The sequence below is a fragment of the Neopsephotus bourkii genome, unplaced genomic scaffold (genome assembly GCF_033783945.1).
Source record: "Neopsephotus bourkii isolate Nb327-2 ecotype Australia unplaced genomic scaffold, CSIRO-AGI_Nbou_v1 NB_346, whole genome shotgun sequence".
Lineage (NCBI taxonomy): Eukaryota > Metazoa > Chordata > Aves > Psittaciformes > Psittacidae > Neopsephotus > Neopsephotus bourkii.
In genome coordinates, this window is record NW_026900852.1 from 2,062,634 (window position 1) to 2,276,341 (window position 213,708).

Genomic DNA, 213,708 nt, shown 5'->3' on the forward strand with positions numbered 1-213,708 from the left:
TTTGGGAAGTTTATTATCCCCTTGGGAAGTGACTCTGCAGCTCAGAACCCTGCAATTTCATTAGAGAAGGTAGGACAGCATTGCCTTCCGCTGGGGATTAAGTTCACGTGTTCCCCAAGTTTCTGCTTCCTTCCAGATGTCCTAATTCACTGGGGTCACTTCTTTTTCCCCTCCCATTCCCCCAGTTTCAACTATCTTGATGTCTCCATCCTGGCCCATTCCTCTGCTGAGCCTCAGTGCTGGAGCTGATGGATGCAAATGCACAGAGCTCAGCTGGGTTAAAAATGGACACGGTGGGACATCTGACACAACTTCAGCGAAATATCACTCATAATTTGGGCTAGCACGCACCAAAGTGTACAGAGACTGCTGGGCTTATAGCCCCAAGACATCAGGTTTTGCCAGCACAGAAGTTAATAGCACAACAAAGATGAAGTTGTAGCTCATCGGTGGCAGCTTTGACTTTTCCTGGCTTTTTTGTTTCTAAAAGGACGATTTATTAGTTCATAAAAGTCAGAAAAACAGGGATTTGATTCCTTGTTCTATACACCCTGCAGTGCTGGGTAAAACCCACTTGGGAAACCACAGCCCCAAAGACCCTTTCCAAAACACTGAATCACTGCATTTCACTCCATTAAGAAGCCTCAGTAATTATCTCATAGCAAATGAACTCATTCCATGGGTCCCCAACACTAAAACTAACCAAAACCTACAAATAACCCCCCTGCACCTCAACCCCATGGTCTGTGTGGGGTCCAGACCAGCACCTGAGAAATGAGGATGGATGTGCAGTGCTTTTCCCATTATACCCATTCCTCATCCTGTGCTGTGGATATGCAGTGACAGGGGTTAGTGGTGGCCTTGGCAGTGCTGAGGTAAAGGTTGAATGTGATCTTAAAGGTCTTTTCCAACCTGGTTTATTCCCTATTTTAATCCACTGCCACAAGATACCTGGACAAATACACTGCATAATAAAGCCATTGGGCTGCAGAAACCACCCAGCAGCTTGGGGAAAGAAAACCTTCCCCTTCCCTTTTTTGAGTGGAGCGAGATGGGTTTCATTACCCACAAGTTATTCTGAGCAGATATTTGCCTTGTTTGTTCTCCCTTCCTGAATTGTGCAGATTTTCTTCTTTTAAAACCCAAAAGCTTCTTGAAGTCTCAAAGCTTGTTAGGATTCACTCAACCTGGGAGCCACCACCATCAACCAGCCCTAATTCCATCCCCAGCAAACGTTCCTCGAGTAGTTTGCTTGACTTTTCCAGCAAAGACTCTGCTGCAGGATCATCCATGCTGTTACGATAGGGAGGATGGATCCAACATCAACCAGCATCACAGAGCGGCATCTTTCTGCACTAAGTCACAGCAGATGTTGCAGAGAGATTTTGCTGCTCAGATGCTCAAGCTGTGGTTAAAGTGCTTATATATAGCCTGGGAAGTGGGGAAGATCCATTGAGGCTGTGGCTCGTAAGGTGATGCATACTCTTTCCAAGCTCCTTCCCATCAACACACAAGCAACCCTGGACCAACACACTCCATCATATCAGAATAGCAACAAACCAAAGCCTCTAATGGAATAAAACCCCTCAATTCTGAGCCTCTGGCTCAAACACCAGAATAGTTTCTGGGTTTTGCCCAACCACAAAAGCCCCATTTACAGCCCTGATGACAGACAAACACTGCTCAGCCCAGCCATGGAACCCTGCTCATTCTCAAGCCTTCAAGAAGCTAGGTACCTAAAAAATACCCTCCCAAGTGTATCAAACATTCAGATAGCTTAATATTACTGCCCAGAATTTGCAACAGTGACCTGCTGCCCAAAGCCACCATTGATGATACAGCATGCTATATAGGGACAGTAAGAACCTAGAGGAGAAACGTAAAAGTCATGAGCCATGCATTCCCTTGTCCTTGCTTGCTGAGCACCTCAAATAACATGGAAATGGGCCTTTTCCCTCTTGAAAGCCCACATGCTGGAACAAGAGGTTGGGCTGAGCAGAGCCCAGTGATCTCCCCAGTTCATGGGCTGCACACCCACAGTTTCAAGGCTAGGATTTCCTTTGGAGGCTCTCAAGGAAGCAGTGTGCTTCCCAGAGGGGGTGCACAGCCCCATGGACTGCAATTACAGAGTCAATTCATTTACGTTCCTGTAATAACGCAGCTCTGCTTTAATCCCTCCTTCCACCCAAAAGTCTCCCAGTTTAGCAATTTCCCAGGCACTTGAGACCTAGAAACAGAAGTGCTACTTCAACAGCTTAAAATAAGACTTTTTAGGTCTTTTCCATGTTCTGGAGCTGAGCCTTGTGTCTTCAATGCGACAGTGATGATGTTAATTCAGCCATAAGGATGGAGAACAGGGAAAACCAGATCTGAATGACATACTAATCACAGAATGCAAGACAAAGAACTCTTGCAGCTCAAACCAGGACAGGGTTGTGTCAGGATCTGACTGTCCCTGTGATGGGGAGGGGATCTCCCCTTTCCAAAGGGTGAAGTCCTCCATCCCAATAAGCTGCTCTTTGAGTTAAGGACCAGGGTGCATAGTGGTCCCCTAATATCCCTCAGCTTATTCTCACTTAGTAAAATCTGATATCCCCCAGACAGCGATGCTCTCCAAACATATCCCATTTCTGATGCTTTTGGAGTCCAACCCAATTCCTCTTCAAGATTATCTAATTCCATGGCAGTAACAGTGGTAATGTGCTGGTAATTTGTGGCAATTCATCCTCTCACCCTTTGTAAATCTGTTCCAGCAGGAAGGTTTAACTTTTCCAACCTCAATCTCTCCTCATCCAGGTCTCTTTGGGGGTATTCAGTTGTTTCCTCAGACCATGGAGAGGTGCTTTTCTCTGCCAGGAGTTGCTCTTTCAGGGCCAATTGCAAGTAGTTCACCTGGTTCTTCTCCTTGTTCTCTTAAGATAGCTACCTGGTCCTGCAGGGATGGGACCAGGGCTTGTAAAGTTTGTATGCACTGAGATTCAGTTTGTTGTTGCTCTCCAGACCCTACTGCAGCAGCCAAGCTGGTGCCCAGCACGAAACAGATTTACCCTTCCCAGACCACAGCTTTGTGTCCTTTAGCAGGGCACATATTCGCTCTTTTACACTATTATGCCCATTTTCCTTTGCCCATTCACCCCTGGCAGAGCCTTATGTTTCTCTAAAGGACCACACAACTCATCTCTGCCCTGAGGGGCAGCTTCACTGCTGCTCCTTTCTGAAGGGGGCAATCTGCTCAGGGAGGCAGCACGTTTTGCTTCAACGAAACCCACCCCTTAAGTCCCTGAGAGGCACACATGGAACACCTCACACTTTATAGGACATTTTCACTGCAAAAGATCCTTTCCCTGATGCCAGTTTAATGTCAGGTCTTACAGGAGAAAACCCCAGTGTGGGTCGTTTCCTTCTTGATTTCCTTCGTGATCCCAAGAGTGAAATGAAGATGCAAACAAGGTCAAGGACCGGAATTGAGCAGTTGGTTTACTGCAAAAGGACAATTATTATAACAAGGGAAATGATGATAAATGAGACAGCAATGAGGCAGACTGCAAATAGGATGGAAATGAAGCAAGGATTCGGGGTGCAGAGAGATGGTCAGCAACGTGCATCCAGCCATGTCCTTGGGGTCCGTAGTAGTCATTGGAGGTGGTGGGAGTCCTCCCACCAACACTGGAGACAATGGATGGAAGAAGCTTATCTCAGCTCCTCCCACCCATCTCTTAGGCAATGGATGGTGGAGTCCCATTTCAGCTCCTCACACCCATCTCTTAGACTATGAACCCTGGAATCCCACCTCAGCTTCTTATACTGGGACAATGGACATGGAGTCTGATTTCAGACCAGTCTCTCACAGGTCGGAAGGGGTGACCTGTTCCAATGCCTATTATGGAGCTTCAGAACAAAAGCAGAACCACACAATGGCTGAAATAAACCCAATGATGACTAGTCCCCCCCCTCAAAAACTTGCTCCTTAAGTGGATTTGAAAGCTTTTATGCCTCAGGCCATCGCAAGACACATCACACAAGCTCATCAACACCCACTAAGGAATCCTCCCAGGTACATCTCCCTCTTGTAGCCAGCATAAGATCCTTTAACGCACCTTGGAGGAGCATCTGAAGGTACCACAAGCAAATACAATAGGGGAAAAGCCAGTCCCTTTGCTAAGTTGTCCTAAGGAGCCAAAAGGCAAACTTCAGTCCAAGCAGCACAGAAAGCAGCCTTAACCCTCTACAACTGTGGCATTGAACACCCTGCTCAACCAGGGGGAGAAATGCCACTCTTATAGCAGAAAACAGCCCTGGCCACGAGTAGGAGATATGTATCTTAGTACAAGTCACAAACGTGAAATGCTTCTAAATTAAATAAGCCACAAACCCAAAACCTCTGCATGCCATGGACCAATAGGTGCTACTGGCCATCACCTCATCATCTTGGTATGATGCCAAAGCTGCTGTTTCTCACCATACACATTGTTAAAAGCCAGCCCAAAGCCTGGAGATAGCAGCTCTCAACAGCTCGTCTTTGCACCAAGTAGTAGCAGGATCCACTCACTTGGTATCCTGGCAGGAGAAGGGATTCACAGCCAGAAACCTGTCGTAAGATCTGTGTGTGTGGGAGCAGACAGAACAGCAAATCGGGAGAGAAGAGCATCTCTGCCGGCCAAATAAATGGAGAAGATTTATTCCACCTCCAAAACGTTGCTTTTTGTGGTGGGCACGGCCTGAAACCCGCTCAGAGAGAGCAGAGCAGTAACAAGAAGTGAGCGATAAAGGATCATGTCGCTTTTCAGTGACTTTTAACTCCTATTTAGTGCTGCTCATATAAGGTTTAGAGCCTCCCAAATAGATGGGAAGCTCGGAGAAGATACCGAAAACCCCAGGTATTACCACACACATCCTCAGCAGAGCAGAAAGCACATGAACCCACAGCTGCCCAGCATCTATGCATTGAGTGCAGCTAGCAGCCAACCCTGGTTTCTCTACGGTAAATGCATAAATCCTTTTAATCCCTCAGTTGCTGCTTCCTTGGATGTGTCAGTCAAGCTCTGAGATATTTCCAGGCCAAGCATAAGGAAATTCAGACTGAATAGCTTATTGCTAAGAATAGCCATCCTCCCTTGAAGTCACCTTCCTGCAGCCTCTGTCCCAGGGAGGGAAACCCCCCCAGACTGCACCAATTTGCTAATTTAAACCTATTTTGAGATGCAGCATCAGTAAGTTTAATTCAGATTCTTGTTAGCAGCAGGTCTCCAAAGAGATCTACTATATTCCTACTATAGATTGAAGGAAGAGAAGCGCTCCATCTCCATTCTCCTTCCACGGAGGTGGTTGGGTGGGCTCCCATGGGATGCAAAGTCTGTGCCAGAGGATAATGGAGCAGTGATGAAATCAGGTCAAAACCAGCAGTATTTAGCCCATGGACAACAGTCCTGTTGCCCCAAAACCCTTGCACCTTCCAAGCTTAGAAGATAGAGAACAGCTGGGGCTGCAAGAGCTGGAGCCACCTTCCAGCCTTACCCTTAACACTTAGATATCAGCCAGGACTGAATTTCACCCTCAAAATACAACTCAATTTCCTTAAGGCTTTTTTCCCCTCTTACATCCCAAACCACCACCAGCTGCTTTAGCAATAGCTTCACTGCTCTGCATCCCTGCTGCAGTCAGTGATGCTCACTCAATCAATGCAAGCACAGACCTCACACAGCTGGGGAAACAAGCACTAAACAACTTGCAGATAGAGCTTTAGAAGCATTTACTATAGGAGGCAGAAGTGGTCAACATAAAACAAGTCACTTGAGCATCCCTTCCACCAGCATTCCCATTGCAACCCAGTGTGGATCGATAGCACCAGTACCAGCAGCCACCTCCTTTATTGGGGTAATAAAAGCTCCAAAGGTGTTATAAATCCCTTGTTCTTGCTTAAACCAAGAGACATCAAATCCTGACAAGCCTCTGGACAAACACATCAGTTTGGCCATATGGCCAACGACTAAATCCATGGTAAGAAAAGTGTGTTCTAAGTAGAAAACTACTGTTAGCAGTGGTTTATATGGGGGGGATGCCAAAGGTGCAGCACCGAGGGCAAGTGTTAATTGCAATTAATGACCAGTTGGACAAAAGCTCCAGTTACTGAGATAAATAAGACCTGCAAGTCATTGATGTCAGCACTAATCAAACCTTGGTGGATAAAACACAGCCACTGAACTCAGCACTGGGCAGCCGCAAGGGCAGATCTATGTGTGAGATGCCTCCTGTGACCAAAAACCCCCTCTTTTCCAAAAGAACAGTGATTGGCATTAATCTTAGCACCCCTGCCTAATCCTGAATGGGGCTGGATCAGGTGCTCCTGCCGTTGTTTCCCTTTACAATGCTGTTTTGCCCTAGACGTATTGGTCCCAGCAGCGGTCTCAGCTTGAATTCATTGCACAATTGACTCATTTGCTGCAGGAAAAGCAGCAGCCACAGGGAGGAACCCGATTGAAAACGAGATACAAACAAACCCGGTCGTGTACAAAGGAAACAAAAGCAGGTTGGGGCCAAGGACAGAGCAGCTTTGCTGGCCCCTAACCCCAGCGGGGCACTGAGGGATGCGACGACCAATGCAATATCCGCCACCCGCGCTTCCTCAGGGGGCAAAACCAAAGTGGAAAGCATCCAAAGATGACTGTGTCTGCCTATAAATCAACCCCAGCCCCCTCTGCCTCCATCCTCTGGCCATTGCCACCTTCCCTTCAACCCTTTCCCAACCCAGTGGCCTTTCCTAGCTTCAAAAAGCATGGAAATAATCAAGGTCTTTTCTGACTCCTGCCTTTGGGAGCTTTATCCATCCTGACAGTTGTGGGAGCTGCTCATGATGTGATTATCTAATCAAGCTCTTCCTCCAGCAGCCTGCACCGAGGGAGAGAAGGCAAAGCCTGTGTGCTCCTGGGATGGCATTGAGGTGCTGGCCATAGCCCTGCCTTGACCAGCAGTGTGCAACAGCCCTTCCTGTGCTTTTCCTTTGCAGCAATGGGGTATAAATCCAATTGCAAGCCATAAAGATTCCCAGAGCACATTCTACCTTCACATTCCCAGAACAGCGAATGGGTGGCTTAAAGCCACTTCCATCCATGCAAGCCACTGAATTCCACCCAAAACACAGCCTCAGTTTTTTGACCCATTAAAACCCTAAGAGGATCCCAGACTGGTTTGGGTTGGAAGGGACCTTAAAGCTCATCTAGTTCCAAATCCTGCCATGGGCAGGGACCCCTTCCACTGGAGCAGCTTGCTCCAAGCCCCTGTGTCCAACCTGGCCTTGAGCACTGCCAGGGATGGGGCAGCCACAGCTTCTCTGGGCACCCTGTGCCAGCGCCTCAGCACCCTCACAGGGAAGAGCTTCTGCCTCAGAGCTCAGCTCAGTCTCCCCTCGGGCAGGTTCAAGCCATTCCCCTTGGCCTGTCCCTACAGGCCCTTGTCCCAAGCCCCTCTCCAGGTTCCCTGCAGCCCCTTTAGGCACTGGAGCTGCTCTAAGGTCTCCCCTTCAGGAGCCTTCTCTTCTCCAGGCTGCCCCAGCCCAGCTCTCTCAGCCTGGCTCCAGAGCAGAGCTGCTCCAGCCCTCGCAGCATCTCCATGGCCTCCTCTGGCCTCACTCCAACAGCTCCAGGTCCCTCTTGTGCTGGTGCCCCAGAACTGGACATGGGGCTACATGGAAAACACAAACTCACCTACAGATATCTCTGCCATCCCGCACACTGCAGCCAGGATCTCCAAGGACAGCATCTCAACACCGCTCCTCTTTGGAAAGAACCCAAGCACCTTCTCTTTTAAGAGCAAAGCACATTAAAGCAGAACCCGCCTGGAAATCACAGCGCTCATCTGACAACACCCAGCACATGTACAGCTTGGCAACTTCTCAAACGCCCTTAGGAAATGCTTTTCGGGAGGGAATCCCAGGCTGTCCTTGCACCACTCGGCTATTTATAACCGGTGGGTTTGGGTACAACAAAAGCAATCTGCAGGAAGCTGTAACTAACCAGGAGTTGTCCATGGGAACTCAGGGCAGGCACGCTCTGGGTAGGATGCTGCCAGCAGAGAGCAAACCCCATCCGTGTTAGAGCCCAGAATAATTCTACTCATAGAATCATTGAATGGTTTCGGTTGGAAAGGAGATTAGGATCGTGCAGTTCTAATCCCATGCCACGGGCAGGGACCCCTTCCACTGGAGCAGCTTGCTCCAAGCCCCTGTGTCCAACCTGGCCTTGAACACTGCCAGGGATGGGGCCACAGCTTCTCTGGGCACCCTGTGCCAGCGCCTCAGCACCCTCACAGGGAAGAGCTTCTGCCCTATACCTAACTTGAACTGCCCCTGTTTCAGTTTGAACCCATCACCCCTTACCCTATCGCTGATGAAGAGCCCCTCTCCAGCATCCTTGTAGCCCCGTTCTAGGAGCTGACCTGCAAACTGTTTAGGGAAGACACACATGGAGCCCCCATGCCAAGAATCCCACCCCTACATTTCCCTTGCAGCAAGGCCAGGAAGCTCTGCATCCTCCCCTCCACTCCTGCAACACCACAACAAGGAGCCAGGGTGATGCACATCCCCTAATGGGCTTTTAATGACTTCAAAACACACAACCTTTGAGCACCCACTCGCAAACACACACCCAAACAACCAAGAAGAGGAAAGGAGAGACTCAAACCCAGCAAAACGGATTTGGGTTTCAATTGCTCAGAGCAATCATCCAATTGAGCCGCCTTCATTTCATTTGTGCGCAGGCTGCAGAGCGAAGCTGTTTGCGTTATGGATAATCCCAGCTCTTCATTTAGAGCACTTCTGGCACACGGGGCGAGGGCCAAATAAAGGCATCATTTAATAAAGAGAAGACCAACACTTGGAAACACGCAGCACTCGCACCGTAACCAAGAGTTATAGCGAGCAGAGAGCAGCAGAGGCACGCGGCTGCTTCTTGGCGTGCTGTGAGCCAAGCAGCAATGGGCTGAAGCCAAGTGGAGAGGCTTTTCCTTCTGTCAGTGCTGAAAGCAGGAGTCTGCAAGACAAAGACACCTCGATAAAGGTGCCCTCATCCTGATCCAGCTCTGGGGCAGCAGCACAAGAGGGACATGGAGCTGTTGGAGAGAGGCCAGAGGAGGCCATGGGGATGCTGCGAGGGCTGGAGCAGCTCTGCTCTGGAGCCAGGCTGAGAGAGCTGGGCTGGGGCAGCCTGGAGAAGAGAAGGCTCCTGAAGGGGAGACCTTAGAGCAGCTCCACTGCCTAAAGGGGCTGCAGGAAAGCTGGAGAGGGGCTTGGGACAAGGGCCTGTAGGGACAGGCCAAGGGGAATGGCTTGAACCTGCCCGAGGGGAGACTGAGCTGAGCTCTTAGGCAGAAGCTCTTCCCTGTGAGGGTGCTGAGGCGCTGGCACAGGGTGCCCAGAGAAGCTGTGGCTGCCCCATCCCTGGCAGTGCTCAAGGCCAGGTTGGACACAGGGGCTTGGAGCAAGCTGCTCCAGTGGAAGGGGTCCCTGCCTGTGGCAGGGGTTGGAGCTGGAGGAGCTTTAAGGTCCTTCCAACCCAAACCATTGCAGGGTTCTATGACTAGAGAAGATGAGCTGCCATCACATCCCGCTTTTGCACCTAGTAAGTTTTCCTCCCATGGTGTTGCCCAGGTCTGCTCCTCCTCTGGCCCCATACTGGGTTAAAACAGCTGCTGAGCAACCTCAGAAGTCGTCTGCCTAAAAATTAAAAGCAGCTTTGCTAAAGTTGCAGCAATTCCCCAATCCCCTTGCCCACAGGTACAGGACAACACCAATAAACTCGTGCACAGCCTGGGATCTGTTGCTGTAGCTCTTGCTGCCAAGACTACAAGACTGAGATTTATTCCTCTCTTTGGTCTCTGCACACCAGCACAGAGGACGTGGCTGGCAATACCTTGAGCTTTCCAAGCGGACCCAACAGTTTCCTATCAAAGGGCCCTGACAAGCAACAAGAACAGATTAAAAGTAGATAAAGAGCGTTTCAGAAGAGAGGAGATTTAAGAGCTGAGCCCACCTCCAGCGAGAGCACCTGAACTCCTGCATCCTGCAGCTTGGGTTGAGAGGCTGCTTCAAGGCATAGGGACTTTCATTCCCCCCCCAACCATGCCCAAGTTACTCAATCCATCAAGATGGTAGCAGCCAAGATGAGATCAGATCCCAGAAGTTCCCATCTCCAAGATGGCCACAGCTTGCAAGAGGGGAGACAAAGGAGTTGCAGAGAGGTCTGCCCTTGATAGAGAAGCTGGAATAGGGGCCAGGCCATACAAATGATCACATCAGACCTTTCTTACTCTGTCCTGAATTCTCCCAACACTTTTCTACAGGGAACCTGTCTGTTTTGCCAAAAAAAAATTGCCCCAGCAGCTTGATGTACCCCAAAACCACCCTATTTTAACTGAATCTGTTCCTTCAGGTGGCTCAACGCCAATGGGGTAAGGTCAGCCTTGCCTTAAACCCAGCCTGAGATCACTTGGCTTAAGAGCAGCTTAATCAGGTGCTGAGATGGTTTAAACCCCAAAACACTGAGTTGGGCTTTCACAGTGTGTTCCCAGTGCCATTCCCAGCAGGAAACAGCAGCAGGAACATGCCACCAGCAGCATCCCACACCCTCAGTGCTCCTCAACCCTTTTCACCCCCAAATTCCCTGTGTCTTTTGTGCACTGCTTTGGTTGTTGCATAAAGCTTTGCGCTCCAAAAGTGTTTCCTCCTTGCTCTTGGCACTAAATAGTGAGTAACATGGGGACAGCAGCACACACGGTTCTGGACACCAGACATAAGGAGCTGCAGAGCATCAGGAGCAGAAATATCCCTTCCAAGATGCTCAGATGCTACTGAGCACTGCTTTGTACCTTCAACCAAACAGTGCTGAATGTTGGCATGAGCCACATACCTTTGTCCTTCATGAACTCATTCAATGCACTAGACCCTTCTGCCTTCAGAGCATCACCTCAGTTCCCTCCTGCCTTCCAAGGGGTGGTTTTGAGAAGACAAAGGAAAACCTAATTTCATTTCCAGTACCAAAAGCCCCTTTGGTTTTCCTCCTTGAGACATTCCTGCCCTGCAGCAGCTCCTCACTTCTCCACATCAGTAATTCAAGTGTTAACTCCTCTCTCCCCATCAGCTGCTGCCAAGTTATTCCTCTTTCCTTCTGTTATTGGCTTTGGACCTGTAACAGAAGAGTTTTCCTACTCAAACCATTGCTCACCTCTCATTTAGTTTGGCCACCACATTTCTGGCTGGGCTCGCATGATCTCAATCCGGGCCATCAGCACAAACTGCATTTGGGAAGGAGTTAAAAGAAGGGAACAACCATAGGTAAACCAGATCAATCACTTTGTTTTGGAAGCAGCAAAGATGCAGTTTAGCTCATGCTAAAACACTTTGGGCAAGTTTTCTTTATGATTTATCCACTTAAGGCTCAGGTGGAGAGGACTTGTACCTTTTGCTATGAGGTACCCATCACTACAAGTCCACTCTAAATGGCTCCAGCCCTGTTGTCTTCACACAAATCCACCTCAAGCTGTGGTCTTCCTTGAGCCCCAGCATCTCTTTTGAGGATGTTAAGCCTCGATTTCAGGACAGCATCCTTCCCACACACATCCCAAGGTCTCCCATTGCCTCCAAACGGAGGATGTCCACAGCAAACATCCCTTCCCTAACAGCTTGGCATTGCAAAACCCACTTTATCTCCTGGAATATTGTTTCCCAGCACTTTCTGTACTTCCACCATGAAAGAACAACGAGAAAGCCCAACCAGGAAAGCAAGCTGGAGCTGAAATACACGTGGGCAATGGATCTGCTGTGGCAGAAGGGCTTTATAGAGTTATTTTTAGGGTAGAACAATGCCAGCCAATTAAACCACACACAAAAAAAGAGCCATTAAAACAAGAGTCAGTGGTTTGCATACAAAAAAGCTTGGAGAAAACTTATTCCTCAGCTCAAAGCATCTCTTGCTGCTTTTATTTGCACAACTCGGCTCTCTCCAGCCCCTGGGGCTAGGAGGATGAAGTTTAGTATGGAAATAGCCGCCTGCAAGGAAGCGTCTCACTCTCTCTGGAGTCCTCCAGCAAAAACCAATCTGAGCCTCTCTTAATATTGGATCCTTGCAAAGAGGATGAGTTAAGAGGTTCTGGGAATCGAGAATAGCTTCGTTAGCTGCTGCTTAGTTTAGGGCCCAGCTCATTAACTCATTGACAGGTAGGGCAAGGTAGCAAAGGGGGTGTTCCTGAAGGAGAGGATCATTTGTAGCAGCAAACATCACAAGGTAGCAGTGATGCCATCTTCTCTTTTACCAGGCAAGCAATAATGGGAGATGCAAGAGGTGTCTGTAAAACCAATTCCTCTGCAATCACCATCTGGATCGAGCTGGTCAGGCCTCACCAGCCTTGGGCATAAAGGATTAACAAACTTTACAACCCTGCTGTTCAATTTACCTTCATAGGGAAGAACTTCTTCCTTATATCCAACCTAATATTCCCTGATTTCAAGGGCAACAAGACAGACGTGGGACAAGCCCAAACCTATCAGTTCTGGGGGAGAAAGAAGAGGAAACCCATCCCCCAGGATGCAAACACATCCCCAAGCCAGGTCTGCTCTGGCCACCCCTTGCAAAGCCAGGAGCATCACTAAGACCTGCTCCAAGCTTCAATGGTTTTGGGCTGAAGATGTGTCAAAAAGCAGCAGGAGGCTCTGAAGTAGAAGGGAGAAGTTGGAGCAAGTTGCCAGAGAGAAGCACGAGCTATATGGAAGAGCCCAGCGTTCAGGGCAGTGCAAACACCAGCTCCAGTTCTCCTTCCATTGGGAATCACTCTTTCTATTCAGGGTGAAAGCCCCAGGAGAAGGCTGGCCGGTCCCTGAATGACTGGGCATCTGCAAACCAGCACCAGCTCCACCATCTTCACCCCTTCAACCTGCACAGAGGTTAGGCTTGATCCCATTAACCTTTATTTCCCATCCCAGCTCATAAAGCAGCATCAACAGAGAGAGACAAGGGGCAGCCTCTCCTGGTCCTCTGGACTCCTCTCAGCAGCTCACCAGCAGCTAAAGCTGCCATTGCCACACTACATTGCCCCTGGACATGGCTGGTCCAGGCTCATCCCCATCCTAGTAATGGTTGTTGGGCAGTTAACACGAAGCAGGACCTTTGGGGCAGGGCAGGCAGCAGCTGCCCCTGGGTTTGGGCTAAATCCTGCCCAAATCCAAAGCTGTGCAGCCCCTAAATTGCTGCTCTGCCAGCTCTGATGTTCAAAGCAGAGACATTTTGCCTGGGGCAGGGGAAAGGCTTTTGAGCATCCTCAAAGGCTTCTGAAGAGCATGGAGATGAGTTATTCACCCACACATCCAAAGCAGTTGCTTTGCTCAGACGTGCCATGTCTAAAGTAATAAAGCTAAGCCTAAGTTTGAGCCTTTTTCCACCCCAGATGGGGCATAAAGCAAGCAGATGAGGGGATGGAGAGGGATGAACACTCTGGGCCAAGTGGTGCTGGTGAGAACCTGTGTTGAAACAGCAGAAGTAACACAAGCTGGGTTAAATCAGCATGGAATTGCCTCCAGCCAGGAGAGGACATCTCCACCTCACAGCCAGGGTCTAAATCAAGCTCATCACTGCAAGTCTGGGATGGCTTCTTCAGGAACCCACCATCAGTCCCTCCTGGACCAGCACTTTCCTTGCCTTCATCATCCTGGTGTCATGTATTGCGCAGCAACAAACCCCTGTGGTTCATTTTGCTGCTGTGGGGTTTGCCCATCACTATCTACAGCCCCAGGGCTCCACAGCACTGCAGAGCTGCAAGAAACCCCCCAGTTTATCCTCCTTCTTCTCTTGTTTCCACAGCCTAGAGCTGCTGCGGTCACACAAGGTCCCAGTTGCAAGAGGGATGCTGCAATGCAACACTTTTAGGGTCTTTGTAGTTCACATATGGGCTTAAATCCATACTTGAGGGCTCCTTTGGTCTAGGAAGCTGCAGAAGTCCACACCACCATGCAGCAAACACACAACACCCCGTTATTCACCAGCTTAAGAGTTACACTGGTGATTGCCAGCACGTAAAACACAGCTTTTGATGGGGCAGGAGATGACTTACAGAGCACACAATCAACCCAAGCATCACAGACTGGCTTGGGTTGGAAGGGACCTTAAAGCTCATCCAGTTCCAACTTCCACTTCCAACCTTCCACTGGAGCAGCTTGCTCCAAGCCCCTGTGTCCAACCTGGCCTTGAGCACTGCCAGGGATGGGGCAGCCACAGCTTCTAGGGGCAACTTGTGTCCCACCACCTATGGAACATCCACCTTCTGCAAGGTCAGGAAACTGCCCTAAAGGACTTGGTAAGGATTTCACCCCACCTCAGCAATGTCCTACACAAAGGATCCTCAACACCAGGCACCCCTTGCATGGTGCAGGCTTCCTCCCTGGGGAAATAAACCCACTTCCCACTGCTCCAAACTAGGAGACATCATCCCCCTCCTGCTGAAGAACATCAGCCTTCCACTTACCAAAGCCATCACAGCTCAGAGCCACAGCACCTCCATCCACCCTGCTTGGGAGCCCACAAAGCAGAAGGTCCCACAGCACAAAGGTACCTGAGAGAAGGAAGAGCACCATTAACTACCAAACCACTCCAAGCTGGGAAACACCAACCAGCTGTAAAAACAACCCCCAAAGCAGAGCTCAGCTCTGCTCAATAGAAAACCAAGGCACTCACACGTGGGATGATGGGGAGCAGAAGCTCTTCCTTATGAGGGTGCTGGCACAGGGTGCCCAGAGAAGCTGTGGCTGCCCCATCCCTGGCAGTGCTCAAGGCCAGGTTGGACACAGGGGTTTGGAGCAAGCTGCTCCAGTGGAAGGGGTCCCTGCCCGTGGCAGGGGTTGGAGCTGGAGGAGCTTTAAGGTCCCTTCACACACAAACCATTCCATGATATGACATGATATTGTCCTGAACCTGATCCTGGTGTTGCTCACATCCAGCTTTATGCAGTGGGGAGATGGGGTCCGAGGCAGGGTGGATGGAGGAGTCGAACCCTCAGAAGCTGGAAAAACACCATCTCTCATGGTTCCCTGAAGGATGAGGCCAGTTTTGCCTCCCAACAGCCACACTGCATGCACTCAACATCACACCAGCCCAGGGGACCCTGCTGGGAAACCTCTAGCGTGAGAGGCTCCTGTCCTTCTGGAAAACACAACAGGAAAAGGCAAGGTTCCCTGCAGCTGCTCATCACAAAGGCTTTCTGTGTGCTCTGACAGGGCTGATGATATACACGAAGGTATACAAGTGTCCTAAGGGAAAGGGAGGAGGGTCCTGTTGGAACAGAGCAGAGCATTGGTGCCCAGAATAGCTCTGGCATCTTCACAGGGGCCCACAATGTTCATTACTTGTTTAAAGCTTGTAATGATCTGGTTTTGCTGAGCAAGAAATACGTGTTCTCCCTCCCGCAGCGTTCCATCCTGGCATTGATTCACTCATTCTCTTCCTTTGGATGGAATCTCTTCCAGAAGAAAGGAAGCAAATCCTTTGGGTGAAATCCCCCAAAAAACTACCCAACGCTCAGCACCTGAACGTGCTGATCCCTTCCAGATCCTGCTTTGGTCAAGCCATTATCCTGCATTTCCATTCCTCTCATGGCAGCAGCACAGGGAAAAGAAGAGCTGGTTCTTTTCAACAGGAGCATGCAAAGGCATCACCTCCTTTATCATAATGGGGAAACTGAGGCAGGAGGCAGGGACATGCACACTCTCAGCCCTGCAGTGCTCTTGGGGTGCTGGTACCACCTTTGGGGATGGAGGGAGTGGGAAAGGGTTTGCTGGGGTGGGATGAGGGGGCCACAAGCATCGTCCCCTCCTTTGGGGTTCACCCTTGGCCGGAGTTACAGCAATGCCCCTTAGCAGCCTGGTGAAGGGAGGGAATTGGGAATGCCGTCCCAGGGAGCCTTCCCTGCTCACCCCTTCCTCCTCCTGCATTTTTAGGCAATGCTGCCATCGAGTGGTCCAGGAGCATCCGGATGCGGGAGGAGCGCTCGGCCACCGACCTCAACCCCTCTGTAGTCACCCAGGAAGGGCTGGTTGGGATCCATTCATCCTCTCCTTCATCCATCCTCGGGTTGCAAAGCTCAGCTACCGACCTGGTACTGGGGACTGAGGGCTTCCAGTCCTTCAGGCTTCCCTAAGGGCTTGATCCTGCACAAGAGCCAAGCATCCTGTATCCATGACACTGAAGTGATTCAAACCCGGATTTCTCCTGGTTTCAGGGAGCTGCAGCTTTCCACATGAGCAGTTCCTCCAGCTCACTGCTCCTCTTCGATCCATTTGGGATGCTGCATCCCAAGAACACCATTTAAGAGCATCCAGAGGGCCACGCTCAGCTTTCCCGGGTAGTTTCCCTCGCCATCACACCGGTGCATCCTGAGGGAAAACCAGCTCTCCTGGCAGGCAGCAACAGAGCTGTTGTTGCCCACACTTGGCAATAGCACGGCACTGGAGGAGTAAGTTAAAATCACCCCTGTCTGGTGGCTATTATAAACCTGGGCTGTGGGAGGGTGCGAATCCCTCTTTGCAGTTTAATCAGATTCCAATGGCTTATTCTTGGGAGAAAAGGCTCTTGAGAGGAGAAGTGGCACTAAAAGGAAACGTCCTGTTGGGAAGCGGCTCCCGCTGGAGCGGGGAGACCTTTTTCCCTTTTCCATATAGTCACACATTTGCTTTGTTCAATCAGGGATGCAAAGCACTCACCGACCACAGCGTAAAGCCGTTCGGAGGATCCCCTGGCTGTGGTATCCGTGATAAATGAATGTACTCTATCCAATGTGGGAGCTTTACAATTACCAGCGTGTTTGAAGCCTCTAAGAGGGGGTTCGGCCCCAGCAGCCCCCCCACACCCCAAAAGGCGCAAAGCACGGGAAGATTCGGAAGGCGAAGAGGCAGGGGAGGGGATGCAGAGGGGTCGGGGGAACGGGGGGCTCCTGCCCTGGCCGGGGCCGCAGCTCCAGAGCCCGCAGAGCCCGGGGTAGGAGCGGAGCCGGGGGAGCGGGGCCGGGGGAGGGCTTTCTGGTCCGGCTCTGCCCGCCCGCTCCCTGGCACCGCCCGCGTCGCTTATAAAAGCCCCGATCGTGCCTCGCCCGCCGCAGCCGGCTCCGCGCCACCGGCTGCATCCCGAGCCGCGAACCGGCGGCACCCCGAGCACGGAGGGACCCATCCTGCTGCGGTCCTGGACCGGGAGGAACCCGCATCCTGCATCGTGATCCGAGAGAGACCGGCATCCCGGACTGGTGGCACCCCGAACCGGGAGGGACCCGCATCCTGCATCGTGATCCGAGAGAGACCGGCATCCCGGACTGGTGGCACCCCGAACCGGGAGGGACCTGCATCCTGCTCCGGTCCAGAACCGTGAAGGAAGGACCTGCATCCTGCTCCGGTCCAGAAACGTGAAGGAAGGACCTGCATCCTGCTCCGGTCCAGAACCGTGAAGGACCTGCATCCTGCTCCGGTCCAGAACCGTGAAGGAAGGACCTGCACCCTGCTCCGGTCCAGAACCGTGAAGGAAGGACCTGCATCCTGCTCCGGTCCAGAACCGTGAAGGAAGGACCTGCACCCTGCTCCGGTCCAGAACCGTGAAGGAAGGACCTGCATCCTGCTCCGGTCCAGAACCGTGAAGGAAGGACCTGCATCCTGCTCCGGTCCAGAACCATGAAGGAAGGACCTGCACCCTGCTCCGGTCCAGAACCGTGAAGGACCTGCATCCTGCTCCGGTCCAGAACCGTGAAGGAAGGACCTGCACCCTGCTCCGGTCCAGAACCGTGAAGGAAGGACCTGCACCCTGCTCCGGTCCAGAGCCGTGAAGGACCTGCATCCTGCTCCGGTCCAGAACCGTGAAGGAAGGACCTGCATCCTGCTCCGGTCCAGAACCGTGAAGGAAGGACCTGCACCCTGCTCCGGTCCAGAACCGTGAAGGAAGGACCTGCATCCTGCTCCGGTCCAGAACCGTGAAGGAAGGACCTGCATCCTGCTCCGGTCCAGAACCGTGAAGGAAGGACCTGCATCCTGCTCCGGTCCAGAACCGTGAAGAAAGGACCTGCATCCTGCTCCGGTCCAGAACCGTGAAGGAAGGACCTGCATCCTGCTCCGGTCCAGAACCGTGAAGGAAGGACCTGCACCCTGCTCCGGTCCAGAACCGTGAAGGACCTGCACCCTGCTCCGGTCCAGAACCATGAAGGAAGGACCTGCACCCTGCTCCGGTCCAGAACCGTGAAGGAAGGACCTGCACCCTGCTCCGGTCCAGAACCGTGAAGGAAGGACCTGCATCCTGCTCCGGTCCAGAACCGTGAAGGAAGGACCTGCATCCTGCTCCGGTCCAGAAGCGTGAAGGAAGGACCTGCACCCTGCTCCGGTCCAGAACCATGAAGGACCTGCATCCTGCTCCCCGCATCCCACTTTGGTCCTGAACTAGGAAGGATCGACATCCTGCTCTGCATCCTGCATCCTGCACCCTGCTCTGATCCTGAACGCAGAGAGGACCCATATCCCAAACCAGCTGTGCCCAAACTGGCAGAGACCTGCATCTTGCTCTGGACCCGAACTGGGAAGGACACACATCCTGCTCCCATCCTGAACTGGGAAGACCCACATCCCAAACCAGTCCTGAATCAGGAGGGACCTGCGTCCCAAACCTGTGGAGTGCCTTGACATGGCTGGACCCCCTGCTCCAGCTGCACCCAAAGACAGCAGGGACCAGCACCCCGAGCCAGCCATGCACCCCAAACCGACTGCACCCTGAACCAGAAGGGTTCTACACCCCAAAGTGACTGCACCCTGAACCAGGAGACACCAATGCCCTAAACCATCTGTGCACCCCACAACAGCCGTCCCCTGAACTGGAGGTACTCATGTCCTGAACCAGAATGGCTGCACTGTAAACCAGGAGGGACCTGCACCCCAAACCGGCTGTGTGCCCCAAACCTGTTGTACCCTGATCCTCCTGCACCCCAGACCAGGAGGGACCTGCACTTGACAGCATCTGAGCATCCTGATCCTTCTTCACCCCAAACCAGGAGGGACCAGTGCCCTGCAGCATCCTTGTGCCTGTTAGGGCCGCGCCGTGGTGCGATGGATAACGCTCTGCCTCTGGAAGAGGAGCTGAAGCACTTGGAGCTGCTCAATGCCTCCCTGAACGAGTCCTTTGTGAACCAGTTCGTGCAGCCCCCGTGGCAAGTGGCCCTGTGGGCTGTTGCCTACGCCCTCATCGTGGTGGTGTCGGTGGTGGGGAACGTGGTGGTGATGTGGATCATCCTGGCTCACAAGAGGATGCGCACCGTCACCAACTACTTCTTGGTGAACCTGGCTTTTGCCGAAGCCTCCATGTCTGCCTTCAACACGGTGGTGAACTTCACCTACGCCATCCACAACGAGTGGTACTATGGGCTGCTCTACTGCAAGTTCCACAACTTCTTCCCCATCGCTGCTGTCTTTGCCAGCATCTACTCCATGACGGCCATCGCCCTGGATAGGTGAGTTCTGAGCATCAAACCCCAAACCCTCCCTAGCACCCAGTTCTGCCTTCTCCAGGGCGCTGTGCTCAGATCCCTGGGACCTCTGGTTATGGGGGAGCACTGCAAGTAAAATATAGCTCGTTTGGGTAAAAGAACATTAGAAATAACCTATCTGCTTTGGTAGCAGGAGGCTTTGGGGATCCTTTGTCAGCTTGGTGAAAGGAGCTCGAGGAAAGGCTTTGTAGCCCCCTCCATAGTGTGTCTTGGGTGTGCATGTGTAGCATCGCTGTCCTCTCCCTTCCCAGCTCCTCTGCAGAGCCATCCATCCCTTTCCCAACTTCCTGCTTTGGAAGAGAACTGGATTTTGAGCACAAAATGACATAAAAGTCACCAGTGTCGGATGCGCCGCAGAAGCTGTTCCGTGTCTCCCAGTCTGGGTTGGGAAGCTTCTAAGGAGACTTGGAGGGAAGGTCGGGCTTGGGAAAGCTCCTTGCTTTGGTGGGTTGGTGTCCTCAAGCAAACCCACCTTGATTGTACTGGGGGGTCAAGAGCAGAGGAAGCTGTGATGGCTCAGGGATGCTGCCTTTTCCCTGTGGAGCATCCCTGGCAGTGTTCAAGGCCAGGTTGGACAGGGCTTGGAGCAAGCTGCTCCAGTGGAAGGTGTCCCTGTCCGTGGCAGGGGTTGGAGCTGGATGAGCTTTAAGGTCCCTTCCAACCCAAACCAGGGTGAGATTCTGGGATTCTATATGCCAAGGGACACAAAGCAGCCGTGCACCTCCAGGGTGAGCTCCCCTCTTTCCTCCCCCTCCAAGAAACCTTGGATCTGATGGCATTTTCACTCCAGCGCTAGAGATAAATCACGGCTCCGCAATTCCCTCTGGAATACTGGCCTTTGAAGCACAACAGACTTTTCCAACACATCATCTTTCCCAAAGACAGCTCGGCTCTGCAATGCCTCTTTTTGGTCCTGCTTCCAAGGAAGTGAAAGACATTTTGGCTGGGGATACATGCGAGGGGAGGGGAGAGCTTTGCACTGCCGTATGCCAGCACATTTCCAGCTCAGATCTAAGCACTGCGCTAACTGGCACGGATGTGTCCCTATGATGAATACAACTGACAGCTTGGGAAGCAGCTCGGGATGGGTGATGCTCTCTAGTCATTAAAACCAGGCTCAGGTTTTGTTTTGCTCTGGGGTAGTTACAGCACCCTCTCCCCATCATATATCAGACATAGCCAAGCTCTTGTAACAGGGAATTAAGGCAATAATACATAAAGAGATGAATGATACCAACGTGGCTCTGTTCTCACCATTGTTGCTGGCTCTCTTTTGGGAGCATCTGTGTTGTAAGGATGTTGGGGACCAACCAGCAAAGCCCCTCTCAGGTTAGGATGAATTAAAGAGATGATTCCCTTTTAGTACTTTGGGTTTGAGCCTTTGGTCTGCACCCTGGAATAACCAGACAAGCAAAGCTGCCAGGAGAAGCTGTGTGAAATAGGGAGCAAAGTCTGGGAGCCCTGGGTTGGATTTGGGGCTGGAACTGGCATTTCCAGGTTTGTTTTTGCACCTGCAAACCTTAACAGAGACTTGGTTTGCCCATGGCAAACCCACCAAGAAGGGTCCAAAAGATGCTGCAAAACTCCTGCTACCTCCTGCATCCCTCATCCCCACACTTCCCCTGAGGGAAGCACTCAACAACATGTCCAAACCCTGGAAAATTCCTTGTTTTCCTGTGCCTGAGTCTTGACAATGGTAACTGAAATGTAGGAAACGCAGGGACTTGTTCCAGGAACCTAAAGGGAAGAATTTGTCCCAGCAAGCAGGAAAAAGCAGTGTAGGAACAAGTAAAGCAAGAACCTGGATTTGGAGCAGCAGAGCCAGGTAGGCTCAGCAAAACGGGTTATATTCACAGCCAGGACCTACATCTGAAGTCAAATGTGACTGTGGAGGTGATTTCCACCCAAAAGGGAAGCAGAATTGACTCTGCCTCATGTTCCCAAGTGCATTGAGCCATCTATGAGAGCCTTTGGGTGTCTCAGAGGAGCCTCAGTGTGCAGATTGCTCCCCTAAACCATCCCCACTTGTGCTTCCTGCCAACATCCCTATTGGAGATATAAAACCACCTTGGAAAGATCCGGTGGTTATGGATACATAACCATAACAGAGCCATTGAGAGAAGCAGGGAAGTGCGTTTCATTCTCCCAATGGCTTTTGCTTTCAGATAGAGCACCAGCTCTTTCCCCAAGACCTATTGGAGCCTGGGCACTGAAAAGACCATAGAAAGAAGTGAATCCTACAGTGAGTGTTACTCTGAGCCCTGCAACAATAGCAGGAAACTCAGGAGTCAAGGCTGGCAGCTGGTAAATCTGCTCAGGAAAAGCCATGATGCTTTTCAGCATCCTGCACAAGTAGGGGCCCAATAGCTCGCTTTGGCACCATGAAGTTTGCCATGTCTACATTGTGGGGTGTATCAGTACTAGGGGACATCACATAATCCCTTTCTGGCTTCCAACTCTTCCCAATTCACTTGAAAGAGAGAAAATCCTGGGTTTTCCCAGTATTCCAGGAAAAGTGAGAGCCCAGCAGTGCCATGTACCCACGTTGCAGTACCCATGGTGCATGGGATGACCATCATTAGATAGACCGGATGTTTTCTGTCTCGTTGGGGCTTGGGTTCTTCTCTGAGCATCACCACCCACTGTGAGCAAACATGGGATGAGGGAATGATGGACAGCCAGGAATGCAGGCAAAGGGGAAAAGCCTGGATGACTTGCTCAGGGATCAAACCCACTTCCCCCGTTGTTCTCTAAACAAGAGAGAATCAGGCAAAAAAACCTCTCTCTGATGTCAAAACTTGCTGTGATCTAAGCTGCAAACACCGCAGACTGAACAAACGCTGGTAAAGAAGGTCAAGCCCTGCCTCGAGGGTGCAGACATTGCAGCACTGGGGCTATTTGATGCAGAGATGTCCCTTTCTCTGCAAAGCATCTCTAAAGCAGCTCTAAAAATGATGTATGGCGGGGCTGACCTCCTGCAGCTCCCAGAGCAATGTGTTCCTGCTGCTCATTGACAGGCTGAGAGAGCTGGGCTGGGGCAGCCTGGAGAGGAGAAGGCTCCTGAAGGGGAGACCTTAGAGTGCCTAAAGGGGCTGCAGGAAACCTGGAGAGGGGCTTTGGGATATAAGGGATATAGGGCCAGGCCAAGGGGAATGGCTTGAACCTGCCAGAGGGGAGGCTGAGCTGAGCTCTTAGGCAGAAGCTCTTCCCTGGGAGGGAGGTATCTGAAGATCCATCCATCTGCAGAGGACACTGCAACCCCTTAAGCCTTCATTTCCCACTGCAGCCCCTCCGATCACTGCCTGCAGTTGTTAACATCTCCCCAGCCCCATATCATCTGCAGCAGACAAAAGTGGCTCTGAACATTATTTACTGCTTGTAAGCCTGAACTCCCAGGCTGGCTGAAGCAGCTGAGCAAGAGGAGCACGTTCACCCCCTGCCTTCCCCGGGAGGTGATTACTGCAGAAAGAAACCCTCTGGAGAGGAGAAATTACATCAGTGCACAGACAGAGCAATTAGTCATTTACACCCAAATATAACACCAGGGGGTTGGGTTTAATCTTGACTTAATGGACTCGTGGGCTTTGCAGAGCAAGGTTTTGATCAGTGCCCGGCATTGTGTAATCCTGGGATGTAATGTGGGAGATTGGAAGGGGAAGAGGGAAGCCAAAGGAGGTGGGTTTAGGGTCGGCAGTCCTTGCACCAGCTGCCCTGAGGCATTCCCTATGCACCAGATAGCAATAACCAAAGCAGTTTTTGGCATTCCCAAAAAATCCAGCATCACTGAATGCTGCAAAAGCCCTGGCTAGCCAGCATGGAGCTGGCTCAAAGCATTGCTTTCCCAGCTGGGGTTGGAAAGCCGTGGGATGGGGATGGACAAGGGAATGCAAGCCTGGTTTATGCCCCTGCTCCAAGCAGTAGGCTCTGATCTGATGGGTATGAACTGGAATTAACCCACCATACCCACTAGATATTAGTTCAGCCTGTCCAAAACTAAGTTACACCTTTTTTCCCCCTTTCCTTTGGGAGTTTGACATTCCCATGGCAATGAATACAGGAGTGAGATGGATTAGTGACAGTTTGGTGGCTCGCAGGCACAGGACACTGAGGTTTTAGACATGTCTTGGTGTGATCATGGTGCTCATCTGCAAGTTGGGTGCTGGCACAAGCCACTGCAGGAGTTTGGGGAGATACTTGGTTTATTTGATGGCTTTCTTAGTTTATTCCTTAATTTATCCTTAATTACACAATACCCAGTGGGAACCATCCATTCACTGAGCGCGCTGGGTCTCATGGGTCACCAGCCCCGCATCTGAGGTGATATTTGTTCTCCCCCTTCACCCTAGAGCTGTAAACCAGTGCCAGGACTCACTGCTTGATAAGATGCTTCGAATAACAGCATCTGCTCAGTGGGGCTGGGTTATGCTTTGGGTCCTCCTCTCCCATCCCATGCTGAGGATGAAGATGCTTTGTGGAGCACTGAGCATCACTCAGGGCAGGAGCTCACTGTCCATCTCGGTTTGCATGGTCACTGGTTGATGTCAAAGCAATAAATAAGGGAAGCAGCTGCTTGTGGCACCTCCATCCCCAGCATCATGTTTCAAGCAGCAGCAGGGCTCAGCTTCCCTCCTCTGCTGTCATTCAGACACCAGGAATTTGGGGCCAGCAGGGCAAGGCCAAGCCTCCATACACAAACCTGCTCGAGGGACAATGACTGTATCCACGCTGCTGTGACACGGTCCCTATGGAAAGCAGAAAAGGAAGGGTTTCTCTGTGGAGAAGCTTCTTGTTTCTTAGGTAGAATCCTAGAATGGTTTGTATTGGAAGGGACCTTAAAGCTCATCCAGTCCCAATCCCTTGCCACCCTTGCAGCATCTCCATGGCTTCCTCTGGCCTCACTCAAGCACTTAGGGAGGACCCAGAGCTGTGCTGGGCATATTTGACCCATCTCAAGCCAGGGCATCTGCTCTGACTTGGTTGCAGACTCCCCTGGGACTGGCTCTGCACTAAACCCTCTTTGCTCAGAGGGGCAATCACTGTGCAATAAAACCCACAGCAGAAACCCTGCATCCTCCTGGCTACTCATCCCTTATCTGCCGTATCCTTATCGCTTAATGAAGCAGATAAGGAAACTCTGGGACGAAAAAGGCTTCATAAATGTTCACTGTTATATTAATCTCATCTCCATGAGGGTGGAAACAATTGAGCAGTGTGAGTTACCCAGGCAGACTCCAGCTTTCCAGATACAATTAATCGATGGCTACACTGCCTCAAGTGCAGTATCTATTTAATAACCGACTCGCTCAGAGCTACCCTGGTACAAGGCTGTGCTCAGATGCCATCCCATCGCCATGGTAACACCCCCCAAACCACAATAAACCATTTGAACAGCAGCAAACAGCATTTCCAACGTCATCGATAGCATCTGGTGTGAAGTTGTGTGCTTTGGTGCCAAGCCCTTTAAACGTGGTTGGTTTAAAACATCAAACATGATGGGGAAGAGGCAGGCAAAGTCTCCTCAAGGAGCTGGGCAACTCTTGCACAACCCAATAATGGGTTGCACTTGATGATGAGGTTGGGGTTTAGTTCATTGTTACAGTGATTCTTTGGATGTTTTATCATCCATGAGGGCTTCTGCAGCTGCAAAGTGCTTTAAACCCATAAGGAAAGTCCTCTGAAATGCACTGGCAGAAAGGAAGTTGGAGATGTAGAAGCATTTCTGGGTGGTTGCAGTCAAGCACTGGCTTTGCTTTCTGGAGCTCTCAGCTGCTTCTCCAAGCGAGGATTCCAACAGAAATGGCCCAGCTTTTGTGGAAACCCCTCGTTTTCCACCATTTGAACCATTGGGTCAAGCATCAGCAGCAAACTTGGCCACGTGGACTTCTTGCTGTTGTGAAGCCCACGGTGGAGCCCACCCGGACGTCCTCCAGCTCAGCAAACCCAGTAACAAGGGGCTCAGCCAACACCAAGGATGAGAAAGAGGAGGGAGAGGAGTCCCTGCACATCCCTGGAAGCTGTTCACAGTCCAACAAGGGGAAGATGTGAAACATGGATGCAGAAACGAAGAGACCTGGATGCATCAGGATCTGCTGTGATGAGCAGCATTAACACTCATTGCCTTGGCTCTTCCTAACCAGTTCCCAAAGTACCAGATGGATTTCCAAGGGTTATTATCAGGTGGATTAGGTGGGTTTTCAGGTGCACAAAGAGGATAAGGTTTGGTACCCTGGGGCAGAGCTGATGGCAGCACATCCTGCATAGTTATGTATTAATCCCTACGGCTTTGCCCTGCAAGTGACCACCCAAGAATGAAACACGGGGAGTCTTTTCCATCTAGGAAAAGAAATACAAGGGAAAACTGAAAGGAGAAGGGACAAAGGGAGAAACAGAGGAGGCTGCAAATGCCTCGGGCCATAACTCAATGCAGAACACTGCGATGTTTCTCCTCTTGCCAAAGCTTGACATGGAGCAAGGGGGGAAATCAAATCAGAAACGTGTGACGTTCTCACTTAATCCTCCAGCGCTGCTGCCTGCTGCCAGGTCTGCACAGCCAGATTTGCAGGGCGATCAATCCCATCTGCCTTGTCACCACTGGAGCTTTTCCTCATGGAGGATGACTGATGCGCAGGGAAAAGAGCCCGTGAGGCAGGCAGATAGAGGGGGCCCTTAGATCCCCCATCACACACTGGTCCAGCACTCTTATTTGTGGTTCTCCTCCTGTAACACTTGGCACTGCTGCTTACCACAGAGATAGGGTTTTACATGGGTGCAAAACCACAGGGTGCTGCCAGACAGCAGCATCGTGGCTGCCTGTGTACAAATGGTCATGGCACAAGCAGCCGGTTGCTGCTTGCGTGAGCAAAGCTGGTTTTCAGCTACAAATCAATGAGTGTCTCCAAAGGGATTCAGATCTCGAGGGTAAGGTGCTGTAAGACAGAGAATTGGAATCTTTCATAAAGGGGTGGTTTGATGCTGTTTTGCTGCTGGGGTCATAGAATCATGGAATGGGTTGGTTGGAAGGGACTAAAGCTCATCCAGCTTGAACCCCTGCCACAGGCAGGGACCCCTTCCACTGGAGCAGCTTGCTCCAAGCCCCTGTGTCCAACCTGGCCTTGAGCACTGCCAGGGATGGGGCAGCCACAGCTTCTCTGGGCACCCTGTGCCAGCGCCTCAGCACCCTCACATAAATCACTTCTTCCTTATCTCCAACCTGAACTCCCCCTGTTTCAGTCTGAACCCATCACCCCTTGTCCCATCCCTACAGTCCCTGATGCAGAGCCCCTCTCCAGCATCCTTGCAGCCCCCTTCAGACACTGGAAGCTGCTCTGAGGTCTCCACGCAGCTTCTCTTCTCCAGCCCCAATGTTCTCAGCCTGGCTCCATACAGGAGCTGCTCCAGCCCCTGAGCATCCTCATGGCCTCCTCTGGACTCGCTCCACCAGCTCCATGTCCTTATGCTGGGGACCCCAGCACTGCACACAGGGCTGCAGGGGGGTCTCACGAGAGCAGAGGGGCAGGATCCCCTCCCTGAGCTGCTGCTCACGCTCTGGGGGTGCAGCCCAAGCACACGGGGGGGTTCTGAGCTCAAGTGCACACTGAAGCTTGGTCATGGGGAGCTTCTCCTCACCCAACACCCCCAAGTCCTTCTCCTCAGGCTGCTCTCCATCGCTTCTCCACCCAACCTATATCTGTGAAATGCTGTGGATGCCTTTAGAGGTGTCAAATTACTGCCCCCATGCAAGGCAGACCTAAACCAGCCCCGAAATCTGCAATATAGGGGCTCTCCAGTCTTGTTCTCTCCTTTCCCCACCTTGCAGGTACATGGCCATCATCCACCCGCTGCAACCCCGGCTCTCGGCCACCGCCACCAAGGTGGTCATTGGTGTCATCTGGCTCCTGGCTTTCCTGTTGGCCTTCCCCCAGGGTTACTACTCGGTGATGGAGGAGCTGCCGGGGCGGCTGGTGTGCCTGGTGGAGTGGCCAGAGCACAGCACCAACCTCTATGGGAAAACGTGAGTGGAACTTTGCCAGCAGTGGGGACAAAAACCCAATAAACGCATGGAAAAAAGGGGGAATGGGGAATGATGGGAATGGCTTAAAGCTCCTTGGGATGCAGGGAGCATAGAGTGATGGAATGGTTTGGGTTGGAAGGGAGCTTGGAGCTCATCCAGTTCCAATCCCCTACCATGGGCAGGGACACCTTCCACTAGAGCAGCTTGCTCCAGTGCTACGTGGTTGATGGTAGCAAAATCTCCATCCATACCATCCTAGGGGCACATTAAAGTGAGTTTAATGCTGCTTGTAGTCCAGTCATTGCCCCACGCTGTGCCATGCTCCCTGCCCTTCTTGGATGCTCATCCTTAAGGGAAATTCAAGTCAAACTGCTAAGATGCTAATTGCTTTTGGCTGTGGATGCAAGGTCTGCACTGACCCCAAGGACTTACTCATAGACATAGGTATGGCTCTGGCTTTTGCAGCACCTTTCCTGCAACCTGTATCTCTAAAGCTTTCCTGGGAAAAGAGTTACTCCTGCAGGAGGTAAATGGGATTTTAGTGGGGGGAAGGATCTTGGCCAGGCAATAACTGGTAAAAAATAATGGTTTGGGTTTTGCTGAGTCCCAGTACCCCAAAATCCACTCGACAGCTCCAAAAGCAAGTTACAAAAAGGGGCTCTGTGGGATCAGCTCCAGCTGGGAAGCAAAGACCGGGCTGTGGGAGCTCAGCAGGAATCTCCTTCCTTCCCATTCCGGTGCCAGCTCATTAAATGTGGCATTTCCAAAGGGCCCGGGCAGCCCTGCTGGTGCTCTTTGGAGTCCCTGGGTCATGAAGCAAGTTAAATGTCATGTGTTAAGGAAGAAGGAGCGGAGGGGATGAAAGAGGCATTTGTGATCTCCAGTCCTGTAGAGCAATGAATTAGGGCTGTGAAACCAGGCTGGAGCCAAAGCACAGGATACACACACACAGAGAGGGGGTTAAATCCAACCTGAGCCTAGTGAAGTTCTCAATGCAAGACTAATGTTTGATGGTCAGCAGCAAGGGGCAGGTTGCAGAGAGCTGGATGGCATCATTCATTATCACCTTATTTACTAGCATGGAAGGCAGGGATGGCAAGAACTAAGCTGGGGCTGGCCCAGCTCGTCTCCAGAGGTGTTTTCCAACCTTAATTATTGCAGGCTGCTGTGGTAAATACAGACAGTGTGAAGAAAACATAGATTCTGGAATGGTTTGGGTTGAAGGGACCTTAAAGCTCCTCCAGCTCCAACCCCTGCCACCTCCTTATGGTGTAAATGCCACTGGTTTAGGCAACCCACGTGGCTGGGATGGGATTGAGCCTCCCCAGAGCAAAGCAACAAGCAGCACAAGCTCAGGACCTGACTTGGACTGATGATTTGCTCTTTGGTTGTCTTCAAATAGCTAATTCAAGAGAAAAATGCTGCCATTAACCCATGAGTGATTTGCCACTGGAAGCCAGGCGCCGCTTCCAAGCTTGAGCATCCTGTGCTCCAGTGAGCCAAGGGCTCTGCAGACACATGAGGGCAGGGGAAAGCTTTTAAATACCCAGACCCCAAAGAATCTGGTGGGGATTGAACAGGACTTGCAGCTCGGCACTGGGCTGTGAGGAAAAACGGTGTTAATCTTTCAGTTCAATGATGGAAATAGGGGACTTCTGCCAACACCAGAGGTCTTTCCTTATGGCAAATGGAGCCCAGAAAGCACAGCCCTGGCATGCAGAGGGGATCAGAGACTGGAATAAGCACATGGAGGGTTTCACTGGGAAAATGTGCCCATTCTCATAGGGGGGAAGTGGACAAGGGCCTCGATGCAGGCGAGATTCATCTGCAACAGGAGCCGGCAATTGAGCTCTATTCAATTGATCTCAATCCAATTCCACTCCGACCACTCAGCACCATTCCCTCTCCTGCATTTGGTGTAAGATAGATGTCCAGTGTGTTCCAATGTCATTAGCTGCCAGTTCAGTTTGTTAAGGGGAAGGGAAGAGCTGCTCCCTTCACTGGATTCTGTAGGAGACATCAGCCCATGGTGACCATCTGGGCTCTGCCAGGCAAAAGGAGGTGGCAGCCGCTGCCTCCAGCATCCCTGTCCCATAACTCCTATAGGCTGCTCCATCCTTTACCAGACCCTAAATCCCCACATGGAAGATGTTTCCATTCCCAACCCTGAGCTTCTCTAAGTGCTTTGACCCTGCAATTCTTGTAGACAGAATAACAGAGGAATGGTTCCACGTGGAGATTGGTCCAAAGCCCAGGTGTCTTTGGAAATCCCTTTCCCTACCATTCCCAAGCAGCTCTGAAAGAAGGCTCCATCTTGCTTGCACTAACAGCTCCTTGGGGCATTCCTGCTGTTTGCAGCTGGTTTAAGACCTTGCATTAGACGGGAACCACAATGAAATCTTCATCGCAGAGCCACAGAGACGCCTCTTTAATTAGCAAAATAGAAAACAGGGCTCCAAAATCCAGCCCAAATGTGATTAGTGCTGGGCAAAGAGGAGGCCAAATGAGATTGCAGGTACGAAACAAAGAGGAGATGGCATCCAGCACGGAGCTGGGGCCAACCCCATTCCCTCTGGGAGTTGCACCAGGCATGGGCCTGACCCATTTATTACACTTTGGAGGTATTATTCCATCAGTGAGTGTGAGTGTGGAATGTGGCTACAGGGCCAGGACTGCCTTGAGCACATGCAACACCTTGTATCCAAGCAGGGCACTCACCCCAAAAACCATGTGAAGACCCTAAAGCTGTTGGTTTCCTGTTTCCTGTTCCCCTATTGCTCATATTTCTGCAAGGGAAAGAGGTTTATGGAAGTCCTGAGGGTAGGAAGGAACCTGCAAGCTCAAACTGTTCATCCCCATCCTGTTGGTTAAAAACAATGTGATCTTTTTCCCTCCTGAAAGCAGCTTCTTAACACAACTCCTTCACTGAACACACTGCATCCCGGTGGCTGTTGTAATCCTCCACACTCCATCAGCTTCAAACACAAGACAAAACAGCCTCAAGCGTGTACTAAACAATTTAATACAGACACAGACATTCCATATGGGACTTATTTGTACCTGCTGTGAACTGAAACCAAGATCCTGCCCTTTCCACCAGCCTGGAGAACTGAGCCAGCCACTGGATTCACACAGAAGTTGTAATAAAGCCCCATGACAAGGGTTTAGGCTGCATTTTGGGGAACTGGGGTTATGCCGTGAGCCATCTGAGCTCAACTAAACCAATGGCGGACCAGGACTGCATCCAAGACACAGTGTTTGCTCTACAGGGAAAACCTTGGTTTCGTCATCTGAATATTCCCATCCTTTACACGTCATTTCCTCCTGGTAAAGGTGCAATAAGCGTTCACCTCTAGGGTGTAAAGAGTAGAAGTGAGAATAAAACCACTTTCAGACAAAATAACCTTCCCTTAGGATGCTGTTCACTGGCCTCTTCATCCCATTCCAAGAGGGTGCTGGGATGCCAAATGCTGGCAGCAGAGGCTTGGAAAAGATCCTGGTGAAAGCAGGGAATCCTTCCCATCCTGAGCTGTGCAGGCAATGTGCCTGCAGGAATTGTGCCACATTCCCTTTGTCCCTGTGAAACACTTTGCCTTCGAGCTCTGTTTGCAAGGAAAAGACTGGATAGTGGGGGACACATTCAACCACCCTCATGTTTTCTAGGTACCACTTCTGCATGACCATCCTGATCTACTTCTTGCCACTTCTGGTGATAGGATGTGCCTACACCGTGGTCGGTATCACCCTCTGGGCGAGCGAGATACCCGGTGACTCCTCTGACCGCTACCACGAGCAGGTCTCAGCCAAGAGGAAGGTAAGGAGCACAATAGGAGCCAGAATTCATGCCCCATCCCAACTAATCACAGCCAAAAGTAGACAGTTATGGGTGGAAACAGGTCAAGATTTGTTGCATGGTTGCTAATGGAGCAGAGCATCCTCCAGACATGTCCTCCATAAACATGCATGGTTTAACCAAGACGTTGACCATGTGTTCCTGGTTAGAAAGGTCTCCAAGGCAAAAAGAGGTGGCCCCTTTGGAGGGTGACACCTCACCTGGGGGGTTTCCAACAGATGGCTTTGCTTCCCTGCCTTCTCTTCTCCACACAGGTAGTGAAGATGATGATCATCGTGGTATGCACGTTCGCGCTGTGCTGGCTGCCCTACCACATCTACTTCACCCTGCAGTATTTCAACCCCGAGTGGTACCTGCAGAAGTTCATCCAGCAGGTCTACCTGGCTATCATGTGGCTGGCCATGAGCTCCACCATGTACAACCCCATCATCTACTGCTGCCTCAATGATAGGTGGGTTTTGAGTGATTTCTGGCAGCATCTTGGTGTGACAGGGTGGAGGACGAGGAGATACAAAAGGGTCTGATGGAGGAGAGTGTGGATGGAGAGTTTCACCAGACTGGCTCAGTGGTTTAATGTCTTTTTCATCCCCTTAGTACCAAGTAGCATTTTGCTGTTGTTTAGCAGTGCTTTAACTCTGTCTTCCCACTCCTATGAGATCCTTTTGCCACCTCCACATCCCTCACCCCTTCCTCTCCCCATGTCTCCCATCCCTCAGGTTTCGTGTGGGGTTCAAGCACGCGTTCCGGTGGTGCCCGTTCGTCAGCGCCGGTGAGTATGAGGGCCTGGAGATGAAGTCAGCCAGGTTCCTGCAGACACAGAGCAGCATGTACAAGGTGAGCCGCATCGAGACCACCGTGTCCTCGGCGGTTGGAGCAGCTGAAGAGGAGTTGGAGGAGAGCAGCAAAGCCAAGCGCCTCTCCATAGACATGACCTCCAACGGCTCCTCCCGCAGCGACTCCAAAACAGTCTCTGAAAGCTTCAGCTTCTACTCCAACACGCTCTCCTAAGCAGCTCCATCAGCCACTCATAAGGATGCTCCAGTGCTCAACCCACCCAGAGTCATCACCCAGTTTGTGATGTGCTGGCTTTTCTCTATGCTGTTTTACTGTCTCTTGCCATGGCTGCCGCTTGCCATCCTTGGGAGAGCCCAAGAGCTCTGAATTAGCTTTGTGTTCTCCACTGTGGCTCGTGTTCCAACACAAGGGAGGTTTGGCTGGCCTCTGCCTTGCTTGCTGTCTGTCCAGGATGCAGAACTGGGACAGAGCTGGGTTTTCCTCCTAAACCATAAGTACAACACTGGCAGGTCTTTCCCTGCTCACTGCAAGGCAGTAGGGATCTCCCCAGGCATCCCACCCCCAGGAAAATGAACCAGGCTTGCACTTTCCTCCTCCCACCTTTAATTTCATCCTCCCTGTTGAATATCCAGAGGGGTATTCAATTAAATCCACCTAAAATGCTGTTTGCAGCTGCAGGAGCCTGCAGATCCACAGGACACCGCTGCCCACTCGGTGCTTCAACTCAGATCCAGGCACTTCTGCACAGTCTCAGCTCATCTCCATCATCCGCATCCCTCTGCCTGATGCTCTTCTGTTGCTACTCCACACACAGAGCTCATCAAAACAGGGCTCTCAAGAAGGACTTCTGACCTGAGCCAGACTTTGTTTGCCATTAATCAACCGTATGTGCCAAATGCAATCACTGTGATGTCCTAAAAGGCCCAAGGCGATGGCTCTTGGGTGGATTTTGAAAGTCTGTGGGGTTCTACAGAAGAAAAGAGTGACTGTATCAAAATGCTTTTCACCATCTGGGAATGTCTAGAGCTGCACAGAAAAAGATGTGGAAGGACTCCATCAGAATCAGACAGCTTTAGCCACTGAACAGGGCTTGGAGACAAGGATTCTGCAGTTTTTCACACAGAGGAGGTTGAAAAGATTCACTTCCACTTCCTGGATCTGGTTTGAATCAGGAAAACTATTTTTCTCCTCATCCCCTTGTCTTTTGCATAAAACATTCTGTTTACGGTGTGTACATGGATATATCAAGTATTTTAGTGATGTTATGATGGATAATCTTCACTGGGGCTGTTCATACAAAGAGCAAATGTACAAACAGACATTCAAAAGGAGTAAATCAAAGGAGAAGTGGGCAAACTTGGCTTGTTGAGAACAAACCCACAGGTTTGGGGGCAATCTGGGGACAGTTGTATTGACTGCTCCTGGCTGCTGGTGCAATCTCCCACTCATGGAGGAGAAATGAGATTCCTGGAATGGATCCACTGCAAGACAGAAACGCTGCAGATACTCATGACAGATTTGCACAGGGCAAGGGAACTGCTCATTCATTTCCCAGCAGCTGAACATCAGCCCCTGCTGAGCACACAGTAACTCTGGAAGTGAAGCAGGGATGACTTCTGGAGCATTGCAACACTTCAGCCTCCAGCCTGGCGCTTGGAAGATTCAATCATTAATAAATCCCCAGCCCCAGTGGTTCTTGGAGATGAGGATACACGTGTTTAAGCAATGACTCCAGCAGAAATCAAATGAATGGGCAAATGGATGGATCCAAGGGCAACAAAGCGACTGCAAAACCAGACTGACAACAACGATCATCTTCATTTCCACCCCAAATCCTGCCAAGTGCCATCAGTGAGGAGCAGCTCTTCCAGCCTCTTCCACACTCTGCGACCACACAACGGCACAAACTGCCTCGTGCTCCATGCACGTGCGCTGCTTAAACTTCCACTTCTCACCATTCCAGCCGCCTTATTCCCTTGCTGCTGTCCCAACACAAGGGGGAATGACAGGAGCCTGTCTGGGAATTTGGGCTTGCAAATCTCCACCAGCCCCAGGTAGCAGCCATAGAAGGGATGAGTGAAGCCAAGGGGTTTAACACAAGGGGTAGACTAGGAAACTTCTTCCACCAACCCCACAGGAGCTGTGCTGCCAATACACGAGAAGGTGCTACAGACCAGAGCCAAATGGTGATTTCTCCCCAGCTGCCAAGCCAAATTCCACATGGAAATGAAACCAAATATCTCAGAATGGTCTTAAGAGCTGAATAAGGCAAGCAGAGATCTGCTCCATACACCCCACGCACAGCCTGTGAGCTACAGAAGTCAGCATTTCAACAAGAAACAACAGAAAAGACTTATATTGTGTGTATGTGTGTGTATATATATATATATATGTATATCCATGCTGCCTTTTTGTCCTCCAGGCCCTCTGCCCAAGGATGCTGTAAGCATGAGATGTGCAGAGAAAAGACAACTGTCTTCTCACAGGCAACACTCAGCTTGAAATGTGGGATAACCCCACGGGTGTGCACGGAGCCTCCTATTCAAGCTGACAGTTTCCAGCCTGAATTGCTTCTTGTGTGTCTTGTAGAGAACTCCCTCCTGAAATAAATTGGGAAAAACTCCCATCTCTTATAAATAGTGCCAATGACCTCAATGGAGCCAGCCTGGCATGCCCAAGCTGATGGGAATGTGCCAACGGATCGTTCAACAGATGGAGACCAATGCAGCAAAACCAAAATGTTCTGTTTAGATGGGTACAACATGCCCAAACCTAAGTTTTCTTTTCTCTCATCCAAGCTATTTGCACATTTAGGATGGTTTGGTCAGGTCTGTGTCCATGCACATGATATGCATCAGGCATCATTAGCTGGTTTCACCAACTTTGAGATGCTCTGTGCACACAGAAGAGCCTAAAACAACACAACCCCTGCCCAGGCTTGGAGATAGGACACTTAAATATAGTATGAGCCCAGTCTCTGTGCTGTTTCCAGCTCTCCTTTCCTGCAGATCAGCTGCAACCCTGAGGTTTTCCTGTTTATTAAGCCTCTTTTCCTGATTTGTTGGCAGGTCTCTGATCAGAAATTCAATTGCAAAGCAAGACGGTTCCTTTGTCTCTTTCCTGGCTCTCTAAAATGCAGAATAATAGCATCTGGAGAGAATCATTCAGCAGGTCTGCACATCTCCTCCTTGGAGTCATACAGAGAACTCCCACCATCATTAAAGGAGCTGCCTCAGCCCAATTACAATGCACTCTAAGCCAAAACCATTTCAGAAGGGAGCTCTGAAACCCACATCCCAGTTTATGGCCTTCTCTTTGCCCCCACTGGATTGATTATAAGCTTAGGTTTGCTTCCTGGCACTCAGAAATTGTTCTTCCCACCTAGCTCCCAACAGGAGCATTGGAGCGGCAAATCTCTGTCCCTATACACACCTCAAGGTCTGCTCAATTGCTCCAAAATGCACCATTTACGCCCTGTTTCATGTGTAACCACTTTTCCTCCACCAACTTAAAACAAAAAACCAGCAAAAGCCAAGCAAGAGCCTGCTTGGCCCAAAAATCAGGCAGCTTTGCAAATGTGGAAGTCAAAGCAAAGCAGCCAGTATCCATGCTGGTTGTAGTTACAACCATGACAAGCGTAATGGGATTGGTGGGAGACGCATGAAAGGGTGTTCGCCACTTATCTTTAATCATAGAATCATGGGATGGGTTGGGTTAGAAAGGACCTTAACGCTCACCCAGTTCCAATGTGTGCATCATCAGTCAGAACCATGTAAAAGGGCCCGGTTCACACCATCCTGCCCCCAAAACCTGTCTCCAGCTGAATCATAAATACAGCAGTTCTAACACAAAGTTTAGCTGTCAGATAGCCCCAGTGTTCCTATGGTATATCCACCCAAAATACAGTCTCTGCTGGCAGCTAAAATCACACTCACCAGTTAAACACAGGGTTGTGGCACCCCAGAGGAGGGACAGTGAGTCCCAAGAGCAGCTGAGGATGAGAGGCCACTCTCGGGTGTCTCTGATCTTAAACTTTCCATCCCACACAATAAAGCTCCTGCTTCTGTGCAATGTGATACGGTGAGGGCCAGGAGGGGATGAGATGGGCTCTGATGTACGGCTGGGGCTTGGTATTTGGTGTGGGGGGCAGCTAATAGGAGCTTGGTGTGAAGTTCTTCTCATAGTAGCATCTCCACAGAGAGAAAGTCCGAGCCTCCTCCACAAAACGGCCTCTCTCTGATCAGTAGCTTTGTCCAAATGGATTTTCATAAATAAATGGGTTTTTTTCTGAGACCATCTTGCAACTGGTTCATTAACCCACAGCAGAGTGGTGGCAACTGGCGGGAATGGGAGGAGAAGCAGCAAAAGGTGCCAGAAGGTGGCAAAGACAAAAGTAGGTGAAAAGAGGGGTGAAAGGGTTTGTGTGATCCGGAGTTTCAACAACAAAAAGGGTAACCCTCAAAACTGAGCCATCCACAAAGCTGGGAGCATACAGAATCATGGAAGCAAACAGGTTGGAAAAGACCTTTAAGCTCATCAAGTCCATCCATTCCCCACCACTGCCAAGGCCACCACTAACCCATGTGTGAAGGAATTGTTCCTGATCTCCATCTAAACCTCCACTGGTGCAGCTTGAGGCCGTTTCATCTTGTTCTGCCCCTTGTTCCTCGGGACTAGCCCTCTTCTGGCTCCATCCTTCTGTCAGGCAGTTGTAGAGAGGGATAAGGTCCCCCCAAGCCTTCTACATACTGAGCCCCCCAAGTCCCTCAGCCATTCCCCATCACACTTGTGCTCCAGGCCCTGCACCAGCTTCATAGAACACGAAGAATCCACTTTCCTCTGTGCATTTTGAACTCAAGTTTTTTCCTCTTTAAGCTCTAACTTTGTCATACTGCTCTAACAGGCTATTTGGTGCTATGGAAACCCCAGTTTACACACTGGTGCATAGCTGCAAGCAATTAACTATGTAATTTCCATTTTTCTGGGGATATTTTTGACTTGTGTATTAAGCAAACATTTATGCAAAGCACTGTGGAATCCATACATGTTAATTGAGTTGAACTTGTCTCTTTGCCACAGCATATAATCAGATTGATGGGTTCACTGAAGTCAGCAGAACATGCTGGGATGGCTGAGAGCAGCTAGGAAAGAGGCAATACCTCGAGGGGAGGGTTAGATGGGGATTAGGATCAATTCCTTCCCCAGAGGGTGCCCAGGGCAGGGCTGCAGTCACCATCCCTGCAAGTGTTCACACACCCTCAGTGCCATGGGTCAGTGGTGGCCTTGGCAGTGCTGGGTAACAATGGGACTTGATGAGCTTAAAGGGCTTTTCCAACCTGGTTGATTCTTCATTTGACTTCCTGAGCTCCCACTTCAGTTTCTGTGCAGATTGCAGCTGATTTTGGTTTCCCTGCCACAAACAGGGCTATTTGGTGGAGATGGTGGAGAATCACAGACCCAGCTTCACCGTGGCCTGCTGGGTGAGACAAGCAATTCCTTTTTATTAGTGAAGGAAATGAATCAAGCAGCAGCGATGCAGACATCGACCAGTTGTGGGTGTGAAGTGGGGATTAACAGTGGGTTGCAGGTTCTTGGGCCAAGGACCCACATCAAAAGGACTTCCCTTCACATCAGCAAGATGCAAAACCTGAGGAGAAGGAGCGAGTGAGAAAGATCATTAATAAATAGGCTGCTTAAGTGTGGCAATGGCTCTAATGGGCTTGATTAAAAGTCAAGTATCATTCATTTGAGCAATTTGATGTGTGTTGGAGCAGGGTCCAGGACGTCCCAGTGTGACCCATGATGTCACCACAGCATCAGGGTTTCATCCTGGAAGATAGCCCAGGCCTGAGATCCCAACCAAAACAAGCTTCCATGGGCTGTGCCACAATTAATGTCCCCACTTCTGCTTTCCCCATCCCCTTTTCCCATTGGGAAGTTGTAATTCAGGCAATTCCAAACCTCCCAACTAAAATCATTCTGGTTGCACAAGAGCAAGGTGTTAAGAAGAAACAGAAGCCCTTCCTAAAGCTGCTGTTTGGAATAGCAGCATTTCAGGCTGAGCAGAGCATTACCATGCACAGCACCTCCGAAACCATCATTCCTTTTCTTGCAAAGCAGACTGTGGCACCCAGGTTGATTAAAAAGGGGTTGGGGAGGTGAAATGACAGCAATTTTCAACAGAGAGGAAAGGAGGGTTGTTCTGAATGACTCTGCTCCCTGCAAAGGCATGAGGCCATAGCCAACAGCAAATAGTACTCATACCGAGGGACATGTAGCTGATTATTACAAGCTGTTCTCCACCCAAAAGCTTCTCTCATGTGTGGCATAATCAAACGGCTGCAAATCTGCATTTCAATGGGGGAATTTAGGAATCTGTACCCAAAAGAGGAGTGAGTCTCCTTGAGTGAGGCTTGTGGCATCTCCCACCCTTCACAGAAGAGGACACAAATAGTGTGTGGCTGTAAAGCGCTCCTGATGTCCTGCTGCCCTTCACCAAGGTAGGGTTACTCTGAACGGTGGCCTGAAAGGTGATGGATGTCAACCGTGCAGCAGCAATAACCCTCCAGGGAGCAGGGCCCCTATTAGATGGGTTTGTGTTGAGGTTTTTATCTTGCAGCCCTGCTGCTGTCAATATTACAGATTCCCGGTGTTGGACAGCAGTGGCAGATACATCCCACACTGGGATTTGATCAGCAGCACCCAAAAAAAGCCACAAAACCATCAGCAGAGGCCCACTGGGCACATCTCCAGGGACTTCTGAGTCACTCAGTGTGCCCAAGGGATGGAGAACGCAGGGGATGGACACAAAGTCCTCCAGAGCAGCTCTGGTCTGAGATGCTCTCAAGATCTGGCAACAAAATCATCCCTGAAGACTGCACCCACGCTGTGTGCAAGCAGGGGAGGGTGGTGAAGCAAAGCTGTCCTGCTCTGCAAACTGCCTTCCTTCCTGCAGCACCCACAGAGGCATCAGCACCTCTGAAAACACTGGTCCAGTTGGCAGCCGATGCAAGGACCCAAAGGCCAAAGTTCCACCAATTTCCTCTGCAACACAGGGAATTGCTCTCCTGGATTCAGGTCCTGTGTGTGCACCAGTCCCACTCTCCCCTATGCAGAGATGTGGGAGCTCAGCTCTGCTCCAAGACCCTCACTCACAAGCACCACCATAGTTTGAACTGATCATTTCAACCTGCTCAAGCCCTACATTACAAAGTGAATTGAACTGAATGAACACATCACCAACCCAGCCAGTCCATCCAGCACCTCCACCAGTCAGGAATGATTGCTGATGGAATCCTCCTGGGTTGCATCCGGAGCAGCCTGTAGCCCATTTGTCTTCCCTTTGCTTGAGAAGGGAAAGCTGCCAAGAACAACACGAGACGCTGCGTGGGCACAACCAGACCAAAGCTGGGGAGAGGCTCAACGAGATTTACAGCTCATCACATCTCTCATCTGCTCTCCAGCCCCAAGTCTCATCTTGATTGCTCCGCCTGGACCTCGAGGACTCGTCCTCAGCTGGGAGTGCTGTGACCCCGCTGCTGCTGATGTACTCATCGCTGCGCTTCAGGAGGTGATCTTGTGTTTGAGTTTGCAGCCATCACCGTGTCTGTGAAACCCTGGATTTTACAGCACGAGGGTGGTAAAACACAAGAGATCAAAGGATCCAGATCATCACCAATGAGCCAGGCACCTGCAAAGGGGGAAGTCAGTGGGGCCACTCAGAGCTCTGAGACCCTGCAGGATGGTCCTTTGCACACTGGGCTCCTCCAGAGGCTCCCCACTCAGAGCCACACTCAGGGGGGGATATCTAAGCTCTGTTAGTACAACCTGTGTTACAGCCTCTTCAGACACAGCACTGAGGGTATATAAGGAGCAGGCCATCCTAATGATACCTAAGAGAAACCACACCATTCACTTCTGGGGTTTCAACCTTTCCCTCCTGCCCTGAGGTATAAGCACAACTATGAGCAGCTCTGCAGCAATAAGAAGCCAGGCTGAAAGCAGACAGCATGTCCTGGGAGGGAAAAAGCAGATGGAAAGGCTGACCCCAGGGTGTCACATTGAAAACCAAACCCCAGCCCCTTCCTAAAGCAGCTGAGCAGGTATTAAATTGCCTTTTATTATTGAGATGAGCTACAGTTGTCTGCATAAGAATAGCACCAGTGGGTTAATAAATGCTCCTGTCTGCTCCAGCATATGGAAATCATCAGGTATCTTTAGTTGTCAGGCCACTTGCAGAGGGGTGCAGCAAGAGGAGACCCCACTTGTGTGGCAGCAACAGTCACAGGGACCCCAATCATTCAGGGACAGGCCCTGAACCCATATGGAAACCAAACCCCCAGCAGCCACCAAGCCCAGGTCTGGTGCTTACAGAGGGCAGAGGTCTCAGTAACCCCAGAAGGGTGCAAGTTCCACACTCCCCAGCTCTATTTTGAGCCTTGCAGCCAGGGAAGATCCCTGTTGCCAAGCTTCCTGTGTTATGGATCCGGAATGGGCAGCACATCCCACAGTGGGGACCTGTCAAGCAGCTCAGCAGCCCCATCACTGTGATGGACACGGTTTCAAGGCTGTCACAGCAGCTGAGGAATGCTCACACAGGAATGCTTCCATGCTTCCCCTCTTCCTACTCTTCTCCTAAGCCTCCCACCTTCCTCCAGCACTTGCCTGCAGCTGGGAGACATTCCCCATGTTCTGTGTGACCCCAAAGCTTCCCACAGCCCGCAATGGGGCAGGCTTCCACTCCTAAGCCATTCTTCCCAACTCCCAAAGCAAACCTTATTCACTCCATGAGCAGGAGAATCCCAATGCACCTCCATGGGGATTTTCACCCCGTGACAGGTCTGAGCTGTTCATCCAGCTTCCCAAAGTCCTGCTAGGGATTTATTAGCCGAAGAGCTGATCGAAGAGGGAGCAGCATCTCTAAATGTTCATGTCACCAAGTGATGCATTCCCTTAATACAGAGCATGAACATTCCTGTCCTCACCAGCATTGCTAATGGCTGGGAACAATCAAACGATGCTATTGCCACGACAGGGATAATTTATTTGGACATTTAAAGCCTTCCCAGTTCCTTCAGGCCCTTCCCTTCAGGTGTGTAGCTGGAGATAGCCATTTGTTCACAACATTAAAAGCTTCACTAGGAGGCTTCTAGAAAGGCACATCATGAAACAAAGTGGGGTTTGCAAGGGAAGGGCTCAGACCCCTTTGCTCAGACCCGGAGTTACCAGGGCCATAAAAAAGCCCTATAGAATAAGTGCCCTGGGTGTCCCAAGGGCACTCGAGCCGTGCTTAGGAGCAGATGCCGGTCTCCACAGGTTTATCCTTTGGCCATTTCTGGGTGGTTGGAGTCAGGGCAGGGGCTGGCTCAGCGGGGAACAGCTCTTATTTCCCTAACTCCGAAGAAAGGTAGAGATCGAACCACATCTTCTCCTCCTGCCCCATCCAGTGGTTCAGACTGGAAGAGCACTTTGCACTTGGGAAGAATTCAGGCATCCAACTGCAGCAGCATCGCAGTACCTAAATCCATCATGAAGGAACAGGGCAGCTGCTGTTTCACTCCCCAGCACTGGGAATGCTGGCCTTGTAGGGCTGGAAAAGCTTCTCTACTGGCTGGTGGCACTGAAGAAGCTGCTCTTCCCATCAACTATAGGGTCATGATCACAGAAGCACTGAGTAATATGGGTTGGAAGGGACTTTGAGAGGTCATCTCCCTTTCATGCAGCCATGCTTCAGGCCAGACCACTCCCCATGCTAAGGCAAGGAGCGTGTCCCCTCTGCCTGCAGCCAGGCACTGTGCTGGCATCATGGAATCAATGAGGGTGGAAAAGAGCTTTAAGATCAGGTCCAACCCATACCCCAGCCCTGCCAAGGCCACCACTGCCCCATGGCACTGAGGGGGTGTGAGCACTTGCAGGGACCCTGCCCTGGGCAGCCTGTTCCAATGCCTGAGCACCCTCTGGGGCAGGAATTGTTCCTCAGCTCCATCTAAACCTGCCCTGGTGCAGCTTGAGGCCGGTTCCTCTTGTCCCATCCCTTGTTCCTTGGGAGCAGAGCCCAGCCCCTCCTGGCTCCATCCTCCTGTCAGGAATCTGTCACACCAGGCACAGCTCCGCTGGGACAAGGAAGCCTGAGGAGCCCAGCAAACCCTTCCTGCAGGGAAACCAAAGCAATGCAGACAATGCCTCTCGTGCTGAGCAAGGGAGATGTGAAAAGCCGATGTGGAAGGGGGGAGCTTCTGATCCTCATGGGGTCCTGCACACAAACGCAGGCTGCCTTGGTCAAGCCAAGCGATCAGGTTTAGGAAGCTCTGCTGGCTCCTCCCCAGTCACTGCACCAAGGCAGGAGCTGCTCCCGCTCCCACTGAGCACCAGGGCCGGGCGGGGAGGGAGGATGCAATGTGGGGCGGGAGGATGCAATGCGGAGCAGGAGGATGCAAAGTGGGGCAGGGAGATGCAATGTGGGGCAGGAGGATTCAATGCGGGGCAGGAGGATGCAATGTGGGGCAGGAGGATGCAATGCGGGGCAGGAGGATGCAAGGTGGGGCAGGAGGATTCAATGCAGGGCAGGAGGATGCAGTGCGGGGATGCAGGATGCAATGTGGGGCAGGAGGATGCAGTGTGGGGCAGGAGGACGTAGTGCAGGGAGGGAGGATGCAATGTGGGGCAGGAGAATGCAGTGCGGGGCAGGAGGATGCAATGCGGGGCAGGAGGATGCAATGCGGGGCAGGAGGATTCATTGCGGGGCAGGAGGATGCAATGCGGGGCAGGAGGATGCAATGCGGCGGATGCAATGCGGGGCGGATTATTGCGGGGCAGGAGGTGCAATGTGGGGCAGGAGGATGCAATGCGGGGCAGGAGGATGCAATGCGGGGCAGGAGGATGCAATGCGGGGCAGGAGGATGCAATGCGGGCAGGAGGATGCAATGCGGGGCAGGAGATCATTCGGGCAGGAGGATGCAATGCGGGGCAGGAGGATGCAATGCGGGGCAGGGGGATGCAATGTGGGGAGGGAGGATGCAATGTGGGCGGGATGCAAGGTGGGGCAGGAGGATTCAATGCGGGGCAGGGGGATGCAATGCGGGGAGGGAGGATGCAATGCGGGACAGGAGGATGCAATGTGGGGCAGGAGGATGCAATGCGGGGCAGGAGGATGCAATGCGGGGCAGGGGGATGCAATGTGGGGAGGGAGGATGCAATGTGGGGCAGGAGGATTCAATGCGGGGCAGGAGGATGCAATGCGGGGCAGGAGGATGCAATGCGGGGCAGGAGGATGCAATGCGGGGCAGGAGGATGCAATGCGGGGCAGGAGGATGCAGTGTGGGGCAGGAGGATGCAATGCGGGGAGGGAGGATGCAGTGCGGGGCAGGAGGATGCAATGCGGGGCAGGAGGATGCAGTGCGGGGAGGGAGGATGCAATGCGGGGAGGGAGGATGCAGTGCGGGGAGGCAGGATGGAGGCTCCATCACACCCCACACAGGGCCAGGCTGCCCAGACCGCGGCTGTACAGCCTGAATACCCCCTCGGTGCACCCAGAAACCCGCAGAGCTCAGGGGAGAGGGCTTCGGGGCACACTGAGGGTGTGCAGGACACCGGCAGCGGATCGGACCCCGCATCCCTGCACAGGGGAAGCGGCCGTGGCCTAACCGAGACCCTGGCCGGAGCCGGAGCCGGAGCCGGAGCCGGAGCCGGAGCCGGAGCCGGAGCCGGAGCCGGAGCCGGAGCCGGAGCCGGAGCCTCACGTAGGCCCTGGCCCCGCCGCAGCCGTTAAGCCCTGCGCCCTGCGCGCGCACCGATTCAAACCCGGAGGGGCGGGGCGAAGCGCCGCGCGTTGTGATTGGCAGGCGGGCAGGCAGCCGCGCTCTGATTGGCTAGTGAGGGGAGGAGTAGGCGGGGCTATCGGTGGCAGCCCCTCCACCCCCCCCCCCCTCAGGGCCTGAAGTGAAGCGAGGCAACGTGGTCTGTCCCTGTCCCTGTCCCACCGGGAGAGGATGAGCACCGCGGCCCTGCGGTCCTTCGGCACCCCCGGCACCCCCGTGCTGGCCGAGTGCCCCCGGAACGATGATGAACGGGAGAGGCGGCAGCGCCGGCGCTCCAAAGCCACCGACCTCCACCTCAGCGGCACTGACTCGCCGCGGGTCCTCGCCTCACCCAGGTACGGGCCCGGGCAGGGGCTGTGAAGGGGGGTCCGTGAAGGAGGAGGGTCCCTAACAGCCGAGTCTCCCTTAGGCAGCCGCAGGCAGGCCCGCAGTGGACCCACAGTCAGATCGCGGATCACTACAGCACCTGCATCAAGCTCTCCACCGAGAACGTGAGTCGGGGTTCCCGGTCCAGCCCCTCTCGCACCCCCGCTGGCAGCGGTCATGAGGCCGCTTGGGAGGGGGTTTAAACTCCTTGAGCCTTGGCTGTGTGGTTATTCTCCATCCCAGCCCTCAGAGCCACGTCCCTGAGCCAAACAGCAGGCTTCTGCTGCTGCCTCCCCAGCAGTAACGAAGCAGGATGTGGAAATGGCCATACCCTGCTGTAAATACCCCATGGGATGAGGGATCAGACACTTTTGACGCATCATTTGCCAGGGGATCAGCTGTGAGCTGTGCTTTGTTTCAGAAAATCAACACGAAGAATGTCTTTGGCTTACACCTGATAGACTACATGACAGAGATCCTGAAACAGAAGGACTCTGAAAAGACCAACTTCAAGGTGAGAGGAATCACTGCCTGGTCATGGAGGTGCTTTGTTTGCAACTGGCACTTAGCATAAGGTTTAGTCAATAACAGACCTCAATGCCAAGGTAACTGAGCTGGGTACTAAAAGATACCTTTTAGACACAGCAGAAACTTATAGTGTGGAATCCTTTTGTACCACAGAAATGAAAGGCTTTCAGTGATGGTCCTTTAAAAGGAGAGCTCATTTAAAAGTAAGGCTTGTGAAGCTTCTGAGATAAATAGTGGGTGATAACAAGGAGTAGCAAAACAAGGCTGGAAAGGAAAGGAAGGTAATGTGGTTAATTCCCAGTGTAATTTTCATCCAGGATGGATCAGAATTAGAATTTGCTGGGACAAGGACTTCCTCACTATAATAGTTGACTGATGCTGGGGGGAAACTGGATTCTTGGGTGAATGAACAAATGGCAGTGGCCTTGAGGAACCCCTGAGCTAGCTCTGTTGTTGGTGAAATTGAGGAAGGGATGGCAGAGTGCACAGGTTTTTGCTTCTACTACAGAGCATCCAGAAGTTCAGGTCTACAGAGTCACATCTAGAGGAGACTTTTTCCTCCATAACTATAACCCAGCTCTTTGTCCCTCCCGTCAGGTAGCAGCGGGCACAATAGATGCCAGTGGCAAGATTTACTCCGTGCGTGTGGATACGATTCATGTGGATGCATACAAAGTGCTTGGAGGCTTGAACAAGGACACAGCACCCAAAAACCCTGTAGACAGCGCAGGAGAAGGTGTGCCTTGCACTCTTTTCTGTTTAGCTGTTTCTTTTCCACCTGCACAGAGGGGAAATGGTGGTGTACTTCCATAGCACATGTGAATTTGGAAACACTTTGTACATCCCTTGAGTAGGGAGGGTTGAGGCGAGACCCTGAATTTGTCACTCAATCCTGTATTCAACCATTGGGCCCATCAGATCTGAATGTAAACCAAAAGTGGCCTAATCTATGTAAGAATGAACTGCCTCTTTGCTTTGAAACAAAACCCATGCTGTGAAGATAAAATAGTCCATAAAAAGAAACACAGCATCCAACCAATGAATCATAGAATACTTCAGGTTGGAAAGGACCTTAAGATCATCCAGTTCTAAACCCCTGCCATGAGCAGGGACATCTCACACTAGACTGTGTCACCCAAGGCTCTGTTCAACCTGCCTTTGAACACTGCCAGGAATGGAGCATTCACAGCTTCTCTGGGCAACCCATTCCAGTGCCTCACCACCCTTACAGGGAAGAACTTCTTCCTCATATCTAACCTGAACTTCCCCTGTTTAAGTTGAAACGTTGATGGATTCTGCTGGTAGATACCAGGTGACTTCATGCCCACTGGGTTTTGTGTGTTTGTCTTGCGAACTGAAGTGAAAGGCTGTGCTATCCCTCCATAGGGTATTTTAGTGAGTGTTCTGAGTGTAGCTTGTTCTTTTCATTTTAGAAGACAGTCGATCTCCTGAAGTTGTCAAGAGAGTTCAGACAAAGAAAAAGCACTCATTTAAAACCATCGAGACGAACCTGAACAACATCAATGTGTCAGAGGGTAGTCGCAGATGTGAGGTGGGTGGAGGGAGGCTGCTGCAGCAGCCGTGTTATGGGGAGGAAAGGAGGTGTCCCCTCATCTTTCTCATTTCTTAGCATGCATTCCTCTCTTGGGATCTGACATTCACATGTATATCTATGAATCCTGCTCTTAGAGCAAAGGTGTGTCTGGTCATGGGTGTTCCTCCTGTGTGAGGAAGCTGGGGGAACTCTCCCCTTGCTGAAGAACATGGGATCACAGAATCAACCAGGTTGGAAAAGCCCTTTAAGCTCATCAAGTCCAACTGTTCCCCAGCACTGCCAAGGCCACCACCACCCCATGGCACTGAGGGCCTTGTCTCCATGGTGTGTGAGCACTTGCAGGGACGGTGACTGCAGCCCTGCCCTGGGCAGCCTGTTCCAATGCCTGAGCACCCTCTGGGGAAGGAATTGCTCCTCAGCTCCATCTAAACCTCCCCTGGTGCAGCTTGAGGCCATTTCCTCTTGTCCCATCCCTTTTTTCTTGGGACCAGAGACCAGCCCCTGACATGCATGGGTCATTCTCCCTTCAGCTCTGTGTTTCAAAGTCTCCTTGTCCTGGGTTCAGCTGTAACAGCTGTTTTTTCTCCTCCTTAGCAGCTGATGCAGTGCTATGTTTTTGACCTTAAGCCTGAGAACAGCACTGATAACACACGGATGGTTTTAGTTGTTGCTAAGTAATGCTGACTCTGATCAAGGACTTCTCAGCCTCATGCTCTGGCAGTGAGGAGGGGCATGGGAAGCTGGGAGGAAGCAGAGACAGGACACCTGACCCAAAGTAGCCAAAGAGGTATTCCATACCACAGCACGTCATGCCCAGTATAGAAACTGGGGGGAGTCACCCAGGAGGCCCAGATTGCTGCTTGGGACAGGCTGGGTATCGGTCAGCAGGTGGTGAGCAGTTGTGTTCTCTCCCCTTGTTATTCCCCTCATCATTATTGTTATTACTGGTGGTAGCAGTAGTGCTTTGTGTTATACCTTAGTTACTGGACTGTTCTCTTAGCCCGTGGGGTTTACATTCTTTCCATTCTCCTTCCCATCCCTCTGGGAGCCAGGAGGGAGAAGAGGAGTGAGCAAGCGGCTGCATGGTTCTGAGTTACCAGCTGGGCTTAAACCATGACACTCCTGCAAAAACATGCTTCACCCCTTCCATCTACTCCATTCCCTCATTCTCTGCTTCATTCCATACCTGTAGATTGATCCCATGTTCCAGAAAACAGCAGCATCATTCGATGAGTGCAGCACAGCTGGAGTTTTCCTCACTGGGCTGCATACCCAGGACTGCCACTGTGAGCTGCTCTTCGACTCAGAGATCATCCCTCTCCCTTCCTCAGAGACTCTCACACTCCCAAACACCAACCCTGTGAAAGTGATGGATTTAAAGCGTGAGTGCTGGTAACCACTAAGAAAAGGGGCCCATCCAGACCTTTACATCCTTTTTATCTCCCAAGTGTGCTCATTTTACTCTCAGCCAGCTTGGCTCATGCTTTTGTTCACAGCTTAGCCACTCTATGGCACCACTGCTAGTGAAACTGCTGGATAACGGGACTTTGGTAGATGTTAGATCACTACAGATCTAAAGCAGATCTGTCATGTAACATGTATAGGCGGCCTGAGCTGTGCTGCAGTTGAGATTACTGTATTACAGGCTAAGTACTTACCTTATAGAATCCTATAACGGTTTGGGCTGGAAGGGACCTTAAAGCTCACCCAGCTCCAACCCCTGCTATGGGCAGGGACCCCTTCCACTGGAGCAGCTTGCTCCAAGCCCCTGTGTCCAACCTGGCCTTGAGCACTGCCAGGGATGGGGCAGCCACAGCTTCTCTGGGCACCCTGTGCCAGCGCCTCAGCACCCTCACAGGGAAGAGCTTCTGCCTCAGAGCTCAGCTCAGTCTCCCCTCGGGCAGGTTCAAGCCATTCCCCTTGGCCTGTCCCTACAGGCCCTTGTCCCAAGCCCCTCTCCAGGTTTCCTGCAGCCTCTTTAGGCACTGGAGCTGCTCTAAGGTCTCCCCTTCAGGAGCCTTCTCTTCTCCAGGCTGCCCCAGCCCAGCTCTCTCAGCCTGGCTCCAGAGCAGAGCTGCTCCAGCCCTCGCAGCATCTCCATGGCTTCCTCTGGCCTCACTCCAACAGCTCCAGGTCCCTCTTGTGCTGCTGCCCCAGAGCTGAACGCAGAACTGCACGGGGGGTCTCACCAGAGCAGAGCAGAGGGGGAGAATCTCCTCCATGACCTGCTGGCCACAGTGTTTGAGCCTGTACATAACTACCAAACCCCACTGCTCTGATAAGATTCCCAGTGCTGTGCCCACCCTGGAGTTAGGGTAGCAGTTGAACTCTCTGCTGAGAAATGAGCCAGCTGCTTTTGCAGCGAGCCCTGCACTGCCCTGCGTGCAGGAAGAGCTGCCTGCATATGTGGCTTTAAGAATGATTGGATGCCTGGTACTTGTTTTAGCTGCTGGTTTCTTCATCCTGTGTTTGATCTCTCGCCCTTACTCTCCTTGTCTCTAGCCCTTCTAGCACAGTGCACTGAAAAACGCCCCATCTGCTCTTCACTGGCTGGTTTCCAGTTTACAAAGTGGGATGCTGAATCCAATGATGAGGTATGTTTGTTAGCTCTGGGCTGGGTGGGATACCTGAGTTGTATCCACGCTCCCCTCCAAAGTGATCACTGAGATACATGGAGCAGTGGGGTGTTGTGCTGCGGGACCACTGCTACCCTGTGTTTTCCTGAGCACCTTCTTCTCCTGCAGTCAGTGTCAGCCCTGTTGGATAAATTCAAGAAGAGTGACCAAGTGTTTGATATCAACGCAGAGGTGGACAGCGATGTGGAAGACTGTGCTCCCATCCTGCCAGGTGATGACTTCAATTCTGACTCCCCCAGGAATACAACAATAGACAAAATTGGGGAATTCAGAGAAAACATCAGCTCCTTTGGAACAGTCTCCCTGGGGACTGGGTAAGTAGTCACTGAGAATCTATGGCTTTGCTTTGAGAGGGAGTGACAACTGCTGGCATCTCTCTGGGGGATCTTTCATTCCCATGTACACATTTCCCATCTGGCTGCAGCTGCTTTCTGTGCAAGCTTTGGGTACCTCCAGAATTACATTACAGTAATATCTCTGCTCTCTAAGAGGACCTTTTTGTGTGGTCACGTTTGACCGCTTGTCTGCTCCCTCTGCTCCCCAGTTTCCAGCCTGCCCTTTGCCAAATCCACCTCTGTTTCTGCAGCAGCCTCCTGAGCTCCATAGTTTAGCATCCCATGCAGGGGGAGCAAACAATATCCTTACAGAGCTGATGTGGATATTGACTGGACACTCAGGCCCTATGTGTGCCAAAGGAATGATTTCACTCAGCAGCATGTGTGCTCTTCCCAGAACTGGCACAGCTTCTTTTGGAACGGGAGACGTCAGGACCATGTGCCATTATGTTTCCATGAAACCAGGGGAATATTCCTACTTCAGTCCCCGGACTCTGTCGATGTGGGCTGGCCCAGAGCACTGGCGCTTCAAACCTCGGCACAAGCGTATGTATGTAGAGACAGCAGCCCGTGTGCTGCCAGGTCCTGCTTCCCTTTAGGCAGCATCTGACTCATAAAGCAGGGACGGTGGAGAAGGGGACAAGCCTGCCTGGCTCTTTTCTAGCCAGCTGGGAAGCAGGACTGAGTTCAGACACCACAAAGGCTCTCAGCCACATGCTGATCCTTCTAAAGTGTTCTCTAGTGTTTGAATGATGATGCTCAAAGTTGAGAGGGTGTCTCACCGCAGCAACAGGAGGTAACAGTACTAATACAGCTCCTGCTGTTATTTCCCACCTCCTGCATAAAGTCTGAAGATAAAATTACACTTTCTGCTTCTATAAAAAGACACTGATCCCTTGAAAACGTGAAGCTGAGAACACCACTTGTTGCTTTCCCACAACAAAGAGGAAAGGTGACCTTTGTGGAGCAGATGCTCAAGTTAGGAGTGAGCTTGTGGTTCTTACTCTGTCACAAAGCACTGACCATTTGCTTCCTTTCTGCTGCAGAGGCTGAGTCTGAAAAAGAGACCAGGAAAAGGAATGCAAGGAAAGCATTTGAAATAGACTTTGATGAAGACATTGACTTTGAGGCGCATTTCCGTAAGACCAAGGCACGTGCTGAGTTCCTGCCTCTTTCTGCTCTCTCTTTTATTATGTCAGTGTGGCTGCCAACCATCACCTGCAAATGGCCCCTGTGAAACTGGCTCTGTAACCTTAGAGTCTTCTGACTCCAGGTCACCTTACAAGCTGAGGGGTTTACCCGCCTGACGGTGGAGAATCAGGCTGGATTGCTCCTGGCTTATACCCCAACCATTAAAAAGATGCCATGGATCCAGCTCCATGTCCCAGTGTGCTGTACAGAAACCTTTAGGTGCACCAGCTAGACCAGTGTGAACTCCTCCTTGCACACGTCTTTAGAACTTGCACCCTTTCAGACTGAGATATGAATTATTTAGCTTAAATAAGCAAGCTTTGAATAGGATGAGTCAGAGTTAGACACGGTGTGGTTTAGTCTGCTTCTTCCCTAACACAAAGACCTGTGTTCAAAGCACTTACTGTGTGTTTGTGACTGGTGGATAGCTCGTGGGCAATGGCATTTATTATCTCCCCCAGGCAGCTATAACTCTAGCCAAATCCATTCTGGAAAGCCAGAATGTGAAGAGCACCACGCTTCCCGCAGCCTTCCACTATGACCCTAACGCCATTCTCCAGCTGTACCTCAAACCAGCTTTTAAGGTAAGAGACTTCTCTAAAAGCCTGTTTGCAATGATTCCATGCACAAAACTACTCTCCACCAAATGCTTGAAGTGCTTTGGGATGCTCTTCAGGGCTGGAGAAGAGCCACCCTGTCTCTCACTGAACTCACACACGCTTGTGGGTGCTGGAGTGGCTCTGCTTATCTGGGGACTTGCTATAGAGGGCTGGTGTGCAAGGAGGAGGAAGAGCCAACAGGCTGGGAAAAGGGGAGGTGATGAAGAAAGAAGGTGCAGGTATTGCTTGGGCAATATATGGAGTTTTTCCTTTGCTGACCCCTGCTCTCGTCCTGGAAGTCCTCCAGGATGCCTCAGCCTGAAAGCTCCTTGGATCATGACGAGGACATCGGCGAGTACGACTACAACAACCCCAATGACACCTCCAACTTCTGCCCTGCGGTGCAGGTAACTGGAACAAGAAGCTTTCTTTCTGATGCCTGTATTTGATGTGTGATGGGAAGAAGCTGTACTCAGAATGAATTCCTAGTGGAGTTGCAGGAATCTCTGTGCACACCCATGTACCCTCACCAACCACATGAACTAAACTCTCTGGCCTTGGTGTTTGCCAGTCAGTTTGCTGCAGAAACTCCATTCCAGTGCCCTAAAGCAGGAGCAAATGCCATTGATCACCTCCAGAATCATTACACAGTGAGGTTTGCTCCCAACTGGTTTGAGCTACCACTGAAAGAGAGGCACTGGAATAGGTTGTCCAGGGAGGTTGTGAATGCTTCATCCCTGTCAGTGCTCAAGGCCAGGTTGGATGAGGCCTTGGGTAATATGGTTTAGAGCAAGGTGTCCCTGCCCATGGCAGGGGGATTGGAACTTGATGATCTTAAGGTCCTTTCCAACCCTAACTATTCTATGATTTCCTCTCAAGCTTCAGCTTTTGGCCAGGCCAGTGCTGCCTCCTGAGTGCATTTGTGACAAGTCCCAGCTGGTCCCACACTTGCAGGAAAACCCCTTCATCTCTGCTGATCTCCCTCGTGTTTGGCCTTAGCCCAGCCTAAACTCTGTGGGGAGAATGAATAATAACATTTTCCATGGGGAAGGTGGGCAGGTATCACCACCAACCTGAGAGGGTGGTGTTATCTCAGTGCAGGACACATCTTGGCTCCTCAGAGATGTCTCTTTGTGGCCTCACCGCTCTTTCTTCTTCATCAGTGTGCTGACAGCGATGATGATAATGACCCAGTTCAGTTCATGGGCCTGACAGGGGACTTCAACCTTACTGCCCACCCTGAGGTTCCAGAAGCTGAGCTCAACAGGCTTGTCGATATCACAACATATGGAGAGCTGAACCTCATTGCTGAGCCCCAGAAGGTAAAGATTTGTGTTGTCACTGAGTGAATTGCTCACTGGGGAGATCTGGAGCAAAGCTTCTCGCCACCTTGGGTGGTTGGAGGTCCTGAGACAGCAGTTTCCCTGGTTTGCTGCTAGTGGATGCTTTTTACCCAGATGAACCCTTGTGTAAGAGGAGGGAATTAATCAAAGGTGTAGCAGTAAGAGAACATTCAGTGTTGTTCCCAAGGAGAACCATGGGATTGTTCCTGTGGTCCTGATAGAGGACAGTGCTCCTGCTTCTGCTCAGGTGTTCTCAATTCACCCTGTACTTCTCCTCAGATCAACAGGATAGCGATTCAGTACGCAAAGACAGCCAAGAAAATGGACATGAAGACATTGAAGAAGAGCATGTGGAACCTCTTGACTGATGGAAGGGGGAAAGAAACAGCAGCAGCAGAGGTGAGTGAAGGAGGCACCAGATCCCTGAATAGCCCTGATGGCAAGAGAATGCCCTGTAGAGCTTAACTCCTGCAGAGACAGTCCTGGGCAGGTTGAGCAGCAGTTCCTTTCTAGCAGTCTTGCTCCTATGGGATGGCCAGGAAGGAGAGACAGTGTGTAACTGGGAGCGGTTTCTCTCTGAACATAAGGTGAATACTAGCAAGCAAAGTCTGTCTCAGCAGTGTCTTTTTGCTAAACAGATGAAGGATGCAGAGAAAGAGGAGGATGCCTCAACGATAGCAGAAGAGAAGGTCTTCAGCAGCATCACAAAGGACCTGTTTCACAGGTAGAGGCCCTAAGAAAGTCTGGGCTTAAGATCAGGGGTAGACTTCAGCTGAGCTCAGGCAAACACCAACCCCTCTGTGTCTGTTACAACCTACCTGAACCCTGGGGCTGCCTGGGGGAGCTCTTGGCTTGTATTCACCTGGGGGAATTGTTGTTAGTGGGAGGGGAAAGGTAGAGAAAAACCAGATCACTGGGGAGGAGCTGATCTCTGGTGACCTGGTCCTTGCAGGCACGCTCCATCCATCGGGTTGTGGTAGGCTCTGGCCATCCTAACCTTCTCCTTCTCTTCTGTAGGCTGCCTTCTAGGATGGCTGAAAACCTGTCTGTCCCCTTAGCCTTCGCCTGCCTCTTGCACCTAGCAAATGAGAAGGTAAGTGCAGTGTGGACACAGGATATGTAGGAGAGCCATTTTCTTGCTACATCAGGACTTCTCCATTCCCAGTTTCATGCTGATAGTGAGCATATATCAGGCTGATACCCGTGGTTAAGCACTTGTAGCACTTCCAGCCTAATTCCTTGTCCTTGGATCTGGCAGCGGAGGGGAACACGTTGTGAGCATCAATAGCATTTCAGTCCCCAACAGCCGATGGGAAGCCTCAGCCTTGTGTGTGCTGATGGGGACAGAAGGGACTGGGGTTGCTCTGAACCTTCATCATGTGGGTGTTTGCCAGAATTTGGGGAAGAGTTTGGTTTTGTTGAACTTGGCTTTTCTTTTCTGTTCCCAGAATCTGAAGCTGGAGGGCACAGAGGACCTGTCTGAAGTCTTGGTGAAAAAAGACAACTGAGCCCTGTGTGCTCAGCTCCTCAGCTGGCTGGTGCTCTCTGGACTCTCTTGGTAGGCTTTTCTCCTCCAGCACTGTTGCTGTGAAACCCCACTGGTCTCTGCACCTCCAGAAGGGTTTAAATCAAGGATGTCCAACCTAAACTTAGGACCCATACAGAGGGATGGGTACAGCTCTGCTGTCTTCAATCCATCAGTTCTTTCCTGGGTCTGGGTAGTGAAGTTCCTCCATCTCACTGTGAACCAAAAGGCTCCTCTGTGTCACTCGATGTACATGGACCGTTACCAGGTCTCCAGTTCCTCCTGTTCCTGTCATCCTGTTCATCCCAGAAAACTATTTACTTTTTATACTGAGCTTAAAGGTAATAAATAAATTGCTACAGACTTTGCAGATGGGCCTTTCAGGTGGGGAAGGAGGAATCTCCAAACCAGGGGAGAGGTTAAAACAATGGAGTGCTGGGGAGCAGTAGGAGTCAGGGAGCATCACCAGCCAGGACCCAACAACATGAGCAGCACCAACCTGGAGATGGGGGCCAGCTGAGATCACCCCACAAGCTCCTGGTGCTGAAGCAGGTCTGAGATCAAGCAGACAAGCAAGCCTTGAAGTTGGGTCTGAGGCAATGCACAGCTTAGGCAGGGATTGAAGCCCTGGAGCTGAGCTTTGATGGAGCTCCTGGGCCATGATGTGGCTGGGCCACTCATGAGGCTGGTCAAAGCCATTAGGGCTTATTAGTGCCCTTGGGGCCCTCACGAGGCGGGTGGAGAAGGGCTCAGTGCAGATGCTGCCAGTTGTGCATCTGAGGTATCCCAGGGCCTGAGGCTGAGGATGGGACCACCAGGCTGGAAAAGAGCTTTGGAGATCATCAACCATCCCTTGAGAGCTGGCCCATGAAGGGCAAGTTTTGGGGCACAGAACACGCTGATGGGACACAAGATGAGAGGTTTTAAGTAAAATAGTCACAAACAGGGACTTTTGTTAAGGAAGGATGTATTTCCTGGAGCTCAGCTGAGGGGAGATCCACAGGGGAAGTATCCACAGCTCCCACACCAGGGAGCTTCTGGGGTGATTGTGGTGGCATCACCTTCACACCCCAGCCCCTCCAGCACAGCAAGGGTGGGCTTGGCCCAACCAGCTCCTGATCCATACCACATCCTGCCCAGCATCCCAGGGCTACTGTTCCCCACGTTGCCTTGGAGATCCTTAAGGCCCATGTCCCCGAAGAGCCATGGGACCTGCCTGCAGTGTCAGGAGGGGAGGTGGGAGCACTGAGTGGTCCCGATGCTGCTGGGAGCACTGTGCAGCTCCAGCAGCGCGTTCTGCAGCTCCTCCTCCAGCACCTGGAGAAGACAAGCAGCGCTGCCATGGCCCGTTCCCATCACAGCCCTGCACTGGGAGCATCCCATGGAGGAGATGCTTCATGCTGCAGGAGCATTCACCTCCATGCGGGCCGCCAGCCACTGCCTCCATGCGCTGAGCTCCATGGCGTGCTCCTGGTCCAGCTGCCCCAGCTGCCTCTGCTCCTGCTCGGCCAGGAGATGCATCTTCTCACTCTGGGAGAGGGACGGTCAGGAAGGTCCTCAAGGAAAGGTGGTGAGGGGGTAAGAAACCCCCAGGGTGAACTTTCCCCTGTGTACCTGCATCTGCTCCAGCTCTGCCAGGTTCTCAGCCTGCTGCTGCTGTAGCTGCTGCCACCTCTCCTCCTGCTGTGCGAACTGAGGTAGGGGACAGCCCACATCACCCCACATCCCCTAAAACCCATCACTTGGAGCCTTTTGGGCTGCTCCCCCATACTTCAGGGAGCCTCGTTGGCTCCAGAAGGTCCTTATACCTGCATGGCCCTCTTGCTCTGCTTGCCCCCAGCAGCCTCCTGCATCTTCAGGTTGTCCTTGAAGAGGGCCAGGAGGGTTTTGGTGGTGCAGCGCTGGCTTTTGAGCAGCTGAGCCTGCTCCTGCGCCTGCTGGCTCCTCAGCGCCTCCAGCAGGAGCTGGTGGAAGCGGCTCATCCTCTCCATCTCCTGGGAAAGGGGTCGGACAATGAGCCAGGAGAGGGATGGGGACCCCATGGGGTTGATGGAGCAGCTCCCACCTCACCTTCTCGTGGCGCTTGCGGAGCTGCAGCCTCTGCACCGCGTGCTGCTCCTTCACCTGCTGCCTGAAGAGCTGGTACTTCTCCTGCAGGTGCCCTTGCTCCATGCTCCACACCACCGACTCGCGGGCTGATGGGTGAGACCACGGCACCATCACCACCACCAGGAACCCCCCATCCTCCTCCTCCCCATCCAACCCACCTCTCCTGAGGCTGTGAATCCGGGTGCTGTACTCCCAGTCAATGGACATCATCTTCTTCTTGTGCTCCTGGACCACCCTCTGCAAGGCTTCATTGAGCTCCTCCTGCTGCTGCTCATGGGGGGAGCAATGGAAGGACTTGGCCCCAGCACCCAGGGGAGCCAGCCCCCCATGCTCTGGGTGCCACAGACCCTCACCTCTCTCCCATCACCCTTCAGCTCCTGCATCCTCCTCCCACAGCCCTTCTGGAGGGACTTGAGGTGTTTGGCCTCATCATGCAGCTTCACCCTGTACTTGAGCTCCTGGTGCTCCTTCAGCTGCCGGTGACGCCGCTCCAAGCTCTCCACCTCCCGGTCATAGAACCCCTTCTTGCTCTATAACCATGTGCAGATACAGTCAACGGGGCTGCAGGGACCACAAGAAGCAACCAACCCCCCCCAGACCTTAGCATCTCCCACAGCAGGACCCCAGCACACATCCATTCCTGACCACATCATGGCACAAGGGATGATGATGATGATGATGATGGTGATGGACCCGTTACCATCATCTCCTGCTCGATGTGGCGGAACATCTGCTCCCGTTGGTGGTGGAACTTGTGCTCCAGCCGGCTCTGAGCTCGCTGCTCCTCCTTCTGCAGCACCCGCAGCTCACGGAGCTCCTGGCGCCTGAAGGTGTGGGGCGAGATGGGGCTGAGGGTGGCCCCGAAGGCACCTCTCTATCTCCCATGCAGGGAGCAGCTCAACGCTGATGAACAGCATGGAGAAGGACTATCTCCAACAAGAATGAAGATGGGATGCCCATTGCATACATGGGGGCCATACTCATAAGTTGCCTCTCCATAGAATGGTTTGGGTGGGGAAGGACCTTGGGACCATGCAGTTCCAACCCACTGCCATGGGCAGGGGCACCTCACACTAGACCATGTCCAACCTGGCATCTCCCCATTCAACCTCTCCTCCTCTCCTTGGCTGACACAAGGTCTTATGGGAGAAGATCTTCCTCTCTTCTTTCCTTAAGGTGCTGCTGGACACAGCAGATGTGGGGCTGGACACAGCAGATGTGGGGCTGGACACAGCAGATGTGGGGCTGGACACAGCAGATGTGGGGCTGGACACAGCAGATGTGGGGCTGGACACAGCAGATGTGGGGCTGGACACAGCAGATGTGGGGCTGGGCAATGCTTTTCCTCCTCATGGGTCCCTACTTCCCTAAGGACATAGGGAAGGGCTTGCTCATGGTCTCCTGCTGGAGTAGACCCCGACTATGGAGCCAGATGGGTTTCCAGGCCTGGAGATGGAGCCCTTGTGCTCTGCATGGAGCCCCTCAGACCCATCTCCTGCCCCCCTTCCCCTTGGCCCCTGGTCCTCCTTGGGCAGGAACGGGTGGAAGATGCCTGCTGGCCCCTCCACTCCCACATCACTCACCGAGCACAGCGCATCATCCCATCCCGCATCCCGGCCTTGCCCATGGCTCCGGTGGTCACTGCGCTGACGTCCTCCCCATCCACCCCAAACCTGGGGGGTTCCTTGACCGTCCCTTGGAGCGAGGCAGGTTCCTGCATCTGGGAGCAATGGTTCTGAGCTCAGACAACCCAAAACCACCCTGGGGGCCCATGCCAAGGGGGTCACCTTCCCATGGCCCCCAGCAAGGTTCTCACCTCCTGGGCTTCTCCAGTCAAAGGGAAAGGCTCCGGTGCTGCAGGGAGGATGCTTGGACCTTGCCCATCTGCAGGGTGCTCCTCTCCATGCCTTGCTGTGAGGGATGGATCCACTTCCCACACTGCCTGTGCCTGGGAAGAGACCTGGCCCAGGGCAGCGTTGAACCTCACACCTTTTATGGCCTTTGGATGTCCACCAAAGGCCTCCTGGGGCTCTGGTGCTGCTCCCTGAGCCTCCAAACCACCCATCTCCTCTCTAGGTCCATCCTTCGATGGCTCTTCAGGAGCTGGAGCAATTTGCATCCCGTCTTCTCCAAGCTCTCCATCATTTTCCTCCTCTTCTTTCCAGTCATTCCCAACTCCTGCCTCGTCCCTGGGGCTGTTTCCCACTTTCTCTTCTGTTTCTTCTTCATCAGGGATCCCCATGGAGGAGGAATTCTGGGTCTCTTCCCTTGCAGGTCCCTGCCCTGCACACGCTGCAGAGGTTGGCTCCAGTTCTTCTTCTTCCAGCATCCCTTCCCCAGCTCTGGCCTCTGCATCTCCCTCCGCTTTATGGTCTCCAACCAAAGACCCTTGGACAAGGTCTTCTTCCACCCCAGGCTGAGCATTGCCGGTGGCTTCCTCCTCCTGCTCACCCGGGTCCATGGGCTCAGCGCTGGGCTTCAGGTCTTGCAGTGACCGAGTAACCCGGTGCTGATGCTCTGCCAGCACCACAGAGCTCTGGGGTTTGCTCCTCATGCTCCACAGGTCCAGGGCTGCCATCATCTGCCCCACGGCCGAGGCTCTGCACCAGTGCCCATCCATGGGTGCAGGCAGGGCCAGAGAGGGGTCTCTGCTTGATTCCTCTGCTGCATTGCTCTTGGGGATGGAAGCGGGGCTTGGGTGGACTTCAAGCCACCCCTCCATGGGCATTGTGGCCACTGATGATGTGTCAGCACATTGGGTTTCCTCCTGGGGCACTGCCTTGGGTCCAACCGGCCCTGCCTTGGGTCCATCTGGCTCTGCCTTGGGTCCATCTGGCTCTGCCTTGGGTCCAACCGGCCCTGCCTTGGGTCCAACCGGCCCGGCCTCCAGCTCTTGCAGCCCCACAAGGTCTCCTGCCCGCTGTGGTGCTGAGGGGATCTCAGCCACGCTGCAGTGGGTCCCCAGAGGGCCGATCTCATTGTGACCCCCTGGAGCTTCTCCTCCTGCATCTGCTGGGGCTGACGTCCCTTGAGGAGCATCCATCGGCGTCACCTCCATCCCACCCTGCTCTGCCCCATGCTGGTCCCTAGGTGCTTCCTGGGACCTCACCCCTCCAAAGCAGGACCTGCGCCGCATCAGCTGCAGGAGCTCCGAAGGTCTCTTGGGGAGCCTCATGGAGAGCCTGGCCTGGGGTGAGGATCTTCTCTTCTGCTTCAGGACATCCGATGCTCCCCTGGTGCTGGGCTCCGCCACCATCGGGGCACCAGAGGAGATGCTCAGCCCCTCACTGACTCTCCCCATCGCATCCAATGGTGCTGGGGGGCAGGAGGGGTCTTCATGCTCCTGCCCCCCACGCTGTGGGGTGGACAATGGGGGAAGAGATGAGGCCCAGTGAGCTCATGGGAAGGGTTGGGGGGATCCCGCACCCAGCCAGGCTCTACCCACGCACCGAGAGGACCGGACCTTCCTCCTCATCCTCTTCAGCAGCAGCAGCAGCCCTGGCCTTGGCCACCAGCTCCTGGAGCGGCCGCTTGCCCGAGGTGCCCATCACAAAGGGGTGCTGGGTGAGAGGAAGGGAGGTGGCTGGGACCAGCACCAGGGATGGGTGCCCCCCACCCTGGGCACCCAGCGATGGGTGCTACCCACCCACCTGCAGGAGCTGGGATGCTGACCAGCGCTCCTCAGGGCTCTTCTGCAGGGATCTCCTCAGGAAGTCCTTGAAGTCTTCAGACCTGTGGGGTGGTCCCCGTCACCCCTCTGTGGGCCCTATGGGCTTTGGGGTGATGCCCACCAGCATCACCCCCTATGGGCAAAGGTGGTGCCTGTGGTACCCTAGGGGCTGGGCTTGGAGGAGTCGCAGCCGAGCATCACCTATGGGCCAAGAGCCCACCTCAGACATCTCCCATTGTCACCCATGTTGGGTGCTGGGAACTCACCACCTCTTGGGGTGCCTCAAGGTGGGTGGCTGGGACTTGGTGATCTTCAGCAGCACCCGGAGGGGGTTCAGCTCGTGGTAGGGGGGCTCCATCTCGGCCATCTCGATCAGGGTGATGCCCAGTGACCAGATGTCAGCCTTGCAGCTGTAGGGGTTCTCCTTGGACACCTCACACTGCACCACCTCCGGGGCCATCCTGGGCAGGGGACAGAGGGGAACGTGGCCAACCTGCCCTGGGCTGCTGTCTGCTCCTGGGACCAAACCCAGGTGACAGCCCCACTGAGAGGAGCTGAGATCCAACCCCAGCTCTGCCAATGCTACCCCAGGAGGCCTCGAACCCACCAAGTGTCCTCCCCATTCACAGCCTCACGCTACTGGGAAGCCCACCCCGAAGCCATCATTAGTTGGAAGAGGAACAACCCACTCTTGGCAGTGCTGGGGAATGGTTGGACTTGATGACCTTGAAGGGGTTTTCCACCCCCATTGATTCCATGCTTCCAATCCAACTCCTTGAGATGCTTCTGGTGTTGTGAGCATCCCCTGGGCTCCCTCATCCCAGCATCCCTGTGCGTCCCCCCCCCACACTTACCAGTATGGGGTGCCGATGAAGGACACGCGCCGCTGGCCAGAGCTGGAGTTCTTGGCCGAGACCCCAAAATCAGCTGCAGAGCAGGAAGCAGCGGTTGGAGATGACCCCTGGAGCATCCCTGTGCCCCATGGGACCCCCGGCACTCACCCAGCTTGATGTCCCCATCGAGGGTGAGCAGGACGTTGCCAGCCTTGATGTCCCTGTGGATGATGCTGCAGCCGTGCAGGTACTGCAGTGCCAGCAGGAGCTGCCTGCAGGCGCCTCTGATCTGCTCCTCGCTCAGCCCCTGCTCCAGCCCTGCCATCAGCACCAGTGAACCCCAGGGTACCCAATGGAAGGCGCATCCCAACCCATCCTCCCTGCTGGGGATGCTGCGCAACGCCAGGAATCGCTTCCACACCATGGAATTTGGCCATCCCATCCCAAATCCCACCATGGCCAACCATTAAAAAGGGGGGGGGGGTTACCCAAAATCGCTGCATCCACGGCCCCTCCTGGACAAAACTCCACCAGGATCTGCAAGGAGAAGTTCCCCACCACTCTCTGTAAATGTGCTCCTCCAGACAGACTCCACCACCCCTGAGATGCTGAAGCCCATGCCCTGATGGTGGGGACCTTGGTCCATGCTCTGATGGTGGGACCTTGGTCCATGCCCTGATGGTGGGACCCTGGTCCATGCCCCGGTGGGGGGACCTTGGTCCATGTCCCGGTGGGGGGACCTTGGTCCATGTCCCGGTGGGGGGACCTTGGTCCATGTCCCGGTGGGGGGACCTTGGTCCATGCCCCGATGGTGGGACCCTGGTCCATGCCCCGATGGTGGGACCCTGCTCCGTGCCCTGCTGGTGGGACCCTGCTCCGTGCCCTGCTGGTGGGACCCTGCTCCGTGCCCCGATGGTGGGACCCTGGTCCATGCCCCGATGGTGGGACCTTGGTCCATGTCCCGGTGGTGGGACCCTGCTCCGTGCCCCGGTGGTGGGACCCTGCTCCGTGCCCCGGTGGTGGGACCCTGCTCCGTGCCCCGGTGGTGGGACCCTGCTCCGTGCCCTTGATGGTGGGACCAACACTCACCCAGAGCCGCCCGTCCCAATAGAGCGCATCCAGCAGCTTGGTGATGTTGGGGTGGTCGCAGCAGGCCAAGATCTCAATCTCCACCACGTGGTCCTCCAGCTCCTCCTCACTCGGGGCATCAATGACCTTAGCGGCTGCCAGGGCCCCCGTCACCCTGTTCTGTGCCTGGGGAGGGGAGGTTTGATGTGGGTACCAAAGCAGCGGCCCCATGGTTTATGGTGAGGGGGAAGCTTGGACCCATCACATCCCACCCCTGGTGCTTGGTGCCACCAAGGCAAACGCCAGGACCCCGCTGTCACCAGGGATGGGATGCAGAGGGATGTGTGGTCACCCCAAGGGTGATGTGGCTGTGCCGCCCTGCATGTCCCAGAGCATGGAGCATCCCCCTTGTGTGGATGCTGTATGGACCCTTCACCAGAGTGATAGGGCAAGGGGTGATGGGTTCCAACTGAAACAGGGGAGGTTCAGGTTGGATTTAAGTTGATCCCAGTGAGGCTGGGGCAGGCCCCACAGGAGCGGACCCATCACTGAACCCCCGGTGCCGGAAGATGTTGGGTTTCCTGCCACGCTCAGGCTCCTCGCTGTGGTTTTGGGTTAGAACCTCCCATCTCAGCCCCTCACCCAACCCAGAGCTGTCCCCGTGCCAAGGGACAGGGATGGGGACCAGCGATGATGCGCATGGACCCTGCCACAGGGCCCCGGTGGGGTCTCGGGGGGGTTCTCCTACCTTAAAGACCTTGCCGAAGGCGCCATCCCCCAGCTCCCCCAGCAGCAGCCAGGTCTCCTCGGGGTCCGCGTCCCTCCTGATGCGCTCGTGCTGCTTCGGGGGCTTCTTCTTCTCCCCAGAGCCAAAGAGCCTGCGGAGGAAAGCCATGGGGGCACCTCCATGCGGAGAACGGGGTCCTGGGGCCGGAGCTGCAGCACCAGCACCCTCAGAGCATCACAGCAGCATCACTCCTCCTCCTCCCTCTGCAGCAGGAAGGGGCTGCCCCGGCCCGCACAGGAGGTGCCATGAGACCGAGGTGCCAAAAGGAGACATTGATGCTCCATCACATCCCACCCTTGTGCTCACCCCCTGCATCCCACCAAAGGGGTCTATGGGGGTCCCCAGCATCCTTCTGTGGGTGCACGGTCCTTTATGGCCCTGGATGCGCCAGATCCCAAGCAGCAACCAGGATTTCATCCCCTTCTCCTTCATCTCCTTCTTTTTTCTCCTTTTCCTTCTCCTTTTCCTCCATCCCAAACTTTTCCCTCTTCTTTCTCTTTTCCACACCCACCCATAGACACCCATAGACACCCATAGACACCCATAGACACCCATAGACACCCATAGACACCCATAGACACCCATAGACACCCATAGACACCCATAGACACCCATAGACACCCATAGACACCCATAGACACCCATCCCCATGAATCCATACATCCACAGCACCAGGCTCTGTGGCTGAGCTTAAATAGGTCCCACTGGGGCTGGGTCACCCCAGGTGGGGTCATTAAACCTTATTAGTGCCCCACTAATTAACCTTCCATGCACAGCCCCTCATGGTCAGGCTGATGCTTGGGGTGCAAGCTGTTGGCACCTCATTTGAAGCCCCCTCTCAATGGGGGCACCCAAACCTGCAGCAGCACCCAAAGGGATCCAGCTCTGTCTGCTCCCCTAAACCAAGGGGGTTTCTACCCCCTAAACACTGAACCCCCCCCATTCTGCTCAAAGAGAAACTGGACAAAACCCCAAATGGGGGAGGTTTTGGGGGGGTTTTGCCTGTTTTCACCAAATCACATCATTACTGAGGTGGCTGCGGGCGCGCTCCTGCACCAAGAGGGGCAATGGCACCTCGGGTTCCTTCACCCCCTTTTCCAGCCCCAAGGAAGGGGGGGACACAGGAGGCAGATGCTGCCCCCCCCCACGGGCCTCCCCTGCTTCTGCTTTCTCCAACTGCTGGCCCCAAATGAGTCACTGGGGGATTTCTCTTTGACTCTCTCACAAACTGGCCCCGGTGGGGATTCTCAGGGGGCTGCTATGGGGTTGAGCACCGATGGGTGCTCTCTGCTTCCAGCCCCTTGGGGATCCAGCCACATCCCTTTGAGATGCCTCAGCTGGGGACAAGGGACAAGTGGCCCTGGAAAGTGGTACCCAGTGTCCAAGTGGTGCAGAGGGCTCCATTGCAGGGTGATGCTCAGCTCTGGGGACACCAGTGACTCCATCTCCCTTTGCAGGGGACACTGGTGGTTCCATCCCTGTTTGTAGGGTGATGCTCAGCTCTGGGGACACCAATGGCTTCATCCCTATTGACAGGGTGATGCTCAGCTCTGGGACACCAATGGCTTCATCCCCATTGACAGGGTGATGCTCAGCTCTGGGACACCAATGGCTTCATCCCCATTGACAGGGTGATGCTCAGCTCTGGGACACCAATGGCTTCATCCCCATTGACAGGGTGATGCTCAGCTCTGGGACACCAATGGCTTCATCCCTATTGACAGGGTGATGCTCAGCTCTGGGGACACCAATGGCTTCATCCCTATTGACAGGGTGATGCTCAGCTCTGGGGACACCAGTGACTCCATCCCCATGGACAGGGTGATGCTCAGCTCTGGGACACCAGTGACTCCATCCCGATTGACAGGGTGATGCTCAGCTCTGGGGACACCAATGGCTTCATCCCTATTGACAGGGTGATGCTCAGCTCTGGGGACACCAGTGACTCCATCCCCATTGACAGGGTGATGCTCAGCTCTGGGGACACCAGTGACTCCATCCCCATTGACACGGTGATGCTCAGCTCTGGGGACACCAATGGCTTCATCCCTATTGACAGGGTGATGCTCAGCTCTGGGGACACCAATGGTTTCATCCCTATTGACAGGGTGATGCTCAGCTCTGGGGACACCAGTGACTCCGTCCCCATGGACAGGGTGATGCTCAGCTCTGGGACACCAATGGTTTCATCCCCATTGACAGGGTGATGCTCAGCTCTGGGGACACCAATGGCTTCATCCCTATTGACAGGGTGATGCTCAGCTCTGGGGACACCAATGGCTTCATCCCCATTGACAGGGTGATGCTCAGCTCTGGGGACACCAATGGCTTCATCCCTATTGACAGGGTGATGCTCAGCTCTGGGGACACCAATGGCTTCATCCCTATTGACAGGGTGATGCTCAGCTCTGGGGACACCAATGGCTTCATCCCCATTGACAGGGTGATGCTCAGCTCTGGGACACCAATGACTCCATCCCCATTGACAGGGTGATGCTCAGCTCTGGGGACACCAATGGCTTCATCCCTATTGACAGGGTGATGCTCAGCTCTGGGACACCAGTGACTCCACCTCCCTTTGCAGGGGACACTGGTGGCTTTACCCCTGTTTGCAGGGTGATGCTCAGCTCTGAGGACACCGGTGACTCCATCCCCATTGACAGGGTGATGCTCAGCCCTGGGCACACCGGTGACTCCATCCCCATTGACAGGGTGATGCTCAGCCCTGGGCACACCGGTGACTCCATCCCCGCTTGCAGGATGGTGCCCAGCGAAGCAGGGGGACCAGGACCACCTCCCCACGAGCATCCCACCCAGGGGCACCGCATCCGTATCCGCAAAGCCCCGGTGCCACCGCATCGCCAGCACCGAGCGAGGGGCGGGGATTGAGCTGGAAAGTCCGGTGCAGTCATTCGGGGAGGTGCGGGGCTGCGGCGGGGTGAGAGCCCCAAAACACCCCTCGGTTCCGGTAACGAAAGAGTCACCCGCACACGCCAAGACGCCACTTCCCTGAGTGGGGGATGACTCAGCCCCAGTTACACCAGCACAGACACAGCTCTTCCTCCGGCCGCCCCATGAGCCGCTCGGACACCGCTCCGGAGCCGGTGAGTACCCATAGAGGGGAGAGGGGGGGGTCCCGTTTCCTGTCACCCGTTCCCAACCCCTGTCCCCATCCCATGAACTGAGCACAAAGCATCGGGGGGTGCGAACCCCAAAGCCAAGAAGGGATAAAGGGGGTGCCCCCCTCCCCTCCGCTTCACCCCATGGGGACACCCGCACCCCAAAGCCCCTTCTCCCGCTTCCGCAGCAGGCGCTGGGTGATGTCAGGGGTTATTTTCACTCCGGGGCCGGGGAAGGGATGACTTCAACCCCATTACTCAGCCGCCGTCACGGCTTGGCGCGGCTCCGGAGCTATTCCGAGCCGTGACGCTCGGGGCACTTGCATGTGAATTTGGGGCGAAAAGAGACAAAATGAGGGCAAATGGGCCTGGGGGGGGGGGGGAAGGAAGGGGTGCGAGTCCCGACGGGTGTGCGGGGCGTTGGGGGGGGGACATGGGATGAGTTGGGCCGGTCTCAACCCAGCACCGTTAATTGTGATCATGTTAAGTTTAATTACAGCCCCAGTGGCACCTTCAGCCCCAAACGCATTGGGTTGGACGCCACTCGGCTCAGTCACTTACCGGGTGCTTTTAGCCCCAAACTGGTTGATTTTCACCCCAAAAGATCCCCGGCATCATCACCCCCCCCCCCACTTTCCTGTGTTTCCTGCATGAGGAAATCACGTCAGCGGTGCCGGGAACTGTGTCTGAGACGTGCAATCACGGCTGGGGCATGTAGGGACATGACATACATGTACATCACATGTATCTGTGTGCACACACACACACAGAGCACAGCCTCTGTGCACCCCCGTGCCATGACACGCACCCACATGCGTGTGGTCACCTGTAGCCATGCACACACGTGCCCACCTGGCCATGAGGGCGCTCACATGTGTGTATTCACCCGCACATACATGTACATAAGCATGTACTCACGTGTACGTGCCTGTGTGTGTTCACATGCACACACATAGCGGCGCTTGTGAACACGCTTGGGCACATGTGTGCTTACACACACACACGCAAAAGACATGAACACGCTTGATACATGTAGAGACACACGCCAGCAGCTGAACATACATGTGTGAACACGCATGTACACGCATGACGCGCACACACGTGTGCACACGCGGGAATACAACTCCCTGCATGGCTTATAGCAGGGCGGGAGGCGCGGGAAGACGAGCGGCCCCTCTGTCCAATAGGAGAAGGGGGCGTGGCGGCGCTGGCCAATAGGCGGGCGGAGGGGGAGTGGCTTCTCCGCCCCGCGGGCGCGCCCTGCAATCACATGGCGCGCCGGCGGTGGGTGAGCGGGAGCGGCGTGGGAAAAAGGGGGGGGGTGGTTGAATTTGGGGTGTCAAGGGGGGGTTACCCCAAATTTAGGGGGGGATGAACACAAGGGAGCATCTTAAGGGCACGGTGGTACCCACCGTGACCCAAACCCCCAATTTAGCCTTAATATTTGGGGTGTCTGATCCTCCCCTTCTTTACCCCTCTTTCGCAGAACCCCTCCTAAACCCCCCCGCCGCCCCATGGAGGACACCCCAGCGCAGCCCCGAGCCCCCCAAGAGCCCCCTGGAACGGTGAGTCGGATGAGGATGCTGACACCCCACACCCCATATAAGCATCGATGAGGAAGAAGGGGGGAAATAGCCAAAAAAAGGGTGGGTTTGGGGGTGAAAAATGGGTCTGATTTTTTACAGATAAGGGGGTTTAGCATAGAAATGGGTATTTTTTTCCCCCTTCCAACGTTGTTTTTCTCTTATTTCAAACTAAACCAAAGCCTTAAAATAGTTCCCTGAAAATTCCACGTCTGCCGCAAGCCTAAAAAAGAAGAATTTAAGGGCAAAAAAAACCACCCCCCCCCACACACACAATAAAAGGAGTTCGGGAGCCGAGCAGCTGCTTTTGCCCAAAAATAGCAACAAGTTTTCTAACTCCGGAAAATGTGGAACAAACAAACGAGGATCGTTTTTAATGGGAGAAAGGAGGAGGGAAAGGGGGAATTCCTGCCCGTCTGTTTTCCTGGAAGCCGTTCCTCGTGTTCTCGCCCCGTTCCAGCGCTTTGACCAACTTGGCCCTGGTCCCGGGGCTGCTGTTAACGAATTGAGAGCTCATTAAATGCCTTTAAGAAGCGGCCCCAGGGATGCTTTGGTGCTGCCTCAGTTTCCCCTTCTCTTCTCACCACTGTGTCCCACAGGAGGCTCCGGTCGCTGGGGATGGCTCCGAGGAGAAGCCGATGGAGGAAGCAACGAGCAGCAAGGAGAAGGAGAAGGAGAAGGAGGAGGAGGAAGCCTTCCTCATCAGCCTCTATAAGTTCATGAAGGACCGACACACACCCATAGAGAGGATCCCCCACCTCGGCTTCAAGCAGAGTACGTCCCCCCCCACCATGGGGCTGGAGGAGCTACCGGTGCCTGCCCCATATCCCCCTGACCCCATCATCTCCTCTCTATTCCCAGTTAACCTCTGGAAGATCTACAAAGCCGTGGAGAAGCTGGGGGCCTATGAGCTGGTGAGTGATGTCCCCCCAGTACCGGCATGGTCCTGGGGGGGGGTGGTGGTGGTGGTGGGGGGGTGATGCTCACCCATCCCCTCCCATCGCAGGTAACGGGGCGACGGCTCTGGAAGAACGTCTACGATGAGCTCGGGGGCAGCCCCGGCAGCACCAGCGCTGCCACCTGCACCCGGCGCCACTACGAGAGGTAGGGACAGGAGGGGTCGGCTCCGTGCCTCAGTTTCCCCTCCCGGTGCTGGTTCTCACTGCTGAACCCCCCCCCCTTGCTCCTCACCACAGGCTGGTCCTCCCCTACGTGCGGCATCTCAAGGGGGAGGATGACAAACCTCTGCCCCCCAGCAAGCCCCGCAAGCAGTACAAGGTCTCCAAGGGCACCGAGATGGGCGAGAAGGGCAAGAGGGGCAAGAAGGAGAAGGGCCGGGAGCAGGTATGGTGCCCCCTCGTAGCCTGGTTCTGGTTTGGGAGCACCCCATATCTCACTGGGGTGACTGGAACAGAGCAAGGAGGGATTTGGCTGGTTGGGAAAAGAGAACAGAGGGGGTCAGGGAGCCCGGTAACCACATCCCCATCTCCTTTCCCTGCAGATGCCTCCGGACAAGGCAAAGCCAGAGGCAGCAGCCGGCCCGGAGGATGCAGAGCGGGGCCGGGTGGCAGAGGGATGCTCCAGCCCGGTGGCCCTGAGCCCCTCGGGGGGGTGTCCTGACCCCTGCAGGACCCACAGCGAAACCTACAAGCGCCTTCCCTCCAGCTTCTCCTCCAAAGGCAACCCCCCCATCATGTCCCCGCTGGCCAAGAAGAAGCTGCTGGCCCAGGTGAGCAAGGCAGAGTCCTTGCACTGCCCCAAACGCCCCAATGGTGACACCAGCCCCAAGCCCATGGCCACCAGTTCCCACCTCGATGAGCAGAGGAGCGAGGTGGGAGCCATCACCGGCGCATCCCGCTCTGGTCCAGCCACCAAGCCCTGCCCATGGGTTGATGATGGAGGCCCGGTGCCCGCTGTCTTCACCGGCTGTTTCCATGCGTACCGCAGCGAGGTGCTGCCCCCCGGCCGCTGCCCCCCGCTCTGGGGGTGTTTCTCCAGCTTGAAGGACTTCCTGGAGCCCCCTTCCTGCTTCCCACCCCGAGCCGAGGAGCAGGAGCAGCCCCAAGACCTGCGGAGCAAAGTGGGGCGGTCGTGGAGTGGCGACAGGGAGCAAGTGGCCACGGTCAAGGGGTGCTGGGTGCCCCCCAGCGCCAGCGTCACCCCCATGAGGGGCAAGCACGGCCGGGGGGAGGAGGAGGAGGAAGAGGATGAGGAGGCAGCCTTCAGCCCCAGTGTGAAGTTACGGGCTGTGTCCCCCTTCATCAAGGACATTGGGTGCCAGCAAGGCCTGGCCAAGCCCAAGGCCGTGGTGGCCACCCCTGGCTACACCACGCCGCTGCCGCAAGCCCCGGACGCTTCCAAGGGAGCGATGCTGCATTTCCCAGGCAGCTTTGGGAACCCGCTGGAGCACCTCAAAACGCAGGGGGTGCCGGTGGCACCGTCCCTCTCCATCAATCCCTTCATCATTCCTGCTTTCCCCAGCCCGTTGGTGGCCACCGGCCCCAGGCACTACACGGTGTCCTACGAGAGCTCGCTGCGGCACCGGCACTATGGGGCAGCGACGTGGCAAAGCCAACCCCATTCCACCCCCCGGCACGTACCGGCCTTCCATCGCCATGCCAAGCTGCAGTGATGCTGTCCCCGTGCTGGACCAACCTCATTCCATGCGGAGGAGGGATGCTGGGATGCTGCAACTGCTTTGGAGCCTGTGGCAACGAAGGGACTGAGAGGAGACCATCTGGATCGTGGTGTTTTTACTCTTGATCTTAGAGCTTTGTATCCACTTTGTTATGCTGGTGACTTAAGTACCAATATCACAAGGTTATATATATTATATATAGAGAGAGAGATGCATACACACATAAAAGAAAAGGGAGCAAAGTAGTTGTGGAGGTTTCTATTTTGCTAGGGATAGAACCATGGAATGGTTTGGGTTGGAAGGGACCTTAAAGCTCCTCCAGCTCCAACCCCTGCCACAGGCAGGGACCCCTTCCATAGAGCAGCTTGCTCTGAGCCCCTGTGTCCAGTGTGAACACTGCCAGGGATGGGGCAGCCACAGCTTCTCTGGGCACCCTGTGCCTCAGCACCCTCCCAAGGTGCCTCCATCCCAGCTCCAGGGGTCCCTCAGGGGTTGGGACCACGTTGGGTGTCTGCTCCACACCTCAACTGGCCACAGGGGCAAAGGCAGTGACCAGATGCTGGATGGTTCTGACCTGGTGGCCCTTGGGATGTCCTTGGATCAGGGCAGGGTTTGGGAGCATCCCTGCATCTGGAGTGACCCCAGAGGTGTTTGGTGATGCCATGGGGTTGGAGGGGCTTTTCTGCATCAGGTTTGGGGGACTTGCAGCTGTCTCATGGTGCTTTTTGCCTCGAGGAGCTCCCATCGAGCTGTTGCAAGTGACCCAGGGGCTTTGTTGGAGCTACAGGCTACCCCATGGATGCATCTGCTCATTGCTGTCTTGGTGCCCTTGAAGCCAGGCAGGACAAACAGCAGCACTTGCTTGTCCCCAGTGAAGGTTACACCTTCAGGTGGAGCAGGAGCTCTACGTCAGCTTCTAAGCACCATTTCTGCTGTCTCCATGGAAAGGAAAAGCTTTGGGGTATAAATTGAAAGAGGAGAATTAGCCCCATGCAGCACCGGTCGCTCCGTGACACCTGAAGCGTTGGACTTGGGAAGAGCAGCACCAAGGTCCCAAGCACTCCTGGATCCTCCATCCTTTACAGCCACTGCAGACCGCCCCAGGAGCTTCTCTGCCAAATCACATCCCATGAACCTGGTTCATGGACATGGCCACGGGACTGGAGTCTTCCCATGGAGAGCTGCACCCATGCCTGGGAGCGAGGCCACTGGAGATGCCGCATCCCTGAGGGGGCTCAGCTGTGTTAGCATCATTGCAGCTGAGGAACTGGGACTTCAAGCCTGGAAGAGATGCTTGAGCTGTTAAAAACCCCTCAGTCAACAGCAGACCCTCAAGGCTGCTGCTCTTCATGGTGGTGGTGATGGAGACAAAGGGGGACAGTCCCCAGCAGCTGGATGGGGTCCGGAGCAGCGCATGTGTAGCCCAGGAGGGGTAGGGAAGGACTCAGAGCATCCTCCTCCTCCTCCTCAAGGAAACCTCTTATTCTCCTGCTCCATTTGTAGGAATGATTCCCAAACCACAGCGTCCTCCCTGTTCCTGCCATAGTGGGTCCTGTCCTGGCCAAAAATGGGATCTTCTCATGAGCATCAGGATGAGGAAGTGAGCAGAGATGCTGGCAACACGCTGCCCTCGGGGCTGACCCGGCACTATGGGAATTGTGCTCCCCAAAAGCATCTTGGCCAGCAAATGCTGCATCACACCCCACATCCCTTTTGGGAAGCAGGATTCAAGAGCTGCAGAATGGGATGGAGACACACAGAGCATCGGGATTATCCCCGATTCCCACAGAAACCAATTCACAGCCATAAGCTCTGTGCGGGGGGGAACACATTTATCCAAACCATGGTGCCCATCTCGGCCTCACCTCATCATCTCAGCACCCACTCTATGGCTCAGGGCCCTTCTGCTGCTTCCCTTGTTTCAAACACGAGCTGCTGGGAAAAGCAGGCGAGGGCTGGGATACCCTGAAGCTGCTTTGGGATACCCTGAAGCTGCTTTGGGATACCCTGAAGCTGCTTTGGGATACCCTGAAGCTGCTTTGGGATACCCTGAAGCTGCTTTGGGATACCCTGAAGCTGCTTTGGGATACCCTGAAGCTGCTTTGGGAAGGGACGTGGGCAATGAGGGGAGCAGAGAACAAGAAAAGGAAAGGTTTATTAAACAGCAACAAAACCACTTCAACATCCCCCCTGCTTTGCTCCAGCCCAAGCTTGTCCCATGGGGCTGCTCCAATCCCACTCCGCAGTCGAGCTCAGTCTTCCCAAGTGCCAGTTGTGGATCCATGGGGATCCTGGGGGTCCCTATGGCTTCTGGCTGAGCGTGGGCCCTGCCGTGGCGATGATGGAGGAGCTGCTGCCCAGTGTTATGAGCGTGGTACCGGCCCCTCCTGGCAGCAGCCCTTGGGATAGCAACTGCCTGCTGGCCAGAGCCTCTCTGCTGTGGATGATGGTGCTCCCCTCGTCCACCACAGAGGGAACCCTCCCCAGGGTCTCCACTGCCCCCAGAGCATGGCCAAGGGCTGCAGTGCTCTTGGTCAAGGTGCCCTTCTCCCCGCTGTGTCCCAGGGCTCCATCACCCTTCACCGTGGCCAGTGCTGAGGTCAGGATGAGCGTCTTGGAAGCAGTCTGCAGGACCTTCGAGTGCATCAGGCTGCTGGGAGGGCTGGGGGTGCTGGCAAGGGTACCAGCACCGGTGGCAGAGGTGGTGGAAGAGGAGGAGGAGGAGGAAGGCTGGATGCTCGGCAGCTTGAGGGGAACGGAGGTAGCCTCAGCCAACACAGACTTGGTCAGTGCAGACAGCTTCGCATCCGACATGACGTACAGCGTCTTCATGGGGCTGGTGCTGGTCACTGTGGAGAAGGGGACAGCACCATCAGTGCCCACAGGGACATGATGCCACACGGCTGCTGCCCCAAGTGGCACTGGCACAGCTACTCACACTGAACAGAAGCCCTGGTCTTGTCCTTGACCCCCAAACCAACACCAGCACCATCACAGCCTGGGCAAGGAAACCACAACAGCCAAACTATGGGCACCATCAGCCCGCTCCTCTCCAAAACCACCCAGACCCCCCAAAGGAAGGCTCCTTTCTTCCTGCAGTGCCTGAGCTTCTCCCAACAGAAGTCCTCTCCTGCTGGGACAGGGTGTCATGGCTCTTCCTCAGGCAAGCACGCTCCATACAGACCACACTGAGCTCATGATGCTCTCCATGGCCTGGCTTGAGGTACCACACTTCATAGGACCTCCAGCTCCATCCCGCAGGCAGCACTGGGATGCTCAGACCCTCATCATGCTGCACCCCGGGAAGCAGCTAAAAGACTTTGTGCAATGAAGCCCTCTGAGTGCTAAGGCAAAGGCAGAGGTTCTTACCCCATCCAAGTCATCTCCACAGCCCAAAGAGCAACAGAGGGGAGAGAGACCAAGAGAACCTGATCACTGGGTTTAGACGAGCTCAAGGGATGGGGGAAAAAGCCTGGAGACCTGCTGCTGGTTAAAGACAATATGGACCACGAAGACCCCAGCCTGGAGCAGCCCATGGTTTGCCCCTGCAGTCTCCAGAGTTGGCTCCATCCCTTGGGAATGTGCATCAAGGAGTGGAAAGCAGCACATACAGCACATCACCTGGCAGCAGCAGCACATCTCAGCATCAGAATCCAACACCAGAGGGACCTGGAGCTGTGGAGTGAGTGCAGAGGAGGCCGTGGAGATGCTGGGAGGGCTGGAGCAGCTCTGCTCTGGAGCCAGGCTGAGAGAGCTGGGCTGGGGCAGCCTGGAGAAGAGAAGGCTCCTGAAGGGGAGACCTTAGAGCAGCTCCAGTGCCTAAAGGGGCTGCAGGAAACCTGGAGAGGGGCTTGGGACAAGGGCCTGTAGGGACAGGCCAAGGGGAATGGCTTGAACCTGCCCGAGGGGAGACTGAGCTGAGCTCTGAGGCAGAAGCTCTTCCCTGTGAGGGTGCTGAGGCGCTGGCACAGGGTGCCCAGAGAAGCTGTGGCTGCCCCATCCCTGGCAGTGCTCAAGGCCAGGTTGGACACAGGGGCTTGGAGCAAGCTGCTCCAGTGGAAGGGGTCCCTGCCTGTGGCAGGGGTTGGAGCTGGAGGAGCTTTAAGGTCCCTTCAACCCAACCCAACCACTCTGTGGTTTTATACTCTCCGATACAGCAGCACCAAAGGATTCCTCCCACTCATCAGCGGTGTCACTGTGCCACAACCCCCCCCAGTGCAGTGTGAAACTGTCCCTTATGAAGTGCCTCGAGTGAGGAGGACGCAGAACAAAGGCTGACAACAACTGCCTAACCAGGATGGGACCAGTGACCCCCCCATCCTGAGCTCCATGTGGAAACAGGCGACTCCAGCCACCCCATGCAGGCTGGGGAAGCAGCACCCAGATGTGATGATGCTGTTGCCATCAGCAATGACTGCTCCATGAAACAACGTGGAACGTTTCCTGCACTAAAACCCTGCAGCTCCAGCAGCTCTCACACACTGATCCTCCCTGTGTCCATGAAGCCAACCTGAACCTCCAGTGGAAGCAGCTGAAGTTCTCCACAGGTCTAACTTCACCCACTGGCTCTGGTAACAAAAGGAACACAAAAGCCACACTCAAGTCCATTTATACCCAGTGCTTCTGCACCTCTCTGCTGAGTTTGAGTGGCTTCAGAATCAATCACTTGGGTTTAATTCCTGCCAGGTAAAACCCAGGCATCACAGAGCTGCCCCTTTGGCCTTCTGGGCAACTGGCACAGCCACAGTAAGCCCCATCCACCAGATCCAGCCCGAGTGCTGACTACAGCTCCCAGTGACACTTGGAAATCAGCTGGACCAAGAGAAAGGAAAGCTTTGGCTCAGCAGCAGGCTCTTTGGTACAGAAGGTGCTTTTGAGGATGCAATGGAGCCTTTGAGGATGCAATGGAGCCTTTGAGGATGCAATGGAGCCTTTGAGGATGCAATGGACCACACCACTGCTTTGTGTCAGGTTTAAGTGTAAGGCTGTAAGGCTGGGGAGTGGCTCTCAGCATTGCTTTAGCTGTAGGTAGATGGGTCTGCTCTCCCAAGGCTGGGCAGCACAAGATGATGACAGGGCCCTCACCACAAACTGCAGGGGCTCCAGCCTCACACCCTGCTCACAAACGGCTGCCCCGAGCCCCAACTCCTGGTGCAGAGAAGCCATTGGGGATCCTCCCTGGTTTCCATGGGCACAGCTCCAACCCATCCCCACGAGCACCATGCGCCTCACCTACGGGTGCTGCCACGGGGTCGGCAGGAGCCATCTCTGCACCAGCCTGGGCTTTGCTGAGATCCATGTGAGGCAGCAGCTGGCCAGGAGAGGTGGCGCTGGAGGCTGGGCCGCCCACGTTCCCACCAGCACAGTCTGGAGCCTGGAAGGGTTAAAGTAAGGGAGAGCTGCTGGAAATGGCCCCTATGGAGGGTACAGCATGGGGGGAGATGTGCTAGACCTCACCTAACACAGCAGAGCACATCCTCCTTGCTCCAACCTGGCATTACCAAGACCAGCACTAATTCACTGCCTTATTCCAGAGGGGAACAGGGTGGCTCTATTCCTTCTCTATTCTGTTCTCTATTCCACCTCTATTCTATCCTCCTCCTCCTCTATTCCATCTCTGCTGTCAGGGAAATCATTCCTGCTCGTGATTAACCCTCTGCATTAATAGCACAGCAACAGCCAGGAGCTCAGGACTGATCCTCCCAAGTGCAGACCCACTTGGAAGAGTGACACGCTCTGACCAGTGGCACCAGTGAAACCTGCATCAGCACACACCATTCTCTGCATCAGAAGAGCTTCCCTCTTGCTTGATGATGTACAAATCCCTCTGATGGTGGCACGTCCTGGGGAGCACTCATCAGCTGCAGTGGAATACCTGGAAACTCCCCATTCAAGAGGTTCTTCAAGTGCTTCTGGAGCTGCTTCACTTGCCTGAACTCTGCCTGGGTGCATCTGCAGTCAGGTACCACAGAGAGCTGGTGGTGTGTGTGCTCCTGGGCTCAACCTGGGGGCCCTCACAGCCCTGAGCTGACAGAGTTCAAGCTCCAAAGCAGCTTTCCCAGCTCCAAAAGCAGATGCTCACCTCTCCAGTCAGACTCCTCTAAGCCAGCTTGCTCACAGCCCTCTACCACTGACAAGCACAGCTCAAGCTCCAGTCTGAGCCCCCCACTGATGCCCAGGCAGGTCACAGCCTGCTCTGCCATGCCCTGTGCAGCAGCAAGGGCTGGACCACGGCTCCCCTTGTGCTATCCAAAGGAGGCTCCTGCCCAAAGCTCAAAGCACGGCCTCAGCTTGCAGCTCCAGTCACTGCTGTGGAGATGTTTGTGCCACAAGAGTGTGATCCAGCATCAGCATCACTCCACGCTTTAGGGAGCTACTATCAGGATATAACCAGCTGCAAGGGGGGAGCCCATACAGAAAGTGTTCAAAGCACTCTGTGGAGCAATTGCTTGAGGAGAGGAGCTGAAGCTCACTTGCATTTTCATTTTAAAGCCACCCAAACACTCTTGCTGCTGCTCACTGAAAGCATCTGCACCGAACACCCCAGGGAGAGTCCTCAGTCTCCCACCTCCTGGTTCAATGGGTGACCCATCAGACTGCAGCCCTGCTACAGGCATCACCCAGCCCCTGGAGGTGAAGAACCACAGTGCCCAGCCACGGCACAGCTGGAATGTCAAAGGGAACCCAACCAACACCAGCTACTGCTGAAAACACACGTCTGAGCCCTCAGTTCTCCCCCAAAGCCTTGTGTAAATGGGCTCTTTTACAGGAAGCCCTGTGAGATTGCCCAATCCTGTGTGCTAAAGGGCCAGGGAGCTGATGTCAGGGGCTATAATTAGTTCCAAACACACAGAGCTCATGCCATTTCCTGTAACACACAGCTTTCACTTTGCTTGTGAAGCTCTCCCAGCCCGCTGCACAATGAAGCCCTACCTTAAGCACACAAGCTCAGCACTGCAGGGGGAAGTCACAGTGTGTGAGCCAATATCCAGTTCCAAGAGCCTTGAACATTAACCTGTATGTAATGCTGCTCTCCCTGGAGTATCTGCACCAGGCTTCATCACTGTGCAGTCACTGTGCTGCTGGACACTGAGGGTCCCTCAAAGGTAACAAAGGAGAGCATATGAGTTCTGATGGTTGGTTAAACAGCCTCTGAAGAGCACAAAAACCGTGTCCAACACAGATGAAGAAGAATGAAAGCATCTTGGCTGGTGACACAGACATGGGATTGAGCACCCTCAGCAAGTTTGCCCAGGACACTGAGCTGCGTGGTGCTGGCAACACATTGTAGGGAAGGGATGGGATCCAGAGGGACCTGGACAGGCTGGAGAGATGGGACCATGCAAACCTCATGGAGTCCAAAAGGTAAGGTGCTGCCCCTGGGTCAGGGCAGTTCCAAGCACAAGCACAGGCTGGATGGAGCAGCCTTGAGGAGAAGGAGTTGGGGGTTTTGGGTGAGGAGAAGCTCAATGAGATCAAGGGTGTCCAGCTCTGGGGCAGAAGCACCAGAGGGACCTGGAGCTGTTGGAGAGAGGCCATGGAGCTGCTGCGAGGGCTGGAGCAGCTCTGCTCTGGAGCCAGGCTGAGAGAGCTGGGCTGGGGCAGCCTGGAGAAGAGAAGGCTCCTGAAGGGGAGACCTTAGAGCAGCTCCAGTGCCTAAAGGGGCTGCAGGGAACCTGGAGAGGGGCTTGGGACAAGGGATGGAGGGACAGGCCAAGGGGAATGGCTTGAACCTGCCCGAGGGGAGACTGAGCTGAGCTCTTAGGCAGAAGCTCTTCCCTGTGAGGGTGCTGAGGCGCTGGCACAGGGTGCCCAGAGAAGCTGTGGCACTGCCCATGTTACAGTGTCCAAGACCACTACATTCACAACAGAAACCCCTCTCTGACTCAGCACCTTTGACTTTCAACTCAACCACACCAAAACTTAACCTGGGAAGCCAGAAGGCAGCTGGGCTCCTTGAGAGCTACCTGGCATGTGTCGGAAGTCCAGATATTGAGACCTTTTCCTAACTGTCAGTGATCCACCTTCAAGAGGAGACTTGTATCCAACAGTTACCACCTTGGAGCACACACTCAGCACTCCATAAATGGGTTTTAGCAGCACAGCAGCAAGAAGGAGCAGGAACTGGGGTCATGGAGAAGGTAACAGTGCAGTATCCCAAACATCCACAGCCTCACAACAGGGCATCTACTTTGCTGACAGAGCTGAGCATGAGCAGCTTGTGCCCAGGCAGCCCCCAGCATCCTGGCCTGGAGCAGCACCAGTGCGGCAGCAGGGGCAGGGCAGGGATTGTGACTGGGGGGGCTGCACCTTGAACCCTGTGTTCAGCTCTGGGGCCCTCACTATAAGAGAGACATTGAGGGGCTGGAGCGGGGCCAGAGAAGGGAATGGAGCTGGAGCAGGGCCTGGAGCACAGGGGTGATGGGGAACGGCTGAGGGACCTGGGGGGCTCAGATGGAGAAGAGAAGGCTCAGGGGGGACCTGATGGCTGCCTCCAACTGCCTGACAGGAGGATGGAGCCAGGAGGGGCTGGGCTCTGCTCCCAAGGAACAAGGGATGGGACAAGAGGAACCGGCCTCAAGCTGCACCAGGGCAGGGTTAGATGGAGCTGAGGAACAATTCCTGCCCCAGAGGGTGCTCAGGCATTGGAACAGGCTGCCCAGGGCAGGGTCCCTGCAAGTGCTCACACCCCCTCAGTGCCATGGGTTAAGGGGTGGCCTTGACAGGGCTGGGAGCGGTTGGACCGGATGAGCTTAAAGCTCTTTTCCAGCGTGGTTGATTCTATAACAGTCCGAAGCAGCATCTTCAAGAACCCAACTCTCCTGCCTGAACACACAGGTAGGAGCTTTCCTCCTGCCACCAAAACCTATCTCTGCCAAAACCTGGAGCTTTAGGAACAAATCCTGTGCTGATGTCAGCTTTTGGAGTCCAGCTGGAGGTTTCCTCAGTGTGGCACTACTGTGCTATGGAGCACAATCAACCCTGCTGCTAACAGACATAAAGGGGTGTCCTTTCTGTGCAGCCTCAAAATGCTCATGACACCCAACAGACATCACCAGGGACACTTCCCCCAACAACAGCCCTTGACTGGGATGGTCAGAAGCTCACAAGAGCAGCAGTGGACACGTTCCTTACAGGGAGATGCCAGAAGTTACCTGAGGTGCCTGTGTGTGCATTGCCTGCTCCTCCAGCTGGGGCTGCACAGTGCCCATGGCAGCCTGGCTCAGGGTGGTCACACGGCTGGGCTGCCCTCGCAGCGTCACAGTAATGGTCGTGGGGGCCTTCAAGCCTGGAAAACACAGGAGCAACACGTTCCTGAGACACATGGAGGCCACGTTCACCAACCTGGGGGCATCAGAAGCCTTTTCCCATGCTCAGGAATCCCCCAGCTACAGCTCTAAATAAGCTTTAGAAACACTGGTCTTGAGGTGATGGGGTGCTTCAGGCACCCCTGTCCCCCTTGTCCCTCACCTGCTGCCTGGTTGGAGATCTGAGCCAGGCCAGGGAGACTGCTAGCCAGCTTGGCCAGGCCCCCATTTGTCAGCAGCTGGTGAATGGCCGTGGGCTTCCCACCCGCTGAGGCTCCCAAGGACAGAGAGGTGGCAACCGGGATGGTGCGGACAATGGTGCTGGTGTCTGTGGTTATAGCACTGAGGTTCTGCATAGGTGCAGGTGTCTTCACAGCTGAGGTCTGGAAGGAGAAGCAGAAGCAGTGAGAACCTGGAAGGAAGCCAGAGGTCTTTAGGGTCTCCACACGTCATCCTGGTGGCCACAAGGAGATCTAAATGCAAGTGAATGCATCCCTTCCAGTCTGCATGTCCCTGTTTCAACGTGACTGGTAGAAACTGGCTCCTGTTCTAAGGAAGCCACCAGTGCTGAATGGGCTTATCTCCAGCTGAAGTTGCCTGAGACACCACAGGTATGTCTCCATGTAAGAACACAGATCCCCCCAGTTCATCCTCCATCTCCTTCCCATCATTTTCTAGCTGAAAACCCTCCAGCCCTGCTTCCTAGACCTCATCACTGGAACCCTTATCTCACATCTGCAGGCTGCCAGGGCTTGGATGCACTGCAGTTCATACCTACCCCATCATCCCTTCTAGTTCTGAAGCAAACAGGGCCTATGAGGGATCCCCTTTGACTCCTTTACCCTGCTCAGAGCTTCCCTCCAGCATGGGATCCCTGATACCTGGAAGCTGCATACCTGCACGGGCTGCCCAGCAGCAGCCACACTGGCTGGAAGGGGAGATGACTTGGTCCCAATGTCCTGCAGGCTGAAGCTCAGCCCTTGCAGCAGGCTGCTGGCAGATGCTGCTCCTAAAAACAAATGCAGTTAACACCATCAGGCTTGGAGAATTCAGCAGCACGATGGAGTGCCAGGTGTGCTGTATGGCAGGCAACTGCAAAGCTGTTCCTTAAAGAGGAGCATCCCAAGCAGCCCGCCTCGAGGTTGGGATCCTCCCAGCCACTCTACACACACAGTCCAACCCATTTCACTGCTGCAGCTACCAGTGAGGTTAGATGTGAGACCTGGGAGCAAGAAGAGGTCAGTTCTGGTGTCTCAAAGCATCATGACATAGAAGTGACACAATTAACAAGTCACCCCCTGCACCTCCAGCATCACTCAATGCATCCCATGGGATCTCAAACGCTGCCTCAGCCAAACCCAAAGCAATCAGGGAATGCAAGAAAGGATCCACCAAACCATTCTGAACCTGCTTTACCTTTTACATTCACAAGAGACATGGAGAGAGGCAGGTACCTTGGAGGGTACTGGCCGGCTGGGCCTGCAGGCAGTGGGTGCTGCTGGCCACCAGCCTGCTCTGCAGGGCATGGAAAGCACTGGGTGTCGTGCTGCTGGGGATCACAGAGGATGGAGCAGGGCTCGTGGAGGAGGTTTCTGTTGCTGAACTCAGCCTGCAGAGCAAACAGGAGAGAAGACTGGTTAGCAATGGGAGCTGGCTCTGCTGGGGACTGTCACCAGCCTAAAGCAGGGCTCCTGGAAGCATAAGGCTACAAAATGAGCTAAAAACCCAAAGCAAGTGATGTTTCCCTGCTGTTTCTACCTGCTGTGTCCACCACAGCAGGCAGAACAAGGAGCACTTCCAGCAAAAGTGGTGTATTTCCAAGTTGGAAGTGAGCTTGTTCCATGTCTGCACCTACCTCCATGGGCTGTGCAGCCCTGCCCAAGAGGAATCTACCCTGTAGTGATGCTTCTCCTTTTTAGAACCCACTTGCTACTTGGAAATAGCTCTTCTTCCTCTCCCTTCCCACATCAGAGTCCAGTTCTCCAGAGCTTGGATTGATTTAAAAGGGAAAACAGTGATGTGAGATGTCAACATCAGATTCATTCCCCAGTATAAGTCCCGCAGGCTTCTTCAGGTTGTGAATGCTCCATCCCTGGCAGTGCTCAAGGCCAGGTTGGACACAGGGGCTTGGAGCAAGCTGCTCCAATGGAAGTTGTCCCTGCCCATGGCAAGGGGTTGGAGCTTTAAGGTCCTTTCCAACCCAAACCAGTCCATGATTCTTTCACCTATCTCTGGAAAAGAAAGCTTGGCTCTCAGAGGGAACGCAGGGCAGGACTCAACACCCCATTGCTGGCAAAGACATCCCAGTCATTCCAAAGGCAGAGATGGGATTTGGGGAACCACATACAAAAAATAACCCAACAGCCACAATCCCTTCTCCTCAGGCCCACTTCTGCCATTCTCCAACTCAACTGCTGCTTGAGAAACGATGCTCAGGAGCCTCCTGCACCTCCCAAAACCCCAGTCACCAGTCAGACACCAGCAAGCTCCCCATGCAGAACCCACCCTGTCGTGGTGCCTGTCCCATAGACCCAAGTGCACTCACTTGGGGGTGGTGAGCAGTCCTGAGAGCTCCTTCACGCCCGGCACAGCCTGGCCAACAGCCACAGGGACCGGCTTCCCAGCGACCACTGCAAGAGAACAGAAGAAGGAATGTCCCTTTCTCTCCTCTGGGAGTCTTCAGGGATGCCCCATCTCTCACACAGCTCCCCATGGGCTCATCCTGCTCCCACAGCACCTCCTGAAGGAAAGCTCTGCTGCAGGCACGCTCCAGCTACCGGAGATGGGGAGCATCCAACTGAGCAGAGTTGTGGCTAAAAACCAGAAAGTTGCCATAGTGGAAGTGTAACAAGAGACAAAATGGGAAGGAATCAGCTTCATAGATCCCTAAAGCAGTCAAATCTCACAGCCTCAGCATCAAATCCCTCTCCTAGACGTTATCTGTGCTTAATCCCCTCTTCCTAATCCATCACAGCACGGATCTACCCCCTCAGCACAGCAGCTTGGATCTGCCTGGTTGCTACTGATGGAGTTTGGTCCCCATTCTTTAAAGCCACTTTACAAAATACACAGGGATGCGACGAGTCAGGAGATGTGTTTATTGCAGCATTTGAGGGATACAACTGAGTCTGGCTGGTGCCTTCCTCTGCTCACACGCACGGTTAAAGGGAATTCTTGCTTTGGTTCATGTTTTACTTCTGCATTTCATTTCCTTTCTGTGGAAAGAAGTAAAGTTTGGAAAATTAAAATACAAGGATTCCAGTCTGCAGAGATTTGCAAAGCTGCCAGGAGAGGAACTGGGACCTTCAAGGATGGGCGGTGCTTAATCCTATTTCCCAGTTCAAAAGAAGTAAGTAAGCAAGAGATGCTTCCAATGGAGGGGAATTCTCTCTCAGCTTTGAAACCCTTTGATTTCCTCCCAGAATGGAGATGTGACCTTTCCATCCTGCCCTGCACTGAACTAACACTGACAAAGAGAACTGCTGGGCGCATCTGGAGCGCTGCACTCCACCATGAGGAAGACACAGGCGTGAGGAAGATGTATGGGCCAGCACCAAGGCAACATCCTCCAGTTCGAGGGTGAGAGCAGCCAAAGCTTTCAGCCTCCCTTGTGAAGGCTCAAGGGGAAGAAGATGGAACGCATCACCTCTTCTTGGACAGCAAGGCCTCTGTAAGGTGGGTTGTCCCAGCCACAGAGGCAGGAGAGGAGCTGGAATGTTATGTGTATTGTGCCACTCAAGGGCCAAAGGGGATGAGCAGAGCGGGACATTCGGCTGCATCTTGAAGTCTGGACACACAAAGGACTTCCAGAGGAAGGAACATCACCATCATCCCTAAAGCAGGAGCACGATCCAGGTGAGAGCTTCATTCAGGAGCAGAACTGGAGCTACACATGACCTATTGGGAGCAAGGGGTCCACCAGGACCATCCTGCTTCCAGCAGCGCTCAATGCCCCGGAGGAAGGAGCCAAATTCCCCTTGGCTGCTATGGAGCTATGGAAAAGAGAGGCTCCTACCAAGCTGCTACGTGCTGCGAGCCCCCACGCTCCCCAGCTCTCCCCACGGCACTCACACCTTGAGGCTCAGCATGGTTTGTGCAGCTCAGAGCTCCCTCCCCACTGGGCCCAGCACCGAGCCCGCTCTCTGGGTCAGCAGCAGCTGTACAAATCCCAACTCACTTTCTGCCTGGGTGCTGAGGGCTGCTCCGTTCCCCACGCCAGCAGCATCGCCGTGAGACACAATGGTCACCTTGATTTTGGCGCGTTTGGAGGGTTTGGTGCACTGGGTCGGGCTGGGGGCCTGGTGCCTCTTCAGCTGCACACGCACATCATCTTTGTCAGCCCCTTCCGAGTGCTCTGAGGACACTGGAACTAGGGGACACAGAAGGAGCTGTTGGAAAAGTGGTGGCCGGTCCCTCGAGGTCAGCGCTGCTCCGAGGTGTGGAGAAGGGACACATGCCCATGCACGCTTCCAGAGCTCCCTCCATGCCAGCCTTGCCCATCTCCCATGCACCAGGAGCTCACACATCTCCTTTTCACCATCTACTGCATCTTCCACATGCCCTAAGCTCCTGGTTTAGGGCCAGGACTTCACTTAAGCATATACAGCACATCCCAGCACATCAAGCCTGTCTTGCCTCTGTGGCGAAGGAAAACAGATGCCTACAGTGATACATCTCCACTTCTCATCTCCTAATGAATCCTGGCATCAGACCCCTCCAACATCCCTCATTTCCAGGTGAGGGGATGAGGATGCAGACTCAGAGCTGCTGCCAGTGCTGGGTTAAAGCTCAGCCTGCTCCCCACACACCAGCAAAGGTATGTGCATGCCTGCCATCCAGCACAGCCCTTCCAGTGCTCCTCACTGGCCCTCCAGAGGCTGAAGCACGGGCGTTTTAAAGGCACTGAGCAAAGCAGCAGGAGCACAGGAGGTGCTGCAGCAAAGCCAAGCCCCAGACACTCTGCACTGCTTGAGACTATGGGGGAAAAGCACAAGCTGGGATTCCTCTTCCACATCAATGCCTTCTTTTGCTGTCGTGTCCTTGACACATCACATCCTGCCCAGAGCAAGAGCTTGCCAGGGCCAGGGCTACCCAAAACAGCAGAGAGGATCCATAAGCACCTCTGGGCAACCCAGGCACAGAACACAGTCAAGAGCTGCCACATCCACTCCCCATGGGTCTCCCACCACTGGTATAGGATCATCCAGCCCTGTCCATGCAAAGCTCCTGCAGACCACTGCTGGGTCAGCTAAGTCCCTTGTTCCAGATGGTCCTGAGTGTGCAAGCTGTGTATTCCACAACCCAGGGGCCAAGATGCACATACTTTTTCATTTAGATATAGATAAATATGGATATATTACGTACAATCAATACAGACGTGCATGTGTGTGTATGTATGCATTTATAGCCTCCCCTGCATACCACCCATAAACCTCTGGACTGGGTGTACAAGACTGGGGCCAAAACCTTACATGTCAGACAACTCCTCGTATTTTGGGGCCACTCCTCTCCGCAGGGTGAGTGCCAAGCTTGGTGTCCTGATCCCCACAGCCAAACACCACAGAATCACCGTTAACTTGGTTGGAAGGGAGCTTAAAGCTCATCCAGTTCCAACCCCTGCCATGGGCAGTGACACCTTCCACTGGAGCAGCTTGCTCCAAGCCCCTGTGTCCAACCTGGCCTTGAGCACTGCCAGGGATGGGGCAGCCACAGCTTCTCTGGGCACCCTGTGCCAGCGCCTCAGCACCCTCACAGGGAAGAGCTTCTGCCTAAGAGCTCATCTCAGTCTCCCCTCGGGCAGGTTCAAGCCATTCCCCTTGGCCTGTCCCTACAGGCCCTTGTCCCAAGCCCCTCTCCAGGTTTCCTGCAGCCCCTTTAGGCACTGGAGCTGCTCTAAAGTCTCCCCTTCAGGAGCCTTCTCTTCCTGTGCCTCCTGCAACCATGCATGATCCAAATCACCATCCAGAGACCTCCTCAGGCGTGCACAGACCACAGGCACCAAAGCCACCCCCCAAAGTGCCACCAGCCAAGCAGGACAGTGACAGGGCACATGCACAGGCAGTGGCATCAGCTGCCCCCTCAAAGCAAGCAGTGACCCAATGTCCCTTTGTGTCCCCACTGCAGGAGAGTGGAGCCCACCTCTACCCACACTGGGGCTGCGTGTTCAGGAGCACAGAATGGTTTGGGTTGGAAAGGACCTTAAGATCCTGCAGTTCCAACCCCCTCCTACAGGCAGGGACACCTCACACTAGAGCAGGTTGCTCCAAGCCCCATCCAACCTGGCCTTGAACATGCCCGATCATCCCACTCCCAAAGCTGTGCGCCCCAGCTCCTACCTCACATCTCACTCATCCAGTGCAGTAACAAGCCCAGAGATCTCCATCTGCTTTTGATCAAAACAGAGGCCAGGCTGGTGCCAGCCTCTCCACACATCCCCACCAGCAGAGGAACATCCACTGTGGTTCCTCTTCCCAGCAGATGCTGGGCTGGAGGACCCTGGATAAGCGCAGGGCTCTGTGTGTGCTTCCAGGCCAACCTCATCACACAGGGGAGGGCACAAAACAAGGCTTGAGGCAGAAAGAAACCTTTAAACAAGGCTGAAAGGAGAAAGAAACCTTTACAACAACCAGCCCAGGCAATCCCTGCCTCAGGAGCTGTTGCCACAGTTGTACACGTGCAGTCTGGCCTATGTGGGGTGTGTTCAAGGAACCTGTATCCTTGGAGTCCCCACACCATGTGCCAAAGTGCCACCAGCTTCTCTGCACCCATGGTTTGCCTCATCCAGTTGAAAGCATCAGTAGTGGGCTATGGAGGGAGGCCAATTCTTATCCACATCAATGCTCTCAGCACCATGGGGTCACCCAATAGGAGAACTGACCCCAGCAGCTCACATGATGACACCACAGCCCCCCGGGGGCTTGGATTTCAGCTCCTCCTCCTCTCCTCATCCCAGATCCACAGGGTCACTGCCTTTCAGGAAGGCAAAACATCTCTTTACATGTGCTGTGGACCTAACCCCTCGATCCCCGACCCTCAGAGCAACACACATACACATACACATCCCTCTGTGTGCACCAGCACCCAGCACAGGACTAAAGACTGCTCACTCCACGTCCCCTGGTGCAGAGAGCATCCCTCTCCCACCCCATCATCATCTTCCCAAAGCCATCCCTGTCCCTGGCCTCTCTGGTCTAACTTGCTCTGGACAAAAACCACTGCCCCACATGTCCACATCTGCCCCTTCCCTGTCACTTGTTTCTGCTCCTATGTGCTTGGGATGCTCCACCAACACACATGGCCTCAACCCTAGCACAGGAGCACAGGTTAAATTCACACCCACAAATGTCACCACATCAGTCACAAAGCTTCATCCACCAGAGCAAAACCAACTGCCAGCCTCCACAGCGCCATGTACCCACTGGGAGAGGGGAAGAGCTCAGGGGAAGTTAATGCTCTCAGTAGCAAGGAGCCATCAGCTTTAGCTTCAAATACAGCAGTGAGAAAGCAAGAAGCAAGGGGACACGCTGGGCCACATCCCCAAAGCAGTGCAAGGGGAGAGGAAGAGGATGAAAGGAGGTAGCAAAGACAGAGAGAAGGAGGGAGACAGAGAAAGAGACAGGAAGAAGTGAGGAGATACTCACCAAAGAGACATGAAGAGGTGCCAGGAGGAAGAGCTTTCCTCACCAGCATGTTTTGTTTCAGAAAAGCAGCAAACTGAGCTGAAACGAATCAAGAGAGAATTACAGCATCACAGCCCAGCTCTGGAGGGGACACACAGCTCCAGGGACACCACTGGGACCCACACAGAGAGCTCCACACACCACTCAGCCACAGAGCACAACGGAGATGCTCCAAGCTCCTGCTCCTCACAGCAGCGCAGCACATCCCACACTTACAAGAGGCTCCATCCCAGCTTTCACAGAGAGCACATCCCAACAGCAGGAGCCCTTCTCCAGCCCCAGAGCCATGAGGAAAAGGTCCAGCACCCAGGAATGACAGCAGGCTTGGCTATGAGAGGCACAGTTAGCTTGGCCAAGTAGTGGCACCAAGCTGGGAGACACCAGCCAGCACGTTCCTGAACAGCTACAGCCACCAAACACAGGCCAGAGGCCACCCTGGCCCAGGGCTCCTGGCATGACAAGGCAGCCCCAACACATCCCATTGCACAGACCTTCCTCCCATGTGATAGAAACTTCCTCAGCTACAACAAAGGAACAGATTCCTTTAGTCTGTGCTCTCAGAAATTAAGGTGCAACTTCCCCCTGGAGTCAGAGAAAGACTTTAGGGCATGTGGAGGGTGACACTGCTGCAGGAGACACCAATAAGGAGAGAAGGGAGGATGGAGAACTACTCCCCAGGTGCTGCTGACATTCATCACAAGGGATCATCCCCAACACCACCATGACCTGCATTCAGTGCTCACCACTGGGATGAAGCTGAAGTTTGTAATCAGCATCCAACAGAACAAAAACCCCATGGTTGAAGGTGGTTTCTTACTCAGAGCAGGTTTTGCACTGCCATCTGATGCAAAATGACTCTGCAATGACTCAAACCCAGTGTTTCTGTCACAATCCAGCCTCAATCACCTCCTGAGTACCTTTATTCTCCCTCCCAAGCAGCCTTTAAGGCTGAGACACCACTCAAAGGGCTCACAGCTGAAGAATTAAGCGTGGCTATGTGATAACTTGGTCAGCCAGAAGTGAAAACCCTTCAGCCAAAACACTATTTCCAACCCTCCATCAGATGACAGTGACAGGGGCCAAGCTGCAGGGAAAGCTGCCACAGGGAGCTTAGGATTCAAGACAGGACTCAGAAGACAAGAACCTACACACATCACAACAGAGAAAGATCAAATCCAGCTGCTGAGAGGGGAGAGGGTGGGGAAGCTGCAGGGCATTACCTTGGGCCTGCTTGTGGGCAAGGACAGTGTCTGGCCTTGGCACGTGCCTCTTCAGCAGCTGCGTGGGGCCCATCTGGCTGGGCTTCTGCAGGGAGGACACGGCGGCCACTTTGGTCTTGGGGCTTGAAGTGGGGCTGCTGGACAAGTCCTGCTCGAAGAGAAGGAGCACAGCTTACCCCTGTGTCCATAAGGAGCAGTTGGAACCCTGAGTGCAGCAGCACAACCTTCCCATGGAGCAGATCTGTTTGCCCCACCACAAGCCACAGGATTCCCCTCACCTCCCTCTTCCAACACAGATTGACAAGAATCATAGAATCATAGAACAGTTAGGGTTGGAAAGGTCCTTAAGATCATCCAGTTCCAACCCTCTGCCATGGGCAGGGTCACCTCGTGCTAAACCATCTCACCCAAGGCCTCATCCAACCTGGCCTTGAACACTGCCAGGGATGGAGCATTCACAACCTCCCTGGGCAACCCATTCCAGTGCCTCACCACCCCAACAGGAAAGAATTTCCTCCTTAGATCCAATCTAAACTTCCCCTGTTTAAGTTTTAACCCATTACCCCTTGTCCTGTCACTACAGTCCCTAATGAAGAGTCCCTCCCCAGCATCCCTATAGGCCCCCTTCAGACACTGGAAGCTGCTCTGAGGTCTCCACGCAGCTTCTCTTCTCCAGCCCCAATGTTCTCAGCCTGGCTCCATACAGGAGCTGCTCCAGCCCCTGAGCATCCTCGTGGCCTCCTCTGGACTTGTTCCAACAGATCCATGTCCTTTTCATGCTGAGGACACCAGAACTGCACAGAAGACCCCCGTGACCGAGCTCCAATGTGCACCTGAGCCCAGAACCCCTCCATGTGCTGGGCTGCACCCCCAGAGCATGAGCAGCAGCTCAGGGAGAGGATCCTGCCCCTCTGCTCTTGTGAGACCCCCCCTCTGCAGCCCTGTGTGCAGTGCTGGGGTCCCCAGCATGAGGACATGGAGCTGGTGGAGCGAGTCCAGAGGAGGCCACGAGGATGCTCAGGGGCTGGAGCAGCTCCTGTATGGAGCCAGGCTGAGAACATTGGGGCTGGAGAAGAGAAGGCTCCTGAAGGGGAGACCATAGAGCAGCTCCAGTGCATAAAGGGGCTGCAGGGAACCTGGAGAGGGGCCTGGGACAAGGGCCTGTAGGGACAGGCCAAGGGGAATGGCTTGAACCTGCCCGAGGGGAGACTGAGCTGAGCTCTTAGGCAGAAGCTCTTCCCTGTGAGGGTGCTGAGGCGCTGGCACAGGGTGCCCAGAGAAGCTGTGGCTGCCCCATCCCTGGCAGTGCTCAAGGCCAGGTTGGAGCACGTTGCTCTAGGGGAAGGTATCCCTGCCCAAGGCAGGGGGCTGAAATGAGACAATCTTTAAGGTCCCTTCAACCCAAAGCAACCACCCTGTGATTTGATGATAATTCACTGATACAAAAGCATTTGTTAAACAACCTCAGCCTCCCCCAGCTCAAAGTACCCCAGAGCGAGCCCCCACCTCTGAGCCTGAAGGAGAAGCAGGCACTTTGGCTGCTGGGGAGGCAGGTCTGCTGCTCCGTTCTGGCAGGTCGAAGGACAGATCCCTCCTGGTGGAGTCTCGGGGCTTCTTCTTCTTCTCAGCATCCAGGTCACGGGGATCAGAGCCTGAGTGGCTCTCTGCTCGGGTGAGGACTCCAGTCAAGAAGTCAGCTATTTCATCCTAGGAAGGGTGAAACACAGAGTAAGTGCTATGCAGGGTTCTGATCAACTCGTCTTGAAACAAAGAGAACAAAAGATTCCCAAAGGGACAAAGGGATAAGGCTCTCTCTAATATTCCATAAAAAGAAACCCTAAAACCTTACAGACAGAGCCTGGCTTCTCGTTTAAGCTCATACCCCACTGATTTCTAACACATGGGAGAGAAGCAGGATGGTATCTCCAATGCTCCTGCCTCATTCCCCAGGCAGAGGTACTGGACAACCCTGAAACCCACTCTTTATTTAAGGTGCACTACCAGGAAGCTTGTGTTTCTCCTCCTGAAAGGAGAGGGACACTTCAACATCCCACCCATGAGATAACTCCCTTCAACCCAACCAACCCTGGCAGTGAGGTTAGAACTCGTGGTGTCACCGAGACATTTTAGCACAGGGTTGGTTTAGAGATAGGAGGTGGAAGATTTCTGTGCTTACCTGGATGCAGCGGTCCACCATGCTCTGGGTGAGGCCTTCTGACTTCTTTTTGGCTTTGCTTATCCTGTTCAATAAACCAGATGGAAGTCAACACGTTGGGTTTCACACTCAAGAGCATGCCTTCAGTCCCACTATCAGTCTCACATTGCTTTCTTTCCTCTTCTTCACTGATTATCCCCACTATAGACTTAATGATGCTCCAAACCCTTGCCTGTGCTGCTGGGTGCAGCTCTGGCCTCAGCCCAACTCCATTCTCACTCCTTGCTCAGGGTTTTGCTGCAGTTATCCCAAACATACACAAGTCTCCTGAAACCTTAAAAGCCTCTTGCTTCTGCATGGCTCTTCCAGGCTCCCTCACCTAGTTCTGTGCACAGCCTCCAAAAGCCACATATTCCAGGGGCAGGGGAGGCATGAAAGAGCAAATACTTGCTCTGGGGTCATCCCATGCTGTACCCTGCATCTTTACTGGGAGAAATGATACAGACTTATCACAGAAAAACAACCCTCTCCCCAACCTTCCAGGTTTGGAACTACAAAGGTGATCCTGATGGAGCACATTTCTGCAGTTCCCATCTAGTTTCGGTACCCAATTTGGGGTTCTATTTGTGCACAGCACGCTGAGATGCTGCTCAGTGTTCCTGGGGAGAGAGCATTCATCTGGGAGAGCGTTACCTGAGGTTGTCATCTGCTCCTCCCACCACCACCAGGCTGTTATCAGCTCGTATTTTCTCCCGGAAATCTTCCATGGCTTCCATGTTGCACTGCAGGGAATTCTGCCCGATCACAAAGAGCACAGGGGTCTTCATCTCCAGGAGGGGGTCATCAACATCCTGCAAGAGCAAAGGAACTGTAATCCAGAAGGACCCATCGAGTATTAGGAGCAAACCTGGGATAAGGCTGAAGTGAAGCTTCCCAGTGGGATTTACACAGCCAAACCAGTCCCAAAGGACACTCTGCTCCAGAGCTGCACCATGCTCCAGCAAATGCCTTTGATGCAGATTCCCACTGCCCTCAGAATCAGCCATTGCAATGGCTCAACCCAACATTCCCAACCCCATCACACACTGGTCAGTTAATAAAGGAGCAATTTGGGCTCCATGTGAATCAACCCAAGTTGTCCTCTCCAGGGCAAAAGGCCACAGTGAACAAGTGACCCCACAGATAAGACCCCAGGAAGGAGCAAACCTGTGTAACAGCACAGACAAGCCAACACAGGACTCCTCACACCCACTCTTGCTGTTAAATGGCTCCATGTGCCTTTGGTCCTTACCCCTCTGGGGCCATCCACAGTGAGAAGGGGGAATCCAAGGCACACAACTGCAGTGACATACTCCATCACTGAAACCTGGGGGGAAAAAGCCAGAGTCAGCAACTCAACAGTTTAGTGAATCAGGGGTGCAAACACCGCTCTGCCAGGTCCTGCCAGGCACAGAAACATCTTCCATGCTTAGAACTGGCTTTGATGGGTTAAAAGAGTGGTGGAAAAAAACATGGAGTGGTTCAAAAGACTAATTATATGTGGCAAAGTCCCTACAGGCCCTTGTCCCAAGCCCCTCTCCAGGTTCCCTGCAGCCCCTTTAGGCACTGGAGCTGCTCTAAGGTCTCCCCTTCAGGAGCCTTCTCTTCTCCAGGCTGCCCCAGCCCAGCTCTCTCAGCCTGGCTCCAGAGCAGAGCTGCTCCAGCCCTCGCAGCAGCTCCATGGCCTCCTCTGGACTCACTCCAACAGCTCCAGGTCCCTCTTGTGCTGCTGCCCCAGAGCTGGACACAGATGAAATGCGCCAGTGACACCAAACTGAGGGGGGCAGTGGGCACTTGGGAAGGGAGAGCCACCCTGCAGAATGACCTGGATGGGTTGGAAGAGCACGCTCAGAACCTGATGAAGATCAACAAGGACAAGTGTATAACCTTGCAGGCAAGGCAGAAGCTCTTCCCTGTGAGGGTGCTGAGGCGCTGGCACAGGGTGCCCAGAGAAGCTGTGGCTGCCCCATCCCTGGCAGTGTTCAAGGCCAGGTTGGACACAGGGGCTTGGAGCAAGCTGCTCCAGTGGAAGGGGTCCCTGCCTGTGGCAGGGGTTGGAGCTGGGTGAGCTTTAAGCTCCCTTCCAACACAAACTGCTCTGTGATTCTCTGATAAAGATGTCATTGTCCCACTCAGTGCTTATCAGGCCACCCCTGGAATACTGGGTACAGTTTCAATCTTTGCTATGCAGAAAAGCTGTGGACAGGCTGGAGAAGGTCCAGAGAAGAGCCACAAAGATGATCCAAGGAATGGGCAATACATGAGGAAAGGCTGAGAAAGCTGGGGATAGGAGAATGCAGGGGAGATCTTATCCCCATGTTCCAGTACTTAAAGGGTGGCTACAAAGAAGCTGGAGACTCTCTTTTGACAAGGACTCACATGGATAAGGACAAGGGGTAATGTGCAGGAGTTACTCCTGGGGAGATTCCAGCTGGAGACAAAAGGAAAACTGTTCACAGTGAGAACAACCAGCCATTGGAATAACCTCCACAGGGAAGTGGTGGACTCCCCATCAGTGGACATTCAAGACTTGGCTGGACAGGGTGCTGGGACATGTAGTCTAGCTCATGTTTTGCCTAGAAAGGTTGGACCAGATGATCTATGAACAACCTGGGATTCTATGGGATTGTCTATGCCCCCAGGACCAGAAAGGGCATCTGTTTCAAAGCCAGGCCTTGGAAAGAGAAAAGGGACAAGCACAACCCCTCTTAAAAAGTCTTAAACCAGCAGCAATTCAAACCTAACTCTGAATTGAAGCTGTCAAGTGGGAGGACGTGAAGGAATCAGGTACTTACGTGACAGGCCACCAAGGCACCGGTGTTCCACCCGATCAAGATGATGGGCTTGTGAGAGAAGTGGCTGTGAATCTATGGGGGAAAGAACAAGACATGGATGGAGGAGAGGGACACACAACGGGACAATGATGCCCTGGGGTGGGACAACACCTCCAACAAGAGGAGGAATGGGATGGGAGCAGCACAGGTTTGTTGCTGCACTCACCTCGGCCACTTTGCCCCTCACAGCCCCAATCATGTGCTCCAGACACTGCAGTACTCCCACCCCACTGCCGTTGTTCAGCAGGTGGGTGGTGATGGGAATCACCTGAGGGGTGAAAGGGAAGGTCAATGAATAACCATGGATCTGCTGGGAATGAGCACTGACAACAACAAGCATGGACTGGAACCACATCTGGGCATGAACTTGTGCTTCTTGCTCCTTCTTTCCCCTGGGATTCACTTCCATGGAAAGTGAAACCCCCTAAAAACAGAGGAAATGAAGAATTCCCCCCCAAGACAATCTCTGCCATTCACCTGGCTGATACACCCAGTACATCTGCCACATCGATGAGGAGCAGCCTGTATCCAGGCAGAGGACTAAGGTGACCTACAGTCTCCTCCAGCCTCTTTGTGTTGGGGACTCATCAATCCTTACTAACAGTCACAACACAATCTGAACTGATGATCAGGAAGATAATCCACCTTCTCTGCCCTATGAGGGTGCTGAGGCACTGGCACAGGGTGCCCAGAGAAGCTGTGGCTGCCCCATCTCTGGCAGTGCTCAAGGCCAGGTTGGACACAGGGGCTTGGAGCAAGCTGCTCTGTGGAAGGTGTCCCTGTCCATAGTTGGAACTGGAGGAGCTTTAAGGTCCCTTCCAACCCAAACCAGTTGATGATTCAATGAAGACAGACGATACTGGTAAGCAAGAGACCCCAAACGCATTGAATTTGGGCAATTCAGAATCATAGAATGGTTTGGGTTGGAAAGGACCTTGAGATCATCCAGTCCCAACCCTCCTGCTGTGGACAGGGACACTTTACATTAGACCATGTCATGCAAGGCTCTATCCAACCTGGCCTTGAACACTGCACATCCCCTTTGCAGTGCCTCAAGTGCAAGTGGCAGACACCATCCTCTGCTTTCAGCACAACCAAGCACTTTGGTGCATCAAAGGCTTATAAAACCTCACTCAGCCACTGCAGCCCAGCCTAGTTTGAACTTCCCTCCTTCCAAAAGCAGCCATACAAACCTTTCCCAGGCAGGAAAGCTGTGACTGCCAGAACCGGTGCCGTCGGGAAGTGGGGAACATGGAGTTGGAGGGTCCAGAGGAAGCAATCAGGATGAGGGGGGAACCAGGCAATTTGCTCTACAAAGTTCAACAAAGAGATGTGTCAGGGGCAGCACGTTCCCTGCCCAGCCTGCACAACGAAGCATAGGGATGTTCATAGCTCATTCATCCATCCCATTCTCCCCAGGCAAAGCTACCTCAGGACAGTACAGGGGGAAAATGTGTCCCACAGGAGTCCCCCTCACTGAGGAAGTCTAAAGCAGGAGGAAAAGAGCCCAGGAAGCAACAGAGAGGTGGAAAGAAGACAGCAAAAGGACAGGATGACTAAAGCTGATGTGAAACCCACTCTGCAAGCCCCATACTCACTGGTTTATTATGCGACAAGACACCCACTGCTGGGTCCCAAGGTCTCTTCAGCAGCAGAGACAGAGCCTCAGCACCCGCTGCCCCTGTCTTGGTGGTAGAGGAGAGCAGCATCCTGTCGATCAGGGTGGGGATCTGAAAGCAGGGGCCAGGAAAGAAGAAAGAAAGGATAAAAGCTCCACCAGCTCCCTTTAATGACTTTATACATAGAATCATAGAATAGTTCGGGTTGGAAAGGACCTTAAGATCATCGAGTTCCAACCCCCCTGCCATGGGCAGGGACACCTCGCTCTAAACCATATCACCCAAGGCTCTGTCCAACCTGGCCTTGAACACTGCCAGGGATGGAGCATTCACAACCTCCCTGGGCACCCATTCCAGTGCCTCACCACCCTTACAGGAAAGAATTTCCTCCTTATATCCAGTCTAAACTTCCTCTGTTTAAGTTTTAACCCATTACCCCTTGTCCTGTCACTACAGTCCCTAATGAAGAGTTCATCCCCAGCATCCCTATAGGCCCCCTTCAGATACTGGAAGGTGCTCTGAGGTCTCCACGCAGCTTCTCTTCTCCAGACTGAACAGCCCCAGTGTTCTCATCCTGTCTTCATACAGGAGGTGCTCCAGCCCCTGAGCATCCTCGTGGCCTCCTCTGGACTTGTTCCAACAGCTCCATGTCCTTTTTATGTTGAGGACACCAGAACTGCACACAATGCTCCAGGTGAGGTCTCACGAGAGCAGAATAAAGGGGCAGGATCACCTCCTTCGACCTGCTGGTCACACTCCTTTTGATGCAGCCCAGGACACGGTTGGCTTTGAGAACCTAAGTGACAGCAAAGCCTTGCACTGCTTTATCACCTTTCCTTTAAGTGTCTGCAGAGCATCCAGGTAAGCAGCCAGCACTGGCAAGCTGAGGGTCTCCACCAGCGTTGTGTGCAGCCACTGGATCAGTTTGGTGTCCCAGTTGACACTGGCCAGAGCCTGGCGGACCCTCCGAGCGCATTTGTCCACTGCTATCCTCCTCAGGACTGGCTCATTGCAAGCCTAAAAACCAGGAAATCATACAGAAACACAGCGATGGGCAAGATCAGGCAATTCCACGTGCATCCAGGGATGCAGGAAGGGAAACAGGGAGGAAAAGCCTTACCCCTTCATTAGCCAAGCGAGCCAGCCTGTCAGACTGCAGAGCCTTGTGGATCTTATTGAACAGCTTGTTCTGGGCCATAGTCCAGCCTGTCCTGTTGGGAAACCACAGGGACAGACATAGGTCAGTGTCACATCAACATCCAGGTCCTGCAGGCTGCTGCCCGTTCCCAAAGGATGGTTCTGGATGCTCCAGAACAGATCTACAGCCATGGGCAAAGAGGGTTTTGCTCCCCTACAACAGTTTGTAATGTCAAGACCACCACCAACTGGTTGGACTCGAGCTCCAGGGGGTTGTTAGCAGGGTGGGATATCCACATATCCTCCTTTCCCATGTCTGACATTGGAATATGGCTGGATTGAGGATCTACAACTCACTGGCCCGATCGCCTCCAAACAGAGGACATTGTTTTATGGGAAACATGAGGCGAAGGTTCAACAGCCTCTGCCATAAAATCCAGGCTGCTTCCACAGCAGGCACTGGGGAAACTGGACCCAAGATGCTGACACTGAGCTGTGTGGTGTGGTGACACACCAGAGGGATAGGATTCAGAGGGATGCGGAGAGGAGGGACCATGTGAACCTCATGGAGCTCAGCAAGGCCAAGGGCAAGGTCCTGCCCCTGGGTTGGGGCAATCCCAGGCACAGACAGAGTCTGGGTGGAGAAGTGACTGAGAGCAGCCTGAGGAGAAGGATTTTGGGGTGCTGGGTGAGGAGAAAATGAACATGAGCCGGCTTCAGTGGGCACTCGAGCCCAGAACCCCCCCGTGTGCTGGGCTGCACCCCCAGAGCGTGAGCAGCAGCGCAGGGAGGGGATCCTGCCCCTCTGCTCTTGTGAGACCCCCCCCCTGCAGCCCTGTGTGCAGTGCTGGGGTCCCCAGCATAAGGACATGGAGCTGGTGGAGCGAGTCCAGAGGAGGCCATGGGGATGCTCAGGGGTGCAGCAGCTCCTGTATGGAGCCAGGCTGAGAACATTGGGGCTGGAGAAGAGAAGCTGCGTGGAGACCTCAGAGCAGCTTCCAGTGTCTGAAGGGGGCCGCAAGGATGCTGGAGAGGGGCTCTGCATCAGGGACTGTAGGGATGGGACAAGGGGTGATGGGTTCAGACTGAAACAGGGGGAGTTCAGGTTGGAGATAAGGAAGGAGTGATTTATGTGAGGGTGGTGAGGCGCTGGCACAGGGTGCCCAGAGAAGCTGTGGCTGCCCCATCCCTGGCAGTGCTCAAGGCCAGGTTGGACCCAGGGGCTTGGATGAGCGCTCAGTGCCCGGCGCTCTTTCCCTGCTCCCCTTTGGTACCTGTTGACGTGCTCTTCCCAGTCATCGGGTGGCGGGGGGGCATCGGCGTCCGTGCGGGCGAACATGACGTGCCGCTCGCACTCGTTCATCACGCTCCGCGCCTTCTGGTTGTCGTAGAGGGGCACGGCCACCGGCGTCACCGTCTCCACGTCGATGGGCACATCGGCCTCTCTGCGGGCAATAGGGATGCTTTAGAGGAGGGGAGCACTGAGGGTCCCCAACCAGGGGGGTTAGGTTCAGCTCCCTGAACCCCAAACCCGCTCTTCCCTCACAGACCCCAACCCCACAGGATACCCCCCCGTGCCCCACACTCTCTCTTTACACACCCTCAGCCCCACAAAGATGTCTCAGGGTCCTCCCAACCCCATTTATCCCAATCCTACAGGTCCCCACTCTCCCCTCACAGACCCCTCAGCCCCATAGACCCCCCCACAACCTGACCCACACGCCCTTCAACCCCAACAGAGGCCCATGACGGACCCCCAGCACTCACACAGATGCCTCAAGATCCCCTTCAGCCTCTCAGCAAGCCCTCAGCCCTACAAAACCCTCCAAGCCTGCCCCACAGAGGCCCCTCAGCCCTACAAGGCACCCCCAGACCCCTCAAGCCCCACATCTCCCCCCTAAGCCCTTCAACCCAAAAGGCCCCACATCTCCCTACAGGGCCCTCCTCTTTCTCACAGACCCCTCAGCCCCACATCACCCCCCACAGGCCCCTCAGTCCTATAAGGCACCCTTGGGCCCCACATCTCCCCCTTAAGCCCTTCAACCCCACAGGCCCCACATCTCCCTACAAGGCCCTCCTCTTCTTCACAGACCCCTCAGCCCCACAGGCCCCTCAGCCCTACAAGGTGTCCCCAGGCCCCACATCTTCCCCCTCAGCCCTTCAACCCCACAGGCCTCACATCTCCCTACAGGGCCCTCATCCGCACAGACCCCTCAGCCCCACAGGCCCCGCATCCCCCCAATAGACCCCTCAGGCCCCACATCTCCCCCCTAAGCCCTTCAACCCCACAGGCCCCACACCTCCCTACAAGGCCCTCCTCTTCTTCACAGACCCCTCAGCCCCACAGGCCCCTCAGCCCTACAAGGTGTCCCCAGGCCCCACATCTTCCCCCTCAGCCCTTAACCCCACAGGCCCCACACCTCCCTACAAGGCCCTCCTCTTCTTCACAGACCCCTCAGCCCCACAGGCCCCGCATCCCCCCAATAGACCCCTCAGGCCCCACGTCTTCCCCCTAAGCCCTTCAACCCAAAAGGCCCCACATCTCCCTACAAGGCCCTCCTCTTCCTCACAGACCCCTCAGCCCCACACCCCCCAATAGGCCCCTCGGCCCCACAGCCCCCCCACAGGCCCCTCAGCCCTAAAAGGTGTCCCCAGGCCCCACATCTTCCCCCTCAGTCCTTCAACCCCACAGGCCCCACATCTCCCCACAGGGCCCTCCTCTTCCTCACAGACCCGTCAGCCCCACAGCCCCCCCATAGGCCCCACAGCCCCCCATAGGCCCCACAGCCCCCCCGGCCCGCAGGCCTCGCTCACAGGCCGGCTCCGGGCTGGCGCCGCGGGGTGAGGAAGAGCATGCGGGTGGGCCGGGCGGCGCTGGCGTCGGGGTGCGCGCTCCAGGGCTTGGCGTAGCTGTGGTCGAGGCAGACCAGGTCCAGCTCCCGCTCGTGCGCCGACAGCTGCAGCAGCAGCGACGTCCCCATCCTCCGCGCCGACCACTGCAGCTCCCGATCCCGATCGCGATCGCGATCCCGGTCCCCCCCGCGGTGCGACATTGCCCTGCTACCGCCGCGACATGGCGCGATAGACACACACACGGCCCCCCCCCCCCCCGCCAACCCTACCCCACCCCGCGCTGCTCTCTGCGCATGCGTGGACACACCCCCGCCTCCGGGTACTGCGCATGCGCAGGTTGGACAGCGCCTTGGGTGCCGTGGTTTAGTGTGGGGTGCCCCTGCCTATGGCAGGGGGTTGGAACTGGGTGATCTTAAGGTCGTTTCCAACCCTAACTATTCCGATTCTATGGGGACACATGGGCATGGTGACCAGTGACACATACACATGGGCATGGTGACCAGTAACAGATACACATGGGCATGGGGACACTGGGAGAGCGTGACACACACCCCCCCATGGGCACTCATAGGCGTGGCTGCAGAGTGAAGAGGGACGCAGGTACCCAGCAACCCATGGCGACGGGGCTCATAGCAACCCGGTGCCGTTCTGGAACGCATCCCAGCACCGTGGTGACAACACCCCAGTGACAGAGGCTCGGTGGCATCGTGGCACTGGGGATGTGGCCATGCTGCGGCTGCTGGTGGCCAATGCCCACATCCCTGGCGCAACCGGTTCCGGGCCTGGGGTATATGTGTCTGCCTGCTTCAGAGGTATGCTGAGGACAAGGGGGGGGGACACCCCATGGTGGCATCGCGGTGCCAGCCCTCCCTGGGGACAGCACCCATGTCCCCCCTCTTGATGTGCCACCACCGTGTTCCCCCTCGCAGGGGTCCCCAGGAGCACCCGGGTGGTGCCAGAGGAGCACAGCCCCACATGGAACGAGGTGAGGTGACCCCCTGTGGTGGCACGGGGATGCTGATGTCCCCCCCCCACTGAGCCCTTGTCCCCTCTGTCCCTCCCACCATAGACACTGGCATGGCCACTGGGTGCGCGTCCCCTGCGCCCCAAGACCAACCTGAGCCTGCGCCTGCGGCACTGGGGCCAGCCGGCACCCTGGGGGTGAGTAGCACCCATGGGTGGGCACCCTGGGGGGAACATCCACAGCGTGGGCACCCTCACCTTGTCCCCTCTGTCCCCGCAGGGACCTGGGTGCCACCACGGTGTCACTGGACCAGTTGGTGGCCGACCCCAAGCTGCCGCTGTCCCTAAGCCAAGTGCCACTGATGGACTCCAATGGGCAGCCCACAGGGGTGAGCACCCACCAATGCACCCCCCCCCACCCCAGCAGCACCCTAGGGTGCCACCAGCACGGTTTAGGGTGCCACCCATCCTTTTGCAGTGCACCATCACCCTTTGCTGCTTCTACGTCCCCCATGGCACGGATGGAGATGCCACGGTCCCCATGCAACGACGGGTGCCACCACCACCGGTGTCACCAGTGCCACCCATGCACTCTCCTAGCAAGCCCCGGGCAGGGGGTAAAGAGGAGTTCCAGGTATGGCACCCATGGGTGCAGTGGTACCCAGAGGTGATGTCGCACCCAGTGACCACCATGCCTGTCCCATAGGTACGGGTGAGGGTCATTGAGGGCCACCAGCTCCAGGGCAATAACATCAAGCCGGTGGTGATGGTTTTCATCGGCCAGCATCGCTTCAGGACCAGGATCCGTGTGGGGAACAACCCCTACTACAACGAGGTGACACTGGGGTGGGGATACAGGGATGCACTGCTGTCCCCTCGCTCCATCCTCACCCCCTTTTTGCCTGTTTTCCAGGTGTTTTACCAAAGCTTCCACCAGACACTGGAGCAGATGCTGATGGAGCCCATCCGCATCCAGGTGCGGGGTGGGATTGGTGGCACTAAACGGGATGGGGACATCGGGGTGGCCCTGATGCCATGTCCCCCCTCCTGTCACAGGTGCTGAACTCCAGAGCCATCCGCTTTAAAGCCATCATCGGCGTCTTCCAGGTGAGGAGGTGACTTGGGAATGGGGCATCTCCCCATGGTTCAGCTCTCACCCCTTTGCCGTCCCCACAGCTGGATGTTGGCACCGTCTACCACGCACCAGGTAGGTGGGAGGGTTGGGGTGACAGCAGGGTGACACTGGGGTGACACCAGCGTGACCATGGGGGGCTCCCATCATCCCAGGACACAGCTTGAGCTGGAAGTGGCTGAGCCTGCAGGATCCCCAGTGCCCCGATGCTGGTTCCTGTGGGTACCTCCGTGTGAGCATGGCCGTGCTCCGTGCTGGAGAGCCGGTGCTGGTGAGCCCCTCATCCCCCCAAAACCCCATGGATATGGGAAGGGGGGTCTGGGATCCCCATTATCCCATGTCCCTTCCATAAGGAGGAGGAGGAACCAGAGGGAGATAAGGATGTGGAGGCCAACCTGCTGCAGCCATCGCCGTGCGCTGCCACGCTGCAGCTCCGCATCTACCGCGCTGAGGACCTGCCCCTAGGTGGGTCTGGGGGGGTTTGGGGTTGGTTTAGGGGAATTTTGGGGTGGTTTTGGGGGGGTTTAGGAGGGGTTTGAGTGGGTTTTGGGAGGGTTTTGGGGTTGGTTTTGGATGGGTTTGGGGAGCATTTGGGGTGGGTTTTGGAGGCGGTTTTGGTTGGGTTTGGGGTGGTTTTGGAGGTGGTTATCAATGGGTTTGGGGTTGGTTTTGAAGGTGGTTTCGGTTGGGTTTGGGTTGGTTTTGGATGGGTTTGGGGAGCATTTGGGGTGGGTTTTGGGAAGGTTTTGGAGGCGGTTTTGGTTGGGTTTGGGGTGGTTTTGGATGAGTTTTGGGTGGGTTTTGGGAGGGTTTTGGGGTTGGTTTTGGATGGTTTTGGTTGGGTTTGGGTAGGTTTTGAATGAGTTTTGGGAGGGTTTAGGAGGGGTTTGAGTGGGTTTTGGGAAGGTTTTGGAGGTGGTTTTCAATGGTTTTGGGGTTGGTTTTGGAGGTGGTTTTGGTTGGGTTTGGGTAGGTTTTGGATGAGTTTTGGGTGGGTTTTGAGGGGGCTTTGGGGGGGGTTGAATGAATTTTGGGTTGGTTTGGGGAGGGTTTTGAGTGGGTTTGGGGAGGGTTTTGGAGGCAGGTTTGGTTTTTGGGTTGTTTTTGGGTTGGTTTTGGAGGCAGGTTTGGTTTTTTTGGGTGGGTTTTGAGTTGGTTTTGGGTTGGTTTTGGAGGCAGATTTGGTTGGTTTGGGTGAGTTTTGGGTGGGGTTTGGGTTGGTTTGGGGGGGTGGTTGGTTTTGGGGGATTTTGGTTGGTTTTGGGTTGGTTTTGGGGGGGTTGGGTTGATTTTGGGTTGGTTTTGGGTTGGTTTTGGGGCTGGTTGGATCTCGAGCACCCTCCATTGCCAACCTCTCCCCACCCCGGTGCAGCGGAGCCAGCCCTGCACTGCCTCCCCTCGGTCAGAGGCAAGAGGAGCTTCGTGGCGGCTGCGGTGCGGGCCGGCTTTGCGGGCAGGACGGTGGGTGCGGGGCCATGGGGGGGGGGGGTGTGGGCCCGATGCCGCGGTGAGGGGCTCATAGCTCTGCCCCACGCAGCTCTGCACCCAAGTGATGCCCCCAAGCCCCAACCCGGTGTGGAACGAGGTCTTCTTCTTCCCACTGCGGGTGAGGATCCTCCTCCACCCCCCCCCACCCCAATGCTGGGGTACTCCCAAAAGGTACCCCAAAAAGTGGGGGGCACCCCCATTTCATCACCCCCCACACCCCGCTTTTGTGTCTTTCCAAAGCTGCCCCCCATCTGCGATGAGATCCAGTTGGCCATCCTCAGTGGGTAAGTGAAGGAACCCCTGCTTTTGGGGCACTCCCCCTGGCTTTGGGGCATCAATTTTAGGGGAACCCCATTTTGAGGGGAACCCCCCCATTTTCTGGGCCATCCCCGTGCCTTTTGAGCACCTCCTTAGGTTTTGGGGACCCCTTTTTTGGGGGAGCCCCCTATTTATGGGGGACCCCCCATCCCTTTCATTGCCCACCCATAGGCCCCGCAGCAGCAAGGTCCTGGGCACCGCCACCCTTCACCTCTCCCACATCTCCTCTGCTGGTGCTGAGTGTGAGGGTAAGCAGGGTGCACCCTTAGGGGGGGTCCCCCAGCACCCAGCCCCCCCCCTTTTAAACCCCTCTTTTTCACCCCTAGAGGGGACCCCCGGCTTCTTACCCTGCTTCGGACCCTGCTTCCTCCCCTTCTATGGTCCCCGTGCGGATGCTGCGAGGACATCCAGCGCTGTGAGCATTGGCGGGGGGGGACAGCACCCATTTTGGGGGTGGGGGGGGACACACAACACCCAGTCACCCCCACCCTTATTTTACAGTACACCAACGTGGCTTATCGCGGCCGGGTGCTGCTGGAGCTCAGCACCCATATGGGGTCCCCAGATGGGCACCAGCGCGGCACCATTAACCTGGAGGACGTCATCCGGGTGCAGGTGGGTGATGCCATCGCCGGGGTTTTTCTGCCTTATTTTGAAGGGAATTTTGACCATTTTGGGGCTATTTTCACCCTTTTTTTTCCCTGCCTTAGTCTCACTTACCCCGCCACCGGTTCGGCCTCTGCGGGGTCTTCTACTCGGCCACCATGGTACCAGCGGGCCCTGAGCTCCTGCGCTTCGAGCTCAGCCTGGGTAACCATGGGGACACGGGCGATGTCACCTGCAAGCCGGCTGCCTCCATCACCCCACACGGTTGTCCTGTCTTTGATGGTGAGCAGGGGATGGGATGGGATGGGATGGGATGGGATGGGATGGGATGGGATGGGATGGGATGCGCATCCCATGGGATGCTCAACGCCCTCTGGATGCAGGCAACCGCTACCATTACCTACCATGGTACGGGGACAAACCGGTGGTGACCGTCACCTCGTCCTGGGAGGATGCTGCTCACCGTTGGGATGCCCTAAACCTCCTGCGTGCCGTGTGCCGGCGGCTGGTGAGCACCCATGGGTGATGGAGGGGTGACCCCCATCTCCATGCACACACATTGGGAATGATTATGGGGGGCATCCCCATAGGAGAAGAACGTGAAGGAACTGCGGAGAGCCCATGGGGACACTGAAGGGGACATTGGCAGGAGGCTGCTGCAGGAGCTGGTGGGGGACTGCAGGTCAATAGGGGGACATGGGGGTCACAAAGAGGGGGACACCCCCCTGTTTGGGATGGGGAGATGGGGTACTGGGGGGGAGGAATGGGGTGTATGGGGGGGAAATGAGGAATTTTAGGGGATAATGGGACAACAGGGGTAAAAATGGGACAACAGGGGGAAAATTGAGGTTTTTTTGGGGGGAAATGGGAATTTGGGGGGGAATGAGGAATTCTAGAGGACAACGGAGCAATGGAGGGGAAATAGGGGAATTGGGGAAGGAAAATGGGGTATTTGGGGGCAGAATGAGGTATTGGAAGGAAAAATGAGGCACTTTTGAGGACAATGGGATCTTGAGGGTGAAAATGGGACATGCTGGGAAAAATGGGACAATGGAAGGGAAAATTGGGTATGGGGTGGGGGAAAAAGGGGCATTTGGGGTGGAAAAAGAGAAACTGGGATGGAAGTGCGGTTTGGGGAGGAAATGGGACACTTTGGGGGGAAATAGGGGATTTGGGAGGGAAATGGGGCATTTTGGGGGACAACGGGGCGTTTTGTGGGTGGGAATTGCATTTTGAGGAGGAAACGGGGCATTTTTGGGGTGGAATTAAGCATTTTTTAGGGAAAACAGAGCAACTGGATGGGCAAGGTGGGCATTTGGGGAAGGAGCTGTATTCGGAGGGGGAAAGGAGGCGGTGAACTGTATTTTGGGGGGGGAACAGGGTATTTTGGGGACAGAAACTGTATTTTGAGGGGGAAACAGGAGTTTTGGGGGTGGGAATGAAGCATTTCGGGGGGGAAACAGGCAAATGGAGTGGGAAACAGGGCATTTTGGGGCAAACCGGGGTGTTTTGGGCAATGGAGATGTATATTGAGGGGGGAGCAAAGCGTTTATGGGGAAAACAGGGCAACTGGAGTGGAAAACGGGGCATTTGGGGAGGAAAGTGGGGGATTTGTGCGGGAGAGCTATATTTTGAAGGGGAAATGGGGTATCATTCTATGATTCTATGATTTTATGATTTTGGGGGGCGGGAACTGTATTTTGGAGAGGCGGAAAGGAAGAGGTTTTGGGGTAAAACGGAGCATTTTTGGGGTAAAATGGGGCAATTTTGGGGTAAAATGGGGCATTTTTGGGGTAAAACGGGGTATTTTTGGGGTAAAATGGGGCATTTTTGGGGTAAAACGGGGCATTTTGGGGTAAAACGGGGCATTTTTGGACCAAACCGGGGTGCTTTGGGTGGGGGATGTGCTCGCAGGCGGGTGCTGGCGCAGCTGGACGCTCAGCCCACCCCGACACCATTGGACACCCATCTCCGTGCCGCGCGGCTCCACTTGCTGCGGCGCGTGGGGACGGCGGCGGCGGCGGTGAACCCACAGGATGGATGCGGGACGCTGCTGCCCATGGCTGAGGCCTGGCTGAGGAGCATGGGAGCACTGGCTGTGGAGGTGAGGATATGGGGGGGAGATGGGGATCATCGCTGTGATGAGCTGTGGCCGGTCTCAGCCTGCTGCACTGGCTGTGGAGGTGAGGATATGGGGGTACATGGGGATCATCCCTGTGATGAGCTGTGGTTGGTGTCAGCCTGCTGCAATGGCTGTGGAGGTGAGGATATGGGGAGGAGATGGGGCTCATCGCTGTGATGAGTTGTGGCCGGTCTCAGCCTGCTGCTATGGCTGTGGAGGTGAGGATATGGGGGGGAGATGGGGCTCATCACTGTGATGAGCTGTGGCCGGTCTCAGCCTGCTGCAATGGCTGTGGAGGTGAGGCTAAGGGGGTACATGGGGATCATCGCTGTGATGAGTTGTGGCCGGTCTCAGCCTGCTGCAATGGCTGTGGAGGTGAGGATAAGGGGGTACATGCGGATCATCACTGTGATGAGCTGTGGCCGGTCTCAGCCTGCTGCAATGGCTGTGGAGGTGAGGATATGGGGGGGTACATGGGGATCATCGCTGTGATGAGCTGTGGCCGGTCTCAGCCTGCTGCAATGGCTGTGGAGGTGAGGATATGGGGGTACATGGGGATCATCCCTGTGATGAGCTGTGGCCGGTCTCAGCCTGCTGCAATGGCTGTGGAGGTGAGGATATGGGGGTACATGGGGATCATCCCTGTGATGAGCTGTGGCCGGTCTCAGCCTGCTGCAATGGCTGTGGAGGTGAGGATATGGGGGTACATGGGGATCATCCCTGTGATGAGCTGTGGCCGGTCTCAGCCTGCTGCAATGGCTGTGGAGGTGAGGATATGGGGGTACATGGGGCTCATCGCTGTGATGAGCTGTGGCCGGTCTCAGCCTGCTGCAATGGCTGTGGAGGTGAGGATATGGGGGTACATGGGGATCATCGCTGTGATGAGCTGTGGCCGGTCTCAGCCTGCTGCAATGGCTGTGGAGGTGAGGATATGGGGGTACATGGGGATCATCGCTGTGATGAGCTGTGGCCGGTCTCAGCCTGCTGCAATGGCTGTGGAGGTGAGGATATGGGGGTACATGGGGATCATCGCTGTGATGAGCTGTGGCCGGTCTCAGCCTGCTGCAATGGCTGTGGAGGTGAGGATATGGGGGTACATGGGGATCATCGCTGTGATGAGCTGTGGCCGGTCTCAGCCTGCTGCAATGGCTGTGGAGGTGAGGATATGGGGGTACATGGGGATCATCACTGTGATGAGCTGAGGTTGGTCTCAGCCTGCTGCAATGGCTGTGCAGGTGAGGATATGGGGACGATCTGAGGCTCATCACTGTGATGAGCTGTGGCCGGTCTCAGCCTGCTGCAATGGCTGTGGAGGTGAGGATATGGGGGGGAGATGGGGCTCATCACTGTGATGAGCTGTGGCCGGTCTCAGCCTGCTGCAATGGCTGTGGAGGTGAGGATATGGGGGTACATGGGGATCATCGCTGTGATGAGCTGTGGTTGGTGTCAGCCTGCTGCAATGGCTGTGGAGGTGAGGATATGGGGAGGAGATGGGGATCATCGCTGTGATGAGCTGTGGTTGGTGTCAGCCTGCTGCAATGGCTGTGGAGGTGAGGATATGGGGTTACATGGGGATCATCGCTGTGATGAGTTGTGGTTGGTCTCAGCCTGCTGCAAGGGCTGTGGAGGTGAGGATATGGGGGTACATGGGGATCATTGCTGTGATGAACTGTGGTTGGTGTCAGCCTGCTGCAATGGCTGTGGAGGTGAGGATAAGGGGGGATCTGAGGCTCATCACTGTAATGAGCTGTGTCCGGTCTCAGCCTGCTGCAATGGCTGTGGAGGTGAGGCTATGGGAGATGATGGGGCTCATCGCTGTGATGAGCTGTGGCCGGTCTCAGCCTGCTGCAATGGCTGGGGAGGTGAGGCTAAGGGGGTTCTGGGGCTCATCACTGTGATGAGCTGTGGCCGGTCTCAGCCCACCGCTGCGCCTCTGTCCCCGCAGCCGCAGGCCGCTGTCCCCGATGTGCTGCTGTGGATGCTGCGGGGCGAGCGGCGCGTGGCCTGTGCCCGTATCCCCGCTCCTGACATCATGTTCTCCCGGCGCGGCCCCGACGCCTGCGGCAGGTTCTGTGGGAGGCTCCTGACGCTCTTCCTGGTGGTAGGAACACCACAGCCCCTCCGTGCCCCCTCTGTGTCCTGTGTGTCCCCTCCACCTCCCTTCTGTGTCCTGTCCATGCACTCTCCATATCCCCTTGTGTCCCTTCCATGTCTGCTCCGTGTCCCCTCTGTGCCCTTTTATATCCCCTTCCATGTCTCCCCTGCTCCCCTCTCTCTGTCACCTCCATCTGATCCTCTCCATGTCCCCGCCACATCCTCTTCATTTCTGCTCCATGTCCCTTCTGTGTTCCCTCCATGCCCCTCTGTGTCCCCTCCATGTCCCCTTTGCGCCCCAATACATCCCCTTCGTGTTCCTTCCGTTCCACTCCATGTCTCCTCTCTGCCCCCTTCCACATCCCCTCCATGTCCCTCTGTGTCCCCTCCATGTCCCCTTTGCACCCCAATACATCCCCTTCGTGTTCCTTCTGTTCCACTCCATGTCTCCTCTCTGCCCCCTTCCACATCCCCTCCATGTCCCTCTGTGTCCCCTCCATGTCCCCTTTGCGCCCCAATACATCCCCTTTGTGTTCCTTCTGTTCCACTCCATGTCTCCTCTCTGCCCCCTTCCACATCCCCTCCATGTCCCTCTGTGTCCCCTCCATGTCCCCTTTGCGCCCCAATACATCCCCTTCGTGTTCCTTCTGCTCCACTCCATGTCTCCTCTTTGCCCCCTTCCACATCCCCTCCATGTCTGCTCCATGTGCCCCCTCTATATCTTCCCCATGTCCCCCCCCATGCCCCGTGTCCACCCAATATCCCCCTATGTGCCCTCTGTATCCCTCCCTATCCCTTCCACATCCCCTTTTTGTCCCCTATATCCCTTTAAACCTTCTCCACACCCCCCCCATGTCCCCCCATATCCCCCCGTTCCCCTGCCCTCATCCCCCCTTGGTGCGCAGAGCTCCGGGACCATCCATGCCCAGCTCCGGCTTCGGCTGTGGCTGGGGCCGGTGGCCGACAGCGGGGACCTGCCCCGGCTCATCGAGGGCTCCCTGCGCGTCTACGCCGAGACCGTGAGTGCCGATGGGGGGACACACACACATGGGGGACCCCCGCCATGGTGCCCCCAGCGCCCCTCACCCGTGCTCCCCGCTCCCCCAGTACGAGAACCAGACCAAGCTGTTGGGTAAATGGGGTGCCCGAGGGCTCACGGGCTCCCCGTGCTTCTCCGACGGCGCGGGCAGAGCCGGGCTCCCTCGGCACCGCATCCGGCCCCCCAGGGGCTGGCGATGGGATGGACCCTGGACCGTGGAGCCCCAGCGCCGGTGAGGCCATAGGAGGGTGGTGACACCCGGGGGGCATCAGCGAGGGTGATGCCACCACCGTTGTCCCCTTGTGCTCCCCTCCCTGCCCCAGGCTGCTGCTGGACACAGAGACCAACGTGGGTGAGGTGCTGGAGGAGGTCTATGAGAACGAGAGCCGGCGGCCTGATGGGGACTGGGGACCCGCCACCGTGGCCAGCACCGATGCTGTGAGTGGGGGACAGCGTGGGGACAAGCAGGGGGGGGGGACCCGAGTGCATCAGGGCTCAGCTCCAACCCGGCTTTGCAGAGCGGGGAGGAGGTGCCCCGCAAGGAGGAGGTGCTGTGTCCCCAAGGATGGCACGTCAGCGACGGCTGGAGGGTGGATGTGATGGGGGCCGTGGATGAGGCTGGTGAGCGGTGGTGACCCCATAGGGAACCCCGGGGTGGGGAGGGTGATGGTGACGGTGCTGATGGTGACACCCGGTGCCGCAGGTTGGGAGTACGGGGTGAGCGTGGGCCCTGGCAGCCCCCCAGCAGCCTGGCACCCCACAGAGAAGACCTACCACACACACCGGCGCCGGCGCTGGCTGCGCACCCGCCGCAGGGTCCCCAGCGTACAGGGACCGGAGCAGGATGTGGCCACCTTCCTACAGCTGGTCCGGGCCATGGGGACAGGGACAGGGATGCGGTGGTGGGGATGGGGATGGCAGGGACTGGGGCGACAGGGATGGGGTGGAAGGATGGGGGTGACATGAATTGAGGTGGCAGGGATGGGCATAACAGGGATGGGGGACAGGGATGAAGGTGACAGGGTAGGGATGACAGGGATGGGGGGACAGGGATGGAGGGGGCACAATGGGGATAAAAGGGATGGGGGGACAGGGATGGAGGTGGCACAATGGGGATAAAAGGGATGGGGGGACAGGGATGGAGGGGGCACAATGGGGATAACAGGGAGGGGACAGGATGGAGGGGGACAATGGGGATAACAGGGATGGGGACAGGGATGGAGGGAGACAATGGGATAACAGGGATGGGGGGACAGGGATGGGGTAAGGATGGGGGTGACAGAGAGGGGAGGGATGGACAGGGATGGGGGGAAGGGGGGGGGGGGGGAAAACAGGGATGGGGGGACAGGGATGGAGGGGGACAATGGGGATACAGGGATGGGGGGACAGGGATGAAGGTGACAGGGTAGGGATGACAGGGATGGGGGGACAGGGATGGAGGGGGCACAATGGGGATAACAGGGATGGGGGGACAGGGATGGAGGGGGCACAATGGGGATAACAGGGATGGGGGGACAGGGATGGAGGGGGCACAATGGGGATAACAGGGATGGGGGACAGGGATGGGGGGGACAGGGATGGGGGGGACAGGGATGGAGGGGGCACAATGGGGATAACAGGGATGGGGGACAGGGATGGAGGGGGCACAATGGGGATAAAAGGGATGGGGGGACAGGGATGGAGGGGGCACAATGGGGATAAAAGGGATGGGGGGACAGGGATGGAGGGGGCACAATGGGGATAAAAGGGATGGGGGGACAGGGATGGAGGGGGCACAATGGGGATAACAGGGATGTGGTGGCAAGGATGAGGGTGGGAGGGTGGGGATAACAGGGATGGGGGGGACAGGGATGGAGGGGGCACAATGGGGATAACAGGGATGTGGTGGCAGGGATGAGGGTGGCAGGGTGGGGATGACAGGGACAGGAGGGAAAGGGATGGAGGTGGCACAATGGGGATAACAGGGATGTGGTTGCAGCGACGCGGTGGCAGGATTGGGTGGCAGGACCATGCCTTTGCCCACCCACCAGTGCAGTGGTGTGAGCAGCCCTGTACCCCCCCTTGTGCATGTTGTCCCTGTGCCACCCTGTCCCCATACGACGCTGTCCTCTTGCCACCCTGTCTCCTGCCCCCCGTGCCCGTGTCCCCACAGCACCGAACCGAGTCTGCGGCCGGCTCCGAGGCCTGGGAATACGGATCCCTATGGAGCAGGCGCTTCCACCTGCAGCAGCGGGCGGGCGACGTTTGCCGGCGGCGCTGCTGGCACCGGCACATGGTGCCCGCGCAGCCCCCCACCGTGGCGCCCCTATTCCTCCTCGAGGGGTCCCCGGTACTGGAAGGGGGACAGGGAGGGAGCTGGGGGACAGGGGGTGGAGGGATGGAGGATGGATGAGGGAGGCAGGGATGGAGGGATAGGGGGATGGAGGGAGGAATGAAGGGAGAGAGGGATGGAGGGATGGAAGGATGGATGAGGAATGCAGGGACAGAGGCATAGAGGGATAGTGGGATGGAGGGAGGAATGAAGGGAGAGAGGGATGGAAGGATGGAGGAACAAATCGATGGAGGGATGGAATGATGCAGGGACAGGGATGAAGAAGGGGTGGAAGGGCAGAGGGATCCAGGGATGGATGAGGGAGAGACAGAAGGATGGAGGGATGGTGGGGAAGGAGGAATGCAGGAGAGAGGGATGGAGGGACAAAGAGATTAAGGGGTGGAAGGACAGAGAGATGGAAAGATGGGGGGATGCAGGGAGGGACAAAAGGGTTGGAGGGGTGGGTGAGGGATGCAGGGACAGAGGGATGGGTGAGGGATGAGGGATGCAGGGACAGAGGGATGGATGAAGGATGCAGGGACAGAGGGACAGAGGGATGGATGAGGGATGCAGGGACAGAGGGATGGATGAGGGATGCAGGGACAGAGGGATGGAGGGATGGGTGAGGGATGCAGGACAGAGGGATGGGTGAGGGATGCAGGGACAGAGGGATGGAGGGATGCAGGGACAGAGGGATGGAGTGGTGTGGAGATGGATCAATCCCGGGGCAACAGGACATGTGGCAGCGCCATGCAGGTCTGGGTGACAGCAGGTCCATGGGGACCCCGCACCCCACATCCCACCCCACACCCTGCATCCCCCGCAGGACACGGAGGACACGGCCGGGGAGGAGGAGCCGCCTGCAGCGGAGCAGAAGACACGGGGCTTGTTCCAGTCCGCCCAGGAGCAGGCGCTGCCCCTCATCCTCTGCACCTTCCAGCGTGAGCCCCGGGGGCACTGGGGGGGACTGGGACAGCCCCGGGATGGGATGGGGGGGGTCTCAGGACCCTCTACCAGCTCCTGCCTCTCCCACAGGTCCCAACTTCTTCCAGCTCCGCTGCTACATCTTCCAGGCACTGGAGCTGTCGCCCCACGGCACCAAATCCACTGCAGGTGGGACCCCCCCCATCCCATGGTGCCCACCCCAAGGGGGGTACCCATGGTGCTGATGGTGTCTCTATCACGCAGACCCCGTCGCCCACGTCTCCTTCGTGTACATCAGTCAGAGCACACAGGTGCTGCCCCGCACCCTGGACCCGCTTTGGGACCAGACGCTGCTTTTCCACCGGGTGCTGCTCTATGGGGACCCCCGGGATGTCCAGGATGGGCCCCCCGCTGTGGTGGTGGAGGTGTTCGACCAGGATGGAGGGGTATGGTACCCATGGGTGGGGGGGGAACGACACCCATGGGTGCAGGGAGCACCCATGCCCAAGCAATGCCTTGCAGGGTGCTGGTGATTTCCTGGGGAGGAGCGTGTGCACCCCAGATGTTTGGTTGGATGTGGGGCACCGGCGGCCCCCCCGGCTCCAGCGTTACCCACTACTGGGATCCAGGGGACGCGCTGGGGAGCTGTTGGCTGCCTTTGAGCTGCTGCACGACACCGAGGTGAGGGGCTGCAGAGGGCGGGTTGGGGCGGGGGGCACCCAGGTGATGGGTCCCATTGTCATCGTGGTGTCCTGACCCCCGGCAGGATGGGGCCCTGGCGCAGGTCAGCTCCCCCCCTTGGAGACAGGGAATCTTCAGCATCCCTATGGGTGTGCGGCCAGTCCTGAGGCCGATGGCCCTGGAGGTGAGAGACAGGGAGAGGGATGAGGAAGGGGATGGGATGGGATGGGGTCAAGGGTGGCTGGGAATAAGGACATGGATTGGTACAGGGTTGAAGGCAGGATGGAGAAGGTCTGGGATGGGGAATGGGATGGGAACAAGATAGGAAAAGGGACAACGGTGGGATGGGAATGGGGATGGAGGTTGAATAGTGATTGGGAGTAGAACAGGCAGGATGAAGGTTCTGGGGCAGGAGACAAGGAGTGGGATGGGGACAGGGATGAAGGGAGGATGGACAAGGTCTGGGATGGGGAATGGTGTGGGAACAGGGATGGGGAAAGGGATGAAGAAGGGGATGGAGATAAGGACAAGGAGAGGGGTGGCTGGGGACAGGACACGGGTTGGAACAGGGATGAAGGCAGGATGGACAACGTCTGGGATGGGGAATGGGGTGGGAACAGGGATGGACAAGGTCTGGGATGGGGAATGGGGTGGGGACAGGGATGGACAAGGTCTGGGATGGGGAATGGGGTGGGAACAGGGATGGACAAGGTCTGGGATGGGGAATGGGGTGGGGACAGGGATGTGACATGATGTGGACAGGAATGGGACAGGGATGGGGACAGAGATGAAGGTCCTGGGGATGGGGACAAGGACAGGGATGAAGGATGGGGCCGTCACAGCGGGGGGGGGTGACCGCACCGGTGTCCCCCCTTCCCCAGGTGCTGGCGTGGGGGCTGCGGGGGCTGCGCGGGAGCGTGCGCGCCCCCAGCCTGGAGGTGCAGTGCGGGGGCCGGGTGCTGCGGACCCCCCCCATCGCCGACCCCGCCTCCAACCCCAACTTCCCCATCAACGCCTTCCTGCTGGTCCTGGTGAGCGCAGCGGGGGGAGCCCCGCAGGCCCGGCGCTGCCGCGGGTACCGGCGCTAACGCTGAGCCTGCCCGCAGACGCTGCCCCTGGAGCAGGAGCTGATGCCGCCCGTGCGGCTGCGGGTGTTGGACGTGCGGGACTTCGGGTACCGGCCCGAGGTGGGGCAGACCTGTGTGCGGGGGCTGCGGCAGCCCCGCGGGCAGCCCCCCGGCCCCCGGCAGGGCTCCGGTACGGCTCTGCACAGCCCTGCCCCGTTCCTGCCCTGTCCCATCCACACCAACCCATCCCCACCTCATCCCATGGCTCCTGTATGGCTCTGCACAGATCTACTGCCTCCCTCTCCCCTCCCATCCATCCACCACATCCATTCCAACCCACCCCATCCCATCCATCACATCCATTCCAACCCATCCATCCTACCATATCCCATCCACCACATCCATCCCACCCCATCCCATCCCATCACATCCATCACATCCATCACATCCATTCCAAGCCATCCATCCTACCATATCCCATCCACCACATCCATCCCACCCCATCCCATCCATCACATCCATCCCAACCTATCCATTCTACCACATCCATCCTACCACATCCCATCCCATCCACCACGTCCACCCCACCCCATCCATCCTATCCATCACATCCATCCCAACCCATCCATCCTACCACATCCCATCCCACCACATCCCATTCCATGATGTCCATCCCATCCATCCCAACCCATTCCATCCCAACCCATTCCATTCCAATCCACTGCATCCATCCCATTCCACCCCATTCATCCCATTCCATCCCAACCCATTCCATTCCATCCCACCCCATCCATCCCATTCCACCCCATCCATCCCACCCCATCCATCCCATTCCACTCCATCCAACCCATCCATCCCATTCCATCCCATCAATCCCATTCCATCCCATCCTACTCCATTCAACCCACCCATCCTCTCCCACCCCATCCCTACCCCATCCCAATCATCACATCCATCTCACCCCATCCTGCCCTATCCCTGCTCCATGCTCCCACATTCGGGATGGTTTATCCCCCTCTCTGCTCCCCACAGCCGCTCCTTGGAGGAGGAGAAGCTGGGTGAGTCCCTGGATCCATGGCACCCCCGGACAGGAGGGGCCCATCCCCGTGCCTCAGTTTCCCTGAGCAACCCCCTTTGCTGCTGCAGCTACTGCCTGGGATCATCAGCAAGACGAAGGCTGAGGACAAGGTGGGCACAGGGATGGGGACACGGGGGACACCGTCCCTGTCGCTGTCCCCACCTCACCCCGCTCCCCGCAGGCAGAGGAGGAGGCTGAAGGGGAGGAGGAGGAGGACTGGTGGAGCAAGTTCTATGCGGCCCTGGGGGACAAGGCAAAGAGCCGGCGGGGGACAAGCAGGGACAGCCTGAAGGTGGGGCAGAGCCAGGGCACTGGGGCAGGGGTGGGGATGGGGATAGGGATGGAGATGGGGTGGGATGGGACTGGGGTGGTTGGGGACAAGGACACAGATGGGCAGAGGGATGAAGATCCGGTAAGGATGATGTGAGGGATGGGAACAGGATGAAGAGGGCAGTGATACCCTTGGGATGGGACAGGGATAGGGAGAAGTTCAGGGATGGAGACTGGGATGGGAACAGGCTAGGGACAGGGACAGGGCTGAAGATGAGATGAGGACAAGGACAGGGATGAAGGTGGGACGGGGACAAGGATGAAGAAGGGGATGGGATGGGATGGGGTGAGGTGGGTTTGGATGAAGCACTGAAATGGGGCTGGAGACAGGAAGAGGGCAGGAATGAGAAGGATGGGAATGGGGATGGGGATGAGGATGGGAATGGGGATGAGGTTAAGGGTGAGGATGTCGACGGGAACAGGGACAAGGATGAGGATGGGAATGGGGGATGTGGATGGGGACAGGATGGGGATGAGGATGGGAATGGGGATAAGGATGAGGATGGGAATGGTGGTGGGGATGAGGATGGGAATGGGGATGAGGTTAAGGATGAGGATGTGGATGGGGATGTGGACGGGAATGGGGACAAGGATGAGGATTGGAATGGGGACATGGATGGGGACAGGATGGGGATGAGGATGGGAACAGGGATAAGGATGAGGATGGGAATGGGGCTGGGGATGAGTATGAGAATGGGGATGAGGATGAGTATGAGAATGGGGATGAGGATGGGAATGGGGATGGGGATGAGGATGGGAATGGGGATAAGGATGAGGATGGGAACGGGGACGGGGATGAGGATGATAATGGGGATGAGGATGGGAATGGGATGGGGATGGGGATGATGGTGGGGACAGGAATAGGGATGAAGATGGGAACGGGGATAAGGATGAGGATGGGAATGGGGATGAGGATGAGAATGGGGATGAGGATGGGAATGGGGATGGGGATGGGGACGGGGATGAGGATGGGGATGGGAATGGGGATGACAGTGGGAATGGGGATGAGGATGGGAATGGGGATGATGGTGGGGACAAGAATGGGGATGGGGATGGGAATGGGAACAGGAATGGGGATGGCGATGGGGCTGGGGACGAGGACAGTCGCGGCCCCCAGCTCTACAGCTGCGAGCTGGAGGCGGTGCCGGAGTTCGAGGGGCTCCAGGATTTCTGCCGCTCCTTCCCGCTCTTCCCTCCGGGAGCAGCCGCCGCGGGGGGGGAGGACCCGCAGCCGGTGGCCGAGTTCAAGGTGGGTGCGAGCCCCCCCGCACCCCCCCAAAGGGCCCCGGTGCCCCCCCCCCCCGGTGCTAACGCGGGCGGCTCCCAGGGGCTCCTCCACCTCTACCCCGTGCCCGAGGACCCCGCGGAGCCGCCGCCGCCGCGCCGCTTCCAGGACCTGCCCCCCAGCCAGCCCCAGCGCTGCCTCGTCAGGGTCTACGTGGTGCGGGCCTTCGACCTCCCCCCCCGCGACAGGAACGGGCTGGTACGGGCACCCCTGGGTGATGGGATGGGCATGGGTGACCCCCCCGGTCCCCCCCGTGTCGCTCTGAGCATCACCTCCTGCTGCAGTGTGACCCCTACATCCGTGTGTCACTGGGAGCCCAGACGCTGGGGCAGCGGGACCAGTACGTGCCCAACACCCTGGAGCCCGTGTTTGGGAGGTACGCACCGGGTGGGTGGCATCGGGCACTGGGAATGAGAGGAGGTGCCCAGGGGGGCTGTTGGCCCCCATCCCATTGTCTCTGTGTCAGTTTGTCCCTGTGGCACCAGGTCCCCATGTTACTGCATCACCGTGCCCCATTCCCCATGCCAGAAGGTGCTGGATGACTCAGCCACCAGGTCTCCATTCCCCATACGGGTGGGTCCGTGCCATCAAGTCCCATTCCCCACGCCAGCACATCCCCATTCCCCATGCCACCAGAACCTCCTTCCCCACACCAGCAGGTCCCCATGCCATCAGACCCCATTCCCTATACTGGTGGGTCCATGTGCCACCAGAACCTCCTTCCCCACACCAGCAGGTCCCCATGCCACCAGATCCCCATTCCCTATGCTGGTGGGTCCATGTGCCACCAGGTCTCCATTCCCCACACCAGCAGGTCCCCATGCCACCAGATCCCCATTCCCTATACTGGTGGGTCCATGTGCCACCAGGTCTCCATTCCCCACACCAGCAGGTCCCCATGCCATCAGATCCCCATTCCCTATACTGGTGGGTCCATGTGCCACCAGAACCTCCTTCCCCACACCAGCAGGTCCCCATGCCACCAGATCCCCATTCCCTATGCTGGTGGGTCCATGTGCCACCAGGTCTCCATTCCCCACACCAGCAGGTCCCCATGCCACCAGATCCCCATTCCCTATGCTGGTGGGTCCATGCACCACCAGGTCTCCATTCCCCACACCAGCAGGTCCTCATTGCCCCATTGCCCATGCTGGAAGGTCTCCCTGCCACCAAGTCCTGACACAACCAAGTCCCTGTGCCAGCAGTCCCCATTCCCACAGGTCCCCAATCCCCATGCCAGTGGGTGCCAGCCCCAGCACTGGTTTTCACCCCCACTACCAGGGTGTTCGAGCTGATGGGCACCATCCCACTGGAGAAGGACCTGCGGGTCTCACTGCTGGACTATGACCTGGTGCCACCCGACCAGGAGATCGGCACCACCACCATTGACCTGGAGAACCGGCTCCTCTCCCGCTTCCGTGCCCACTGTGGGCTCCCTGCGCTCTACTGCACGTGGGTACCATGGGGGGCATCAGGAGGATGGACCCAGGGCTGCGAATGGGCATTGGGATGGGATCTCGGGCAGTTCTTCCCTTGGTGTTGGTGGGACACTGGAATGGGTTGAATGGAGAAGCTGTGGCTGCCCCATCCCTGGCAGTGCTCAAGGCCAGGTTGGAGCAAGCTGCTCTATGGCAGGGGTTGGAGGTGGATGAGCTTTAAGGTCCTTTCCAACCCAAACCATTCCATGGCTCTATGATGAGGATGGGAACAAGGGGGTGAAGCTGTGGTGGGTACATGGGAACCAGCACAAGGGGTGACTCCGCATCACCCCATTATCCCCACAGCGCCGGGCCTGGGTGCTGGAGGGACCAGCTCCCCCCCAGCCAGACACTGGAGCACTTTGCCCGCACCCAGGGGCTGCCAGCACCCGAATTCAACGCCGAGGGCACCGAGGTCATCTTTGGGGACCACAGGTTCCTCCTCAGCCACTTCGGTGGGTGCTGGGGCCGAGGGGTTGGGGGGGATGTGGGGGGGTTGGACCCTACCCTTAGTGACGGCTCAGCCCCACAGAGAGAGGCCCCCCCCAGCACCAGCACCATGGGGAGCCCCGAGAGCGCTTGGCCCTACACGTGCTCCGCGCCTGCCACCTCGTCCCCGAGCACCTGGAGACGCGCACCCTGTACAGCAGCACCCAGCCCGGGCTGGAGCAGGTGGGGATGGGGTGATGGAGACCCTTGGGGTGACACGGGGGTGATGGGAGCTTGGGGTGTAAGCGGGGGGTGATGGGGTCCTCATGGTGATGGGGTATTGGGTGTAAGAGGATGCCAAGAGGACTGCATGGATGTTGGGGTGATGGTATAAAGGTTGCCAGGGAGACAATGGAGACCTTGGGGTATAAGGGGATGCTAGGGGTACAATAGGGTGATGGGGACCCCAGGGCAGGGAGGGATGCTCCTCATGGAGACATCACAGAGACCCTGGGGTGATGGGGACAGTGGGATGATGAGGACATGGCCAAGGTGGGACCCTGGGCTATGAAAGGATGGGGACATTGGGGTGACAGGGAGCCCATTGCAGCGGGGATGCCAATGGGATAGTGCCGGGGGGGGGGGTGACAGAGACCCCAGGCTGTGTGTGGGTGCTGGGGACACCCTGGGGTGCCGCTCCCAACCCCCCCCCACACACTGTGCAGGGCAAGGTGCAGATGTGGGTCGATGTGTTCCCCATCCACCTCGGCCCCCCGGGACCCCCCGTTGACATCACCCCCCGCAAGCCGCAGAGGTGAGAGGACCCCCCCTTCTCCTTCAATGCCGCATGGATGGGATGGGGCTACACTGGGGTGGAGGCGGGGGTGAAGGTGACCCCTCCTTGCCCCTGTACCCCCCCCTTCTCCTTCAATGCCGCATGGATGGGATGGGACCACACCGGGGTGGAGGGGGGGTGAAGGTGACCCCTCCTTCCCCCTGTACCCCCCCTTCTCCTTCAATGCCGCATGGATGGGATGGGGCCACACCGGGGTGGAGGCGGGGGTGAAGGTGACCCCTCCTTCCCCCTGTACCCCCCCTTCTCCTTCAATGCTGCATGGATGGGATGGGACCACACTGGGGTGGAGGGGGGGGTGAAGGTGACCCCTCCTTGCCCCTGTACCCCCCCCTTCTCCTTCAATGCCGCATGGATGGGATGGGACCACACCGGGGTGGAGGGGGGGTGAAGGTGACCCCTCCTTCCCCCTGTACCCCCCCTTCTCCTTCAATGCCGCATGGATGGGATGGGGCCACACCGGGGTGGAAACCCCCCCCCCCCCCCCACCAAACCACACGGGGTGAGGCGGGGGTGAAGGTGACCCCTCCTTCCCCCTGTACCCCCCCTTCTCCTTCAATGCCGCATGGATGGGATGGGACCACACTGGGGTGGAGGGGGGGGTGAAGGTGACCCCTCCTTGCCCCTGTACCCCCCCCTTCTCCTTCAATGCCGCATGGATGGGATGGGACCACACCGGGGTGGAGGCGGGGGTGAAGGTGACCCCTCCTTCCCCCTGTACCCCCCCCCAACCAAAACCACAAAGGTGACCCCTCCTTCCCCCTGTACCCCCCCTTCTCCTTCAATGCTGCATGGATGGGATGGGGCCACACCGGGGTGGAGGGGGGGGGTGAAGGTGACCCCTCCTTGCCCCTGTACCCCCTCTTCTCCTTCAATGCCGCATGGATGGGATGGGGCCACACCGGGGTGGAGGCGGGGGTGAAGGTGACCCCTCCTTCCCCCTGTACCCCCCCTTCTCCTTCAATGCCGCATGGATGGGATGGGACCACACTGGGGTGAAGGTGACCCCTCCTTCCCCCTGTACCCCCCCCCGCACCAGGTACGAGCTGCGCTGCGTGGTGTGGAACACGCGGGACGTGGACCTGGGGGACACGAACGTGGTGGGGCAGCAGATGAGCGACATCTACATCACGGGGTGAGCCCGAGGGCACGGCGGGGATGGGGCGAGAAGGGGCTGGGAGCCGGGGGAAGGGATTCAAGCTGTGCCCGTAGGTGGCTGGCGGGGCTGGAGGAGCAGCGGCAGAGCACGGATGTGCATTACCGGTCATTGGATGGGTCCGGTGCCTTCAACTGGCGCTTCGTGTTCCCCTTCGAGTACCTGGCGGCCGAGCAGCGCTGTGTGCTGCCCGGGAGGGTGAGCAGGGAGCATGGGATGGGGGGGGGATACCCATGGGGAGCTCGTGTGACCCCCACCCTGTGCATCCCCTGCTGCTGCAGAAGCATTTCTGGAGCCTGGATGAGACGGTGCTGAAGGTGCCCCCGAAGCTCATCCTGCAGGTGTGGGACAATGACAAGTTTTCGGCTGATGATTTCCTAGGTGAGAGCTGGTTTGTGAACTGGGTTTGCTGGGGAGCACCCACTAGTGATGAGGAGCATCCGTAAGTGAAGGGCAGCACCCATGGGTGATGGCAGCACCCACAAATGATAGGAAGCACCCACTAGTGATGAGGAGCACCCACAAATAAAGGGCAGCACCCACAGGTGATGGCAGCACCCACAACTGACAGGAAGCACCCGCTAGTGATGGAGAGCACCCATAAGTGAAGGGCAGCACCCACAGGTGATGGCAGCACCCACAACTGATAGGAAGCACCCGCTAGTGATGAGGATCACCCATAAGTGAAAAGCAGCACCCACTGGTGATGGGAGCACCCACAGGAGACGGCAGCACCCACGGGTGATAGCAGCACCCACAAATGATAGGAAGCACCCACTAGTGATGGAGAGCACCCATAAGTGAAGGGCAGCACCCACAGGTGATGGCAGCACCCACAACTGATAGGAAGCACCCACTAATGATGGAGAGCATCCATAAGTGAAGGGCAGCACCCACGGGTGACAGGAGCACCCACGGGTGACAGCAGCACCCACAACTGATAGGAAGGACCCACTAATGATGACGAGCACCCACAAATAAAGGGCAGCACCCACAGGTGATGGCAGCACCCACAAATGATAGGAAGCACCCGCTAGTGATGGAAAGCATCCATAAGTGAAGGGCAGCACCCACAGGGGACGGCAGCACCCACGGGTGACGGCAGCACCCATCCAGCAGCCGCCCCCCGCTCCGTTCCGTTCCCCCAGGGGTGCTGGAGCTGGACCTGACCCGGCTCCCCCTGCCCGCGCCGCACGCCCGGAGCTGCTCCCTGCCTCTACCGGGCACCCCCCGGAGCCGCTGGCCCTGGGCCTGGCCCTGGCGGCGGCCGCAGACCCCCCCCTGCGTGTCCCTGTTCCGGCAGCGCCAGGTGCGGGGCTGGTGGCCCTGCGTGGCGAACAGCGGCAGCGAGCGGCGGCTCTCGGTGAGTGCGGGGCCGGTGCGGGGCCGGTGCGGGGCCGTGGGCTCGGAGCTGCGGGTGCAGCGCACACACAAACACCCCCCCCCTCCCCATCCACACTGCAGGGGAAGCTGGAGCTGAGCCTGGAGCTGCTGACGGCCAAGGAGGCGGAGGAGCGGCCGGCGGGGAGAGCCCGGCAGGAGCCCAACATGTACCCAACGCTGCCGCCGCCAGTGTGAGCCCTGTGGGGGGCACGGAACCAAGCGGGGCTGGGAAATGGCTTCAGGGTCACCCGGGCCAACCCTTACCCCAGCGCTGCCACAGCCACCCCATGGCACTGAGGGGGTGTGAGCACCTGCAGGGACCCTTCCAATGCCTGAGCACCCTCTGGGGCAGGAATTGTTCCTCAGCTCCATCTAAACCTGCCCTGGTGCAGCTTGAGGCCGGTTCCTCTTGTCCCATCCCTTGTTCCTCGGGAGCAGAGCCCAGCCCCTCCTGGCTCCATCCTCCTGTCAGGCAGTTGGAGGCAGCCATCAGGTCCCCCCTGAGCCTTCTCTTCTTCATCTGAACCCCCAGGTCCCTCAGCCCTTCCCCATCACCCCTGTGCTCCAGGCCCTGCTCCAGCTCCATTCCCTTCTCTGGCCCCGCTCCAGCCCCTCAATGTCTCTCTTGTAGTGAGGGCCCCAGAACTGAACACAGGGTTCAAGATGCAGCCCCCCCAGTCACAATCCCTGCCCTGCCCCTGCTGCCGCACTGGTGCTGACCCAGCCCAGGATGCTGGGGGCTGCATGGGTACAACCTCAGCTCCATCACCCAGCACCCCCAGCTCCTTCCCCAAGCCATGCATTGCATTCCATGCATCCCCACAGGCGCCCCGACTGGTCCTTCCTGTGGGTGCAGGCACCGCTGCATGCCCTGCGCCATGGGCTCTGGCGGCAGCACCGCGGCCGCATCAGCCTGGGCCTGGCGCTGCTGCTGCTCTTTGCTCTGCTCCTCACCTTCGTCTATGCCGCACCGGTGAGCACAGGAGGCTCAGCCACCCCCTTACCCCCCCACCTCACCACCCATTGAGCCCCCCCTGAGCTCCTCTTGTCTCTCCCCACAGGGTTATTTGGCTATGAAGCTGGTAAACCCGTTGCAGGGCTTGCACACTGGTGGTGATGGTGGTGGCATCGGCAAGCACCTTGCAGTGGGTGCTGAGCATCACAAGGGTGCTGCTCACAAACCCTGATGTGCCACCCCGGGATGGCAGCATCGGTGTCACCTCTTTAATAAAGCCACATGAAGCCAAGGTCATTGGGCTCATGGGGGAGAAAAGGAGCTGCTCCAGTTTGGGGAGCGCAATAGCACTGGGGTGCAGCCCCCAAGTTGCTATGGCACCTGACAGCAGGGCTTTGGGGAGAGAAAGCTGCATCCAAGGGACTGCGTGGTGATACCAGTGCACTGTGTTATTGACTGGTTGGGGTTGAAGGGAGCTTAAAGCTCCTCCAGCTCCAAGCCCCTGTGTCCAACCTGGCCTTGAGCACTGCCAGGGATGGGGCAGCCACAGCTTCTCTGGGCACCCTGTGCCAGCGCCTCAGCACCCTCACAGGGAAGAGCTTCTGCCTCAGAGCTCAGCTCAGTCTCCCCTCGGGCAGGTTCAAGCCATTCCCCTTGGCCTGTCCCTACAGGCCCTTGTCCCAAGCCCCTCTCCAGGTTCCCTGCAGCCCCTTTAGGCACTGGAGCTGCTCTAAGGTCTCCCCTTCAGGAGCCTTCTCTTCTCCAGGCTGCCCCAGCCCAGCTCTCTCAGCCTGGCTCCAGAGCAGAGCTGCTCCTGCCCTCGCAGCAGCTCCATGGCCTCCTCTGGCCTTGCTCCAACAGCTCCAGGTCCCTCTTGTGCTGCTGCCCCAGAGCTGGATCAAGGCTGCAGGGGGGTCTCCCCAGCGCACAGCAGAGGGGCAGGATCCCCTCCCTGAGCTGCTGCTCACACTATCACTCACTCTCAATGTCACACCGTGTCCCCCGCTGTCACACACATCCCAACATTTATTCTGAGACCCCAGAACAGCTCCAGGGGGAGGCACCCGCGTTTCACCCCTGGTTGTGAGGCAAAAACAGAACCAACCCCAGGAACACTCCTTCTACACCACAACCGGTGCTGGGCACTTGGGAAAAGCCCCCCCCCATACTCTGGGATCCCCCCCCCAGGGATCCATCCTGGCTGAGAGGGTCCTGGAAGGCTGCAGGGCATGGACACAGCTCCCCAGGATGCCATTGAGGATGCTGCTGCCAAGGATGGGGCTGCGGATTTGCCATCCCGATGTCCCCAGAGCCATTAAAGACCCCCCTGGGACAAACCTAATGTCTCCTGGGTCCCTCTGGGGACCATTACCTTGTGCTGGGGTCCCCAGGGGTGAAGTGGATGCAACACAGCAAGAGAACACCAAGATATCATTGACCTAAAGCAGTCCCTGAGGTAGGATTAAACCACAACTCCCTGAAAGGCAGCAAAAGCTCCAGCTCCAAGGCAGGGAAAACCCTTGGAGGAGCCCTGGGATGCAGCGAGCACCGAGGGGAAAGGTGCCAGAAGCCACGACACGACATGCAAACAGCACCGGTGCGGGGATCCATGTACAAAGAAAAGCTGTCTGGGCTCCATTGCCAGCCTAAGGCAGGTGACAGAGCAGCCAGAGCGGGGTGAAGAGCTTGGAACATCCCTCCTGGAAGTGGAATCACTTGGAGACAAGAGGCTGGGAGGGATGGAGGGATCTGGTATGGAAACAGGCACTGGGCCCGGTCCTGCTCGCTGGCATCCCCCAGTGCCAAGGTGAGGACTCCTGCCCATGTCCTGCCATCCTCCTCCTCAACAAGTCCCAAAGCAAAGCTCCTTCAGGAGGTGGCAGCTCCATCCCTGAAGCCATCGCACGACATACTGGGGATCCCCGCTCCCACCAGGAGCAGCACTGGAGGTCTGGAGCCCAACAACAAACAGCAGCCGTCCCCAGTGGGATGCTGCGGGGACGCAAAGGTCCCTGCCATGCGGGTCGGTCCATCACGCTCTGGCCAGTGTGGGAATGGTGGGAGGCAGGAGGTGGCTAGCAAGGGCTAGCCATGGGCTATCCCAGGCTATTCCCAAGTCAATAGAAGTGTTTCCGGCTCTGCTCCTGCCACTTGTTGTAGATGATGACACCAATGACGATGGCAAAAACGATGGCAACGAGGGAGAAGAAGACGATCAAGAAGAGAGCCAGGCCACTCATGGGCTCCAGCGGTGCCTCCACTGGGAGAGACAGGAGGGAAACCAGCTTGTGAGCACCCCAAAACCCACACCCCAAGAACCCCTCCTGAGCTGCCCCATCCCTGGCAGTGCTCAAGGCCAGGTTGGACACAGGGGCTTGGAGCAAGCTGCTCCAGTGGAAGGGTCCCTGCCCATAGCAGGGGTTGGAGCTGGATGAGCTTTAAGGTCCCTTCCAACCCAACCCATTCCATGATTCCAGGTGGAGCTCAGCCTGTTTGCTCTCAAAATGATGTAGCTTCTCCTCCACAACCGTATGGCTCCCACCAGCTCCTACTTACTTCCTGGCAGCTTCAGGTTGTCCACGACGGGCAGATAGACCTCCCTGTCCCGCTTCTCCTCCTCTGGGCTCCTCTCCACTGTCAGCTGGTAGAGCTTCAGGGAGATGATGTCGTGGTTGTCTGCAAGCAGAGCACAAGCACCATGTCCTGAGGCACCGGTGCCACACACAGCTCTGGCCAGGGACCAGCACCGGTTGATGTTATCACTGCTCTGCCTTCCCAAGGTGGGAAAACTCACCTCCAGAGGGCAGGCTCTATGCTGGGCCCTCAGCCAACGGGAACCTTTAAGCTAAAGTGAAAACCACCAGCCCCAAGTGGGATTAGCACCCGAAGGGAAGGTGTTAGCATCGGCCTCACGGGCCCTTTCGTGCTGGTGGGGTTGTTAGTGGGACAAGGCGAGGGCTCGGCACCAGGCAGGGATCTGGGAGAGAAAAGGAACTGCTGTTGGAGCCAACAATGGGCTCAGACACCCATTGATGCACTGCTGCAGAGGCAGAGCTCAAATCAGGCTGAAAACGTGCCCAAAGAGACCCAGTGGGGTAAGAGCAGAGCGCACAGCACCTCAACCAGCACCACAAGGGAGGTATTATACAGAGGAGGGTGAAGGGCTGCAGCTTCAGGTGCCTCCTTCAATCAGGAGCAGCTCAGAGCTCCCAGGATGTGAAACCCAAAGCAAAATACCCCTGGAGCAGAGGCCAAGAGGGAGCCCTGTGGCCATTGCTCCCAGTGCTGCCCTTGGGGTTAACCCAGGTACCATGGGCTGTGGTAGGAGAGTGGAGGAGATTCCTTTTCAGTGCTCATCCTTTCACTCCTCTTGTTTTGGAGACAGAACCCTCTGTCTGAGCTGCTCCAGCCGCTTGGCTGCACTCCTGTTGGCTGAGGTTGGGCCATGCAGGGAGCTCAAGGGAAGTGGGAAGCGCTGCCTAAAGCAAGCAACACACCCAGAGCAGGCTTTGGGCTCCTCAGGAGCTGCTGCAAGCTAAAACCCAAAGCTTAAAGGTGTTTAAAGCATGGAATGATCTTCATTTACTTCCACTGTGAGGGTGGTGAGGCACTGGGATGGGTTGTGCAGGGAGGTTGTGAATGCTCCATCCCTGGCAGTGTTCAAGGCTAGGTTAGACGAGGCCTTGGGTGCCATGGTTTAGAGCGAGGTGTCCCTGCCCATGGCAGCGGGGTTGGAGCTTGATGTTCTTGATGCCCTTTCCAACCCTGACTATTCTATGATTCCATAAGCCCCAGCAGGTACCCAGCTGCACAGGAGCTGCTTGGGAAGCCAGGTTTGGGGCAGTACCTGAGAGGTCTCCAGTGACAGACGATGTCCCAAAGTAGTAGCCACGGGGCAGGCGCACACCCGGCACATCGATGCAGTCCCTCCACTCGTGCTTCCCATCGATATCAATGAGGACCTGAAGCAGAAGCAGGTCCCTGAGCCCTCACCATGGCCCCGCTGCCCCCATGGGCCCGGGCTGGTGGCACTCACCGTCAGCCTCCTCTTCACATAGCGGATCACCAGGAAGGTGTCGTGGTTGAGGTTCCTCACCATGGCCGTGCAGCCCCCAAGCTCCGTCGGGCGCCCGTCCCGGTCGTGGTCGTAGGTGAGGGAACCATTGTTCACCATGGCCGAGATGTAGGGGAACACACGCTGCAAAAGGGGGGGCAAGGAGGGGCTGAGCTCTTGGTTTGACCATGAGCCAACAGCCCTATGGAGCCCAAACTCCTTCATCCCACCATGAATCTGCCTCAACACAACACCAGCACGATCCCGTTCCATCCCTGGGACAGTCAGGATGGAGAACAGGCCGTTTCATGCAGCCTCTCCCAGCTAACAAAGGGATTTCTGGAGCTCAAAGGAGGGAATTCCTCAACTGTGAGCCAAGGTGAGACCGGACAGCTTGGGAATGGGAAGGTCAGCAAGAGGAAGTACCTGATTTCCCGGGCTGTACCTCCTCTTCTGAGCCTGCCAGTCCGGGGGTATCGCAAAGCAAGAAAGAGCACAGAAGCAAGAGGGTCACAGACCAGAGTTTAGTGTTAACCTGCAACCTGGATGCTGCCTCCCTGGGGTGCTCAGCTTAGCAGGGACTAAAGCAGAGAGGGGTTTAGGTGTTAGGTGCTGAATCCTGAGCCACACAAAGAGGGAACGGTGCTGGGGGGTGAAAGCATCATCAAGCGTTGCCGTGTTTCTGCTCACCATGCAGCAGCTCACTCACACAACAGAGCCCCAACAGCAAGAGCAGCTCCAGGAAACCTGGAGAGGGGCTTGGGACAAGGGCCTGTAGGGACAGGCCAAGGGGAATGGCTTGAACCTGCCCGAGGGGAGACTGAGCTGAGCTCTTAGGCAGAAGCTCTTCCCTGTGAGGGTGCTGAGGCGCTGGCACAGGGTGCCCAGAGAAGCTGTGGCTGCCCCATCCCTGGCAGTGCTCAAGGCCAGGTTGGACACAGGGGCTTGGAGCAAGCTGCTCCAGTGGAAGGGGTCCCTGTCTGTGGCAGGGGTTGGACCTGAATGGGCTTTAAGGTCCCTTCCATCCCAAACCATTCCAGGATTCTATGATTCAAAGAGTGCTCTGTGCCTGACCAGAGGAGGGCAGCCCTCTCCAGGTGCCAGGGAGCCAGACACCCACATTCCACTCATGATTTCCTGTAAGGAAGACCCATTGTGCACCCCTTTACCCCACAAAAGCAGCTCTGCCAGTGCAAGTCACCAGGATCCACCCAGCACTAACCCCATTAACAAGGCACCCAATGGCTCAGAAAGGCTTTTATAAGCACAAAGTCCACCCCTGCACCAGGGCTGCTGCGTTGGGCTCCTCAACAAAAGCTGGTTGTTCCTCAGCAGCTCCAAGGTCAGGGCACATCCCAAGTGCACCTTCTGTGCCTCTCTCCAGGGTGAGCGGTGTTAATCCCATTTTGGGACCAGCACCAAGGTCTTGGGGTACAACAGTGCCTATGTTTTAGGGAAAACTGGCATTAAGACCGAGTCCAGCTTTGGTTTTGGAGTGATGAAAGAGATTCCAGGGCAGGGCTTGGTTTTCACCACCTCTGCACTCCCTTCTCCATAGGAACCCACACCAATAAACCTCCAAACAAACAAGAGCCACACCAGGAACACAAAGACCTTCAGAAGGGCGTCTTCCAAAGGGGCAGAGCACAGTCACACTGCACCCCAGGGCAGGGAAAGCCTCCTGTGGGGAGCTGCAATGAAACAGCCCTGTCAGGCAGGCAGGGCTGGAACTGCTCTGCTCAAGGTCTGCATTGCTCTTGGTACAGCTTCACCTCAGCTACTGCTTGTGGCAGGCTCCAGAAGAGCCCAGGAGCTCAGCACACAGAGGTGGGACCATCAGACACTTGTTAGTGGGTGCTCTCTTCACTTCAGAGCACAGGGAAGGGCACAGCATGGCAGTGAAGAGCTGTAACCCCAGCTCTGCCCATGCAGGCAGCGTGGTTCTGCTGTCTCCTAACTCACCTCATGCTGCTTCTCCTCGTTTGGGTAGGTGTCCACAAACACTCCCAGGCCCAGGAAGTTATCCTTGCTTCCAAAGACAGGCCCTAGGAGGGAGGAGAGGCTTTGGTTACGGATGGCAAAGGCAGGCAGGCAGTGCAAAGGGGTTGTTCCTCATCATGTCAGGCAAGGAGGAAGCCTTGAGTAGTGACTAAAGCACACAGGGCAGGCAGGGAAGTCAGGGGGCAGATGAAATCCCTTTCCCTTTGCTGCTCAAGGACTGAGCTTCCTCCACAGTCTGGTTGTTAAGGAACTGACTCTCAATGCAGGAAGGACCACGCTTCCCATTACACTGACCCCAAAACCACCCCAAAGCCCTGACCCCCAAGCTGATTCCAGCCTCCCAGTGCCCCTGCGTGAGCAGCAGCTCAGGGAGAGGATCCTGCCCCTCTGCTGTGCTCTGGGGAGATCCCCCTGCAGCCCTGATCCAGCTCTGGGGCAGCAGCACAAGAGGGACATGGAGCTGCTGGAGCGAGGCCAGAGGAGGCCATGGAGCTGCTGCGAGGGCTGGAGCAGCTCTGCTCTGGAGCCAGGCTGAGAGAGCTGGGCTGGGGCAGCCTGGAGAAGAGAAGGCTCCTGAAGGGGAGACCTTAGAGCAGCTCCAGTGCCTAAAGGGGCTGCAGGGAACCTGGAGAGGGGCTTGGGACAAGGGCCTGTAGGGACAGGCCAAGGGGAATGGCTTGAACCTGCCCGAGGGGAGACTGAGCTGAGCTCTTAGGCAGAAGCTCTTCCCTGTGAGGGTGCTGAGGCGCTGGCACAGGGTGCCCAGAGAAGCTGTGGCTGCCCCATCCCTGGCAGTGCTCAAGGCCAGGTTGGACACAGGGGCTTGGAGCAAGCTGCTCCAGTGGAAGGGGTCCCTGCCCGTGGCAGGGGTTAGAGCTGGATGAGCTTTAAGGTCCCTTCCAACACAAACCATTCCCTGCGAAGGCAGCACATCCCTGACACCAGTGCCAGCAGCTCCAGCCACGCTCACCTGGCTGCATGCGATCCTTGGTGTACCAGATGGCAAATCCATCCCCGTTCAGGTTCTTCTTGCCTTGCCCGTGGATCTTGAAGTGCACCTGCATCTCCCAGTCCCGCAGGTAACACGGCTGCAAGCAGAGGAGCGGGGATGGGACATGAGGGTGCCCCAGTGCCAGCACCCACTGCTTCTGTGCCCACTATGGGATGGGTTCAGACACCACCACATCTGCACCATGCTCTCCTTGGCACAACAGCTCCATGGGCCACTACTCTGTGTTTCCCTTGCCATCCCATAGTTTGGTTGGGAGCAATAATCCCAAGGGACATCATTAAGCCAAGGGAATCGGTTGTTACTCAAGGCTATAGAAAGGCAAAGAACCGCTTTGGATCTCACACTATTCCAAGCTCAGGAATTCACACACAGGAAAAGGAGTGTGGAAAAAAGAAGGAGCAGCTCCTGCTTCCTGAGGAGCCAGTTACTGCCTGAGCTCCCAACCCATTCCTTGTGCTAAGGGGCAGGTTTGCTCATGGGATGTTGGGAAGGCGGCTGGTGGGAAGCTCATGGGATGTTGGGTGGCTTTGCTTGGAGCCAACACAAGGACAAGGGAAGGGAGGCCAAAGGACAGGGGAAGGGAGGCCAAAGGGGAAGGGAAAGGGAGGCCAAAGGGGAAGGGAAAGGGAGGCCAAAGGGGAAGGGAAAGGGAGGCCAAAGGGGAAGGGAAAGGGAGGCCAAAGGGGAAGGGAAAGGGAGGCCAAGGGGAAGGGAAAGGGAGGCCAAAGGGGAAGGGAAAGGGAGGCCAAAGGGGAAGGGAAAGGGAGGCCAAAGGGGAAGGGAAAGGGAGGCCAAAGGACGGGGGAAAGGGAGGCCAAAGGACGGGGGAAAGGGAGGCCAAAGGACGGGGGAAAGGGAGGCCAAAGGACGGGGGAAAGGGAGGACAAAGGACAGCAGAAGGGAGGCCAAAGGAGAAGGGAAAGGAAGGCCAAAGGACGGGGGAAAGGGAGGCCAAAGGCAAAGCAATCTGCCTCAATATGATATGTCACTGAATCAGAGCATGAGGGATCACTCTGGTCTCATGGGGTGTTTTCCCTATGGAGCAGGGCTGGACCCCAGGGCACTGCATGCCCGTTGATACCATCCCACATTGAAATCCAACAGCAATGCCATGGAATTCAGGGCACCTTTGCTGTGCACCGGGTGACACCGCACCCGTGCCCACATCACACTGATGCTCATCCACCCCCATAGACCTGGGCATGGCAAAGGGAGCAGCAGCTCCAGCCACAGCGATCCCATGGGAGACCCCGAGCACCCCCCAATGCCCATGGGGGGGGCTCAGCCCTTGCAGGAGTCACCAGGCCCAAGGGTGGGGGCTGCGGTGGTGCCAGCTCTGATCCCCACAGCTCTTCCCTGCCCCACTCTATAACCCCAGGCAGCTTCCCCAATACCCCTTCAACCCCCCCACACCCTCTGGCATGGACAAACTCCCCCCATTTTACCCATTCCCACCCTGATACCCCCCCAAACCCTCCCTTAGCTCAAACCCCATCACCACCCTCCCATTCTTGCCCTGATACCCCCCCAAATCCTCCCTTTAGCTCAAACCCCATCACCACCCCCCCATTCCTGCCCTTATACCCCCCCAAACCCCTCCCTTTAGCTCAAACCCCATCACCACCCTCCCATTCTTGCCCTGATACCCCCCCAAACCCTCCCTTAGCTCAAACCCCATCACCACCCTCCCATTCTTGCCCTGATACCCCCCCCAACCCTCTCTTTAGCTCAAACCCCATCACCACCTCCCATTCTTGCCCTGATACCCCCCCAAACCCTCCCTTAGCTCAAACCCCATCACCACCCTCCCATTCTTGCCCGATACCCCCCCAAACCCTCCCTTAGCTCAAACCCCATCACCACCCTCCCATTCTTGCCCTGATACCCCCCCCAACCCTCTCTTTAGCTCAAACCCCATCACCACCCACCCATTCCTGCCCTGATACCCCCCCAAACCCCTCCCTTTAGCTCAAACCCCATCACCACCACCCCCATTCCTCCCCTGATACGCCCCCAAATCCCACCCTTTAGCTCCAACCCCATCACCACCACCCCCATTCCTACCCTAATACCCCCCAAAACCCTCCCTTCAGCTCCAACCCCATCACCACCCCCCCATTCCTGCCCTGATACCCCCCAAAACCCTCCCTTCAGCTCAAACCCCATCACCACCACCCCCATTCCTGCCCATACCCTGCACCTCTCACTCAGGACCCCCCCAAGCCCTCTGATTCAGCCTCCAGCCCCCCTAAATCCCCTTCCCAAGACCCCCACTCCCCCTATGCTCACCCCAGACTCCCCCCCCAACCTGTCCTTAACCCCTCCCCGAGTCCCTTCACCCCCAAAGGGAGCCCTCCACGGCCCCTTCGCTCCCCCCCCAAGCCCCGGTGCTCACCACTCGGTTCCAGACGGCTCCCTGCTTGCTCTGCACGTCCGGGGTGAGGCGGATGAAGTGGGTCATGACCATGGCGTTACCCTGCAGGTCCCATAGCCCCGAGCTGGCCGAGCCCACACCTGCGGCCCACAACGCAACCGTCGGTACCGGACACCACCGGACACCACCGGGCACCACCTTCCCCAGCGCCCTGCCCTGCCGTGCCCCACTCACCCTGGTAGGGTTTGGAGAGGGAGTGCTCCCGCTTCAGGTGCTCCTCCGTCTGCTCGGCCCGCGGCCCGCCCAGCGCCAGCAGCACCAGCACGGCCGCGTACCGGCCCGACGCCGCCATCTTGCCCCCTCCACCCGCTCTCCGCCCCGCCCCACCCGCCCGTCCATTGGCCAGCTCGCCGCGCCGAGCTCGCCCATTGGTTGCCTCGCCAAGGCCCGCGGTATGCGGGTTGGAGGAGAGGACTGTCAATGGAGAGGAGAGGGGTGCGCGTAGAGGCTGATGGGTAATTTCTTTCTGGCTGCCTTAAAGGATCCGCGCCGGCTCCTGGCGTGCAATGGCCTGAGGTGCGCGCCCCAGGTCCTAGTGCCCCTCTCCTCGGTCCTAATGCCCCTCTCCTCGGCCCTAATGCCCCTCTCCTCGGCCCTAATGCCCCTCTCCTAGGTCCTAGTGCCCCCTCCCGTCCCCCCCCCCGGTCCTAGTGCCCCTCCTCGGTCCTATTGCCTCCCTCCTCGGTATTAGTGCCCCCCTCCCTGATCCTAGTGCCCCTCTCCTGCCCCCAAATCCTAGTTCCTTTCTTATCCCAGGTCCTAGTGCCGCCCTCCAGGTCTTAATGTCCCTTCCCCTGCCCTAGTGACCCCCTCCAGGTCTTAGTGCCTCCCCCCAAGGTCCTAATGCATACCTCCCCAGGACTTAGTTCTCCTCTGCAAGCTCCTGCTCACCCTAGTTTTGCCTGCACCCCACACACTCTCCTTCCCCTAGGGGAGCTCAACTTCCACCTAATGGATACCCGTTTGCTACCCCTTTGCGCCCCTCTTCCACCCCCATCCCCTTCATTCATCCACCCTTGCGGACCCCACCACCCCGGTCCTGCCATCGCCCCTTTAAGACGGTGTGACCCGGGAGGGGTGTGGCGGGAGGGTGTGACGCAGCCCCGTTCGGGGCGGGAAGGGGGCGCGGCGTGAGGCGGTTGCGAGACGCCAACATGGCGGCGGGCGGCGGGTGGCGGCGCGGCGGCGGCAGCGGGGTCCGCTCGGTGCTGCTGCTGCCGCTGCCGCTGCTGCTGGCGCTGCCCGGCGCCGCCGCCGCTGCCGCCGCCGCCGTTGCCGTGACCCGGACGGGGCCGCCGGACGGGGCCAACGTGGTGCTGGGGATGCGGCTGGAGGAGAGCACGAAGCCGGTACCGGCGGCTCCGTCCCGCGGGCCTATCCGTGTGACAGAGGGCAGCGAGCTGCTGCTGCGCTTCTACGGGCAAGGGCTAGGCCCGGGCACCGGGGAACGGGTGGCGTTCGCCGAGCTGCGCCCGGCCGAGAACGGTTCTGCCCCGAACGGCTCCTGCTCCTATCGCACCCAGGACGTGGTGGTGCAGCCGGGCCCCGCGGAGCTCTTCGACACCTCGGCCCTGCTCCGGGTGCGGGTCCGCGCCCTACGGAAGGGCGAGAAGGTAAAGACCTACGTGTTATGCACGCAGCGCCGGGCCGACCAGGCCTGGCTGCCCCATCCCGACCCCGACGGCTGGCTCATGGTGCTGGAGGAGAAGAAGTCGTTGTTGCCGTTGTGGCTTCAGGTGATCCTGATCGTTTGCTTGCTGGTGCTATCGGGCATCTTCAGCGGGCTCAACCTGGGCCTCATGGCGCTGGACCCCATGGAGCTGCGCATCGTGCAGAACTGCGGCACCGACACCGAGAAGCGCTACGCCCGTCGGATCGAGCCCATCCGCCGCAAAGGGAACTACCTGCTGTGCTCCCTGCTGCTGGGCAACGTGCTGGTCAACACCACCCTCACCATCTTCCTCGATGACCTCATCGGTTCCGGCATCGGCGCCGTCGTCGCTTCCACCATCGGCATCGTCATCTTCGGCGAGATCGTGCCCCAAGCGCTCTGCTCTCGCCACGGGTTGGCCGTGGGCGCCAACACCATCGTGGTGACCAAGTTCTTCATGCTGGCAACGTTCCCCCTCTCCTACCCCATCAGCAAGCTCCTCGACTGCGTCCTGGGCCAGGAGATCGGCACCGTTTACAACAGGGAGAAGCTGGTGGAGATGCTGAAGGTGACGGAGCCTTACAACGACCTGGTGAGGGAAGAGCTCAACATGATCCAGGGAGCCCTGGAGCTCCGCACCAAGACGGTGGAGGACGTGATGACCCCATTGCAGAACTGCTTCATGATCAACAGCGACGCCATCCTGGACTTCAACACCATGTCGGAGATCATGGAGAGCGGCTACACCCGCATCCCCGTCTATGAGGAGGAGCGCTCCAACATCATGGACATCCTCTACGTCAAGGACTTGGCGTTCGTTGACCCCGATGACTGCACCCCGCTCAAGACCATCACCAAGTTCTACAACCACCCCGTGCACGTCGTCTTCCACGACACCAAGCTGGATGCCATGCTGGAGGAGTTCAAAAAGGGTAAGGGGGTGCTGCTGGTTCCATGGGGTGCTGCTGGTTCCATGGGATGCTGCTGCTTCCATGGGGTGCTGCTCACTTCCATGGGGTGCTGCTGGTTCCATGGGGTGCTGCTGGTTCCATGGGGTGCTGCTGGTTCCATGGGGTGCTGCTGGTTCCATGGGGTGCCGCTCGCGTCCATGGGGTGCTGCTGGTTCCATGGGGTGCTGCTGGTTCCATGGGGTGCTGCTGGTTCCATGGGGTGCTGCTGGTTCCATGGGGTGCTGCTGCTTCCATGGGATGCTGCTCACTTCCATGGGGTGCTGCTCACTTCCATGGGGTGCTGCTGCTTCCATGGGGTGCTGCTGCTTCCATGGGGTGCTGCTCACTTCCATGGGGTGCTGCTCGCTTCCATGGGGTGCTGCTGCTTCCATGGGATGCTGCTCACTTCCATGGGGTGCTGCTCACTTCCATGGGGTGCTGCTCACTTCCATGGGGTGCTGCTTACTTCCATGGGGTGCTGCTCACTTCCATGGGGTGCTGCTACTTCCATGGGATGCTGCTCACTTCCATGGGGTGCTGCTCACTTCCATGGGGTGCTGCTTACTTCCATGGGGTGCTGCTGCTTCCATGGGGTGCTGCTCGCTTCCATGGGGTGCTGCTGCTTCCATGGGGTGCTGCTCACGTCCATGGGGTGCTGCTCACGTCCATGGGGTGCTGCTCACGTCCATGGGATGCTGCTCACTCCCACGGGATGCTGCTGCTTCCAATGGGTGCTGCTCACTTCCATGGGGTGCTGCTCACTTCCATGGGGTGCTGCTCGTGTCCATGGGGTGCTGATGCTTCCCTGAGGTGCCATCCATGGGGAGCAGGTTTTGGTTGGGAGCACAGGACCCCGGGGGCACGGTGCTGGGTGCAGGCAGCTGACCCAGGAGCCTCCCATTCTCTGCCCGTGGCCAGCACCAGCCCCAGGGGCCACTTTGGGACCGGTCCCTTTGGTTTCATCCCCAGCCCCGGGGGCCCTTGGATGGAAAACGAGACCTGGGCAATTGCTGCGCTCCCAGCCCTGGGCTTGGCTCCCTCCTCCCAGCCCCATTCCCGCTCTGCTTCCTGCTTATGGGGCTGGGAGCAGGAGCTGAGCCCTCTGGGATGAGCTTTGAGGCTGGGAGCCCCCATGCCCTTCCCAGCTTCCCTTATGGGAGTGGGATGAAGCAACGATCCCGGCTCTGGTGGGGGATGCCAGGGTCAACCCCAGTCCTGCATCCCCATCCCCGTGTCCCGCTGTGCTCAGGGGCTGTTGTGATGGGATTTAATGGATCAGATCATTCCACCTGCAGCAAATGGGAAAGGGTTTGGGAGCCGCTAGGTCCCAGGTGTGTAAAGGTAGGGAGGAGGCAGCAGCTCCGAAAGCATGGGCACGGCTCCCTTGTGGGAATGCCAATGGGATCTCAGCATCGTTCCCTTCGGTTCATCCCAGCACCAGTGAACCCCAGTCCTGTTGCTGCCGGAGCCGCTGTTATCCCGGCTGCTGGCACCGGCTTTCCCTCCGGCAAATCCTTCCTAAGGGATTTAAAGCCTCTCCTTCCGGTGACAAAGCCACCCACGTCCCACAGGGCTGGGTTTCAGCCTCCTTGATCCTCATGGATGCGGCTCCGTGCTGGGGCTCTGCCCTCATCCCCCTTTAGGAGCACCCGGAGCAGAAGCAGCGCCCGTGCCCTTTGCCCAGTGGATCCCAGTGTTTGCTTTGCCACCGGCCGCTCCCAGTGGAGCTCATCCCTGAGTCCCCATCCCCATCCCTGGCAGTGTTCAAGGCCAGGGGCTTGGAGCAAGGTGCTCTATGGAAAGGGTTGGAGCTGGGTGAGCTTTAAGCTCCCTTCGACCCAAACCAGGCTCATGGGGTTCAATGAGCACAGGGAGCTCAAGAGGCCCAAGTGATTCTCTATGGGGCTGTGTTGAGGTCAGGGAGGGAGCATCATCACCTTCCTCCCTGCATCACTTTCCCCAGGCTAAGGAGTGCATCCTGTGGGTGCTCTGGTGTTCCACACACTGCTCCTTTCCCTGGAGCACAGCTTGGATGTTCCTTGTCCAAGGAGCTTTTCCCAATGGATCTGTGTCATTTGGGGATGGAGCAGGAGAAACACGCACCCAAGAGCAGAGCCAGCCTGGGTTCCAGCTTTGGATTTAGCTGGGAGAAGGCAAACTGCATCCTGCCTACCCAAACTGCATCCTACTGCATCCTGCCTACCCAGACTGCATCCTACTTACCCAAACTGCATCCTACTGCATCCTACCTACACAGACTGCATCCTGCCTACCCAGACTGCATCCTACTGCATCCTGCCTACCCAGACTGCATCCTACCTACCCAAACTGCATCCTGCCTACACAGACTGCATCCTACTGCATCCTGCCTACCCAAACTGCATCCTACCTACACAGACTGCATCCTGCCTACCCAAACTGCATCCTACTGCATCCTGCCTACCCAAACTGCATCCTGCCTACCCAAACTGCATCCTGCCTACCCAAACTGCATCCTGCCTACCCAAACTGCATCCTGCCTACACAGACTGCATCCTGCCTACCCAAACTGCATCCTGCCTACACAAACTGCATCCTGCCTACACAGACTGCATCCTGCCTACACAAACTGCATCCTGCCTACACAGACTGCATCCTGCCTACACAGACTGCATCCTACCTACCCAGACTGCATCCTGCCTACACAGACTGCATCCGCCTACCCAAACTGACCCCTACCAACTGCATCCTAACACTGCATCCTGCCTACCCAAACTGCATCCTGCCTACCCAGACTGCATCCTGCCTACCCAAACTGCATCCTGCCTACACAAACTGCATCCTGCCTACACAGACTGCATCCTGCCTACCAAACTGCATCCTGCCTACACAAACTGCATCCTGCCTACACAGACTGCATCCTGCCTACACAGACTGCATCCTGCCTACACAGACTGCATCCTCCCTACCCAAACTGCATCCTGCCTACCCAGACTGCATCCTGCCTACACAGACTGCATCCTGCCTACCCAGACTGCATCCTGCCTACCCAAATTGCATCCTGCCTACAAAAACTGCATCCTGCCTACACAGACTGCATCCTGCCTACACAGACTGCATCCTGCCTACCCAGACTGCATCCTGCCTACCCAGACTGCATCCTGCCTACCCAGACTGCATCCTGCCTACACAAACTGCATCCTGCCTACACAAACTGCATCCTGCCTACCCAAACTGCATCCTGCCTACACAAACTGCATCCTGCCTGCACAAACTGCATCCTGCCTACCCAAACTGCATCCTGCCTACCCAAACTGCATCCTACCTACACAAACTGCATCCTGCCTACCCAAACTGCATCCTACCTACACAAACTGCATCCTGCCTACACAAACTGCATCCTACCTACACAGACTGCATCCTGCCTACACAAACTGCATCCTACCTACACAAACTGCATCCTACTGCATCCTGCCTACCCAGACTGCATCCTACCTACACAGACTGCATCCTACCTACACAAACTGCACCCTGCCTACACAAACTGCATCCTACCTACACAGACTGCATCCTGCCTACCCAAACTGCATCCTACCTACACAGACTGCATCCTGCCTACACAGACTGCATCCTGCCTACACAAACTGCATCCTGCCTACACAGACTGCATCCTGCCTACCCAAACTGCATCCTGCCTACCCAAACTGCATCCTGCCTACACACACTGCATCCTGCCTGCACAAACTGCATCCTGCCTACACAGACTGCATCCTGCCTACACACACTGCATCCTGCCTACACAGACTGCATCCTGCCTACACAGACTGCATCCTGCCTACACAGACTGCATCCTGCCTACACTGCATCCTGCCTACACAGACTGCATCCTGCCTACACAAACTGCATCCTGCCTACACAGACTGCATCCTGCCTACACAAACTGCATCCTGCCTACACAAACTGCATCCTGCCTACACAGACTGCATCCTGCCTACCCAAACTGCATCCTGCCTACACAAACTGCATCCTGCCTACACACACTGCATCCTGCCTACACACACTGCATCCTACCTATGCAGACTGCATCCTACCTACACAAACTGCATCCTGCCTATACACACTGCATCCTGCCTACACAGACTGCATCCTGCCTACCCAAACTGCATCCTGCCTACCCAAACTGCATCCTGCCTACACAAACTGCATCCTGCCTACACAAACTGCATCCTGCCTACACAAACTGCATCCTGCCTGCACAAACTGCATCCTGCCTACACAGACTGCATCCTGCCTACCCAAACTGCATCCTGCCTACACAGACTGCATCCTGCCTACCCAAACTGCATCCTGCCTGCACAAACTGCATCCTGCCTACACAAACTGCATCCTACCTACGCAAACTGCATCCTGCCTACACAAACTGCATCCTGCCTGCACAAACTGCATCCTACCTACACAAACTGCATCCTGCCCTCACTCATCCCACATTGTAATAGGGAATGGGCCCCCAGGGGGCACATTCCATCCCCTTGGAGCCCCATTGCCAAGCCCTGGCCTCAATCACTGCCATTGCACTGGGGTTGGTGCCCAGCCCAGGGCTGTGTCTGTCTGAGCTGGTTCCTTGTTTCCTAGGCAGGCGGGTGGTGGGATGTGGGAAGCAGTGATCCCAGTGACCCCCCCCCATCCCAGGAATTGGGGGGGTCCCTTTCCAACACCCCCTGTGCCAATCCATAGGGAAATCCCACCTGGCCATCGTGCAGAAGGTGAACAACGAGGGCGAAGGGGACCCCTTCTACGAGGTGCTGGGGCTGGTGACGCTGGAGGATGTCATCGAGGAGATCATCAAGTCGGAGATCCTGGATGAGTCAGACACGTACAGTAGGTGTTGGGCTCGCTGCCTGCCCCCTCCTCATCCCCCTGTATCCCTCCTGTATCCCCCTGTATCCCGCTGACATCCCCTTGTGTCCCCCTGTATCCCGCTGACATCCCGCTGTATCCTCCTCTATCCCCCTGTATCCTGCTGACATCCCCCTGTATCCCGCTGACATCTCGCTGTATCCTCCTCTATCCCCCTGTATCCCGCTGACATCCCGCTGTATCCCCCTGTATCTCCCTGTATCCCCCTGTATCCCACTGACATCCCCCTGTATCCCGCTGACATCCCCCTGTATCCTGCTGTACCCCCCTGTATCCCGCTGTATCCCCCTGTATCCTGCTGTATCCCCCCTGTACCCCGCTGTATCCCCCTGTGTCCCACTGACATCCCCCTGTATCCCACTGACATCCCGCTGTATCCCCGTGTCCCCCTGTATCCCGCTGACATCCCCCTGTATCCTGCTGTATCCCCCACTGTATCCCCCTGTATCCCGCTGTATCCCCGCTGTATCCCCCTGTACCCCGCTGACATCCCCCTGTATCCCCCTGTATCCCACTGACATCCCCCTGTATCCCCCTGTATCCCACTGACATCCCACTGTATCCCCCTGTATCCCCCTGTATCCCCCCTGTATCCCTCTGTATCCCCCTGTATCCCACTCTATCCCGCTCTATCCCCCTGTATTCTACTCTATCCCACTCTATCCCACTGACATCCCTCTCCCCACAGCCGACAACCGCAGCAGGAAGCTCGTCAACAACCACAAGGGCAAACGGGACTTCTCGGCCTTCAAGGACCCCGTTGGGGAGCAGAAGGTGAAGGTCTCCCCGCAGCTCCTCTTGGCCGCCCACCGCTTCCTCTCCACAGGTAAAAGGGGGGTGGGTTTGGGGTGGGGGGGGAGCCCCCTGAAGCTCAGGGCACCCTTTGGCTCAGTGCAATGGCTCCAGCAGCTCCCCAGCACTGAGCTGGTGGGCTCCATTCCTGTCTCCCCACCAAGGGAGAGTCGCTCCAACCATGATGCTCAGGAGTTATGGGGTGCTTGTGCCTCATCCTGCCCCCCTCTGTCCCAACCCCACAATGGGAATGGACGGGGCTCAGGGATGCTGTGATGCTCACAAGGTCCCCATTCCACCAGTGTGGTCCCATTCCCCACATCCCCAAGGCTGGGGTTGGCATTGCTGGAGACCCAGAGCTTTATGTTGGTGGTGCCAAGGCAGCACACAGAGGGACAGGGGGGGATGCACCTTCCTGTGGCTCTGAGCCCTTTTCTCCCCCTGTTGCTCCCAGAGGTGACGCTCTTCACCCCCACCTACATCTCAGAGAAGATCCTCCTGCGGCTCCTCAAGTACTCCCATGTCATCCAGGAGCTGAAGTTCGATGAGGGCAACAAGAAGGCCCCACGCCACTTCCTCTACTGCAAGAACAAAGCAGCCGACTACTTCACCCTCATCCTGCAGGTACCCGCCTGCTGCCCCACAAGTGGGGTCCCCTGTGAGAGCCATCACCCCCGGCCCCATAGTGACAGAGGGGTTGGGGTCTCATCCAACCCAACCCCTTCTCTCCCTTGCAGGGCAAGGTGGAGGTGGAAACGGGCAAGGAGTGCATGAAGTTTGAAGCAGGAGCGTTCTCCTACTATGGGGTGATGGCCATCAGCCCCTCTCCTACTGGTAAGCACCCCCACATTGCTTGGGTGTCAGCATGGGGAGAGCGTTATTGCTCCTGGTGGGGACAGGAGATGCTGGAGCCCCCACTGGTGCCCCCTGAGCTGCCCTTAGGGGGCTGTGACACTGACTCTCATGGTGCTTAGTGTCAGCAGCACCCATCTGTAGGTGCTGCGAGGGGCAAAGGGACCTGCAGCCACCCTCCCCTTCACCCCCAGGCTTCTCCTCACCTTGTCCTCTGTGTTTTCTGGTCCATCTGTGTACCCTCTATCCAAGCACATCACCCTTTCCACATCACCCCACCTTGTCCCTAACCCATGTGGGGTGACTGAGCCACAGTATCCTTGATCCTGGTCCCTGTCCCCTGGTGCAAGAGGCACCAGAGGGTTGGATGGATCAAATCCGGTGGTAGAGGGCAGCACTGGGATGGATGCACACATCCCATCGCTCCTTGTCACCACTGGGATCGCTGGAGCCTGCAGGATGGGGATCTCCCTGCACAGAGCCAGGGCAGCATCACCAGGGGCTCAGCACCCCGTTAGGTGCAGGCACAGGCCCCAGGGGTGGTGGTGCAGGGCCTGGCTGACCCCATCCCTCCCATCCCACAGAGATGCGCTCCCCATCCCACGTCAGCAGCCTCAACCACTCAGCATCCCTCAACTACCACGAGCGCTCCGACTCCATCTCCTCGCCCATCAGCGGCAGCACCACCCAGCTCAACACCAGCACCAGCGCCCAGTACGTGCCCGACTTCAGCGTCCGCGCCCTCACCGACCTCCAGTTTGTCAAGGTGAGGGGTTTGGGGCACCAGTGTGGGGGGGAGCGGCTGAGGGGGCTCAACCTGCACAAGAGGAGGCTCAGGGAGGACCTCAGAGCAGCTTCCAGTGTCTGAAGGGGGGTACAAGGATGCTGGAGAGGGGCTCTGCATCAGGGACTGTAGGGATGGGACAAGGGGTGATGGGTTCAGACTGAAACAGGGGAAGTTCAGGCTGGAGATAAGGAAGAAGTGATTTATGTGAGGGTGCTGAGGCGCTGGCACAGGGTGCCCAGAGAAGCTGTGGCTGCCCCATCCCTGGCAGTGCTCAAGGCCAGGTTGGACACAGGGGCTTGGAGCAAGCTGCTCCAGTGGAAGGGGTCCCTGCCCATGGAAGGGGTTGGAGCTGGGTGAGCTTTAAGGTCCTTTCCAGCTCAACCCATTCTATGACAAGAGGAACCGGCCTCAAGCTGCACCAGGGCAGGTTTAGATGGAGCTGAGGACCAATTCCTGCCCCAGAGGGTGCTCAGGCATTGGAACAGGCTGCCCAGGGCAGGGTCCCTGCAGGTGCTCACACCCCCTCAGTGCCATGGGGCAGGGGTGGCCTTGGCAGTGATGGGAACGGTTGGACTGAATCCTAAACCTCTTTCCCATCATTAACTCCATGGTTCTAAGATGAGGTGAACCCCCATAGCGATGCTCTTGGGGCTCCATCCCCACTCCTCACTCCTTCCCATCTCCCTTTGCCCCCCCAGATCATGCGCCACGAGTACCAGAACGCCCTGACAGCCTCCCGTATGGACAGTTGTCCCCAGTCCCCCGACAGCAACTGCCCCAGTGCAGACACGGACGCACCGGAGAAACCAGAACCTCCCAGTACCGCCGACGAGACCACGAGCCTCCTGAACAAGAGGAACTGCCTGAGCCGGCGGAGCAACCACAGCCTCTTGGAAAACTCCATCTGACCCCGGCCCTACCGGCACGGGCTCGGTTTTAGGGGACCCTAAGTAGGTGACACCGTGCCGGGGCGCCCGGAGAAGCCAGGTTGAACCCGTGGTGGTTAAAACGGAGCTGGGATCTGCTGCTGCTTTTCCAGGCTGGTTTCTTTTTGTGCTCCATCTACAGGGTGGCACAAAAAACCCTCGTTCAGCTCAGGGAGCTTCAGGTCTCGGGGTTTTGGGGGGGCTCTTGCTTGTGGCCATCCCAGCCCCTCTGCCATGGTTTTTATATGGGGGGGGGTGTGTGTATGTGTACAGCTGGGATGTGACACGATGGTGGCATCTCATCCTTCTCCATGCCCGTCGTTCCCCTTTCCCGCTGGCCCGGGAGATGGCGAGGACGTGGCAGCGGAGAGAGAGGTCGGCGTCAGGCCTGAGGCCACGGGGATGGTCGCCGGTGCGAAGCCACCACCACCACCATGGTTCAGACTTGACCCCCCCCCCCCCTTCCTCTGCCACTCACCGGTGTCATGAGGACGGCAGCGCCGGGTCCTTGTCATTATGTGTATGTGTGTGTGTCCCTCCAAGGGGGTGGTTTTGGTGCCTTCCCCCCCTTTGCCACCCCCCCATATCCATGGGGTGGGGCGTGGGGCCGGGGGCACAAAGCTAGTGACCAAAGTTGTACAAGCAGGAGGGGGCCAGCACCGTGTGTGCCCCCCCCCCCCCCAAGCACCAGGGGGGGACCCCCAGACCCATAGGTGCCCCATAGAGGGGATGGGGGGAAGGAGATGTGTTGTCCCCCCCCTAAAAGCACAAGTTCCCTGCGTGACCTGTGTAAGTTATTAGGAGAAGGTGAATCATTGTTGTTAATTCCATCTCGATGCTCGGATCCGGGGGCCTGCGGGGGGCGATGATCGAAATAATAATAATTATGAATAATAATTAATAATAATAATTAATAATAATAAACAAGACAAAAAAAAGGACCTTTTTTATTAAATCTTTCTCTATGCAAACCCCACCCCCCGGGAATTCCTATTTATTGTCCATATTAACTTTGATTTGTATATTTGGGGTGTCCCGTTCCCCTCCCCCATTATCCCGGTTGTGATACCGACTGTGGAATTCTATCTGACGGGGTTTTGGGGGTGATTTTTGGGGTAATAAAAGCCTCTCTCTGTACGTCGGTCTCCTCCGTGCTTAACGGTGGGGTGGGGGGGCTACGGGAGGTCCCGGTTACCGGGAGGGAGCTACGGCGGTCGCCGCCTTTAGATGACGCGGCCCCTTTAAATCTTTCCCCGCTGTTGTTTACAGCGCGGAGCTAAGGTACCGCCTCCCTGTGACGGTGATTGGCTGCACTGCGTGAGGTGGGGCGAACGGCGATTGGCAGTCAGGAGGAACGGCGGAGGGGCGGGATGCGCTGTGGGCGGTGATTGGCTGTGGAGCGGGGAGGGCGGAAGCGATGTGCGGTGAGGCGGGCACTGATTGGTTATCCGGAAGGGGGTGGGCGGGGCGCTGCGTTGGGCAAGGCTCTATCGCAGGCTTGGTGCTGCAGTTACCACATAGAGGAGCTCGGTGACGGGTGGGAGCCGCCGCCATCGCTCCTTCTCTCGCAGGTACGGCCCCACCGGGCCGCCCCACGGCAACGAGCTGGTTGTGACCGCCTCCCCCCCTTCGGGTCTGCAGAGGAGCGGGAAGGGAACAGCTAAAAATGGCTCCGGACTCCCCTGAGGGGTGAGCCCGGCGCAGGGACAGAGACACGGACACAGCGTTGGGTGCCGCAGGCGCTGTTTATCCATGGAGAGGAGTCCCGCGGCGGCTCCCGTGTCCCCGCTCAGGTACCCAGCAGGTCCCGCACCGCCGGGTGGGCCACGTCCAGCGGCCGCCGTCCTTTGGCATCGGCGATGCCGGCCAGCGCCGGGCTGTGCTGTAGGAACAGCGCACACAGCTCCCGGTGGCCTTGCTCGGCCGCCTGCGGGTGACACGGTGTGGGTGACAGCACCGGGGACACCCCCCCCGCCCCGGCCCCATTGCCCCACCTTGTGCAGGCTGGTGCGGCCGTCGCTATCGGCAGCAGCGGGGTCAGCGCCGTGAGCCAGCAGGAGCCGGGCGATAGCGAGGTGTCCGCAGAAGCTGGCGCGGTGCAGTGGGGTGGCCCCGCCGGGTGTGCGGGCGTCGCAGCAGGCTCCGCGCTGTAGCAGCAGCCGGCACACCCCCAGGTGCCCGTTGCGGCTGGCGTAGTGCTGCGGGCGGCGGCGCGGTGGGCACGGCGGTCGGGATGCTAGTACCGCCGGGCCCACCCCCGCCCGTGTTCCCCGCCCCGTACCAGCGCTGTGTACCCCGCTAGGTCGGTCTGGCCGGGCTCCCCGCGCCGATCCAGCAGCTGCCGCACTCGGGGCTCGTCCCCGTCCCGCGCCGCGGCCCAGATCCCTGCGGGCAGCGGGCACCGGGTCAGGCGGGGCTCGGAGCACGCCCCTGGCCGCAGCCCCCCGTCCCGCTCCACACCCGACCCCGCTCGAAGTCCATCTCGGGCAGGCTCTGGTGTGCGCTGGGCACCGCCACCCGGGACGGGCAGCAGGGACCCGGCGGCGAGCGGCGGCCCTCAGCCATCGCCCTGGCCGGGGGAGGCCGAAGGGAGCCGGGGGAAGGCGGGAACAACCGGAAAGATTCGAGGGACTGGCCGAAAGGAGCCGAGGGAAGACGGGAATAGCCGAAGGGGACTGAGGGGAGACGGGAAGAGCCGAGGGAAGAGCTGAAGGGAATTGAGGGAAGCCGGAAAGAGCCGAGGGGAGCTCAGGGAAAGGCTGAAGGGGATCGAGGGAAGCCGGAAAGAGCCGAGGGGAGTCGGGGGAAGCCGAGCGAAGCCACGCCCCGAGCTCTTGGACGCCAGCTCGGCCCCGCCGCCGCCGCTAGGGGGGGGCCTTAGCGCTGGGCTGTGCTCCCCCCCTCCGCTCCCATGGGGGCTCTGGACCCCCCTCCCCGGGTTCCCACGGCCCGGGCAGCGCTGGCCCCGCTCCCGGAGCACCCCCCCCAGGACCCCGGGTGCCGCTTCCGCCCCGCTTCCCGGCAGGGCCTCCCTGGGGACCCCGCACTGACCCCCGGCATCCGGGGGGGGGAACGACGACACTGGGACGGGACACACGGGCGTGGGGCCAAGCCTCTGCGCTCCCCCCCCCCCGCCCTGGGAACGGCACCGCGATGCCCTTTTATAGCCCCGAGTGCGGCCTTTTTCCATGAGCTCAGTGGCTGGGGGGGTGCCCAGCGCCCTCCCTCCAACCCCCCCCTCCCCGGCTTCACTTTCAAGATGTGCTGATGGTTGGGTTTTTTTTACTCCTTTTTATTATTAATATAAAAATACGTATTTACAGCAAATAAATATATTTTGGTAACAAATAAATTACACTGGGGGTGGGGTGGGGGTTATACAAAAGGGGCCCGAGCGGGCAGCGTGCAGGGGGGTGGCAGGCGGGGGGGGGGGTATTTACAACCAGGGCCAAAGGGGTACGAAGCCCTGGGGGGGGAGAGGTGTGAGAAGGGGGGGGGGCATTAGAAAAGTTCTCAGGAAGAAAAACCCGATCGGTTCTTAAATCATCCCAAAAAATCATCCCACGGCCACTGCCCTGGGTGGGACACGGCACCCGGGGGGGGGCGGTGGTCCCCAAGGCTGGTGGCAGTCCCCAAAGGTCAGTCCCTTGCTTGGGACATGGTACCGAAGGCGGACGTGGTGACCAAGAGCAGCTCCGGTGGCCCAAGACGGGTGTCACGGTGCCGGCACCACGGCCCCAAGACGGGTACCAGCACTGCAGTGACAGTCCCATCCGCATGGTGAGTGCCAACGTGGCAGTTCCCAAGTCAGGTACCAGCACCGGCATCCCTACACTGGGCACCAGCGCCCACACTGCAGCCCCAAGGCGGGTGCTGGTGCCCAGGCGCTGGTCCCTATGGTGGGTGCCAGCGCCGGGGGCCCCGCAGTGGGTACCCCTGAGGTAGGTACGGCTGCTCGGCGGCCACCGGCGGCTCAGACCGAAGACTCCTCAGGGTTGGAGTCGGGCAGGGGCTGGCGCTGCTGCAGTTTACGCCGCAGCTCCTCGGCCAGGTCGGCGCAGGGCGGCCGCTCCTCGGCACCCAGCGCCAGGCGGATGTAGCCATTGGAAGAGGAACCACGCAGGGGACCGAGGTGGATACGGGTGGGTGAGTGAAGGGGCTGCCCAGGGATGGCGCTTGGTGGCGAGGTGGCACCGGGGGGGCCGCCGTTGCGGCACGTGGCGTGACCCGGCACGATTTTGAGCGAGCCGTCCGAGTAGTAGTAACTGGCCGGGTCCCAGAGCTTCTCATCCGAGTCGGACGCGGCACTGGGGACGAAGCGGGGACTGGGGGGCTCCTTGGGCAGCTCGATGGGGTACACCAGTGTGCTCTCAATAGCTTTGGTGCCTTTCCCCAGCTCCTCCCGCAGCCGCCGCCACAGCGAGAACACCACGAGCACCAGCACCAAGCACAGCGCACCCAAGCACACGGCCACCACCCACACCAACCCCAGGCTCTCCAGCGGCGCCCTCGTCTCCAGCGGCACCCCAGCCCCGGCCAGCACCACCACCCGGTACACCTCCCCACCCAGGCGGGCACCCTGCTCCTCCGAGAAGCACCGGTACGTGCCGCTGTGCTGCGCCCCGGCCCCCGGCACCACCAGCGCCCGCAGGCGGGTATCGTGCAGCACCAGCGCCTGCTCGGCCGGCAGCGCCCGGCCCTCGAAGGTCCACAGCGCCTGTGCCAGGTTGGAGCCCAAGCGGCACGTGAGCACCAGGTCGGTGCCTGCCACCACCGTCACGTTTTTGGGGGTGATGGAGCCTGTGGGAGAGCGGCGCAGGGTCAGGAGGGGGGGGCACAAAACCAGGGAGGACCCCAGCCCCACGCGGCGTTGCCACGGTCTCACCTTGCTTGGCCACCTGAGGCAGGGTGCAGGCGCGGGTGTCAGAGCTCAGCACATCCTGGACCAGTTGGGACCTGCGGGAGGAGGTGGTGGAGGTGAACGGGGTCCCTGTGGCACAGCGGGTGTCCCCCCATCCCCACAGGGACCCCATTGTACCCGTTGAGGCCGTCAGTGCGCACGCAGAGGCTGGCGTTGCGGCTCCAGGCGCAGTAGGGATCCCGGGCGAGGACGCAGTCGGTGCACGATTGGTACCGGCTGCAATCGGCCAGTGGCAACTGGGCTAACTGGAACCGGGAGCCAGCGAAGAGCAGCTTCTACAAGGGGAGAAGGGGTGAGGTGACACCGGAGGTGACACCCGGACACCATCCCCTGCTGGGGGCACCTCTCACCTTCCGTCCAGCCAGCACCAGGCTCTCCACTGGCTGCGCCGGCTCGAATACCTGCAGCTCCTCAACCAGATGGATGCGAGGGCCCAGGTTCAGTGCCTTGTGCACCCAGCCATCACCTGCGGGTCCCAGTGCGCTGTGAGAGGCATCCCCACACTGGGAACCTTCCCATGAGGGTTCCCCCTCAGCCCGGCGCGTACCTGTACCGATGAAGAGCACCTCATAGATGGCACCATCCAGCCCGGCCACTCGGTCCACCACGAGCTGGGTGAAGTTGGAGTCCTTCTTGAGCAGCAGCGGGCGGCCGCGGTGCGGCAGGATGGGCTCATCCATCAATGGGTGCTTCTTGGCGAAGTTGAGGGTGTTATCGGGCAGCTCGAGGGAGCTGGCGAAGCCGTTCTGGCGGTGCCAGTCCGTGATGCACTGTAGGACCGAGGACACCGTCACTGAGGGGCTGTATCCGTACCCCCATCTCCCGCCCCACCGCCGGTACCGGCACTCACCGCGCCGGGACGGGGGCTCGGCACCTCATCCGAGTACCGGCCCCACTTCTGCGCCTGCTCCCGGTACTCCTTGTAGGGGCCCTCGAATGCCTTCTTCACCTCCAGGATGTGGTACCGGCAAATGGCCGAGACATCCACGTCCCCCCTGCAAGCAACAGGGCAGGATGTAGGGGAGACACCGGTTCTGGGGCTGCTGCCACCTCCCCATGGACCCACCACCGGTTCTGGGGCTGATGCCACCTCCCCATGGACCCACCACCGGTTCTGGGGCTGATGCCACCTCCCCATGGACCCACCACCGGTTCTGGGGCTGATGCCCATGGACCCACCACAGTTCTGGGGCTGATGCCCATGGACCCACCACCAGTTCTGGCACTGATGCCACCTCCCCATGGACCCACCACCGGTTCTGGGGCTGATGACACCTCCCCATGGACCCACCACAGTTCTGGGGCTGATGCCACCTCCCCATGGACCCACCACAGTCCTGGGGCTGATGCCACCTCCCCATGGACCCACCACCGGTTCTGGGGCTGATGCCACCTCCCCATGGACCCACCACCGGTTCTGGGGCTGATGCCCATGGACCCACCACAGTTCTGGTGCTGATGCCACCTCCCCATAGACTCACCATCGGGCCTGGAAGACCCCAAAAAAGGTGGTGTCCTGCCACTCATCCCCGGGCAGGGTGAACACAGCCTGGAGGCGGTTGAAGTGGAGCTGCTGCTCGGGGGCTGAACACACCAGACGGGCCTTCAGGAACGTTGTCCACTTCTTCTGCAGCGTGCGGGCCCCACCGACGTCCCCCTGCGCACCCAAAGCGGTGTCACCAGAGGGGTGAAGCCACACCGGGACACCGTCCCTCGTCCCAGTGTCCCCTCCATGTACCTTGCAGACCCGGGCCACGCGGGCCACCACTTGCTCGGCGTAGCAGTCGTACTCCACGGCGCGCTCGCTGAAGAAGAAGTAAACCTTGTCATCGTCACCGGTGGCGCTGCCCGCGCTCTCCTGCACGAAGGCCGAGGCCACAAAGTGGGGCTCTATGGGGGGGAAAGAGGCATCAACCCCATAGCCATGGGGTGGGGGTGTCCACGCAGTGTTCCCCCCCATCATCACCACCGTGGCCCTACCGTTCAACCAGGAGGTGAGATACTCGGTCTTCATGGAGTAATGGGGGCCCAGGTTGCGGAGGATAACGGGCTCCGTGCCCAGGAAGTTGTTGAAGGTGGCTGAGTAGAGCTCCCCATCTGCAAAGAATAGGGTTAGGAAGGGGTTAGGGTTAGGGTTAGGGTTAGGGTTAGGGTTAGGGTTAGGGTTAGGGTTAGGGTTAGGGTTAGGAAGGGGTTGGGGTTAGGGTTAGGGTTAGGGTTAGGGTTAGGGTTAGGAAGGGGTTAGGGTTAGGGTTAGGGTTAGGGTTAGGAAGGGGTTAGGGTTAGGGTTAGGGTTAGGGTTAGGAAGGGGTTAGGGTTAGGGTTAGGGTTAGGAAGGGGTTAGGGTTAGGAAGGGGTTAGGGTTAGGGTTAGGGTTAGGAAGGGGTTAGGGTTAGGGTTAGGGTTAGGGTTAGGAAGGGGTTAGGGTTAGGGTTAGGTTTAGGGTTAGGGTTAGGAAGGGGTTAGGGTTAGGGTTAGGAAGGGGTTAGGGTTAGGACCCCCCGCTGGCCCCAATAGTGCCACCTACCCACGATGAGGCCCGTGTGTCCCTTGGTGGGGTCATAGGGACACTTCCCTTTGCCGTCCTCGAAAGCCACTTGGTCCAGGGTGAAGCCAGAGAGTTCCTGTGGGGCAGAGGAGCGGGTGGGGGGTTCAATACCCCTGAGCAGCCCTGGTCCCCCATATGAGCCTCTGGGGAACAGGGACACCCCTGGGTGATGCTCCTGTTACAGGGATGCTCCCAAGATAACCTTTCTGGGACAAAGACAGCCCTGGATAACCCATTACAGAGACAGGGACACCCCTAACAACGCTCCAGGGTGACTGGAGACACCCCTGGAGCACCCTATGGGAACAAGGGCACCCCTTAATCATACCCTTGGGGACAGGGACACCCCTGGAGCACCCTTTTGGGGACAGGGACACCCGTGGATGATGCTCCTGGGAACAGAGACCTCCATAGAGCACCTTCCTCAGGACAGGGGCACCCCTGGGAGATGCTTCTGGGGCAGGGATACCCCCAGACAGCCCTTTTGGGATGAGCACAGAGCCACTGTGGGGAGAAGAACACCCTAACAGGGAGCCAAGGGGCATCCCCAGATCAGCCTCACAGGAACAAGGCAACCCCTTAATGACACCCCTGGGGACAGGGACATCCCTGGAGCACCCTTTTGGGGATAGGGACACCCCTTGGTGATGCTCCCAAGGCCGGGTGGGGGTGACAGGTTCTGGGGTCCCCCTATGGCCCCACTCACAATGTAGGTGCACTTGGGCTGGAAGGCGTAGGTGCCACAGGCATAGAGATGGGAACTGTTGTAGCTCTGCAGGAACCGCACGTAGTTGAAGCAGTCGGTCTGGGGGGGACAAGGGATAGTTAAGGGGGGACACAACAGGACACAGCACTGTCACCCTTTCACCCCCCACCCCACTGCAGCCACAGCACCCGCATCCCCAACCTGGTTGTTCTTGCCCTTCTGGATGCATTCGGCTTTCTTATCCACAGGGGCTTCCCAGGAGATCTGGTGATGGAGATAAGGGGTCAGGGGGGCTCCAAACAGCCCCCCCCCCCACCAGACCCCCCCAAAACACCCCCTGGTGTGTGTGTGGGGGGGTCCCTGGGGCCTCACCGCTGCCTTGAGCTCCACGGTGCCGGTGGCCACGGCGAACACGGCCTCCCGGGCCCCCACGTAGAGCAGGGCCTCGGCTGCGTCCAGCGTCAGGGTCAGGTAATGCGAGACCCCCCCCTGCGAGAAGCGCTTGGCCACGGCCTGCAGCTCTGTTGGGAAGGGGGGCACAAAGAGGGGGGGATGTGGGGGTGAGCCCCAGCACTGCCGGGCACCCGCAGCCCCCCCTCCTTGACCCCCTCCTGCAGAGCACAAAGGGCTCTTTGTTACTGGGGCGGCGCTGCGGGAACACTGCGGCCTTTGGAGGGACCCCCCGGACCCCCCCCTCCCGGCACTGGCACTACAGAAAGGGACCATTGAGAGGGGGGGACTGGGGCCCCTGGGTGGGGATGGGGACATGGGGATGGCACGGCATGGGGACAGGATGGGGATGGCACGGCATGGGGACAGGATGGGGATGGCACGGCATGGGGACAGGATGGGGATGGCATCGGGGATGGTACCGCATGGGGACAGGATGGAGATGGCACAGCATGGGGACAGGATGGGGATGGCAGAGGGATGGTACCGCATGGGGACAGGATGGAGATGGCACGGCATGGGTACACGATAGGGATGGCAGAGGGATGGTACTGCATGGGGACAGGATGGGGATGGTACTGCATGGGGACAGGATAGGGATGGCACCACATGGGGACAGTATGGGAATGGCACAGGGATGGTACCACATGGGGACAGGATGGGGATGGTATCGAGGATGGCATCGGGGATGGCACAGCATGGGGACAGGATGGGGATGGCACAAGGATGGTACCACATGGGGACAGGATGGGGATGGCACAGGGATGGTACCACATGGGGACAGGATGGGGATGGTATCGAGGATGGCATCGGGGATGGCACAGCATGGGAACAGGATGGGGATGGCAGAGGGATGGTACCACATGGAGACAGGATGGGGATGGCACCACATGGGGACAGGATGGGGATGGCACAGCAATGGTACCGCATAGGGACAGGATGGGGATGGCATCGGGGATGGCATGGCATGGGGACAGAATGGGGATGGCACAGAGACACAAGGCACTGGGATGGCACAAGGGATGACACAGGGATGTGGAGTGCTGGCACAGCATCGGGACACCACAGGGACAGCATGGGGATGGCACATGGATGGCACAGGGATGTGGGGTGCTGGCACAGCATGGGGATGGCACATGGATGGTACTGCATGGGGACAGGATGGGGATGGCACGGGGACACAAGGCACTGGGACAGCATGGGGATGGCACAAGGGATGACACAGGGATGTGGGGTGCTGGCACAGCATCGGGACACCATAACACACACACAAACCAACAAACACACACAACAAGGGACAGCATGGGGATGGCACACGGATGGCACAGGGACACTGAGTGCTGGCACAGGAAAGCACAGGAGTCAAGAACGGGGATGGCACAGGGATGTGTGCCATGGGCATGGGGACAACACAGGGACAGCGGACATGGCACAGGGACACTGGCACAGTGCAGGGATAGAGCACATGGGGCACTGCCACTGCGCAGGGCACGGGGACACAGGGCATGGCACTGGGACAGCCACAACAGCGCCGGCACGGCACGGTGACACCGCACACGGCAGATGGGGACACAGGGTGCTGGCACGGCTAAAGGATGGCATCTCGGGGTGCTGGCATGGCAAAGGGACACAGCGCCGTGTCCCATGGGGTCCCCATTTGCTCTCAGTGACCCCCAGGTTTAAAGCCACCAACCCAGGGGGCTGGGATGGGAGGTGGGGACCCGCACCCCCCCCGCTCCCCTCTCCCGGGTGCCCGCAGTCACTCACCCCCATACGGGACGGTCTTGCGGGGCACGGCGCTCCACGAGGACCCCGGTGCCGCGGTGGCGGTGGTGGCGAGGGCCAGCAGCGCGGTGAGGGCCACAAGCCAACAGTGGGGGGCCATTGCGGGAGGGGACGGGACAGGGAGACAGAGGCTGGGGGGGGCACACGGCCCCGGCCGGGCCCCGTTAGGGTAACGGGGCATCACGCGGGCAGCGCGGGGACAAGGCGGCCATTGAGGAACGCGCATCACGAGGCCGGGGGCACCCCACGCAGTGGGGCGAGGGGGGGGGCAGACACATGTGTGGGTCCCCAGTCACTGCCCCCCCCACTCAATCACGGTCCCTCCTCCGGTGGTGACGAGCAACAGGGTGGAGGGGGGTCTATGGAGGAGGAAATGGGCTCTTCCGCTTCCCCCCCACGTCACCCCTGGCCCGGCCCCAATGTGTTTGGGGGTGCCCCAGCTGTGCCCCCCCCCACCCCACCCCACCCCGCGCCAGGCTGGGCAGGATGCGGCTGGGAATTGTTCTGCCCTGCCCGGCGGGAAGCAGGAAGCGGGGGGGGGGTTTGGGGGAGCTCGGGAAGGATTTCCGGGAGGGTGGGGGGCCGGGAATGGGACCCCATGGGCGTGGGAATGGGGGACGCCCCGGTGCAGGAAGGGGGTGCAGGAAGGGGGCTGCGGGTGCTATGGGCATGGTCAGGGTGCCATGGGTACGGTTGGGGTGTCATGGTCAAAGCTGGGGTGCAATGGACACAGCTGGGGTGCTACAGGCACAGTGAGGGTGCCATGGGCATGGTCAGGGTGCCATGGGTACGGTTGGGGTGTCATGGTCACAGCTGGGGTGCAATGGACACAGTTGGGGTGTCTTGGTCAAAGCTGGGGTGCAGTGGACACAGCTGGGGTGCCACAGGCACAGTGAGGGTGCCATGGACGGTTGGGGTGTCATGGTCAAAGCTGGGGTGCAATGGACACAGCTGGGGTGCCACAGGCACAGTGAGGGTGCCATGGGTACAGTTGGGGTGTCTTGGTCAAAGCTGGGGTGCAATGGACACAGCTGGGGTGCCACAGGCACAGTGAGGGTGCCATGGGCATGGTCAGGGTGCCATGGGTACTGGGTCATGGCAAAGCTGGGGTGCAGTGGACACAGCTGGGGTGCCAGAGGCACAGTGAGGGTGCCATGGGACCACAAACAAACACACCCAAACCAACACGCCACAGGCACAGTGAGGGTGCCATGCTCATGGCTGGGGTGCCACAGGCATGGTCAGGGTGACATGGACATGGCTGGGGTGCTACAGGCATGGCTCTGGCAATGCCAGGGTGCCATGGGCATGGCTGGGGTGCCATTGGCACCGCCACAGTGCCATGGGCATGGCCAGGTTGTGATGGGCATTGTTGGGGTGCCGCAGACATGGTCAGGGTGCCATGGGCATGATTGAGGGTGCTATGGGCATGATGAGGGTGCCACGGGCACAGCTGGGGTGCAACAGGTATGGCTCTGGGGACAAAGGCACAGCCAGGGTGCCATGGGCATGCCACAGTTATGGCCAGGGTGCCATGGGCATAACTGGGGTGCTATGGACACAGGCAGGGTGCCACGGGCGTAACTGGGGTGCTATGGACACAGGCAGGGTGCCACGGGCACAGCTGCGGTGCCGTAGCCAAAGCTGGGGTGCTGCAGGCGCAGTCAGGGTGGAACGGTCACAGCCGGGGCGCTGCGGGCACAGGGACAGGCACCCCGAGGGCACAGGGCACGGGCAGGACGGGTCCCCGGGGTCCCCGGTTCCGGTGCGGGCAGCCCGGGGGTCCCACGGGGGAACCGGGGCACCACGGTCCCATGGCAGCGGCTTCCGATGGGGGGGGCTACGTGGAGCGGGGGAGGGGGGATCCTCACGGAGGGGGGGGAAGCGGGGGGGAACCAACGGATGGCGGCGATGGATCCCCGTTACCGGGGGGGGGGGGTGCGGGGGAGGCGATGCCATGGTCGGTACCGGTTGGAACAAAGCGCCTCCCCCGCGGCTCCGCCACAACAATACCGGGGCGGGGCGGGGGGGGGCGGGGGGGGCCGGGCGCGGCGGGGCGGGGGCCGCGGGGGGGGGGGCGGGGGTTTGGGGGGCGGGGGGGGCAGGACCGGGCGCATTCACTCACCTCGGGGCGGGGGGGGCCGGGCCGGGGCGGCGGGAGGCGGTGGTGGCGGCGGCGGGTGCTGGCGGCGGAGGGAGCGCGCCGCGCGGCCCCGTGTGGCTCCGCCCCTTGCCTGACGTCACGGGTCGGACCGAATCGGCTCGGCTCGGCGGGGTCGGGTCAGCTCGGGTCAACTCGGGTGGGATCGGAGGGGATCGGCTCAAGCCGGGCCCCGTTGTTCCAAACGGGATCGTTTCAGAGGGCAGTAAACACCGTGTCATGGAGCAGACGTGGTGCGGGTGGGAATGGCACCAGTAACAACCGCTCGTAGCCAGCATGGATCCATGGAATGAGGTTGGGTTGCAGGGACGTGAAAGCTCCGGATCCCGTTGCCAGCAGCCTGGGTTCACCGCTCCGGGACAGCCCCGATGCCAGCAGCACGGTGACATGTGCCAGGCGGGAGACGTTCCCGTGCCAAGGGCGCTGCTCCTTCGTTATCTCTGCCCCTACCAATTGCAGGTGCCGGAGCCAAGCGCTGGAGGGGAGCCCAGGGAGGCTGCTGCTGGTCCGGCCCTGCCCTGCCCTGCCCCAGCGAGGCCGTGGCCATGGTGGGGCCTTGAAGCCTCGCTGCCCTCTGCCTGTCCCGGCTTCCCCAGCACCACCACAGCCTGGCTGCTGTCCTATGGCTGCTGCCACGCACTCCTCCGAGGGGCAGGGAAGCCGCGGTCACCCCCTTAATCCCCCCGTGTGTTTTAGCAGCCAAAAACTCTCTACCCTCTGCTCCCCCCCCGTGTTCTCCTCACTTGGGGGTGCCTGGGGAGCAGCAGGGTCACGGTGCGGCTGGATCCCAGCCTGGTTTGGGTTGAAAGGGACCTTAAAGCTCATCCAGTTCCAACCCCTGCCACGGGCAGGGACCCCTTCCACTGGAGCAGCTTGCTCCAAGCCCCTGTGTCCAACCTGGCCTTGAGCACTGCCAGGGATGGGGCAGCCACAGCTTCTCTGGGCACCCTGTGCCAGCGCCTCAGCACCCTCACAGGGAAGAGCTTCTGCCTAAGAGCTCAGCTCAGTCTCCCCTCTCACTTGACGCCATTCCCCTGTGCCTGCTCCCCTCAGCGCAGACCCCCAAAATGGCGTCCGCTCCTCACCACAGCCACGGGGGCGGGGCCGTGAGGAAAGGGCGGGGCTCAGCCCGCAGACAGCCAATAGGAGCCGGACGCGCCGTGCGCTACTCCCGCCCACCCACAGCGCCCTCACGCTTTTCAAGCCTCAACCATCAACTACTCAAATACCCACCACAACCAATCAGCGCGGCGGAGGGGGGCATCGCCAGCCAATCAGAACGAGCATCTCCCGGGTCCGCCCCTCTTCTCCGGGCGCATGCTGGGAGCTGTAGTTCTCCTGCGTCCCGGAGATGCCTCCTTCGGGTCCCACTTCCGCCTAAGCCGGAAGTTCCGGTGAGCGGCGGCGCGGCCTGCTCCCGGTGCAGCCATGGCGGACGTCACGGCCCGCAGCCTGCAGTACGAGTACAAGGCGGTGAGTGTGGGGCGGTGCGGGGGTCCTGGTCCCTTCCCCTTTAATTAAAGCACGGATGGGTTTGATGGGCTGGAACCCGCTCCGTGTGTGCTCCCCCGGTCCCTGTCACCGCCTTCCCTCTCCCCTCGCAGAACTCCAACCTCGTGCTCCAAGCCGACCGCTCGCTGATCGACCGGACGCGGCGGGATGAGCCCACGGGGGAGGTGCTGTCCCTGGTGGGCAAGCTGGAGGGGACCCGCATGGGGGACAAGGCGCAGAGGACCAAGCCCCAGATGCAGGAGGAGCGGCGGGCAAAGTGAGTGGGAGAGCACGGGGGGGAGCGATGGATGCGGCATGGGAATGGATGTGGTGTTACAATGGATGTGGCACTGCAATGGATGTGGCATTGTAGGGGATGACACAAACACAAAACACAAACAAAAACACAAAAAAACACAAAAAAAACACAAACAAAACACAAACAAAAACACAAACAAAAACACAAACAAAAACACAAACAAAAACACAAAAAAACACAAACAAAAACACAAACAAAAACACAAACAAAAACACAAAAAAACACAAAGGGCATGGGAATGAATGTGGTACTACAATGGATGCGGTATGGGAATGGATGTGGTACTACAATGGATGCGGCATGGGAATGGATGTGGTGTTACAATGGATGTGGCACTGCAATGGATGTGGCATTGTAGGGGATGGGGCATGGGAATGAATGTGGTACTACAATGGATGCGGTATGGGAATGGATGTGGTACTACAATAGATGCGGTATGGGAATGGATGTGGTACTACAATAGATGCGGTATGGGAATGGATGTGGTACTACAATGGATGTGGCATGGGAATGGATGTGGTACTACAATGGATGTGGCACGGGAATGGATGTGGTACTACAATGGATGTGGCATGGGAATGGATGTGGTACTACAATGGATGTGGCATGGGAATGGATGTGGCATGGGAATGGATGTGGTACTACAATGGATATGGCTTGGGAATGGATGTGGTACTACAATGGATGTGGCATGGGAATGAACGTGGTACTACAATGGATGTGGCATGGGAATGGATGTGGTACTACAATGGATGTGGCATGGGAATGGATGTGGTACTACAATGGATGTGGCATGGGAATGGATGTGGTACTACAATGGATGTGGCATGGGAATGGATGTGGTACTACAATGGATGTGGCATGGGAATGGATGTGGTACTACAATGGATATGGCTTGGGAATGGATGTGGTACTACAATGGATGTGGCATGGGAATGGATGTAGTGCTACAATGGATGTGGCAAAGGAATGGATGTGGTACTACAAGGGATGTGGCATGGGAATAGATGTGGTACTACAATGGACGTGGCATGGGAATGGATGTGGTACTATAATGGATGTGGCAAGGGAATGGATGTGGTATTACAAGGGATGTGGCACTGCAATGGATGCGGCATGGGAATGGATGTGGTGCTACAATGGATGTGGCACGGGAATGGATGCGGCATCGCAGCGAATGTGGTATTCCTAACACAGCTTTGGTTGGGTACTAAACCCAACCTCGAATTGCAGGGGTTTGGGAGGGTTTTGTAGTGGGAACAATGTGGTGGTGGGAGCACAGAACCCCCCCAGCTGGAAGCTGCTGTCTTCATTGGATATCCATGTTGGGAAGTTATAATGGAAGTGAACGTTAAAAGACCCGGATTTCTCCTTTATTGACCAAATAAAGAGCCTGGATGTGCTTGGGGTGACCATTGCCCTCCCTGCCCCTGTCCCCAGGCGAAGGAAGCGTGACGAGGACAGGCACGACATCAACAAGATGAAGGGTTACACGCTGCTGTCTGAAGGCATTGATGAGATGGTGGGAATCATCTATAAACCCAAAACCAAGGAGACCCGAGAGACCTACGAGGTGCTGCTGAGTTTCATTCAGGCGGCTCTTGGTGACCAGGTGAGGATGGGAATGGATTCAGAGATCGAGCTCTTAGGAGCTGTGAATCTTTCTCTGTCATCCCATGGGGTGGCTTTGCTTCATCGGTGGTGGTTTTGGGGTTTAGGTGCATTGTGATGGTGGTTTTCGGGGTATCCATAAGGGTCCCAAATGAGAGGGACCAACAGGATTCTGTATTTCATAGAATCAAAGAATGGTTTGGGTTGGAAAGGACCTTAAAGCTCCTCCAGCTCCAACCCCTGCCATGGGCAGGGACCCCTTCCACTGGAGCAGCTTGCTCCAAGCCCCTGTGTCCAACCTGGCCTTGAGCACTGCCAGGGATGGGGCAGCCACAGCTTCTCTGGGCACCCTGTGCCAGCGCCTCAGCACCCTCACATAAATCACTCCTTCCTTATCTCCAACCTGAACTCCCCCTGTTTCAGTCTGAACCCATCACCCCTTGTCCCATCCCTACAGTCCCTGATGCAGAGCCCCTCTCCAGCATCCTTGCAGCCCCCTTCAGACACTGGAAGCTGCTCTGAGGTCTCCACGCAGCTTCTCTTCTCCAGCCCCAATGTTCTCAGCCTGGCTCCATACAGGAGCTGCTCCACCCCTGAGCATCCCCATGGCCTCCTCTGGACTCGCTCCACCAGCTCCATGTCCTTATGCTGGGGACCCCAGCACTGCACACAGGGCTGCAGGGGGGTCTCACAAGAGCAGAGGGGCAGGATCCCCTCCCTGCGCTGCTGCTCACGCTCTGGGGGTGCACCCAGCACACGGGGGGGTTCTGGGCTCAAGCAGTCACTGAAGCTGGCTCATGGGGAGCTTCTCCTCACCCAGCACCCCCAAGTCCTTCTCCTCAGGCTGCTCTCAGTCACTTCTCCACTCAACCTCTGTCTGTGCATGGAATTACCCCAACCCAGGGGCAGGACCTTGCCCTTGCCCTTGTTGAGCTCCATGGGGCTGGCACCGGGCACCTCTCAGGTGTGGTTTCCCTGTGCTTCCTCCCCAGCCACGGGACATCCTGTGTGGAGCTGCTGACGAGGTGCTGGCGGTGCTGAAGAACGAGAAGCTGCGGGACAAGGAGCGGAGGAAGGAGGTGGATCTGCTGCTGGGCCAGACCGATGACACCCGCTACCACGTCCTGGTGAACCTGGGCAAGAAGATCACCGACTACGGCGGAGACAAGGAGATCCAGAACATGGGTATGGGATGGCTTCGGGAATGGGGCAGGAAGCGGGGTTACTGCTGCTCTGGGGTCATGTTTGCACTCAGGGAAACCACATAACCAGGTTCTGCTCCTCTTTATGATGCACTGAGGCATGGATGTGCACGTGGATCCATAACCTGTGCCCATAATTCCCTAGTGAATGAGCTCCTCTCTCTTTGCAGATGACAACATCGATGAGACCTATGGGGTGAACGTACAGTTTGAGTCTGATGAGGAGGTAGGAGATGAGGGGTTGAGGCTGGCAATGGGGTCTTTGCCTTGTCCCGTTGATCCGAGCTGCTCCACAGGGACTGTGGAACCTCAATCCCGCTGGGAAGTGGGCATTGGCTCACACTGGGTTATTTTAGCTTCCTTGGGGAGGGTCTGGTGATGATCCTGCTCATGCCAGGCTTGTCGTGAGGCAGGATGGTGGGAACCAGATGGTGATCTTTAGATGTGGGGGGGAAGGAGGAGCTGGAAGCGTTGCCTGGGGTTGCTTCTTGGAAGAGGCTGTGTGAATGATGGGAGATAAATGGGAGGTGGTTGGAGGAGGTGCTGGCAAAGCTCTGTGGGGAGGAGACCTCATCTCCCATGGTCCTTCCCTTTGCTCCTGGGGGAAGCAGGAGGCAGCTTCCCTTTGGGAATTAGTTGCCAAATCGCTCATCTTTACCAAGGAAAAGCTTCTGTGAGGTTTGTAAAAGGCTCTTCCTGCACTCTCTTTCCAATAGGAAGGTGATGAGGACATCTACGGTGAAGTGCGGGACGAGGCGTCCGACGATGACATGGAGGGAGACGAGGCCGTCGTGCGCTGCACCCTCTCGGCCAATGTGAGCCCTTGGGGAGCATCGTTTGGGGCTGTCTGGAGCAGGGGCAGGGGTGCAAATTGGAGCCTTGAAGCTGAGCCCTGATCCAGCTCTGGGGCAGCAGCACAAGAGGGACCTGGAGCTGTTGGAGCGAGTCCAGAGGAGGCCATGGAGCTGCTGCGAGGGCTGGAGCAGCTCTGCTCTGGAGCCAGGCTGAGAGAGCTGGGCTGGGGCAGCCTGGAGAAGAGAAGGCTCCTGAAGGGGAGACCTTAGAGCAGCTCCAGTGCCTAAAGGGGCTGCAGGGAACCTGGAGAGGGGCTTGGGACAAGGGCCTGTAGGGACAGGCCAAGGGGAATGGCTTGAACCTGCCCGAGGGGAGACTGAGCTGAGCTCTTAGGCAGAAGCTCTTCCCTGTGAGGGTGCTGAGGCGCTGGCACAGGGTGCCCAGAGAAGCTGTGGCTGCCCCATCCCTGGCAGTGCTCAAGGCCAGGTTGGACACAGGGGCTTGGAGCAAGCTGCTCCAGTGGAAGGGGTCCCTGCCCGTGGCAAGGGTTGGAGCTGGGTGAGCTTTAAGCTCCCTTCCAACCCAAACCATCCCAGGATTCATGCTCTGGCAGCTGCACAGTTACATCTGCTGGTTCTCTGCTCCTCACTGCAGGCAGGGAACAGCCCCACACACTCCCCTAGAGCACAGGGTCCTTCTCCTGCTTCCCTCTCCATGGAAAATAACATTTCTGTGGGGTTTCCTAAAGCTGGTGGCCTCGGGGGAGCTGATGAGCTCCAAGAAGAAGGATCTGCACCCACGAGACATCGACGCCTTTTGGCTCCAGCGCCAGCTGAGCCGCTTCTATGATGATGCCATCGTTTCCCAGAAGAAGGCAGATGAAGTCCTGGAGATCCTGAAGGTCAGTGGCTCCCAGATCCACATGGCTGTGGTGGCCTTGGAATCCTGCTCTGCTTGGAAGCAGGAATTGACCCCCACAACTCCTTACCTATGTTCTTTGGAAGGGAATGCAGCTGTGGATGTGCTGTGCTTGCACTGAGATAGATGGGTGCTGGGCTGGGTGGCACTGGTCTTCATCCCCAGCAATCTCCCTCCAAAGGGAAGGGGTTGGGGTTTTGTCACTGTGTGCTGGGAGATCATCATAGCTTGGATCCATTCCTCTGCTGATTGTGCTGATGCTCCCATGAGCTGGGATAAAGGAGAGCTGGAGAGGATGGGGATGTCACCTGCAGCTGGATTGGGCACCTCGTGGGGTGGAGCTGCTGTTGAGCTGAGTCCAGTTCCTTGGGAAGCAGGGTTCTGGTTGTATATGGGGCACGGAGCTCATGGTTCCTCCTTCCTCCTCCTCCCAGACTGCCAGTGATGACCGGGAATGTGAGAACCAGCTCGTGCTGCTCCTGGGCTTCAACACCTTCGACTTCATCAAGGTCCTGCGGCAGCACCGGATGATGAGTGAGTGCCTTTAACCTTCTTGCTCTCCTCCTGTTCTGAGGTCATTCCAGCACAAGCTGAGGCTTTTAAACTGCCCTCGGTGGTGCTTTATGAACCTTGGGCCTTGTTCTTTGCTCCCTCCATTTGGTTCAACCATTCACCCACCCCACCAACCTTTCCCATCCCTTTATTTCCCTCCTTCAGTCCTCTACTGCACTTTGCTGGCCAGTGCCCAAAGCGAAGCAGAGAAAGAAAGGATAATGGGGAAGATGGAAGCAGATCCTGAGCTGTCCAAGTTCTTGTATCAGCTGCACGAGACAGAGAAGGAGGATCTCATCCGGGTAAGGCTGAGGGAGCCTTGGGATGGGTGAGAGGAGGGATTGTGGAGCCATTGCTATGGTAGGGTTTGCTGTGTGGGATTGAGGAGCCCCTGACTCAGCTGGAAGCTCAGCCCCGTAGGGAACGTTGCTTGGGTGATGCTGAGGGGGAGACGTGTGGGGTCTGAGTCACTCGGATGGCTGCGTTCCCCACACTGCCCATAGCTGCAGGCATCACGGTTCCTGCTGGTGGTGGCTGCCTTGTACCAGCACTGCCTCACCCTGGGCCTCTTCGAGGTGATGCTCAAGGTACCAGAAGTGCAAGGCCCTGCCCCAGCACAGGGACAGCCTGGGGGAGGATGGATGGAGCCGCCTGAGGAGGACTTGGGGGTGTTGGGTTAAGAGAAGCTCAATGAGATCCAGGGTGTCCAGCTCTGGGGAGCAGCATCAGAGGGACCTGGAGCTGTTGGAGCAAGGCCAGAGGAGGCCATGGAGATGCTGCGAGGGCTGGAGCAGCTCTGCTCTGGAGCCAGGCTGAGAGAGCTGGGCTGGGGCAGCCTGGAGAAGAGAAGGCTCCTGAAGGGGAGACCTTAGAGCAGCTCCAGTGCCTAAAGGGGCTGCAGGGAACCTGGAGAGGGGCTTGGGACAAGGGCCTGTAGGGACAGGCCAAGGGGAATGGCTTGAACCTGCCCGAGGGGAGACTGAGCTGAGCTCTTAGGCAGAAGCTCTTCCCTGTGAGGGTGCTGAGGCGCTGGCACAGGGTGCCCACAGAAGCAGCCTCATCTGCTCCTGTTCCCTTCATCACCTCTCCTGAAGGACAAGTTTATGCCCTGCCCTCGGGGGCACTGGTTTGTAGTGCCAAAACGGATGAGCTGTGGTCAGGGGATCACCGATAGAGGGACACTGTGGTTGTGTGAGGCCATGGGGGGCTCCATGGACGGGGCTCAGCTGCTCCTCCCTAGGGCTGAGTTCTCTGCTCACACAGGAGGAGCGCTCTCGGCGGGAGCGTGTCCGTCAGTCCCGGATGGACACTGACCTGGAGACCATGGATCTGGACCAAGGAGGAGAGGTAAAACCCTTGGAAAACCCCAAAATCATCCCTATGAAGTGCTAAAAGAGCACTTGAAGTGATGTGGGCCAGGAGGGACCAAGCACAAGCCCCTGATGCGCTCAAGAGGCCCCTGCCCATCGGATGCAGTTGCTTTTCCCTTTGCCCCGGGTGAAGATACCAGGATGGGCTCTATGATCCTTGTCCCTCTCCAGGCGCTGGCTCCCCGGCAGGTGCTGGACTTGGAGGATCTGGTGTTTGCCCAAGGGAGTCACTTCATGGCCAACAAGAGATGCCAGCTCCCCGACGGCTCCTTCCGCCGGCAGCGCAAGGGCTACGAGGAGGTGCACGTCCCTGCCCTGAAGCCAAAGCCCTTCGGCTCTGAAGAGGTGGGCGCCCTGCTTGTTCCCCTACAGTAGCACAAGGGGTGTTGGGTGATGAGGGGGCTGATGCTGAGGTTCAACAGGCAAAGGGGCAGGGCCTGCACTTGAGCCAACACAACCCCTGCAGTGCTGCAGGGTTAAGGGATTGGGGCTGGAAACTGCTGATGGGAAAGGAGCTGAGTGATGGAGCTGAGCTTGTGCCCACGCAGCCCCCAGCATCCTGGGCTGGGTCAGCACCAGTGCAGCAGCAGGGGCAGGGCAGGGATTGTGACTGGGGAGGCTGCACCTTGAACCCTGTGTTCAGTTCTGGGGGCCTCACTGAAAGAGAGACATTGAGGGGCTGGAGCGGGGCCAGAGGAGGGAATGGAGCTGGAGCAGGGCCTGGAGCACAGGGGTGATGGGGAAGGGCTGAGGGACCTGGGGGGTTCAGATGGAGAAGAGAAGGCTCCTGAAGGGGAGACCTTAGAGCAGCTCCAGTGCCTAAAGGGGCTGCAGGAAACCTGGAGAGGGGCTTGGGACAAGGGCCTGTAGGGACAGGCCAAGGGGAATGGCTTGAACCTGCCCGAGGGGAGACTGAGCTGAGCTCTGAGGCAGAAGCTCTTCCCTGTGAGGGTGCTGAGGCGCTGGCACAGGGTGCCCAGAGAAGCTGTGGCTGCCCCATCCCTGGCAGTGCTCAAGGCCAGGTTGGACACAGGGGCTTGGAGCAAGCTGCTCCAGTGGAAGGGGTCCCTGCCCGTGGCAGGGGTTGGAGCTGGGTGAGCTTTAAGGTCCCTTCATCCCAAACCATCCCAGGATGCAGAGACAACATCACCTTGCTGCTCCCCAGGTGTCTTCAGTCAGTCTCTTCCCCTGTTCCCTGCTGCCTGCAAGGTGCTGGAACCAAGGTGCTGAGCTCCATGTTTCCAACCCTACCTATTCCATGATTCTATTCCATGTTTTCCCTTCCCAGCAACTGGTGTCAGTGGAGAAGCTGCCCAAGTACGCCCAGGCTGGCTTCGAGGGCTTCAAAACCCTCAACCGGATTCAGAGCAAGCTCTACCGCGCTGCACTGGAGTCGGATGAGAACCTCCTGCTGTGTGCACCCACGGTATGGATCCAGCACCATGGCATCCCAAAGGATGAACCAGTTCAGTGGCAAAGGCCTGCTGGGGGTCATCCTTCACTGGGGATAATGGGGGGTTGATGGCTCTGGCTGTGGTTGTGTTCCAAGGGGGCTGGAAAGACAAACGTGGCGCTGATGTGCATGCTGCGGGAGATCGGGAAGCACATCAACATCGACGGTACCATCAACGTGGATGACTTCAAGATCATCTACATTGCACCCATGAGGTCCTTGGTGCAGGAGATGGTGGGCAGCTTTGGGAAGGTAAGGAATGGATTGGAGATGGTGGGAAGGTTTGGGAAGGGAAGGAATGGTTTGGAGATGGTGGGAAGGTTTGGGAAGGTCAGGAATGGATTGGAGATGGTGGGAAGGTTTGGGAAGGTCAGGAATGGTTTGGAGATGGTGACAGCTTTGGGAAGGTCAGGAATGGATTGGAGATGGTGGGAAGGTTTGGGAAGGTCAGGAATGGTTTGGAGATGGTGGGAAGGTTTGGGAAGGTCAGGAATGGTTTGGAGATGGTGGCAGCTTTGGGAAGGTCAGGAATGGTTTGGAGATGGTGGCAGCTTTGGGAAGGGAAGGAATGGTTTGGAGATGGTGGCAGCTTTGGGAAGGTCAGGAATGGTTTGGAGGTGGTGGCAGCTTTGGGAAGGTCAGGAATGGTTTGGAGGTGGTGGCAGCTTTGGGAAGGTCAGGAATGGTTTGGAGGTGGTGGCAGCTTTGGGAAGGTCAGGAATGGTTTGGAGATGGTGGCAGCTTTGGGAAGGTAAGGAATGGTTTGGAGGTGGTGGCAGCTTTGGGAAGTAAGGAATGGTTTGGAGGTGGTGGCAGCTTTGGGAAGGTCAGGAATGGTTTGGAGATGGTGGCAGCTTTGGGAAGGGAAGGAATGGTTTGGAGATGGTGGCAGCTTTGGGAAGGTCAGGAATGGTTTGGAGATGGTGGCAGCTTTGGGAAGGTCAGGAATGGTTTGGAGGTGGTGGCAGCTTTGGGAAGGTCAGGAATGGTTTGGAGATGGTGGCAGCTTTGGGAAGGTCAGGAATGGTTTGGAGATGGTGGCAGCTTTGGGAAGGTCAGGAATGGTTTGGAGGTGGTGGCAGCTTTGGGAAGGGAAGGAATGGTTTGGAGGTGGTGGCAGCTTTGGGAAGGTCAGGAATGGTTTGGAGATGGTGGCAGCTTTGGGAAGGTCAGGAATGGTTTGGAGGTGGTGGCAGCTTTGGGAAGGTCAGGAATGGTTTGGAGATGGTGGCAGCTTTGGGAAGGGAAGGAATGGTTTGGAGGTGGTGGCAGCTTTGGGAAGGTCAGGAATGGTTTGGAGGTGGTGGCAGCTTTGGGAAGGTCAGGAATGGTTTGGAGGTGATGGCAGCTTTGGGAAGGTCAGGAATGGTTTGGAGATGGTGGCAGCTTTGGGAAGGGAAGGAATGGTTTGGAGATGGTGGCAGCTTTGGGAAGGTCAGGAATGGTTTGGAGATGGTGGCAGCTTTGGGAAGGTCAGGAATGGTTTGGAGGTGATGGGCAGCTTTGGGAAGGGAAGGAGAGGTTTGGTCCTGCCCTGTCTGAGCTGGGGGCTGGGGAGGATGAGCTCCATTGTGGTGTCTTCTCACCTTGTGCTTCCAGAAGGAGCTAAGCTCAGGCAGGAGCTTGTTGGGAGAGGATGGGTTTGGGCTGGCTTTAGTCACGGTGCAGCCTCTGCTCACCAGGCTCTGTGCTTGCCCATATGGGCTCTGGTTGCCAGCATGGGCTGTGAAACCCATGGGGCTCTCCCAATGCTTCACTGGGGTGATGCTGAGGGGGTCTGGGAGCATCCCAGGGCACACACTGATCCAAGGTAAGAGCCTTGGGGCTTGCTCCTAGCGCCTGGCCACCTACGGCATCACCGTGGCCGAGCTGACGGGGGACCACCAGCTCTGCAAGGAGGAGATCAGCGCCACGCAGATCATCGTCTGCACCCCGGAGAAGTGGGACATCATCACCCGCAAGGGAGGCGAGCGCACCTACACCCAGCTCGTGAGGCTGGTTATACTGGTGAGCACACACTGGGGTGAGGATGGGCGCTGTGGGGTTGGCCCTTACCGTTCCCAACCATGGGTTTGGGGTTAAAGATGCTCCTGGTGCTTGGTTGTGGAGAGACTTGGGTTTTGAATCATAGGATCATGGAATCAAAAAGGTTGGAAAAGACCTTTAAGAGCATCCAAGTCCAACCTTCACCCCAGGGCTACCAAAGCCACCACTAAACCTTATTGCTGTCTACCTAAAAGGAGGTTGTAGGGAGGTGGGGTTGGGCTCTGCTCCCATGGAACAAGGGATGGGACAAGAGGAACCGGCCTCAAGCTGCACCAGGGCAGGTTTAGATGGAGCTGAGGAACAATTCCTGCCCCAGAGGGTGCTCAGGCATTGGAACAGGCTGCCCAGGGCAGGGTCCCTGCAGGTGCTCACACCCCCTCAGTGCCATGGGGCAGGGGTGGCCTTGGCAGGGCTGGGGTATGGTTGGATGGATGAGCTGCTTGATTCCATGACTTTAACCTGTGAGCCTCCACACAAGCAGGTCCACTAAGAACCTCATCCCCCAGTGTGTTAAATGGGGCTGGTTGGATGGGGGATAACGCTGCTCCTCACCTTCAGGATGAGATTCACCTCCTGCACGACGACCGAGGACCCGTCCTGGAGTCCCTGGTGGCCAGAGCCATCCGCAACATCGAGATGACCCAGGAGGACGTGAGGCTGGTGGGGCTCAGTGCCACCCTACCCAACTATGAGGACGTGGCCACCTTCCTGCGTGTGGACCCGGCCAAAGGCCTCTTCTATTTTGATAACAGGTACAGAGCCAGTCTAGGAGAGAGCCTCCTGCAGAGCTGGGGGTGTTCTCCCTCCTGTTAGATGGCTCCAGGGTCCCATCAGACCTTCAGCCTTCTCTCAACATCAGTTTGGTCCTTGCATGTGCTGCTAAGTGCCTGGTTAGGACTGGAGCAGTTAAATCCAGCCTCAAAGGGTGCGCCAGGGTTCCTGCATGGTTGTACTTGCACAAAGATGCTTTGGAGAAGGCAGATCATAGAATCAGGGAATGGTTGGGGTTGGAAAGGACCTTAACATCATCCAGTTCCACTCTCCAGCCATGGGCAGGGACACCTTCCATAGAGCAGCTTGCTCCAAGCCCCTGTGTCCAACCTGGCCTTGAGCACTGCCAGGGATGGGGCAGCCACAGCTTCTCTGGGCACCCTCACATAAATCACTCCTTCCTTATCTCCAACCTGAACTCCCCCTGTTTCAGTCTGAACCCATCACCCCTTGTCCCATCCCTACAGTCCCTGATGCAGAGCCCCTCTCCAGCATCCTTGCAGCCCCCTTCAGACACTGGAAGCTGCTCTGAGGTCTCCACGCAGCTTCTCTTCTCCAGCCCCAATGTTCTCAGCCTGGCTCCATACAGGAGCTGCTCCAGCCCCTGAGCATCCTCGTGGCCTCCTCTGGACTCGCTCCACCAGCTCCATGTCCTTATGCTGGGGACCCCAGCACTGCACACAGGGCTGCAGGGGGGGGTCTCACAAGAGCAGAGGGGCAGGATCCCCTCCCTGCGCTGCTGCTCACGCTCTGGGGGTGCACCCAGCACACACTGAAGCTGTCTCCCGTTCAGTTCTCAGCAGAGATGAGCTCTGCTCTACCTCTGTGCTGCAGGAGCTGGTGGAAGGAAGCACAAAATAGGATTATGGCCATTCCCAAAACTCCATTTTTGCTTCCTGAATGTGTGCATAACAAATGGGTTCCAGGACATGGGGGTACATGTTACTGTTCCTTCCTGTTAGACTGGGCAGAACTGGAACCATCATCTCTCCATGTAAATCAATGCCCAGAGGAAGCAAATAGAACTTGGGAGCACAAGATCCAGGATGCCTTTGGCAGAACCTTTGTGTCAGGGTTACCCCATCCTTCTGCCCTATATGGACTTGTTCTTGCTTCCTTCCAGCTTCCGGCCAGTGCCCCTGGAGCAGACCTATGTGGGCATCACAGAGAAGAAAGCCATCAAACGCTTCCAGATCATGAATGAGATCGTCTATGAGAAGATCATGGAGCACGCAGGGAAGAACCAGGTCTGACACTGGTGTTTAGTGGGAACATGAGGGAGCTCCACAAGGGCAAGGTCCTGCCCCTGGGCTGGAGCAATACACAGGCTCTGGGGACTGATGGAGCAGCCTGGAGAGGAGAAGGCTCCTGAAGGGGAGACATTAGAGCAGCTCCAGTGCCTAAAGGGGCTGCAGGGAACCTGGAGAGGGGCTTGGGACAAGGGCCTGTAGGGACAGGCCAAGGGGAATGGCTTGAACCTGCCCGAGGGGAGACTGAGCTGAGCTCTGAGGCAGAAGCTCTTCCCTGTGAGGGTGCTGAGGCGCTGGCACAGGGTGCCCAGAGAAGCTGTGGCTGCCCCATCCCTGGCAGTGCTCAAGGCCAGGTTGGACACAGGGGCTTGGAGCAAGCTGCTCCAGTGGAAGGGGTCCCTGTCTGTGGCAGGGGTTGGAGCTGAGTGAGCTTTAAGCTCCCTTCAACCCAAACCAGGCTGGGATTGTTCCTGACACCATCCTGGGTCCTGGCTGTTGCTGTGGGACTCTTCCAAGGTGCTGTCACTGCAGAAATGCTGCAGTGGACAAGAGAGTGGGTTCAGGTGGTTGATGGTACCCAAGAGAGGAAGGAACGGAGCTTTCCTCCCTGTACCAGGTGTCTGATCGAGGGATGCCCTTTCCTCTTTGGGATGATGGAGCTTTTGTGGTGATACCCATCACACCAGGAGCTCAGGGCATCCACACTAGTTGTAGATCTCTTTTCCCCCCCTGAACCCCAGGTTGGCTCCAGCATCCTTGCCCGCTGTAGCTCTGGTGATTCCCACCACAGCAATGGAACCATCTGCTTGTTTAACAGGTCCTGGTGTTCGTTCACTCCAGGAAGGAGACTGGGAAGACAGCCCGGGCCATCAGGGACATGTGTCTGGAGAAAGATACCCTGGGCCTCTTCCTGAGGGAGGGCTCAGCCTCCACCGAGGTGCTGAGGACCGAAGCTGAGCAGTGCAAGGTAACCAGGGCTCTTCACACACAAAGATGCTGCCACTTGGGTGCAGTCTCACAGCTTTCCCTATAGGATCTACACTTCCTCCTGTTGCTTCTCCAACCTGGAGCTGGTTGTGTTTGTGCTGCAGAACCTGGAGCTGAAGGATCTCCTTCCTTACGGCTTTGCCATTCACCACGCTGGGATGACGCGGGTGGACAGGACCCTGGTGGAGGATCTCTTTGCTGACAAGCACATCCAGGTGAGCAGGAGTTGCTCCATTGGTTGGCATTTCCCAAGGGAAACACCTGGGCCATGTTTTCCCATTAGTCCTTTTGGGGAAAATCAAGAGGATCCAACCCCATCCCACTCCTGTGGAGCTGGAGCCTGATGGAAGCAGGCTTGGTTGCACATAAAGAATAGGAACTCCCAGCACTTGGCCAGGAGCAGGGAGGGCAAGAACATCTCCCAAGGCCCTTGCTGGGTGTTTGAAGGCAGAGCAGGCTGCCCCATCCACAGCTGCTTTGGGAAGCATCCTGGCTGCCTTATCAGTGCATGGCAAAGGGTGATTCAGGTTCCTCAGCTGAGCTGCTGGGGCAGGCACAGCCGTGGTCCCTTTTGTGCATGGCTCTAATGTCAAGCCCAGCATTTTAGATCCCTTTTCCCCCTAGGAACTGGTTTCTCCCTGGCTCTGATGGGTGTTTTGCTCCTGCAGGTGCTGGTGTCCACAGCCACGCTGGCCTGGGGGGTGAACCTCCCTGCTCACACTGTCATCATCAAGGGGACGCAGGTCTACAGCCCTGAGAAGGGGCGCTGGACCGAGCTGGGGGCTCTGGACATCCTGCAGGTGAGGTCCTGGTCACAGAGGAGCTGCCAGCACCCGGGGCAGGGATTTGCTTTCCCCACTGAGGCCCAGCCAAGCTCTGCTTTGGTGCTTGCTAAGGGTAGTTACTGCCTGCTCCCATTGCCAGCCTCAATGTGCTGCTCTGGGCTCAGCCCTGGGAGGGCAGAGCAGGAGCACATCACTAGAAGAGGGCAATGATTCCTCTCCCAGTATCTTGCCCAGACACAACTGGGATGATTCTGTATCCCAAAGAAAATTGGGGTGTGGGGAAGGGAAGCTGCATGGAGACCTCAGAGGAGCTGATTTCCCCTTCTCATTTCAGATGCTGGGCCGTGCTGGGAGGCCTCAGTACGACACCAAAGGAGAGGGGATCCTCATCACATCCCATGGTGAGCTGCAGTATTACCTGTCCCTGCTCAACCAGCAGCTCCCCATTGAGAGCCAGATGGTGTCGAAGCTCCCAGACATGCTCAATGCAGAGACTGTGCTTGGCAATGTCCAGAACGCCAAGGTGAGTGGGGATGTTCGCTTTCCCTATGGAAGTGTGCTCCTTGTGCACATGGGAATTGTAGGGGTGAGAGGATGGGCAGTGTTAGGGGAAGGTGTGGGAGCAAAGGAACCTGCAGCCTTTGGTGCCTGGGGTGCAAAGCTTGAAGAGATGTGAAAGGACAGCACGGATTGCCAGCCTGGGAGGGGTAGATCCTGCTGTAACTGCAAGCAGGTGGAATTCTCCCCATGGAGGACATGGGGGGGAAAGTGCATGAGGGATATGGAGCTGCTGGAGTGGGTCCAGAGGAGGCCATGGAGCTGCTGCGAGGGCTGGAGCAGCTCTGCTCTGGAGCCAGGCTGAGAGAGCTGGGCTGGGGAAGCCTGGAGAAGAGAAGGCTCCTGAAGGGGAGACCTTAGAGCAGCTCCAGTGCCTAAAGGGGCTGCAGGGAACCTGGAGAGGGGCTTGGGACAAGGGCCTGTAGGGACAGGCCAAGGGGAATGGCTTGAACCTGCCCGAGGGGAGACTGAGCTGAGCTCTTAGGCAGAAGCTCTTCCCTGTGAGGGTGCTGAGGCGCTGGCACAGGGTGCCCAGAGAAGCTGTGGCTGCCCCATCCCTGGCAGTGCTCAAGGCCAGGTTGGACACAGGGGCTTGGAGCAAGCTGCTCCACTGGAAGGGGTCCCTGCCTGTGGCAGGGGTTGGAGCTGGATGGGCTTTAAGCTCCCTTCACCCCAAACCAGGCTGGGGTTCTTCCTTAATCTTTCCCTGGTGCTGCACACGAGGTGTCTGTGGTACTGCTGAGCTTCCAAGCTCTGGTTCAATGTTAACCCAGCAGGATTTGGCTGGGCTCAGCCTCCCGTATCCCACACTGGTGCTTGGAGCACTGGGATCCAAGCGGGAGCATTGTCCCTGCATGCTGGGGTCCAGCAGCTGTTAGGGCACATTGTTCCCTTAGGATGCAGTGAATTGGCTGGGATACACCTACCTGTACATCCGGATGCTGCGCTCCCCCACTCTCTACGGCATCTCCCACGATGACCTGAAGGGGGACCCTCTGCTGGACCAGCGCCGCCTGGACCTGGTGCACACGGCAGCGCTGATGCTGGACAAGAACAACCTGGTCAAGTACGACAAGAAGACTGGGAACTTCCAGGTGAGAGAGGAGCTGGGATGGGGGCTGTGATGGGAGCACCCCCTGGGTGAGGGGAAGGGGGACAGACGCATCCCACTGGTTAGATATGGATCCCAGGGATCGCTGCATCACTCGGACCTGGGCATGGCCGTGGGTCCTGGGAGCTGTTTGCCAGCATAGAGAGGAGCTGTTGTTAAACCTGAGCCTCAGCATCACTGCTGTGATTGCTGCTGTATCTCAAGGATAAAGTCCATGGTGTGGGCTGCACCCCCTGAGTGTGAGCAGCAGCTCAGGGAGGGGATCCTGCCCCTCTGCTGTGCTCTGGGGGGACCCCCCTGCAGCCCTGATCCAGCTCTGGGGCAGCAGCACAAGAGGGACCTGGAGCTGTTGGGAGTGGGTCCAGAGGAGGCCATGGAGCTGCTGCGAGGGCTGGAGCAGCTCTGCTCTGGAGCCAGGCTGAGAGAGCTGGGCTGGGGCAGCCTGGAGAAGAGAAGGCTCCTGAAGGGGAGACCTTAGAGCAGCTCCAGTGCCTAAAGGGGCTGCAGGGAACCTGGAGAGGGGCTTGGGACAAGGGCCTGTAGGGACAGGCCAAGGGGAATGGCTTGAACCTGCAGAGGGGAGACTGAGATGGGATATGGGAAGATCTTACCCCAGTTCCTCTTCACCTCTGTCTGTGCCATCAGTGCCTTTCTGCTGCCTCACTGTGGCTCCTGTTGTCCCCTGGCAGGTGACGGAGCTGGGCCGCATCGCCAGCCACTACTACATCACCAACGAGACCATGCAGACCTACAACCAGCTCCTGAAGCCCACCCTCAGTGAAATCGAGCTCTTCAGGGTGTTCTCCCTGTCCTCCGAGTTCAGGAACATCACCGTGAGGGAGGTAGGGAGCCCGGCAGCCCTGGCCCTGCAGGGGAGGGAGCAGAGCCTGCCCTCTGAGCACCGTCCTCCCCTTTCCCACCTTGCTTTCCTGCAGGAGGAGAAACTGGAGCTGCAGAAGCTGCTGGAGCGAGTTCCCATCCCAGTGAAGGAGAGCATTGAGGAGCCCAGTGCCAAGGTGAGCCCTGCTTCCACCTCAGGGGGGCTTCATAGGGATGCTGCAGTGCTTCTTGCCTCTGGTTGAGTGCATTGACCTGCAGGGTGCCACCGTGATCCCTGCTGTCCCACCGTGCATCCCAGTCCCCCTGATCCCACAGGGCACTGGTGCAATGGGGACTGAGAGCCTCTCATCTCCTTCCGCAGATCAACGTGCTCCTGCAGGCCTTCATCTCCCAGCTGAAGCTGGAAGGGTTTGCCCTCATGGCAGACATGGTGTATGTGACCCAGGTAAGGGAGGAAACCTGATGGGGCCTCTTGCCATTCAGGTGTGTGGAGCCCAGCCCTGCCTCAACCAGTTGTGCCCCAGTGGTGCAGTCTGTGCTCAGAGATGGCTTTGGAAGTAACCAGAGCTGTGAGTGGTGAGGTCTCACCCCTACCAGGGTGTAAACTGGATCTTCACTGGGGCCTCCAGTTTGTCATCAGAATAATCCAGCTCTAGAGCACTGCAGTGTAGCCATAGGAATCTCCCACAAGGCCACGATCACCAGTTGGGAATCATGGAATTGCTCCTCCTGTGGGAGTTTGGGATGGAGAACCTTTAATTCAGTTCATAGAGGGGACTTAGACTTTGGCCAAGGGCCTGTAGGGACAGGCCAAGGGGAATGGCTTGAACCTGCCCGAGGGGAGACTGAGCTGAGCTCTTAGGCAGAAGCTCTTCCCTGTGAGGGTGCTGAGGCGCTGGCACAGGGTGCCCAGAGAAGCTGTGGCTGCCCCATCCCTGGCAGTGCTCAAGGCCAGGTTGGATCAAGCCGCTCTATGGAAGGGGTCCGTGCCCGTTTCAAGGGGTTGGAGCTGGTTCCTTCCACCCCACACTCCCGTTATCACACGGAGCTGGGGGGCAGATGGGGCAGAGAGGCCGGGCTGGGCTCTGAGGGCTGCTGTGTCCCCAGTCTGCAGGGCGCCTCATGAGGGCCATCTTTGAGATCGTCCTGAACCGGGGCTGGGCCCAGCTCACCGACAAGACCCTGAACCTCTGCAAGATGATCGACAAGCGCATGTGAGTGCCCCCTTGGGGCTGGAGGGAGCTTATCCCTGGTGGGATGCTGGCTTGGGCAGCGTGAGGAGCCTGCTCTGAAGGCATCCCCTCTGACTGCATGCCTGTGTGGCCACGGTGCAGGTGGCAGTCCATGTGTCCTCTGCGCCAGTTCAAGAAGCTGCCTGATGAAGTGGTGAAGAAGATAGAGAAGAAGACGTTCCCCTTCGAGCGCCTCTATGACCTGAACCACAATGAAATAGGTACCAAGGCACAGCAGGGAGAGCTGCCCCTTGCCTCTGGCCTCCTCTGCTGCCTTCTGACCCAGCCACTGGAGGCCTTGTGCTTGGGGAGGGTCCTGGTGCAGCCTGAGGAGGGTGGATTTGCCCTGGTTCATTGCTGCATCCCAGTTTGGTACCCGTTGTCCGTGTGTCCTGATGGCAGCGCCTTCCTCTTCACAGGGGAGCTGATCCGGATGCCCAAGATGGGCAAAACCATCCACAAATACGTTCATCTGTTCCCAAAGCTGGAGCTCTCGGTCCACTTGCAGCCCATCACCCGCTCCACGCTCAAAGTGGAGCTCACCATAACTCCTGACTTCCAATGGGATGAAAAGGTGAGCTCAGGAAACACCATGTTGGGAAAGAGGGTGTTTGTGGGGCCACGCTGACCCCCTCAGTGCCTTGTGGGGTTCCTTCACCTCGTGTGAGGAGCTGGTGTAGCAAACCCTGGACCAACATCCTCCCTATGTGAAGGGGTTGGATGGAGGGATGGGGCCAGCTGAAGCTGCCCTGTCCATGTTCCTACCAACATCCTCCCTATGTGAAGGGGTTGGATGGAGGGATGGGGCCAGCTGAAGCTGCCCTGTCCATGTTCCTACCAACATCCTCCCTATGTGAAGGGGTTGGATGGAGGGATGGGGCCAGCTGAAGCTGCCCTGTCCATGTTCCTACCAACATCCTCCCTATGTGAAGGGGTTGGATGGAGGGATGGGGCCAGCTGAAGCTGCCCTGTCCATGTTCCTACCAACATCCTCCCTATGTGAAGGGGTTGGATGGAGGGATGGGGCCAGCTGAAGCTGCCCTGTCCATGTTCCTACCAACATCCTCCCTATGTGAAGGGGTTGGATGGAGGGATGGGGCCAGCTGAAGCTGCCCTGTCCATGTTCCTACCAACATCCTCCCTATGTGAAGGGGTTGGATGCAGGGATGGAGCCAGCTGAAGCTGCCCTGTCCATGTTCCTCTACCTGGGCTTAGCCATGGTGGGGAATTCACTGATGTGCAGCTCCTGGGGGTGTTCAAGGGGGGGAACCAAGGCTCTGCTGTGAAGGTAACCCCTGCCTTGCTCAGGTTCATGGCTCCTCTGAGGCTTTCTGGATCCTGGTGGAGGATGTGGACAGTGAAGTGATCCTGCACCACGAGTACTTTCTGCTCAAGGCCAAGTACGCCCAGGACGAGCACCTCGTCACCTTCTTCGTGCCCGTCTTCGAGCCGCTGCCCCCCCAGTACTTCATCCGGGTGGTGTCCGACCGCTGGCTCTGTGAGTTCCTGCTGCAGCAGCAGCCCTGGGTACACACAGGGGGGTGCAGGACCCTCCTAGGGGGGTGAGAGCAGGGCGGGGGGTGCTGCGCCTCTGCTGTGCGCTGGGGAGACCCCCCCCAGAGCCCTGATCCAGCTCTGGGGCAGCAGCACAAGAGGGACCTGGAGCTGTTGGAGTGAGGCCATGGGGATGCTGCGAGGGCTGGAGCAGCTCTGCTCTGGAGCCAGGCTGAGAGAGCTGGGCTGGGGCAGCCTGGAGAAGAGAAGGCTCCTGAAGGGGAGACCTTAGAGCAGCTCCAGTGCCTAAAGGGGCTGCAGGAAACCTGGAGAGGGGCTTGGGACAAGGGCCTGTAGGGACAGGGCAAGGGGAATGGCTTGAACCTGCCCGAGGGGAGACTGAGCTGAGCTCTGAGGCAGAAGCTCTTCCCTGTGAGGGTGCTGAGGCGCTGGCACAGGGTGCCCAGAGAAGCTGTGGCTGCCCCATCCCAAGGCCAGGTTGGACACAGGGGCTTGGAGCAAGCTGCTCCAGTGGAAGGAGTCCCTGCCCATAGAACTGAATGAGCTTTAAGCTCCCTTCCAGCCCACCCCAGGCTGGGTTTCTCTGCTGCCTCCATGCTGCAATCCCTGTGCTGCTGCTCTCAGAGCTCACAGACCCTGTCCATATCCAACAGCCTGTGAGACCCAGCTGCCCGTTTCCTTCCGGCACCTCATCCTCCCGGAGAAGTATCCTCCTCCCACCGAGCTGCTGGACCTGCAGCCCCTGCCCGTGTCAGCCCTGCGGAACAGCGCCTTCGAGAGCCTCTACCAGGACAAGTTCCCTTTCTTCAACCCCATCCAGACCCAGGGTGGGTTTTGCCTCTGCTCCCCTCCTCCAGGCTGCATCTCAGCACCTTGGTCTCTGTGAAGGGGTTGGATGCAGGGATGGAGCCAACTGATTCTGCCCTCTCCATGTGTCCCTACCTGGGCTTAGCCCAGTGGGGAGTTCACACTTAGGAGCTGCTCTGACACCCTAAAGCCTCTTTAACTCAATGGATCCTGGGCTGAGCTCTTACCCAGCCCTTCCCTGTTGTGCAGGCTGGCTCCAGGCTGCGTTTTCCCTGCCTCTTTCCTGACCTTTCATAGGAATCCCTGTAGATTGTGCTCACCTGCTCCCCTTGTGTTGTCTGCCCGTCCCCAGTGTTCAACACGGTCTATAACAGCGATGACAACGTCTTTGTGGGGGCTCCCACCGGCAGTGGGAAGACCATCTGTGCTGAGTTTGCCATCCTGAGGATGCTGCTCCAGAACTCGGAGGGACGCTGCGTGTACATCACCCCCATGGAGGCTCTGGCAGAGCAGGTGAGTGCTACCCCATAGAGAACCATACAGTTAGGGTTGGAAAGGACCTTAAGATCTCCAGTTCCAACCCCCCTGCCATGGGCAGGGACACCTCACACTAAACCATGGCACCCAAGGCTCTGTCCAACCTTGGACACTGCCAGGGATGGAGCATTCACAACCTCCCTGGGCACCCATTCCAGTGCCTCACCACCCTCACAGGAAAGAATTTCCTCCTTATATCCAATCTAAACTTCCCCTGTTTCAGTTTGAACCCATCACCCCTTGTCCTGTCACTACAGTCCCTAATGAAGAGTCCATCCACAGCATCCCCATAGGCCCCCTTCACACACTGGAAGCTGCTCTGAGGTCTCCACGCAGCTTCTCTTCTCCAGCCCCAATGTTCTCAGCCTGGCTCCATACAGGAGGTGCTCCAGCCCCTGAGCATCCTCGTGGCCTCCTCTGGACTTGTTCCAACAGATCCATGTCCTTTTTATGTTGAGGACACCAGAACTGCACACAATGCTCCAAGTGAGGTCTCACAAGGGCATAGAGGGGCAGGATCACCTCCTTGGACCTGCTGGTCACACTCCTTTGGATGCAGCCCAGGATACAGTTGCTTTCTGGGCTCAAGCACACACTGAAGCCGGCTCATGTTCATTTCCTCATTGACCAGCACCCCCAAGTCCTTCTCCTTGGGCTGCTCTGAATCCCTTCTCTGCCCAGCCTGTAGCTGACATCCCCGTCCTCATCCCCTTTTCCCTTTCCTCACCCCTTCCTTGCTGTCCCATCCCTCGGGGTGACTCCAGGCTCTTCCCTTTAGTGGTGCCCTCTCTGAAGGAGCACAGACACCACCCAGCTGCCAGCATGGTCCTGTTGGCTGCCCCTGCAGGGATGCTATAGGGATCCAGTAGGATTTGTCCCATCACCATCACCCTTGGCAGGTCTTCTTGGACTGGTACGAGAAGTTCCAGGAGCGCCTCAATAAGAAGGTGGTTTTGCTGACGGGGGAGACCAGCACCGACCTGAAGCTGCTGGGCAAGGGGAACATCATCATCAGCACCCCTGAGAAGTGGGACATCCTCTCCCGACGCTGGAAGCAGCGCAAGAACGTCCAGAACGTCAACCTCTTCATCGTGGATGAAGTGCACCTCATTGGGGGTGAAAACGGGGTGAGCCTGCAAAGGGAGGAGGCAGTGATGCTCCTCATGCTATGGGGCTGGGTAGTGGGTGGCTGCTCATTGCCATTACCCGGTTTGAGGTCAGCTTGTCCAGCTGGCTTTCCCCAAGGGAGGGCTGGATCCTTTGGGAAGGGTGAGCACCCATGGGTGAGCACAGTGTGGAGAGCTCCGTGTCCCCCTCCCGCAGCCGGTGCTGGAGGTCATCTGCTCCCGCATGCGCTACATCTCATCCCAAATCGAGCGGCCCATCCGCATCGTGGCCCTCAGCTCGTCCCTCTCCAACGCCAAGGACGTGGCCCACTGGCTGGGCTGCAGTGCCACCTCCACCTTCAACTTCCACCCCAACGTGCGCCCCGTACCCCTCGAGCTCCATATTCAGGTAGGTTTTGGGCCTACTCCTTGCCCTTGGTGCTGGGTGAGCGCAGGGCATCACTGCCAGCTCCTCTCCTGCAGGGCTTCAACATCAGCCACACGCAGACTCGCCTGCTCTCCATGGCCAAGCCCGTGTACCACGCCATCATGAAGCACTCCCCTAAGAAGCCTGTCATTGTCTTCGTGCCATCACGCAAGCAGACGCGGCTCACGGCCATCAACATCCTCACCACGTGCGCCTCCGACATCCAGAGGCAAAGGTACCGGTGCTGATGCCTCGGAGGACGGGTTCTGGGGCTGTTTATTGGGGTGGGGGATAAACGGGAATGGGGAATGGTCATAGAGGGGTCCCTGAGGTGCTGGCAGGGCCTGGCAGCGGTGTCTCTGCCCCCCATCTCGGGCAGGTTCCTGCACTGCGCAGAGAAGGATCTGGTGTCCTACCTGGACAAGCTGAATGACAACACCCTCAAGGAGACGCTGGTGAATGGGGTGGGCTACCTGCACGAGGGGCTGACGGCCGTGGAGCGGCGCGTGGTGGAGCAGCTCTTCAGCTCTGGTGAGTGGGGTGGCATGGGGACGCAGCACAGAACCCCCCCATTGTGATGGGCTGCACCCCCAGGGCAGGAGCAGCAGCTTAAGGTTATGGGGGGATCCTTCCTGCACCTCTGAGACCCATTTACTTGAGCACAGAACCTCCCCCTTGGTTCCTGGGCCCCCCAGCATCGCTCTGACCGCTGTCCCCGTGCTCTTCAGGTGCAGTGCAGGTCATGGTGGCCTCCCGCAGCCTCTGCTGGGGCATGAACATCGCTGCTCACCTCGTCATCATCATGGACACGCAGTACTACAACGGCAAGATCCACGCGTGAGTGTTTGTGGGGTGTCCCCCCCCAATATCCACCCTGTGGAGCACTCTCTCATCCCAAAGGGCTCCATGTGCATCCAGGAAAAGGCTGGGAATCACTGTGGTGGTGACAGCTTTCCATAGAGCCCCATTAACGCTCCCAGGTACGTGGATTACCCCATCTATGACGTGCTGCAGATGGTGGGACACGCGAACCGCCCGCTGCAGGACGACGAGGGCCGTTGTGTCATCATGTGCCAGGGCTCCAAGAAGGTGGGTGAGGAGCAGGGGGATGCTCCTGCTCCTTGCATGGGGATGGATAACCCCAGAGCTCTGCTGCCCGGGGGTCATTCACCACTTCCCAATATAGGACTTCTTCAAGAAGTTCCTCTATGAGCCCCTGCCCGTGGAGTCCCACTTGGACCATTGCATGCACGACCACTTCAACGCCGAGATCGTCACCAAGACCATTGAGAACAAGCAGGATGCAGTGGATTACCTCACCTGGACCTTCCTGTACCGCAGGATGACGCAGAACCCAAACTACTACAACCTGCAGGGTGAGCAAAGGGCACTGCAACGGGGTTTGTTGGGGTGTCCCACACACAAACACAGTGTGTGCATGTGGGGCATCACCACAAAGAGGGACATGGAGGTGATGGAGTGCTCAAGGGCAGGTTGGACACAGGGGTTTGGAGCAAGCTGCTCCAGTGGATGGGGTTGGAGCTTTAAGGTCCCTCCCAATCCAAACCATGATTCCATGACAAGGGCTTGGAGCATCCTGGCCTCCGGGCTCTGCTTTCCCTCAAGCAGATTCCCTCCATCCTGAGCTGTTTGTGCTCCCCATCCCAACGCTGCTGCACCCTCAGGTGTGTCCCACAGGCACCTCTCGGATCACCTCTCGGAGCTGGTGGAACAGACCCTCAGCGACCTGGAGCAGTCCAAGTGCATCAGCATCGAGGACGAGATGGACGTGGCCCCTCTGAACCTGGGGATGATCGCTGCCTACTACTACATCAACTACACCACCATCGGTGAGGGTCCTGAGGGGCAGGCACCACGCAGCAGCCCCGTCTGCATTGGGTGATGGGGACAGGGTGCTGGGTGCGTCAAACCCTTCCCTTGGAGGCACCCCTTTCACCATGGGGTTTGATGCTCTCTGCTTTCCCCTCACCCCCTTTCCCTCCCAGAGCTCTTCAGCATGTCCCTCAATGCCAAGACCAAGGTGCGAGGCCTCATTGAGATCATCTCCAGCGCTGCTGAGTACGAGAACATCCCCATCCGGCACCATGAGGACAACTTGCTGCGGCAGGTCAGTGCCAGCACCCGGTGCTGCGGCACCCAACCAGCCCCTGGTCCCCCACTGACGCCTTCCTCATTCCTCCTTGTAGCTGGCCCAAAAGGTGCCCCACAAACTGCCCAACCCCAAGTTCAACGATCCCCACATCAAGACCAACCTGCTGCTGCAGGCCCACTTGTCACGCATGCAGCTGAGCGCCGAGCTGCAGTCAGACACAGAGGAGATCCTCAGCAAGGTAACAACGGGGATCCCACCTTTCCTATGTCACCCACTGCAGCATCACCCCCTCTTTGACCCATCCCCATCCCTTGTTCCAGGCCATCCGGCTCATCCAGGCCTGCGTGGATGTGCTCTCCAGCAATGGGTGGCTCAGCCCTGCGCTGGCTGCTATGGAGCTGGCTCAGATGGTGACCCAAGCCATGTGGTCCAAGGATTCCTACCTCAAGCAGCTGCCTCACTTCACCTCCGAGCACATCAAGCGCTGCACGGACAAGGTGAAGCTGGACTGGGGGCACCGTGGTCCTCCCTTTGCTGTGGGATGATGGATGGGATGGGCTCAGGGCTGAACACCCCCCCCTGGTCCTTATAGGGTGTGGAGAGCGTGTTTGACATCATGGAGATGGAGGATGAGGACCGCAACGCGCTGCTGCAGCTCTCGGATGTGCAGATCGCTGACGTGGCTCGCTTCTGCAACCGGTACCCCAACATCGAGCTCTCCTATGAGGTGGTGGAGAAGGAGAGCATCCGGAGGTGAGGCTGGGGCTGGGATGCGGGGAGCCAACAGGGTTTTACCAAGGGGAAGTCATGTTTGACCAGCCTTCTATGGGGAAGGAACTGGGTGATGGTAGAGCGGTAGATGCGGTTTCTCTTGGTTTCAGTAGGGTATTTGATACTGTGTCCCACAGCATCCTCATAGATAAGCTAAGGAAGCATGGGCTTGATGAGCAGGGAGTGAAGTGGATCAAGAGCTGGTTGAAGGGATTAAGGCAGAGAGTTGTGGCCAATGGGGCAGAACCTAGCTGGAGGTCTGAGGCTAGTGGAGCACCTCAGGGGTCAGTACTGGGACCAGTGCTGTTTAATACCATCAATGACCTTAATGAGGGAACTGAGTGTACCCTCAGTGAGACCTGGACAGGATGGAGAGTTGGGCAAGGAGAAACTTGATGCAGTTCAACAAGGGCAAGTGTAGAGTCTTGCATCAGGGGAAGAACAACCCCATGTACCAGTACAGGTTGGGGTTGACCTGCTGGGAAGGAGTGAAGGGGAAAGGGACCTGGGGGTGCTGGTGGATAGGAGGATGACCATGAGCCGACACTGTGCCCTTGTGGCCAAGCAGGCCAATGGCATCCTGGGGTGTATTAGAAGGGGGGTGGTTAGTAGGTCGAGAGAGGTCCTCCTTCCCCTCTACTCTGCCCTGGTGAGACCCCATCTGGAATATTGGGTCCAGTTCTGGGCCCCTCAGTTCAAGAAGGACAGGGACCTGCTGGAGAGAGTCCAGCGCAGGGCAACTGAGATGATGAAGGGAGTGGAGCATCTCCCTTATGAGGAGAGACTGAGGGAGCTGGGTCTCTATAGTTTGGAGAAGAGGAGATTGAGGGGTGACCTTATTAGTGTATATCAATATATAAAGGGGGAGTGTCACGAGGATGGAGCCAGGCTCTTCTCAGTGGCAAACAATGATAGGACAAGGGGCAATGGGTGCAAACTGGAACACAAGAGGTTCCACTTAAACTGGAGAAGAAACTTCTTCTCAGTGAGGGTGACAGAACACTGGAACAGGCTGCCCAGGGAGGCTGTGGAGTCTCCCACATTGGAGATACTCATGGGCACGTTCCCATGTGATGTACTCTGGGTTACCCTGCTCCTGCAGGGGGGTTGGACCGGGTGATCTCTCGAGGTCCCTTCCAACCCTTGGGGTGCTGTGTTGGTGCTGGGGGATGCCCTGACCGCACCTCTTGGCTCTGTCCATGCAGTGGGGGGCCTGTGGTGGTGCTGGTGCAGCTGGAGCGTGAGGAGGAGGTCACGGGGCCCGTCATCGCTCCCCTGTTCCCACAGGTATGTGCTGAACCCCAACCCTGCTGATTTGGGGGGGGTCCCCCTGCTAACCCCATCCCATTAACTCCATGCCTCCCATCAGAAACGCGAGGAGGGCTGGTGGGTGGTGATCGGCGACTCCAAATCCAACAGCCTCATCTCCATCAAGCGCTTGACGCTGCAGCAGAAAGCCAAGGTGAGGAGGTTGGGGGGCAGCCATAACCCCACGCGTTTGGGGGTGCAGGTTCCCCCCATGGCCACCCCAACACCGCCTCTTCCTCCCCCATGCAGGTGAAGTTGGATTTCGTGGCTCCAGCCACAGGGACCCATAACTACACCTTGTACTTCATGAGCGATGCCTACATGGGCTGCGACCAGGAGTACAAGTTCAGTGTGGATGTGAAGGAGGCCGAGAGCGAGAGCGACTCCGACTGATGTGGGGTGAGGAGACCCCCAAGTTGTGACCCCCCAACCCCTACCAGCACATTCATTACCCCCCCCTTGTGTTGTCGTTGGATTTGGTTCATTTTCTATGGAGTTGATGCTTTGTACAGTGGGGTTTAACCTGGAATAAACCTTGAGCCCCACCTCGCCCTTTGTGCTGGGGTTGGGACGGGGAAAGGGGAAGAGGGAACAGGCACAGCCCCAAGGCTGCCCCCAGGCCTGAGGCTTCGGTGTGGGGCTCAAACAGGATCATTCAGGGGTGATGAAGGCAGAGCTTGGATGGGAGCTGCGCTGCACCGGTGGTGCCATCGCATCCACCCTGTGCCATGCACCCGGGGGCTGCTGGCATGGGAAGGAGATGGACACACTGGGAGGTGCCCAGTGCCAGGATCAAGGACTTGGGGGTGTTGGGTGAGAAGCTCCCCATGACCCGGCTTCAGTGAGTGCTTGAGCCCAGAACCCCCCCTTGTGCTTGGGCTGCACCCCCAGAGCGTGAGCAGCAGCGCAGGGAGGGGATCCTGCCCCTCTGCTCCTGTGAGACCCCCCTGCAGCCCTGTGTGCAGTGCTGGGGTCCCCAGCATAAGGACATGGAGCTGTTGGAGCGAGTCCAGAGGAGGCCACGAGGATGCTCAGGGGTGGAGCAGCTCCTGTATGGAGCCAGGCTGAGAACATTGGGGCTGGAGAAGAGAAGCTGCGTGGAGACCTCAGAGCAGCTTCCAGTGTGTGAAGGGGGCTACAAGGATGCTGGAGAGGGGCTCTGCATCAGGGACTGTAGGGATGGGACAAGGGGTGATGGGTTCAGACTGAAACAGGGGGAGTTCAGGTTGGAGATAAGGAAGAAGTGATTTATGTGAGGGTGCTGAGGCGCTGGCACAGGGTGCCCAGAGAAGCTGTGGCTGCCCCATCCCTGGCAGTGCTCAAGGCCAGGTTGGACCCAGGGGCTTGGAGCAAGCTGCTCTATGGAAGGGGTCCCTGCCCGTGGCAGGGGTTGGATGCACTTTAAGCTCCCTCCATCCCAACCATTCCAGGATCCATGGTTTATTGAGCATGGGGCAGACCCGGATCCCATCCCAAGCAGGGGCCGTGCTCAGCAGCCCTCGGGGCGCTGGTACCTCCAGAAGGCGATGTCCCCATCATCGCCGCAGGACGCCAGCAGCCCGGGCTCCGTGGGGCTCCAGGCCACGCAGTTCACGTCCTGTGCGTGGGCCCGTGGCGCGTGTGCGGCCAGGCTGAAGCTGGGCTCCTGCCCCGTGCCCTCCTCGAACACCCGGATGGCGTCGTCACCGCAGGCCGTGGCCAGCGCCCCGGTGAGGTGGCACCTGCGGGGCAGCGGCAGGGATGGAGCCGCGGGGATGGAGCCACAGGGATGGGGCCGCAGGGATGCAGCGCAGGGGCAGGGATGGAGCTGCAGGGGCAGGGATGCAGCGGAGGGAAAGGGATGGAGCCGCGGGGATGCAGCGCAAGGGCAGGGATGGAGCCACAGGGATGCAGCACAAGGGCAGGGATGGAGCTGGAGGGATGGGGCCACAGGGATGGAACCACAGGGATGCAGCGCAGGGGCAGAGATGGAGCCACAGGGATGCAGCACAGGGGAAGGGATGGAGCCACAGGGATGCAGCACAGGGGAAGGGATGGAGCCACAGGGATCAGCGCAGGGATGAGCGCAGGGGCAGGGATGGAGCCCAGGGATGCAGACAGGAGGGATGGAGCCACAGGGATGCAGCACAGGGGCAGGGATGGAGCCACAGGGATGCAGGACAGGGGCAGGGATGGAGCCGCAGGGATGGAGCCGCAGGGATGGAGCCGCAGGGATGGAGCCGCAGGGATGCAGGACAGGGGCAGGGATGGAGCCGCAGGGATGCAGCACAGGGGCAGGGATGGAGCCGCAGGGATGCAGTGCAAGGGCAGGGATGGAGCTACAGGGATGGAGCCGCAGGGATGCAGGACAGGGGCAGGGATGGAGCCGCAGGGATGCAGCACAGGGGCAGGGATGGAGCCGCAGGGATGCAGCACAGGGGCAGGGATGGAGCCGCAGGGATGCAGCGCAGGGGCAGGGATGGAGCTACAGGGATGGAGCCACAGGGATGCAGCGCAGGGGCAGGGATGGAGCCGCAGGGATGCAGCACAAGGGCAGGGATGGAGCCGCAGGGATGCAGCACAGGGGCAGGGATGGAGCTGAAGGGATGGAGGCAGGGCAGGGATGGAGCCGCAGGGATGCAGTGCAGGGGCAGGGATGGGCTGGATGGATGGGGCCCAGGGATGGCCAGGGATGCAGCGCAGGGGTAGGGATGGAGCCGCAGGGATGGAGCCGCAGGGATGCAGTGCAGGGCAGGGATGGAGCCGCAGGGATTTGGCTGCAGGGATGCAGTGCAGGGCAGGGATGGAGCCGCAGGGATGCAGCACAGGGGCAGGGATGGAGCTGTGGGGATGCGGCAGCGCTCACCAGGCCACATCGTAGATGGTCCTCGTGTGGTACCCGGAGAGGTTGCAGATGCACTTCCACGTGGGCTCCGTGCCGCTGCAGGCAACCCCTGCGAGGGGGCAGCACAACCTCAGCCCCCTGCTCCTTCCCCTCCCTGCCCCATCTGCAGCCCCTTCCTCCTGCTCTGTCCCTTCCCTGCCTGCTTTATGTCCCTTCCTTCCTTCCTCTTTATCCCTTCCACTGTTCTCTCTTTACCTCTCCCTTCCCTTTCCTGCTTGCTCTTTTCCCTCCTCTTCCCATTGCTTCCCACTCTTCCCCTCCCTGCCTGCTCTTTATCCTTCCCTTCCCACCCTTTTCCCTGTTCCTTTCCTTGCCTGCTCTTTCCTTCCCTGCTTGCTCTTGTCCTTTTTTCCTCCCCTTTCCTTCCTCTTCCTCTTCCCCCCCTTCTCTTCCCCCTTCCCTTCCATCTGCTCCTCCTTCCCATTCCCTGCTCTTCCCTTTCCTGCTTGCTCTTTTCCTTCTTCCCTGCCCATCCCACTCTTCTCCCCTTCTCTTTTCCATCCCTGCCTGCTCTTTATCCCTTTATTTCCACCCTTTTCCCTGTTCTTTTCCCTTCCCTGCCTGCTTTTTCCTTCCCTGCTTGCCCTTCTCTTCCTCTTCCCTCCCCTTTCCTTCCTCTTCCTCTTCCCCACCTTCTCTTCCCCCTTCCCTTCCATCTGCTCCTCCTTCCCCTTCCCTGCTCTTCCCTTTCCTGCTTGCTCTTTTCCTTCTTCCCTGCCCATCCCTTCCCACTCTTTTCCCCTTCTCTTTTCCATCCCTGCCTGCTCTTTATCCCTTTCTTCCCATCCTTTTCCCTGTTCTTTTCCTTCCCTTCCCTGCTTTCCCTTGCCCTTCTCTTCCTTTTCCCTCCCCTTTCCTTCCTCTTCCCCCCTGCCATCTCTTTCCCCTTCCCATCTCCTCTCCCAGTATCTCCCCTCCCCTCGGTGCCCGGTGCTCACCGTGCTGGTTACCGGGCCGGTACCGCTGCCACACGCGCACGGTGCGGTCGTCGCTGCAGGACGCCAGGCGCTCTCCGCTGCGGTCGAAGGCCACGCTCCACACGGTGGACTGGTGCCCCTCCAGCGTGGCGCAGCACACCCAGTCATCCTCCTCCTCCCGGTACAGCTTCACCGTGTCGTCATAGCTGGCCGAGGCCAGGAGCTGAGCCACGGAGCACAACCATGGGCAAACGGCGGCAGGGTCACCCGGGACAACCCTTACCCATCAGTGCCACGGCCACCCCATGGCACTGAGGGGGTGTGAGCACCTGCAGGGACCCTGCCCTGGGCAGCCTGTTCCAATGCCTGAGCACCCTCTGGGGCAGGAATTGTTCCTCAGCTCCATCTAAACCTGCCCTGGTGCAGCTTGAGGCCGGTTCCTCTTGTCCCATCCCTTGTTCCTTGGGAGCAGAGCCCAGCCCCTCCTGGCTCCATCCTCCTGTCAGGCAGTTGGAGGCAGCCATCAGGTCCCCCCTGAGCCTTCCCTTCTCCATCTGAACCCCCCAGGTCCCTCAGCCCTTCCCCATCACCCCTGTGCTCCAGGCCCTGCTCCAGCTCCATTCCCTTCTCTGGCCCCGCTCCAGCCCCTCAATGTCTCTCTTGTAGTGAGGGCCCCAGAACTGAACACAGGGTTCGAGGTGCAGCCTCCCCAGTCACAATCCCTGCCCTGGCCCTGCTGCCGCACTGGTGCTGCTCCAGCCCAGGATGCTGGGGGCTGCCTGGGCACAAGCTCAGCTCCATCACCCAGCTCCTTTCCCATCAGCAGTTTCCAGCCCCAATCCCTTAACCCTGGAGCGTTGCAGGGGTTCTTGTGGCTCAAATGCAGGGCCCAGACCTTTACCTCACTGACCCTCATCACCCCATTCACCACCACTGACCCTCATCACCCCATTCACCATCATCACCCCATTCACCACCGCTGACCCTCATCACCCCATTCACCCTCATCACCCCATTCACCACCACTCTTCGAGCTCTGCTGGGAGCCAATGGGGCGATGCTGGAGCCGAACAGAACCAAGGCCCCTCTCTCCATCCCCATTCCCACCATGGGCCAGGGCCTGCACTGGGAGCAGGGCTCCTACCTCCTGCTTTGGGTGCCACACCACGTGCTTGACGTCCTGCGTGTGCGAGTTGAGGACGCTGACGCACTCGTACTCCTCCTCCTCATCCACTGCGCACAGGAGGCCGAGGCAGTGACACAGCCCAAGGATGGGGGACCCCATTGTGTGTGTGTGGGGGTCCCCCCCCCACCAGGACCCCCAGCTCTGCCCTCACCTTCCCAGACCCAGACGCTTTTGTCCCGGCTGCAGGTGGCCAAGAGGGCGCCCGAGGGAGCCCAGGCCACCGACTTCACCTCGTTCTCGTGCCCCTCCAGGGTCATGATGCACTGCAGGGCATAGGAGAGCGGGGAGGAGGGGCAATGGGGGATATGGGGTGGGAGTGGGGGGCTTGGGGGGCATGGGGGGTGTTGGGATGCTCAGGGGGGCATTGAGGGGCTTGGGGAACATGGGGGATGTTGGGGTGCTCAGGAGGGCATTGGGGGGCTTGGGGAGCATAGGGGATGTTGGGGTGCTCAGGACGGCAATGGGGGATATGGGGTGGGAGTGGGGGGCTTGGGGAGCATGGGGGATGTTGGGTGCTCAGGGGGGCATTGGGGAGCATGGGTGATGTTGGGATGCTCAGGGGGGCATTGGGGGCTTGGGGAGCATAGGGGATGTTGGGGTGCTCAGGACGGCAATGGGGGATATGGGGTGGGAGTGGGGGGCTTGGGGGGCATGGGGGGTGTTGGGGGGCTCAGGGGGGCATTGGAGGGCTTGGGGAGCATGGGGGATGTTGGGGTGCTCAGGGGGGGCATAGGGGACATGGGGTGGGAGTGGGGGGCTTGGGGAGCATGGGGAATGTTAGGGTGCTCAGGGGGGGCATTGGGGGGCTTGTGGTGGGAGTGGGGGGCTTGGGGTGCATGGGGTTGTTGGGGTGCTCAGGGGGGATATTGGGGAACATGGGGTGGGACTGAGGGGCTTGGGGAACATGGGGAATGTTGGGGTGCTCGGGGGGGCATTGGGGGGCTTGGGGTGGGAGTGGGGGCTTGGGGAGCATGAAGGATGTTGGGGTGCGTGGGGGCATTGGGGGACATGGGGTGGGATTGGGGGATTTGGGGAGCAGGGGGGATGTTGGGGTGCGTGGGGGCATTGGGGGACATGGGTCGGAGGACACAAAAGGATGCTGGGGTCCCAAGGCAGGGTTGGGGGGCACCCAGGGCAGGGTTGGGAATCACAGGGAGGGCTATTGGGGGCTACAGAGGGGTGCTGTGGGGCACGGGAGGGTGTCTGGGCTCACAAGGGGGGTGTTGTGGGGCACGGGGTGGAGCTTAGGGGGCACAGGAAGGTTTGAGGGGGGCACAGGAAGGTTTTGGGGGGCACACGAAGGTTTTGGGGTCCCCAGGGGGTGCCGCACCTCGAAGCCATCCTCTTGCTTCTTCCAGATGCAGGTGGTGGCGTCGAAGCTGGCGGAGGCCAGGTAAGTGCCGCAGGGGGACCAGGCCACCCTGCGCACCGTGCGCTGGTGCCCCTCGCCCAGCACGGCGCGGCATGCCCACAGCGGGCCTGCGGGAACAGCGCGCCTGACGTCACCGACACGCCCCCTCGCCTGGCCACGCCCCCCGGTCTGGCCGCGCCCCCCTTTCCCCTTCAACCGCGCCTTCATCGCTCCGCCTGGCCGCGCCCCCAATCAAAGCTCCTCCCACGTTTCCCTCTGGCTCCGCCTCTTTCTCAGCCACGCACCCAATCATAACCCCGCCCTTTTTCTCCCAGCCACGCCCCCACTTCCCCTTAACACCGCCCGCATCACCGGGTCACGCCCCCAATCACAACTCCTCCCACGTTCCCCTCTGGCTCCGCCTCCTTCTCCACCCCGCCCACATTGCCACACTCACCAATCATAGCCCTTCCTTCGTTCTCCCAGCCACACCCCCCCTTGCCCTCAACCCCACCCTCACTGCATCACCGGGTCATGCCTCCAATCACAGCTCCTCCCACGTTCCCCTATGGCCCCGCCTCCTTCTCTGCCCCGCCCACTTTACCACGTCCACCAACCATAGCTTCTCCCTCTTTCTCCCAGCCACGCCCCCTTCCCCACTCAACCACGCCCTCATCGCTCCGCCTGGCCGTGCCCCCAATCAAAGCTCCTCCCACATTCCCCTCTGGCCCCGCCTCCTTCACAACCCCACCCGCGTGCCATGCCCACCAATCATAGCCCCTCTTTCTTTCTTCCAGCCACGCCCCCCTTCCCCACTCAACCACGCCCTGGCCACACCCCCAATCAAAGCACCTCCCACGTTCCCCTCAGGCCCCGCCTCCCTTTCAACCCCGCCCACTTTGCTACGCACACCAATCATAGCCGCTCCCTTTTTCTCCCAGCCACGACCCCTTCCCCACTCAACCCCGCCCTCATCGCTCTGCCTGCTCACGCCCCCAATCAAAGCTCCTCACACGTTGCCCCCTAGCTCTGCCTCCTTCTCAACCCCGCCCACTTTGCCACGCCCGCCAATAACAGCCCCACTCTCTTTTTCCAGCCACGCCCCCTTCCCGTCAACCCCGCCCTCATTGCACTGCCTGGCTGCACCCCCAATCAAAGCTCCTCCCACGTTCTGCCCTGGCTCCGCCTCCTTCTCAACCCCGCCCCAATCATAACCCCGCCTTTTTTCTCCCAGCCCCGCCCCCATCGCGCCTCTATCCCCATCCCTCCCTGCCTCTGGCCACGCCTCTCCCGTTAAGCCCCGCCCTTTCCGCCCCGTTGTCCCCTCCCCGCGCCGTCCCCGCTCGCACCTTCCCTGCCCCAGATCCGCACCACCCGGTCCCCGCCGCACGACGCCAGGAGGCCCCCGCCGGGGCTCCAGGCCAGGAACCAGCACCGGGACTCGGGATGCGCGGCCACCCGGCACAGCAGCTCCAGCGCCTCCTTCATGGCGGCGCGCCGGATGTGGCGTCAGCGCGCCGGAAGCGGAACGGCGGCGGAGGCGGAAGCGGGCGCTTGAGGCGGAGCGGCGGCCGGGAGGAGCCGGCTTCGGGCCCCATGTACACCCCGGGCGGGCCGGGGCTGCCCGGCGGGCGGCGGCGCCGAGGGGCGGCGGGGGGGGCGCTGCCGAAGCAGCCGGAGCGCAGCCTGGCCTCGGCGCTGCCCGGCGCGCTCTCCATCACCGCGCTCTGCACCGCGCTGGCCGAGCCCGCCTGGCTCCGCATCCACGGCGGGACCTGCGCCCGGCAGGAGCTCGGCGTCGCCGATGTCCTGGGTTACGTTGACCCCGAGTTGCTCCGAGGTGAGGCCGGGCCCGGGAGCGCGACCCCTCCGCGGCTGAGCCCGAGGGGAACGGGAGGAGCACAAATCCATTGATCCCAATGCAAGACGTGGGGTGACCGAGGCACGGAACCGTGGGATGGAGGGGAGCTTAAACCTAACCCAGCTCCAACCCCTGCCACGGGCAGGGACCCCTTCCACTGGAGCAGCTTGCTCCAAGCCCCTGTGTCCAACCTGGCCTTGAGCACTGCCAGGGATGGGGCAGCCACAGCTTCTCTGGGCACCCTGTGCCAGCGCCTCAGCACCCTCACAGGGAAGAGCTTCTGCCTAAGAGCTCAGCTCAGTCTCCCCTCGGGCAGGTTCAAGCCATTCCCCTTGGCCTGTCCCTACAGGCCCTTGTCCCAAGCCCCTCTCCAGGTTCCCTGCAGCCCCTTTAGGCACTGGAGCTGCTCTAAGGTCTCCCCTTCAGGAGCCTTCTCTTCTCCAGGCTGCCCCAGCCCAGCTCTCTCAGCCTGGCTCCAGAGCAGAGCTGCTCCAGCCCCTGAGCATCCCCATGGCCTCCTCTGGACTCACTCCACCAGCTCCATGGCCTTATGCTGGGGACCCCAGCACTGCACACAGGGCTGCAGAGGGGGGGTCTCACAAGAGCAGAGGGGCAGGATCCTCCCCCTGTGCTGCTGCTCACGCTCTGGGGGTGCAGCCCAAGCACATAGGGGGGGTCTGGGCTCAAGCGCTCACTGAAGCTGGGTCATGGGGAGCTTCTCCTCACCCAACACCCCCAAGTCCTTCTCCTCAGGCTGCTCTCTGTCGCTTCTCCACCCAACCTGTGTCTGTGCCTGGGATTGCCCTTACCCAGGAGCATGACCCCTCTTCTCCATCCTGTCCCAGTCCCTTTGCATCCCATCCCTTCCCTCCCTCCTATCACTGCCCCATGCAGCGCTCTGCCCATTGCATGGTCTGGTGTAGAAAAGCAGCGTTCTGTGATGCTCACCCCTGCCTCTCTCCCTCCCCTGTCAGATTACTGCATGAACCCGCAGACCGTGCTGCTGCTCCGGGTCATCGCCGCCTTCTGCTTCCTGGGCATCATCTGCAGCCTCTCCGCTTTCCTCTTGGACGTCTTCGGACCCAAGCACCCTGCGCTGAAGATCACCCGGCGCTACGCCTTCGCTCACATCCTCACAGGTAAATCCCTGCTGAACAGCCCCCGTTGGGCTGTGTTTCCATCCCAGACCTTCCAAGAATGGAATAGAAGCCCCCCAGAGGGTGTTTTGGGCTGTGTTTCCATCCCAGACCTTCCAAGGATGGAATAGAAGCCCCACAGAGGGTGTTTTGGGCTGTGGTTCCATCCCGGACCTTCCAAGGATGGAATAGAAGCCCCCCAGAGGGTGTTTTGGGCTGTGTTTCCATCCCGGACCTTCCAAGGATGGAATAGAAGCCCCCCAGAGGGTGTTTTGGGCTGTGTTTCCATCCCGGACCTTCCAAGGATGGAATAGAAGCCCCCCAGAGGGTGTTTTGGGCTGTGTTTCCATCCCGGACCTTCCAAGGATGGAATAGAAGCCCCCCAGAGGGTGTTTTGGGCTGTGTTTCCATCCCGGACCTTCCAAGGATGGAATAGAAGCCCCCCAGAGGGTGTTTTGGGCTGTGTTTCCATCCCGGACCTTCCAAGGATGGAATAGAAGCCCCACAGAGGGTGTTTTGGGCTGTGTTTCCATCCCAGACCTTCCAAGGATGGAATAGAAGCCCCCCAGAGGGTGTTTTGGGCTGTGTTTCCATCCCAGACCTTCCAAGGATGGAAGAGAAGCCCCCCAGAGGGTGTTTTGGGCTGTGTTTCCATCCCAGACCTTCCAAGGATGGAAGAGAAGCCCCCCAGAGGGTGTTTTGGGCTGTGTTTCCATCCTAGACCTTCCAAGGATGGAATAGAAGCCCCACAGAGGGTGTTTTGGGCTGTGTTTCCATCCCAGACCTTCCAAGGATGGAATAGAAGCCCCCCAGAGGGTGTTTTCCATGCCTTGGATCCTTGCTGTGGTTCCCATCCTACAGGGCTGCCCACTGGGTTCCACTTTCCATGGTGTTAATGGAGTTAAAGCTTGGTGGGGATGGATAGGGATGAACATTCAGTGTCCCCTGATGGGTCTTATTCCTTAAAGAGATGGCCTAGAACCTCTCAGGTCAAATTCCCTGCTGGAATCCCCAGTTTAGCCCTGAGCAGCTCCGGGAAAGGCCGAGCATCCCCTTCCCCATGGGTGATTCATCCCTGCTGCGCTCCCAAAAGCCCCCTTTCCAACCCTAACCCACCTCCCCCTGTATCCCAATGGATTCGGAGCATCCCCTGCCCCGCTCTCCCCTCTCCTGCAGTCCTGCAGTGCGCCACCGTCATCGGGTTCTGTTACTGGGCCTCGGAGCTCATCCTGGCGCAGCAGCAGCAGCACAAGAAGTACCACGGCTCCCAGGTCTACGTCACCTTCGCCGTCAGCTTCTACCTGGTGGCGGGCGCCGGCGGTGCCTCCATCCTGGCCACGGCCGCCAACCTCCTGCGCCATTACCCCACCGAGGAGGAGGAGCAGGCACTGGAGCTGCTCTCGGAGATGGAGGAGAACGAACCCTACCCGGCCGAGTACGAGGTCATCAACCAGTTCCAGCCACCACCGGCCTACACCCCCTGAGCCTGGTGCTGCTTCCTCTCCCCTCTGCCTCCATCAGCACCCCCAGCTCCATCGCTGTTCCCTCCCTTGAGGAAGGACCCGGTTGGTTCAGCCCATCCGTGTCCTCCTCCTATCTCTTCCATGAACTCTGGTTTGGAACCCTCTTAGGGGAAGGAAACATCGGGGTCACCCCCAGCACGGCTCCCTCTTGGGGTTTATCCCATTGGAGCTGTCCCATAGAGAGAAAGAGGGAATCCTGCTCCCCATTGAGCTCCACCCCGTCTCCATTGAGCCATCCCATCACTGCTGTGTGCAGTTACAGCAGTTCCTATGGATGGAGCCCGACCTGCTCCCCCCCAACACCACCACTCCTTGGTTTGCACTTTAGTTCAGGCTCCGGGTGTGATGGGGACGGATTCGGGACCTGCCCCCCCCAAAGCTCTTTACCCCCCCTGCAGCAGGTTTGGGGGTGGTTTTTGTCCCCCCCATTGAGCCGATCAGGGGGGGTTTAACCCATATTTGGGCACAGCGCCGGCTCCCCCCTGGAAGAGCGGCCTCTGCCCATGGTTTTATGCAAGATCCCGACCTCCACGCCAGCCAAACTCCTGCTTTTTGCCCCCATTTCCATTGCCCTCGGTGTTTCCGTGTCCTGCTCTTCACTGATGATCCCAGTTCCCACCATGAACACTAAGGAACACCAGTGCCTCCCTGGCAGCACTGGAGGAGGTCGCTGCGGGGATGGAGCAGGATTTTGGGGCTGTTTAAAGCAATTCAAGCAGCCCCCCCCCATGGACACATCAACCCAAGCACCGCAGCGCTGCCGTCCTCGAGCCTGCATCCACGGAGGGCTGTGGGAAGGAGGTTTGGGACTGGAATGTCGCTCCGGGCACGTTCCCATCCATCCCTCTCATGCTTTTAGTCCCTGGTTTATTGCTCTTGAGCCCAGCTCGGCCCTAGCCCTGCACCCCGCTCCCTGCACCCCACAGCAGCTATGCAAGAGCCGGGTGGAACCGGAACACTCGGCTCTGGGGAGCGCTGCCTGCACCCCGAGAGGCTCCATGGAGGGGAATGGGTCCCTGCTGCCGGGCTCTGCATGGAGATTTGGGATCCCCAGCAGGGGCCATGAGCATCCCCATCCTGCACAAACCCCCCCCTGCCCGGAGCCGGGGCATCGCTTCCTACCGGGAGCAAGGGGGGAAGCGGGGATGGGGTCCCCCCAGCTCCACTTGGGGGGAATAAAAGGGGTGCAAGAGCTGTGTGGAGCCTGGCTTTGTGCTGGGGGAAAGTGGGGCGGGTGGGGGTGTAATCCCCATGTAAAGCCCTGCATGGACACAGTGCCCTCCAGAACCCCCATTCACAGAACCCCAGCCTGGTTTGGGTTGGAAGGGACCTTAAAACTCACCCAGTTCCAACTATGGACAGGGACCCCTTCCATAGAGCAGCTTGCTCCAAGCCCCTGTGTCCAACCTGGCCTTGAGCACTGCCAGGGATGGGGCAGCCACAGCTTCTCTGGGCACCCTGTGCCAGCGCCTCAGCACCCTCACATAAATCACTTCTTCCTTATCTCCAACCTGAACTCCCCTGTTTCAGTCTGAACCCATCACCCCTTGTCCCATCCCTACAGTCCCTGATGCAGAGCCCCTCTCCAGCATCCTTGTAGCCCCCTTCAGACACTGGAAGCTGCTCTGAGGTCTCCACGCAGCTTCTCTTCTCCAGCCCCAATGTTCTCAGCCTGGCTCCATACAGGAGCTGCTCCAGCCCCTGAGCATCCTCATGGGCTTCTCTGGGCTCCACCACCTCCATGTCCTCACACTGGGGACCCCAGCACTGCACATTGACTCTCATAACCCTTCACTGGTCCCCATAATCCCCATCTGTACCCCTTGCTCCCCACAAGCATCCATGGGATGGGTTTTCACTGCTCTGGTGTTCCTGGGGCTGATCCTGCTGGATTCTGGCCTATGGGGGGGCTCATGTCACAGCCGCAGCCGTGCCCCCCCTCCCAGGATCCCATTTCACTTCCCACCTTCAGGACCCCCCCTGTGGCAGCATTAATGGGGTGCACCCCTTTTAGCCCCCCCTTAGGAACTGACCCCAAATACCCTGTATCAATGTGAATCCCCACCTTAAAGCCGTTGGATCATGGGAAGGGGATGGGGGGGTCCCACTATTGGCACTGGGGGGATGTGGGGGCTGCAGTGTCCCCATAGCCAATGCTGGGGGTGGCACTGGGGCATCTCTGCAGGCTGGGGGGGGCAATGGCTGGTTGCCCCCCCAAGGTGTCGCCCTATGGGTGACACAGGCAATGCCCACGGTATCACCCCCACATCCCCAACCACCCCCCCTATGTCTGTGTCCCCCCCCCCCGGGTCATTTGGGGACACGGGGGGGCCGCGCTGGTCACAAACCTTTATTGTAGCAATGGGGGGGGGGGCTGTGACCCCCGGCCCGTTTTGTGGGGGTCTCCCTGAGTTTCCCACATTGATCCCAAGCCCCTGCCCCCCCAAGTGCCAGTGGTACCCGAGGGCTGCTCGTACCGCTCCCCCCCATTCCTGTACCCCCATTCCCGTACTGTTCCCCCCAATCCTGTATCCACTCCCCATTCCTGCCCCCACCCACCCCCCCATTCCCATGCCCCCATTCTCATACCCCTATTCCCACTGTTTCCCCCATTCCCGTGCCCCCATTCCTGCACTGTTCCCCCCCATTCCCGTACCTGTCCCCCACATTCTCGTACCGTTCTCCCCCATTCCCATACCCTCATTCCCACACTGTTTCGCCCCCATTCCCGTACCCCCATTCCCGTACCTGTCCCCCCCATTCCCGCACTGTTCCCCCCCATTCCCACTCCGTTCCCCCACCCCCACCCCCATTCCGTACCTGTCCCCCCCATTCCCATCCCCCCATTCCCCGTCCCCATTCCCTCTCCCCCCCATTCCCGTACCCCCATTCCTGTACCTGTTCCCCCCCCATTCTTGTACCCCCATTCCCATAGCTGTCCCCCCCCATTCCTGTACCCCCATTCCCATAGCTGTCCCCCCCATTCCCATACCATTCCCGTACCGCTGCCCCCCATTCCCATACCCCCATTCCCGTACCTCCATTTCCGTACCCTCATTCCAGCACTATTCCCCGCCATTCCCGTATCCCATCCTCCCCACCCCCTTCCCCCCCATTCCCGTACCCCATTCCCCCCGTTCCCCCCATTCCCATACCCCCATTCCTGTACCTGTCCCCCCCATTCCCGTCCGTTCCCCCCATTCCCATACCCCCATTCCTGTACCTGTCCCCCCCCATTCCCGCTCCGTTCCCCCCATTCCCATATCCCCCCCATCACCCCCCCCCATTCCCGCTCCGTTCCCCCCATTCCCATACCCCCATTCCCGCACTGTTCCCCCCATTCCCTACCCCATTCCTACCTGCCCCCACCTCCCCCCCATTCCCGTACCCCCATTCCTGTACCTGTCCCCCCCCATCCCCGCTCCGTCCCCCCCCTCCCCGCTCAGGGCCGCAGCCCCCTGGGCACGAGGCTCCTCAGGGGTCTCCGCTCGGACTCGTTCCTGCGGACGCGGGCGGGGGGGGCGGGGCCGGGGGCGGGGCCGGGGCCCAGGGAGGGGCTGGAGCGCGCCCTGCTCAGCGCGGGGGGGGCCGCTCCCGGCTCCGCCTCCGGCTCCGGCTCCGCCTCCCAGCGCGGCTCGGCCCGGCCGCCCCCGCGGAGCCACGAGTCCAGGACCCGCACGTAGGTCTCGTAGCGGCGGCGCTGCGGGGGGGGCACCGCAACGGGGTCAGCGCGGGGACAGCGGGGGGGTAATGGGGCCGCCATGGCCAGAACAGGGTCACCATGGGGGTAATGGGGTCACCATGGCCAGAACAGGGTCACCATGGGGGTAATGGTGCCACCATGGCCAGAATAGGGTCACCATGGGGGTAATGGTGCAACAATGGGGATATTGGTGTCACCATGGGAGTAATGGTGCCACCATGGCCAGACCAGCATCACCATGGGGATATTGGTGTCACCATGGCCAGAACAGGGTCACCATGGGGATAATGGTGCCACCACGCCCAGACCAGCATCACCATGGGGATATTGGTGTCACCATGGCCAGAACAGGGTCACCATGAAGATAACGGTGTCACCACGGCCACAACAGGGTCATCATTGGGATGATGGTGCCACCATGCCCAGACCAGCATCACCAGGAGGATATTGGTGTCACCATGGCCAGAACAAGGTCACCATGGATGTAATGGTGCCACCACGGCCAGACCAGCACCACCATGGGGACAATGGTGCCACCACGGCCAGACCAGGGTCACCATGGTGACAGTGGTGCCACCATGGGGATATTGGTGCCACTGTGGCCAGAACAAGGTCACCATGGAGATAATGGGGTCACCATGTCCAGAACAGGGCCACCATGGGGATAATGGTGCCACCATGATCACAACAGGGTCACCATGGGGACAATGGTGCCATCATGGCCATACCAGCATCACCATGGGGATATTGGTGTCACCATGGCCACAACAGGGTCAACATGGGTATAATGGTGCCACCATGGCCCCAGTGCCACCATGCCCATAACAACATCACCGTGCCCATAACGGTGTCCCCAGGGCCCCGCTGTCCCCATGGGCCCAGCGCCCCCCGTGCCCCGCAGCAGCCTCAGCGCCGGGGTCAGGCCCGGGCCGGCTCTGCCCTCACCTCGTGCAGCAGCAGCTCCGTGTCCCGCCGGTGCTGCCGCGGGTCGGGGCCGGGCCCGTGGCGCTGCCGCTGCCGCAGCTCCCGCTCCACCCGCTCCATCCAGGCCGCGTGGCTCCGGCGCTGCTCCTCCTGCGGCGGCACCGGGGGGGGGGGGGGGGGGGGGGGGCTCCCCGGCCCCCCCCCCCCTTCCCCCCCCCCCCCCATTGCCGGTGCTCACCGGGGGGCTGCGGCTGAGCGCTGCGGGCAGCAGGGGCCGCGCGGGGCCGCGCTGGGACCCGACGGCGGCGGGGAACGGGGGCGCGGAGAGGAGCGCGGCCGCCAGGTTGAGGCGCGCGATCCAGGCCAGCATCTCCCGGGGGGTCCTGCGGGGGGGGGCGGGGTCACCGGGACCTCGCACCCCCCCCCCGTGCCCCGTTCCCCCCCCCCCAACTCACGGCGCTTGGAAGAGGAAGCGGCGCCCGTCGGCCGTGCGCAGGCGGAACACGTCGGGGCGCTTGGTGTAAGCGGGGGCGCGCTCGGCCAGAGCGTGGTGCACCCCCAGCGGCGCCTCGGGGGGGGCCCCGGCCCTGCGCAGCTGCAGGAGGGTCCCCTCCAGCACCGCCTCGAAGCGCTTCCAGCCGCGTCTGCCCCACGGCGCTGGGGGGGGCACAAACGGGGGGGCTGGAGCCGGCGAGGGGAACCCCCCGGGTCGTGCCCCCCCCTCCATGGCTGCGCTGCTGTGACCCCCCCGGGATGGGCACCCCCAAATGTGCCCCTGCAGACCCCAACGGAGCCCAAAATCACCCCCCCCCATTAACCCCAGCAGGGGCTGAGGCCCCAAAGCTGCCCCCCCCAATGGACCCCAAATCTGGACCCCCCCCCACTCACTCCTTTTGCCGTCGGCCTCGGTCAGCACCTTCCTGGCCAAGCAGCCCCGGTGGGTGACGGCCGCGGCCCCCCCCGGCAGCTCCGGCCGGGATTCGCTGCTCCTGGGGCCGGGGGGGGCCTCCTCCTCCTGCCCATCCTCATCATCCCTACGGGGGGGGCTCAGCATCACGGCCATCAGCATCCCCCCCCCTGCCCCATAGCCCCGCACTCACCGTGCCCACGGCAGCGCCTCCCTGCGGATGGAGCCGTAGAGAGCCTGGGGGGGAGCCGGGGCTCAGGGGGGGCTCCGGGGCCGCAGCGGTGCCGTCCCCCCCCCTTGTCCCCCCCGCACCTGGAGCTGCTGCCGGGGGAAGTCCTCCCCGTCCATCATCCCCCGCAGGTTGGCCACGAACTGGGCGCTGCTCATGGGGCGGCCGAGGCGCTGCAGGGGAGGGGGCGTGGGGGGGCTGCCCCCTGCACCCCGCTTTGGGGGGAGGGCACACACGGGGGGGCCCCCCCGCTCCTCACCTGCCCGTGGAGGTCGGTGTTGAGCAGCATCAGGGCACAGGTCAGGGAGTGAACCGCGTCTGGGGGGGCAGCGGGGGGAGCCCCCAGGGAGGGCGCCCGGCCCCATCAGTGCCAATGGGGGCCAAGGGGGGGGGCCCAGAGCTGGGAGGGGGGGGGGGAGCTAAGGCATGGGGGGGCTGCAGGGGAGTGTGTGGGGCTTGGGGTATCTATGGGTGTCTATGGGTGCTATGGGTGCTATGAGTGCTATGGGTGTCTATGGGTGTCTATGGGTGCTATGGATGCTATGAGTGCTATGGGTGTCTATGGAAGTCTATGGATCTCTATGAGTGTCTATGGGTGTTTATGGGTGCTATGGATGCTATGAGTGCTATGGGTGCTAGGGGTGTCTATGGAAGTCTACAGATCTCTATGAGTGCTATGGCTGTCTATGGAAGTCTATGGATGTCTATGAGTGCTATGGGTGCCTATGGGTGCTATGGGTGTCTATGGATCTCTATGAGTGCTATGGGTGTCTACGGAAGCCTACAGATCTCTATGAGTGCTATGGGTGTCTATGGGTGCTATGGGTGTCTATGGAAGTCTACAGATCTCTATGAGTGCTATGGGTGTCTATGGGTGCTATGGGTGTCTACGGAAGTCTACAGATCTCTATGAGTGCTATGGGTGTCTATGGATCTCTATGAGAGCTACGGGTATCTATGGGTGCTATGGGTGTCTGGAAGTCTATGGATCTCTATGAGTGTCTATGGGTATCTATGGGTGCTATGAGTCCTATGAGTGTCTATGGAAGTCTATGGATCTCTGTGGATCTCTATGGATCTCTATGGGTGCTATATGTGTTCATGGGTTTCTATGGTTGTCTATGGGTGCTATGAACGTCTATGACTGTATGGCTGCTACGCATGTCTATGGGTGTCTGTCTATGGGTGCTGTGGGTGTCAATGGGTGCCTATGGGTGTTATGAGTGTCTATGGGTCCCTGTTGGTCTCTATGGGTGCAATGGCTCTCTTATAGGTCTCTGTGGGTCTCTATGGCCCTCTATGTGTCTCTGTGTGTCCCTGTGTGTCCCTATGTGTCCCTATTGGTCCCTGTGTCCCCCTGTGTGCCGGGGTCTCACCGGGCGAGGGGAAGGCTCCGGGGTTGCAGTGCTGGAAGCGCCGCGAGAAGTGCCCGAGGACGCGCTCCCGCTCCTGCGTCTCCCCCGACAGCGCCAGCGCCCGCAGGAAGCTCCTGGGGGGGGAGAGACCGGCACTGACACAGAGCAACACCCCCGGGACCCCAAACCTGACCCCGGGACCCCAAACCTGACCCCGGGACCCCAAACCTGACCCCGGGACCCCAAACCTGACCCCGGGACCCCAAACCTGACCCCGGGACCCCAAACCTGACCCCATTCACCCCAAACCTGACCCCGGGACCCCAAACCTGCCCACCCCAAACCTGACCCCGGGACCCCAAACCTGACCCCGGGACCCCAAACCTGACCCCATTCACCCCAAACCTGACCCCGGACCCCAAACCTGACCCCGGGACCCCAAACCTGACCCCGGGACCCCAAACCTGACCCCATTCACCCCAAACCTGACACCCCGACCCCAAACCTGACCCCATTACCCCAAACCTGACCCCGGGACCCCAAACCGGACCCCGGGACCCCAAACCTGACCCCGGGACCCCAAACCTGACCCCATTCACCCCAAACCTGACCCCGGACCCCAAACCTGACCCCGGGACCCCATACCTGACCCCATTCACCCCAAACCTGACCCCGGGACCCCAAACCTGACCCCATTCACCCCAAACCTGACCCCATTCACCCCAAACCTGACCCCATTCACCCCAAACCTGACCCCGGGACCCCAAACCTGACCCCATTCACCCCAAACCAGACCCCGGGACCCCAAACCAGACCCCTTCACCCCAAACCTGACCCCGGGACCCCAAAACCAACCCCATTCACCCCAAACCTGACCCCATTCACCCCAAACCTGACCCCGGGACCCCAAACCTGACCCCATTCACCCCAAACCTGACCCCGGGACCCCAAACCTGACCCCTGCACCCCAAACCTGACCCCATTCACCCCAAACCTGACCCCATTCACCCCACCCCCTTCACCCAAACCTGACCCCATTCACCCCATAAGTGACCCCATTCACCCCATAAGTGACCCCATTCACCCCATAAGTGACCCCATTCACCCCAAACCAACCCCCATTCACCCCAAACCCTCCCCCATTCACCCCAAGCCTGCCCCAATTCACCCCAAACCATCCCCAATTCACCCCAAACCATCCCCAATTCACCCCAAACCCACCCCCATTCACCCCAAACCAGCCCCCATTCACCCCAATCCCCCCCATTCACCCCCCGCCCCCCTCCATCCCCATCCCCCCCCCCTCTCTCCCCCCCCATCTCTACCTCAGGGCCTGGTCCAGCCCCTGCCCCCCGAACTGGAACCACTCCAGGTACTCCCGCGCCACCATCGCGCTGAACCCGTCCCTGGGGGGGGCGGGGCTGAGCTGGAGCCGGAGCCGGGGCCGGGGCCCGGACGCGGCCCCCCCCGAGCCCCCCCCATGGCCCCCCCCTCACCCGCGGCGCAGGAACGCGGCCACCTCCGACCTGCGGACGCCGTCGAGGCGGAAGAGGCGCGAAGCCAGGAGGCGCGCGTGCGCGAGGGACCCCTCCGGGGGGCTCCTGCAGCGGGAGCGCGCGTTGGGGGGGGGGAACGGAGCGGGGGGGGGAGGGAGGGAATGGGGGGGAGGGGGGACAATGGGGGCAGATGGAGCAGAGCGGGGTTGGGGGGGCGGGAAGGGAGGGAAAGGGGTGGAATTGGGGGGCAATGGGGGGATGGAGGGGGCGGGGGGGTTGGGGGGCCTCGGAAAGGGATGGAGGGGCCTTAACTGTGGGGGGGATGGGGGAGAAGGGGATGGGGGCAAGGGGGTTGGGGGTGGGGGGGAAGGGGAAGGGCAGAGCTCGGGGGGGGGGGTTTGGGGGTCCCGGGGGGGGCATGGCCGAGGGGTCGGGAAGGGAGGGAATGGGATGGAATTGGGGGGGGGCAATGGGGGGGGAATGGGGGGGCGGGGGGCAGAAACGGGGAGGGGGGGTTGGGGGGGAAGGGGTCGAGAAGGGATGGGGGGGGTCGGGAGGGGGGGGAACGGGGGGGGCGGAGCTCGGGGGGGGTTCCGGGGGGGCGGGGCCGGGGCCTCACCCCTGGGCGCTGGGCGGGGGCTCCGCGCCCGTCTCGGGGGGCAGCTCCTGCGCAGGGGGGGGCGCGGGGGGGGGCCCCGGGGCAGAGCCATGGCCCGGGATGGGGGAACCCCGAGGGGGGGAGGGGGGCGGGGACCCCTCTCCCAGCGGCTGCTGTGGGGCAGCTGTGGGGCTGGGGGGGGGCTGGGAGGGGTCTATGGGGGTTGTGGGGCTGGGGGGGCTATGGGGGGGCTCTATGGGTGTTATGGGGATAGGGGGTCTATGGGGGGGCTCTATGGGTGTTATGGGGATGGGGGGTCTATGGGGGGGCTCTATGGGTGTTATGGGGCTGGGGGGTCTATGGGGGGCTCTATGGGTGTTATGGGGCTGGAGGGTCTATGGGGGAGCTCTATGGGTGTTATGGGGCTGGGGGGTCTATGAGGGGGGTCTGTGGGTGTCAGGGGCCCAGGGGGGTCCCAGCCCCCCCATTGCAGCCGCAGCCCAGGGGGGTGCCCAGAGCTGTGGGGCAGAGCCAGGGGGGCACCGAGCTCCGGGTCTGGGGGCCGGGGGGGGCTCTGGAACAGGGGATTGGTGTGGAAATGGGGCTCCTCCTCCTCCTCATCTTCATCCTCGTCCTCCTCAGAGCCGCTGTCGGTGCCTTCATCAGCATCATCCTCATCATCACTGCCATCGGGCGCCCGGTGCTGGAGCAAGGAGCTGGCACCCATGGGCATGGAGCTGGGGGAGATGCCCCCATCCATGGGCATGGAGCTGGGGGAGATGCCCCCATCCTTGGGCATGGAGCTGGGGGAGATGCCCCCATCCTTGGGCATGGAGCTGGGGGAGATGCCCCCATCCATGGGCATGGAGCTGGGGGAGATGCCCCCATCCTTGGGCATGGAGCTGGGGGAGATGCCCCCATCCTTGGGCATGGAGCTGGGGGAGATGCCCCCATCCTTGGGCATGGAGCTGGGGGAGATGCCCCCATCCTTGGGCATGGAGCTGGGGGAGATGCCCCCATCCTTGGGCACGCGCTCCTGTGGGATGCTCCCACCCGGGGCCATGGACATCGATGTCTTGGTCTCCTCTGTGCACGTGGGCTTGGGCCATGTGGGGTCAGGGATTGGCTCCCGCTCCCATGGGATGCTCCAATCCCAGCGCAGGGACACGGGGGGGATGCTCCGGTCCATGGGGATGCGGCCGGGGTGCTCCTGTGGGATGCTCCCACCCATGGACACGGGGAAGAGGCTCCCGGCTGTGGGTCCATGGGCTTGGTGCTGGTGGGAGATGTTCTCATCCATGGGCATGGGCACGGGCGAGACCTTGATGTCTGTGGCCGGGGGGGGCCCCCCTTCAGCACCCACCCCTGAGAAGACGATGGCGTCCTGGGCAGCCAGGACCCTGGTGCTGGGGTCACTGGTGCTGCTGGTGCTGGGGTCACTGGTGCTGGGGTTACTGGTGCTGCTGGTGCTGGGGTCACTGGTGCTGCTGGTGCTGGGGTCACTGGTGCTGGGGTCACTGGTGCTGGTGGTGTTGGGGTCACTGGTGCTGGTGCTGGGGTTACCGGTGCTGCTGGTGCTGGGGTCACTGGTGCTGCTGGTGCTGGGGTAACTGGTGCTGCTGGTGCTGGGGTCACTGGTGCTGCTGGTGCTGCTGGTGCTGGGGTCACTGGTGCTGCTGGTGCTGGGGTCACTGGTGCTGCTGGTGCTGGGGTCGCTGGTGCTGGGGTCACTGGTGCTGCTGGTGCTGTTGGTGCTGTTGGGGGTCCCCGGCAGCCCCATGGCCGGTGCCAGCGCTGGGGGGGGGGGGACAGGGTTGAGAGGGGGCTGCGGGGGGGGAGGGGAAAGGAGGAAGAAGGGAGGGGGGAGATGGAAAGAGGAAGAGGACCCGGGGGGGGGGGGGGAGGGACCAGAAGAGGAAGAGGAAGGAGGGGGAGGAAGTGCCCGGGGCACGGGGGGGGTCGGGGGGCACCTCCGAGGGGGGGCAGCAACCGCGGGGACCCCCCCGGGCAGGAGCCGGGCTGGGGGCAGCGCCCCACAAATCGCTTCCGCGTCGGGCGCAGCGCGGCTCAGCCCCAGAGCAGGCACCGGGGAAGGCAGCACCGGGGGAAGGGGAACGGGGAAAGGGAGGGGGGGTTCCGGGGGGGTCCTAAAGGAGGGGGGGGGACCCCAAAGGCTGCGAAGGGGACTCGGGGAGGGGGGGGGAGGTCAATGGGGAACCCCCGCGGGGATTTGGGGGGGTGACCCCGGGGGGTGCGGGGTGACCCCAGGGGCCTTGGGGCACGCAGAGGTCACGGGGGGGCCCCACGGGCTCGGGGGTCTCCGGGTCCCTCCCTTCCCCCCCACCCCCCCCTTACCGGCACCGCCGGCTCGCGGCGCGGGGCGTGTCTGCAGCTGGCCCCGCCCCTCCCGGCCCCGCCCTTGATGTGGCCACGCCCCCAATGTCCTGATCCCGCCCCCCCCAACCCCCGCCGGTTCCATCCCTTCATTGCCCCCCATGGCCCCGCCGGGGGTCGCCTCCAGCAGCGCCGCTGCCTCAACCCCTGCAGGACAGGGCCGGGTTGGGCTCTGCGGGGAGCGGGGGGGGCACGGGGGGTGTCAGGGGCATGGGGGTGCAGGGGACACGGCAGGGACACGGGGACTACAAATGGGAGGGGGGCGTGCGGACATGGGGGGGGCACGGACATGGGGGGTGCATGAGGGCAGCACTGGAACGTGGGGAGGGGGGACACGGGGAAGTCAGGGGTGCACAGGGACATGGGGACGTCACAGGGATGTGGGGATGGGGATGTGAGACCCCCATCGGGTGCTGCAGGGGCCGGGGCCGCTCCTGGGGTCCCCCTCGGCCCCGCTGTTGCACGGGGAGGACAGGGACAGGTTGGGGTGAGGGCGGGCGCCGCTGGTGCCACATCCCGGGGGAGGGATGGGACCATCCCATCCCCACCTCATCCCGTCCCAATCCCATCCCCATCCCATCCCCATCCCATCCCCATCCCATCTCGTCCCCATCCCCATCCCCATCCCATCCCCATCCCATCCCCACCCCGTTCCCCCTCCCCGCCCGCTGCTCTCACTCGGCTCCAGACTGACCGCGCTGCAGCCGCTGCCGGGCAGGACCCGGCTCGTTCCCGACCGGGCGGTTCCGGATGTTCCCCCGCGCTCCCGAGCCTGTCCCGGGCCCTGGCTCCGGCTCTTACGGAGCGGGGGAGCGGAGCCCGGCCCTGGCCTCGCCCGGTACCGGTTCGGGCTGGGCCGGTGCTGGTGAAACCTCCCCCGGTGCCCGTGTCCCGCCAGGTCCCGGTGTCCCCTCGGGTCTCCGGTGTCCCCTCCACTGCCCCCGGTGCCGGGGCCCCGTGTCCCCATCCCCAGGTCCCCGCGATTCTCCCTTGCTTTGGGTCCCCGCATTCTTGTGTCCCTCCATGTCCCTGTGCGCCGCATCCCCCTGTCCCTGCGATGCCCGCAGGTCCCCGTATATCCCCGTGTCCCCATAAACCTGCCCCCAGACATCCCTGTGTCCCCCGTCCCCATGCCCATGTCCCTGCAATGCCCCCCTGTCCCTTCCCCCCGTGTCCCTGTCCCCGTATTCCCCCTTCCCTCCGCTGGCCCCATCCCCACCCCGTGATCCCCGTTCCCGTCCCCCGGTGCCGGTCGGGACACGCCGCGGATGGAGAAGGAGCCGCGGAGCCCCCGACACGGGACCGGTGCCCTCGGCAGCTTTATTGCCCCGCGGCGTCACCGGGGGTCACCGGGGGAGGGGGGGGTCCCGGTCCCTGTCCCCGGTGCCGGGCTCCGGGCCCTCGGCGGCGCTGAAGTAGAAGTCGAGGCGGGTGCTGGGATCGTGGCTCCGGGAGAGCCCCAGGGGCTGGTGGCCCCGCGCCGAGGTGCACAGGAACCAGCCGGGGTTCGCGGCCGACTCGAAGCGCCAGAGCCCGGCCCGGTACGAGCGGAAGAAGGTGAAGGCGGCCGAGGCCGGCCCGGCGCGGGGCAGCTCCCGGATGTCGGCGTCCTGCGGCGGCACCGGCACGGGGCGGCACCGGGACGGGACCGGGATGGGACCGGGACAGCCCCGGGCAGCGGCGTTGGGGAAAGGGGGGACCGCGAGAGCCCCAGCCCCGGGGTGCCCCCTCCCCAGGGCGTCCCCGTCCCTTTCACGGCCCCATCGGTGTCCCCAGCCCCGCGCTGTCCCCGCGCTGTCCCCGTCTCTTTGGTATCCTCATCCCCGTGTTGCCCCCCCCTCCCTCCCCATTGGGTCCTCATCCCTTTGGGGCCCCCTGGTGCTCCTTCCCCAAGGTGTCCCCATGATGTCCCCATCCCCATTGGTGTCTTCATCCCCATGGATGCCCCCATCCCATTGGTGTCCCCATCGATATCCCCATCCCCATTGGTGTCCTCATCTGCGTGGATGCCCCCATCCCGTTGGTGCCCCCATGGTGTCCCCATCAATACCCCATCCCCAATGATGTCGCCATCAATGTCCCCGCGCCCAATGATGTCCCCGTGTTCCAGCAGTGTCCCCATGGTGTTACCATCTCTTTGTGTCCCCATCCCCATCGATATCCCCATCCCTTTGGTGTCCCCATTGATGTCCCCATCCCTGTGGTGTCTCCATGCCCATTGGTGTGCCCATCCCATTGGTGTCCCCATTGATTTCCCCATCCCTGTGGTGTCCCCACTGATGTCCCCATCCCCGTGGTGTCCCCATCTCAGTGGTGTCCCCATTGATGTCCCCATCCCATTGGTGTCCCCATCCCCATGGTATCCCCATGGTGTTCCCATCCTCATGGATGCCCCCATCCCATTGGTGTCCCCATCGATATCCCCATTCCCAATGATGTCCCCATTGATGTCCCCACCCCTTGGTATCCCCAAGATGCCCCCATCCCCATTGGTGCCCCCATTGGTGTCCCCATCAATATCCCCATCCCCAATGATATCTCCATTGATGTCTCCATCCTATTGGTGTCCCCATCCCATCGATATTCCCATCCCCATGGATGCCCCCATCCCCATTGGTGCCCCCATGGTGTCCCCATCGATATCCCCATCCCCAATGATATCCCCATTGATGTCCCCATCCCTTTGGTATCCCCATGATGACCCCATCAACATGGATGCCCCCATCCCATTGCTATCCCCATCCCCATCGATATCCCCATCCCCACTGATGCCCCCACGGATGCCCCCATCCCCGTTGCTGCCCCCGCGCTCCCCCGCTGGCTCTGGCTCACCTGCAGGCTCAGGCTGGGCCGGGGCCCGGGGGCGCTGGCGAGGCACCGGGACCCGTTCTGGATGCCCATGACGAGGGGCAGCCGGGCGGGCGCGAAGGCGCGGTTGGGCACCCAAAACACCTCCTCTGGGGCCACCCCCCCCGCCCCGCGTCAGGGCGCGCTCCAGGGGGGGTCCCCATCGGTGCCCGGGTCCCCCCCCCCCCGCAGGGCCCCCCCTCACCTTCCCGCGCCGCGTTGGCGCCCTGCAGGTGCCCGGCCAGGAGCCGCCCGTCGCGCAGGTAAAGGCTCTTGTGGTCCAAGTCGCGCATCCTGCGGGGACAGCGCGGACACCGCTGCCCCCCCCCGCCCCGCCCCGCGCGGGGCCGCGCCCGCAGCGCCACTCACCGGTACCGGAGCACTGCGCGGGGCCGCGGGGCGGGCGCGGGGGCTTCGGGCTCTGCGCGGGGACAGAGGAGGAGGGGGGCGAGGGGCAGCGCGGGTTTGAGCGCCAGGGCCCCGCCGCCGCCTCCCGCTCCCGGGGGTCCGCGCTCACCCATGGGGCGCGGAAGGAAGGAGGAGGCGGCGGAGCTGTTGCCACAGCGCTGGCGGAGGGGGAAGCGCTGGTTCCGCCCCACCGCGGGGCGGGGGACACGGCGGGGATGGGACAGAACCGGGGGACAGCGCTGCCGTCGGAGGGGGCGCGGGCGGGATTCGAACTCGCGATGTTTGAGCTGGAGGAGCAGCGCTCTCCTCGCTGCGCCACCGGAGCGTGGATGTGTCAATGGGGAGGGGCTGCGCATGCGCAGTGCGAGCGGCGCTGGTCATGGCGGGCGGCGGGGCGCTGCGGGCCGCGGTGGTGGCTCTGGTGCTGGCGTGGGGCGGGCAGGGGCTGTACTTCCACATCGGCGAGACCGAGAAGCGCTGCTTCATCGAGGAGATCCCGGACGAGACCATGGTCATCGGTGCGGGCGGGGGGCCCCGGCGGCCGGGGGGGAGGGCCCCATCCGCGGGGGATGGCTCCGGTCCCGGCCCCGGTCCGATCCCGGCCTGTCCGCAGGGAATTACCGGACGCAGCTCTGGGACAAGCAGTCGGAGTCGTTCCTGCCGTCCACGCCGGGGCTGGGCATGCACGTGGAGGTGAAGGACCCCGACGGCAAAGTGAGTACGGGGGGGAGGCCTTGGTGTGCGTGGGGCACCCATGGGGTGCGGGGGTCCCTGGCGTGCCTTTGAGCCAGGGCAGGGGAACCCTGGGGTCCAATGTAGGCCTTGGGGGGGTCCCCGGGGTGCCTTTGGTTCTGCACAGGGTGTCCCTGGGTGCTGGCAGGCAGCAGATTGCCCTTGGGGTGCAGGGGTACCCATGGGGGGGATGTCCCTGGGGTGCCTTTGAACGAGGGGAGGGGGTCCCTGGGGTGCTTGCAAAGGAAGGTGGGTGGTGGTTGGGGTGCTTGGGTGCCCATCATTGGGGTGCCTGCAGGGTGGGCGTGGGGGTGTCCCTGCGGGTGCCTCGGCAGCGGGTGCAGTGTCGCGGTGCAGGTGGTGCTGTCGCGACAGTACGGCTCCGAGGGCCGCTTCACCTTCACGTCGCACACGCCGGGGGAGCACCAGATCTGCCTCCACTCCAACTCCACCCGCATGGCGCTGTTCGCCGGCGGCAAGCTGGTGAGTGGGGGCCGGGGATGGGGACACCCCGAGGCGGGGGGTACCGGCGCACCCTGACCCCCTGTGCCCCGCAGCGGGTGCACCTCGACATCCAGGTGGGGGAGCACACCAACAACTACCCCGAGATCGCCGCTAAGGACAAGCTGACGGAGCTGCAGCTCCGCGCCCGGCAGCTGCTGGACCAAGTGGAGCAGATCCAGAAGGAGCAGAACTACCAGCGGGTGAGGAGCGGGGTGCAGGGGTTGGGGGGGACGGACCCCGCTTTCCCCATCCCGTGACTCCAGCCCACGCTCTGTTCCCGGCCCGCAGTACCGGGAGGAGCGGTTCCGCATGACGAGCGAGAGCACGAACCAGCGGGTGCTGTGGTGGTCCATCGCCCAGACCATCATCCTCATCCTCACCGGCATCTGGCAGATGAGGCACCTCAAGAGCTTCTTCGAGGCCAAGAAGCTGGTGTAGAGCCCCCAAGCACTCCCCTGGGGGGGGGCTCCCACAGCGGGATGGGGTTGGGGGGGTCCGCGCTGCCGTTTTGGGAGGAAATAAAGCGGTTTTGGGGTCCATTGGTGCGGTTTTAATGGGGGGGGGTGCTCAGTCCTCCACCGCCAGGGGGCGGTGCGGCGCCGAGGCCGCTCTGGGCGCGCGGCGGGTGTCGGTGGTGAGCGGGAGGCCAGCATGGCGGCGGCGGCGGAAGGGCCGGTGGCGCGGTTCGAGCACATGGGGCTGGACCCGCGGCTCCTGCGGGTGCGGAGGGACCGGGACCGGGATCGGGATCGGGATCGGACCCGGGGTGGGGGCAGCCACGGTGGGGAGGGGGCTCGGGGGTCCCTGCGGGTGAGGGAGGCCGTAAAGGGCCGGTACCGAGCAATCCATTGGTCACCGGGGGGACAGGAGGGCACCGGGACCCGGCAGTGTGGGGGGAACCGGAGAGCGGGGTCCTTTGGGGGGGGAGCCCATTGAGAGCGTTTGGGGTGCCTGGGGGTGGGGCATGAGGCCATGGGGGGGATATGGGGTACAGCCAGGGCTTGGGGGGCACTGAAGGGTTGGGGTCACTGCTGTGGAATGAGGGGGGGGACAGCGGGGTTCGGGGCACTGGGAGGGTCTGAGGAGCCGGGGGGGTTCGGTATCGGGGGGGGGTCGGTATCGGGGGGGTCGGTACAGGGGGGGGGTCGGTACAGGGGAGGTCGGTAGCGGGGGGGTTCGGTACCGTGGGGGGGGGTCGGTAACGGGGGGAGTTCGGTACCGGAGGGGCTGGTACCGGAAGGGGTCAGTACCGGGGAGGTCGGTATCGGTGGGGTCAGTACCGGGGGGATTCAGTACAGGGGTGGTCGGTACCGGGGTTTCGGTATCGGGGGGGTTCGGTACAGGGGGGTGTCGGTATCGGGGGGGGGGATTCGGTACCTGGGGGGGGTTCCTGACCGGGGGGGGTCCGGTACCGGGGAATCGGTACCGGTGGGTCAGTACCGGGGGGGGGTTCGGTACTGGTGGGGTTCGGTACCGGGGTCCTTCACGGGGTGAGTCCCGGAGCAGGAGGGTGACGGCCGGGCGGCCCCGCAGGCGGTGGCGGAGCTGGGCTGGGGCTCCCCCACGTCCATCCAGGCCGAGGCCATTCCGCTGGCGCTGGAGGGCCGGGACCTGCTGGTGCGCGCCAGGACCGGGTCCGGCAAAACGGGGGCCTACGGACTGGGGGTGCTGCAGCGGCTGCTGAGCGCCAGGGAGGTGAGCGGGGAGCGGGGGGCAGGGGGGGGACACGGGGAGGGGGGGGATCTGTGGGGCGTGGGGGGAAATGTGGGGCATGGGGCTACATGGTTGGGTGTTGGAGTGGTTCAGACTGTGTCAGACTGTGTGATACTGTGTCATATTGTGGGATGCTGTCCGATACTGTGTGATACTGTGCGATACTGTGCGATGCTGTCCGATGCTGTTCGATACTGTCCGATGCCGTGCGATGCCGTGCGATACCGTGCGATACCGTGTGATAGTGTGATACTGTGCGATACCGTGCGATACTGTGCGATACCATGCGATATCGTGCGATACCGTGCGATACCGTGTGATAGTGCGATACCGTGCGATACTGTGCGATACTGTCCGATACTGTGCGATACTGTCCGATACTGTGCGATACTGTGTGATAGTGTGATACTGTGCGATGCTGTGCGATACTGTCCGATACTGTGCGATACTGTGCGATACTGTGCGATACTGTGCGATGCTGTGCGATACTGTCCGATACTGTGCGATACTGTGCGATACTGTGCGATACTGTGCGATACTGTGCGATACTGTGCGATACTGTGCGATGCTGTGCGATACTGTCCGATACTGTGCGATACTGTGCGATACTGTGCGATACTGTGCGATACTGTGCGATACTGTCCGATACTGTGCGATACTGTGCGATGCTGTGCGATACTGTGCGATACTGTGCGATACTGTGCGATACTGTGCGATACTGTGCGATACTGTGTGATACTGTGCGATACTGTCCGATACTGTCCGATACTGTGCGATACTGTGCGATACTGTGCGATACTGTGCGATACTGTGCGATACTGTGCGATACTGTGCGATACTGTCCGATACTGTGCGATACTGTGCGATACTGTCCGATGCTGTCCGATGCTGTGCGATACTGTGCGATACTGTGCGATACTGTCCGATACTGTCCGATACTGTGCGATACTGTGCGATACTGTGCGATACTGTGTGATACTGTGTGATACTGTGTGATACTGTGCGATGCTGTGCGATACTGTGCGATACTGTGCGATACTGTCCGATACTGTGCGATACTGTGCGATACTGTGTGATACTGTGTGATACTGTGCGATACTGTGCGATACTGTGCGATACTGTGCGATACTGTGCGATACTGTCCGATACTGTGCGATACTGTGCGATACTGTCCGATACTGTGCGATACTGTGCGATACTGTGCGATACTGTGCGATACTGTGCGATACTGTCCGATACTGTGCGATACTGTGATACTGTGCGATACTGTGCGATACTGTGATACTGTGTGATACTGTGTGATAGTGTGATACTGTGCGATACTGTGCGATACTGTGCGATACTGTGCGATACCATGTGATAGTGCGATACCGTGTGATAGTGCGATACCGTGCGATACCGTGCGATGCTGTCCGATACTGTGCGATACTGTGCGATACTGTCCGATACTGTGTGATACTATACGATATTGTGTGATACTGTGCGATATTGTGTGATACTGTGCGATACTGTGTGATAGTGTGATACTGTGCGATACTGTGCGATACTGTGCGATACTGTGCGATACTGTGTGATACTGTGTGATACTGTGCGATACTGTGCGATATTGTGCGATACTGTGCGATACTGTGCGATACTGTGTGATACTGTGCGATACTGTCCGATACTGTCCGATACTGTGCGATACTGTGCGATACTGTGTGATAGTGTGTCATATTGTGCAATACTGTGCGATACTGTGCGATACTGTGTGATACTGTGTGATACTGTGTGATACTGTGTGATACTGTGCGATACTGTGTGA

General features: G+C 58.1%; 17 protein-coding genes across 24 annotated transcripts; 9 read left to right on the top strand and 8 right to left on the bottom strand.

Moving 5' to 3' along the window:
* Positions 1-18,898: 18,898 nt before the first annotated feature.
* On the top strand, positions 18,899-34,188 carry TACR1 (tachykinin receptor 1). The gene is made up of 5 exons (XM_061348254.1): positions 18,899-19,503; positions 27,356-27,550; positions 31,214-31,364; positions 31,658-31,854; positions 32,120-34,188. Exons 1-5 carry the CDS (start codon positions 19,103-19,105, stop codon positions 32,409-32,411), a joined length of 1,236 nt encoding a protein of 411 aa, XP_061204238.1. The 5' UTR covers positions 18,899-19,102; the 3' UTR covers positions 32,412-34,188.
* A 9,984-nt stretch (positions 34,189-44,172) lies between these two features.
* On the top strand, positions 44,173-54,455 carry NCAPH (non-SMC condensin I complex subunit H). Of its 3 annotated transcripts, none has more exons than XM_061348259.1 (17): positions 44,173-44,349; positions 44,424-44,505; positions 44,802-44,894; positions 45,506-45,644; positions 46,342-46,460; positions 47,656-47,845; positions 48,966-49,057; positions 49,208-49,413; positions 49,832-49,980; positions 50,481-50,588; positions 51,091-51,209; positions 51,524-51,631; positions 52,388-52,546; positions 52,847-52,966; positions 53,206-53,291; positions 53,585-53,660; positions 54,016-54,455. In XM_061348259.1, the coding sequence occupies exons 1-17, from the start codon at positions 44,186-44,188 to the stop codon at positions 54,073-54,075; spliced, it is 2,070 nt and encodes a 689-aa protein (XP_061204243.1). In that variant the 5' UTR covers positions 44,173-44,185; the 3' UTR covers positions 54,076-54,455. The 3 variants fall into 3 exon arrangements, with proteins under 3 accessions (XP_061204243.1, XP_061204244.1, XP_061204245.1); XM_061348260.1 differs by having other exon boundaries at positions 53,212-53,291; XM_061348261.1 differs by lacking the exons at positions 53,206-53,291; positions 53,585-53,660; positions 54,016-54,455 and adding an exon at positions 53,042-53,186.
* Positions 54,456-55,171: 716 nt separating this feature from the next.
* Positions 55,172-62,743, bottom strand: LOC133209567 (serine/threonine-protein kinase 10-A-like). Its single transcript, XM_061348264.1, has 19 exons — positions 62,521-62,743; positions 61,794-61,958; positions 61,193-61,241; positions 60,873-61,022; positions 60,726-60,798; positions 60,138-60,332; positions 59,852-59,933; positions 59,651-59,761; positions 59,086-59,544; positions 58,018-59,022; positions 57,785-57,921; positions 56,902-57,025; positions 56,549-56,731; positions 56,360-56,495; positions 56,163-56,287; positions 55,901-56,086; positions 55,707-55,784; positions 55,509-55,622; positions 55,172-55,409 (listed from the first exon to the last, which is right to left on the bottom strand). Exons 1-19 carry the CDS (start codon positions 62,665-62,667, stop codon positions 55,317-55,319), a joined length of 3,612 nt encoding a protein of 1,203 aa, XP_061204248.1. The 5' UTR covers positions 62,668-62,743; the 3' UTR covers positions 55,172-55,316.
* Positions 62,744-65,550: 2,807 nt separating this feature from the next.
* On the top strand, positions 65,551-70,143 carry ARID5A (AT-rich interaction domain 5A). Its single transcript, XM_061348265.1, has 6 exons — positions 65,551-65,663; positions 67,861-68,035; positions 68,123-68,175; positions 68,268-68,365; positions 68,458-68,605; positions 68,763-70,143. Exons 1-6 carry the CDS (start codon positions 65,580-65,582, stop codon positions 69,891-69,893), a joined length of 1,689 nt encoding a protein of 562 aa, XP_061204249.1. The 5' UTR covers positions 65,551-65,579; the 3' UTR covers positions 69,894-70,143.
* A 1,892-nt stretch (positions 70,144-72,035) lies between these two features.
* KANSL3 (KAT8 regulatory NSL complex subunit 3) lies at positions 72,036-98,966 on the bottom strand. 5 transcript variants are annotated; one of them, XM_061348266.1, is made up of 22 exons: positions 98,705-98,966; positions 97,165-97,335; positions 95,874-95,964; positions 95,585-95,770; positions 94,733-94,864; positions 94,328-94,444; positions 93,301-93,402; positions 93,096-93,167; positions 91,553-91,627; positions 90,955-91,112; positions 90,283-90,346; positions 89,613-89,813; positions 88,107-88,254; positions 86,848-86,925; positions 83,385-83,576; positions 81,753-81,837; positions 80,662-80,816; positions 80,104-80,216; positions 79,371-79,590; positions 79,055-79,188; positions 75,132-75,273; positions 72,036-72,748 (listed from the first exon to the last, which is right to left on the bottom strand). In XM_061348266.1, the coding sequence occupies exons 1-22, from the start codon at positions 98,941-98,943 to the stop codon at positions 72,201-72,203; spliced, it is 3,423 nt and encodes a 1,140-aa protein (XP_061204250.1). In that variant the 5' UTR covers positions 98,944-98,966; the 3' UTR covers positions 72,036-72,200. The 5 variants fall into 5 exon arrangements, with proteins under 5 accessions (XP_061204250.1, XP_061204251.1, XP_061204252.1 ...); XM_061348267.1 differs by lacking the exon at positions 86,848-86,925; XM_061348268.1 differs by lacking the exon at positions 83,385-83,576.
* A 477-nt stretch (positions 98,967-99,443) lies between these two features.
* Positions 99,444-122,667, top strand: FER1L5 (fer-1 like family member 5). The gene is made up of 50 exons (XM_061348281.1): positions 99,444-99,555; positions 99,673-99,728; positions 99,813-99,904; positions 99,987-100,095; positions 100,185-100,340; positions 100,413-100,541; positions 100,620-100,682; positions 100,763-100,813; positions 100,883-100,913; positions 100,994-101,109; positions 101,192-101,303; positions 102,211-102,299; positions 102,376-102,444; positions 102,567-102,610; positions 102,816-102,892; positions 102,971-103,059; positions 103,146-103,259; positions 103,355-103,532; positions 103,634-103,758; positions 103,841-103,932; positions 105,165-105,354; positions 107,318-107,473; positions 108,372-108,485; positions 108,574-108,737; positions 108,829-108,943; positions 109,024-109,126; positions 109,209-109,372; positions 110,658-110,834; positions 111,643-111,757; positions 111,852-111,929; positions 112,005-112,186; positions 112,263-112,421; positions 112,507-112,605; positions 113,303-113,452; positions 113,528-113,678; positions 114,671-114,858; positions 116,014-116,145; positions 116,224-116,379; positions 116,466-116,557; positions 117,463-117,633; positions 117,966-118,114; positions 118,192-118,331; positions 118,814-118,902; positions 119,981-120,076; positions 120,154-120,295; positions 120,379-120,478; positions 121,246-121,460; positions 121,562-121,671; positions 122,306-122,453; positions 122,542-122,667. Exons 1-50 carry the CDS (start codon positions 99,471-99,473, stop codon positions 122,665-122,667), a joined length of 6,048 nt encoding a protein of 2,015 aa, XP_061204265.1. The 5' UTR covers positions 99,444-99,470.
* Positions 122,668-124,258: 1,591 nt separating this feature from the next.
* Positions 124,259-132,252, bottom strand: LMAN2L (lectin, mannose binding 2 like). 2 transcript variants are annotated; one of them, XM_061348273.1, is made up of 9 exons: positions 132,111-132,252; positions 131,898-132,016; positions 129,461-129,578; positions 128,452-128,534; positions 126,916-126,948; positions 126,472-126,633; positions 126,283-126,397; positions 124,992-125,111; positions 124,259-124,695 (listed from the first exon to the last, which is right to left on the bottom strand). In XM_061348273.1, exons 1-9 carry the CDS (start codon positions 132,226-132,228, stop codon positions 124,553-124,555), a joined length of 1,011 nt encoding a protein of 336 aa, XP_061204257.1. In that variant the 5' UTR covers positions 132,229-132,252; the 3' UTR covers positions 124,259-124,552. The 2 variants fall into 2 exon arrangements, with proteins under 2 accessions (XP_061204257.1, XP_061204258.1); XM_061348274.1 differs by lacking the exon at positions 126,916-126,948 and having other exon boundaries at positions 124,260-124,695.
* An 838-nt stretch (positions 132,253-133,090) lies between these two features.
* Positions 133,091-142,861, top strand: CNNM4 (cyclin and CBS domain divalent metal cation transport mediator 4). Its single transcript, XM_061348275.1, has 7 exons — positions 133,091-134,519; positions 139,251-139,394; positions 140,122-140,259; positions 140,680-140,849; positions 140,963-141,059; positions 141,662-141,843; positions 142,563-142,861. The coding sequence occupies exons 1-7, from the start codon at positions 133,091-133,093 to the stop codon at positions 142,770-142,772; spliced, it is 2,370 nt and encodes a 789-aa protein (XP_061204259.1). The 3' UTR covers positions 142,773-142,861.
* Positions 142,862-144,516: 1,655 nt separating this feature from the next.
* Positions 144,517-145,438, bottom strand: ANKRD39 (ankyrin repeat domain 39). Its single transcript, XM_061348277.1, has 4 exons — positions 145,256-145,438; positions 145,072-145,175; positions 144,785-144,988; positions 144,517-144,717 (listed from the first exon to the last, which is right to left on the bottom strand). Exons 1-4 carry the CDS (start codon positions 145,353-145,355, stop codon positions 144,580-144,582), a joined length of 546 nt encoding a protein of 181 aa, XP_061204261.1. The 5' UTR covers positions 145,356-145,438; the 3' UTR covers positions 144,517-144,579.
* Positions 145,439-146,106: 668 nt separating this feature from the next.
* Positions 146,107-153,315, bottom strand: SEMA4C (semaphorin 4C). Its single transcript, XM_061348276.1, has 14 exons — positions 153,183-153,315; positions 151,338-151,486; positions 151,167-151,229; positions 150,966-151,064; positions 150,239-150,335; positions 149,692-149,808; positions 149,450-149,601; positions 149,193-149,368; positions 148,562-148,706; positions 148,259-148,481; positions 148,062-148,177; positions 147,829-147,986; positions 147,676-147,746; positions 146,107-147,590 (listed from the first exon to the last, which is right to left on the bottom strand). Exons 1-14 carry the CDS (start codon positions 153,298-153,300, stop codon positions 146,764-146,766), a joined length of 2,511 nt encoding a protein of 836 aa, XP_061204260.1. The 5' UTR covers positions 153,301-153,315; the 3' UTR covers positions 146,107-146,763.
* A 3,416-nt stretch (positions 153,316-156,731) lies between these two features.
* On the top strand, positions 156,732-183,781 carry SNRNP200 (small nuclear ribonucleoprotein U5 subunit 200). Its single transcript, XM_061348278.1, has 45 exons — positions 156,732-156,834; positions 156,966-157,129; positions 158,612-158,783; positions 159,775-159,967; positions 160,155-160,210; positions 160,701-160,799; positions 161,528-161,680; positions 162,132-162,231; positions 162,415-162,551; positions 163,513-163,596; positions 163,791-163,964; positions 164,908-165,045; positions 165,169-165,324; positions 166,909-167,079; positions 167,677-167,870; positions 169,013-169,136; positions 169,957-170,106; positions 170,231-170,341; positions 170,795-170,926; positions 171,246-171,434; positions 172,366-172,563; positions 173,270-173,422; positions 173,516-173,596; positions 173,782-173,865; positions 174,528-174,634; positions 174,755-174,873; positions 175,072-175,226; positions 175,961-176,150; positions 176,821-176,994; positions 177,327-177,487; positions 178,411-178,638; positions 178,835-179,026; positions 179,101-179,279; positions 179,424-179,575; positions 179,773-179,881; positions 180,025-180,133; positions 180,231-180,420; positions 180,730-180,894; positions 181,051-181,172; positions 181,252-181,395; positions 181,478-181,654; positions 181,750-181,910; positions 183,134-183,215; positions 183,298-183,390; positions 183,486-183,781. Exons 1-45 carry the CDS (start codon positions 156,790-156,792, stop codon positions 183,627-183,629), a joined length of 6,411 nt encoding a protein of 2,136 aa, XP_061204262.1. The 5' UTR covers positions 156,732-156,789; the 3' UTR covers positions 183,630-183,781.
* A 940-nt stretch (positions 183,782-184,721) lies between these two features.
* CIAO1 (cytosolic iron-sulfur assembly component 1) lies at positions 184,722-191,106 on the bottom strand. The gene is made up of 7 exons (XM_061348162.1): positions 190,924-191,106; positions 189,554-189,702; positions 188,375-188,486; positions 188,182-188,270; positions 187,059-187,260; positions 186,082-186,169; positions 184,722-184,957 (listed from the first exon to the last, which is right to left on the bottom strand). The coding sequence occupies exons 1-7, from the start codon at positions 191,060-191,062 to the stop codon at positions 184,726-184,728; spliced, it is 1,011 nt and encodes a 336-aa protein (XP_061204146.1). The 5' UTR covers positions 191,063-191,106; the 3' UTR covers positions 184,722-184,725.
* On the bottom strand, positions 188,577-189,129 carry LOC133209511 (uncharacterized). Its single transcript, XM_061348165.1, has 3 exons — positions 189,031-189,129; positions 188,760-188,824; positions 188,577-188,595 (listed from the first exon to the last, which is right to left on the bottom strand). Exons 1-3 carry the CDS (start codon positions 189,127-189,129, stop codon positions 188,577-188,579), a joined length of 183 nt encoding a protein of 60 aa, XP_061204149.1.
* A 46-nt stretch (positions 191,107-191,152) lies between the features above and the next one.
* On the top strand, positions 191,153-194,093 carry TMEM127 (transmembrane protein 127). Its single transcript, XM_061348163.1, has 3 exons — positions 191,153-191,414; positions 192,410-192,574; positions 193,748-194,093. Exons 1-3 carry the CDS (start codon positions 191,171-191,173, stop codon positions 194,053-194,055), a joined length of 717 nt encoding a protein of 238 aa, XP_061204147.1. The 5' UTR covers positions 191,153-191,170; the 3' UTR covers positions 194,056-194,093.
* Positions 194,094-207,046: 12,953 nt separating this feature from the next.
* On the bottom strand, positions 207,047-208,945 carry LOC133209580 (interleukin-1 family member 10-like). Its single transcript, XM_061348282.1, has 3 exons — positions 208,753-208,945; positions 208,533-208,657; positions 207,047-207,310 (listed from the first exon to the last, which is right to left on the bottom strand). Exons 1-3 carry the CDS (start codon positions 208,838-208,840, stop codon positions 207,047-207,049), a joined length of 477 nt encoding a protein of 158 aa, XP_061204266.1. The 5' UTR covers positions 208,841-208,945.
* Positions 208,946-209,277: 332 nt separating this feature from the next.
* TMED4 (transmembrane p24 trafficking protein 4) lies at positions 209,278-210,728 on the top strand. The gene is made up of 5 exons (XM_061348164.1): positions 209,278-209,473; positions 209,569-209,669; positions 210,045-210,170; positions 210,245-210,391; positions 210,480-210,728. Exons 1-5 carry the CDS (start codon positions 209,293-209,295, stop codon positions 210,627-210,629), a joined length of 705 nt encoding a protein of 234 aa, XP_061204148.1. The 5' UTR covers positions 209,278-209,292; the 3' UTR covers positions 210,630-210,728.
* A 92-nt stretch (positions 210,729-210,820) lies between these two features.
* Positions 210,821-211,904, top strand: LOC133209581 (probable ATP-dependent RNA helicase DDX56; the record flags this gene model as incomplete). Its single annotated transcript, XM_061348283.1, has 2 exons — positions 210,821-210,911; positions 211,725-211,904. Coding segments are annotated over exons 1-2 (249 nt in total), but the record flags the coding sequence as incomplete, so codon positions are not given.
* Between the last annotated feature and the right edge of the window lie 1,804 nt (positions 211,905-213,708).

Excerpts from the sequence above, each read along its gene's own strand:
- TACR1 (XM_061348254.1), top strand. The coding sequence starts at position 19,103 with ATGGATAACGCTCTGCCTCTGGAAGAGGAGCTGAAGCACTTGGAGCTG. Across the intron at positions 19,504-27,355 it reads ACGGCCATCGCCCTGGATAG|GTACATGGCCATCATCCACC; the intron begins GTGAGTTCTGAG and ends CCCACCTTGCAG. Across the intron at positions 31,855-32,119 it reads TACTGCTGCCTCAATGATAG|GTTTCGTGTGGGGTTCAAGC; the intron begins GTGGGTTTTGAG and ends CCCATCCCTCAG.
- NCAPH (XM_061348259.1), top strand. The coding sequence starts at position 44,186 with ATGAGCACCGCGGCCCTGCGGTCCTTCGGCACCCCCGGCACCCCCGTG. Across the intron at positions 49,981-50,480 it reads CTTCAAACCTCGGCACAAGC|AGGCTGAGTCTGAAAAAGAG; the intron begins GTATGTATGTAG and ends TTTCTGCTGCAG. Across the intron at positions 53,292-53,584 it reads ACAAAGGACCTGTTTCACAG|GCTGCCTTCTAGGATGGCTG; the intron begins GTAGAGGCCCTA and ends TCTCTTCTGTAG.
- LOC133209567 (XM_061348264.1), bottom strand. The coding sequence starts at position 62,667 with ATGGCTTTCCTCCGCAGGCTCTTTGGCTCTGGGGAGAAGAAGAAGCCC. Across the intron at positions 61,242-61,793 it reads ATTGGGACGGGCGGCTCTGG|ATCCTGGTGGAGTTTTGTCC; the intron begins GTGAGTGTTGGT and ends TTCTCCTTGCAG. Across the intron at positions 60,799-60,872 it reads CGATGGGGACATCAAGCTGG|CTGATTTTGGGGTCTCGGCC; the intron begins GTGAGTGCCGGG and ends CCTGCTCTGCAG.
- ARID5A (XM_061348265.1), top strand. The coding sequence starts at position 65,580 with ATGACTCAGCCCCAGTTACACCAGCACAGACACAGCTCTTCCTCCGGC. Across the intron at positions 68,366-68,457 it reads ACCCGGCGCCACTACGAGAG|GCTGGTCCTCCCCTACGTGC; the intron begins GTAGGGACAGGA and ends TCCTCACCACAG. Across the intron at positions 68,606-68,762 it reads AGGAGAAGGGCCGGGAGCAG|ATGCCTCCGGACAAGGCAAA; the intron begins GTATGGTGCCCC and ends CTTTCCCTGCAG.
- KANSL3 (XM_061348266.1), bottom strand. The coding sequence starts at position 98,943 with ATGTCGCACCGCGGGGGGGACCGGGATCGCGATCGCGATCGGGATCGG. Across the intron at positions 79,591-80,103 it reads CTGCTGGGCAGCCCGTGCAG|ACCTCAGCTGTGAAGACACC; the intron begins GTATGCAGCTTC and ends TTCTCCTTCCAG. Across the intron at positions 75,274-79,054 it reads TGCACACACAGGCACCTCAG|GCTCCAGACTGTGCTGGTGG; the intron begins GTAACTTCTGGC and ends TAACCCTTCCAG.
- FER1L5 (XM_061348281.1), top strand. The coding sequence starts at position 99,471 with ATGCTGCGGCTGCTGGTGGCCAATGCCCACATCCCTGGCGCAACCGGT. Across the intron at positions 108,944-109,023 it reads CCGTGGCCAGCACCGATGCT|AGCGGGGAGGAGGTGCCCCG; the intron begins GTGAGTGGGGGA and ends CCGGCTTTGCAG. Across the intron at positions 111,758-111,851 it reads CATCCTCTGCACCTTCCAGC|GTCCCAACTTCTTCCAGCTC; the intron begins GTGAGCCCCGGG and ends CCTCTCCCACAG.
- LMAN2L (XM_061348273.1), bottom strand. The coding sequence starts at position 132,228 with ATGGCGGCGTCGGGCCGGTACGCGGCCGTGCTGGTGCTGCTGGCGCTG. Across the intron at positions 129,579-131,897 it reads GAGCCGTCTGGAACCGAGTG|CCGTGTTACCTGCGGGACTG; the intron begins GTGAGCACCGGG and ends CTCTGCTTGCAG. Across the intron at positions 125,112-126,282 it reads TGTCACTGGAGACCTCTCAG|ACAACCACGACATCATCTCC; the intron begins GTACTGCCCCAA and ends CTCTGCTTGCAG.
- CNNM4 (XM_061348275.1), top strand. The coding sequence starts at position 133,091 with ATGGCGGCGGGCGGCGGGTGGCGGCGCGGCGGCGGCAGCGGGGTCCGC. Across the intron at positions 140,260-140,679 it reads CCACCGCTTCCTCTCCACAG|AGGTGACGCTCTTCACCCCC; the intron begins GTAAAAGGGGGG and ends TGTTGCTCCCAG. Across the intron at positions 141,060-141,661 it reads CATCAGCCCCTCTCCTACTG|AGATGCGCTCCCCATCCCAC; the intron begins GTAAGCACCCCC and ends CCCATCCCACAG.
- ANKRD39 (XM_061348277.1), bottom strand. The coding sequence starts at position 145,355 with ATGGCTGAGGGCCGCCGCTCGCCGCCGGGTCCCTGCTGCCCGTCCCGG. Across the intron at positions 145,176-145,255 it reads CGAGATGGACTTCGAGCGGG|GGATCTGGGCCGCGGCGCGG; the intron begins GTCGGGTGTGGA and ends CGCTGCCCGCAG. Across the intron at positions 144,718-144,784 it reads GCCGCACCAGCCTGCACAAG|GCGGCCGAGCAAGGCCACCG; the intron begins GTGGGGCAATGG and ends TGTCACCCGCAG.
- SEMA4C (XM_061348276.1), bottom strand. The coding sequence starts at position 153,300 with ATGGCCCCCCACTGTTGGCTTGTGGCCCTCACCGCGCTGCTGGCCCTC. Across the intron at positions 150,336-150,965 it reads AGCCCAAGTGCACCTACATT|GAACTCTCTGGCTTCACCCT; the intron begins GTGAGTGGGGCC and ends TCTGCCCCACAG. Across the intron at positions 147,747-147,828 it reads CGCACTGACGGCCTCAACGG|GTCCCAACTGGTCCAGGATG; the intron begins GTACAATGGGGT and ends CTCCTCCCGCAG.
- SNRNP200 (XM_061348278.1), top strand. The coding sequence starts at position 156,790 with ATGGCGGACGTCACGGCCCGCAGCCTGCAGTACGAGTACAAGGCG. Across the intron at positions 167,080-167,676 it reads TCGTGAGGCTGGTTATACTG|GATGAGATTCACCTCCTGCA; the intron begins GTGAGCACACAC and ends CCTCACCTTCAG. Across the intron at positions 169,137-169,956 it reads AGCACGCAGGGAAGAACCAG|GTCCTGGTGTTCGTTCACTC; the intron begins GTCTGACACTGG and ends CTTGTTTAACAG.
- LOC133209511 (XM_061348165.1), bottom strand. The coding sequence starts at position 189,129 with ATGTTCCCCAAGCCCCTCAGTCCCACCCCATGTTCCCCAATATCCCCC. Across the intron at positions 188,825-189,030 it reads GCCCCCCACTCCCACCACAA|CACCCCAACATCCCCTATGC; the intron begins GCCCCCCAATGC and ends TGCCGTCCTGAG.
- CIAO1 (XM_061348162.1), bottom strand. The coding sequence starts at position 191,062 with ATGAAGGAGGCGCTGGAGCTGCTGTGCCGGGTGGCCGCGCATCCCGAG. Across the intron at positions 189,703-190,923 it reads GCGGATCTGGGGCAGGGAAG|GCCCGCTGTGGGCATGCCGC; the intron begins GTGCGAGCGGGG and ends CTGTTCCCGCAG. Across the intron at positions 188,271-188,374 it reads AAGCGTCTGGGTCTGGGAAG|TGGATGAGGAGGAGGAGTAC; the intron begins GTGAGGGCAGAG and ends TCCTGTGCGCAG.
- TMEM127 (XM_061348163.1), top strand. The coding sequence starts at position 191,171 with ATGTACACCCCGGGCGGGCCGGGGCTGCCCGGCGGGCGGCGGCGCCGA. Across the intron at positions 191,415-192,409 it reads TGACCCCGAGTTGCTCCGAG|ATTACTGCATGAACCCGCAG; the intron begins GTGAGGCCGGGC and ends CTCCCCTGTCAG. Across the intron at positions 192,575-193,747 it reads CTTCGCTCACATCCTCACAG|TCCTGCAGTGCGCCACCGTC; the intron begins GTAAATCCCTGC and ends CCTCTCCTGCAG.
- LOC133209580 (XM_061348282.1), bottom strand. The coding sequence starts at position 208,840 with ATGCGCGACTTGGACCACAAGAGCCTTTACCTGCGCGACGGGCGGCTC. Across the intron at positions 208,658-208,752 it reads CGCCAACGCGGCGCGGGAAG|AGGAGGTGTTTTGGGTGCCC; the intron begins GTGAGGGGGGGC and ends GGGTGGCCCCAG. Across the intron at positions 207,311-208,532 it reads GGCCCAGCCTGAGCCTGCAG|GACGCCGACATCCGGGAGCT; the intron begins GTGAGCCAGAGC and ends GTGCCGCCGCAG.
- TMED4 (XM_061348164.1), top strand. The coding sequence starts at position 209,293 with ATGGGGAGGGGCTGCGCATGCGCAGTGCGAGCGGCGCTGGTCATGGCG. Across the intron at positions 209,474-209,568 it reads GGACGAGACCATGGTCATCG|GGAATTACCGGACGCAGCTC; the intron begins GTGCGGGCGGGG and ends GCCTGTCCGCAG. Across the intron at positions 210,392-210,479 it reads AGGAGCAGAACTACCAGCGG|TACCGGGAGGAGCGGTTCCG; the intron begins GTGAGGAGCGGG and ends CCCGGCCCGCAG.